Below are 288,358 nucleotides of genomic sequence, written 5' to 3' on the forward strand. Positions count from 1 at the left end.
AAAATTGGAACTTTTGCGGCGCGACTCATCATCAGACGACCAGGTACCACCTGACCAACAATAGAATGGTGGAACTGTGGCACCACACCCTAAACGCAGCCCTAATGTGCTATGTGGCCAGGTGGACTGAGGTTCTATGAATCGTCTCCCCTGGGCTTCATGGCACCTACAGACCAGACGTTGGTGGTCCCTTGGCAGAGCTTGTATATGAGGAAGCATGCAGACTACCCTGCTATTTCGTGGAAGCTGCCCTGCAAGAAGAGATCGACCCATCTATGCTCGTTGGGCGTCTCAGAGAGCACATAGAGAAGATATGCCCCCAGCAACTATTCAGACATGGTATCAGTCTGCTGTATGCACACAAGCACCTCAGCTTGTGTTCACACGTGATGCTACATGGTGAAGACAGCAGACCAGCTCTCAATCTCCTTTATAGGTTGTCAGCATGGGAGACTGCATGAACATTCTCTTCCATGGAAAATGTACCACAGTCACCATAGACAGGGTGAAGCTGGCTTACATGTTCCATCATCTGGTGTGTGTTGTGTTAGTGGGCGAGGGTCAGCCAGAGTACAAGTGTCAATTTTCGCGCCAAGTAATTCCACACATTCCCCTAGGGATGCTGTGTTTTGTTCTCATGACATGTAGAGTTTTATTACGTGTTTTGTTAATTCTTGTACATTGGTTGTTCTATGTTTTTACCTTTAGTCTTGTATGGATTCCTGTGTACAAAGTACCTCACGAAGTTCAACTGATATGTTCTCCCATTTCTGGTCTCACGAGCCAGGTATTTAGTTTTCATCCTCATGAGCTCTGTATTTAGCATTTGACGATCAAATGAAGTTCCATTGTTGTGCTCAAGATATTCTGGTGTATGTGTTATTCCTGTAGCAGATATAGTAGAGTCTCAAGACCTGACTCTCATACACAACAGCCATACAAATTTGACTGTTAATCATATTTCCTCTTGTGCAGATGCTTTCTTCAAGCTTGGCTCGATATATTTTGCACAGTAAGGCACAAAAGATACCAATGTGTCTAAAGTTCTAATGGTAAAAGGACATTCGCCTTATAATTTCAACATTACTTTGTTGCAACACCCTCGCTAAAGCCAATTTATACCACTGTATAAAGACAAGACCAAAAATCTCGAAAATTTCTTGGCCAGTTTGCCTCAGATTTCTACATGGTGCACTAATAAACACTGAAATGGACATAGGCTATACTTAAAAAAAAAATAAAGAGGAAATGACGTTACCTAAAATCTTGGAAAGTTCTGAGCAGTTTACTTCAAAATCATACACGATACTCTATGCTTGTATCGACATAGGCTACATATTTCATATTTTCAATATATTTGGTGCATAAATAACATGTAAAGGGGGAAATGTTGAAAACTCTCGAAAGGTTCTTGCCTGATTAACCTCAAGTCTTCTTTACACAATTCTCTAACAAAAATGTCGACAAACTCAGTCTACATAATTTTTAAATATATATGTTGTATAAAATATATATAATATATGAAGAGGAAAAGTTGCTAGCAAAAATCGAAAAAGTTCTTGATCAATTTATATTACATTTTTGCACAATACTCTAATAACTAATTGGTCGGACATAGGCAATACACTTCTCTATTATATGAGGCACATGGAAACCATTTTCTTCAACATGTACTGTAACTGTGGCTGCACGGTAAAGTGCATATTAGACTGCAGTCTCTGTAGCAATAAATGATTGAATAAATAGTCTCTAGTATGAAACCCATGCATTTCCCCAGACATAAGTCCATTAGATCTTTTTTGTTCTGTATTTTCTCATTGATAAATCCCTATATATATATATATATATATATATATATATGTGTGTGTGTGTGTGTGTGTGTGTGTGTGTGTGTGTGTGTGTGTCCATTTAAGTGTTTATTAGTGCACCATGTAGAAATCTGAGGCAAACTGGCCAAGAAATTTTTGAGATTTTTGATCTTGTCTTTATACAGTGGTATAAATTGGCTTTAGTGAGGGTGTTGCAACAAAGTAATGTTGAAATCGCCCTATGTGTATATATATATATATATATATATATATATATATATATATATATATATATATATATATATGGAAAATCGCCCTATATATATATATATATATATATATATAGGGCGATTTTTCCACCTTGTACAAACTCTATGGATTTATCGATGAGAAGATACAGAACAAACAAGATCTAATGGAATTATGTCTGGGGAAATGCATGGGTTTCATACTAGAGACCATTTATTCAGTCATTCATTACTACAGAGACTGCAGTCTAATATGCACTTTACCGTACAGCCACAGTTACAGTATGTGTTGAAAATGGTTTCCATGTGCCTCAATGTATGTGTGTAGACGCCATAGCACATTCTGTCTCACATGTTAGTGTCAGCTAGGTTGTATCTGAACAGTGTCAAAGGTGGCACGAATGTGCTACTCCATTGTCTCCACATCTGGAATCGGCTATGCATACACAATGCCTTTTAGATGGCCCCATTAACCGTAAATTGCAAGGGTTAGTATCCAGTGAATGAGAAAGTCATTCAATTGGACCACAGTGTCCAATCCATCGACCAGGAAAGACATGATTGAGATGCATCTGGACATTATCGGTGGAGGGGGCCAGAGCACCATCATATAGCAGCCACATAACCCTTCCAGTCATCAGTGGCATTTCTTTCAGCAGGGAAAACAAAGTCTCCCACACGAAACGTCGATAGTTCCTACCTGTTAAGCGATGTGGAAGGAAGACTGGTCCCCAAAATACGGCCACTAGTTACCCGACCCAAATATTCCAGCTGCACCAATGCTGATATTTCGCTGTCACCATACAATGGGGGCTTTGCATACTATCTCACAGAAGACTGTTATGACAGTTGAAGATAGCACCCATGGTAAAGATGGCCTCATCTGTGAATAGGATGAATGACACAAATCCTGACAATGTGGTTCCCTGGTGAAGAAACCAGTTACAAAACTGGAAATGTGCAAAGTCTGTTGCTAGTAAGCCCTGCACACACTGTAAGTGATATGGGTAGTAACAATTGTCATGGAAGATGTTCTATGCAGTTATAGGCTAGCTGCCTTGTACTGACATGGCGGTCGCCTTCCACAGTGTTATCACATTTTCCTCCAAGTCTGGTGTCCAAATATTCTGGGTATGTCCTTCATAATTTCCTGCTTCCTGAAACGACCCTGTCTAAGACAAACGGCGAAAACATTGAATGCTGTGGTTGTTGTCAGTGGGGATAGGTCTTCTGATACAATCTTGCTGCCTGCCACCAACTGCCATTTGCCTTTCTGTAAGTAAACACTATGTCAGCAAGCTCTCAATTCGAATATGGAAACCGTTGTGCACAACGCTGTATCACATCCACTACAAGATGAGTCAGCAAAAAGAGTGAATTGGATACAACATTATCAATTACTATGGCAGGCTAGGGCACAAGCGCACGGCGTTTGAGGAACAGTACCATGCTCTAGGAGGAAACCATGCAAACTGTAATTATAGCTGCATGGTACAGCATGTGTTAAACCGCATTCTCTGTAACAATGTATGATTGAATAACTGATCTCTAGCATGGAAACTATGCATTTCTGGACTTAAGTTCATTAGACCCTATTTGTTTCATATCCTCTACTCCATCAATCCTGAGGGTTTGTACATGGTAAGGTACATGGTAAGATACATCATTTAACCCTTTCAGACATGTATTTTTTCTGGAGGAAGGAAATTTTTTTGAATACTGTAATGGACTTGGATGATTTTTTAATGATTTTAGAAGCAACATTTATAAGAAGATATGTTACCATTTTCGAAAAAAAATTTTTACACATTTGTGTACACTGGGTCTCAATCAACACTGAAATCATACCAGACAAAACTAATTAATTTAAACATTACACATAAATCTGAAATCATTTACACACAAAATACATGCAAAATTCACCATAGTTTTAATTAAAAATGAAATGAGTCGTAAATTATGTTCATTATGTGGTTCTAATTGACATGAAATGAACGGAAACAGTTTTTTTCCTTTGACAAACAAAGATGTAAGTTACATTTTTCACATTTTATTTGTGAACGTCCCTTGCATCCTGGAAATTTGCACCTGGTAGGCAGTTCACCACTTTCATGAAGAGGCAAGTGTTGTGTTCCATCATACTGAATCTCTTCAGGAGGCCTAGTTTCTCCTCGTTATCTTTGAACAGGTGTATCTGGAAGTGTGGCAGAGGGTCGGCCCCATTTTCTATTTGAGGTATCCATCCCACTTAACACCAGAACATCAGCCAGCTTCATACGGAAGTGTAGGAGATCCATTATTTTCTTCGTTGGTAGACCAACTGCATTGGCATTTTTCCTGTATTCGAGCCATCTCTGTACCACAGCAAAATCTACAGCATGGAAAATAGCTCTGAGTGTCCATTTCTTTGACTTTATAAAAATTCTGTAGAATGGCATCAATTGATCAAAAAGACCAACTCTGCCCATCCCATGGTTGTAGCATTTTACAATCTCTGGTCGAGCGATAGTAACATATTTACTTTCTTTTTTGTCCCAGTGTTCAACTTTGTGAATTTCTCCTTTTCCACTGAAATTAGATCCTAGAACAACTGTTTTGTTGTCAACCCATTTTACCAGTATTATGTCATCTGCGCTAAAAATTTCTTCTGAAAATCCTCTTTCCTTCTTCATTGCCTCCTTATCTGGAATTAGAGGAGTTCCAGCAGCACAAATTTTTTCTTGTTTCAATGCTTGGAAAAGCTTGTATGAAGAAAAGATATTGTCAAAATATATCTTATGCCCCATTTGGTTTTTATTCTCTGGGATAATTGTAAAACTTCTGTTGGACCTTGGCCAAATTACTTTAACAAAGATGTCTCAAATTCAGTCGATGCTCCCTGATAAAGAATAAAATCATAAGCTAGTCCCCTCATACCACATAACATGTACATTTTGATACCCCACGGAGGAGGCTTTCCCTTCGCATACAGTTTTACTGACAGCTTCCCTGTGAATGGGATCATTGCCTCATCAACAGCAAGCTCTTCCTACACAGATAACTCCAGACATCTGTTACGGATGGCAGTATATATAGACTGAACTTAATAGAACTTACCCTTATTGTCTGCTGGTATAGCCATGTTGTTAACAAGATGTAAATTTGTTCTTAGTTTGAAGAATCTATTTCTGGGCATACTGTCCAAGAATAATTACATTTTCAAGAAGTACAGTAGGATTCTACATCAGGAACTGATTCTTCGTCTGATGATAAATCGAAATCTGACACCTCTCCATTCAGCAGCACCTCTAAAATGGCATCAGCATCTCCCTCAATGTTGAAATACTGTTTCTTTGACATGATGAACAGAACTGAAATATTCACAAATAATAATATCAGTAGTGGTATTTCCCTAAAATAATAATTTACAGTAGACCTAACGACATTGTCATCAACTGGAGCTTCAATGCTATGTCTATTTTCCTAATTGTTACTCATAACAATACCTAGTAATACAACATACTACATACGTTTTGAATAAATCCCAGTCAAAACTCATACAATCGTCAGGATAAAAAGAAAATGTTCCAACAAGCACTTCATGTAAAGGAAACACAAGATACTCAATGTTGTGTAAAACATTGTTCTTGAGATCTCATGCCTACAATTGTGTACACAGAAGAACATCGCTTCTTCTTGTTGACTAAAACAAATGATTTTGAAATATTAATTCTTGTAATAAATAAATCGAACATTCTACAATGTTCATGCAAAACAACAATACTGGTACTCAACTACGCTGTGGGTTATAGCTTACCAAAGACTATCAGCTACTTTCAAGGTCACGAACTGCTCTGCCCTGCTACATTAATCTGTTGATATGTTTATAGCGCTGCACAACAGATGGCAGCACTTGTGCATGGTGAAAAGAATGAACATTCACAAATGTGTACATCAGCTCCCAATTGAGGAAAAATACACTCCTGGAAATTGAAATAAGAACACCGTGAATTCATTGTCCCAGGAAGGGGAAACTTTATTGACACATTCTTGGGGTCAGATACATCACATGATCACACTGACAGAACCACAGGCACATAGACACAGGCAACAGAGCATGCACAATGTCGCCACTAGTACAGTGTATATCCACCTTTCGCAGCAATGCAGGCTGCTATTCTCCCATGGAGACGATCGTAGAGATGCTGGATGTAGTCCTGTGGAACGGCTTGCCATGTCATTTCCACCTGGCGCCTCAGTTGGACCAGCGTTCGTGCTGGACGTGCAGACCGCGTGAGACGATGCTTCATCCAGTCCCAAACATGCTCAATGGGGGACAGATCCGGAGATCTTGCTGGCCAGGGTAGTTGACTTACACCTTCTAGAGCACGTTGGGTGGCACGGGATACATGCATTGTCCTGTTGGAACAGCAAGTTCCCTTGCCGGTCTAGGAATGGTAGAACGATGGGTTCGATGACGGTTTGGATGTACCGTGCACTATTCAGTGTCCCCTCGACGATCACCAGTGGTGTACGGCCAATGTAGGAGATCGCTCCCCACACCACGATGCCGGGTGTTGGCCCTGTGTGCCTCGGTCGTATGCAGTCCTGATTGTGGCGCTCACCTGCACGGCGCCAAACACGCATACGACCATCATTGGCACCAAGGCAGAAGCGACTCTTATCGCTGAAGACGACACGTCTCCATTCGTCCCTCCATTCACGCCTGTCGCGACACCACTGGAGGGGGGCTGCACGATGTTGGGGCGTGAGCGGAAGACGGCCTAACGGTGTGCGGGACCGTAGCCCAGCTTCATGGAGACGGTTGCGAATGGTCCTCGCCGATACCCCAGGAGCAACAGTGTCCCTAATTTGCTGGGAAGTGGCGGTGCGGTCCCCTACGGCACTGCGTAGGATCCTACGGTCTTGGCGTGCATCCGTGCGTCGCTGCGGTCCGGTCCCAGGTCGACAGGCATGTGCACCTTCCGCCCACCACTGGCGACAACATCGATGTACTGTGGAGACCTCACGCCCCACGTGTTGAGCAATTCGGCGGTACGTCCACCCGGCCTCCCGCATGCCCACTATACGCCCTCACTCAAAGTCCGTCAACTGCACATACGGTTCACATCCACGCTGTCGCGGCATGCTACCAGTGTTAAAGACTGCGATGGAGCTCCGTATGCCACGGCAAACTGGCTGACACTGACGGCGGCGGTGCACAAATGCTGCGCAGCTAGCGCCATTCGACGGCCAACACCGCGGTTCCTGGTGTGTCCGCTGTGCCGTGCGTGTGATCATTGCTTGTACAGCCCTCTCGCAGTGGCCGGAGCAAGTATGGTGGGTCTGACACACCGGTGTCAATGTGTTCTTTTTTCCATTTCCAGGAGTGTATTTCTATTGTAGTTAAGACGTCGTGAAAATTAATGTACACAATTTTAACCACAGTGTCTGAAAGGGTTAAAGTTGTTAGAAAAAGTCTTGAAACGTTCTTGACCGATTTAGTGCCAATTTGTAAGTGATACCCTAAAAACCTTCAGATGGAAACAGGCAAAATATTTTTGTACATATTTACACTACTATGTAAAGAGAAGAAACACTGATTTACTTCAAAATTTTACATGATACTCTAACAAAAGTTTGGGTGGACATAGGGGGACATGTTGTTAGCAAACGTCTTCAAAATTTTTAACAAATTTACTTTATATCTTACATGATATTGTAATAAACATTTGGACAACATACACTATGTGTAATGTAACATACCCAATACATAAAGGGGAAATGTTGTCACCAAAAATCTTGAAAAGTTCTTGACTGATTTACACAGTATTCTAATAAACGTTAAGACAAGTGTAGTTCAAAAGCTCATACAAACCCAAAGTAGTACAGTACAGACATCACATTGAATTCCGAAACTATGTTTTTGTATCCTGTAACAGTACATGAGGTAGAGAATGCCATCAGAAAACTAAAAAATAAACTATCTTGTGGCACCGATGGCATTCCAGACAAAATCATTAAACACAGCAGATATATTTCTCCTCTTCTTGTAGACATAATTAATGCATCTTTCAGTACTGGCACTTTCCCTAGAAAGCTGAAACAGTCAATTATAAAACCATTATACAAAAATGGGGATCATTATGATGTAAAAAACTACAGGCCTTTATCAATATTATCTTGTTTTTCAAAAATTATAGAAAGAGTAATGTATGGAAGACTCTCTACTTTCCTAAAAAAAAAGTGGAATATTGGTTGATGAACAAAATGGCTTTCGAAAGAATAGATCAACTGAAACAGCTATATACAACCTTCTAAAACTTGTCCTAAATTCCATTGATAATAATGAAGTAGATTGTGGGGTCTTTTTGGATTTATCAAAGGCCTTTGACGTTATTGATCATAAACTACTGCTCGAAAAACTTAGTTGCTATGGACTCTGTGGTACTGCTCATGCATGGTTTAAGTCATATTTATCTGGCAGATACCAGAAAGTAGAAATAGTTCACGATGGAAAGTCGTACTTTTCTGGTTATAAGGAAGTTAGTTATGGGGTGCCCCAAGCTTTGGTGTTGGGACCCCTGTTGTTCTTGATCTTTATAAATGAATTGCCAAACTATTTAACACAAGCTTATTGTGTACTTTTTGCTGATGATACAAGTCTCTTTATTAAAGCTCAGAATGAGACCGACCTTAACAGCAAAATTGAAACAACAACAGTTGAAGCAAGTAAATGGTTCAGGGACAACAGTTTATTTGTGAATGAGAAAAAAACATTATGGATGAATTACAGACATGTTTCAAATAATATGAAGCCCAATATAACTGTGAAGCTAGGCCAACAGAATATACTACAAACACCAAATACAAAATTCTTAGGAATTTGGTTAGATGAGCATCTAAAATGGGACAAGCATATAGATGTGCTCAATAAAAAGTTAAGTAAATGTTGCCATGTATTTAGAATGCTCAAAAATTGCTGCAGTGATCAAACAGTATTGTGTACATATTACACATTTATGCATAGTCTTTTGCGATATGGTGTCATATTTTGGGGCAATTCAAGTCAGGCAAAACGCTCCTTTATTATTCAAAAACGAGCGATAAGAATCATAAAAGGAGCTGCACCTAGAGATCCATGTAGGGAAATTTTCAAGGAATATAAAATCATGACTCTTCCATCCATTTACATCTATGAAAGTATATGGTTTCTGAAGTCTCACCCCCAGTTTTCTTCTTTAAACAGTGAGTTCCATCACTATACAACAAGACAGAGTAATGAATTTCACAGAGAAGTGCATAAGAAAGCTCAGTACAACAAGAGTGCAATATACCACCCAAAAATTCTCTATAGTGCTCTTCCCTTAAAAATAAAGAGAATTCAGCAGCTGAGCGGTTTTAAAAGTGAACTCAAAAAAATGTTAATCAGTAATAGTTTTTACAGTGTTAGTGAATATATGAATTCTTCATAAAGATAGCGTGCCTTCACCTATCTTATAAGTTACTCATATACAAACTTGTGTCGTGGGGTAGACTCTTTTATGTACACACAAAAATTAATTAATCTGTCAATATAGAGTGTCATAATCATTGTTTCTTGTTGCTGTCCATTATACACAGAATATATTAACTTATTTGTGTCCTATATTGTTACAAATTTGTATCATGTAAGCTATAATTGTTTTGCCCATATATTTAATTCTGATTGTTCACTGATAGTTTTTACATAATATGTTGTTATTCATATTTTTTCTGTATGTGACATATGACAAATCCCATATCATTGTACATGATAAAACGGGTGCTCAATAAACAATAACAATGACAGATATTTTCTGTTCAAAGTCACTGTGAGAAACAAAATGCTGTACAGTGAAAATGTGCAGTTTCGTTTTCTTTCTTGCAGCCTGTTTTAACAACAGCAGGGCATTTGAACAGTTACATATATTGTTATTACCATGTATATCGTTTCTTTCTATATATAATTTACTCAGAAGTTGTATAGATAACAGTGTGCTGTTTTGTTTATTTCCTTACGGTCGGTTATCTGAAACTTTGTAATCCTACCCACTTGCAAATTAAAACTATATGAAATACTGTCAGTGAAACTATTATGCTCACAGATCGAGCAGTTGGAGATGTCTCTCTCATGCCCTTTTACCAATGATACCAACTGACTTCCCATTCATTTTACGTGACTTCCGTTCCCAGTCAAGGTTTTGTTTGCAATACCAATAAACAAGGCTAATCATCAATCGTCAGAGAGAGGAGGGAAGAGGAGGTGGACAGAGAGGGGGGAGAGGAAATGGACACAGAAAAGGGGAAGGAACAGATGGACAGAGAGGGGGAGGAGGAGATGCACAGATTGAGATAGGAGCAGTTGATGGACAGAGAGATCAGAAAGAGGAGATCGACATTAAAGAGGGGCAAGGAAAAGATTATAGATTAGGATGTTCATCCAATTCCCATACATATTAAACACATGTGCAGAATTGCCAGGCTCATTAGCCATATATAAAGAGGAAACATTGTTAGCAGACCTCTCGAAAAGTTCAAATTGTAGCACAATACTCTAATAAACATTGGTATGGACAAAGGCTGCATTATAAGTGTTTGTGTGTGTTAGCAAAAATTGAGATAAATTCGTGGCTGACTTACTTTAAATTTTTACAATATCCTGTGATAAACATTTGGATGGATATATGTTACAAATTTTTCTAATATAAATTTGCTTTAAATTATACACAATACTCTAATTAACATTCAGGTAGATATAACTTACTTATTTTTTACTTCTTGTAATATATAAATATATATACTGTAATATATAGTTCTTGACAGGGTGACTTGAAATTTTTAGACAATGTCCCAATAAATATATTACATGATACATATACTATACACTTGAATAATATATAAATATCAATCTACATAAAAAATACAGGTCATTGTTTAGCGTTTACCAAATACCTCAGAAAGTTGTTGGCAATTTAGTTCAAGTCTTTTCATGATGGTCTATAAATATTCAAACAGGAACTGCCTATGTACTAGTATATAATCGTAATATTTAATAGGAAACATTAATAGCAAAGATCTTGAAAAGTTCGTTACTGATTTACTCCAAATTTTTCACAGTATACTTATAAAAATGGAGATAGACGTAGGCTATATAGATTTTAAACGACAATGTAGCCGGTTTCTGTTAAAACCGACTTCTAGGAACAACATGCTATGCTGTGAAAATGTACAGTTTTGTTTTCTTTCTAGCTGTCAGTTTCAACTTACGTACTAGGGAGTGTAAACCATTAGACTAACTGTTTCTCCCACATATATTCATTCCCCAGGGTGTATATGGTTTGGGACAACCGAAATATCAGTGAAAATCCCGGGAATTTTTTCATGCAGGAGAAATCTGGGAAAAACCCGAGGAATTTTTTTGAACTTTTGGATTAGTTTTCAGTTAAATTTTTGTAATTTTGATTGGTAAGAACTGATACTCTAACAAAGAAGTTTACTTTAGCCCACTACTGTGGAATAATACTGCAGCCATAAAACATAAATGAGAGAGTAACACTGAAATAAAACTTAAGTTGCAAAGAAAATGCACCATTTCCAACAACACAACACAGTGCATACACAAGCATCTGCCAACAGCAAAACGTGTGAAAGACTATGCAATACTTCATAACAAAAAACTGCTTTCGATGCATGTTTCTTGTGATCCTCGTTAAGATGAGCATGATGTCACAACTGTTTACATTTCTAACAGGTCGCTGGAAAACATTGCGAATGGTGGTTTCATAAGCGTTACTTTCAAAGTAAATTTCCTTTCATGCAAGATAAATTAAGTTATGTGTGAGAATGTGCGACGCATTTCTTAAATCACGGAGCGTTGGACACTCATCCAAATCTTAACGTTGAGGTCCAGGCCCTTCGAAAAATTTCGGGTCGAAAAGATCAGCCATTTATGGTGTTACTTAAAATTATACTGGCACACTTGTGGTGTGCCAGCGGTGAAATTTATAATCGAGCTCATTTGAAATATTCAGCTGCTGAAATTTAAGCTCTGCTCTTAGGATCCTGCCCAACCACACCCTCGGGAAAAAACCGCTAAAACTTTTTGACGATCCATATTATATGTAAACTCTTAGCTTTTCTTGTAGCTATAGGGTTGCATATTAATTTAAGCCATTAACTTTTCTTATCTGCGTGTTCGCGCTACTTCACAGCGATATTGCTCCTGGCTGACTACATCACATGTCCTACGATGCTGCTACTGGCAGAATATATCACATGTCCTACGATGCTGCTACTGGCAGAATATATCACATCTCCTATGCTCTGAATGTGTGCTGTCAATGTCTGGAGAGATTACATGACATGAACCGTAATTGACTGACAAAAAATCTAGATTTCAGTACTTCGGAAGCTACCATGCTATATTTGGTGGATTTTGTGTTTATAGTTCCGTAATATGAAATTATGCAGTGTAAATGTTGCTGCACATCAAAGATCTTTATAAAACGTTGCTTTTTCTAGCTTTCGTGGCCTAAAGTACCGAGAAGCTGTATGTCAGTGTATTAAACCATCCCTATTCAAAGGACTGATAAGTTTTGGAGCTCTGACAGAAAGCATAATGACACTTAACAAAGAAAATAATGTACTTTCACCTGGGAAAAAGCGAATTTTCACCTGCAAAAAAATGAATTTTCACCAGGAAAAAAGTGTATTTTCACCTGAGAAAAAGTGTATTTTTAACTGGAAAATCTGCGAATTTTTTTTTTCTTGTCCATATAACCACGCTGTGCTCCCTATGTCAAACAAAAATTGTATTGATAACAGTGTGCTGTTTTGTTTTCTTCCTCGCCATTGTTTTTACATAAAACAGGCAAGTTTTACAAGGCTGGTGGGATAAGTCTGATAAATGTCCATGAAAGAATTTAACATTTTGTTGTACTTTCTTGGTTGGTAAGCTTGATTATTCTAAGCATCTATAAGGAATTTCAACTATTTACAGAATGCAGTTCGTTGTTGACGGCCATCTTACTCAGTCAGTGCATCGACTACGATTCCAAATGGAGAAAAACGGAGTTTTGTGACCTTATTAAACGTTGAACAGTTAGACTGCCACACAAATAAAAAGAGATATGGATGAAGTTCACATGAACTCTGCACCATCATTGAAGACCATTGACTTCTGGATTATGAGTTTAGACAGCCATCTAATTGAGGTCACCATAAAGGAAACGGTTGACAAAATCCATGATAAGTAATGCAACACCGCTGATTAAAAATTAGTAGGGTTGCTGGGACTGTAGGCATCTCATTCGAGTGAGTGCATAATATCTTCCATCTAGAATTGGCCATGAAGAACCTGTGTGTGAGGTGGGTGTTGCAATTGGTCACAATCGATCAAAAGAGCATCTGGCACAACATTTCAGCACAATGTCTGGCAATGCTTAACCTCAATCTGCAAGAGCTTTTTGCGCCAATTTGTGACTGTTGATGAAACCAGGATCTGTTATTACACACCAGAGTCAAAACAGCAGTCAAAACAATGGATAAACGCGGACGAAAATGCACAGAAGGCAAAGACCATTTTCTCAGCTGCTAAGGTGAGGCCACTGTTTTTTGGGATTCCCAAGGAATAATTCTACCAGATTACTTGGAAAAAGGAAGAATAACAACTGGATCCTATTGTGCTTCATTATCGGATCATTTGAAGCATATGTTGGGAGAAAATGGAAAAGACTGGCAAGCAAAAAGTGTACTTTCACCAGAATAAGGCAGCATCTCACAAATTAGTGATAACAGTGCCGAAAGTGCATGAACTGGGCTTTGAATTGGTTTCTAAACCACCCTATTCACCAGACTTAGTCCCAAATGCCTTCTTCCTATTCCCTAACTTAAAGCTTTGGCTTGCTTGGAAAGAAATTCTCATCAAATGAGGAAGTTATATGAATGTCTGGTGTCTGTTCTTTTGGACATGTCTGCATTCATATAACTGATTCAGATCAGTGGGTAATTAATACAAGAACTTCAGCGTGGATGCACGTCTACGTTGGACCTCCAGTAGGAATTTAAAATCAACGAGCATGGAGGACATGGATGGGGGCTGTGGATAGGTGATAATAGTTAGGAAATTGGGTCGGCCCGGGAGCGTATCAAGATAGTCCATGCATTTATGATGACACTGTTTTGGGGTGGCGCAGTGGTTAACACAATTCCCTAGTATGCAGTAGATCCTAGGTTCTCGTCCCACTCTGGTACACATTTTCACTCATTGCTGCTGATTCTGCATAAAGTTCCGATGCAGCAGATATCATTAGTACCTTCACTTTCCTTTACTTTCTCCCTCCTCCACCTTCAGTTACATAAAATGACGAAGTAATAGTTGCAGTCAACGAATATTTTGCAGAGTTTGACAGAACCTGAATTTTATGGTGAGATGAAAAAGCTGTATGATCGCTACACCAAGTGTGTATCCCTCAAAGGGATTACGTTGAGAAGTAAGGTGAGTAATTTCAGTTTAAAGAGACGTAGATCACTGCTCTAGCTTCTCGTTACGGTGATTGTGTGCTCAAGGAATCCATCGAAATACGATTATCTGATGACGTTATTAATAGAGATAAATGTTTTCCTTTAAGCAATATATGGAACCCTATTTTATCGGATATAAAACAACAACGGTCTGGCTTTCGACCCGCTACATCTTAGTTTGCGATTTATCATTTTCGCCAGTTTCTATCGCCGGCGGCGCTGCAATTCTTCGCCTCGCAGGGGGCAGCTCTTCCGCTTCTCGCGCAGGCGCAGTGGCCTGGACCTGGGGTATAAAGGAGCCACCGTTTCCGACGTTCATTCAGTTCCAGCGCTATTGTGTACTCAGGGATCGCACCTGAAGATAGCGGTCAGATGTATAGCGGAAATATCGTGCAGTGAAGACGATTATATCCGGCAGCATGCCCGTGAAGAGCATAAACACATAACATGCTGGGAAAACCTGCAGGATCACAAGGCACTAGTATGTTTTCACATGCAACATTCATATATATAACTGTTCTGCCTGACAAATTCCTACATCGAATTTTCTGGATCATTGTCGTCACTTGGAATCTCAGGCAGCTAACATGATTACAGTGCACCTCCCTACTGCATTTGTGTGCCTTAGTGTTTCAACAATACATGTTTTCCCAGGATAAAATTATGTATTAGACAATAAATACCAAGAGGCATGTGTATTAACTGTAAGCTAGTCTTCATTTCTTATACACTATTCCTTTGAAAAACCTTGAACTGACATAAAAATGGATAACCAACATAATTCAGGAACAAGTGGTCAGACCACTCAAGTGTAGTTAAATACACTCTTCTCATCTTAGAGCATCTGGGAAATGCTCTTTTCTGAGGAAGAAAATCCTAATGCAATATGCAATGAAGCACAACAGTCCCACATTACATTAGAATTGCTGAAAGCCACACAAAAATCATGACACTGGAATCTGTAGCCCATGTATCTGGAGTTGCCCTCAATAACAATGATAGTAAATCGTCGAATCACATATTAAAATATTTATTTACGACTGTTATTGTCTACTTCCTCAATAAGCACTAGCAACCTATATCAATATATTTTTTTGATAGATGCGTAAGGCACAACTTCCTAGCGCAAAACGCATTAAACATTATCCAAATCAGAGGTGTAATTACTGTAAGTAAGAGTTGTACAGAGATTCACCAGTATCTGTAGGGTAAGACACATTGTTCACCAGAATAACAAAGCAGCTCGCACATCACAAACATCACGCTTGAGATGACATAGTACACGAAAAACGCATTTCATATTCAGAAATTAATTCCCAGAAAGCTTCACGCAGCTAATAAATAAACAAAAAAATTGTGACAGGTATTAACAAATTTCATTGTATGACACACAAAACCATAAGACTGCATGCTAGCAGACGAGGATATTGCTTAACATGACATTGCAAAACATGATGGCTAAGTTTTAAGTTGTCTTCAAATAGGCGGCGCCTTGGCCAGTCTATGTTGGTTATATAAGTCGTTGATGAATTCCGATTCTAACAACTTTTGCCGATTTAGAACTTGGGAGCTAATTGACCACCTTACACTTACCACACTGTATCCAATAAATCATTCACATTGGTACTCTCCTAGAAATACTTAAACGTGCTGTTGTCAAGTAACTTCACAAAAAAAGAGAGAAACGTCAGTGAATAGTTAATGACATGTCTCATCACTACTTCTGTTTTCAGAAATTTTCGAAAAGGTCGTGTACAATCGACAGTATAAACACTTAGTCTAGGAAAAGTAAAACAGTATAAAACAGTTCGTATTTCAAAAGTGATGTCAACTGAACAGACTCTCTGTGCGTTGACAGACGATATATTAAAATTATTATTGTTGGGGACTTGTATAAGACTTTTGACTGTGTGAACCATGAAATCTTAATGCAGAAGTTAAAATATTATGGAATAGTAGACAAAGGAGCTTCATGGTTTTTATGTTATCTCAATGACAGAAAGCGATGTGTATCAGTTCCATGTCAGTCACTTAACAATAGTCACTCAGAATTTATTGAAATCAGTCACAGTGTAGCACAAGTTTCGGATTTCGGGTCCTCAGTTGTTTCTGATATTATATAAATGATCTTTCACTTACAGTTTCAGAAGACTGATACTTTGTCCTTTCTGCAGACGATATAGGTATAAGAATAAAAATAGTTCCAGACTGCTTACTGAAAAGGCACCTAATAAAATATTCAAAAAATCAACAGATAGTTCAAAGGAAATTGATTATTATTCAGTTTTGACAAGACTCAATAACACTGTTCGCTGCTTCTGATAGAACTGAACACACATTAAGAAAAGTTTTCTCAAACAAAAGTAGAGAAAGTCTTAAATTTCGCTACTAAAGACAGATCAAATCTCAACTGGAAAACCCACTACCTAGAATTAATGAAGAGCCTTTCTTCAGCTATGTGTCCAGTACACATGACTACTGTCAAAGGCGATTTAAAAATGAATAAACTTGCACATTCCTTTTCTTTAATTACTGAAATGGAATTATCTTCTGGGGAAATTCAAGTTACACACACCGTATTTTCGGAGTAGAGGAGTGTTTTATAGGAATTAAATTTGTGTTTGGTTGCAGAACATGCTGCAAAGATCTTTCAAAAAACTGAGTACTTTGACAACTACACCATTGTCATTATGAATAAAAAACACACCAGAGTCATGTGTTAGTTACTTAGTCTCATGTTCCATGGACCATTTGCATGATAAATCGTAATGATGTGGAACAAATCATGTTACATAATTTCGGGTGTTAGGCTCCATCATTTTCAAACACTGGAGCAACTAAATTGCTCATGATTTGAGCAACTTGCAGTGTTCATCTACAGAGCAATTAATGGCCCTGAAGAGAACAGTAACAAATTGATGGAAAAGTCAACAATTTAGTTGCTTTAGTGTTTTTAAATGACTTGGCCTAAAACCCAAAATTATTTTATTCAGAAAGTCTCTGGCTGGGGAAGCCTGCAGACTTATGTGGGTCATTTTACAAGCACATCGCAAATTAAATGGTAAAAATGGCTACATGCTGAACATTTATAAGTTTATTATTATTATTAAATGTATGGATGTGAGTAAGTAACTCATATCACCACTTTTTGCACATTACAATAACAGAACTTCTTCTATGGAGTAGAAGGTGATGTCAGGGGGAAACATTTTCAGTATGTTTTCAAATTTTACTTGCAATCTGTCAGACATTTTAATTTTAAGTGATCAAGAATTTTAGTTGCAGCATCATGCACAGTTTGTTGTGCTAATGACGTCTTATTGTGGAGTGACGAATATCATTTTCCCTCTTGGTATTGTAATTATGCACACCATTGTTCCTTCTGAAGTGCAACGTGTTATTTGCAACAAATTTCATGAGGAATAAGTGTCACTGTGAAGCAGTACTAAGAAAGCCCAACTCCTTAAACAGATGACTTCAAGAAGCTCACTGGTGAACACCACATGTTATTCTTACAGCACTTTTTTTTTTAGCAAAGAAGACTTTCCTTCTTAAAGATGAGTTACCCCAGAATCATTATTTAATATAACATTATTGGATGAAAATACTCAAAATATGTCATCAACTGGCTGCTTTGCTGGCCGGGGTGGCCGAGCGGTTCTAGGTGCTACAGTCTGGAACCACGAGACTGCTACGTTCACAGGTTCGAATCCTGCCTCGGGCATGGATGTGTGTGATGTCCTTAGGTTAGTTAGGTTTAAGTAGTTCTAAGTTCTAGGGGACTGATGACCTCAGAAGTTAAGTCCTACAGTGCTCAGAGCCATTTGAACCATTTTGAACTCGTTGCTTTGTCTCTCCCCATGATTTGTAATGATTTTAAGTGCAAATTTACCTCAACTAAGAGGTTTAAAATGTGCTTTTCCCAGTTTAAATTCTCATCATCATGGACATCTAAAAATTTTGAAGTTTCACATTGTTTGTTTATTTCCTCGCCTTGTATTACATTTATCATTGGTGTAGTACCTTTTGATATGCTGAACTGAATAAGGTGTGACTTTTTAAAACCTGTTGCTGGATGTATGCTTGGATTGATTACAGTACTAGTGCTATCCACAAAAAGAAATAATTCTGTTTGTTGTGTATTAGACAGAAGATCATGTACGTGTATGAGGAATAATTTCAGAGCTAATGAGCCGTGGGTAACTCCTTATGTGATTTCTCCCCAGGCAGAGGATTCTCCCCAGATTATATTGGCTGAATTACTAAATACAACTCTGCATGTTCTTTTGGTTAGATATACCATTATCTATTGGTTGGCTATACCATTGGTTCCATAAAACCTCATTTTATCCAGGCTGATATAGTGGTTCACACTGTCAAATGTCTTAGACATATATACAACTAGGACTTTAAATGACCCTTACATTGACTTATAGGATAATGCTAGTGTAGAAAGGAGCCAGATACATGGGTACACATTTATTCAACAACCTACGAGAGTGGTCTACATTGTCATAAAGATAATATGATAGAGTGTAAGAATAAATTAAGGAACATTATTTGAACAACTGTTTCTGCTCCACTGCAGAGAACCATCACAGAAACAATTAAATTTAATGTTTCTTATTAGTTCATAGATAGATTTACCACTGTTAATACGTTTCACTGTACTACACTTGATTTAAATTAAGTGTACTTCTTCAGTTCATTTCCACATTCAGAGAAGCAGTGGGCTGCATGGAATACAACTAGCGTAATGTAAAAATGTAAATGTGATATCACAGTATTAATAATGCACTTAGTTCAGAGTTACCATGTTTGCAGTACTATTGAAGATGGTGATAAAAAGTTCCAAAGCAGGAAGAGTGTTAAATAAAGCAAATTCTAAATTTAGCTAGTGTCTGCAAACTATGTAACAGGTATTTAATTAAGAGGTTGTGGTGTGAGTAAAACGAATTACTACACGTGTAAACTAAATTGACACTCAGGATGGGGTCTGATGGGAGCGACTATAAATCAGATGTGCCATTACAGTCGTTACCATCAGATGCAGTGCCAAGTTTCAACTTCATTGGCGCATTTAGTGAATGGTTCGATTACTTCATGGGGATAACGAAAACACATTTTCGCGCAAGAGAGTTCTAGGCAAAATGCTTGTTCTTGAATACTTCTAGTGTGTACAAGCTGTAGCCAGTTCTGGAAGGGAACATACCGCAAAAAAAGGGTAAAATAGATCATCGAGAGTAAAATCGGTCACTTGCGACTTTCTATATATTGAGTCTATTATCTTTGATAAATTTTGGTATTTCGCTAGATGGCAACACTAACTCACAGTTAAAATAGTATAGAGCTTTATGAATGCACAAATTCCGTGACAACAGTGCATTTTGTACTTAACATTAATATGAATGAAAGGTGTCATTTTCAATTCTCTTCGATCCCACGAAATCAAACTGAAGCACAGAGAATCATGTTTTCATTATGATGAAAAAGAAGAAAGAATACTTAAGTAAATTGCTTTACGATCCTATCCTGAACTTGGCGTTCCTCAAATCGTAAATCTTAAGACAGTTACTTATTACTATAAGAAAATTTGTATCTTTATATAGTAAAGTCGACCATACCATCTAATTACAGAAAGAAGGTTGAACTTGTGTGAAATTGAAATTATTCTTCTAAGTACTTGGAACTGGCATTCAAGGCTGTCCAATCTGCTAGAATGAGTATTAGGCGAGCATTACTGGAGTATGCGTTGCCATACACAACACTGAAGGACAGAATTCGTAGCAGACATCCTGTTAATTACAGCCACCGAGGTTAGGTTAGGTTAGTGGTGTTTAACGTCCCATCGACAATGAGGTCATTAGAGACGGAGCGCAAGCTCGGTTAGGGAAGGATGGGGAAGGAAATCGGCCGTGCCCTTTCAAAGGAACCATCCCGGCATTTGCCTGAAACGATTTAGGGAAAGCACGGAAAACCTAAATCAGGATGGCCGGAGACGGGATTGAACCGTCGTCCTCCCGAATGCGTATGGCCACTGAACTGCGCTTAGGCTGAGGACAAAAATAATTTAGTAGAAGGTATCATGCTTAGTGCAACATGGGGATTTCCACAACATGTTAGAGAATGCTGTGGATATTGTTTAATACCATCTGAATTGTGAGGGTAAGGACGAGAAGCGTTTCAAAGATTATATATCAGGCAAGCAGTGATCTCCATAAAGAAGGAAAAGTTTCCTCTGTTGTCATAAGGAGCTTCCACACAGAATGTCAGAATGTGAAGTGATCAAGTTGCGCTACCACTAAACAAGAAATGAAAAATTACTTTGAGAACCTTCAAGAATCTATAGATGGAGTGCTCCCAGGAAAAGTAATAAATTCTGATGAAATTAATTCTGCTGGTGATCGTAGATCCACGAAAGTCATAGTTAAGTTTTCCATTAACAGTGATTATTTGTTTGTATATTGTGTAAAGAATTAGCAACTAACATATTTTATGTTCATTTTATTAATGACAACCTAGGGTAACTTTGCATTAATTATACGAATGACAGTTGTAACAGTGTCCTCTGTATTAAAATAAATATTCAAATATTCTTTTAATGTGTGACTTTAACTAAATAATTAACAAAATATAAATAATGAAACTTATAAAATATAGGTAACTAATATATTTATTCATTTATTTTATTTTATTTTATAGTGATCCACTATACTCTTATACTATTCTAAAGACAGTGATCAACTTTAGCGTACTTAGACAGGTAACTTTGATCACATTTAAAGAACAAACGACACTCTTAGAAAATAGCAATTCTGTTTTTCTTTTTTCTGAGCTAATTATGGATGACAGTCTGTAGTTCAGTGAGTTGCTATGAATCACCTATGCCATACCATGGAAAAATAAAAAAAACTAGTCATCTATTTTTTTGAAAATTTATGTGGGAAGATGGCTTCCCATGGACTGTGAGATGATCGTATCAAGTTTTTAGTAATGTTTTTATTGTAAATATTGACACTGCAAAACAAAATAAAAAAGTAAACAGCATTGCTAGATTATCTTTTACTCACAAAATATTAACAAAAATTCAATTCTAGATGCTCTGGAACAGTCTGAAACATGGATCTACACACAAAGCCACATTGCAATTTGAGCATATTATTCTCATCCTTTTTCCTTCTTTTCTTGTACTGCACATATGACAACGTCTGTACTTCACAATTTTCTTTGGTAGATGTTCAGCCATGCTGTCTGCTTTTTTTAAAATGAATACAGGTGGACATCCACATCATTTCACGAGAAACCTGACACTAATTGTCGTGTAATCTGTAAATGGAATGTTAGCTGCTCTCCATTTCCTGTGACCGCTGCATGCATTATAAGCACATTCACAATGGCAGCATCAACCAGAAAATAAAAAAAATTCTGTGCCACCATTTCTGGTTGAAGAGATCCACATCACCCATTACACTGTTGCGCAAACTTATGGCACTTGGTCAAGCAATACTGCATATGGAATCATCTCTTCCTTTTCTGGAAACCAATGTTACATCCTTGGGAGATGTTGCTGTGGACAAAACTGTTATTGTCATTATGACTTGCCACTTTATCACAACGACTGAATCTTTTATCTGCACCTTGAACTCGCCTCGTGAAAGTTTGCTATTTTCCTTCATCATTTCTGAAAGATCTTTCCTGTTGACCCTTGACAGTACCTACAGAATATATTCAATTATCCAGAAGTGTTTTCATTAGGGTGTACAAAGTGAAATGGTTGCCAACTACTACAGTAAATTAACTGTTTTTCAAAGATGAACACAATTCAAGTACAGCCCTTTCACCAAGTGGAATATTGGCAATATTGTCTTCCCCTTTGCACAACAGATATGGAACTTCAGTAGATAGCTTGTCTTAGCGTGAGCCAGGCATCAGACCTTGTAACCTTTTTTTATAGGCTTCATGAGTATCTTCCCTTGAAAGATTTCATAGCTTCATCAACGAATAATCTGCCTAGATCATTATATGCCTCTAAGAAAGTAGCATTTAGGGTGTCAGTCAGGGGCCTCACTTTGTATAGTTTATCATATCCATAAGCAGCCTTCCCCACTGCCTTCGAATTATCGATCAGATGAAGGTTTTATAAAAATTTTTGGACCGTTTGAGAGTCATCTCTTTCGACACTGCTTCGACACGCAGAAGGGTATCTGAACTCCAGTAATTTGATAAATGGGGCAATTCGTGGATGCCTGTAATGATAAGCAACCCAATAAATTCTTTTATTTCAGAGCCTGTTGTGGCCACCAAGTTCTTTGTTCTTACAGGTGTTTCAGAGCTCAGTCGAAAATTGTATCGCTCTTGGGATGCGTACAAGTTTGTTTGTTCTACAATATTCTGAATGATATTTTCATTGGAGATCTCAAGAAAATACTCATATGAACGATTCGTTTTAGAGGATGCTTTCTTTGGCAATGCTAAGCTTTTTCTAACAGAATCTATGTCTAAACACTAAGGCAGTGTTTCATCCCAATCAGTTACAGCACTCTCATCATTATCACTCAAAGCTGGAATTTATTTCGACTCTGTGGGAGAACTTGTGAAGACTCCAAGTACTGAAACATTGTTTCCTATTGAAGGCACTTGTTGTTGAAAGGAGCAGGAGATTGTGGGTGGATGGTCAGTATTACTTTCCTCATCAGTTAAAACATCGTATGATTCAATGTCAGAAACTGACTCATTCTCAGGAAGTGAGAAGAGATATTCTAGCACATCTTCCTCTCTGGTAAAGTAATTCTGCAGATACCTAAGCTAAGTGAATATACCTAATAACACATCAATAAACAGGCCTATTGTCTACACTAAAAGTCTGAATAAGTGCCAGACGTATGGCGCCGTGGGAGCAAATATTCCCACATGTTAACAACATATTTTTGACGTGTTGGAATGGACTAGAAAAGTTATTTCATGCGTTAGCATGAAGAAAATTGCATAAAATATCGAATAAGTATCGTGGAGTTACTTACAAATGCAATTGTCTGCAGATATACAAAAAAAATCACGAAATTACATCAAAACGACGTCTACTTGCCACCAGATAGAGCACAACAGACATACAATGCTCTGTCGATTGTTGCCAGAGTGACTGCTGGCAGCGGCGGGAATTTTCATGTGTTTCTCATTCTAGTCTACAGATGGCAGGACCAGTGAGACGTCCCTGGAGGACTAACCCATAAAATCTACATCTACATCCATACTCCGCAAGCCACCTGACGGTGTGTGGCGGAGGGTACCCTGAGTACCTCTATCAGTTCTCCCTTCTATTCCAGTCTCGTATTGTTCGTGGAAAGAAGGATTGTCGGTATGCTTCTGTGTGGGCTCTAATCTCTCTGATTTTATCCTCATGGTCTCTTCGCGAGATATATGTAGGAGGGAGCAATATACTGCTTGACTCTTCGGTGAAGGTATGTTCTCGAAACTTTAACAAAAGCCCGTACCAAGCTACTGAGCGTCTCTCCTGCAGAGTCTTCCACTGGAGTTTATCTATCATCTCCGTAACGCTTTCGCGATTACTAAATGATCCCGTAACGAAGCCCGTTGCTCTCCGTTGGATCTTCTCTATCTCTTCTATCAACCCTATCTGGTACGGATCCCACACTGCTGAGTACTATTCAAGCAGTGGGCGAACAAGCGTACTGTACCCTACTTCCTTTGTTTTCGGATTGCATTTCCTTAGGATTCTTCCAATGAATCTCAGTCTGGCATCTGCTTTACCGACGATCAACATTATATGATCATTCCATTTTAAATCACTCCTAATGCGTACTCCCAGATAATTTATGGTATTAACTGCTTCCGGTTGCTGACCTGCTATTTTGTAGCTAAATGATAAAGGATCTATCTTTCTGTGTATTCGCAGCACATTACACTTGTCTACATTGAGATTCAATTGCCATTCCCTGCACCATGCGTCAATTCGCTGCAGATCCTCCTGCATTTCAGTACAATTTTCCATTGTTACAACCTCTCGATACACCACAGCATCATCTGCAAAAAGCCTCAGTGAACTTCCGATGTCATCCACCAGGTCATTTATGTACATTGTGAATAGCAAAGGTCCTATGACACTCCCCTGCGGCACACCTGATATCACTCTTACTTAGGAAGACTTTTCTCCATTGAGAATGACATGCTGCATTCTGTTATCTAGGAACTCCTCAATCCAATCACACAATTGGTCTGATAGTCCATATCCTCTTACTTTGTTCATTAAACGACTGTGGGGAACAATAAAAAAGCATAAAGTTGGATCGACTTTACCCTCTTTACTGTATTACATGTACGAAGAAAGATAGCATGAATCACACAGACCTTTTTTGCCCGCGGTAGCGACTGCAGCAATGTCCGATTTTTCAGGATGGACTTGTAATTTTTCAGAACTCATTGATCCGTCTTCCTTATGATTGTCCAATTAAAAGTGAGCTTCTAGTGGATCGGAAGGAGGCATATAAGTAATAACTCTTCTCACTGTGTCTTTAGAAAAAATTGCTAAGTGCAATTACAAGTGTGTATTCCTAACCATGATCAGCAAAATGTGGTTGGAGGAAATAAAACATTACGTTTCGCAATATCGCAGAATTAGAGTCCTCTTTAGAGCGAAGCTTGCATAATCAACGGAATAAGAAAAACACTGTTTCCTGAATGAGTGATTTGGAGCAAACGTTGATGTTGACTTTTCTACTGACTTTCGAATTTGGCGGTTGCATACTGCGCAAGCCCCGTTGGCGGGTACGCCATTTGTTGAAATGGTTTTCCTGGTAGCTTAATAAGTCTGCCATATCTGCTACAAGCAGTCTCCAGTTTTTACAGTAGCTCATCTGTTTCAGTCTGCACCATGACGTGGGGCTTTGTAACTTGTGGGCCAAATGAGGCCCTCGTCATTTCAGGTGAGAAAAGTGGGCGTGGCGTTTGTTTGGAATCTGATCTACGTAATCGTTGATACGGTTGATGTTTATGTGAGGCTATGATGCTTGTAGATGGAAAAGATTACACCTGGAATGCTGCTTTTATTTATTACCAGTTTGTGATACTGTAGCTTTACATTCCTCCATCTCCCAAACAGAAAAGTGTCTGTAATATGTGTTCTCTGTCCCTTCATGTTATGCGTCTTAGCACGGTAGTGTTGTCGGCAGCTCCTTCAGTGAAAAGATATAATTGTTGATTCAACTGTTTATCCGTGATACCGAAAGAAGAGCATTGAAGTGTGAAGATAGGTTCAGAGCACTGTTATTCACGCACAAGACAATTTGTCGCCGGCGATTGCTATTAGTTCTGTGTCATTTATTTAGTTCACAAGTAGCAAACGAAGGAGATTAAGTTCTTGCTATAATGCGTAATAAGTGAAAAGTACCATAAAAAGCTGCACTAAAATTATTTACTTCAGTTTTGTCATGTAGGTAATATATGAGCAACTATTACGCACCATTTTTAGGGCCCTATTAGCACAGAGTTTAGTGCAGTAAATTCTAATAAATTTTGCTAACTTATTATTGAGCATGTTATGGTAACAAAGAGCGTTTGCCTTAGCGACCTTGGTAGAAAGCTTCAAATATACACAAAAACCTCCGTTATTACACTGTCACTTTTTGTGTTATATACTAATAAGTTTCAAATAAGAAAATTGTGTGTAAGGTCGGCATTTTGGCATGTAATTCGGAATATCATTACCTCTACTAGAAATATGCAACATGTATGTAATACTTACTAAGGTGTGTTATGAAGTTTTTGATGTGAGCGTTGCCCCTACACACATGCAGTACATTGTTCTGGTACCAATTTTGAATGTATTGGTACATGAGAAAAATAAAGTGTTCTGAGTGATGACTCTCCTTACTTATTGTTTTTGTACCATAAATTGCTATTTATTTACTGCTGTGTAAAGTACACCAAAAATACATTATGAGTAGTGCTGTACTACTCACACTAAGAATTGTAGAAATTACTTGTATATTGGGGAAAAGAGACACTTTGGAAATAAACCTCTGTTGCTCTTCCTCTGCTAATTAGCTGTTGTTTTTATCCAGCGCTTCAAACATTGCAACACTTGGCGTTACTGGATGGAGTAACGTGTAAAATAAATGAAAGGCAACCATTCACCTGTAAGTGACCGATGTGTGGAACATAGAAACACAGAACAGAAAGCAGTATTTACTCTAGCTTTTGGGGTCTTGAAGTTTCTGTATTAGAAGCACACACATTCACCAATCACACACATATCCGAATACACACACCAATGGCCACAGTGAGTCCCACTTTATTTATACTTTGTATACATTGGAAAAGTCAGAACCTGATTAGCAAGAATGTTAAAATGTAATTTACTTCCATGAGGCCAGATTTTCAGTTAAATTATAGAAATAATCGCTAATAATCTACTCTTTTACACAATTTTGTATGTCTTGAGATTTTCAGTTTTCTGACTGATGGCTGTAGGCAACCTTTTACAGACTTTTATAGCAGAATATAAAAATCCATTCTGAAATCTACAGACAGATTGATACTATACAGGGAAAGAGTTTTTGTGCAGTGTATTATAAAATGTGAAGTTGGCCGTTAATTGAGTTTTGTGATCATCTTACTGGTGTGTAGTTTGCAGTGCGTGATTGGTGGTACTAATTTTTTGCTTGTGATATTTGTATAGTCTTCAGTCAGTATCATTTAATATTAAGAATGAAGGAACACCACAAAATTTGTGTAAAACTCGCAGCAAAATGTACCCAATGCCTCCACACATTCCTTTCTCAAATTTTCTACTTATGCAGAAATAGAAACGCGATAACTGTATAATTATATGTAGGATTAGACCTTTGATCATATGCAGCCACATACTTCTGCTTTGCGTGATCATTTTCATTTAAGGTTACAGATTCCATTTGTAGTTCTAGAAGCTTTTTTGCTGAGTATAAGAAATGTTCTCTCAAAATTGATTTAAGTTCATTTTACAAGGATTTTTTATTTTGTTGATGTTTAAAATGGCCAAGTAGACTATTGAATAATGTAACTTTCCTGTATTATCCGATATAGGGCTGTTCTGGACTAGACATGTGAATATTACAGGTGTTTCTCGTGTTTTTGCTGTGGGAATGTGTATCACATTTTCTCTGTCCTGTTTAAAATACCCGAATTGTGATTAGAGATACTGGATGTCAACTTTGTGTTGTAACATAATGATGACTTGGTATGTGATGTTATACACGTGCCATCAGTAGTCGAACAGAACACTGGCAATATTTCTTTTGCATCTTTATTAGTTTTTGGAATGTAGGTAGTGGTGACAGACTGATATATCATCTACATTTGTACTCTGCGCAAACCACCATGAGATGTGTGGCAGAGGGTACGCCCATTGTACTAGTTGAGGCTTTTTTACCATTCCATTCACTTATGGAGCATGGGAAGAATGATTGATTGAACACTTTTGGGCGTGCTGTAATTATTCTAATATTATCCTTATGATCCGTGTGTGAGCAATGCATAGGGGACTGATTCAGATTCAGAATCCTTATTAATCATTTGCATTATTACATGCAGTAGACTTTGTCAGCTCACTTGACCTATTAGTTTTATAAAATACATTTTTACATATTTAAGTTGATATTGGGCATTTCTAAAAATTCTTCTAATGAATAGAACAAGTTAGTTAAAAAGAAGTTGTGTAACTTTTCCTTAAATACTTTGAGTGGCATGCGTGAGGCATGTTTAGACAATTTGTTATATATTTTAATTGCTATGTACTTACTACTATTTTTAGTTGTTGTTGATCTATTTTGTGGCAAGAGCAGAGAAGTACAGATTTTTGTATTGTAGTCGTGCCTTTGATTTGTTACAACTAAATTTGGTAGTTCAGCAAGTATGTTGTTAGCACTTAGAAGAATAAATACAGTGGCGTCCAAAATTAAAGCATCAAACAGAAATTTTGCAAGTTTGCATTTGTTTTGCCACGAAACTGTATAAACAGGTGACAGTAAAGCAGTAACAATGTAAAGAATAGAGAATGTAAACAACCACAATATTGCATAATGGTAGACAAGAATGTTCTTCATTTTTTTCCAACTTAATAGATTTGCATGAACATTCTGACAACTGGTTAATGTGCTCAGTATGGGGTGTGACCACCTCTGGCAGCAATACAGGCCTGACAATGATGCGGCATGCTGTGAATGATGTCATAAGTCTCATTTTGATGCAATAATGCCCATTCTTCCCGCAGAGCTACTTGCAGTCTTGTAGAGTGGTTGGTGGATGCTGATGTGATCTAAGCCATGTCCCTAGTACTTCCCAGGCATGAACAAGATTTTTACTCTGAAGCATAGTGTGTGCTCATATGAAACTTCCTGGCAGATTAAAACTTTGTACTGGACCAAGACTTGAACTGAGGACCTCTGCCTTTTGTAGGCAAGTGCAGTACCAACTGAGCTACCCAAGCACGACTCACAAACTGTCCTCACAGCTTTACTTCCGCCAGTACCTCGTCTCCTGTCTTTCAAACTTCAGTTTTAATCTGCGAGGAAGTTTCATATCAGTGCACACTCTGCTGTAGAATAAAAATCTTATTATGGAAATGTCCCCCAGGCTGTGGCAAAGCCATGTGACCACACTATCTTTTCTTGCAGGAATGCTAGTTCTGCAAGTTTCACAGGAGAGCTTCTGTGAAGTTTGGAAGGTAGAAAATGAGGTACTGGCAGAAGTAAATCTGTGAGGATGGGTTGTGAGTCATGCTTGGGTGGCTCAATTGGTAGATCATTTGCCAGCAAAACGCAAAGGTCCCCAGTTTGAGCCCCAGTCTGGCACACAGTTTTAATCTGCCAGGAAGTTTCATCCCCAACATGCTCTGAGATTCAAATTGGACAAGTGAGTAGGCCACGCCATGCGTGCAATATCTTCCATTTCCAAGAGGACATCAGTCACGTGTGCTCTATGAGGTCGAGCATTAGTGTCCATCAGTATGAAGTCTGGGCGCACAGCATCTCGCAGCAACCGCAAATGAGGTCCCAAGATCTTATCACGATACGTTACAGCAGTTAAACCTTGCCAATTTACCTATGTAATTTCATGAAGAGGGGTTCGAGTGGTAAACATAATCCCTGCCCATACTGTTCAGGATCCTCCTCAATATCAGAGTCTTTTCACAACGTTTGGGTCCCAAAATCACGTAATCATGCACCATATTCCCTCCAGATGCAAATCCATTGAGAATCACTCTCCAGACGAAATCGGGACTCATCTGTGAAAACGTTTGTCCACTGTTCGACTGACCAGGTGGCATATTGATATCAATATGCCACCTGGTCAGTCGAACAGTGGACAAACGTTTTCACAGATGAGTCCCGATTTCGTCTGGAGAGTGATTCTCAATGGATTTGCATCTGGAGGGAATATGGTGCATGATTACGTGATTTTGGGACCCAAACGTTGTGAAAAGACTCTGATATTGAGGAGGATCCTGAACAGTATGGGCAGGGATTATGTTTACCACTCGAACCCCTCTTCATGAAATTACATAGGTAAAAACACCTTTGCAATTACGAAACATTTGTAGGCTACAAAGAAATGTGCATAATGTTCAAATACAGTATCCAAATTAAGAAATGCGATCCCAGACTGTTTCTGTATGCTGGGGTTAACAAAATACATTATTTTGTATACTTCTGTGTGACACCGGTGCTTCATAGTTCTAGAGATGCTCCTCTTTTCGCTTAAGGCCGTTTGCACTTAGCAGTTGAAAGCAGTCAAAAGCACTGGCAGGTGTCAGAGATTTCTTTAATTTGACTCGACTATGAGTGTCTTAGTAGTAAAGAATAAATGTATTAGAGCTTTGTGCATGATGCGGCAATTTTTCAAGCATCTCAGTGTTTATGACATCGTATCTGTGTGCAGTACTACAATATACTTCTGTAAGTGCATTTAGTGGCATATGTGGATACTGGGTGTGAAATTTATTGCAAATACAATTAGTAGTAAAGAAGTAATACATTCAAATGTCATGCATGATGCGGCAGTTTTTCATGCATTTCATTGTTCCTGAGATATGTTAGGTACTGGTTGTTACCCCCCCCCCCCCCCTCCCCCCCCAGTGATTGTTGCCAGACAGTAAAAGATATGAGTACCTAGTTTGGTTGAAGTTGCTTCAGCGGTTGAGGAAGAGATGTGGTGACAATGTACAATACATATGGCTAACAGTTATGTTCTTTGTAAGGATTTGAAAAAAAAAAAAAAAAAAAAATGGGGTTTACCACAGTGCTGGGCAGTGGTGGCTGGTTATCATGTGCTAATGTGCTTTAACACAATGTAAATACCACACTAAGATTATGCGATTTGTCTTCGAATGCATGCTGGTGTGCTAATAAAGTGGACAAAAGCTTGTTTTGTAGCATGCTGTCTGTGATAACTAGAAACCTGTGTCGAGTGCTGAAATAATGGTCGGATACGTTACAATCAGCTCGGGCTAAAGAGGGCTCTTCCAGTAAACCTTTAGAGTAGTATGTGAGATCTAAAAAGTTAGGTAGATGTACTTCAGATGTAACTCTTAACAACGGAGGAGTGTGGGATGATGCTCACCAGTTCGGCTTGGACAACACTGAAAATTTTGGAATATTTGAAAAATATTTTGAACAGCTCCTTAAATGTCCAGAACCAATGCAAAAGTTTGAATACTCAAACACTCAAGAAAATCTGGATGACTTACCCCAACTATCAAAAAAATCGAAGGCGTTATTAAAAACCTTATGAAGCTAGTGGAGAAGACTATTACAGCAGAACTTTTGAAATAGGCTCTACTCAAAAGAAAAAAGAGCTAAAATTAATCTTTGAGAAAACTTGTAAAACAGAAAAACTCCCAGGAGAGTGGCCTTGATACAACCAGTACATAAAGAAGGCAATAAACGAGATGTTAACGACAGAAGAATTTCTTTGCAACCAGTTGCATATAACATATTTTCCAAGATTGTACTAAACAGAGTAGAAATAACATTGGAGGATAATTTAGGTGAATATCAATATGGTTTTAGGAAGGGCAGATCATGTTCTGGACAAATATTTAATCTGAAGTCGATCATTTGCCACAGATTATCGAATTAGAAAGGTCAATATTTTTCCTTGAAACTGATTATAAAGTACTGTGAAAGCTTAGAGTACAAGTGATTTTGAAAGTGTCATGTCATGACTCCACCATGGGGAAGTGGTCTAAAACATAGAGTTGTAATTTATGAATCCATTTATTATTCCTGCCGATACTATATATAAAATCAAAATTACACCATTTCTCTTCAAATGTGTGCTGGAATGCAAATAAAATGGATGAAAACGTATTCTGTAGCCCTCTTTGTAGGATAATTAGAAACCTGTGTCAAATACTGAAATGACAGTCAGCCACACTAAGAAGGTGAGGCCACCACAGAAGAAAATCCTACTTGGATTACCGTCACCAAGACTAAGATGTCAGGAAATCTCATTGACATTATCATCAATGGTCATCCTGTCCAAGTGCTAGTAAACTAGTGGGTATCCTTTAGCTAAAGAATACTTTCTTCTGTGATCTCTCTCTCTCTCTCTCTCTCTCTCTCTCTCTCTCTCTCTCTGTGTGTGTGTGTGTGTGTGTGTGTGTGTGTGTGTGTGTGTGTGTGTGTGTGTGAGAGAGAGAGAGAGAGAGAGAGAGAGAGACTTTTAACATATGTACGTGCCTTAATAGGGTAAAAGATAGATTTGAGCGATGTTAAAGGTAACTGCAATGAACATTGGTGCCATACCTAGCCATGGCAACTGAAAATCAAATGCTGCCTCACTGTGGAAGCACAGGACATGAGATAGAGTATAAAAACACTAAGGTCATCACTATTGCTTCCTTCTTCTGGGACTGTGTTATCAATGAGACCATAGAGAGCCATAGATTTGGTAACTTAACCGGCAGAGACCCAATTCATAATCTCAGCAAGATGCAGGATTTGAGGCTAATATTGCTGCTAGGTCTTTTGCATGCAGTGTGGTGTATTGGTTAGACTTCCTGGCTGGCATGAAGCGGGTCACTGGTTCAAACCCTACCATCAACAGTTACTTGTCATTTCATATTTACTGCTTCTGGAAGGTTCTTGAAATGTCTTATGTTTGTAGTATTTGTATATCTAGAATATTTTATGGTTGTATAAATACTGGCATTCTGAAGTATTTGGATGTTCATATAAATAACTACTTTCTCCATCCAGGACTTTAGTTCAGTTCTAGCTGTACACTGGTCTCAGTATCTCGGTAAAAAATGTGCTTTCAGTGGATCCCAAAACAGCAGTAAATCATCTACACATCAGTGTTTCCTGGAGACACTGGTCAAGACCTGACAAAATGGCTGAAAGGATTTGACCAAGTCATCAAATAAACCAGGTGGGATGACATGATATGTTTGATGTGTAATTTTACTTAGGTAACACAACTCACCAGTGATTAGCAAACAATGAGTAGAAGCTCCATCAATAGCTGGGAGAAATTTCAGGCAGAACTGAAGAAAACGTTTGGTGACAGTAGTAAGAACAACTGAAGAACAGGGTTCAGAGTCATGAGGAAATTGCAGTCGTACATACAGAATGTCTTGGCCCTGTGCCACATTGTGAACCAAACTATGACAGAAATTGAAAAGAACTCCCACTTGATGAAAAGACTCACAGAAAACATGTACAGTGCTCTTCTGGTATAGGATGATGAATTCATAAAGTGGTGCCAGCGAATCAAGGAAATGCATCATAAAAGGACTGAACAAAAGAAGTATGACTTTTGACTACCGTATGTGGTACAAATGACAGTTGAGGAAGACCACCATGAACTTTTCTCTCTCATATGCCAGATAATAAGAGAAGAGGTACAGTAATTTATGGCAGCCAGGAATATCACACAGAGTACACAAAGGATAGCAGCCATGAATTTCAACCCCACAAATCAGGAAGTAATAGAGAATGTCAAACAAGGGTGTTTTGATCTTTAACATCAATCTCCACCTCTAGTAGACTGCGCCATGAAGTATGGACTTGGCCATTTTGGAATAATGGTATCCGACCAACGCAGGTAAAATTGACACTGCCAATTACACTGCAACGGTGAAAACAGATGTATGGAAGACAGCGGCCAACATACTGGTATGTTTTCACTGTGGGTGCCCTGGACACATTGTACACTACTGCAGAGAACAACATCAGTGTTCAAAACTATTAAACTGCAAGACATCCACCATCTCAACAGTCCTAGTCATGCCAGTCAATGACAAATGATTATAGTCGATCTGTGGGATGAAGCCCATCACTGTACCATGCCCAAGACCACTCCATAAATGTGCTGTAGCTGCTTCCCATCACCATAAAGCCAGCTACTGACGGACTTCAGAAAAACTAAGCGAGACAATGATCTATGAGACCACCGCAGAAGCAAATCATGCTTGGATGACAATCACAAAGGTGTTAAGGGGCCTCTGACATTATCATCAATGGTCATCCTGCCAGACCACTAGTCAATTAGTGTGTGTTCTTTAGCTAAAGAATACTTTGTTCTGTGATATGAAAGTGATTGTGCTGAAAGTCGCAAATGGAAAATATTTACAACCAACAGGGACATGTATTGCAAGAATAACTTATTAATGACAGAGCACAGCTCTTTAAATTTTTTGTTTTACGTGGTCCACTCACAATACTGTAACCACTGCCTATGTTCAGCATCAATGTGCAGAAACCTCTCACAGATGGGAGATGGCAGCACTAGAAATAGAGGGTATACAAGGTGGTCCATTGAGAGTGACCGGGCCAAATATCTCCCGAAATAAGCATCAAACAAAAAAACTACAAAGAAAAAACTCGTTAGCTTGAAAGGTTAAACCAGATGGCGCTGTGGTTGGCCCACTAGATGGTGCTGCCATAGCTCAAATGGATATCAACTGCAGTTTTTAAAATAGGAACCCCCATTTTTTTATTACATATTCGTGTAGTACATAAAGAAATATGAATGTTTTAGTTGGGCCATTTTTTTCGCTTTGTGACTGACAAGATCTAGATCCGGAGTGCTATAATCAGCTCCAACAAGTGCACTTGTCTCATGCTCAAGAACATTGATGTGATACAATGTAGCTAATATTTTTATATGAATGACATAGCAGTGCCTTTGAAAATGATGGAAAGTCAAAATGCGTAAAGCTGATGAAAAACAAAAGTGTGGTCAAGACATAAGTAAAGTTATTAAAAGTGCATCCAGAGGGCTGCATCATCTCATAGGGTTTTCATGCAAATTGCAGCTGATTGGTATTTATTATTGTGGAAGGTTCTTGAAGTATCTCATGTTTGTATATTTGGAATATTCAATAGTTATATAAATAATAGCATTCTGGAGTATTCAGTATTTGTATAAATAACTGCACTCTCCATCCAAGAGTTCAGTTTGGTTCTGGCTGTACATTGGTGTTTGTAAGAAACATGTTTTCAGTGCTAAGTGTTGTACTTCACTGATGACCGTGCCTTTGGCTTTCGACTTGATTGTGGTTTTGACATGACGATAGAAAAAATTGCTGAAATGAAATGAAATGTCATGCAGTGAGGGTCTCCCATCAGGTAGACCGGTCGCCTGGGGCATGTCTTTTTAGTTGACGCCACATTGGCAACTTGCTTTTCAATGAGGATGATATGATGATGAAGATAGCACAATTGCTAGTGAGTGGAGCAAATTTCTGACCCAGCCAGGAATCGAACCCAGGCCCCTTGCATGGCATTCTGCCATGCTGATCACTCCGCTATGGAGGTATACAAAAAAAAAATGCTGAGGACAGTGTAACAACAGTAGTAATAAACCATTACTTGGAACTTTTGGATTTGCTCTCCCTCTTGATGGCATATTTTCATTGCATTTATAAAGAGTGCAGTGTTACTGGGTGCTGGATCTAACTACTGCTTGATTATGCACACAGTCATGTTTTACTGCAACACAGTTACCTGCTGAGATTTTCCAAAACAGTTTACATCAATATCTACAGATGACTAGCAGGAGCTTAATCAAAACCCCACAGATCCTTAAAAAGCCCCATCTTCCTTCAATACCCAAGAGCCCCATAAAACTTGTGTATCAGGAAAACATCAAACAACATAACAGTACAAATATGTAGTCAATAAGAATGTTTCTTGCCAATGAAGAACCTAACTACTTTGCAATGTTATAGTTATTTTGAAGTATAGTGAACAAATAATACAAACAATTAATCTTTAAATCTTTTTGTAAACTAGACATTCTCATTTTTGAAACAAAGGAAATTCAGTGTAGTGTAAATTTCTTGTGAAAAAGCATTGTTTGTTTCTAATAAGACAAATGAAGGAAATCTGTGACCATTGTGGAAAAGTGGTGGAAAAGTGTTATTATTCTGTCGATGAATTCATTGAGGACAGCTTCACAATCTGAACACAGGGATTGTAATACATTTATTATTTTATGTACATGTGTAGCTGTAACTTAGAAATGTAAAATATAATGTAAACTTTTGTAGTTCTCTTAAAAAAGTGAAAAAAGTTTCTTTTGTAAACCTTGACATGTCTCCTGTACATCAAATCAAATGATTTGAAAATTGTATGTAATGAGATGAATAAACCACATAACATAACAGATATGTTCAACTAGGCAGCAACCAGAGATAGTGGTTATGTGTGCATGAGGTGTGCCTGCTTGTGTGAATGTGTACCTGTTTTTTGCTAAAGAAGGCTGTTCATTGTGGCTGTCTGCAACTCAGCGTGTCATCGTTAGGGTGAGTAGCAATCTGTCCTTTTCGTAATGGGCTTTCCATTGTTTGATTTGTGTTCAATTATTGGTAGGCAAGTTATGCTCGCTTTTCGAATATTGCTGTATTTTCATTTGTTTGTTTCTGCAGATGCAGGAGTAAAGAACTAACTAGTGAGTTTTCTCAAACTTTCTATCAAAGTTGTCAAAGCTCCCTGTAATTTAACCTAACAATGAGTGTCTCTAATTTCAGGTTGCTGCTACAATAAACCTCTTCTTGTCCCTGGTGGCCGAGCCTTTGTGTGGCCTACTATTCAGTGTGTTCAAAGGTTAGTGATAATTTACAAAAAATATTCCAATATAGTGAAGGTAGCTGTACTCGCCAGGTGGAAGCAAAATTTTTCATTATTTTGCATGAGTGCGTACAAAAAACACCACACACATGTGTGCTTAATGCAAAATTTTACTTGTTGCATTTTTTAAGTTAAAATTCATAAAATAAGTACATCACATGACAAAAGGAGTATTCTGAAAAGTTGCAAGACACCATCACAGATGCGTACTTTCATAATTCATTGCTCTCCAAGTCTTCAGAATATGATATTCACTTTAAATTCACACAAAAAATCCTCACAAATGCTTGTTATGTTATTTCATTGTTTATTACATAATTTATCCTTTTTGAAGTTGGTCCAATAGAAAAAGAACATAATTTATAAGCACAACCATACATGGTTGATCACTTTAGTTAAACTCTTGCTCTAATATTTTACTTACAACAGAATGTAACATTTTCAGTGTAATTAAATATACTGCATGTTAACAGGAAGTGCGCACAAGGAAGAGAATAACAGGATCTTCATCTCTGATAACTTAAGTTCTTTCATTTGGAGTAATGGGCAGAAAAGGTATGAAGGAAATGCAAAATACAGAGAAGGGCCCCCCTGCGGGTTCGGGTGTAAGAATAGGCCCGCAGTATTCCTGCCTGTCATAAGAGGTGACATAAGGAGTCTCAAACGTTTCAGACTTTGTGATGGTCACCTTTTGGATTGACCTCCATATCTCAAAATTCTTCCAGAGAGTGAGCCGATTGGGGAAGGGCACCTTACTTGGTGCATTGTGTCCATCTTGCGTTGAGACCTTTTGCCAGCTTATTCATCGTTGCATTGCAGTCCTGCCCACTCTCCATCTCTTGGGCATGGATACGTTCCTGCATACATTTTCCGCCATGCAATGTGCAGTGCCGCTTTCTGCACTGACGACGAACATGGACTACTTGTCACCTAATATCCAGCACGATAGCCAGTCCATTGTGGTGGGGCTGCCATGTACCCTGTTGGTTGTAGCCCCCTGACAACACAGGGATCACTCTGCTGATGCCTGCACTGTTAAATCCCCATGTATGCTAAGGAGTGGATGCCTATCTCCCTGGGGCATTGGGACTCCCGGCAATGGCCATCCTGCCAGGTGGCCCTTGCTGAGGCTGGGTGGCACCCGTGGGGAGGGCTCTTGGTCAGGGTGGGTGGCATCAGGGCGGTTGAACCACAATGAAGTGTGGTACATCATCTCTCGCTGGTGGCCAGCCGCCAGCAGTCTCTAAGCATTCTCGGGCTCAGTTTAATGCTCAGAAATACGATCCAAAAACGTTCCCCTCCCTTGCCACACCATGGGAGGAGCGTAAGTCTCAGGATGGCAGTTATGGCTATTCGCCCCGGTTCCTAGTTTGTACGAGAGCTGATGGGGAGTCTTTCATGTCCACAAAGCCTCAGTTCTTCGTAGAGCATTTAGAGGACAAGTTTGGGGAGGTGGAGGGCTTGTCCAAAATGTGCTCTGGGTCAGTTTTGATGAAAACGGCATCCTCTGCCCAGTCACGAAGGTTACTTGCTTGTGACTTGCTTGTGGTGTTCGGTCATAACAACCTGTCCTTTGTCAAAGTAGCGTATGTCATTGGATTTCCCATTAGTGGCTTGGCTCATCCTGACTGCAATTGTGTCAGGTGGAGTTTGCGTTTATGTCCTGAACTCGTTATGTAGTGAACCTGTGCCCCTTCAAACTCCTCTTGAAGTTGTGCCTGTCGACGACGCAGGAAATAACTGTCTGCAACGTATATCTCCCTCCAGATGGTGCAGTACACCTGAATGTATTGGCTGCACTGATTGATCAACTCCCTAAACCTATCCTACTTTTGGGAGATTTTGATGCCCATAACCCCTTGTGGGGTGGTACCAAGCTTACTGGCCGAGGCTGAGATGTCGAAACTTTACTGACGACCTCTGCCTCTTAAATACTGGGGCTGCCACACATTTCAGTGTGACTCATGGTAGTTATTCGGCCATTGATTAATCAATTTGCATCCCAGGACTTCTCCCATCTATCCACTGGAGAGCACATGACGACGTGTGTGGTAGTGACCACTTCCCCATCTTCCTGTTACTGCCCCAGCGTCAGGCACACAGACGTCCACCCAGATGGACTTTGAACAAGGCGAACTGGGGAACTTTCACCTCCGCTGTTGATTTTACTTTACCATACTCATACTGCTTTCAGCCCACCTCTACTACAGATGAAGTGTGTCTCTCTGAGTTTCAAAAATTTAACATAATATTTGGGAATAATTTTTGATGGATGATTTATGTGTTTACCAACCCTAAGACACATCAAATCAAAAGTCCTCAAAGCACTCAGAGTGTTACAGTAACTCAGCAACTTTCACGTGGGGCAGAGGGACCATATTTGATATAATTCTACAAGATTTACATGTGATCCCTAAGGGATTATTGATGCCTAGTGTATGCTTCAGATTGAAAATTATATTTCAAAATTATCAACACTATTCACCGTGCTGGTATAGAGCTGGGAACTGAAGCATTTAGGGCCAACTTTGCTTCCAGACTCTGTGGTGAGGTTTGCAACCCAACAGTTGACTTTGAGTGATGTCTCATTATGGACTGTCAAGCACATCCATAAATTGCCTTTTATTATTATTATTATTATTATTATTGCTCAAATAAATGAGAACCCTTAATCCTCTTAACCCCAGTATTACCGCATCTCCTTTCTCCAACAGCTCCTTACTCATTATTTCTCTCTAGCTGTCTCATGAGAAATACTGAAGCTGCCGAAACTACCCATTGGCATTGTTGCATGACGTAATCAGAATTGTGGACATAAACCACTTTTCAAAAGCCAATGTGTCTAAAATGTGCATAATAATAAGAATATATTTATTCTCAGATCCCAAACACTCTAGCAGTACTCAAGAATAGGTCACACGTGTCCTATATATGGTCTACCGTACAACTGAAACACACTTTTCTAAAATTCTCCCTATAAAGTGAAGTCGACCCTTTGCCTTCCATATCACAATTCTTATATGCTCATTCCATTTAATATTGCTTTGCAATCTTAAGCCCAGATATAAAGAGTTGACTGTGTTAAGCAGGACACTATTAGTACTGTATCCGAACATTACAGGTTTGTTCTTCCTGTCCATCCAGATTAACCCCCATGTGGGCCCAGGGGTTACAATAGGCCCGAGGTATTCCAGCCTGTCATAAGAGGCCTGTCAAAGAGCAAGCCAATTTGGGAAGAGCACCTTACATGGTGCATCGTGTCCATTGTGCATTGAGATCTTAAGCCCACTTTCTTGTCGTGGCATTGCAGTCCCGCTCATCCTCCATCTCTTACGGGAGGACACCTTCCTGGGTGTGTTTTCCTTCACCACAATGCAGTGTCACTTTCTGCACCGATGATGACCACGGAATTCTTTGCACCTCATGTCCAGCATGACAGCCAGTCCATTGTGGTGGGGCCACCATGTACCCTGTTGGTTGTAGCCCCCTGACTATACATGGATCACTGTGCTGATGTTTGTGCCATTAACTCCCCACGTATTGCCAAGGAGTAGATGTCCATCACCCTGGGGCATCGGGACTCTTGGCAATGGCCATCCTGCCAGGTGGCCTTTGCTGCAGTTGGGTGGTACCCATGGGGATGGCCTCTGGTTGGAGTAGGTGGCATCAGGGTGGATGGCGCACGATGAAGTGTACGACTTTATCACTTGCTGGTGATCAACCGCCAGCAGTCTCTAAACATTCCAAGTCTCAGTACAATGCAAGGAAGTATGATCCTAAATCGTTCCCCTCCCTGGTCACACCATGGGAGGAATGCTAGGCCATGGATGGCTGTGAACCTTATTTGCAGTGAATCTTATTCGCCCTGGTACCTCGTATGGGCAAGAGCTGATGGGGACTCGTTTGTCTCGATGAAGCCTCAGTTTTTTTGTTGTAGAGCATTTAGAGGACAAGTTGGAGGAGGTGGAGGGGTTGTCCAAAATGCGGTTAGGGTCAGCATCCTCTGCCCAGTCATGGGCACTACTTGCTTGTGACAAGCTGAGGGATGTTTCCGTTACCATCATGCCTCGTAACAGCTTAAATATGGTCCAGGGTATTATATTCCGCAGGAACCTTCTTTTGCAGTCTGACGACGAGCTGCATTCCAACTTAGAGCAGTGAGGAGTTCATTTTGTCCAGCGTGTCCGTCGGGGTCTGAGGGATAATCAGGTTGCGACCTGTGCCTTCATTTAGGCCTTCGAGGGTGACACATTACCAGAGAAGGTCAAGGTGATGGTTTATCACTGTGATGTCAAGCCATATATCCTTCCCCCAATGCGGTGCATTAAGTGCTGAAGTTCAGCCATATGTTGCCAGACCCTCAGACACAATGGATATAGTCTGTTCAGGAAATAAGTTGGTGGTAGCAGGTGACCCTGAGGCACAGACTGCCTCACTGAGTGTTTCATGCCTTCCCAGTCTCACAATCACGTCATCCTTCAGTGGAATTGCAGCAGTTTTTTCCACCACCTGGCTGAGCTACAGCAACTGTTAAGCTTTACACCTGCTTTCTGCATTGCCCTCCAGGAAACCTGGTTCCTGGCAATACAACTCCCTGCCCTTCACGGCTACAGGGGATATTACAAGAACCGTAGTGAATATAATAGTGTCAGGTGGAGTTTGCGTTTATGTCCTGAACTCGGTATGTAGTGAACCTGTGCCCCTTCAAACTCCTCTTGAAGCTGCGCCTGTAAGGATACAGACAATGCAGGACATAATTGTCTGCAACGTATATCTCCCTCCAGATGGTGCAGTACCCCTGAATGTACTGGCTGTGCTGATTGATCAACTCCCTAAACCTTTCCTACTTTTGGGATATTTTGATGCCCATAACCCTTACTGTCCCAACTCGACCTCTGCCTCTTAAATACTGGGGCTGCCACACATTTCAGTGTCGCTCATGGTAGTTACTCAGCCATTCATTTATCAATTTGCAGCCCAGATCTTCTCCCATCTACCCACTGGAGAGGACATAACGACCCGTATGGTAGTGACCACTTCCTCATCTTCCTGTCACTCCCTTGGCACATGCCCACTGATGCCTACCCAGATGGGCTTTAAACAAGGCAGACTGTGTAGCCTTCACCTCTGTTGTCACCATTGAGTCTTCCCCACATGGTGCCATTGATGTTGTGATTGAGCAGGTTACTACAACAATCTCCTCTGCAGCGGAAAGGTGATCCCTCATTCTCCAGGGTGCAACTGGCGAAAGACAGTCTTGGTGGTTGCTGGAAGTCACTGAGGCAATTAAAGAGTGGCGGCGAGCTCTACAGCAACATAAGCAGCACCCTTCCTTAGAGCACCTAGAAGCCTTTAAGTGGCTCCATGCCCATGTTCGCCTGCTTATAAAATGATGGAAACAGGAGTGTTGGGAGAGGTACGTGTTGACCATTGGGTGCCGTACGTCACCTTCCCAAGTCTGGACTAAGATCATATGTCTTTTTGGGTACCAAACTGCAACAGGTGTCCCTGGCATCAACATCAATGGCATGCTCTCTACCGACGCAGTCACGATCACCAAGCACTTCGCTGAGCACTATGCTGAAGCCTCTGCATCAGAGAACTACCCCCCAGCCTTTCGTACCCTCAAATGGCAGATGGAAAGGAAAGTCCTCTCATTCACTGCACACCACAGTGAACCCTATAATGGCCCCCTTTACAGAGTGCAAGCTCCTCAGCACCCGTGCACATTGCCCTGAGGCAGCTCTTGGGCCAGATCGGATCCACAGTCAGATGATTAAATTTCTCATCTGACTACAAGCGATATCTCATCATCTTCAACCGGATCTGGTGCGATGGCGTCTTTCCATCGCAATGGTGGGAGAGCACCATCATTGTGGTGCTAAAACCCGGTAAAAATCCACTTGATGTGGATAGCTATCAGCCCATCAGCCTGACTAACGTTCTCTGTAAGCTGCTGTAACATATGGTATGTTGGCGGTTGGGTTGAGTCCTGGAGTCACTTGGCCTACTGGCTCCATGTTGAAATATTACTGTATCTCATTGCTACCTATCAGAACCCCTCGGAGAGCGTTAAAGATAAACACAAGTCCTAATTGTCCAATTGTAAAGTGACCTGTTTCCAAATTACATACAAAAATAACCACTATATAATATAATTCGAAAACGATGCTTTGCTGAAACCATATGTGTAAAAGCCACCGTGTGTATTTTGAATGTGCCAAAAGCATTTAACATTGTTCTTATGTGAGAAACACAATATATAAATGTGAAATTAATACTGTAACTAATCGAAAGAAATAGAGCACATGGTCAGGATGTACCAGTAAACCTGTTGTTGTTGTTGTTGTTGTGGTCTTCAGTCCCGAGACTGGTTTGTTGCAGCTCTCCATGCTACTCTATCCTGTGCAAGCTTCTTCATCTCCCAGTACCTACTGCAACCTACATCCTTCTGAATCTGCTTAGTGTATTCATCTCTTGGTCTCCCTCTACGATTTTTACCCTCCACGCTACCCTCCAATGCTAAATTTGTGATCCCTTGATGCCTCAAAACATGTCCTACCAACCGATCCCTTCTTCTAGTCAAGTTGTGCCACAAACTTCTCTTCTCCCCAATCCTATTCAATACCTCCTCATTAGTTACATGATCTACCCACCTTATCTTCAGCATTTTTCTGTAGCACCACATTTCGAAAGCTTCTATTCTCTTCTTGTCCAAACTGGTTATCGTCCATGTTTCACTTCCATACATGGCTACACTCCATACAAATACTTTCAGAAACGACTTCCTGACTCTTAAATCTATACTCGATGTTAACAAATTTCTCTTCTTCAGAAACAATTTCCTTGCCATTGCCAGTCTACATTTTATATCCTCTCTGCTTCGACCATCATCAGTTATTTTACTCCCTAAATAGCAAAACTCCTTTACTACTTTAAGTGTCTCATTTCCTAATCTAATCCCCTCAGCATCACCCGATTTAATTTGACTACATTCCATTATCCTCGTTTTGCTTTTGTTGATGTTCATCTTATATCCTCCTTTCAAGACACTGTCCATTCCGTTCAACTGCTCTTCCAAGTCCTTTGCTGTCTCTGACAGAATTACAATGTCATCGGCGAACCTCAAAGTTTTTATTTATGCTCCATGGATTTTAATACCTACTCCGAATTTTTCTTTTGTTTCCTTTACTGCTTGCTCAATATACAGATTGAATAACATCGGGGAGAGGCTACAACCCTGTCTCACTCCTTTCCCAACCACTGCTTCCCTTTCATGCCCCTCGACTCTTATAACTGCCATCTGGTTTCTGTACAAATTGTAAATAGCCTTTCGCTCCCTGTATTTTACCACTGCCACCTTCCGAATTTGAAAGAGAGTATTCCAGTTAACGTTGTCAAAAGCTTTCTCTAAGTCTACAAATGCTAGAAACGTAGGTTTGCCTTTTCTTAATCTTTCTTCTAAGATAAGTCGTAAGGTTAGTATTGCCTCACGTGTTCCAACATTTCTACGGAATCCAAACTGATCTTCCCCAAGGTCCGCTTCTACCAGTTTTTCCATTCGTCTATAAAGAATTCGCGTTAGTATTTTGCAGCTGTGACTTATTAAACTGATAGTTCGGTAATTTTCACATCTGTCAACACCTGCTTTCTTTGGTATTGGAATTATTATATTCTTCTTGAAGTCTGTGGGTATTTCGCCTGTCTTATACATCTTGCTCACCAGATGGTAGAGTTTTGTCAGGACTGGCTCTCCTAAGGCCGTCAGTAGTTCTAATGGAATGTTGTCTACTCCCGGGGCCTTGTTTTGACTGAGGTCTTTCAGTGTTCTGTCAAACTCTTCACGCAGTATCTTATCTCCCATTTTATCTTCATCTACATCCTCTTCCGTTTCCATAATATTGTCCTCAAGTACATCGCCCTTGTATAAACCCTCTATATACTCCTTCCACCATTCTGCCTTCCCTTCTTTGCTTAGAACTGGGTTGCCATCTGAGCTCTTGATATTCATACAAGTGGTTCTCTTCTCTCCAAAGATCTCTTTAATTTTCCTGTAGGCAGTATCTATCTTACCCCTAGTGAGACAAGCCTCTACATCCTTACATTTGTCCTCTAGCCATCCCTGCTTAGCCATTTTGCACTTTCTGTCGATCTCATTTTTGAGGCGTTTGTATTCCATTTTGCCTGCTTCATTTACTGCATTTTTATATTTTCTCCTTTCATCAATTAAATTCAATATTTCTTCTGTTACCCAAGGATTTCTACTAGCCCTCGTCTTTTTCCTACTTGATCCTCTGCTGCCTTCACTACTTCATCCCTCAGAGCTACCCATTCTTCTTCTACTGTATTTCTTTCCCCCATTCCTGTCAATTGTTCCCTTATGCTCTCCCTGAAACTCTCTACAACCTCTGGTTCTTTCAGTTTATCCAGGTCCCATCTCCTTAAATTCCCACCTTTTTGCAGTTTCTTCAGTTTCAATCTGCAGTTCATAACCAATAGATTGTGGTCAGAATCCACATCTGCCCCTGGAAATGTCTTACAATTTAAAACCTGGTTCCTAAATCTCTGTCTTACCATTATATAATCTATCTGATACCTATTAGTATCTCCAGGATTCTTCCAGGTATACAACCTTCTTCTATGATTCTTGAACCAAGTGTTGGCTATGATTAAGTTATGCTCTGTGCAAAATTCTACAAGGCGGCTTCCTCTTTCATTTCTTCCTCCCCAATCCATATTCACCTACTATGCTTCCTTCTCTCCCTTTTCCTACTGACGAATTCCAGTCACCCATGACTATTAAATTTTCGTCTCCCTTCACTACCTGAATAATTTCTTTTATCTCGTCATATATTTCAACAATTTCTTCATCATCTGCAGAGCTAGTTGGCATATAAACTTGTACTACTGTAGTACGCATGGGCTTTGTGTCTATCTTGGCCACAATAATGCGTTCACTATGCTGTTTGTAGTAGCTAACCCGCACTCCTATTTTTTTATTCATTATTAAACCTACTCCTGCATTACCCCTATTTGATTTTGTATTTATAACCCTGTAATCACCTGACCAAAAGTCTTGTTCCTCCTGCCACCGAACTTCACTAATTCCCACTATATCTAACTTTAACCTATCCATTTCCCTTTTTAAATTTTCTAACCGACCTGCCCGATTAAGGGATCTGACATTCCACGCTCCGATCCGTAGAATGCCAGTTTTCTTTCTCCTGATAACGACGTCCTCTTGAGTAGTCCCCGCCCGGAGATCCGAATGGGGGACTATTTTACCTCCGGAATATTTTACCCAAGAGGACGCCATCATCATTTAATCATACAGTAAAGCTGCATGTCCTCGGGAAAAATTACGGCTGTAGTTTCCCCTTGCTTTCAGCCGTTCGCAGTACCAGCACAGCAAGGCCGTTTTGGTTAATGTTACAAGGCCAGATCAGTCAATCATCCAGACTGTTGCCCCTGCAACTACTGAAAAGGCTGCTGCCCCTCTTCAGGAACCACATGTTTGTCTGGCCTCTCAACAGATACCCCTCCGTTGTGGTTGCACCTACGGTACGGCCATCTGTATCACTGAGGCACGCAAGCCTCCCCACCAACGGCAAGGTCCATGGTTCATGGGGGGGACCAGTAAACCTATCATTATAAAATTACTACAGCAAATTAAATAGAACATATAAATAAAGCACGTTAATTGAATCTCCGATATATGTTAGCAATAAAATTCAGGCACTAGTTGATTTGTTATAAACAAATTTAGAAATGTAATTGTTACCTGTAACATAATTAGTCAGAAAATTATTATTATTTTCGAAACTTCCTGGCAGATTAAAACTGTGTGCCTGACCGAGACTCGAACTCGGGACCTTTGCCTTTTGCGGGCAAGTGCTCTACCAACTGAGCTACCGAAGCACGACTCACACCCGGTACTCACAGCTTTACTTCTGCCAGTACCTCGTCTCCTACCTTCCTGTTGGTAGAGCACTTGCCCGCGAAAGGCAAAGGTCCCGAGTTCGAGTCTCGGTCGGGCACACAGTTTTAATCTGCCAGGAAGTTTCATATCAGCATACACTCCCTGCAGAGTGAAAATCTCATTCTGGATTATTATTTTCGATTATTCCCATTTAAGAGAGCGTTTGAACTTGACTTCCTTTATGATGATTGTTTATGTTTTTTCTGAGCCCAAATTTTCTTCATGTGTTCACTGTGTTTCTTTCGCTCCACTGTCCATTTGCATCCTGGTCTCTTCTGTGTTGTGGTGTCAAATTTATGTTTTTTGATGATGTTCCTGAATTCAGTTCTATTTTCTGCATCGTTTACTATTATGTGTGCTTGTCTGAGGTCCTCTTCAACTTCTTTTATCCTTCCCCTGCCTGAGTTGATGACTTTAAGAATTAGTTTTGAAATTCTATTTTCATTCATCCTGTGGATATGTCCGTAGAACTGCATTCTTCTTTTCCTTATTGTATCTGTAATCTTGTCTGTGTATTTGTATAATTCTGATGTTGGTCTCTTCATCCAGATTCCTTGCTCTTGTATCGGGCCAAAAATTTTCCTGAGAATTTTCCTTTCTTGTGTCTCTATTTCTTTGATTTTAGTTTGCCCACCTATTTGTGTTGTTTCAGATACATACAGTGCCTCCGGAAGTACAACAGTGTTGTAGTGCCTCAATTTTGCGTTAATGGATATGGACTTTTTGTTATAATAGTTCCACATGAGTTTATATGCTTTCTGTAGTTTTTTTATTCTTTCGTCATTGGCCTTTATGTTGATCCCTGATGGCTGGATGATTTCTCCCAGGTACTTAAAATGTGGTACTTGTACGATTTTCCCATGGGTTTTCACAATAGGCAATTTGTCTTGTGGCACTCTTTCTATGTACTTGGTTTTCTCATATGAGATTTGCAGGCCAGTTCTTTGTGCAATTTCATGTAACTTCTCTATGGCGTTAGTGGCTTCTTTTCTATTATTTGTGAGGATTGCAAGGTCATCCGCAAAAGCTAAACACTTCAAATTGAATCTATTATCTTCTCTAATGCCAATTTGGATTCCTTTGACTTCTTTTTCCCATGTCCTGATAATTTTTTCAAGAATGATATTAAAGAATAATGGTGAAAGTCCGTCACCCTGTCGCACTCCAGTTTGGATTTCAAATGGTTCTGAGATATCCCCCATAAATTTAACCTTGGAGACTGTGTCAGTTAATGTTTCCCGAATGATTGCTCTTGTCTTTCTGTCAATGCTGAATTCTTCCAACGTCTTGCAGAGCGCTACTCTGTCGATCGAGTCGTAGGCCTTTTTAAAATCTACAAAAGTAACCACTGTGTTTCGGGTGTTTCTCATCTGGAGAATCATTTTCAGATTCCATATCTGCTCTATGCATGATCGTCCCTTGCGAAAACCAGCCTGGTATTCTCCTATTTGTGGGTCAGCTTGTTCTTCTAATCTATTCATGAGAACTTTTGATAGGATTTTATATGTGACCGGTACGAGTGAGATACCCCTGTAATTATTTGGTTCAGTTTTGTCCCCTTTTTATGGAGTGGATGGATGAGTGCGCACTTCCATTCAGAAGGGATCTGTTCTGTTTCCCAAATGTTTAATATGATTTTGTGAATTTTTCCTGTTAATCTTTCATCATTTAGTTTCCATAGTTCTGCAATAATTCCATCTTCTCCTGGGGCTCTATTGTTTTTCAGTGTCTCGATAATTTCTACTATTTCATTGATGGTTGGCGGTTTAGCGTCAGGATTTGGTGTAGACGTCTCGTAGTGAATATCCTCTATAGGTCTTTCACAGTTGAGAAGTTTGTTGAAATAGTCTGCGAGGATTTGGCAGTTATTCTTCGTGTTAGTTTCTAGTGAACCATCCGGTTTCTTGAAGCAAAGATTGGGTGGCTGGTATCCTGCAATATGTTCTTTAAACGTCTTATAAAAATTCCTGGTGTTGTTCTTCTTAAAGTCTTGTTCTATCTCATCTAGTCGTCGTTTGTCATAATTTCTTTTTTCCCTCCGAATAGTTTTCGATGTTTGTTTTCGGATTACTAGAAATTGTTGCCATTTTTCTGACGTTTTGTGACTATTGAAGTTTTTCCAGGCATTGGTCCTTTCTTCTATTGCTTGGTCACATATTATATTCCACCACCTGTGTTTTCTCCTTCTCGGGGGTTGACACAATTTCATCGTGGATTTGAGGACGTCCACAAGTTCTGTCCAGTTTGTGGTGTTTGTCTAACTAATTTCCTGTAAGATGTTTTCCTTGTTGAGTTTTATGTATTCGGGGTCTGGTCTCAGCACTTTGTTTAGTTTTGGCTTTTTTCTATTGGGTTGTAATCTGGTCTTTATCTGTAGAAGATGGTGGTCTGAGTCAAAAAATCCTCTTCTCGTTTTCACATTCAGAATTTCTGCTGTGTTACTCTTGGAGATGGCCACATGGTCTATCTGGAATTCACACAACGTTGTGTTGGGCGACTTCCAAGTATACAGTTTCTTGTTGGGTTGTATGAATTGTGTTGACATAATTACGAGGCCGAAATTTTCGCAAAAGCTTGTCAATCTTTCCCCGTTCTTGTTAGTTCTCTTGTGAGCTGTATGGATTCCGGTGATTTTCCTGTATTGTTTCTCTTTACCTAATTGTACGTTAAAGTCGCCTAACAGGATTATTACATGGTGTTTGGCAATTTTGTTTGTCATCTCTTCAAGGTCATTCCAGAAGTCATCCACTTTCTGGCGGTTCTTCTTGTTATAGTTATTTGTGGGTGCGTGTGCGTTGATCATGGTATATGCTTTGTTGACCGATTTGACGGAGAGCGTTGATATACGTTCTGAGGCAGACTGGAAGTCGATGACAGAGTCGCTGATAGATTTGTGGACTGCATATGCTGTGCCAAACTGTTTGAGTCCTTTCACATTAGTTTTAACTGCTGGTTTTCCTTTGTAGATCCTGTAGTTGTCTGTATCAAAATGGTTTTCGTCCATAAATCGTGTTTCCTGGATTGCAAGGATTTTGATCTGGAATTTTTGTAGCACGTCTGTAAGTTGTTTGATCTTGCCCAGTTTCAAAAGAGTATTAGTATTAAGTGTACCGATGAAGTGTCTTTGTTTTGTGTGTAATAATTTGGACTTCGTCTGGTTCTCAACCTTAGGCGTAACATGATGCTCCTGGTCCCCCGGAATCCGATGACCAGGTAAAGCCAGCCTTGCGACGTGTGCCCGGGGTAGTGGATTCATTCCTTGTGTTATCATCATGTTTGGTTTTCAAGTTGAAAACTAACTTGGTGGTGGTCCTTCCGAGGAAAGACCACGAGGAATACGACTTGATTGTTGAGATCAAGAAGGTTGCTGCAGCCGCACCATCTAGGCGAACAGACGCTGACTCCTAACCGCTGGATACCAGGCAGACGTTAGTGGATTTCGATTGATAGTTTTGGTCCACCCCGAGTATTTTATTTCCCCGGTACCCTTCATATCTGGAGAGCATTCCCCTATCCGCCACCTGGGGAGGCGCTCGATGGGAGACTATCAACTCCACAAGCAAATTAAATAGAACATATAAATAAAGCACGTTAATTGAATCTCCGATATATGTTAGCACTAATATTCAGGCACTAGTTGATTTGTTATAAACAAATTTAGAAATGTAATTGTTACCTGTAACATAATTAGTCAGAAAATGTTATATTAACTCGTAACTAAGTTGAAAATAGGTTCACCTTGTTCAGCACTGAGATTTTAAATTTTTAGCAATGTGTAGCTCATATTTGGTTTAACTTTTAATTGTGATTTTACATAAAATTGTAATTTTCATTTTAGGTAATTGGTAACAAAAGTATAAATAGAGGTCACGCAGGTGCCTTAGGGCACTCGTTTTTTGGCTAGGGTTGCGAGCAAATGTATTGTAGGCTCACTCGTTTGTTGATTGTTGTGAACTCTGTGTCGTTTGATGTCAACTTTGGGTACATGTGATGTAACCGGTACAGTTCACCAGGCTCGGACACCAGAGTCCTGGAAATATATTGGTATTAAAACTGCACTGTACTTTGGAATTTATTTGGGAGTCTTCCGCAATCCTTTTCATAGGCTGCACAGCGACGAGACATGAATCCAGGAATTTTACAAAACCCCGTGAACCAAACAACTCTCAATGTTGGTAGAATTGACGTGAAAACAACAGCGCATCGACTGGGCATTTCACTCAAAACATTTGCAACGCGGAGATGCAAAAATATAAACATATCAATCAATGTCAGGGCAGCTTCAGCCAGGATCGCTCTACCACTGATAATCTTGTATCTTGTGTCCCTTGAGTCTGCCATCCAAACAGCCTTTTCCAGACACCAACACCTGGTTGCCGTCTTTTTTGACTTACATAAAGCATACGACACGACCTGGCGTCATCATATACTTGCCACATTGTATGAATGGTGTCTCTGGGGCCAGCTCCCGATTTTTATCCAAAACTTCCTGTCACTCCGTACTTTCCATGTCCAAGTTGGTACCTGCCATAGTTCCTCCCGTATTCAGGAGAATGGCATTCCGTAGGACTCTGTACTGTATCTCTATTTTCAGTGGCCATTAACGGCCTAACAGCAGCTGTAGGGCCGTCGGTCTCCCCTTCTCTGTATGCAGATGACTTCTGCATTTTGTATTGCTCCTCCAGTACTGGGGTTGCTGAGCAGCACCTATAGGGAGCCATTCACAAACTTGAGTCATAAGCTCTAGCCCACGACTTCCAGTTTTCAGCTGCGAAGCCATGTGCCATGCACTTCTGTTGGTGTCGTACTGTTCATCCGGAACCTGAACTTTATCTTAATGATGATCCAGTCACTTTAGTGGTTACATATTGATTCTTAAAACTGGTTTTTGACACCTGATTGACTTGGCTACCTCACCTTCGTCAGCTTAGCAGGAGTGCTGGCAGCATCTCAATGCTCTCCACTGCCTGAGCAACACCAACCGGGGTGCAGATTGCTCCACGCTGCTGCAGCTCTACAGAGCCCTTGTTCAATCCCACCTTGACTATGGGATTCTGGTTTACTGTTCGGCAGCACCCTCAGTGTTGCGTTTACTCAACCCAGTGCACCACTGTGGTGTTCACCTAGCGATGGGAGCTTTTAGAATGAGTCCAGTGACCAATGTTCTGGTGGAGGCTGGGGTCCCTCCATTGCGGATCCTATGTGCTCAACTGCTCACCAGTTATGTTGCACACATTTGTAGTTCTCCTGAGCATCCGAATGACTGTCTCCTTTTCCCACCCACGGTAGTTGATCTCCTGCATTGGCAGCCCAGGTCAGGGCTCACGATTGCAGTTATGTTGCACACATTTGTAGTTCTCCTGAGCATCCGAATGACTGTCTCCTTTTCCCACCCACGGTAGTTGATCTCCTGCATTGGCAGCCCAGGTCAGGGCTCACGATTGCATTTCGTGTGTGATCCCTTCTCTCCGAACTGGAGTCCTTCCCTTTACCACCTCTACCTGAGGTCCATTCACGTACACCTACATGGTGTACCCATCGGCCAAAGCTTCATCTAGACCTTTTGCATGGCCCTAAGGACTCCATTAACTGCGCCACTCTCCGTTGCCACTTCCTCTCAATTCTTGACATGTTCTGGGGCTCTGAAATTGTTTACACCAATGGCTCGATGGCTGATGGTGATGTACTGAACAGCATTTCTTGTATGCTGGCTGCAGTGTATTCACTGCAGAGCTTGTGGCCATATCTCGTGCATTTCAGTACATCCGTTCCTGTTCTGGTGAGTTGTTTCTTCCCTGTTCTGACTCCCTGAGCAGCTTACAAGCTATCGACCAGTGCTACCCTTGCCATCCTTTGGTAGCAAACATCCAGGAGCCCATCTCTGCCCTGGAATGGTCCAGTCATTCAGTGGTTTTTGTGTGGACCCCAGGACATGTCGGAATCCCAGGCAACAAACTTGCCAACAGGCTGCCCAAACAGGCTATGCGGAAACCGCTCCTGGAGATGTGCATCTCTGAACCTGATCTGCGTTCTGTCTTACACCACAAGGTTTTTCAGCTTTGGGAGACGGAGTGGCATAACAGTATGCACAACAAACTGCTTGTCATTAAGGAGACTGCGAATGTGTGAAAGACTTCCCTGTAGGCTCCTCACAAGGAATCAACTGTACGTTGTCGCCTCCGCATTGGCCATACGTGGCTCACACATGGTTACCTCCTCTGTCACGAGGACCCACCTCAGTGTTGCTGTGGCTCCGAAATGACAGTCGTCCACTTTTTGCTGGACTGCCCACTTTTAGCCACTCTGCTGTGGACTTTTAACTTTCCCAGCACCCTACCTTCGGTGTTGGGTGACAATTCCTCAACATCAGCTTTAGTTTTACGTTTTATTCATGAGGGTGAGTTTTATTGTTTGATCTGAGCTTTAGCACGTGTGCTTTGTCCTTCTGTGTCCTTCATCCTAGAACTTTTAGGGTGGAGGTTTTAATGTGTTGCAGAGTTGCTGGCTTCTCCTTTTTTATTCTCATGGTCAGCCAGCCATGGTAATCTGCTTCCTTGTTTTTAGTTTCTTCTCCCAGTTTCTTTTGTCACTCTGTGGTTTTCTTGTCCTGTTTTGCCCATTGTAGTGTTTGTTGTCCTTCTGTCATTCTTCCTTACTACTGTTATTGTGCCATACATTGTCTTTGTTTTCTTCTTTCCCTTGGGTAATTGTTCTACTGGGAACAAGCAACTGATGGCCTCGCAGTTTGGTCCCTCCCCCCTTTTAAACCAACCAACCTACCTACTTACCTACCTAGACTATGATTCCTCATTTGTATCTGCTTTATTTATATACTTTCCTTACCACATCATGTGCCGGCAACCCCAACAAGCAACATTCAGTTTCAGCAGGCAGTAATCGTGATTTATGGCTCATCACTGTATGTACATTATATTAAGTAATTCCTGTTTGCATTTTCTGATAACTTGCAGTATATTTACTTACTGAGACAGTTGATATTGTGTGATGACTAAAATGTTTGAGTAAAAATGTAATAAAAACTGATCAACCATGGATTGTTGTGCTTACACACTAACCTCTCTTTCTGTCAGTCTAACTTCTTAAAGAATGTACCACAAATGATTAAAAATTCTGTTACAAGCAACGAAAGAACAAAGTATGTGTATTTAATGTGGTTTCTGTTATGATGTCTTGCAGCTTTTGAAAAAAGTAAATGTCATTCTTATCTAATATTTGCATTGTTTAAAGAGTAAAGATAGAATAAAAGTGCTTCCCTCAGCATATGATGTGTTTGTTTTATGAGTTGTGGTTTTAAAAAATCAAAATATATAATTTAAAGTTACTTTTTAATAGGAAATTGAAACTAGATAAAGAAACAACACCGCTTAAATTACAGCATAATATGAGGTTTGAACCACTGAGCATTCAGCAAGAATTCCTGGTTATATGGTGATTACATTTTATATTTAAATGCTCAATCATTACCTTAATGCTTTTAATACATATTTTTCCTTCAAGCCGCACTTCACAAGCAAGATTACTGGTGGTAAAAATCTGGGTGTTGTCTGCTGAAACAAACACAGCTATATCATAATCATTTTCATAATTGTCATTGTCACCATCATCATCTTATCATTTAGAGCTGCGTCTGTGCTCTGGTGTCGTATGACGCATCTTTACTCCTCTTCTTGACACCATATAAACTCTACATATAGTTTTATCAAACTATAATCAAAAGAGTGTTTGGGTGTGGTTGATTAACACTTTCTATATATTGTGTTACGTTCTATTTTCCCAGATCCTGATACCCTTCTTTCTAACTCATGCAGTAGGTAAGCTGTTGCTGCCATTCCTTATCCTTACATGCAGTGTTTACCAACTTCATCCCTCATTGTTTTTAAGTACCTGCATGCTTTGATGTTGTTATTAAGCACTGAAGTTCTATTGTTCAATGCATTGCACTGTTAAGTGTTACCATATGGTCAGGTTCACCTTAGTTCTATTCATGTTGCTTAAATTGCTTATTGTTTAATATGGTTGACAAGAGGGGTAGACAGTTTATTCAGTAGATGGAACTTTACTGTCTGGCTGCAACACATATAAATTTAAATTCATGCTCTGTTTCTTCTGCATGTATGTAATAATAGTGCCTATACATTCGTGTGTGTGGTGAATCACATCTGCATTAAAAAATTTGTGTGTAACACAAAACACACTACCAATGCTATAACTGGCCTTGTTAGATCTGATGTCCTCCTGGCCAGTGCCACAATTCAATGTACTCTAGAAATTAATGTGCAATATTCTTACAGAATAAAGTACTCTGAGCTATATGTAAGGAATTACGTTTGTTTATACAGCAGCTACTCTGTTCCCAGAAGGAAATTTTCACTCTGCAGCAGAATGCGCACTGATATGACACTTCCTGGCAGATTAAAACCGTGTGCCAGACCGGGAGTTGAACTCGGGACCTTTACTTTTTATGGGTGAGTGCTCTACTGACTGAACTATCCAAGCACGACCCATCCTCACAGCTTTACTTCCACCAGTACCTCATCTCCTATGTTCCAAACTTCACAGAAGTTCTCCTGCGAAACTTGCAAACTCGCACTCCTGGAAGGAAGGGTAGCTCAGTCAGTAGAGCACTTGACCACCAAATGCATAAATCCTGAGTGTTTGTCTTGGTCAGGCACACAGTTATAATCTGCCAGGAAGTTTTATATCAACACACACTCTGCTGCAAAGTGAAAATTTCGTTCTGGAAACATCCCTCAGGCTGTGGCTAAGCCATGTATCCACAATATCCTTTCTTCTGGGAGTGCTAGTTTTGCAAATTTCATGAGAGAGCTTCTGTGTAGTTTTGAAGGTAGAAGATGAGTAAAACTGCGAGGACATGTTGAGAATCGTGCTTGGGCAGCTTAGCCAGTAGAGCATTTTCCCATGAAAAGGAAGTGTCCCAAGTTTGAGTTTTAGTCTGACACACTATTTTAATCTGCCAGGAAGGTTCAATTACTCTGCTGTTAAATTTGTGCCTATGATGTGCACCAGTTAATTCTGTAATTTATTTAGCACTAAAACTAATAATCATCTCTAGAAAAAATAGGTTTTCAGAATATTTTTTTATGCTTAGGATTTCATTGAATACAATGACACTTCAAGTTGAAAGCCCCACTGTCTACACCAGCCAGGGCGTGCCCATTTCTGTTACCGGTATAGCACAGGTGAGAACATGTTATATATTTCTATAATATGTTAAAAGTTAGAGACTCATTTCTCAGTGTGTTGGATTGAAGTAAAGGCCACACAATTACTGTTTGTGCAGCTTTGCTTGCTTGCATTTGAAAGCACTTTCATTGGTCTGTTGTGGAAGTGCATAGTTATTTGATTGTACTTAAGTTATATAGAATGTAATGTTGCCTTGGATTTTATTTGGTGGAGCTTAAATTTGTGATCATCTTTATTTCAGTGTTGTATGAAAAGAGCTGTGAGTTTGCATATGCTTAAAGATAAGTCAAACAAGTACAGCAATGTAGTTATAGTGTAGTCTGTTAATATGGTCATTACTTCATAAATTTTTGAATTTGTCTCATTTTTCTTGTGAATTAGTTAGCAATAATGCTATGAATAGAGAATTCCAAAACAAAACTTTTAAACTGCAATTTCAGTTTGTGTAAGATGTGCATTATTTGTACCATTGCATAATTAGACCAGTAGGAAGCACTATTTTGGATAACTATCTGTAGGAAATATTTACCTTATAGCAGCACTGATTTTTTTCCCTTTTAGCAATCTTATTCTTCGTTTTTCATTTAATGTGGTATATTTCAACCCCAGCAGTCCATTACTGAAAACCTTCTTTATAACTCAGATTTCATTTCAAAACTTCCATTTCTTGTAAGTTGTAAATTTTGTACTTTTCCCAAGGAGTTTGAGAATACTGACTTTTTTTTAAAAGTAAAACAGTACATTATGTAACAATATTATGAAATGTATAGATTGTTACTCACCGTAGAGAAGAGACATTAAGTGGCAGACAGCCACAATGAAAAAACTGCCATATTTAATCTGTCAGGCAAAGGACCTTCTTCCAAAGTAGAAAACACACACACATTCAAGCAAGCACAACTCACAAACACATGATCAAGAGTAGTAATTGTGTGTGTGTGTGTGTGTGTGTGTGTGTGTGTGTGAGAGAGAGAGAGAGAGAGAGAGAGAGAGAGAGAGAGAGAGAGAGAGAGAGAGAGAGATTATGTGAGTTATTTAATTGCTTGTGAATGTGTGCATGTTTTCTACTTCAGAATAAGCCCTACAATCTATTGTTTTCAATATTGTAGTTATTTCTTCTGTTCTGGATGTTCCACCGTTTGATTTCTCATTAAATCTGTTCAGTAAAGTTAAACATTAAAATAATAAAGTATGTTGTAAAACCCAAATTTTAATATGCTCAAAGATTTGAAGCGAAAGAGAGCATTTACTTTGCCAGTTACCAAAATGAGAACAAGCAGGTGCAAGGACAAGCCTTTAAATTAAAATGTGTCTGAATATGTAGCTTTTCTCTGCCAGGAAAGTAAATATATAAAATAGGAAAAGACGGTGTGTGATATAGAAGTGTTAGAGGGAAGGAAAAAAGTTGCTCCAAAATACTGCAGTGAACAATTCTTAATTTTTTATTTGTTTTTAATCTCTCTCCATATATTAAGCCTAGAAAGGTTTTCTCATCCATATTTCTCTCTATTCTTTGTATTTCCTATTACTCTCTTTATTAAAAGACATTCAACTATAGTTTTTAATATATGGGTCTAACTTTGCTTCATTTATGATGTTTCAGCAGTTGTTAAATAATTGCTCTTTATCACTATGTAATATTGTTAAAGTTAATTTTCAACTTTCACTTTTGATTGACCTGTATTTCGATCGTATTGATATTACTTTTCCATTCTATAAGAAGATGAGACTAAATTTTGAATACATTCATTTATAATAAAAGTAATTTTTTAATTAGTGAATATTAAACAAAATATTTGTGACAGTTTGCGTATCCACAGCTGACTGCTCATGTAAACTTAATTACCTTTTTATTTCTACTTGGTGTAAGAGACAGAGATTGTAAAATTATTGTGTATGCTACTGCCAAACTGTTATAATTATTAATAATAATTGTGAATTAAGTACCAGTATCTGTGATGTGTGAAGCAAAATATAAACAAGAGTGGAATATGAGCATTATCTCTTAAGGTATAGATGAAAGTCCATGTACCACAATATGTGAAACTGTGATAAGGATGATATCTAAATGAGCAAAAAGCAACTCAAAAGATATGTGTCATTTTGTCTCCTTAGAAGACAAATAAGGTAGAAATTGGATGGCAAGGGAGTGTCAGGTTTCTTTTTCTGTCATTTCTGATCCTTCATTGTTGTCATAAGCAAAGCTCTATGAAAATACTTATCTGACACTGGCTTATGCAAAGTAGACTTGCAAAGTTTGTTGATAAATGTGTGAAGAATCACATATTAATTGGCCTCCTAAGTGGTTTTTATATTCTTTCTAGTGTTGACAGATAATGGTCAGTCTCTTCTATAAAAGTCTCAAACTCTGTTTTGCTATTCTGCAACATTGTCTGATCATATTGAAAGCAGCATGGCTTGGATTCATGTGTTGAAGAATCCAAGTTTCATCTCATGTTAAGCAGTTTTGGTCCTTGCTTTGAAGCAACAGTAGACACATTGTGCAGATGACTTTTTCTGTTCTCTTGCTTTAAAAAGGTGATGGAAGGAACCTGAAGGAATAGAATAGAATAGAATCTTTATTGTCACATGACATGTTATCTACAATCATTTGATTGAAACACTGGTGACTCGTCACTGAATAATTCTGTGCCTACCTAAGTATACCTAAAACAAGATACATTAAAGTAAAGCATATGGATGCTCCAAGAAGCACATTACAACATAAAAAGGTAATTAAATGTTAGATTTCTTCCTTTTTCTTAAAATTTCCACAGTGGTTTGAAATCATTCTTGTATTTTTCATGTTTTTTTCTGTAGTTTATAAATATGGACATACTTCAAAGACCACAAACTTTCATAAAAGTAGTATATATGTTTACATATAGATAGTTAGATACATAGTTCACACGATACATAGTTTATAAGTATGGACACATATAAAAAGAACATATAACTCCATTAAAAGGGAACATAAGCATACACATAGAACGTAATGTAGAGAAAACAGGAAAACAAAACAAATTCAATATTTCCTACTTGTCTTCCTCATTTATGAAATTATCCACACTGTAGTAGTATTTGCTTTTTAAATATTTTTCAATGTTTGCACCAGTGGATTCTAGCTTGCAGTCTTTCAAATTTGAATGGATTTTATTGCTAAGCTTCAAAGCCATGTAATATGGAGTATTTTCAAATAATGTTAGTCCTTGGTAAAGTAAAATGTAATCTTGTTTGTGCCTTGTTTCATAAGCATGTGTAAATGAATTTCCCTCAAAAAGACATGGGTTTTTTAACTCAAAGAGAAGTGTTTCATCTATAAACATGGAAGGAATTGTCAGTAAGTCAAGCCTTGCAAATAAAGGCTTGCATGATTGTCTATTGTCTATTGTTTGGCCCATTCATAGCTCTGATAATTTTTTTCTGTAGCTTGAACACTCAGGAGTCTTCCTTTTTCAGCTATCCGAAAAATTATGCCATATCTTACAACTGATAGAAAATATGCATGATACACAATTTTCCTAACAGCTAAGTCAGTTACTTTATTCAGAACCCTCATTGCATAAACAAAACTATTTAACTGTTTCAGTAAGCTACCCACATGATCAGTGCATGACAAGTTTTTGTTTATGGTCACTCACAGAAATTTGACAGATTCTGCAGTTATCAGTCCTCTGCCTTCATAACTTAACTGTGTTATGTATTCAACAGTTTGTTTGGTCCTGAAGTGTACAGTTTGGCTTTTTGTTAAGTTTAGTTTCATAGCATTATTATTTATCCAGTTTTCTAGTTCTTGATGAGTATGTTTTATTTTCTGTGCTAATTCTTCAGTGTTCTTACAGCAGACTACTGCTGTTGAGTAATCTGCATACAGAATGGTATCTGAAGTTACCTTATGTGGTATGTCATTTATATAATATAGAAATAGTAGTGGGCCTAATATGGACATCTGGGGTACAACTGCTTGTATTTCCTTCCAACTAGAGCAAGCTTTCTCACCCTTGCGTTGTATTACTACCCTCTGTTTCCTATTTTTGAGATACGTCTTTGTTAGAATTTATGAAATACCTGTTGAATAATTCGCAATATTTCCCCATCTGTTTCTAATTTACGATGATGGCTTCTTGTTTTTTCTGCACCTTTTTCATTTCTGATAATTTGCCATAAAGCTTTTGATTTATTTCTGGCATCGTATTTACTGTTTGCCATTTGTTTTTATGTTTAACTACTGTGCCAAATATTCTTCTGTATTTGTTTACGTAGCTGACAAACTGCGTCATGATTGTTTTTTGCTTGCATGTGCAGTTTCCTCTTTCTAATACTAGAGATCCTGATGCCTTCAGTTATTCACGAGTTCTTTTTACAGTTTTTCTCACATGCTGTTGTGAAGGGGAAGCATTCATTGAAAACACTCATGAATTCTAATACAAAAGCATTGTAGTTTGTGTTTACTGGGTACCAGATGCTGAAAGACCAGGATGCTTCATTTAGTCTTGAGACAAATGTATTCACATTATGTTGGCTGAAGTTCTTGACTCATTTCACAGGAAGATCTTTCATTACTATTGCCATGTAAAATTTGTCATATTTTCTAGTTATAATTTTTCAGGCATTTCTTATTTGATGGATATATTTCTTTAATTATAACATTTGGGTGATGTTACATGTTAAACTCTGCTATTCATTGTGTTTCCCTAAAAGGTTAAAATACAAGGCCAGAATGAAGAAATGCTACTTGCTGCCTGTGAACAATTTCTTGGTAAGCCAGAACATGAAATTCAGCACATTGCATTGGTCACACTGGAAGGGCACCAGAGAGCTATTATGGGAAGTATGACTGTTGAGGTAAGTAACAATTTCAAGGTTTTTTTAAATATATTTTTGTGTACTATTCAAGTTCAAGCATTGGACGGACAGAGCATCACAAATAGTGATTGCACAGTATAAGATCGCACTTGGGTATTTTGTCAGATCATCTCTCTGAAACTCCAGTGCTCCTTGACAGAATATCTGCTCACTTTTGTCAAATGATAAATTTGACTTTTATAAGAAGACCCAGCAATATGCAAATTGAATGTGCACGTAACAAGCAATACTCTTGAAACTCAGTTGAAATATTGTGGAGTTTGAAAAAAGAGTTTGAAAGCTATTGACAATAGCTGGTTAGAAATATCTTAAAACCACTTGTGTTTTAAATAATTTGTTGTGGCTTTAGCACTGAGAATAGCTTTTCATTTTAACATTTATTAGATTTATTTTAGTTTCATTTTTGACTGCTAAACCAGTATTTTACTGTTATATATTGATTTTTACAACCAACTTTTCACACTGTAGCATGAACATGGCCTCTGGCCAATATGAAAGATATATTCGGATTTGGTATGTAAATGCCACCTCTTTTTCCTCAGGAAATATACAAAGATAGGAAGAAGTTTAGCAAACAAGTTTTTGAAGTTGCTTCATCAGATCTTGTGAACATGGGAATTACTGTTGTATCATATACTCTGAAAGACATAAGAGATGAAGAGGTGAGTGCACTTAATTTATCCTCCATAACCTGTAAGTCTGTCTTGTTTAGTCATTCAATTAAGTTGTCCCCATAAATGGTCAATATACTAGATACATAGCCAAATTTTGTTACAGTGAACTTAATGCATGGTTTCTTGATAGCTGTAAGTGAATAGCATATGTGTTTGGAGAGCATTAAATACTGACCTGATACAATTCAAGTTTAAGCACTATGAAGTAGTTTAGATACCTACCATTTTGTTTTGATTATAATTTGTTGGCTTTGTCTTATGCTTCAAGGGGGCAAAGGTATGTTACATATCTCCTTGGTGAATTGTTCTCATAAATGGTGTACCATGGCATGAGTAGCAGCATTTACAAGGAGCTGATTAATGTCTCTATAAGCACATTTGTAGCGTTTGGGCAGTTTTTTAGATTATTTATTTCTTAAAATTCAGCATTTGTGAATAAGCATTGATGGACATTGTACTCTTGCCAATCTGCATTGTGTGTGTTTCAGTAGCATATCTTACATTTACATGTTTTAAAGTGGTTTGTGTAGATTGATAAAGCTCAATGAAATGTGGGCAATGAAAGATGTAACATTCTCTCAATGCATTACTGACGGTGGATTACAGTTGCTACTCTAATTTGAAGTACAGTCTCCTTCGTCATGTCAGAAATGTAAATTCTGTATGTTGAGATGGCTGCGTCAGGCTGCTTAGTACTAGTATCCTTGATTGCTGTGCTCATTGGCTTTTGCTGATATAGCCAGTAGTATTTGCATGCAGAGTGGGAACCAAAAACTGGAAAGGCATTACTCTTGTCCACAACATGATGATGAGCATTCAGAGTAAGGAACAAAAGTGACAGCCTTTTCGTCCCTAATTCCTTATACATTGAGTCTCAGTATCAATCTTACTAATATCTGGACCATGGGAACATGTATTTTGATTTTGTTTCTTATTTAGTGCTAGTTCATAAGATTCCTCCAGTACACTGCATGACATTTGATCAAGTGGGAGAAACTTGGATTTCTGGTGAGCTTAATGGTAATATTTCTCATGCTAGAAGTGTAAGGAACAATTTAGAAACTGCTCAAACAAATAGATCAGAATTGTAAGTTGTAATAAAGACAGTGTGTAAACAGGGAAAATAGGGTAATTTGAGCATGCAAATAAGAGTTAGAAATGGAAGCTTCAATGAAAACACAACACATTTCTGAAATGTAAAGGAATAGAATAGGAAAAGATTGATACCAGAACTTTAAGGCCAGCAAATGTATCTTGGACTGTTCAGGTATCCAATATTCATCTTAGTTTCCTATATAGTCACTTAGAAGTGTAAGCATTTCAGTTAGGTTTGGCCATGAATTGGCAAAGCATCTTTTCCTGGGTGACTTTAAGGACAGGCTTTGAATGCCTTCACATTTAAACTTACTTGCTTCTAGAGTTATATTAAGAGTATCTGAGAATTTACACTATCTAGGACTATATAGTGGCTGTGGTATGTAGTCTACTAATGGTAGTAGTCACACCCTGTACTTGGTTCACGAGCAATGTGTATATACACATAACTGCCTGTAAGGTTCTGTATGAGCATATTTTTAGAAATTTTATCATTCTGATTATTATGTTTGTGGAGTGTATCTATGACACACTCCATCTGACCAGGAAAACTCGTGAAAGATCATGCCATTCATTTCGAAACATTTTCTTTCTTTTCTGTGGATTTTGTTGAGCAAAAATCAAAGGAAGAGGAATGCATTACACTTCTTAAGATTAATTTCATTTACTGTGAGGAGGAAATCTTCCTCTGGAACAACTAAATTTATGTGATCATTTCATTTAAGGCACTGCATATTTGACTGGAAAGTGAGCCTAAAGCTTTATTGCTGATAGTTTTTTCAAACACCTGTTTACCTATGTTGTCTTACTCTGGCACTCACAGAAGATCAGCTTGTCTTCCATGATCACATTTTGTCGGTTGTGTGACAATAAGAAATTACTAGTCGCACACATTTACTTGGGCCCTTTGTGATTGGTGGAAGTTGACTAACTTTGTGCCACTCCGAAAAGTTTATGCTCATTGCCAATCTTAGCTATGTAACAGTATTTTCCACCAAAACAATAAGTAGCCATTATGAATATAGTATTAATCCATGTGTGTTGTTGTGCGTAGTGATATTTGTAATATTTGTGACTAATATTAACAGTGAGCAAAGAAGCTGTACCGGGTCTTTCTGGCAACTCTCCCTAAACTACCTTATCACTTCTGCGACGCATTAATCCATTACATGTTCATTTCTTTTGTAAGCTATAAGCTGGCTGCTCTGGCAAAAGGGGTGGGACTTGTCTCAGCAGTGTGCTAAGAGCTGATGACAAGCTCCTGTTCCCAGCACCCTCTGCTCAGGGGCTATGTAAAATTGTGTGATCAGTATACCAGAATGCTTCTGAAAATCAAGAGACACAGCATCAACCTGAGAACCATTGATTATCTAGGATTTCAGAAATTGTACAACTCAAGTTTGTACATCTCACAATTTTACTGAAAGAAATTAACAACAGTGACATATCTGTACTTTTACATATTACTCCTGTGAACATATTACTCCTGTGATGCTTCCTAAGGCCTTGTACAATCGGCATTCTCATGGAGTAACAATGAATACTTTGTAACATTAGTGGTCTTCAGTAAACAGCCACTAGAAGTTCTGCTATGTCTGTTGCATAATTTTGTCTAAGACATCAACAAGTTGATAGGGCTTTATCAAGCACCTTTAAATGTGCCATGACTATTATAAAGTTACCTACACATCTCATTTTTTTTAAAAACTTGTGAACAACCCTTTTTCGACCATAATCTTGTACTTTACATCTTTGTAGTTAATGGAAATAAAAATAGTTCTGTGAAGTAATTAACATTTTATGATGCAAAGAAAGGGAAACAATATTACCTTTGACAGAACAGAATTATTAAACAAAGGAAAGTCCAGATTGGAATACCAAAACTTTTGGAAAGGATTGATTGCTACTCGTCTTAAAGATGACATGTTGAGTTGCAAAGAGTTGCTGTGACCAAGAGCAAAACAGACAACCCTGTTGCATAACATCCAGCTGAACATTACATGATTGATTTCAATAGCTGCTTCACAACCCAGGCCATCGGGAGCCCCCCCCCCCCTCCATCACTAGCTTCCCTGAACTGTGCAGATGGGAGTTATCTGTACAATACATTCCCTGCTCCTGAAATCATCGTGGCCTCAACCTACAGTAACCTAATGTCGCCACACCCTATCCTATCACCTCCTCCCAACTCATGGCCCCTCAGCCTCATTGTGTACTGCTCTCTGCCAATGCACCCACCAATCTTTTCCCTTTGTCTCCCTCTCCTTTCTATCCCCCCCCCCCCCCCCCCCCCCCCCCAACCCAGACCCTGCATGCTCCACAAGGCAACAGTTTCCTCTTCCTCCACTCGTATCCTGCTATCCCTCCTCCTTCCATGCTCCACTGTGCATCATGGCTCCTATTTTACGTGTTTCAGTTTGTCTGGCCTGAGCAGCCAGAGGCAGCATTCATATGTGTGTGTATGACATGTGTTTGTTTATGTGAATATGTGTGTGTGTTTTTTTCTGTTATTATGAAGGCTTTGGCTGAAAGGTTAATGTGTAACAGTCTTTTTGTTGTGCCTGTCTGCAACTAAATGTGTCATCTTTAGAGTGAGATCAAAATTATTGTTGCTTTAGAATAAGTATTAAAGTTAGTGAAAGGCTTAAAAAGGAAAAAAATGCAAGCTTTGACATACAGGATTAATCTTTTTCTTCAAAGTGATATGGCTGCAATCCACAGGACATATCATCTTATTAAAGTAGATATAATAAATGTAAGTATTTAGGAGTAAATGGGACCACTCACCAAACAGCTGAAGTGTTGACTCATTGACAGGCACACATAAAAGTAAAAGAAAACTTCCTAGATTTCAGAATAAATCGTTTGTCAAGCTAGAGTACAAATATCCCCCCCCCCCCCCACCCCACCCCCACCTCTCTCTCTCTCTCTCTCTCTCTCTCTCTCTCTCTCTCTCTCTCTCCCCCCCCCCCCCCCCATGTATGCCTTTGCCTGCTCCCCCCCCCCCCCTCCTTGACCACAAACCTTGTGCCCCTACATAGTGATGGTTGGACTCACTATGGTAGGTACTCTAGCTCAATAAAGGATTTCTTCTGAAGGCTAGCAAATTTTCTTTCTGTTTTGTGTGTCCTAATGTTTCTGGTATTTGGAAAGAAGTAAAAGTTATTACATTTCTTTTTCTAATGTAGACTACACTTTACTTAAAAGTCTAAATGTTGTCAGGGATTTTTAGTGAGATTAAAAGTTATTAAATACACTCTGTTAAGAGACACACAGACATTGGTCAAGCAATATCTACATCTACAAGATTACCCTGAAATTTACAATTAAGTGCCTAGTGAAACGTTAATTGAACTACCTTCAAGCTACTTCTCTGCCATTCCACTCTCAAACAGCATGTGAGAAAAATGATTACTTCAGTAAAATGAATAAACAAATAATCATGCCTCACTGCTTATGACTTGCTGTGTAGAAACAATAAACTCTAATTTGGCAGTAAGTTTGCTCAGTTAACTAAGTAACTATGCACCTGCATGCCATGAAAGCTCACATTCGCCAGATAGTGATGCTTGAACTAATGATAAACAAGAAAGTTAATAGTGAATATGAAGCTTCTTCAGAGGAACATTTGGTTGGCTTGAATGCAGTACTGATCTGTTTTTGTTGATGTTAAAAACTGCCTAATTTCAAACTTTTTGCTTTGTAAATTTGACACTTTGGCCACATGTGTTGTAATCTTCGACATTTGATCTTACCACAGATTCAGAACAAATATTGTCAGTCCCTTGCATTACAAAGAACTTGAGTAGTAACAGTTTTGAGCAAGGTGTGTGAATATTTATAGTACAATGAAAATTTGTGGAAAATCTGTAATTTAACATTATCCTAGGAAGAACACAATTTTGTATTTGTCAAAGTAATAATGGTTAGAGCAAATTAGAAAAGGACAAGTAGAAAGGTACACCAAATACTTAGCTATCAGACTAGTATTGCTTGCAGAAATAGAAAATGAGAAGACAGATACGGAAAAAACTAAAGAAGAAATGTAGAAATATTGTGGGAAATGGGAATCTCTCAGACTTCCTGATCAAGAGATCAGTGCACACAACAAACAGATGTATAAGTAGTAGTTAAAAAAACTCTTGGCTGGAAGCTTAACGTGCAGGTAGAAATGAAAAGTAAAAGATGATGATGGCAAATGGGCAGGAGAGAGAGAGAGAGAGAGAGAGAGAGAGAGAGAGAGAAATTTACTTATGTAGAGACAGAAAGTCTTAAGCAGCAGTGAGAACTGTAAAGGCAAAGAGCTGAAGCAAATATATAAAGTCTAAAAGAAAGCTGAGGATGATGACTGAGAGAAAACTAACAATGATTAAAATTAACCCGACGATGAGAACAAACATAATGTTTGTGTTTCATTTCTCATGTGTGGAGCTCAGAGACAAAGGGGTGTAATAACAATGCTTTTGCATCCTGTAGGTGGGAACAGCCGAGAAGCGATTCTTCTTGGTGTTTTAGCTCTCTGGGGCACTCTGGGATGCTCTCTGGGGCACTCTGGGATGCTCTCTGGGCTGCTCAATAGATGTCGAGCACAGTCTCTGATTGGTTGTCTTGTTTTTGGCACGCGATTCAAATTACGTTGCAGCAACACCCCAGAGAGCATCCCAGAGTGCCCCAGAGAGCTAAAACACCAAGAAGAATCGCTTCTCGGCTTTTGGCAAGATCAATGTGTAGTATTTGTGGCCCTTAAAAGGGCCGTTTATTCAGAACTGCCTTCAATGATTATATAAAGTACAATCACCCACAATGCGACAATCTTCCAAAGAAGAAGGACCACTAGCCTTCACCCATAAGTGAATGCTGGAATCAGAATTTATCTTACAACGTCTACGACAAGACAAAGACAAACTCCCGTGCGGAAAAAGGTAGGAACCCTCACTAGCAATAATAATCTCAGAAACAGGTATGGTACGGTAAGCTAAGATTTCCCGAGTTTCAAAGGATTCCAAACTGGCTCTTCCTGCTTTGTTACAAGCAACAAAAGCTACAGTTAGCCATCCGTTACCCAAACTAGAAGAAGAAGAAACTTTCATTAAAGAAAAATTAAACCTTGCACCACAAAATAAAGTAGGTCCATGAATAAGAACAAATTGAGTAGTTTTACCAACTCCTCTTACTTCGTTCTTTTTACCCTTCGCAGAACATGTCGAAGCACCAAGAGTGCCATCCACATTGACAAGTGATTTGTAAACCAGCATTCGCCGGCGACGACGAAAACAACGTTTACGCATCATTGTAAGAAGCAGTGCCTCAGTGGCTATTCACTCAAACCGAGTGAATGCACTAGACAGAACAGTGTGCTATTTATAGCATCAGTCCTGGTGCACACAGCGGATGTGGACTCTTATCAGCTCCCGCAATCGCACCGGAAGTGAGTTTTCAAGCAACACGCTCCTAGTAATACTAGGTAGCGTGTTGCTGCAACGTAATTTGAATCGCGCGCCAAAAACAAGACAACCAATCAGAGACTGTGCTGAGCCGGTTTGGAATCCTTTGAAACTCGGGAAATCTTAGCTTACCGTACCATACCTGTTTCTGAGATTATTATTGCTAGTGAGGGTTCCTACCTTTTTCCGCACGGGAGTTTGTCTTTGTCTTGTCGTAGACGTTGTAAGATAAATTCTGATTCCAGTATTCACTTATGGGTGAAGGCTAGTGGTCCTTCTTCTTTGGAAGATTGTCGCATTGTGGGTGATTGTACTTTATATAATCATTGAAGGCAGTTCTGAATAAACGGCCCTTTTAAGGGCCACAAATACTACACATTGATCTTTCCAAAAGCCAAGAAGCGATTCTTCTTGGTGTTTTAGCTCTCTGGGGCACTCTGGGATGCTCTCTGGGGCACTCTGGGATACTCTCTGGGCTGCTCAATAGATGTCGAGCACAGTCTCTGATTGGTTGTCTTGTTTTTGGCGTGCGATTCAAATTACGTTGCAGCAACACGCTACCTAGTATTACTAGGAGCGTGTTGCTTGAAAACTCACTTCCGGTGCGATTGCGGGAGCTGATAAGAGTCCACATCCACTGCGTGCGCCAGGACTGATGCTATAAATAGCACACTGTTCTGTCTAGCGCATTCACTCGGTTTGAGTGAATAGCCACTGAGGCACTGCTTCTTACAATTATGCGTAAACGTTGTTTTCGTCATCGCCGGCGAATGCTGGTTTACAAATCACTTGTCAATGTGGACGGCACTCTTGGTGCTTCGACATCTTCTGCTGCAACGTAATTTGAATCGCGCGCCAAAAACAAGACAACCAATCAGAGACTGTGCTCGACATCTATTGAACAGCCCAGAGAGCATCCCAGAGTGCCCCAGAGAGCATCCCAGAGTGCCCCAGAGAGCTAAAACACCAAGAAGAATCGCTTCTCGGCTAACTGTAAGGCAGCATTATCAGCACCTGACATTATTTGAAAGATGTGTCATGGTGGATTTCCTTTTGGATGGCTGGTTGAATTGTACAGTATCCAAATTCATGAGGCATTTGAATGTAACTGTGACCCAATGTTGGACTGCATGGAAACATGAGGGCAGGTGTGCTCATCAAGAAGGTTCTGGTTGACCAAGTCTGCCTGTGCACCAGGCACATTGTAACCCTTTCACATCTTCATCTGACATCCAAGAACAATTAATGGACTCCCAGCAACATTTTGTGCCATCTTGCACCACTGGTTGAAGAGTAGCATCAGGAGCAACATCTGGACTACTGTGTCATCTGTCACCACAACACAAATGGCCGCATTTGAAGTGACACTTTGATCATAGGCATGTACTGTTGATGAATGGCATCAAATTTTGTTCAGTGATGAGTTGATGAGTCACAGATCTGCACTGCCCCAGATGATCATCGTTGGTGAGTTTGGTGGTGACCCTGGGAGAGGTCACATTATTCCGATGTTTTGGAGAGGCACCGCAGTGTTACTCCTGGTGTCATAGTGTGGGAGGCATTGACTTCAGATCACAGTTAGTAGTGACTGAGGGCATGCAGTTGGCACAATGGTACATTACACACACACAACATCTTATGTGCATGGAAACAAAACAGTGGCAGTCTGCACAAGAGAGATGGTGTGGTGCCACTTTTAACAGGACTGTGCTCATCTGCAGATGGCACATACCTTAATTAGCTTTCTGCATGATGTTGAGGTACTCTTGATCAATGAGATCCCCAGATTCGTCCCCAATAGAACATGTGTGAGAAAATCTCAGATGTCAGCTTCATCATGGTGCCACTATCCAGGATATCAAGGACCAGTTACAACAATTGTGGGCAGTTCAAGAGAAAATATAATGGCGTTATGATGCCCTTCCCAATATAGATGTCATGGGTTTCTTTTCTTATTGCCAGATACATAACACAGCAGTGATAGCAGATGTCAAGTGTATCACACTAGCTATTAATATTTAGTATTTCTGTATAGTTTGGAGATAGTGGTGTCTGATATGTGCTTGGGACTATGAAACTCATAGCCAGTTACAAATGATGGTATCCAGAGAATCTTAGAGTGATGATTGCTGTATGATACTATGCTTTTTCATAAGTCTTTTACAAGATGTGCTTTGTACAATGCGTTCTTGTTAAAACTTTTGTGAAATCTGAATTCTATATGTAATAACAAATAGATTGTAATTCTTTTCTTCTGCATCTGACTCATTGTATTTTAATGAAGTTGATTCTAATCTTGTTTAAATATTATTGCCAAGAGATGTTAATTTTTCTAACTGCCTACATTTGCACAAAATGAAAAGATGAGGCAAAAGGTAAAAACTCTTTTAGAAAGTTGCTTTGAAATTAATCACAAGGGCACAGTGTAACACATGTTAGGAGTGAAATTTGAGAATAGTGAAGATGAAATAATTATTCTTTTTCTATCAACTGCTTGATAGATTTAGACTCCAAAATTCTAAGGTGCCAAGGCTCTAACAGAAATGAAACTGAATATCCTTGATGAGAAATTTGTTGGGGAGGTTAAACATCTTCCATATTGTGAGCTTGTTGGTGGACTCCTTTACCTTTCACAGAAGACTGTACCAGATGAGCTTTCTCATTGGCAAAGTTGTCACAATGTTGTTGAAAATGTAGTATGAACCACTGAAGTGCAGCAAAAAGGGTACTAAGACACAAACTCACATATTATCTCACTGGTCAAATATTTGAGGCATTCGCTGATGCAGATTGGGCTAGTTGTGTAGATGATCACAAAAGTACTATAAGATATGTAACATTACTGGCAGGATCTGTGGTGTACTGGAAGACTATGATAAACTGCTGTTGCTACGAGCACAATGGAAGCAGAATACATGTCAGTGGCAGTCTGCACAAGAGAGATGGTGTGGATGAGAGAATTACTGGAGAGCCTTAACCTGAAAAAACTGATTGGAGAATAAACATCAGTGTGGTATGTTAATCAAGCAGCAATCACATGCCCCAAGAATCACATAGACAAATCAGGAACAAAACATACTACCACAAAACATCATATCATCAGGGAGAAAGTAATGGATGGAACAATTGACATTCAGTACATTTCAACAGATAAAAACCAATCAAACAAACCATTGAATCAGAATATTTCTGAGTGTCATTGTAAGAAAATGCTATGTTTGAAATGATATACTTGGTTACATTTAGATATCATTTCGAGGGGTGGAGTGTTAAGAGAAAAACAGGTGGAGAAGAGCTCCTTTATTTATTCCAGTCATTCCATTTTTATGATGCGACTGGATTATCTTTGACATTATTTAAAAAGACAGTCAAAGTGTTGTTATAGTGTTGCTCTGTTACTGCTCTGATGGTGTATGCAGTTTCTCCCTCAATAAATATAATGTCCATGGTACAAAACAGTTTTGTTCCACTGTGACACTTAGGAACAACCAAACAAGAACTCAATGTAGAGGTAAGAGGCTTCAGTTACATGTCACCACAAAAAGTTTCCAAAAAGAAACTGGAATTGATAAAGATAGATCTATAAAGTGCATTAGATGATGATAATTCAACTAAACATCTCATATCCCATATCCCAACCTTACTTCTAGTGCCCAGTCACATAAAGAGAGAAATGTTTTAAACAGTTTCAAGATGAAAATGAGTGGTGATAATGTTATAATGGTAAGATCGGACAAAGGGAATACTCTTACGATACTGAACAAAAGTGACTATGAAAACAAAGTGGAACATTTCTTAAACTTTAGCAACTTCCAGAAAGACCCCACACAATCTTTACAGTGGTAAAGTAAAACATATTATTATATATTGCAAAAGTGTAATATCTGACACTGATACATACTTTCTCACTGACATGAACCCTATAGCTCCCAGACTATATGGCCTTTCTAAACTCCTTAAGGGCAATATCTTAATCTGTCCTGTAGTGTCTTCATTCTTAGCTCCATGTTACAAATTAGCCAGAGAGTTGAATAATCTGATCAAAATCAAAACTATGTTCAAACATACTCTTGATGTTCTTAATTCGATTGGCTTTGTGATCAAGTTTAAAGATAGCCAAATCCCTTCCTAGTGCCAAGCTAGTTTCTTTTGATTTCACCAGTATTTCCAGGGAGTGCCTAGACATTCACATAGGCATAGTTGATAAATCAGGAATTCACCTAGTTGTCACAGATGTCATAAGATGAGTAACACATATTTGCCTACACAAAATTATTTCTGTTCAATGGCAGGATATACGAACTGTTAGATGGTATAGTTGTGAGAGTTCTCCTCAGTCCAGACAGTCCTAACAGAATTTTCTCTGTGGACAATTTTGAAAAATATTTTGTGGAAAATAATCTAGTCCCTTCCAAGGTTGGATACTGGTTTAGGTGTATTGATGTGTTATGCTTATGGAGGGTAATACCAGACAACTTCAGACATTCCACAACCAGCTAAATTCAAAGCTAAGCTGAGTATCAAATTCACAATGGAGTTTTGGGTAGCTCCATAAATTATTTAGACCTGGCCATAGATATCAGTGATCATATTCACACTTTCAAAATTTACACTAAGCCTATCACCACTGACATTGTAATACCTGCTAATTCTCAACTCCCAGTGACTCACAAACCTGGTGCCTTTCGTTCCATGATATATTGCCTAATATCCATCCACATGAGTGATAACAACTTCAAAACTGAATTAAACACAATCAAATTAACAGCATACATCATACAGGGTGTTTCAAAAATGACCGGTATATTTAAAACGGCAATAAAAACTAAACGAGCAGCGATAGAAATACACCGTTTGTTGCAATATGCTTGGGACAACAGTACATTTTCAGGCAGGCAAACTTTCGAAATTACAGTAGTTACAATTTTCAGCAACAGATGGCACTGTGGTCTGGGAAACTCTATAGTACGATATTTTCCACATATCCACCATGCGTAGCAATAATATGGCATAGTCTCTGAATGAAATTACCCGAAACCTTTGACAACGTGTCTGGCAGAATGGCTTCACATGCAGATGAGATGTACTGCTTCAGCTGTTCAATTGTTTCTGGATTCTGGCGGTACACCTGGTCTTTCAAGTGTCCCCACAGAGAGAAGTCACAGGGGTTCATGTCTGGCGAATAGGGAGGCCAATCCACGCCACCTCCTGTATGTTTCGGATAGCCCAAAGCAATCACACGATCATCGAAATATTCATTCAGGAAATTAAAGACGTCAGCCGTGCGATGTGGCCGGGCACCATCTTGCATAAACCACGAGGTGTTCGCAGTGTCGTCTAAGGCAGTTTGTACCGCCACAAATTCACAAAGAATGTCCAGATAGCGTGATGCAGTAATCGTTTCGGATCTGAAAAATGGGCCAATGATTCCTTTGGAAGAAATGGCGGCCCAGACCAGTACTTTTTGAGGATGCAGGGACGATGGGACTGCAACATGGGGCTTTTCGGTTCCCCATATGCGCCAGTTCTGTTTATTGACGAAGCCGTCCAGGTAAAAATAAGCTTCGTCAGTAAACCAAATGCTGCCCACATGCATATCACTGTCATCAATCCTGTGCACTATATCGTTAGCGAATGTCTCTCGTGCAGCAATGGTAACGGCGCTGAGGGGTTGCCGCCTTTGAATTTTGTATGGATAGAGGTGTAAACTCTGGCGCATGAGACGATACGTGGACGTTGGCATCATTTGGACCGCAGCTGCAACACGGCGAACGGAAACCCGAGGCCGCTGTTGGACCACCTGCTGCACTAGCTGCGCGTTGCCCTCTGTGGTTGCCGTACGCGGTCACCCTACCTTTCCAGCACGTTCATCCGTCACGTTCCCAGTCCGTTGAAATTTTTCAAACAGATCCTTTATTGTATCGTTTTTCGGTCCTTTGGTTACATTAAACCTCCGTTGAAAACTTCGTCTTGTTGCAACAACACTGTGTTCTAGGCGGTGGAATTCCAACACCAGAAAAATCCTCTGTTCTAAGGAATAAACCATGTTGTCTACAGCACACTTGCATGTTGTGAACAGCACACGCTTACAGCAGAAAGACGACGTACAGAATGGCGCACCCACAGACTGCGTTGTCTTCTATATCTTTCACATCACTTGCAGCGCCATCTGTTGTTGAAAATTGTAACTACTGTAATTTCGAAAGTTTGTCCACCTGAAAATGTACTGTTGTCCCAAGCATATTGCAACAAACGGTGTATTTCTATCGCTGCTCGTTTAGTTTTTATTGCCATTTCAAATATACCGGTCATTTTTGAAACACCCTGTACACACACACACACACACACACACACACACACACACACACACTCACATACATTAATCCTTGTACCATAGATCATGAATACGACATTTCGTAGTGATGTGGTACATGTAACTTTAAAATAAGCTTTCTTTACACGAAATAAATATTTTTTTTCCCTACAGTTACTACTTCATATATAAGGATTCATCTATTGAGTAGAAAGAGTTGTCATTCAGAAATTCTTTTGATTTGCTTTTAAATGTTGGTTGGCCATCCGTCAGACTTTCAATACTATTTGACAAATGATCAAAGTTTTTTGTGCCAGCATAATTCACCCCTTTCTGTGCCAAGGTGAGATTTAATCCAGAATAATGAAGATCATCCTTTCTTCTACTGTTGTAGCTATACACTTCGCTGTTGGGCTCCAGCTATTATTCTGATTACGCCGTTTTGTGAAATGAATACTTTCTCTCTTAATGATGAATTGCCCCAAAATATGATGCCATATGAAAGCAATGAATCAAAATAGGCATATTAGGCGAATTTACTGATATGTTTATCACCAAAATGTGCAGTAACCCTAATGGTGTAAGTAGCTGAACCTTACCGTTTCAGCAGATCATCGATGTGTTCCTTCCAATTCAATTTCTCATCAGTGCACACTCCCAGAAATTTTGAGTATTCTGCATTAGCAACAGACTTCTGTTCATATTCTATATTTATCAATGGTGTTATGCAATTTACTGTACAGAATTGTATAAAATGTTTTTCCTAAAATTTATTGAGAGTTCTTATTTGCAATTTTCTCAGCTGACTCTTGCTTGTTGGGTGTGAGTCTATACTTGTATCATCAACAAAAAGAAGTTGCTTTGCATCTTCCTGAACGTAGTGTGGCAAGTTGTTAATATATGTTAAGAACAATAAGGGACCCAAGTCTGAACCCTGTGGGACACCGTCTTGATACATCCACAGTTAGAGGACTTGTGGTTTTTGCAGACTATCTATACTGTTAGTTTCAACCTTCTGCATTCTTCCAGTTAAATATGAATTAAACCATTTGTGCACTGTCCCACTCGTACCACAATACTTTATCTTATCTAGAAGAATTTCATGGTTCACACAATCAAAAGCCTTTAAGAGATCACAAAATATCCCAATGGGTGATGTTCGGTTATGCAATGTGTTTAATATTTGGTCAGTGAAAGCATATATAGCATTTTCTGTTGAAAAGCCTTCCTGAAAACCAAACTGACAGTTTGTTAGTACTTCATTTTTACTAACATGTGATGCTACTCTTGAATGCATTACTTTTTCAAGAATTTTGGATAAAACTGTCAGAAGTGAGATTGGGTATAGTTGTTAGCATCAGATCTATCCCCTTTCTTGTGCAATGGTTTAACAATAGTGTATTTCAGTCTATCTGGAAAAATGCCCTGTTTCAGTGAGCTACTACATATGTGGCTGAGAATCCTACTTATTCGGTGGGAACAAGCTTTTAATACTCTGTTGGAAATGCCGTCAATTCCATATGAGCTTTTACTTTTTAGTGAATTTATTATTTTCCTAATTTCAGTAGGAGAGGTGGGTTGAATTTCAATTTTATCAAATTGCATAAATGCTGCCTCTTCCGTATACTGCCTTGCATTTTCCAATGAATAGCTGGATCCTATTTACTCTACAACACTTAAATAATGATTATTAAAAATGTTTTCTACTTCTGACTTCTTGTTAACAAACTTTTCATTGTGTTTGACAGAAATACAGTCTTCCTGTGCTCTTGGTTGCCCTGTTTCCCTTATAACAATATTTCAAATTGTTTTGATTTTATTATCATAGTGCTATTACAATTTGCTATTTACAATTTGTACAGAAACCAGATGGCAGTTATAAGAGTCGAGGGGCACGAAAGGGAAGCAGTGGTTGGGAAGGGAGTGAGACAGGGTTGTAGCCTCTCCCCGATGTTATTCAATCTGTATATTGAGCAAGCAGTAAAGGAAACAAAAGAAAAATTTGGAGTAGGTATTAAAATGCATGGAGAAGAAATAAAAACTTTGAGTTTCGCTGATGACATTGTTATTCTGTCAGAGACAGCAAAGGACTTGAAGAGCAGTTGAACGGAATGGACAGTGTGTTGAAAGGAGGATATAAGATGAACATCAACAAAAGCAAAACGAGGATAATGGAATGTAGTCGAATTAAGTCAGGTGATGCTGAGGGAATTAGATTAGGAAATGAGACACTTAAAGTAGTAAAGGAGTTTTGCTATTTGGGGAGCAAAATAACTGATGATGGTCGAAGAAGGGAGGATATAAAATGTAGACTGGCAATGGCAAGGAAAGTGTTTCTGAAGAAGAGAAATTTGTTAACATCGAGTGTAGATTTAAGTGTCAGGAAGTCATTTCTGAAAGTATTTGTATGGAGTGTAGCTATGTTTAGAAGGGAAACATGGACGATAAATAGTTTGGACAAGAAGAGAATAGAAGCTTTCGAAATGTGGTGCTACAGAAGAATGGGTAGATCACATAAATAATGAGGAGGTATTGAATTATTGAATAGAATTGGGGAGAAGAGGAGTTTGTGGCACAACTTGACGAGAAGAAGGGACTGGTTGGTAGGACATGTTCTGAGGCATCAGGGGATCACAAATATAGCTTTGGAGGGCAGCGTGGAGGGTAAAAATCGCAGAGGGAGACCAAGACATGAGTACATTAAGCAGATTCAGAAGGATGTAGGTTGCAGTAAGTACTGGGAGATGAAGAAGCTAGCACAGGATAGAGTAGCATGGAGAGCTGCATCAAACCAGTCTCGGGACTGAAGACCACAACAACAACAACATCAGATGTGCTAAGAAAACTAAAAAACTGCGGGGATGGATCCATGACCGGAAATGGAGGAAAAAAAGGTCCTATGAACATGTGCTTGGAAATACATCATTACCTTGGTAGATGGCGCTGACGAATGACAATGACCACTTGCAGTGTCTTCCCTCTGTGTTGCAGGCTGTGTGATTGACACGTTGTAGTCATGCAGAATACACATATTGTACTTTGGCTTACACCAAAGTCTTTTGTTTCTTCACCAATACATTGGCATTTTTAAATATTAAAATAGACAAAAATAATAAAATTTACATTCACAAAAATTCTGAGTGGAAAAAGAATGATTTAAAGAAAAAATGAGAACAAATGAAAAAAATTCTACGATGATTAAAGTGATGTGATAAAGAAATGGAAACAGAAAATTACATTTGAATCAGTAAATTGAATAAAAATAGTTATCAAAGTCATTTCAGTACATGCTTAAAGATACAACATTTAAAGAACTTGGTGAGATTCAAACTATCAACCTTCAGCCTGCACCTTACCCTATCCATTACACCAAACAACCTGTCTTCAAAATTCATGTCTTTTAACTCTATTGAGTGTCACATAATTTTTTTTCAATCCCTCTGCTGGGGACCTCTCCTTGTTAGAGTAAAACTGGCCTTTGGAGAGTTTGACCAATAAGTTGTCCTGACAGCAAAGGGGAGGTGCCATAAAGTGTTCCAAAACTGGAATATCTGCTTGTTGTAATGTGCATTCACATAGCTCCTTGTCAGGAGCCAACTAAATGATCGCATCAAAGACCACAGAAACATCACAGGAATTGTGACAGGCATTGGTAACAAACTGAAATTTGCGACTGAAGCCACAGAATTCAGCCATAGTGGGACTGTTTATGACAATGATAAAACTCGAAACACACTGCAGTGACATGCATGCACTTAGGGTGATAATTAGACAACAACGTACACATTTCATGGAACAAAAGCAATGCTGATTCCTGGAGGCAGGCTAAGTCAGGCAACAACTAGTAAATCTGAGGGGAAATCCAAGAAAGGGACTAAGCCTTACACACACCTTTGTATCAGTGACACAAAAAGTGAGGAAGTGTTGCAAAGCCACCTCTAATAAACCTCCCAGTCTTCGGCTGCATCATCATAAGGGGCAAAACATGGCAGGAATGCTGACAGTGGAGAAGCCTGTATCATCAGTGTGGCTGAAAATTCATGAAAGCAACTGTGAGAGCCTGCTGCTGCTCGAGAAGAGATTTGAGCACAGCCTCCATGTACATGAGAACCGACGGAACAACCAGTTAGACTAAGCACACAGAAGTTAACTTCACACTCGTCACCAATTTTGTCATGACACTAGACACAACCAATAGTGCAGCCACCGAGAACAAAAGTTTCTTTATTCACAAGCAAGTAAATTACAACCTTAAACAATGGAAAATCTAGGATTTAATGTAACAATATAATGAAAAGTGTAGTTGCTACTCATCATATAGTGGAGATGCTGAGTCACAAAGGCACAACAAAAAGACTGTCGGAAAGTTAGCTTTCGGCCAACAAGTCCTTTGTCAAAAACATGCACATGCGAACACACACACACACACACACACACACACACACACACACACACACACACACACACACACATATATATTTCACACACACATGCCCACAGTCTGTGGCAGCTGGGCCCAGACTCAAGCTCCAGCCACTAGAGACTATGTCCATGTGTGTGTGTGTGTGTGGGGGGGGGGGGGGGGGGGGGGGGGGTCTGTTATTCAGAAAGGTCTTGTTGGCCGAAAGCTTTCTGATAGTTTTTTCATTGTGTCTTTCTGCGACTCAGCATCTTCCCTATACGGTGAATAGCAACTATCCTTTACATTATATTGTTAAATTAAAAATTTAGAAGCAGCACAATAAGCAATAGACCACAACCTGAGAAAGAGCACCAGCTGCACTGTCTTTAGATAGAGAAGGGTTGTGGAAGGTAGTGTGGAGGATGTCATGCCATGTGCACTAGTCTTGTGACCCACTGCCAGTGGCTTCTGGTGGCTGGCCTGTGTGGCTGCCATTGGCAGATTATTTGAATTGTAACACACCAGTGCACAGGTGCCTCACCCACTTGGAACAATGTGAAACCTTTGGTATAGGCTCAGAAATGCTTTATCCAAGTTACTGCTAGTTGACACAATTAACAAACTGACTTCCAAAGATAATTCAGATCAATACTCTGGATCAAACACTGATATCTCCTGTTTAATTTTCCTTCTCTTACCATGGTGCCAGATCCCTCTTAACTCTCAGATAAGCTATGAGGAAGAAAAGTTCATCAATGCCAAGAGTTGCATTTGTGCTATGGTTGTATCTCAGAAATCAGTTAATTAATTAATACTGTAGCACTCCAAACTTGATTCTGTAAAGAGTCCATAACTCAACCCTCCATCTCGTAAGAACACCATTATTCGAAAGAACCAGACTCCAAACCATCAAGATGACTGACATTTTGCGTTTGAGTCTTAGAAGCTTTCTAAGATTTTTCTGCTCCCAAAAATATGGTTTTCATGATAACACATATTAATTGAATATGTTTCATTTGCAAGTGTGTCAAGGCATCAGAGCATCAGACCATCTGGAGACTTGATACAAATATTTGATGATAAGAGATGTGTGGTATTATAAAGTCATACCCACACAATCTGTGCCATGCCACATGCAATGTGCAGCACAGAATGGCGGAGGCAGAATGGAGCAGTGTGTTTGTAGGCTAGCAGCATGGTTCCAGAGTGTAAGCACCCATGTGGGTGTATGTGTCAGTAGAAACAGAAGATGAAACTCTGAAAATTGGAAGTGTTACTTTCATAGATGTTTATCACCAGCTGAAGTTTGTCATCTGCTATCTCATCAGCAAAGTAATATGATTGACTAAGCAAGATGGACATAAAAAGCAGCCTAACAGAGGCAAAGAAGGCATTCCTGGCCAAAAGAAGCCTACTATTATAAAACATCAGCCTTAATTTGAGAAAGATGTGGATGTACATTTGGAGCACAGCAGGATGTGGTGCTGCAGGAGGATGGTGAAAATAATGTGGTCTGATAAGATAAGAAATGGGGAAGTTTTCCACAGAATCGGAAAGGAGAAAAATGTGTTGAAAAAGCAGACAAAAAGAAAGGATAGCATGATAGGACATGTGCTAAGACATCAGTAAACAACTTCTGTTGTACTAGAGGGTAAAAACTGTAGGGGGAGGATGGAGATTTGGAATATATCTAACAAATAATTGATGACATTGGTTGCAAGTGCTATTTTGAAATGAAGCAGTTAGCACAGGAGAGGAATTTGTGGCAGGCTGCATCAAACCTGTTGGAACTCGGATGATGTCCTCAAAAAAAGTGATGCAAAGTTTGAAAATTTTTATTGTATTTCATCAGAAGACTTCAAAAGCTTGGTCAGTTTGAGCCAGTAATAAAGAAACAAGATCCTAATTGTAGAAATGCAGGATGCTATAAAGAAAGATGCTTCATTTCAAATTACCATTTTGTACCATTGTAATGGAGGAGGTAAAATTAACAAATTTCTGCAAAGTGATGGATCTGGAAGCACACTATATCCTCCCTGAAAGGCCAACTGTGCTACCTGATGTGGAGAATGTGTAGGTAAAGGAGTCAGGTGGATTGACAGGATCATTGTCCAGAATTGTACTGAACAGAATAGTTTATTGGACGGGAATCCGTAGCAAAACTTTTGCATGTTGAATAAAAACCACTGCAGATGTTGTTAATTCTTTATTAAATGTGTGACCTGTTTTGTAATTTAAATTATATCATCAGGTGCAAATCTGAATAAAACAAAAGAAACAGACCATAAACAATATTACACATAGACAATATCACACTGATAAAGTGCCTAAGACTAAATACTTGCAGTACAGTGGTCGAGCCAATTTTACAGTCTGATCCCAAAACTTCCTTTAAATTTTGCAAAAAGTGATAGTCATGGATTAAAACACGGAAATGAAACTGGAACCAGTGAACAAATAGGATGAGAAAAAAGATTATAAAATGCACCGGAAAGGGGGAGGGAGAACAAAGTACAGTGTAAACTGTACCTTGAAGCCACACCGGGATGGTGTGACTGCTGTTCCCGAACTGACCGGTTATCAAAATATAGGCCCCATGGGAAGTGGCACATGTGCAGATAAACATTAAGAAAACTGTAGGGAAATGGGCGTACAAAAGTAAACGTATTACTAAAATTAGAAAATCTCAGCTGAATGACTCATAGACATAACATTTATAAACATAACATTTAGAATTAAAAAAAATTAATTCTTAGAATTTTGTAAAGAAAGATTCGGATATGAAGGTTTTTGTTGCCTTGATCACATGTATATACACGCAATCAAGGCTTTCTGTACATTGAATTAGTTGATCATTCTCCACCTGATTATGTCAGTTATTTAACTTGCAATGTTTTTGACAAAAAATTTTAAAAAACTGTTTTTAAAAAACTGTTTTTAAAAAACTGTTTTTAAAATTTTTGTTCAGAAAGAAGAACTGCCTTAGCAAGGCACCACGTATGAGGATGTAAGAGGGAAAGGGCGAATGGAACAGGCTATTTAAGTAATCAAAGTTAGCCAAAATGGCTTTCTGCCTTCATTCAGTTTGCGAATGAAGTGTTGATTGGAAGATTTTCTTAATGCACAAAAGATCTTAAGAATGTTACTCATATGTTCTGTATGCGAACTTGTAAGACAAGATGTAATACTAGAAACTGAGTCACCAGTTTCAGCAGAACTGGAAAGTGAACCAAAAATATATTCCTTAAACCTAACTTCAAAGGATCTTCCAGTCTGGCATATATACGAGGTGGAATCCAAAATTTTCGGGACGGGTGCAGCCATCTGGAAAGTAGGAATAGTAGATCTTTGCACCACTAAGTGGCTAGAGCTGCATATCTGATGAGTCAGTGTGCAGAGTGGCATTCAGCTGGGAGGATGTGTTGCGTGTCCACATTGATTTCCGTAATACTCTGTGTTTGGTGTATGGTGATTTTATGATGGATCCATGAACAGAACAGTGCATGTGGATCAAATTCTGTGTGAATCTCAGAAAAAGTGCTATGGAGACCCTTGCAATGATTCAACAAGTGTTTGGGAGACAGAGCATGAGCCGTACGCGTGTGTTAGAGTGACATGCTCGGTTCAGGGCCGGCCGACAAGCGTCAAAGATGATGCTCACACTGGAAGGCCTGTTAGCCACACAACGCCAGACATTGTTGCCAAACTTCAGCAATTGGTTCATGCTGATCAACGTTGAACCATTCAAGACCTTGCGGATGAAGCTGGTATTGATTATGGGATATATAAACAAATGTTGACTGATGAATTGGGCATGCATCATATTGCCGCAGAATTTGTGCCAAGGCTCTTGACTGCCAATCAGAAGGCACAGCATGTTGAGGTGGGCACGGACCTTTGTCAGACTGCATCAAATGATCAAACCTTCTTGTCACGGGTTATCACTGGTGACAAGAGCTGGATTTATGGTTATGACCCAGAGACAAAGCAACAATCATCCCAGAGGAGGAGCCCGGGCTCTCCAAGACCCAAAAAAGCGAGACAGGTGAAGAGCAAAGTGAAGAACATGATAATCGTTTTCTCTAATACAAAGGGAATTGTGCACAAAGAATTTGTCCCACGCAACCAAACAATGAATTCCACATACTTCTGTGATGGCTCCGTGAAAACGTGCAACGACAACAGCCCAAACTTTTGCGTCAAGGGAACTGGCTGCTGCATCACGACAACATGCCCTGTCACACATCCTTACTCACCAGGACCTTTTTGGCAGAAAACAACATGGTGGCTGTACCCCCCCCCCACCCCCCACCCCCCCCCTACCCCTACCGTACTCACCAGATTTGGCACCTTGTGACTTCGTGCTATTCTCAAAACTAAAACTCAAGTTGAAAGACATTCTAGAGAGGATTCAAGAAGCATCGCTGGCAGTGATAAACACCCTCAAAGGACAGGACTTCCAGACAATATTTGACTAGTGGTAGAAGTGCTGGGACTGGTGTGTACGAGCGAATGAGAACTACTTCGAGGGTGATTGTGACCATTAGTCCAAAGGTAAGGTCTTCAACAGATGGCAGCACCAGTCCCGAAAATTTTGGATAGCACCAGTCTCCAAAATTTTGGATAGCACCTCGTACGTAGACTGTCAATCTTCACAGGTGATGTTCTAAACACCAGACAGCTTGTGGGACTCCAGTTTCATCCTCTCCCTGTGTTTGACCCTCATCCCATTATTCCTAGGAGTAGAATATGCTGGAACAATATTTTTTGTAGCCAACTGTATATCGACTCTATTTTAAACCATTTCGTACCTGTTGACCCTGGGCCAGAGCAGCCCTGTGGCTCTTTCCCATTTTCTTTTTTAAAAGGCTCTTGTCAATACTCAGGATGAAATCAGCATGGTACCAATTAGAATATGCTATGCACTGGATGGCCCCATATTTGGGTTCATATGCTAATAAAGGGGTGCCATGTAATCTATAAATCATTGACCTGAAATCTGACCCTTTATTCTGTAGAGAGTGTAAGGAAGAGCTGTGAATAACAAAATCCATGGTTTCTGATTTCCTAAAAGTATTATATGCCAAACAGTTCCCTGACATAACGATCAATATGTTGAAAAATGATAAAGCCCATTTGTACCACATGCTATTTGAAAACATTAAGACGATGTAGGAAATTTGTCATACTGCAGTGAGAATTCTTATATGAAAAAAAGACACTGTAGTAAACAGGCAACTCACTGAAATTCCAGTGTTCTAAATTAGTCATAAAAATGTTAGCCAAAGAAATTGACAGGAGTGAATCTATAGTTCTGAACATAGATGTCATCATTAAACTTGAACTGTTGAAATTTAAAACATAAGTCCAGGAGCTGGAGTGCTCCTAACAATATTTCTAGCCAGATCCATGAGGATAGTGGAATACACGGTTTTTTTTATATCTAATTAGACAATGGTGTACCTGTGGGGACATGTAGACCAGAAAGTTTGCTAACTCTATACTTCGTCTTTCCCCCCCCCCCCCCCCCCCCCTCCCTCCCCCCCTCTTTCCAGTGATTTTTATAATCTTTTTTCTCATCCTATTTCTTCATAGGTTCCAGTTTCATTGCCACATTTTAGTCCATGACTATTGCTTTTTGTGAAATTTCTCAGATTTTATAGAAAGGGTTGGGATCAGACTGTAAACGTGGTGGCTTGACCACTATAATGTAAGTATTCAGTCTTGGGAACACTTTTTATCACTGTGATGTGGCATGTGTTTATGATCTCTTTCTTCTTTTTATTCAGATTTGCACCTGATGATGTAATTTAAATTATGAAACTGGTCATGCCTTTAATAAAGCATTTACATCAGCTACTGGCTCAGCAGCGAGAAACTCCATATAGAGTGCAGGTGAATAAACCTTTCTCTCAGGTATACCAACACTGCTCAGAATTTGTTCATTGTTGCTCATCAATGTACAGAATTGCGCAGTTTTCCATCTGCACCAGATGCACCTTCCAGTGCTGAACCCCTGTTCTTGATTTTGTATGGCACAATGTGATGTGTCCAGTGCAGATTTCCAATGAGGAAAAATTTTTTTTTTCTGCATTGCTGTTGAATTTACTCCCATCCAAACTAAGCATTAAGTTCTGCAACTAAGAAGCATCCGTACAAAAAATAATGCATTCTTGAACATTAATGTTTAAAATGACCTCAGCAGTGTATAATATCTTTCTAGAGAACGCAGTGCTAATCTGGCTTATTTTACTCGTGGGTAAGGAAAGTGGTCCAGTTTGATTTCAGCTATTTATTCATCTTTTTCTGTCGATTTCTGTGGAAAAGGTGTTCTTTGTCAAGAGATAGCCAGGCCTGAAATTTACAAGGATAGAGACAATGCATTGATTGTTAATTTCAATTTGTTTTCCTTTATGTCTTGGTTGGTTTTCAGTTGCATATTATCTTAGAATAAAGTTTATTTCAAACAGTGTCATGTTGTTTAATATAACAGAAGATCACATTGTAAAACCTTTCACAGTCATGCACCATATGATACTAAAAAGTCTCTGCATTGTACTGTGCGAACAAAGTCAAATGGGTGAGACAAACAATTGTGTTCCAACATGCGTTTTAAAGACAAGACATATATGCAGTGTATTTAACATCAAAGAACAAACTACTGTCTGTGAACTGCTTGCAGAGAAGTAAGAAACTAAATCGTGCATTCTAGTATGAATTTTTCAAGATTTATAACCTATGTTCTGTATATCTCGATTGTAATTTTAATTACTTTAGTGACATGCGGTTTTTCTTTTAGTGTAAATTTAGATAAAATGTTGTGTGTTCATGTGTGGGAAAATCAAAGAACAAAAATAGTTACAGTAGGTATGTTAAATAATTGTAGTTTAAATATGGAAGGCCCCAGAATGAAACATCTATGAAACACTGTTTACATATTGCAGTTTTTTGTTTTTACAACAAATGAACTTATTTTTCATAATGCCAAATTTATTTTTGTAATTGAACGGTAACTGCATAAATAATGGGTAATAATTTGTAGTCAGGAGCAGCCTAAAAAATGATTTTTGCACTTTTCCTTGACATCTGCTATGAGTTGAACAAATTAGGTGATGGGAAGTTACATTGTTTTCAGGAAACATTTGCCTTCAAAATATTGTTTCCATTTATTTTCTGTATTTTTAATGTGGAACTAATAAGATGACCAACTATGTTTACATGTTGGTACTAACAGAAATGTTCTCATTAATAACAAACAAATAAGAAAAATTTTGTTGCCGAAAATGCTCTGGTATTTCGTGAGCTTCAACAGGAGCTGAGTATTGGTGCTTCCAAAATTAAAATTGTGTGAAAAATTTCAAATCCAAAAGTGGTGTTCAACAGTTCATTTTGTCTAACTAGCCAAAATCCTGATTATTATTATATTTTTTTTTTTTTTTTTTTTTTTTTTTTTTTACACTGTCTTCCTAAATTTTTAGTCACACAGTAATGTTTTGAAGTTCATGGCATGGAGGTACTATTCTGTGTCCTTAACATCCAATCTGATCCTCAGCTCATCCTGCAGTTTTATCTCCAGAAATCCTTATCTCTGTCAATATTTTTCTGTCAACATTCTTCACTTTCTTATTGAGCCTGAAATGCTGTGCACTACTTTTTTGATTGCCAGATCCAAGCACGTACAACAGATAGTTCTCTAGTGTGTAGATAAAGAAGTATTGCATGCATTCAGCATGAAGCAGTATGCTCTAAATAATGTAAAATGTACTTCCAGTTGCTGGTATAAAACCCTTTTGTGTGTCACAAAATTCATATTTAAAGAAACATTAACATTCATATACAATATTGGTAGCTCATTGTAATAGAAATTCTTTGACTAGATATCTTCTTTACTGTTAAAAATATTCATATTCATTTACAGGGTAAATGTCAAAATAATACCTTTCAGTTTTGTCTTGAGTGCTAAAGAATGAAACTATAATTTTATTTGTATATTGACAAAACCTTATCATGGAGTGCAGACAGTTGTGTAAATATATTTGGTTATGGTATAGATACTGCAATAATAGCCCTTCCAGAATGAAACAACAAATATAAAAGAGGATGGGCAACTACACACTAGCACTGATACTAATTTTTGTATACTGTTATAATGTAGATGGAGTACTATTATTGGATATTATGTTTACCAAGAATAAAGTAAAGTCAACAGCAAAGAAATAGAAAATGTGGAATAATCATTTTGTTTCAGATTTTTGAGCTCTTTTTATTGTTTTAGCCATATTTGCAAAATAAATATAGTTTTTATAATACTGCTTTCTGAAAAACTGCAAACTTTTCTGTCATGAGAGTATGTTTCAGCACCAATAGTATGTAGATCTCTTCTGTAAAACTAAGTTATAAATAGTAATAGTTTTGTATGGTATTATTTTAGGACTAAAAATATAATATGTATGCCTACTGTTGATGTAATTCTTATCTTCAAAATGCAGTCTTAAAGACTTGATGAAGGTAGTATGAGATTGTGACACACACTGCCACAAATTATCATCTCAGTTCCCTGCTACACACACCCAAACAAAACGTTCAAGATCAGTGCCACACTGATCAAAACAATGCAAAGAACAAATAGGAAACAACAGTAGTCGTGTTCCCTAACATCTTTCTCTATAACTTCGTTTTTGCAGATTGGTGTAACAAGGTATAAGTTCACTGTTTCTACTACACCCACTCAAACAATATCCCTGCTTATAGCAAGAAAACAGACAATTTCTTGGTATATCATAGATTCCTTGCTCTTAAGCTATAAAATGCAGAAAATACTCTACCTTGTTAATTACAGGTTATAAACGATGCACTGTAAGGCGATCATTAACTTAAAAAGTAGAAGTACGTATTACAGCTTTTATGTCTAATGGGATAATGTGCAATATCAGTTGGACCATAATTTTCGAAAGTTTTGTACTTTGTATCCTGTTTACCTATAATTTATAATAAAATTGTAGCATGTAATAATGTATTCAGCAGTCACTCCATAAAAATAACAGCTTTATGAATTGCGCCTCAGCTCTATTGTGTTGAGAATGTTGTATTGTGGCCTCTGTTACGTCTACCATATAACTTTTCTCTCTTTCTATTGTTTCCTGTGTCTTTAAATAAAGATACAGTTTATTATAATAATTGATCATCTTGAGGTTGAAGCTCTTTTGTCTGTGTTGGCTTTAACAATACATATGTTTTTGGATGGGGTCTGCCTTTAGCAAAACACAATTTTGTTTCTTATCCCAAACATATTTCAGTGCAGTTGCAGCATCATCAGTGGGTTTTTATTTTATGACTTTGTACCACATGGTGTGGTTTTCCTGATGTACTCGGGTGGTCATTGAGCAGAATCACAAATGTATTGACCTGATAGCATAATACACAGTGTGGGCCGGAGTACAGAGATTTCTGAGCTGCACAAACAGAGTCATCTTGTAACATGACGAAATCGATGATTTCAAGTCATTATGAATAAACACCTGTGGCGTGGTGTGAGCGCGATGTAGAGGCAGATGAAACCGGGCCACGTGGGCATGCACTCGTTCGACGAGGGCCAGCAGGTCGGTAGCATTGGTCAGAGAAATGTCCTTGACAAATTCGGCAGGCAGTACGAGTGGTTAACGATACAGGACCTCCGCCAATGAAGCATTGAGGTCCTCCTTTTGCGCGAAGCGGATTCCCAGCAATACCCATGGCAGAGCCTCAGATCAAAGCCCGCAGCTTTTAGCATTCTGTGCCATTGCTCCACTAGTTCACTGGCCTGCGGATGATATGCAGTCATGTGAAATTTCACCACTCCGCACAACTCACACAGGCGAGTGAAATTCGATGACTCGAATTGGCGGCCCTGGTCCGTGGTAAGTGACAGGAGGCAACCAAATCTAGCCACCCACACTGAAATGAATGCGCGAGCGATTAACTCAGCCATAATGTCCTCCAGGGAACTCAACAGGTGATGCGGTCGATCATGGAAAGAATGTATTTGTATCCCTCATATGGGGGAAGAGGACCGACCATGTCAATGTGGACATGGCACAGGTGGCCCCTGGGGACATCAAACTGTCCTAAAGGCAGTTTCATGTGTCTGATCACCTTGCTCCATTGACAAGGCACGCATGTGCGTGACCATTAGCGGCAATCATGCTGCACGCCCGGCCAGATGAAATGTCCAGTTAAGAGTCATGTTGTTGCCCGCGTTCCGTGGCAGGCAGTATTATGTAACATGTCGAAAATCCCATGCTGAAGGGGGGAAGGCACCAAGGGGTGGGGCGAACCAGTAGTAATGTCGCAGATGATAGGTGTTTACGACCCGTGCAGAGCAATAGGTTTGATGACAAGCAAAGAACCGTCGACCGAGAGCAGATGTGTGTCCACGTCTTCAGCCTGAAGCTGCACCTGTTCCTCTAAGTTCAACAGGGCAGAGATCATTGAAATGTGGGACCGCAGATGTAAGAAGCGTCCGAAGAATGTTGGCAAATAAAAGTCCATGTGCCGGAAGAGGCACTGCGCAAGATCTTTCTCCGGATTGTGGGTCGTGTTAACAAGAGGTTTATGGTCCGAATAGATGCTGAAAGCACATCCTTCGACATCGCTTCTGAAATGTTTGACTGCTTCATAAACAGCGAAGAGCTCGTGGTCAAAGGCTGACCATTTACACTGACTGCTTCTTAGCTTTTTTGAGAAGAAATAGAGTGGCTGCATTGAGTCTGCAGTGTACTGTTGGAGGACAGCACCTACCACCGACTCGCTAGTGTCGGTAGTGATAGAAATCCGCACCTCAGGGTCAGGGTGTGCGAGAGTGATAGCCTGCCGATGGCCAATAACAGATTGTCGAAACTGTCCAACATTGGCCTAGTCCAGTCCAGTTTACACTTTCCCGTTGTATTTTTACTGAAGAGGGTGTTGGTTCTCCCAAGGTATAGGTTGCCAATAAAAGTTCACCATCCCTAGGAAACGGTACAGTTATGCATAATCCTCGGGGAGAGGCAGAACGAGAATGTTTGCGATTCATGAGTCAGTAGAGCGGAGGCCGTCGGCCGAAACCATATAGCCAAGGAAAGTAACAGATGTGGAACAGAGCTGCAATTTGTCATGGTTGATAACCATGCTATTGGCCGCAAGAACCGCACGAATTGCGTCAGGGTGAAATTGGTAAGTATGTCATCCAAATAGGCAAAAGCGAAAGGAAGTGGTTGCAAAATTGAATCGACAAAATGTTGCCACGTCTGCGCAGAGTTTCTTAAACCATTGGGCATGAAGCAGTATTTGAAAAGGCTGAAAGGCGTAATGATCTCTGTTTTCGGAATGTCCAATGGGTGCATTGGAATTTGGTGATATGCCTTCGAACAGTCCAAGACAGAAAATAACTTCGAGCCCTGCAGTAACTGCATGAAATCCTTGATATGAGGAATTGGATAGTTGTCTGTAATAGTCCTAGCTTTAAGGGACCTGTAGTCGCCGCACATACGGAGCGAACTATCTTTCTTAGACACCAGGTGGTTGGGAGAGGACCACTTGCTGTCTGATGGTCGGAGCACATCCGAAGCCAATATATCCTGAACTATCTCTTTTGCTTGCAACAATTTCGAAGCTTTAAGACATCGAGCTTTGTGACGTACATCCATGGTGCGGATTTGGTGGCAGGTGCTGTTGCTGATTGCCGAGACCCGCGAAGAGAGGCCCGCGTGTTGGGGCGAGAGGGGGGGGCCACGAGTGACAGCACTTGACCAACCTTGGTGTGCCGGGATGAGGTGTACGAAGTGTTGGCAGTAAGCAACGGCTGAGCACACGGCATGGTAACCATGGAAAACGAGTGATCCTGTGAAGTGGGAACATGAGCGTCCAAACCGGGTCGGAGTGATGTGGGCAGGGCCTCGGCGGGAGAAGTGATGGTGGGCATGACATGATGGCCACGCGATATGAAGGATTCCGCAAAGCAGAGGCGGAAGTGTTCTACAGGTCCAACTGTGTCTGTGTGGAACCGGCAGCAGGAAAGGTGCAGCTAGACACAGGAGTGAAGGAGAAGGAAGACACAGTAGGAGAGGGAGGTTGCATTAACAAGAGCGGCTCTGCAGAGAACAGGAGTGGCTCTGCAGAGAGGCAGCATAACATCATCCGTGCGTGGGCCAATTCAGCAGAGGCAGTAGCAATGCGGGAGTGTAACTCCACGTTATGTGTGTGTGTGGTCTGTCAATCTGCTTGCGGACGTCCGATAAATTAGAGAGGCGAGCCGTAATATCTTCGAGCAGAGAAGCACATGTGGAAAGCGTGGCCAAGGACACAGAGAGCGGAGACGTGCTGCACTCATCTCAAGCAGCATGTGAAGAGGAGTGGGTCGGCACAACAGATAGCAAAATGAGTCCCAACTGCAGGCCCAGAGGCAGGCATGGCATGGGTGTAACAGCCACTGCCATTGCAACAGTGGACGGAAGGCGGTTGCTGTACAGCCAAGGGGGGGCTGATCCCCAAACCATCGTGGAAGAAATGGCTGGTGCCGTTAAGAGAGCAGGCGGCAAGCAATCTCGATGTGACCACAGAGTGATTGTCGCAGCAGCCAGCACTGCTGGGGCGACCGGTGTCACCAAGACGGCATGCGTGGAGGGGGGAGGAGGGGTGCAGTGACATCAGGCAAGTAAGAATTTGCAACCCCATGCATATGAGCTTTCAGAGTACAGTTCTCAAACTGCATCTGCACATCGAACCAACCAGAAGGCAACTGCTTACCCGGAGGGTGAAACACAAAGTCCTTCGCACGATTATCGTTCACAATTTCGGTGAGCAGCTTGCACTGTCCGGGTGGCAGGCCTTGCTGCATTGTAGTATTTGATGGTACCATGTTGGGCTGGCAACGGTTAAGTGGCCATTGGCATGGCAGGGGCCAGTAAATTGTTCACTTTTAACCAACTGTACATTAGGAACACTATTAAAAATGCAAGCATAATTGCTAGGGTGCGACGCACTTGCACAAAACGACTCTGGTAGATCCACTGTTCTCAAGACTGTGTGGGCCAGCACATGGAGTCCTCTACTGATGAAAATAAGCACAAAATAATTCCCGGACGCACAATGTTGAAGTCGGGGTCACCATTGTGGGTTTTACGTTGCACTGAACCATAATAATACACTTTTAGGATCAAAACAACATTTATTTCGTCACTTAATAGAGCAAATATAGAAATATGGCTGTCAAACATACCATAGTGCTAGAACACAAAGACCAGAAGGCAAAACAAAAGAGTACATCAAAGAACTGTCACTTTGCGTCAGAGATGCCACAAGCCCACTGATGCTTCTGCAGCTGCACTGAAACATGTTTGGGACAAAACAAAATTGTGTTTTGCTAAAGGCTGACCCCCATCCAAAAACATATTTACTATATGTAATAATTCAGTTGGCTCATTGATTTTAATAAATCTAGTTGTTTTCTGTCTCATTGACACTCTTCGATGAGGCATAACAAATTCTACAGTTAATGAACACTACCTTCCATCTAGAAGAGTTCAGTAAACAAAACAGAACAGACAAACAGTGCCAGGAGCTTCTGCCCACATGTTAGTCAAAGTTTGAAACAGTTCTTTGTTTAGGATTTATGAGTTAATCATGCAATAACGTAAGTTTTGAATATAATTGCACTTGGCTCCTTGTATCAAGAAGAAGACTCCAATAAAAACCACTAGCTAGAAAGAATTTAAGTAACTACAAAATATAAGGTAAACAATCATTATATTTATAGAACTATCTAGATTTCTGAGAGCAGTGTTCTAAACAATGAAATTTATGGTGTTGATGATTATGATGCTATTATTATTATTATTATTATTATTGTTGTTGTTGTTGTTATTGTTATAATCACAGATCCACAACATATTCAATTTTTGACAAGTATTTGATACAAAATCAGCTATTGCTGAACACCCTGAACTCTCTCATTATTAATCTGACATGATTTTAAAAAATATATATTGAGAAAAAATCTTTATTTTTGTGAGCAAAAGTTTAGCATTTTCTGCTAATTTTTTCCAGTATTAATTTTGATCCCTGTATGGAAAGTTCTGGCAGAATGTAAATAATTAGTAGTGTTGTTGCTGTGGTCTTCATTACAGTGACTGGTTTGATGCAGCTCTCCATGCTACTCTATCCTGTGCAAGCTTTCTCATCTCCAAATAACTACTTCAACCTACATCTATCTGAATCTTCTTTGTGTATTCATCTCTTGGTCTCCCTCTGATTTTTGCCCTCCAATACAAAGTTGGTGACCTTTAATGCCTCAGAACATGTCCTACCAACTGATCCCTTCTTCTAGTTAAGTTGTGCTACAAATTCCTCTTCTCCCAAATTCTGTTCAGTACCTCCTCATTAGTTATGTGATCTACCCATCTAATCTTCAGCATTCTTCTGTAGCACCACATTTTGAAAGCTTCTATTGTCTTCTTGTACAAACTATTTATCATCCATGTTTCACTTCCATACATGGCTACAGTCCATACAAATAATTTCAGAAAAGCCTTCCTGACACTTAAATCTACACCCGATGTTAACTAATTTGTCTTCTTCAGAAACACTTTCCTTGCCATAGCCAGTTTACATTTTACGTCCTCTCTACTTAGACAATCATCAGTTATTTTGCTCCCCAAATAGCAAAACTCATTTACTACTTTAAGTGTCTCATTTCCTATTCTAATTCCCTCAGCATCACCTGATTTAATTTGACTACATTCCATTATCCTCATTGTGCTTTTGTTGATGTTCATCTTATGTCCTCCTTCCAAGACACTGTCCATTCCGTTCAGCTGCTCTTCCAGGTCCTTTGCTGTCTTTGACAGAATTACAATGTCATCGGTGAGCCTTAAAGTTTTCATTTCTTCTCCATGGATTTTAATTCCTACTCCAAATTTTTCTTTTGTTTCCTTTACTGCTTGCTCTATATGCAGATTGAATAACATCAGGGATAAGCTATAACCCTGTCTCACTCCCTTCCCAACCACTGCTTCCCTTCCATGCCCCTCAAGTCATATAACTGCCATCTGGTTTCTGTACAAATTGTAAACAGCCTCTTGCTCCTTCTATTTTATACCTGCCACCTTCAGAATTTGAAAGAGAGTATTCCAGTCAACATTGTCAAAAGCCTCCTCTAAGTCTACAAATGCTAGAAATGGAGGTTTGCCTCTCCTTAACCTATCTTCGAAGATAATTCATAGGGCAAGTATTGCCTCATGTCTTCAGACTTTTCTACGGAATCCAAACTGATCTTCCTCAAGGTCAGCTTCAACCAGTTTTCCCATTCATCTGTAAAGAATTCATGTTAGTACTTTGCAGCCATGGCTTATTAAACTGATAGTTCAGTAATTTTCACACCTGTCAACTCCTGCTTTCTTTGGGATTGGAATTATTATATTCTTCTTGAAGTCTGAGCGTTTTTCACGTGTCTCATACATCTTGTTCAATAGATAATACAGTTTTGTCAGGACTGGCTCTCCCAAGTTGTTGTTGTTGTGGTCTTCAGTCCTGAGACTGGTTTGATGCAGCTCTCCATGCTACTCTATCCTGTGCAAGCTTCTTCATCTCCCAGTACTTACTGCAACCTACATCCTTCTGAATCTGCTTAGTGTATTCATCTCTTGGTCTCCCTCTACGATTTTTACCTTCCACGCTGCCCTCCAATGCTAAATTTATGATCCCTTGATGCCTCAAAACATGTCCTACCAACCGATCCCTTCTTCTAGTCAAGTTGTGCCACAAACTTCTCTTCTCCCCAATCCTATTCAATACCTCCTCATTAGTTACGTGATCTACCCACCTTATATTCAGCATTCTTCTGTAGCACCACATTTCGAAAGCTTCTATTCTCTTCTTGTCCAAACTAGTTATCGTCCATGTTTCACTTCCATACATGGCTACACTCCATACAAATACTTTCAGAAACGACTTCCGGACACTTAAATCTATACTCAATGTTAATAAATTTCTCTTCTTCAGAAACGATTTCCTTGCCATTGCCAGTCTACATTTTATATCCTCTCTACTTCGGCCATCATCAGTTATTTTACTCCCTAAATAGAAAAACTCCTTTACTACTTTAAGTGTCTGATTTCCTAATCTAATTCCCTCAGCATCACCCGATTTAATTTGACTACATTCCATTATCCTCGTTTTGCTTTTGTTGATGTTCATCTTATATCCTCCTTTCAAGACACTGTCCATTCCGTTCAACTGCTCTTCCAAGTCCTTTGCTGTCTCTGACAGAATTACAATGTCATCAGCGAACCTCAAAGTTTTTATTTCTTCTCCATGAATTTTAATACCTACTCCAAATTTTTCTTTTGTTTCCTTTACTGCTTGCTCAATATACAGATTGAATAACATCGGGGAGAGGCTACAACCCTGTCTCATTCCTTTCCCAACCACTGCTTCCCTTTCATGCCCCTCAACTCTTATAACTGCCATCTGGTTTCTGTACAAATTGTAAATAGCCTTTCGCTCCCTGTATTTTACCCCTGCCACCTTCAGAATTTGAAAGAGAGTATTCCAGTTAACAATGTCAAAAGCTTCTCTAAGTCTACAAATGCTAGAAACGTAGGTTTGCCTTTTCTTAATCTTTCTTCTAAGATAAGTCGTCAGGTTAGTATTGCCTCACGTGTTCCAACATTTCTACGGAATCCAAACTGATCTGCCCCGAGGTCCGCTTCTACCAGTTTTTCAATTCGTCTGTAAAGAATTCGCTTTAGTATTTTGCAGCTGTGACTTATTAAACTGATAGTTCGGTAATTTTCATATCTGCCAACACCTGCTTTCTTTGGGATTGGAATTATTATATGCTTCTTGAAGTCTGAGGATATTTCGCCTGTCTCATACATCTTGCTCACCAGATGGTAGAGTTTTTTCATGACTGGCTCTCCCAAGGCCATCAGTAGTTCTAATGGAATGTTGTCTACTCCCGGGGCCTTGTTTCGACTCAGGTCTCTCAGTGCTCTGTCAAACTCTTCACGCAGTATCTTATCTCCCATTTCATCTTCATCTACATCCTCTTCCATTTCCATAATATTGTCCTCAAGTACATCGCCCTTGTATAAACCCTCTATATACTCCTTCCACCTTTCTACCTTCCCTTCTTTGCTTAGAACTGGGTTGCCATCTGAACTCTTGATATTCATACAAGTGGTTCTCTTCTCTCCAAAGCTCTCTTTAATTTTCCTGTAGGCAGTATCTATCTTACCCCTAGTGAGACAAGCCTCTACATCCTTACATTTGTCCTCTAGCCATCCCTGCTTAGCCATTTTGCACTGTCTGTCGATCTCATTTTTGAGATGTTTGTATTCCTTTTTGCCTGCTTCATTTACTGCATTTTTATATTCTCTCCTTTCATCAATTAAATTCAATATTTCTTCTGTTACCCAAGGATTTCTATTAGCTCTCGTCTTTTTACCTACTTGATCGTGTGCTGCCTTCACTACTTCATCCCTCAGAGCTACCCATTCTTCTTCTACTGTATTTCCTTCCCCCATTCCTGTCAATTGTTCCCTTATGCTCTCCCTGAAATTCTCTACAACCTCTGGTTCTTTCAGTTTATCCAGGTCCCATCTCCTTAAATTCCCACCTTTTTACAGTTTCTTCAGTTTCAATCTGCAGTTCATAACCAATAGATTGTGGTCAGAATCCACATCTGCCCCAGGAAATGTCTTACAATTTAAAACGTGGTTCCTAAATCTCTGTCTTACCATTATATAATCTATCTGATACCTTTTAGTATCTCCAGGATTCTTCCAGGTATACAACCTTCTTTTATGATTCTTGAACCAGGTGTTAGCTATGATTAAGTTATGCTCTGTGCAAAATTCTACAAGGCGGCTTCCTCTTTCATTTCTTCCCCCCAATCCATATTCACCTACTATGTTTCCTTCTCTCCCTTTTCCTACTGACGAATTCCAGTCACCCTTGACTATTAAATTTTCGTCTCCCTTCACTACCTGAATAATTTCTTTTATCTCGTCGTACATTTCATCAATTTCATCATCATCTGCAGAGCCTGTTGGCATATAAACTTGTACTACTGTAGTAGGCATGGGCTTTGTGTCTATCTTGGCCACTATAATGTGTTCACTATGCTGTTTGTAGTAGCTAACCCGCACTCCTATTTTTTTATTCATTATTAAACCTACTCCTGCATTACCCCTATTTGAATTTATATTTATAACCCTGTATTCCCCTGCCCAAAAGTCTTGTTCCTCCTGCCACCGAACTTCACTAATTCCCACTATATCTAACTTTAACCTATCCATTTCCCTTTTTAAATTTTCTAACCTACCTGCCCGATTAAGGGATCTGACATTCCACGCTCCGATCCGTAGAACGCCAGTTTTCTTTCTCCTGATAACGATGTCCTCTTGAGTAGTCCCCTCCTGGAGATCCGAATGGGGGACTATTTTACCTCCGGAATATTTTACCCAAGAGGACGCCATCATCATTTAACCATACAGTAAAACTACATACCCTCGGGAAAAATTACGGCTGTAATTGCTCCTTGCTTTCAGCTGTTCGCAGTACCAGCACAGCAAGGCCGTTTTGGTTAATGTTACAAGGCCAGATCAGTCAATCATCCAGACTGTTGCCCCTGCAACTACTGAAAAGGCTGCTGCCCCTCTTCAGGAACCACATGTTTGTCTGGCCTCTCAACAGATACCCCTCCATTGTGGTTGCACCTACGGTACGGCCATCTGTATTGCTGAGGCACGCAAGCCTCCCCACCAACGGCAAGGTCCATGGTTCATGGGGGGCTCTCCCAACGCTATCACTAATTCTAATGGAATGTTGTCTAATCTCAGGGCCTTGTTTCGACCTTGGTCTTTCAGTGCTCGGTCAAATTCTTCACACAGTATCATATCTCCTATTTCATCTTCATCTATGTCCTCTTCCATTTCCATAATATTGCCCTGAAATACATCACCCTTGTATAGACTCTCTATATACTCCTTCCACCTTTCTGCTTTCCCTTCTTTGCTTAGAACTGGTTTTCCATCTGAGCTCTTGATATTCATACAAGTGGTTCTCTTTTCTCCAAAAGTCTCCTTAATTTTCATGTAAGCAGTATTTACCTTACCCCTAGTGATATATGCCTCTACATCCTTACATTCGTCCTCTAGCCTTCCCTGCTTAGTCATTTTGCACTGTCTGTCAATCTCATTTTTGAGTCGTTTGTATGCCTTTTTGCCTGCTTCATTTACTGCATTTTTATATTCTCTCCTTTCATCAACTAAATTCAATATCTCTTCCGTTACCCAAGGATTTCTACTAGCCCTCATCTTTTTACCTACTTAATCCTCTGCTGCCTTCACTATTTCGTCTCTCAAAGCTACCCATTTTTCTCCTATTGTATTATTTCTTTCCCCCATTCTTGTAAATCGTTCTCTAATGCTCTCTCTGAAACTCTCTACAACCTCTGGTTCTTTCAGTTTATCCAGGTCCTATCTCCTTAAATTCCCACCTTTTTGCAGTCTCTTCAGTTTTAATCTACAGTTCATAACCAATAGATTGTGGTCAGAGTCCACATCTGCCCCTGGAAATGTCTTACAGTTCAAAACCTGGTTCCTAAATCTGTCCTGCAGTGTCTGCAGGCCTCTTCCACATACACAACATTCTTTCATGATTCTTAAACCAAGTATTATCTGTGATGAAGTTATTCTCGGTGCAAAATTCTACTATGTGGCTTCCTCTTTCATTCCTTACCCCCATTCCATATTCACCTACTACTTTTCCTTCTCTTCCTTTTCCTACTATCGGATTCCCATCCCCCATGACTTCAGATTTTTGTCTCCCTTCACTATCTGAGTAATTTCTTTTATCTCACTGTACATTTCGTCAACCTCTTCGTCATCTAAGGAGCTAGTTGGCATATACAACGTAAACTTGCACTACTATGTTAGGTGTGGGCTTCGTGTCTATCTTGGCTACAATAATGCATTAACTATGCTGTTCGTAGTAGCTTACCCGTGCTCCTATTTTTTTGTTCATCATTAAACCTACTCCTTCATTACCCCTATTTGATTTTGTGTTTATAACCCTGTATTCACCTGACCAGAGGTCTTGTTCCACATGCCACCGAACTTTACTAATTCCCACTATACCTAGCTTTAACCTATCCATTTCTCTTTTCAAATTTTGTAACCTACTTACCCGATTAAGAGATCTGACATTCCATGCTCTGATCTGTAGAACACCAGTTTTGTTTCTCCTGATAATGGTATCCTCCTGGGTAGTCCCCACCTGGAAATCCGAATGGGGGACTATTTTACCTCTGGAATGTTTTACCCAAGATGATGCCATCGCCATTTAACCGTACAGTAAAGCTACATACCCTCGGGAAAAATTACGGCTGTAATTGCTCCTTGCTTTCAGCTGTTCGCAGTACCAGCACAGCAAGGCCGTTTTGGTTAATGTTACAAGGCCAGATCAGTCAAACATCCCAACTGTTGCCCCTGCAACTACTGAAAAGGCTGCTGCCCCTCTTCAGGAACCACGCATTTGACTGGCCTCTCGACAGATACCCCTACATTGTGGTTGCACCTATGGTACGGCTATTTGTATCAATGAGGCATACAAACCTCCCCACCAACGGCAAGGTCCATGGTTCATGTGGAGGGCTATCACAGACATAAATATGACTGAAAACTTCACTAACTTTTGGACAAATCTTTTTTTGAGCAGGAGTTTTCGAGGTGTAGTACAGGAGCGCTTTCCATCCTTTATGCACACTTCAGGATTCATTCGGAAGCTAGTGAAGTTTTTTCAATCTTGCTTGTGTGCCTGTTGATGGCTTGTCTCCTGTAATGCTTGGTGAGTTGTTGCCTTTACTCATAGATTATTAATTAAGATATTTGTAGTTTATCATCCATGTCTCTAAGCCGCATGTCAAAATTGGCTTGGCTATCATTATACAGAAGTTCATTCATGCTTTTTTTTCTTGTTTTCCTAGACAGTGTTCTTTGGATTTTTCCACATATGACCTGGTACTTATTATTGAAGGTGTCATAATATTAGTGTAAAATGAGTAATTTGTTGAATAGATATCTGGAGGATGTTCATGAAAGGAACATATTACCTGACAGTTGATAATGGAGGTTAAAGTGTCCAGTATCCCTGGCCTGAGCTGTCCAGTAATCATAAACGTCATCCATTAATCATCTTAGTTGCCCAAGTCTGGTGCAGGAGCAGTTTACATCTTTGTCTGTCCAAGTACACTTTTTCCCTCTCACCTTGTTGCAATTCTGCTCCCCTTTCCTTCCAGATCCCATTTCACTTGAATGAGTCACCATTTAAGAGGCCAGTCTCTTAATCTCTTGCCTTCAGATTCCTTTCCAAGCCATTTTCTTGTTTGAACCACCCTCTTTATGTATTCAGACCATTGATTTTCTTATGCCTTTGTATAATGGTTGCTTCATTTGTGTTTCTTGATACATTTTTCACCCCTCACATTATTTTTTCTTGCTTTTGGAATGTTTACCTTGGGAATTTAATTTCAGCAGCTTGTAGTTTGACACTATCTTTATTGTTGTCGATAGAGGTTTCTAGAGCAGTTATAGTTTAAGGATTTTCTTGGCACTTAAGGGGATTTGGTGGTCCTGTAGGAAAATCCTTTGTGGTAAAAGTGAGCTGCTCCTTGACCTCTGTTAGTGGTTTTTGTGGAAGACTTGGTGTTGTGAGTTATGAGACTACTACAGAGTGGCAGCCAAATTACTATTCAAGTGAGGCTGTAGAATCTATGAAATTTGTGAACTAGCATCAGACTTTTGGAAAATTATCATTCACAGAATTCTGAAAATAGCAAGGGCAGATAAGGGTGACAATTACCACACAGTCAGCTTAAGAGCACATACATCCAGGTTGCTGACAAGAATAATATATAGAAGAATGGGAAAGAAAATGAAGGACCTGTTTGATGATGATCAGTTTGTCTTTAGGAAGGATAAAGGCAACAGAGAGGCAGTTCTGACATTTTGGTAGATAATGGAAACAAGACTGAAGAAAGATAAAGACACACTCATGGGAACTGTCGACCTAAGAAAAAGTGTTCAACAATGTAAAATGGTGCAAGAAGCTCACACTCCTGAGAAAAATAGGAGTAAGCTGTAGGAAAAGATGGGGTAATATGCAATATTGTATATGCATAAGAACCAAGAGGGAACAATGAAATTGGAAGACCAAGAACAAAGTGCTCAGATTAAAAGGGATGTAAGACAGAGATCCAATCTTTCACCCCTAGTGTTCAATTTATATATCAAAGAAGCAATGATGGAATTAAAAGAAAGTTTCACGAGAGGTATTAAAATTCAGAGGGGAAAAATATCAATGATAAGATTTGCTGGTGACATTGCTAGCCTCTGTGAATGTGGGAAAGAACTACAGGATCTGTTGAATGGAATGAACAGTCTAATGCATACAGAATATGCATTGAGAATGAATCAAAGAAAGACTAAAGTAACCAAAAGTAGCAGAAATGAGAATAGCAAGAAACTTGACAACAAAATTGATGATCATTAGGTAGTGGAAGTTAAGGAATTCTGCTACCTTGGAAGCAAAATAACTCATGACACATGAAACAAATAAGACATAAAAAACAAACTAGCAGAGGCAAAGTGGACTCTCCTGACCAAGAGACATCTCCTAGTATCAAACATAAGCCTTGATTTGAGGAAGAAATTTCTGAGAATGTACTTTTGGAGCACAGTATTATTTTGTAATGTAACATGGGCAGTGAGAAAGCCAGAACGGAAGAGAATTGTACTGTTCAAGACATGTTTCTACAGAAGAATGTTTAAAATTAGGCAGACTAATAAGGAACTGAGGAGGTTCTTTGCAGAATCATCAAAGAAAGGAATATATGGAAGACACTGCAAGAAGAAAGGACAGGATGAAAGGAAACATGTTAAGGCCTCAGGTAATAACCTACATCATGCTAGAGGGAGCGGTAGAGGGTAAAAACTGTAGGGAAAGATGGAAATTAGAATGCATCCAACAAATAATTGAGGATGCAAGTGTTACTGTGAGATGAAGAGGTGCTCAGGAGAGGAATTCATGGCAAGCTGCATCAAACAAGTCAGAATACTCTGGGAAGGCAGGGAAGGAGGGGGAACTACCAAGGAACTGAAAGTAGTCAACATTTCATAGCTTCTCTTCAGCCACGTCACTGTTCACATGTAATCCTTATTTACTGTATAGCACCTTGATGTTTTTTGTGTTGCTGCTTTTTAGGACAAATTGCTTTATTTGCTGGTTCAACATATTTAATTTCTGTTGCGTTACTTTTTCTGTGTCTCGCCACATGGTGTGCAAAGGCAGGTCATTGAATTTTGTATCAGATTTTTGTTTCACTCTCTTCATCATTTCATCCATCGCTGTGGTGAGCAGGAGTGGAGATAATGAGCTGCCCTTCTGCACTCATTTGCTGATGGTAAACTAATCACGATAGCCACCTCTTGTAGGAACATCATTCTATCATTGAACAAAATTACTATTTTTCTGACATTCCCATAATTTGTCCCGGCAAACTGTCAAATGCCTTCTGTAAATTTATGAAGACAAAGATGATATCTTGTCCTTTACTTCCAGTACCTTTTCATTATCATTCTAACAGCAAACCAATTTCTAAAACCATACCATTTTTCCCCAGCTGCAGTTCAGTGGTGGTTCTGGCTCCGTCCCAGGGCGGTTTTCGCCAAAGTCGCTCCACCACTGATAACTTGGTTTACCTGGAGTCTGCCATCTGAACGGCTTTTTCACAATGTTAACACATTATTGCTGTCTTTTTTTACCTTACAAAAGCCTTCGATACCATTTGGCGATTTCGCATCCTTGGTACACTGCACGTGTGACATCTCAGGGTCCCACTTCCAATTTTTATACAGAACTTTTTGTCGCTGCACACTTTCAGAGTTCGAGGCGGTGATTCATACAGTTTACACTGCGTCCAAGAGAATGGGGTCCCACGGGGCTCTGTACTGACTGTCCCACTCTTTTTAAGTGCCATTAATAGTCTCACAGCAGCAGTGGGGTCCTTAGTATCCCCTTCTTGTATGCTGGCAATTTTTGGATTTCCTTCTGCTCCTCTTCTATTGGTGTGGCTGAATGTCGGTTGCAGGGAGCCATACAAAAGGTACAGTCATGGGCCCTTGCTCACAGCTTGCAATTTTCAGCAACCATCATGCGCTTCTGTCATCATCATACTGTCCATCCACATATGGGTCTTTTCCTCGATGACCAACTACTTAATGTAGTGGAGATTTTCCAGTTTTTGGGACTGGTCTTCAACACCACTTAACTTGGCTACCCCATCTTTGTCAGCTTAAGGAAAAGTGCTGGCAGCATCATCAGTGTTGCCTTAGCCACACTGACTGGGGTGCTGATCACCTTACACTGCTGCAGCTGTAAAAGCCCTTGCGCAGTCCCATCTTGACTATGGGAGCCTGGTGTATGGTTCAGCAACACCCTGAGCATTACAGCTACTGGACCATATACGCCATTGTAGAGTTTGGCTTGTGATGGAAGCTTTCCGAATGAGCCCAGTGAACAGCCTTCTCATGGAAGCTGGATTTCATCTATTGCAGATCGGGTGACAACTGCTTTGGCATTATACTGCCCACATTCCTAGTTTCCCTCACTGTCCCAATTACCATCTCCTTTTCCCTCGCATGCCAATCCATCTCTTGAAATGGCAGCCCAGACCAGGGATTCCAATTGCAGTTAGTGTCCGGTCGCCACTTATTGCACTCAACACTTTCCCTCTACCACCTTTCCTGCTGGCCCACTAACGTACACCTCCATGGTCCATGCCTCAGCCACAGCTTTGTCTGGACCTATCTCAAGGCCCAAAATGCTCAGTTCCACCTGAGACCCTTGCACTGGCGATTTTTCTCTATTTTGAGCGAATTCCAGCACAATGGATGATGGTCATGTTGGCTTCTCTTACACTCATGCTGAACGTAATGAACAGTGCTCCTAGTTCGAGAGTGCAGTGTTTTCATTACACAGTTGGTAGTCATCTCTCGAGCTCTTGAGCATATCCACTCCTGTGCAGGTGTGTCCTTCATTATCTGTAGTGACTCTTAAGCAGCCTACAAGCCCATGACTACCGTATTTACTCGAATCTAAGCTGCATTCGAATCTAAGCCGCACCTGAACAATGAGACTCGAAATTCAGGAGGAGAGAAAAGTTTTAGGCCGCACTTCCAAATCGAAACAAAGTTGGTCCATTGTAATTTGAGACATAATTTAGGTCGAATGAATGATGATACAGCTACAGTAGTTTGGTTCGAGTTGTAAGCTTAGCAGTTAAGCTTTACCAGGTAGCCATTGCTATGCATCAGGCCCTCCGTCCATATTTATACTGGTACCTTTCCTTTTTTACGTGCTTCCTCTGGTTTGAATCAATTGCTTATTTTGCTTTGATGTGATAAGTGCCGTTTTCTTTGTTATAGGTGTTTACGTCACTCTAAGCTGAAAATGCAATACTGTACTTTGTCATGCATTGTTTGTCGCATTCTGATAGTGCGTGTTTACAGCTGTCGCCGCTCGCGGCATGGCTTGCTTTTGTGCGCCCTACCGCTGCTTAAAAAAAAAAAGAGAGAGAGAGAGAGAGGAATCGTCTCATTAGGGAAAGAATGGCAAGAGACTATTTGTTGTTACTTACACTGCTGCTTTCTGTGATAATGATCAAGAAGAACCAAATAATAGACTGCGTATGATAGAACATGTTCTGATTGAGTTAGGCGAAAATTTTTCTCCGTTTGAAAATCTTTGCGGCCGCTTCTTTAGTACATCAAATTCTGCACAGAAATTAGAGTCATCTTAGATTTAAAAATCTAGTCAGTTTCCGTGCTTCGTTTATGACTGTATCACTATTAGGCATAAGAATAATACGATAATAAACATGACACGATACATATATTCTTCCACGTTTGCTGTTTTCTCACTCTATTTTCGTAGTTTATTAGGCAGACAGGATTTAAATGAGATAGCAGCAAACACAAAAGAATACATGACAAAATGTTTATATTTGTGTTATTCTTATGGTGAAGAGAATACTGCATGCGATTCACATTTCATCAGGTTCCTATTAGCAACCATCTCTTCTCACCGGGTAGGAAAAAATTCAGAACGTAGAGTTGGCCATATTGACAAACATCCCAAACAGTCTTGCCAGTCGAATTTTCGTAGTACATTGAAATGCTACTACATTCGAAGATGAACAATACGGAATTTGTATTTACTTCATTGGATAATGTATGAAAATGCAGTGGTCGAAACTCGGGGCGGAGAAAAAAAAAGCTCGTCTTCCACCCCTTTTTTTTTTTTTATTTATTTATTTACTGACGCAGACATTTTGGCGCCAGTATTTATCTTTGTGCCTACAAAGCATGCCTGTGTAGCGCTACATATATTCGACGGCAGAAGTTAGTTGTGGCGGCACCTACCAACATTTTTCAGAACTTCCGCTTCCTTTGCACTCGATTCTAAGCCCTAGGCAGTTTTTTGGATTACAAAAACCGGGAAAAAAGTGCGGCTTAGTTTCGAGTAAATACGGTAGTGCTTCCCTCATCATCCTTTGGTGATGACTATCCAGGAGTCTCTTTTTGCTCTTGGAAACAGTGAACATTCAGTGTCCTTCATTTAGAACTCAGGACATGTCAGGATCCCAGGCAATGAACTTCCTGACAGGCCGACGAAACAGGTTACTGTTGAACCAAAACTGGAGATCGGCCCGCCGGAGACTGATCTCCAATCGGTCTTAAACTGTAAAGTTTTCGGGATCTGAGATACTGAATGGCGCACCGTCAGTACATAAAATAAATGATGTGTTATCAAGCAGACGTCAAATGTATAGCGGTCATCCATACAAACCACTTGCAGGGGCTCTATTGTCCTTTGCCAGCTCTGCATTGGGCATACTTGCCTGACTCATGGTCATCTCCTCTATTGTGAGGACCCACCTAGGTGTTGCTGTGGTTTCCACATGACTGTTGTCCACATCTTGTCGGATTGCCCAATTTTAGACACTCTGCAGCGGTCTTTTAACTTTCCTGCCACACTGCCAATGGTGTGAGACAATGCCTCAGAGGCCGATATAGTTTCACCTTTTATTCATGGGGGGGAGGGGGGTGGGGTTTAACACACAATCTGGGGTAGACATCTGGCCTTCTCTCCCAGACCTCCATTATCCTTTTATTTTAACCCTTCCTCACTCTTTCCTTGCTGTTTGTTCACCGTGGTGTTTGTTTTTTCCCTATCTGTATTCCTCTAGCCTTGTGTTTTAGGCTGAAGGTATTAGTGTGTTGCAGAGTAGCTGGCTCATCCTTTTTTGTTCTTGTTGTCAGCCAGCCCCAGCCATCTGCTATATTCTTTTAATACCTTCAACTACTTTTTTCCTTTTTCTCTGTATTGCTGATAATTCTTAGACAGTCATTCGTCTTCTGTGAGTTGATCCACTTATAGACTAAACAGTTCTGGACATATCAGTTAGCATTAACAGTTTAGTGAAATACTGTGTTGAAATATCATTTTACAGTGTTGACAAGAGACATCGTGCACGGTATACCAATCATGAGGTTATGCAATGGTTTATCAGAGTACTACTGGAGATTTTTTGATGCACAGTAACCCATGTTCTGCAAGCTTAAGCTCATGTACCCTGACGAGCTGAAAGAGCGCTTACCTGAAAAAATGAAAAACTGATGATCCAAAATCTCTGGTTCCAGTTCACTCAGAAACCACTGGCAGAACTCAAAATACCAAAGTTTGTCTGCATGGTTTAACTCATCCACAACAGTAAATTTGTATGAATACGTATAACTGATGTTTCAAGATGATGATCTCTTCATTCCAATTTCATCATTTTGTTTCGTGCTTTCCTTAGCTCGAGCAATGCTTTCTGGTGTTTGAACTCTTCAGATAGTTGTTGTTTTTATTTACTATGGAATCCATTTTGTGCCATTTTGCCACTGTTTTGCTTTGCAGATTTTGCTGGAAGTTTTGCCAAAATACTTCCAGTCTTACATTCTTGCACAAAAAGTTCTGCACATATCTTCCATGAATTGTGCTTTGCATAACAGTTGACCCTGAACAAGATCTGTTTTATGATTATCACCATTTTGTGTTGCATTCAGTCAGTCATTAACAATGTGTGCTCTTCTCATTCACTCAGGACAGAGCGTGTGGGACATGTGCATGCATAGACACATGACAGCAACTAAGTAGTGCATTGAAATCATGGTTTCCAGCATTTTCTGTGGTGGGCAATTCTCCTGTTCATTAACGAATGTCATTTCCACAACATTAATAGAAGTATTTTCCAGTCTAGTTCTATTTTGCTCTTCCTGTACTGTTAGGCAACCAGTTCAGCAACACAATAAACAGTAAAAATAAATATACTGCAGTTTTTGAATGAAAATTACATGATCTAAATAAAATAATTATATTATGATTTGATAAATTATTATATTCTCTCATCAATAATGACATATTCAGAACAGCTTGGTAGGTGTAGTTGTTATACTACTAGGCAATCATTTCAACAATACATATATGATAGACATACAGATCCATACTACACAATGACTGAATGAAAATAAGCTGTTGATCTCTGGACATGGCTTCCTATTCAAATAATTATCTACAAAGTTCACTGTGTGTAGTAAGAGTTTGTGGGATAACTGAGAAACACTCTGTATATTGAGTGTCTGGTGTTTGGTATTCTTAGTTGCCTGAATGGTTATCTAAAGTAGATTTGTAGGTATACATGAAATCCATGTTGTGTTATTTCTATCAGTGAATAGCCAGTGTCTAAATATAGAATTACCCTGGATATTGTTCCTGGTGACATTAATAAATGGGCATAAACAAAGTATGCTGCCTGACTGCTTTCAGCAGCCACATAAAAAAATAAACGTTGTTGAACATAAGTGGTTAAGAGCTACATAACACAATTTCTGTTTAATGTTCTGACTAACATGCTCAGCAAGAAATCTGGAACAGTCTGTTTTAGATGTTGGCTTACCCCATGTTCTCTTATTTTTGAGGTTACATCCTCCCTTGTGCTGTATATATTTCTTTTCCCTACATATTTTGGTGTTATCTAGTTACAGAAAAACTATCAGTAATCTCAGTGATAATTTACCATGTCACATTTGTGCGTTTGCATTAAAGATAATCTCAGCTCCGGCTGTCTAAAAAGGTATTATAATATAATAAAGAGGATATTTTCATTTGGGCACGTGACAGTGAGGTCTGTAGTGCATACTCAGAATAAAGGATCATTCATATATTTGTAAAGAACTGAAGTTATCATTGTATTGAAACATGTGGTGGCAGGTAAAGCTTTGTTCCAAGTCAGAAGACAGTTCTTTAAGGATAGTGATAGATATACCTAGTGTGACTCACTGCTTTCTATTAATTGACTGTTTTGCTTCATACGCCATAAAATTTGTCATTACCTAAAATATGTTGTGGTTTGCACAGTGAAATGCATAAAACAAATTGTAGAAAATTCTGGTTTGTGATGTTTTATCATTTAAATGTGTTGTTAAAGAAGTAATAGATTGTACATGTCGCGGAAAGTCCTCTATAGAATTCAAGTACACAAAATCTAATTTTTGCGTATACATAATATACTGGTCAGTAATTATTAACACTGTATCTGTATTGATATAATTCTAAAAGGGTGTAACAGTAACATGCTTACGTTCATTTCATAGAAGTCGGCTTAACAGCAGACTTATTAAATGCTTGTAATACTGTCCTTCAATTATGAGAAATCTTACCCTTTGAGCTGTCTGTAGCTCGTTTTCTGTATTTCATAATGGAAGAAATTGGTAAAAATGTTTGCTTTTGTGTACCATATGGTTCTTTTCTTTAATGACTAAATCTTTTCCTGCAATGGCTATTCTTTTCTATGACAGAGTTCTCTATTTCCTTCTAGGCAATAGTCTGCGCTGTTCTGCTTTAGTTCTTGGAATAATTAATTTTGGGCTTATCATTCAACTGTTATTATTTTTAAATATCATCTCTCAACATGGAAAAAGTACTTACAATATGAATGCAGTAGCTCATGTATGTGTGTCGTGACCACTCCACACAATTTATGTTTTTCACGGAAAGGTTTGTTAATTCGCTTTGTTACCCATCTCTTCTCTGTTGCTGTGCTGGTAACAAATTTTAGTGTATCTCCATAGAAACAGCTGACAAAGATATAGAGGACTTTATCTAGAAATGTATTTGTATTTATAACTGACATTTAATGCATTTTAAACATCCCGTACATTGATGTATTCTACAGACTATTAGTAATTACTGTAACTGATTTCCTCATTAATAATTGAATTATCATGTTATCTGTTATCGATAATAGATTATCATGGCATAATAAATCATTTCAAACAAGATAAAGTTTAACATTTTTGGTGATGTGATAAGTATATAAATATCAGTTGTCCTTAAAAGTAATATTGATGGGGGAAGTTTGGCTTATATTAACTTGCAAAAGTTAAATAATACATTTGTGCCATGTTATTGGTACTAATTTAGGAATCAACATAAATTATTTATCTCATCTCATCTTATCTGACAGATAACACCATTATGTTTATAGAATTTTTTTTCCATTTTTGACCTTTATAGCCGATAAAAATTGTTAACGAGCCAAAGCAGTCTTAGAAAATGAACATATGGATTGCAGTTTGTGTATTTGTAAAATATTTTAACAGGTACTTTTTCAGTGTCAGTGATAAAATTAGCCAGACAGTTCCGCAGAAAGCAAAACAGTTCATGTAAAAAGCAATAGATATTTTTGTTCAATAACATTTCTTATGCACCTCCATCTGAACCATGGGAAAAATGATATAGTCTCTAAAATGCAAAAGTTTAAATGAATGTATATAATACCTTCTGTCTACAGTTGCCAAGAATAAAGTTATTTTAAATTATGCATTTTGGTTTTCTATATGTTATGGAGCCATCTTCAGGTGCTTTGACTCTTGCAGTACCTACCACATAGAATCATTCATCTAGGTGCCACAAGGGCCAAAGCATTGAAGACTGTTCCGCAGGATCCAAAATATGATGCTGCATAATTTAATATAAACCTTTTATGTTCAGTAAAAGGACCCTTCTGGAATAAAAACTGTTGCTGAGAGAATATCACATTTTCATTTGTGTTCAACAATTCTCATCTGAAACATATACTTTAGTGGAATTGCAAGGTCTCCGATGTACTTGTCAGCTTCCTAAACTTAGAAGTTGTACGTCAAATGTATCAGATTATTTTTCATGACCATTCAATATTGGTAATAGGTTTAACATCAGAAGAGGCACCAATGTTAGCACTGAATAGGGGATCATGGAGGAACTGTATAAGGGGGGCTATGCTCCAGACTGAACGCTGAAAGGCATAATCAGTCTTAAATGATGATGATGATGATGATGATTCAATATTGTGTGTGCAGTTTTAACTGATTTCTAATTTATACCTGCCACAACACATTCCGTGCTTGTGTATTTTCTTTGTTCTGCAGTCCATGTTGGACATGAGTCTATAATGTAACTTTTCTCCATTTATCTCTGTTTTCAGCTCTCTGTTACTGTTATCAGATCACTGTTCTCTTTTGTTAAAGTTTCTTACACATACCCTAACAGTTATTACCCAGGACTTTGTCAAGTTTATCTTTCTTGTCCAAGTTTTGCCTTGACTGATTTCTTTATTGGCCTTGTTTTTGAAAGTCTTTCTACGTGATCTGCCTGTCTAAGGTTTACTGCCTAGTTCCTGGTTCTTCTTAAAGCTGTTCTTTCTTTGCCTTAGTTCTCATTTATATTTCTCAAATTGCTTTTCTCTCATACATGCAGTTGTTTTCCGTATATGTTATCCCAATATTTTGACACACAAAATACCATCACCAGTCAACACAGTTACTTTTATTTTTTATATGCAACTCAATGCCCATGACTCAAAGACTTGTTGGAAATGAATAAGTTTGGTTACCTGTAGCCATGTTCCTTTCACCATAAAATTATCATTTCTCTCCAGCACTTAAAACTATTTCATTTACTGATTCACCCTTTCTGGTGTTGTGGATCCTACCCAATCAGTCCCCAAGATTTCCTGAAAATATCATGTGTTTTGTTTCACGTTTCAATTTTAGAAGCTGTTTTTCTTGTTAAAATGATAAAACTACTCTTTAGCAATGTTAAAATGTATAAATTTTAAATACAGCAGTCAAGATTGGATACTAACACAGAGTGTTAAAGATGTAGTATGTGAAGTTCTTAAAGCTTGAAAAAATCTGGTTTCTGTTGACACACACATGGATTAAAAAGCAGAAAGGGACAGGTTTTTCAGTTTTTGTGAAACCTCATTATATAAATCACTATCGATCCTGTGCTGGAATATCAATACTATGAAATGATGGTCATGTCACTAAGGCCAAGCAATTCATCAGAGATAAAGCTATAATAATGAGTTAAGGAGAAGAGAGAGCGGGAATGCCAGTTAGTAGAATCGTAATTCCTATCTAATAATTCATATTGCAAAATTATATTACTTGTCATTCAAGTTACATGTGTGTTGCTCATTTTTTAGTACTGGCATATAAAAGTCACATTGTGACAAAATGGTATGTGCTAAATGGAGGAAACCGAAGGTCAAATCTACATAAACATCTGTACTCTGCAGATCACCGTGAAGTGCTTGGCAGAGGGCACATGCCATTGTGCCAGTTATTAGGCTTTTTTCTAGTTCCTTTCACATATGGAGCATGAGAAGAATGATTGTATATATGCCTCTGTATGTGCTGTAATTAGTTTGGCCTTGTCTTTGCGATAGCTATGGGAGTGATAGTAGTAGGTTATAATACATTCCCAGATTAATCACTTAAAGTTGCTCCAGAAACTTTCTAAGCAGGGTTTTCATGACACTGACCCATGGATCAGGGTTTTCAAGCCTGTCTTGCATTCCCCACTGAACACTTCTTCTGCCACCAACAACACTCTTTCATTATACTGTCCATCACCAACAGGAACAAGGTTGGTGACAAAATACATCTTTGCATCAGCTCAGCATTTGTTTGCATAGGTTCAATAAATTTCCCATTGTGCAGTACCCTACATTTGTATCCCTCATGCATTGCTTTAACAATATTGATAATCTTTGATGGCATTCCATTTTCTTCTTCAATTAAGGGAATCAAATGCCTTTTCAAAATAAATAAACATAAGGTAGAATGTGTTCTGCCATTCTGCACTCTGCTCAAGTATTATACATAGTATTGATGAGATTGACACAACTTTGATGTCTCTGACTCCAGCTTGATCTTTCTTAGCCATGCATCCACAGAGTCCTTAAAATGATTTAGCATTAATCTGCATAGTACTTTACTTGGTACAGAGAGGAGGGTGATGGCTCGCCAGTTATTACAACTGGTAGCATCCTCTTTCCTTGGCAAATTAATTATCAGTCCGTCTTTCCAATCCTTTGGTAGTTTCTCAAAGGATGCAGTACGGTCACAGGGGTGTCAGGTGCAATATTATCCTTTCCTGGATCCTTCCCATTCTTTATGTGTTTGAGGGTTATTTTGATTTCAGTATTTCAACATGGTTTGTTTACATTGTCTCTTATTGACATCTGATACCTTTCATTGTTTCACCCATTCTTCGGATTGCTTCATGTTAGGCACTGTAGAAAGACGTCTCCATCTTTTAAATTGGTCTCCTGCTGTCAACAATCGACACTCCTTGCGTTTCCCAGATCTGTTCGTGTCCAAGACTTTTTTAACATTATAGTGATTTTGTATAGTTCTTTAGTGTCTCCCATTGCTGTGGCTGTCTCTGCCCTCATAGATTGTTCATCATCCATTTTATATCATTCCTCACACTTCTCTTAATAGAGTCACTAGCTCTGTACTCAGCTTGTATCAGAGTTTTCTTTTTTGTTCTTTTACTCATATTTAATTTGCCGTAATGTCTTTTCTACAGTTTATCAAATTCCGTGTACTCTCAGACATTGAATCTTTCTCCAGATGGTTTTTAAAGTCAAGGATCTGTCCACCCACATTGCAGTAGATGTCCTTAACCTGAGTCCATGTGTCATCAACATTATTTTCATCATTTTCCTGTGCTGCATGGAACAACACACAGCTGTTTCTTAGCTCAATATGGAATTATTCTTAATTTGCTGTTACTGTGTTCTGAATTTTCGCACATATATATTTTGTTCCATTATTTAAAGTCTGTATTTGTAGCCATGATTTTCAGTTTATATTTGTGACAATAAGGTGGTGATCACTGCCAACATTGGCTCTACCTTTACTTCTGACATCCATCAGTGATCTAAATTTTTCACTCAGTGCTACAAGATCAATTTGATTTTCCATTCTATGGTCAGGGGATACCCATGTAACCTTATGGCAATTTTTGTGTGGAAGTACTGTACCTCCGATCATCAAATTGTGGCTGACACAGAAGTTTGAAAGCATATCAACATTTTCATTCATTTCTCCAATGCCATGGACTCCCATCATATGCTTTAAGCCTTCATTGTTGTTTCTAACTTTTGCATTTAGATCTCCCAGAATAGTCAAGATATCTCTTGCTGGTCCTTTAATGATGTTTTGTTAAGAAGTGGTAAAACTATATATGTACATAAAAAAAAATTTTTCAGCATCTGAGGTTTCCACAGCAGTGTAGCATTAGATAATTGTGATATTACAAAGTCTGGTCTTATTAAAGCATGCCATTAGTAATCTTTCTGGAACTGGTTTCCATCTCATAAGGTTCATTTGCTCCTTTGGTTAACAAAAGTCTAACCCCGTTTCTGTGCTCTGTATACTCTCCAGCAGGTGGAGGGTATAAAAAGGTATATCCATCTTGTGTTTGGATTCCTCCAAAAGCTAGCCATCTCACTTCACTAAGACCAGCCCAATCTATACTTCATCTCCATTGTAATTGGTACCTTCTTTCTGATTTGACATTCCAGAAACCTATTTTTGTTGTCTTTTTCATACCATAAGTCTTCAATTTTGAGCCTGTCCAGCTGTGTTTTACTGTTGTTTCTTTAATCATGTCTTTACAGTGAGTGGCCTACAGTTCCTTAGTCAAGTGGTGAGGCAGCCACCTCAGAACCTCCACTTTCTCAGTTTTCTTTTAAGAGTTTATTTCTCTAGCTGGCTTCCCTATGCCTAAGAGCCCCCCCCTCCCCCCCCCCCCCCCTACACACACCCCACGCCCACACACACACACACCTTGTTTGTGATTTGAGATGACAGGAAAAGGACAGATTAAGGACAGGTTGAGGATAGAAGAAGAATACTAAAGGGCCATTGTAGGATACACTTCATCTGGCTCCTCCCTTTTGGGTGGCCCTGCTGGAAGCAAACCTACTGACAGTATTGCCCTCTGGATCTATAGTGCATAAACCACCTCACTGCACGGACAGTGCTACTTTAAGGCAGTGTCCCCTAAGCAGGGATTTATGGTCGATTAGGGTTAAAAGAAGGCTCAAATCCAGTGTAGAATCTGATATGGATTCCATTGTGTCCTGGAACTTAGTTCATTTGAAGCCATCATCATCACCATCACCACCACGACGACCACCACCACCACCACCACCACCACCACCACCACCACCACCTTTGCAGTGGTGTGGGAAATATGAAAATTGTGTGCAATGTTTGCTTTTGCTTTGTTACTCTGTTTCATTCCCTGTCTCACCTACGAGTGTCTGAACACTTAACTTTGGTACCACTAAAAGCCTTTACATATGACCAGATATCTTTAGGTTTTGTGAGAGATCCTTCAATGGTGTTGTGCTAAGTTAGTCATTTGAGGTTTCATGCATTGCCCTCATGACGTCCAAACACGTTTCATTGAGACTCCTCCTATCTACCGCACGACAGCAGGTTCGAATTCTGCCTCGGGCATGGATGTGTGTGATGTTCTTAGGTTAGTTAGCTTTAAGTAGTTCTAAGTTCTAGGGGACTGATGACCTCAGAAGTTAAGTCCCATAGTGCTCAGAGAGTCTCCCTATCTATTGCCGTAGGCTTTCTTGCACATGTTATGTAGTAGCCTCTGGTTCTTTAGTTTCTATACAGTTGGCTATACACCTTGGTGGGTTCCTCCCATCATACTGTTCTACTAAGTATGAAGTGCATTGCCCATAAATCTCCTAAACCTGAGCCATAGCTCTTTTACTTGCTCCTCTTCAGATATAAATGTCTTGAGTTCCTTTTACAGATATGACACTACTGCCTTTTTATCTAGTTTACTGAACATATAAATTCTTCTATTATTTTAGCTGCCTTTTGTACGTTGGTAGTCATTGTCTCTATAATTGCCACCATTATTCTCAAATTCTGTTATTATCAGTTCTGTTCAGAGGTTTCATACACACAGCACATCTAAATTGCCAGAGCACTAATCAATACTTTGAATGCTCTGCACCCTCCTTCCATCAGCTCTTCAGGAACTTCATCCAATTGCTCCTCTAGCCTTTCAGTGTAAAAGTATGGTGATGAAAAGTTCTGGCATAATGTAAATAATTTAGGAGTAAATAATAGAGGTGTTGAGTTTTTGACAGACACACAAAAAACACTGAGAACTTGATAGTTTTTGGATGAATCCATTTTCAAGGCAGAGCGCGCACACACACACACACACACACACACACACACACACCAGCTATACAACTACACTGTGTATTCAGGTGACACATTCTAACAGCACGGGATATATGCAACTACACTGTGTATTCAGGTGACAAATTCTAACTGCACAGGGGGAAGGGGGGGGGGGGGGGGAGTCAGTGAGAGTGTGAGTGTGTACTCTTGCTCAAAAAGGGATTTGTCTGAAAGGTAGCAGGTTTACAGTCTTGTTCAAGTGCCTATGGATGACTCAATGCCTTTATTAACACACCGACTAATATTTTCATTCATTCTCATTCTCCTGGTGCTCAAACCTAAAATTTTGTTCTTAATTTGTCTGTCGGCCTTACTTTATTGTCCTAATTTCAGCATTTGGTTAGTAGACACTCTTCTTTTGGTCCACGAAGTGTCTCATTGTGGATTGATGCACCATGGACATTGTAGTTGTTTATGTGGCTTGTAGTTATTTTTAATATTCTGTATTTCATTTTATTTTTGATAGGGGTATCTGAAAAGCTTGGGTATGGCCAGGACAGCTGAAGTTAAGAGGGATGCTCGCATTGGTGAAGCTGAAGCAAGGAGAGATGCCCAAATTAAAGAAGCTATTGCTGAAGAAGAACGTATGGCTGCCAGGTTAGTTTTTTAAGCAATTGTTGTAAATGTTTCTGGAAATAATGTATTATTGTATGACAAAAGAAATCCAATATATTTAATCTAATATGTATTACAGATTTCTGAATGATACAGAAATTGCAAAAGCACAGAGAGATTTTGAGCTCAAAAAAGCAGCATACGATGTTGAAGTCCAAACAAAGGTAAAGGTCTATTACATATTATTTTACGTTTAAGATCACAGCTATGTTGATTTACTCTTCACAAATTAGCTTCCTGTAGTTCATGGCATGTCATAGTGGAATGTGAATCTCAACTGATACTGTTTATAGTATTTTTCACAAACTTTGTGATGTGTGGCTGAAAAAATGAAATGAATCAATGTTTTTTACAAGACAGTCACTGTATTCCCCTACAGCAATATGTGTAGTGTGTGTTTTAACTTAACTTTTAAATTGTACTGTTTCTTATGTATTTCTGACTTATACCTAGTCCCCTCGTTTGATCCAGGATTCTTGTCTCCTCCAAGTTACTTCTGCTATCTTTCCATATCTCATGAATTTTTCTCCCTTACTCCTCAAGAGAGATTAGCTGTAATTCCAAGCTCAGATGATTGATGCTCACTATGCCCATTATGCTTCAATAAAGCATCCTTCAGTCCATCAGTTGTTCGAAGTAGTTAGCACCAAAGACTTCCAGACATTTCTGTCCGGGTGCAGGTTTGGAGTGCAGTGTAATAGAGTAGAACTTGAAAAAGGTTTAGTTTAGTAAAAATACTTAATCAGTATAAAAACCAGTTTAGGCAAACAGCCTAAAAGTGACATTTACTACACTACATGAAGTGTTCATGTGGTGATATCTGAAGATAAGTGTAAAATACAATGAAAGCACACAAAAAGCCATTTCCGTATGTGATAGAACACTGAAAAAATGCACACACTAATTCTGGTATTGGAGAGCACTGCCCAACTTGCTGTCACAAAGAAATACCAAACATTGAACACTTTATTTAGCACCAGAGGATGGAATAATAATCAGTTTCTATAATAAATTGTCATACATAACAAAGATGGCATTAGCCACACTGTCATCCTGTTCATAAGTACTCTTTGTTACTTCTTCTTCCTCTTGTTCCAAGTAAGATGAAGCAGTGGTGATGAGACACTAGAGTCATATTGGGGAGAACAGCAGTTCAAATTCCTGCATAACTACCCAGATTTCCATTTTTTGTGATTTTCCTAAATCAGTTAAGGGGTTAAGGGGAATGTCAGGTTGGTTACTTTTTACTTTGAAAGGACACAGCTGATTGCCCCCCCCCCCCCCCCCCCCCCCCAAAAAAAATCCCTCCTTGGCCAGAGCTTGTGCTTAGTCTCTAATGACTTCATTGTTGATGAGAGATTAAACCCTAGTCTTCCTTCATTTCTTCTTACACTTGTAAATTTCTAGTTTGTCTCATAAACTAAGAGCATACCCCTTGTGTATTTATGGAGAAGGCACATGCTGTCCCCAATGCAGCCTACAATGTGCCCACTCTTGGCTAAATAGGCTGGCAAAAGTGCCAGCACTTAGTGGCTGCAAATCCTCTTTAAATCTCACATTGACAAAATGTGACTGACTACAGCAGTAATCATAGTAAATTTTGTACACTCTGTAGGGATGGGTAAAACCATTCTTTTCAGAGATTGGATAAGAACTGCTCACTCTCTGGAATGAATCAGCTGCTTTTTGTGACTCACAAGTCACCACCATTCACTCACAAAAGTAAATGAAAGAAAGGCGCTTCATCTTTTTTAATTCAGATCACTATAGCAGCATTTTTATCGGATTTGGTCCTATTTTGAAAGAACATAGATAGAGAAGTAATAAGTTTATGTTAGGTCCCTAGTAGTTCCGAGATTTAAAAGTTCTATATTTCATCTGCTTTAAATATTTAAAATATTACAAAAAATTCCTAATTGCTTCTTATCAAGTGGGACAGTATATACAAATGCATGGTTTTGTGGCGATATATAATGATAAAATTTTATCAAGTTTCCAACCAAAACCAGTGGTTTAAATTCCACGAGCTTTCAGCCGAGTTCTCGTCAGCCATTGTCAATTGGTGACTGTCAAATGATTGCTGCTACCGTCCTTATATAGCTGCGCTGTCATCAGTGACATCACTGGTGCTCACTCCAGTGCCATATGTGGTAATGTTTTCATCTTGCGGTTGCTGCACTTGCATCAACTTCCGATGGCTGGGTTCCAAGCTGCGCTTAGCTGCAGGCCGCCATCTTTATTGAGGGGGTTGTCAGAAATTTTTAACTCAATCACCTCTTTTATAACACTATCCCAAAAACTGGTAGTTCATGTAATAACAAATGTCTCGGCAAATGCAGCATGGTGTCTGTTTTGTAAAGCATGTTCCATCACTGCTGATTTTTCAGGATACTGTAGGTATTGTATTCCACACAACACTGGACAATAGTACATACAATCTGTCTGAGATGCAACCCCATCTCAGAGAAGGAGATAGGGTGGTGTTGTAGGAGATAGGGTGGTGTTGTGTCATTATTCATGCATGTTCCCAGCAAAGACTCTTTAGATTTGCTCTCTCAGTTGTTTGAAGACACTGAAGTAGATTTATTTAAGCACGCTCTGACATCTTTGTATTTTTTGTGTGATGGAGATTATTTTAACCAGATAGACAGCATTGCGATGGGAAGCCCATTAGCTCCAATTATAGCCAACCTCTTCGTGTAGTACTTGGAGAACACCACCCTGGACACAGCTCCTGCAAAACCTGGTTGCTTTTATCATTACGTCGATGACACCTTCGTTGTGTGGCCTCATGGGCATGAGAAGCTGGGAGGATTTTTCAACCACATCAACAGCATCAATGATAACATCAGATTCATGATGGAAGTAGACAGATGGTGCCTAGCCTTTTCTAGATGTTCTTGTCCGTCGGAAAGAAAATGAGTGTCTCAGCCACAGTGTTTATCAGAAACCCACCCACACAGACAGGTATCTGCATGCTAGCAGCTATCACCATCCTTCACAGAAAAGTTCTGTTCTGAGGACATTGTTGCATCGAGCAGAAACTGTTTCAGATGCTGAAAGTCTTCCGAAGGAACTGAGCCTCCTGCGGAAAGTCTTCAAAGAAAGTGGCTACAACAACAGCCATATTTTGCAAGCTATCTTGCTGAACAAAACATAAGCAGAAGACCTCAGATGAGGGCTTGAAGAAGCTTGCATTCTTGCTGTTATGTAGCTCAATAACAGGAAAGATTAGCCAGCTTCTAAAGAAGCATAAAATCAATACAGTTTTTAGGCACCGACTAAAATTTGACAGCTAATGCAGCCTATGAAAGACTGTGTTCGACTCAGAACGCCAGGAGTATATAGAATACTGTGTGGATGTGGACAGTTCTATATCAGACAGAGTATACATACTATTGAACAGCACCGTGTGGAACACAAGAGATGTTTTCACCTGCGGTATCCTGAGAAATCAACATGGCAGAACATGCTATAGAGAATAGACACTGTATTACATTTGCTGAGACATCTGTTATTATGCAGTCGACTAGGTTTTGGGACAGTGGTATAAAAGAAGGGATCAAGTTAAAAATTTCTGAGAACACCTTCAATAAAGACTGTGGCCGGCAGCTAAGCAGAGCTTGGAACCAGGCCATCAGAAAGTTGAAGCAGGTGTGGCAAGCACGCCATGAAAACATTACTATATATGTCGCTGGATCGAGCACCAGTGATGTCACTGAAGACAGTGTGGCTGTCGAAGAACAGCAGCAGCAATCATTTGACATCACCACTTGACAACGGCCAAAGAGAATTCAGCCAAAAGCTCATGGATTTTAAACCACTGGATGCAACTGGAAACCCGAGAAAATTTTATCAAGTGGGACAGTTTTAAAAGCATGAATGATTCTTGTTATGTTTCCATGCAAAATTTGAAGACAAAATACAAATATAAGAATCATAACCTAATTGTAATTAAGTATCTACATTGAATCGTTTGGATAAATATGACAATATTATTGCCAAAGAAGACAAAATTAGTCAGTATGATGATTTATAAATGAAATTTGACCTATTTTACTGAAAGTGAATTAGTTCCTTTTCTTGGTGTATAGGTGTCATGCTTTTGAAAAGATACGTGTACAGGGCACTGATGTAGCTGGAATGCATAATATTTTCAGAACCAAATGGTGTAGTGTTGGCTAAACAATTTTCTGGTTTCCCACCAGTTTAAGGGATTACTTTTTCCAGAGAAATATGCCTCAAAAAAATATTTGTCTAGTTCAACAATTGCTGCACATTTCAGGTCAGGACTTCTTTACAGCTAAGAATACATTCCAAACAGCTATTCATATTTTATACACAACACTTAAGATATGTACTCTGTATCTTCAATGAAAACAGAAGTTATGACTTTCAGGGACCAGGAGCCAGTTACCAGCATTGTAGTAACAAGGAATCAGAAAATAGAAAGAGTAAACTCATTCAGTATCTAAGGAAATACTATCTCATTCATGACTGTAACTTACATAAAAAAGACTGTAAAAAAAATTTTAATTACATTAAGAGAACCATCTATAGGACCCTCAGAACTAAAGTAGGAAATGTCGGTAAAGACCAGTAAAGTCAAATATGGGAAACAATGTGTAGCCACACATTTTTGTACAGTGTTAGGAAGGAGTGCTATGAAAAACGTACTAGAAATTCCAGCTGATGGGTTTGAGTATAGGTACTGGAGTATGTTTGGAAGTCACTTTTGTACGCTTGTCTTGAATAACTCAAAAAATGTGGCCTCTAGCAAAAATGTATTTTGGTATAAAATTAAACTCCATTACATTTCATACAGAAAAGGTTATTTATTTACTTGGTAGGACTAATAGTTCATGCAAAGATAGTGAGAGAATACTGAAATCTTGCACGATATGCCTGCATTGTAGCTTTTGTAGTTGTAGCCCATTTGAGGTTGTTTCATGACTTGATAGAAAACAGGTGTCCTACATCAAATGGTTCATATCAGCTTCCTGTATGCTACTGTGGTATGTTGTAAAGAATTGTCATTTACCCTTGTATAATGCGGCAAAGTGTTTCCTCCATTAATGCAGTCTTCTGGAAAACTTCCCTTTCTTCATTTTTTATTCTTTTCTTGGCTGAGAAAAATTGTGCACATTAGTAAGAATGGAAAACCGTGCATGCACATTGTCTATAGCACATTTTTTTGCAGCTTGGGAAATGTCTCCTTCACCATGTGACATGAAATCATTGTCTGCCACAGACTCTTTGTCCTGCTCACTATTGTCAACAGAGAAACATTTTGGATCAGATGAGCTACCGCTCCTTTTTTTCCAAGTCACTGACAGCCCACTTCTTAAAAGGACCTGACTCTTTGAATTGGTTCCAAAGCGGATCACCCAACTTTAATACTGTGAAACCAGTAAACATACCACATGTACTTCCCAACTGATGTTAAATTAAAAGATTCAGTGTGTTTTTAACTTGAATGCTGCATATAATATTAGATTTTCTGACATAAAATTTAAAGACTTGCTTTCTTTTTATTATATTTTCCATTGTATTCTCTGAGTCTGTGCAGGCCTGTTAAGTTGGAGAATTTGTGTTGTCATATTCTGTAAGAATTGTATGAAATCCTGTAGAAAGTAACAACACAGAGATTTAGGTGTGCAGTTTCATCTATAAGAACAGTATTATTACAGAAGCAGTTGAAACTAAATTAGCAAGTGACTTTATAAAAAGAGATGGAGGTTTTTGCTTAAATTTTGCTAGGAATCCTGCTCTCTCTTGCTAGTCAAATAAAGGGGGGGGGGGGGGGGTTGGAATTAATGCTACTTGGTCATCTGCTGATCTGCTGGTGATTAATATCCACGCTAGATAACATATGACATTCATCACCTTCAGTTGTGTAGAGGCACTAGTTGTTTACAGTGTATGTGCTATCTTTCTGGACATGCCCCACATATTGAAGTTCAAAATTTCCATGCACAGTATTCTCTCATTGGACCTGTGGGCTGTGGATGTGTCGAAATTTCAGAAGTTGTTGAAGACAGCACCCGGCTGCATTTCCAAATATTGTTTGATGATGAATAGTTCGGTAGAATGTACCAAACACTGTACTTTCAAATTATCATTAGGGAAAACTGTATGTATGTGGGGATGGGGGAGGGGGTTGTTTTTACTTTACCATGCTCATATTGCTTTCAGCCCACCTCTACTACAGATGAAGTGTGTCTCTCTGAGTTTCAAAAAATTAACACAATATTTGGGAATAATTTTTGATGGATGATTTATGTGTTTACCAACCCTAAGACACATCAGATCAAAATTCCTCAAAGCATTCAGAATGTTACAGTAACTCAGCAACTTTCACATGGGGCAGAGGGAGCATATTTGATATAATTCTACAAGACTTACATGTGATCCCTAATGGATTATTGATGCCTAGTGTATGCTTCAGATTGAAAATTATATCTCAAAATTAATGATATGAATATAATAGAGGGAAATGTCAACACTATTCACCATGCTGGTATTGAGCTGGGAACAGAAGCATTTAGGGCCAACTTTGCTTCGAGACTCGGTGGTGAGGTTTGCAACCCACCAGTTGACTTTGGGTGATGTCTCGTTATGGTCTGTCAAGCACATCCATAAATTGCCTTTTATTATTATTGTTACTCAAATAAATGAGAACCCTTAATCCTCTTAACCCCAATGTTACTGCGCCTCCTTTCTCCAACAGCTCCTTACTCATTATTTCTCTCTAGCTGTCTCATGAGAAATACTGAAGCTACCGATACTACCCATTGGCATTGGTGCATGATGTAACCAGAATAGTGGACATAAACCACTTTTCAAAAGCCAATGTGTCTAAAACATGCATAATAACAAGAATATATTTATTCTCATGAAATCAAATTTGTTGGCTTCACTAACTTACAACTAAACTGTCATCTTTCAACGTAACCTAGAGTTCTCATTATTTCATCACATTTAAGATTTAGTATTCACATTCCATGGTTTTTCCAACTCATAGCAAAGCTGTCACTTTCCAAGACAATCTAGACTTTGGGCTATGTTACAGCTCAATCTGTCACCTGTGAATCTCCTGTAACACTTTTTAGTTTATTAATCTTCTGGCTATTGAACCCAAATATGGGAGCTGTACAGAGGGATTACTGTTCATTTCTAAATAAACCTAACCATGCAACCTGAATATAAACATGTATCTTTTATACTTTTCAGATATCAAAGTTTCTTGAATATAAAAACATGAAAAATTTCACTTTGAAATATCTACTACTACATCTACATCCACACCTACATCTACTTGTACATAGATACTCCACAAGCCACCGTATGGTACGTGGCGGAGGGTACAATGTACCACTACTAGTCATTCCCTCCCCTGTTCCACTCCGAATAGAGCGAGGGAAAAAATGACTGTCCATATGCCTCCATATGAGCTCCAATTTCTCATATCCTATCTTCACAGTCCTTATGCACAATGTATGTTGGCGACACTGGAATAATTCTGCGGTCAGCTTCAAATGTTGGTTCTCTAAATTTTCTCAATAGTGTCCCTCAAAAAGAACGTCACCTTCCCTCCAGGGATTCCTAATTGCTCAAACCTACCAGTGACAAATCTAGCAGCCTACCTCTAAATTTCTTTGATGTCTTCTTTCAATCCAACCTGGTAAAGATCCCAAACACTCTAGCAGTACTCAAGAATAGGTTGCACGTGTCCTATATGTGGTCTCCTATACATGTGAAACACACTTTCCTAAAATTCCCCCTATAAAGTGAAGTCGACCCTTTGCCTTCCATATCACAGTTCTCATATGCTCATTCCATTTTATATTGCTTTTCAGTCTTAAGTCCAGATATTTTAAGGAGTTGACTGTGTCAAGCAGGACACTATTAATATTGTATCCAAACATTACAGCTTTGTTCTTCCTATCCATCCACTTTAACCCCCTTGCGGGCCCGGGGATTACAATAGGCCCGAGGTATTCCTGCCTGTCGTAAGAGGTGACTAAAAGGAGTCTCATACCTTTTGGCCTTTATATGATGGTCCCCTTCAGGGTTTGACCTCAATTTTCCAAAATTTTCCCAATGAGCGAGCCAATTTGGGAAGGGCACCTTACATGGTGCATCGTGTCCATAGTGCATTGAGATGTTATGCCCACTTTCTTGTCATGGCATTGCAGTCCCGCTCATCCTCCATCTCTTTCAGGAGGACACCTTCCTGGGTGCATTTTCCTCCACCCACTATGCAGTGTCGTTTCCTGCACCGACGATGACAGTGTCCAGAATGAGATTTTCACTCTGCAGCTGAGTGTGCACTGATATGAAACTTCCTGGAAGATTAAAACAGTGAGACTAGGTACTAGCAGAAGTAAAGCTGTGAGGACGGGGCGTGAGTCGTGCTTGGGTAGCTCAGTTGGTAGAGCACTTGCCCGCAAAAGGCAAAGGTCCTGAGTTCGAGTCTTGGTTGGCCGAGCATGGTAGCCAGTCCACTGTGGTGGGGCCGCCATGTACCCTGTCAGTTGTAGCCCCCTGACTACACATGGATCACTGTGCTGATGCCTGTGCCATTAACTCCCCATGTATGCCAAGGAGTAGATGCCCGTCACCCTGGGGCATCGGGACTCCTGGCAATGGCCATCCTGCCAGGTGGCCTTTGTTGCAGCTGGGTGGCGCCCGTGGGGAGGGCCTCTGGTCGGAGTGAGTGGCATCAGGGTGGATGAGGCGTGATGAAGTGTACCACGTCGTCACTTGCTGGTGATCAAATGCCAGCAGTCTCTTAAACATTCCAAGTCTCAGTACAATGCAAGGAAGTATGATCCTAAATTGTTCCCCTCCCTGGTCACACCATGGGAGGAATGCCAGGCTAAGGATGGCAGTGAACTTTATTCGCCCCGGTATCTCGTATGTATGAGAGCTGATGGGGACTCGTTTGTCTCAATGAAGCCTCAGTTTTTTGTTGTAGAGCATTTAGAGGACAAGTTTGGGGAGGTGGAGGGCTTGTCCAAAATGCGGTTAGGGTCAGTCTTGATAAAAACTGCATCATCTGCCCAGTCACGGGCACTACTCACTTGTGACAAGCTGGGGGATGTTTCCATTACCATCACACCTCATAACAGCTTAAATATGGTCCAGGGTATTATATTCTGCAGGGACCTTCATTTGCAGTCTGATCACGAGTTGCGTGCCAACTTTGAGCGATGAGGAGTTCATTTCGTCCGGCGTGTCCATTGGGGTCTGAGGGATAATCAGGTTGCCACCAGTGCCTTCATTTTGGCTTTTGAGGGTGACACATTACCAGAGAAGGGCAAGGTGATGGTTTATCACTGTGATGTCAAGCCGTATATCCCTCCCCCAAGGTGGTGCATTAAGTGCTTAAGTTCAGCCATATGTCTTCCTGCTGTACTCCCAGCATCACATGTCAAGATTGTGCACGTCCATCTGATCCCAATACTCCATATACCCCGCCTCCCATCTGTGTCAGCTACAGGGAGCATCATTCCCCTTGCTCACCAGACTACAGGATTTTACAGCAAGAAAGGAAAATCATGGAATACAAGACCCTGGACTGAGGTGAAAAGGAAATTTGAGCGGCTACATCCTGTGGCTACGACCTCCTCTTGTGCTGCTGTTGCGAGAAAAGTTGTAGCCCCATCAGTTCCGCAAGTTCCAGTTGGCTGTCAGAGCTGCAAGACTACACCTGCCTCCTTGATGGTGGGGGGCACTCCTGTCCCCTGTTGCTCTCATACTACCTACTTCAGGAGCACTGTCCCCCCAACCATTGGACACACCAGTCCCCACTTCTCAACCAGGAAAGCGTTAAGTCTGAAGTGCCAAAAGCAGCTGGTCATAGGGCTTCACGATCGTCCACAGTCCCAGACACTGAACCAGTGAAGCCCTCCCAGCAAGAGAAACCCAAGGATCAGTGAGAGAAATCCAGAAAGAAGTCCCCCAAGACCAAGGGACTTGCGGTGGCACCCTCACCACCGCTGCCTACAAGCTCTGCGTCTGAGGATGAGGTGAAGATTCTGGCGTCCGCTGAAGACCTAGATCTCACCAGACCCTCAGACACAATGGATACAGTCTGTTCAGGAAATAAATCGGTGGCAGCAGGTGACCCTGAGGCATAGACTGCCTCATTGAGTGTTTCATGCCTTCCCAGTCTCACAATCAAGTCATCCTCCAGTGGAATTGCAGTAGTTTTTCCACCACCTGGCTGAGCTATGGCAACTGTTAAACTTTACACCTGCTTTCTGCATTGCCCTCCAGGAAACCTGGTTTCCAGCAATACAGCTCCTGCCCTTCACAGCTACAGGGGATATTACAAGAACTGTAGCGAATATAATAGTGTCAGGTGGAGTTTGCGTTTATGTCCTGAACTCGGTATGTAGTGAACCTGTGCCCCTTCAAACTCCTCTTAAGCTGTGCCTGTAAGGATGCGGACAATGCAGGAAATAACTGTCTGCAACATATATCTCTCTCCAGATGGTGCGGTACCCCTGAATGTATTGGCTGTACTGATTGATCAACTCCCTAAACCTTTCCTCCTTTTGGGATATTTTGATGCCCATAATCCCTTGTGGGGTAGCACCATGCTTACTGGCCATGGCAGAGATGTGGAAAACTTACTGTCCCAACTTGACCTCCACCTCTAAATACTAGGGCCACCACACATTTCAGTGTGGCTCATGGTAGTTACTTGGCCATTGATTTATCAATTTGTAGCCCAGGACTTATCCCATCTATCCACAGGAGAGGACATGACGACCTGTATGGTAGTGACCACATCCTCATCTTACTGTCAGTGCCTCGGCATCATGCCCATGGACGCCTACCAAGATGGGCTTTAAACAAGGCAGACTGGGTAGTCATCACCTCTGTTGTCACCATTGAATCTTCCCCACATGGTACCATTGATGTTGTGATTGAGCGGGTCACTACAACAATCTCCTCTGCGGCGGAAAAGTGGTCCCTCATTCTCTAGAGTGCACCCAGCGAAAGACAGTCCCTTTGTGGTTGCCGGAAGTCGCTGAGGCAATTAAAGACTGTCGGTGAGTTCTACAGCGACATAAGTAGCACCCTTCCTTAGAGCATCTAATAGCCTTTAAGTGGTTCCATTCCCATGTTTGCTTGCTTATAAAACGATGGAAACAGGGGTGTTGGGAGAGGTACTTGTCGACCATTGGGTGCCATATGTCACATTCCCAAGTCTGGACTAAGATCAGACGTCTTTTTGGGTACCAAACCCCAACAGGTGTCCCTGGCATTAACATCAATGGCATGCTCTCTACCAACACAGTCGTGATCGCCAAGCACATTGCTGAGCACTATGCTCAAGCCTCTGCACCAGAGAACTACCCCCCAGCATTTTGTACCCTCAAACGGCGAATGGAGAGCAAAGTCCTCTCATTCACTACATGCCACAGTGAACTCTATAACGCCCCCTTTACAGAGCGCTAGCTCCTCAGCACCTTTGCATATTGCCCTGACACAGCTATCGGGCTGGATCGGATCCATGGTCAGATGATTAAACATCTCTCATCTGACTACAAGCGATATCTCCTCATCATCTTCAACCGGATCTGGTGTGATAGCGTCTTCCCATGGCAATGGTGGGAGAGCACCATCATTCCAGTGCTAAAACCCGGTAAAAATCCACTTGATGTTGATAGCTATCAGCCCATCAGCCTCTCCAACGTTCTCTGTAAGCTGCTGTAACATATGGTATGTTGGCGGTTAGGTTGGGTCCTGGAGTCACTTGGCCTACTGACTCCATGTCAGGGCAGCTTCGGCCAGGATTGCTCTACCACTGATAATCTTGTGTCCCTTGAGTCTGCCATCTGAACAGCCTTTTCCAGATGCCAACACCTGGTTGCCGTCTTTTTTGACTTACATAAAGCATACGACACGACCTGGCGTCATCATATCCTTGCCACATTGTATGAATGGGGTCTCTGGGGCCAGCTCCCGATTTTTATCCAAAACTTCCTGTCACTCCGTACTTTCTATGTCCAAGTTGGTGCCTGCCATAGTACTCCCGTATTCAGGAGAATGGCATTCCGTAGGACTCTGTATTGTATCTCTATTTTTAGTGGCCATTAACGGCCTAGCAGCGGCTGTAGGGCTGTCGGTCTCCCCTTCTCTGTATGCGGATGACTTCTGCATTTTGTATTGCTCCTCCAGTACTGGTGTTGCTGAGCAGCGCCTACAGGGAGCCATTCACAAGAGGTAGTCTTGGACTCTAGCCCACCGCTACCAGTTTTGAGCCGCAAAGTCATGTTTACAGTTCATCGGCATCGTACCATTCATCCAGAACCAGAATATTATCTTAATGACAATCCACTCACTGTAGTGGAGATATATCGATTCTTAGGACTGGTTTTCGACACCTGATTGACTTGGCTACCTCACCTTCCTCAGCTTAAGTGGATGTGCTGGCAGGACCTCATGCCCTCCACTGCCTGAGCAACACAAACTGGGGTGCAGCAGCTCTACAGAGCCCTTGTTCAATCCCACCTTGACTATGGGAGTCTGGTTTACTGTTCGGCTGTGCCCTCAGTGTTGCGTTTACTCGACCCAGTGCACCACTGTGGCATTCGCCTCGTGACGGTAGCTTTTACAAGAAGTCCAGTGACCAGTGTCCTGATGGAGGCCGCGGTCACTCCATTGCGAATCCGACATGTACCACTGCTCTCCAGATATGTTGCATACATTCGTAGTTCCCCTGAGCATCCGAATTACTGTCTCTTTTTCCCATCCATGGCATTTCATCTCCCGCATCGGTGGCCCAGGTCAGGGCTCACAATTGCGGTTCACGTGCGATCCCTTCTCACTCAGCTGGAGTCCCCTTTACCACCTCTACTTGAGGTCCGTTTACATACACCTCCATGGTGTACACCTCAGCCAAAGCTTCGTCTGGGCCTTTCGCATGCCCATAAGGACTCTGTTAACTCTGCTGCTCTCCGCTTTCACTTCCTCTCAATTCTTGACTTGTTCCGGGGTTCTGAAATTGTTTACACCAATGGCTCGATGGCTGATGGTAATGTTGACTTTGCTTATGTCCACAGAGACCATATTGAACAGCATGCCTTGCCCGCTGGCTGCAGTGTATTCACTGCAGAGCTTGTGGCTATATCTTATGCACTTCAGTACATCTGTTCCTGTTCTGGTGAGTCATTTCTTCTCTGTTCTGACTCCCTGAGCAGCTTACAAGCTATTGACCAGTGCTACCCTCACCATCCTTTGGTAGCGAACATTCAGGAGTGCATCTCTGCCCTGGAAAGGTCCAGTCACTCAGTGGCGTTTGTGTGGACCCCAGGACACGTCGGAATCCCAGGCAATGGACTTTCTGACAGGCTGACCAAACAGGCTATACTGAAACCACTCCTGGAGATGGGCATCTGTGAACCTGACCTGCGTTCTGTCTTACGCTGCAAGGTTTTTCGGCTTTGGGAGATGGAGTGGTATAACAGAATGCACAACAAACTACGTGCCATTAAGGAGACTGCGAATGTGTGGAAGTCTTCCCTATGGGCTTTTTGCAGGGAATCAGTTGTCCTTTGTTGGCTCTGCATTGGCCATACGTGGCTCACACATGGTTACCTCCTCTGTCGCGAGGACCCACCTCAGTGTCACTGTGGCTCCCAAATGACAGTCATCCACCTCTTACTGGATTGCCCACTTTTAGCTGCTCTGCTGCAGACTTTTAACTTTTCCCAGCACCCTACCTTCAGTGTTGGGAGACAATGCCTCACCAGCAGCTTTAGTTCTATGTTTTATTCATGAGGGTTAGTTTTATCATTGGATCTGAGTTTTAGCACGTGTTCTTTGTCCTCCATCCTAGAACTTTTAGGGTGGAGGTTTTAATGTGTTGCAGTGGGTAATTGTTCTACTGGGACAAGGGACCGATGACCACACAGTTTGCCCCCCCCACCTACAGCCCGTCCCCCTTTTAAACCAACCAACCAACCAACTTTCCCCATTAACTTGCATGTTTCCATCTTTAGAGCTTGCTGCCATTCGTCACACCAATTAGAAATTTTGTCTAAGTTGTTCTGTATCTTCCTACAGTCACTCAACTTTGATACCTTACCGTACACCACAGCATCGTCAGAAAACAGCCGCAGATTGTTGACCACCCTGTCCACCAAATCATTGATGTATATAGAGAACAACAGTCCTATCACACTTCCCTGTGCACTCCTGACAATACCCTCGTCTCTGATGAAGGCTTGCCACTGAGGACAACTTACTGGATTCTAGCACTTAAGAAGTCTTTGAGCTGCTTGGATATCTGGCATATGCCTGTACCTTTGTTAACAGACTTTAATACTGTACCATGTCAAATGCTTTCTGGAACTCTAGAAATATGGGAATCAGCCTATTGCTCTTCATCCATAGTTCACAATATAACACTGAGTGTAGGGCAAGCTGAGTTTCACACTAGCCATGCTTTCTAAAACCATGCCGGTTCATGGCCACCAGCTTCTCAGTCTCAAGAATGTTTATTATATTCAAACAGAGAATATGTTCAAGGATACTGCAGCAAACTGAAGTTAGGAATATTGGTCTGAAATTTTGTGGGTCCGTTCTTTTACCCTACATATATACTGGAGTTACCTGCACTTTCTTGCTGTCACTTGGGACTTTTTGCTGGATAAGAGATTCATGATAAATGCAAGCTAGCTAAGGGGCCAATAATGTAGAGTACTCTTTGTAAAATTGAACTGGTATTCCATCTGGACCTAGTGGTGTATTTGTTTCTAATCTCTCAGCTTTTTCTCTATGCCAGGGATGCTTATTACTATGTCATTCATACTTGAGTCTATCCAATGGTCAAATGATGGTACATTTATACAATTCTCCTGTGTGAACAATTTCTGGAATGTGAAATTTAAAATTTTGGTTTTCATTTTGCTATCTTCAAATGCCACACCAGACTGATCAACATGAGAGTAAATGGATATAATGACAGTACAAATCAGTATGACTTAATTTTATCAAACACTGGAAACTTAAGGTTGAAATGTCAACAATATTAGGAAAAAGATAAGTTGCTACTCATCCGCAGCTCTGACCAGATGGAACTGCTGGCGGTAGCAGTCGTGTGCTTGCTTGGGTGAATGTGTGTGTGTTTTGCTGAAGAAGACTTTGGCTGGAAATATAGTCTTTAGCTTGTGCACATCTGCAACTCAACCTGTCATCTTTACGATAAGTAGCAATGTGTGCTTTTCCTAACATTGTTACTTCATTTTACTATCTTTTTTCTGGTACATAATGCACTCGCTAATAATGTCTAGGCTTATACACTCTTATTTTTAACAGTTAAGCTCATTTCACATTCTTGCTGGCGTATCCATTGCTACGTAGTATTTCCACATTGATTTAATAGGTCATCTCTGTTCATGGAAGCCGTTCCTTCCACCAACAGAAGTCACTGACCAACAACTGCAAAACTATTTCTTTGAAAAATTTCATACATAACTCCATCAGTTTTTCTGCAAATAAACAGATTCATAAATTACTTTTCCCTAATAATCAACTGTTTAGCAACTTCTTCAGGAAGTTTATGCACAACACTGTGAGCACGTGTTAAGGAACCCAAACAATGATCCCCCTGCTCACAAACCTGTGCATGACTGTTTGTGCTTGGGCATTGTTGTCATTAAACAGCAAGATAATGGCCCCACAAGTGAAAAGGTGCACTCAGCTTTGGATGTGCCAAAAACCAATGAGTAAAGAGTATTAAAGGTAGCAGTACTTCTTACATATGCCACAACTTCTGCTGCAGAAAATTATATACAAGCAAAACAAATATTGTCAAACTTATGTTTTATAACTGTTTTCATCCAAATGAAGTAATGTGCCACTTCATTGTGTCAAGTGCCACAGCAAACATTCAATATCAGTAGGATAACATTGTCCCACTCATGTTTTGTGTCCATACTATTACTCCTGTCCCCCATGCCCCCACCCCACCTCTACCCCTGCCCCTGCCCTCAACCCCCACCCTTTACCCAATCACATTTCATTTCCCTTTTTTATCCTCACCTTCTTCTTACTGCTCCACACAAAGCAGTCTCTCACACCATTCAGGCTACAACGATTTGACAATGTGTGTGTGTGTGTGTGTGTGTGTGTGTGTGTGTGTGTGTGTGTGTGTGTGTGTGTGTGTGTGCTTGTCAGGCTACAAGTAATGAAGTGGATCTACAGTTTTATTTTTTATTTAGCAAGACCAGAGTAGGCTTTCAGGCACTCTACTACATCAGACTTGCATATCACTCATCACCTAGAGGGTGATGGGTTATCATTACTCATTGTTGATAATTTTGAATTATGGGAGGAAATTTCATTTATTGCAGAAAGCTGAGGCCGAACTGGCTTATGAACTACAAGCAGCAAAGACAAAGCAACGAATCAAAGAAGAGCAGATGCAGATTCTTGTTGTAGAACGAAGCCAAGAGATTGCAGTCCAGGACCAAGAAATTCAGCGAAGGGAGAGAGAACTTGAAGCTACTATAAGACGTCCTGCAGAAGCAGAGAAGTATAAGTAAGAGATGGAGCTATGTTGGTTTTATTGGCTGTTTCAGAATAACAGCGAACTATGGTTAAAAACTTATTACTTTCAAGCAGGACTGCACAGGGTGTTCAAAAATTCCCATTATAAACTTCCAAGACTTGTAGAGGGGAGTGAGTATATGATATTTTGAACTGGAACCTACGTCCAGAAATTTACAGTTTCCATTCTGTAACAGTTTCAATTCAGATGTGTCAAGTGTCCACATCTGCTGAAGGAAAAATAAGTCACAGAGTTTCTTATCCTGATATGCAATAGGGTAGACAGGATGATGTGTACTTTGTCAGAGGGTCACCTGATGTCACTTCACATCTACCTTGCTGTGAGACCTGTTCAATGCCTGAATGCACAGACATGCTCCTTGTGTATAGTGAAGCTCAAGGTAACAGAAGAGATGTTAGTGTGGGTGTATCATGAATGTTTTCCACAACGTAGCATACCACTGCACAAATTTTTTGCCCAAGTTATGCAGCGGCTCAGAGAAACAGGACCTTCACTGTGAGGAGGCAGGTCTGTGATGCTCCACAGCAACACCACACACATGTATTTGAAGATGATGTACTTCATGGCATTGAAGAGAGCCCATCAATGAGTCCTCAAAACAACTGACTGTGAAATGGGTGCTAGTCACAGTATCGTCAGGGACATTTTTCATGACCAACAATTACAATGTTATAACTTACAAAGGTTGCACACTATGGGTTCAGCCAATTTTCCAAAACACGTTGCCTACTGCACATGGTTCCTGAACTGTTGCATCAACACACCCATGTTTCCACATCAAATTCTGTTCACAGATGAATGTAAGTTTACTAGGGACTGTGTTCTGAATTCATGAAACAGCCATGTCGGGGCAGATGAAAACCCTTGTGCCACACCTATTCAGTGATTTCAGCAATGGTTTGGTATTAATGTGTGGGTAGATATTTTGGATGGTATGTGATTGGGCCTTCCACTCTAGCTAACTCACCCTGCATAATCTTCATACAAAATGTATTGGATCCATTCTTGGAATCTGTGCTACTCGATAGTCATCAGGAAAAGTGGTTTCAGCATGATGGTGCACAACCTCAATTATCATGTGCAGTTCGGAGATATTTCAACAGACGATATGGTGGAAGATGGATAGGCCAAAGTGGTCCAGCAATGTGACCAGAGTGGTCACAGATTTAACTCCTATTCTGTTCACAGATGAGTATAAGTTTGCTAGGGACTGTGTTCTGAATTCATGGAAACAGCCATGTCAGGGCTGGAGTCATATGCGAAGTTTAATTTGCAAGTCTCCTACAGAGACAGAGGAAGATCTGCTGGTAAGAGTTCTGGGTGCTGCACTAGAAATAGAAGAGACATCAGGTTGTTTGGAGAGTGTGTACCAGAACATGCTTTGTAGGTACAATGTCTGTACCTACAAACAATGTTCTGGTACATACTCTCCATCCCGCATGTTGTCTCTTCAATTTCTAGTGCAGCGGCTAGAACGATGTCTGCAACAATGTTGGTGGTCGCTACATCAAGCCGTTGTTGTAATGCATCAGTACTGTTCTGTGTGTACAGTATGTGGGATTCCTTTTTTTGTTTTGGAATAACTATAACACTTAATGCTTAAGTATTAATACAGACAAACATGCTAAAGTGTTAAGTGGCTATTTCATTATGTTTCCTTCTGAATTGTTACCCAATAATTGTATTGTGTCATGCCCAATTACATTCCTCAAGCAGCACTGGATGAATTAAACATCTGAATTGAAACAGTTTTAGATATGGGTTCCTATTCAAAATATTATGTGCTCACTCCCTTCTACAAGTCCTCGAAGTTTGTAATGGGAACTTCTGAACACCCTGCACATAAAATCGCCTTCAAATTTCATACTTGAACTGTTCCATCTCTCTTGAAGTTCATACCAGGTTTATTCAGAAATTAATACCCATTTTACAATTTAAAAAATAGCCATCAACAATTTGTTAACAAAAATATTTATTGATGTGACCTTAAAACTTTTTCACATTCTGTAGTTAGATATTTATTGCACAGTAAATACTTGCTTTGTATTGCTGATCCATGCTTCTCCAATGACCTGCCCAGATAGTTACATTCATTAGCACACAGTTTCTGGTACTCAAGGGGGTGCACCAGCCCCAGATCAGATCTGCCAGATGAATTAACGAAATGACAAGAGCCAGTGTTCTGGCGAGCCTGGATGTGGTTTTTAGGTAGTTTCACACATTTGACTAGGTGAATACCAGGCTGGTACCAAAGTCATGTCTCAGTCACATGATTCACAAACATTCAGAAAACATTCACATAGTATCACATGGGATAACAATATATGCAGACAATTGGGGTACACAATTTCCATCCCGGTAGAAAGGGGTGGTTACCGGAAGGGCATCTGGTCACCCTATACCACTAATATTGACAAATCCAATAATTAAAATGCCAATCCCATGAAGATATGGGATACAGGCCAGGAAAAAGACGAAGACTTCTCTACTATTGGGACCTTCTTGAAATGCTTAATGTACATGACAATTAAAATACAAATAATCACGGAATAAGTTTACATGATTCAAAATACAGTGTAGAAATCTTTCGTCCCTTAGGTAAGTATTACCTTTGCCAACAAGAAGAGTAACCTGACATAGAATTCAAATTTCCAAGTCATGGATCAGCAGTTTTAATGGGTGTCTCTCAGACATAGTGTGGCCCCATGTTCTTTGCACATCAAAATTGTCATACATGTGAAGCTAGGTTACAAACCGAACTTACAGAAGTAACTAGAAAGAGGCCTCGTAACAGCAAAATAATGAAGGCGGGTGACGATATTGAAATGTATAATCAGTGCAAAAGTTCTTACGTACAAGACAATTCATTTATACCACCTTGTACACCAGGTACAGTTGACTTACCGGAAGCAAAACAATGCCTCTAGTGTCGATGATACAAAAAACTTTTTGAGGTTAATAGGTTCAGTTAGAGAGTTAATAAAAGACAATTTGAAAATGATGCAACTCGACACTGATCATTACAAAATTCTAGGTTAAAGCATCTAGCATCACATCTTTTTTTTTTTAACAAAAAGTGGAAAAGTGCAAAAAAGTATTATACTGGCTGCTAAAAATGGTCCCACTAATGCTTAAATCCAAATCGAGAGTCCGTTATTGAGTTTGTAACACACAGGTCTAGTACAAATATTCAAAATTCAAATCAAAGTGCATCACAGCCCCTAAATTCATTATAAAACTGAGTGGGGACAGGAAAACAACATTGCAATTATGACAGGCCTATGTAATGTATTGGAGCAAGTTATAATAGTTATAATAATAATAATAATGAGCCTACAAATCCATGAAGCAACACAGAACCGATCTCTGAATAATATTTCTGTTAACAGAATAAATCAGTAATTATGAGAATAGTCTTTCTCTGTGAGTCTTTCAGAGGAGAAACTTTTACCCAGTAGAAATACAGACCGGCATGAGGTACATCAAGGAGAAGAACTGCTCATTGTAGTGATTATCAAATACCATCCACTACAGAACAACAGACAGCATGCACGAAGTGATATAAGACTGCACTTCAGAAACCTGTAGAGGCCTGGCATCCATTTCAGAAACCTGTAGAGGCATGGCATCTGCCATGGAATGAGTCAGAAATTCAACTGCCAGACATAGAAAAAATCTGATAACAGACACTGGTGATGAGCAAGAAGTGCTGTTTGGAGAGAAAAGGTTATTGTTCCATTTAGGAAAAGTGAAAAATGCCACAACAACTGAAAATGTAGAAAAATTTCTGGAAAAATTCTTTCCAGGTTACAGCAACTTTCAAGCATAGAAACTAGAAACTAAGATTGTAATCAGTAATTTTAAGATTGGTGCCGAATTTCAGCTAAAGGACAAAGTAATGGACATTACTGTTTGTAGTTCTTATTCCAGAGATCAACCAGTGCCCCTGTAAAATGGAGTGTGAAATTGAAAACCCGGGCCATGTATTCACACAAGAAATGATGTTAGTGCTGACATAAAATGCCTTTAGTTATATCAAGTACTAATGTGCAGTGTTGTAAGAACCAAGGTGAACCTTTTATCTTTTTTTTTTTTTTTGACATAGTGAAACCAGATGTTTTATGTATCTGTGAGTGCTGGTTGACTGAAGGAGATGGTGACTATTACAGATCTGTTGACTAGGTGCATAGTGGTGTGTCACTGTATGCAAACAAAAAGCTTAATGTACAGGAAATCGTATAAAAAAAATTTATGTACGGACAAGGATCATGAACTGGCTACAATAGTGTTAACAAATATAGATCTCATTATTATCCCTGTATATCATTCACCAGAAAGTAAATTTGAAAACTTTATTGTACAGATGGGGAACTGTTTATCTTACCTTACAGGCCTTAAGTCTAAATATGCATTGTGTGGTGACTTCTAAAGCTTTATAAACAGCTGTGGACTGTTTGTAGCAAACTAACTCCCAAAAATGGGTGATGACTGTCTAGACCCCATTATTACCAACTTCAATACTTTGGATTATAATAACAGTGTAGTTGTACCAGTGATTGCAGATCACAATACAGTAGTGATGTAACTCAATATGAAAAGCAACAGTAAATTGCAATGAAGCACACAGCATTCAAGCTACACATTCAGTAGAAGGATTATTGAAGAAGAGAGACTGAATGACCCGAAAGCAGCACTGTCTGGTGTAAACTGACAGCAGGAAATTGCAAGAATGGGGGGGGGGGGGGGGGGCAGTGACTCATATGAATGTCTGTTCCACACCTTAAGAATGAAATTTGGTTACATGTTTGCAATAATCCCCAAGAAGATACCTGTGGGCAAATGACAAGGGAGGGAAAAACCTATTAAATGGAAGATGTGGTATAAACCTGAGTTAAATAAACTAAAATGCATTGTCAGAATGTTCAGGAACTGAATGAAGATAGCTTTAGTTCTTCCAACTAAAGGGCTGCTTCATTGTAACTACTTAAGGGCCCAGAGATATTACAGAAAGAGAGTGGAGGATGCAGGAAAGAAATACGACGACAGGGTCATTAAATCCCTGTAAATCAACTTGGAATATGGTAAATGAGCAGAGGAAGTAGTTTACCTCTGCCTTAAATTCCTGTAGTTGTGATGTCTTCAATCAGACTATCCTAACAAAGTATAGTGAAAAATACTGAAAGTGAAATACCAGACTCATGCTTAGATTCTATGGCTCACATAAAAAAATGTAAGCCATTGCACTATTAAAAACCAAAATTTAGTGCACCCCAAGGACATTGTAAAAATAGTGAATTCATAAAAGCATTCAGAGAGTGCAGATATCTATAGCATGTCCTGCACAGTGTTAGAAGAAATTATTCTGGAGTTTGCTCAACCACTAGCCACAGTAATCAACGAATGTTTATCCTTCCGTGTCTTCACATAACTCCTGAAACTGGCATGGACAGTACCAGTCTATCAAAATGTGAAGTGTCCAGTTTTACATCAATTACAATAATCCCAATTTTAGCTAAAAGTTATGGTGCCTGTGTTAAAGCACCAGATACTAAGTTGCTTTGAATACAATAAACTCTTCCAGGACACACAGCATGGTTTTTGAAAAAGAAAATCAATGGTCAGAGCAGCATTGGACTTAATTAAAAAGATATGGCAGAGGTCAGAGGACAAAGGGAGTTGGCACTGACACTCTATGACCTTAGTAAGGCATCTGACTCTGTCTCACACAAGCTACTGCTCAGTAAACTAAAGTGTTTGGTATTGGAGGTGGTGTTCTGGCAACTCTTCAATCTTACCTTGAATACCAAAGGCGGATGTCAGTCCATAGATTAATCTCCCAAGAACGTAAGTTGGAGCACAGTGTACCCCAGGGATCCATCAGAGGACCTCCCTTGTTTCTTATTTATGTCAGTGATATAGAGTGTAACAATCATACTTTACAGTTTGCTGATTATGACACCACCTTTTCTACGAAAGGAAAAACTGCCCCGCAAGCTCTCCAAGCAACAGATGTGCCCTTCAGAAACATCAAAGAATGTTTTGTCAAAAATAAAAATAAAATTAATTAAGAAAAAATGCATCATCTTATGTGCAGCCTCAGCAGCATTACATGGCATGGTCACTGTCAAACTGTAGGGCTCCATGACTGACAGCAAGCTATCAGTGAGTGAGCACACAGTGTATGTGTTCTCCAAGCTCTCCCACATAATACACCTTCTGAGGGGAGTAAAGAGTCTATTAACTGACTGACCAGTACCATGTAACAGTGTATTCAGATTCTTTATTGGTCATTCAGCATTATTACATGCAATAGGCTTCGTCAGTTCACTTAACCTATTAATTTCACAAAATAAAATTTTACGTAATTAACTTGATATTGGGCATTTCTAAAAATTCTTCTAATGAATATAATGGATTAGTTAACAAGAAGTTATGAACATTTTCTTTAAATAATTTGTCAGGCTTGATTGACCCATTTTTAGACAATTTGTTATATATTTTAATTGCCATATACTTATGACTATTGTTAGTTTTAGCTAATCTATTCTGTGACTACAGCAGAGAAGTACGGGTTTTGTATAGTAGTCATGCCTTTGATTTGTTACACTTAAATTAGGTAGTTCAGCAAGTATGTAGTTAACACTGTCAAAAATATATAAATTAATAACTGTTAAAATTTTATATTTAATGAACAATGGTTTACAATGTGTTCTATTATCTACCTTAGCCATTACTCTGATTGCTTTCTTCTGGATCACCATAATTTCATTTATTTTTGTGCTGTTTCCCCAGAGTATTAACCCATACCTTAAAACAGATTGAAAAAAGGCAAAGTATGCTGTCCTTACATACTCAAATGTCACACAACACATAAGTCTCTTCAGCAAATATATAACTCTTGATAACCTAACCACAATGAGATCAACATGAGAGTTCCATGTTAGACTGTTGTCAAGTACGATACCTAAAAACTTTGCCTTTTGTTTTTCTATTTTTGTAGTCTTTGATAGACTGAACCACATATTCTGGGTCTTCTCCTCATTTAATAGCAGACCATTGGCATTAAACCATGATGTTGCATTTTCTTTCCCAATTTCATATCACTTAAAAGGTTATCAAGTACATGGTTTACAGATAGAAAAGTTGTGTCATCTCCATACATATATGTCTTTACATCTATATTTCCTGGTAAGTCATTTATGTGTACAAGGAAAAGAAGTAGTCCCAATTTAGATCCCTGTGGCACTCCGTGTTGAACCTCAAGTATGTTTGACAGATGACTTCCTGAACTCACCACCTGTTTCCTTTTATCGAGGTATGATTTGATGAGTTTTAAACTTTTATCACATATTCCATAGTACTCAAGTTTAGAGAGCAAAAGTGAGTGGTCAACACAGTCAAAAGTTTTTGCTCATATCACATAAGGTTACCTGTGTGTGCACATGGTCCTCAAATGCTGCTAGAATGTCTCTGACTAAGAGCTCTATGGCATGTATAGCTGACCTTCCTTTTCTGTAACCAAACTGTGATGCACTTAACATATCATTTAGTTCTAGGTACTCATACATCTGGTGATATATTATGCCTTCAAAGACTTTTCCTAGTACTAGAATTAGTGAAATTGGTCTGTAGTTTGCAGGATCTGATTTGACACCCTTCTTAAAGACTGGAGTTACCTTGGATAGTTTGAGAGGATCAGGAAAAAAAAACCCTTCTATGAGACACAGGTTTATAGAATATGTTAATGGTTCCGCAATGTACTGTATGAGTTCTTTCAATAGATTGTTTGACATATTAAAAATATCTGTACTGTATGAATTTTTCATTTCTTTGACTATTTTAAGAACTTCATGTTGGCGTACCTCTTTAAAGTGTTTCAATGATGATCTGGCCCTATTATGATTTAGGTTTGTTCTCTTAAGATAATCTATACATGTTACATTGGATTTACTGATCAACTTTTTGATATCATCAGCACAGCTTACAAAATATTTATTGAATGTATCTGCTGGTATTGGGACTGTCTTGTCAAAGTTTCTGACTTCACCTTTAACAGTATTAATTACTGACCAGGCTGTTTTGCATCGGTTTTTACTATTTTTTATGAGATTTGTGTTGTATCTTTGTTTCGCCAATTGCAACTCTTTCTTATACAGTTTCTTAGTGATTTTTTCAAGATCCTTAATTTCATTAGAATTGTTTACTTTGGCAAGGCACTTGAACAGCAGTAGCTTATTTTTTAGATTTTCCAGTACTTTGGTGTACCAAAATTTACCCTTTCTTGTTTTGTGGTATTTCTTTTGAACAATATGGGCTTGTAAAGTACCTGTTAAGTAATTGTGGAATGTTTCGTAAACTGTTTGGGCACTGGAATCAGTTTTGAAATAATTTGTGTGTTAGTTTTATGAGATTGTGTTTTGTTAATATTAAGGTATTAGATTTTGTTAAATTTTGTGCAGCCTTGCTCTCATTCCCTTTTATAAAATGTCTTAACTCTACTGTTCACATGGAGTGGTCTGAGAAAACAAATTCCTTTACCTTGGTGGAGTACATATCACGAGCACAGTTGACAAAAGCATTATCCAAGCACACTTGTAGTCTTGTTGGTTCTGAATTTACATGATGGAAGTTGTGCTGCCTTAGCATATTCAGTAACTTATTTACACTGGGTTTGTTACATGTTACATCAAAGCTTGAATTAAAGTCTCCCCCAATGACAGTTACATACTGTTTCCATTTCGTTATGTAGCAGAGTACACTGTCTAAATTATCTAAAAAAGTTTTATCATCTGAGTCAGGGGAATGGTAGATACATAGTATGATAAGTTTCATTATATCGCATATGATCCCGGTAATTTCAGAGTGTTTCTCTACACATGCCCAACTAAGATCTAGTGCTCTACACTCTATTTCATTTGAAACATAGATAACAGTACCACCATAACGGTACTGAGATCTGCAAAAACTGTTTCCATGTTTATAACCTTCTGGTACATAGTATTGTATTTGTTCTGGTTTAAGCCAATGTTCTGATAGACATAAGAAAGAATACTTATTCTGTGGCAATGACTGCTCCAGAATTTCAACTTTACTTTCAAGACCCTGAATGTTTAAAAATAGGATGTTGTTGTGACTTATCTGTGAGTTAGCAGGCTGGTTTTTCACATTTTTATTTTCTTCTTGGCTTGAAACTATAAAAAATTATCACTAAATGACACAGATGTATTTTTCCTTTGGCTCCTCCTTAAGTTACATACTATGTCATATCCACATTAATTATGGACTACTGTTATGGGGGCACTCTTCAGGTTGCGAGCACATGTAAATGCTAAAAAAATTTGTTAGTATCATCACTTCAAGCAAAAGACTAGAGCACTGGAAGCCTATACAGGGGTGTCTCGAATCTTTTTGTCAGATTGAAATGGGTGATAGTGGGCCACAACTGGTCATACTTAGACAGGGAACCAGTGGTCAGAAATTCATATTTATTGTTTTATGGACATACACAGCGTACATCTTGTAACAAGAGTGTAGCTTATAGTAATTGTTCAAGCCAACACCCTCCAGTCTCAATGCTTGTATTGCAATGGTACATGCAGTTCTGGTGCCACCCACATCAGTGGCAGCAAGAAGCAGTTTTCTGTTAACTTATGGGCAGGCTTCATCTGAGATTATTTGATGGGACATTAATTGCTGCCTCCCCATTTAACTGGTCCCGTGTGACCTGATGTTCCTGTGAGATGTGCTGCGTCTTGGACACTGCATCCCTTGTTGTCTGCGATAGGATGTGACTTCAACAAGATGGCGCACCAGCCCACTGCAATGATAATCCACGAGCACTTGAACAACACATACCCCCATCATTGGATTGGAAGAGGTGGTCCTGTCCCATGGCCATTGTTATCACCAGATCTCGCACCTCTGGGGTTTTTCCTCTGCAGTTATGTCAAGACATTTGTGTATGAAACCCCTGTAGAAATAGATGAAGACCTGCTTGCTAGGGTCCAAGCTGTCCATCTCCTGGTGCAACAGACACCAGGGATCTTTGAGAGTGCAGCAGAATTCATGTATCATTGCCACGCATGCACTGAGACTGGCTGTCACCGTTTTGAACAATTATTATGAGCTATGTTGTGAGTGTATGCTGAGTATGTCCATAATACAATAAATATGCATTTCCAATTCTTGGTTCCCTTTCTCCTTATAATTGGTTGTGGACCCACTATCACCTGTTTCAACTTAACCCAAAAGGTCCAAGATCCACTGTATTTGGCCAGTTAGGAACAATGACCATTTTCAGCTTTTTCACCAGTATGTGCTTTTGCACTCAACAGTGTAAGAGAAAACTAAGGGTCTTTCAGCATGAGACAAGACATACAGTACATAATTATGACACGTGCAACAAGAGGCACTTTGAAATACAAAGCTGTAGGCTGTCTGGAACACAAGATAGTTTTCCAGTGGTTGCTCTAAAAATATTCAAAACATTGTCTCAAGAAATCCAATGTCTGTTGCCAGGAACATTCAAAAGGAGAATTTCACAGGCCTAGAAAGAGCACCTTTTATACTCTGTTTAAGAATTTTTCAACAGTGACCAAATTGATTGGACAAAATAATATTGTTTTCATATGTTATGTGTATTATCATTCTGAACAACATTTTTCATATGTTATATGAAAAATTGTAAAATCTCATATTGTTTATTTACTTCTGATTTAGTCTGTCCAGTCATGACTGTTAAACAATGCAGATCCAGTAGTAAAGTAATAACAAACATGCATCAATGCAAATTTTAGTAGATAAAAACTAACCAAATTTTAGTAGATAAAAACTAAGTATATCATATTCACTGAGAATTACTTTGGTTTAGACTGCTGTTGCACATCAAAGAAAGACATGTGACAGCAGAAACCAGTGTAATCTATAGACATGTGACAGCAGAAGTCAGTGTAATCTATAGTAACAATTTTGTACCTCTATTAGGAAAGCTGGAAGACCCAAATTTCCTTAGCTTCTCAGTTTGTTCACTTTTTGTCATGCAGTTGAAAGGGCTTATTTCTGTGTGATAATTTGTTATGAATTCTGTTTGTGCATGACTGAGCATATCTTCAGCAATTGAATTTAGAGAATCTTCTCTTCCTTGGCCATGATCTTTTGTTGATTCAATGAATTAAAACAAAAGAAATTTCCTGGAAAATGGGAGTTTATCCAGGTGCCTGCGACCATTGATAAAAAGGAAATTACATTTTGACATATTGTGTGTGGCTTTTGTCTTGGGATCATTGGCTGACACTTGTTTAACAGATTTTTCTGTCTTAAGGACTCATTGGTCCTAAGAAAACATTTGTGCCCTCATGGGGTTTGATGGCAGTTATCTCCAATACTTCCCACAATATATTCAGTTTTGGAAGCTCAAAATCATTGTTCAGTGTGATAACCTGTGATAAAACTGAATTGTACAATTTGATCTTGAGATGCAGTGCCAATTACGCAAATGGATCTTACCAGTCAGTGCTTGTCTGACATAAGTTTGTAAAAGAATTTTATGCTTTTTTTCTCTACAAGTTATTATTATTATTATTATTATTATTATTATTATTATTATTATTATTATAGTTAATATACACTCCTGGAAATGGAAAAAAGAACACATTGACACCGGTGTGTCAGACCCACCATACTTGCTCCGGACATTGCGAGAGGGCTGTACAAGCAATGATCACACGCACGGCACAGCGGACACACCAGGAACCGCGGTGTTGGCCGTAGAATGGCGCTAGCTGCGCAGCATTTGTGCACCGCCGCCGTCAGTGTCAGCCAGTTTGCCGTGGCATACGGAGCTCCATCGCAGTGTATAACACTGGTAGCATGCCGCGACAGCGTGGACGTGAACCGTATGTGCAGTTGACGGACTTTGAGCGAGGGCGTATAGTGGGCATGCGGGAGGCCGGGTGGACGTACCGCCGAATTGCTCAACACGTGAGGTGTGAGGTCTCCACAGTACATCGATGTTGTCGCCAGTGGTCGGCGGAAGGTGCACGTGCCCGTCGACCTGGGACCGGACCGCAGCGACGCACGGATGCACGCCAAGACCGTAGGATCCTACGCAGTGCCGTAGAGGACCGCACCGCCACTTCCCAACAAATTAGGGACACTGTTGCTCCTGGGGTATTGGCGAGGACCATTCGCAACCGTCTCCATGAAGCTGGGCTATGGTCCCGCACACCGTTAGGCCGTCTTCCGCTCACGCCCCAACATCGTGCAGCCCGCCTCCAGTGGTGTCGCGACAGGCGTGAATGGAGGGACGAATGGAGACGTGTCGTCTTCAGCGATGAGAGTCGCTTCTGCCTTGGTGCCAATGATGGTCGTATGCGTGTTTGGCGCCGTGCAGGTGAGCGCCACAATCAGGACTGCATACGACCGAGGCACACAGGGCCAACACCCGGCATCATGGTGTGGGGAGCGATCTCCTACACTGGCCGTACACCACTGGTGATCGTCGAGGGGACACTGAATAGTGCACGGTACATCCAAACCGTCATCGAACCCATCGTTCTACCATTCCTAGACCGGCAAGGGAACTTGCTGTTCCAACAGGACAGTGCACGTCCGCATGTATCCCGTGCCACCCAACGTGCTCTAGAAGGTGTAAGTCAACTACCCTGGCCAGCAAGATCTCCGGATCTGTCCCCCATTGAGCATGTTTGGGACTGGATGAAGCGTCGTCTCACGCGGTCTGCACGGCCAGCACGAACGCTGGTCCAACTGAGGCGCCAGGTGGAAATGGCATGGCAAGCCGTTCCACAGGACTACATCCAGCATCTCTACGATCGTCTCCATGGGAGAATAGCAGCCTGCATTGCTGCGAAAGGTGGATATACACTGTACTAGTGCCGACATTGTGCATGCTCTGTTGCCTGTGTCTATGTGCCTGTGGTTCTGTCAGTGTGATCATGTGATGTATCTGACCCCAGGAATGTGTCATTAAAGTTTCCCCTTCCTGGGACAATGAATTCACGGTGTTCTTATTTCAATTTCCAGGAGTGTATATATAATATAAATATAATGAAGATCACAGGTGTAAAAAGGTATCAGATTAATTATAGATTAAACATTTGGTATAGCTTCCTAAGCATTTTGAAAGTTTCTGGAAGTGGTGACCAAAAGCAGAACTGTATGGGATCTTGTTCCACAATGGTAGCACACCTGTTGGACTTCATTTTAAATATGTGTGTGTGTGTGTCTGCAAGTTATAAATTATACCTAATGTTGGCAAAGTTGATAATTTGTGTTAATTAGAGATGTAGCTATCATATTTGTGTTAATTAGAGATGTAGCTATCATATTTGATGTGTCTAACAGCACAAAAAATGTCTGGTTTGTGAAACAGCATAAGAAACCATTAGTTGTATCTACCAAAATCTTTAAAATGATTCTTCAGTGGAGGGAGGGAACTTAGAGTCTGTTTGTGACTTTGTGTGTCATATCTCGTGATAGTTAAGTTGTAGTAAATAGTGATATATTGTAATCTTCTATAGTTACAGTTCTCAGCTGTATTAAAATGCCATTGTTTATCATTGATTTTAATGTATTAGAATATTTGCAGAAAATAAAAAGATGTAAATGTGAAGTGTGTAAATTAAATCATACTCATTAGCAATAGTAATAAGATCAGCAGTAGATTAAGTATGAAATACTACAATGTTTGCTTAGGTTGGAGAAACTTGCTGAAGCAAACAGAAACAGAGTGATACTTGAAGCAGAGGCTGAAGCTGAAGCTCTTCGTGTCAGAGGAGAAGCAGAAGCATTTGCTATTGAGGCAAAGGCTCGAGCTGAAGCAGAACAAATGGCAAAAAAAGCAGATGCCTGGAAGGACTACAAGGAAGCAGCAATGGTTGATATGCTCCTTGAAACATTACCCAAGGTAAATAGGTGAACACTCTGACTAAATGTAATTTATATATGAAAACATATCACACAAATTGTTATAATGTAATCACACATACCAAAGAATAAACATTCAAATACGTGAATATTGTGTAAGTTAAGATGAAATTTCATTAAATAAGGCTCAAACATTCACAGCAAGAACTGGTTCCCTGTGAAAACAGAGTAAACATGAAATACTTCCTGCAAATAGAGCTAAGGAAGAGGAAAAAAAAATTCTAAGGTAGGACGAGTTAAGATTCATGGTCATTTATGAGTCAAGTCTTGTGCTTTCCAGGACAGAAACTGTACAGAATACGAGGAATGTGAGGTCAGAATGTGTATTATCAAGCATTTGTAATACATACTGGACATATCAAAGGTGCATAAAGTTCAATCTTCTCCAGGAAATATAGGCCCTCACACCACTCATTGACTTGATTGGCAGTAGTGTGCCACTGGTAGTTCTAGCATCCCTGTACATAGTGTAGCAGAACCTGATCTCTTCACAGCCTAAAGTTTAAATGAGTTTGGTGTGGTGTTTGCTCAGAGATGTACACTACACCATATTTTAGATGACATTAACACACAAATTTTATTCCTTTGAAGATTCCGTTATTAATTACAATGTCTAGTTTATAGAGAATATGGAAATTTATTAGTGCACATGTCCAGGTTGGGACCTACTGTACGTACCAAGTCACAGTTCAGTGACAAAGTTAAGTGCTCTTTTGTGGCACCAGTTCATTTATGTAAAATCAACACAGTTTGTACTAAGCACTGTCCTGCAACAATTTAAGAGTACTGTACACTGTACATTTCCATTAAGTCAATCGCTAATGAGCGGCACTGTGCCCATCACTATACCATTTGATTTCAGTGACATTCCACACTCCACACAACATAGTCAATTTAAAATGTCAATTAATTTAGTTACGGAATTCACTCAAAAGTTATTAAACTTTAGAATTCTTGAGTTTCGTGGTCACCAGTGCATGTACTTCAGTTAACAGAATGAACATATTTGTGGCATGAGTCAACACTTGAGAGCACACACAAAGATAGAGATTACTTGTAAACTTACAAACTGCAAACAGTCAGTTTTGCCTGATGTCCAACTAATTATTATAGATGAGCATAAGAACAAATTGTCATTTTGAAAACTGCATAATGCTTTTAAAAGGACTAGGTTGGATTTTATTCTTTTGAATGAACTGAAAGAACTAATTTGGTTTTGATTGTAAAAAATGTTGCCAATCACAAATTTAGAAAAATATATGGACACCATTTTTCTTACACAGTGTGAATCCCTTTGTTTATATGGAGTGCCATAATGCAACTTAGAGTAAATTCCATGAAATTATTTATTAGTGAGTTAATTAGTTATTGCTGTATATCATTTTCTACAGAAAAATTAAGGTAACAAAAGTATGCACTCAAAGTTTGGAATCAAACAGTGGTTATAATGAATTCTGCAATAGAATATTTAAGTGGCTTTGAACTTCCAGTTTAAATATTTTGCAAGCTAATTAGTTGTAGGTAATGTAAAATACTTTCTAAAAATCAGAATGCTTAACTTTTGAATGGTGTAGGTCACTTTTCTTAGATACATTGATTAGCCCATTGGTTTCTGTGTATCAAACTTAGTGCTAGCATCAGTCAATTGTATTTCCTAATTATGAGTGCCATAAGGAAAATCAATTATATCAGTAGAATAAGGTCAATCAAAATAATAATCTGAATAATAAATACCAGTGAAGTTAAGTTTAGTTAAGAATGTGAGATTTTGATGTAGGTGTTACATGCCAACAGAGAAATGTATTGAAAATAAGATAAAAATTCATGAAAACACTTGATTATATATGGGAGTAGAAAAACATGTCAGATTGGGAAATCAACAATGTTACATCACAATGGGAGTTAGGGATCAGAGAAATCTCATGATGTTATAGTCATTCCCCAACCAACAAGTCTGAGGTATGTTCTCAAGTTGAAACTTCAACAGAGCCAGTGTTAAAATCTTCACTTGCTGTGTCTTATTGCAGGATAAAGGGAGCACTAAAGGTTAAGCATGTGTGAATCATCCCTGAGAGTACCGTTCTTTATATTGAAGAATCTGTTCCTAAAGGCTTTAAAAGACCAGTGTACAGCAAGTTACAGATTGCAGTGCACATTCAAACACATGATCCCTATCATCTGTGCTCCAAGATCATAATGAATAATTACAGCAACCAGCAGAGAATTCCAGCCCTGCTCTTGGAATTTCAACCCACAATCTGCACGATTGTCCTCAGAACTGATTATGGGCCCTTGGTTCTGAATCAGGTGTACCACTTGCACCAGAGGCTCTTCGGCGAACTAGGGGGTGACTTACATGGCTTGTGCCATAGGGTTCAGAATTTGAGGGTCCCCAAAATGGCTCAGCAAAGCAGTGCAAATCAGGAGCTGCTACCCAGGTACCTGACTGAGTGTGTGGAGTGCACACAAGTGTGTTTAAATACGTCAGGTGGCTCTCTAGGCGCTCTATCCATACCAGGAAATGATAGCTGCAGGAGACCGAAGTTATCAGTGTAAGATCCAAAGAAATGTTCTTCACTTATGAGACAATTAAAAACCATTGTACAGATTAAATACCTATAGCTTGTTTCTCTTTTATAAATGTATACCTTGATTCATTCCACATCTCCATAATTCTCCTAAGGGACATGATGAATTCAAAAAGATTGAATCCATAGTTTACTGTCTAAAGTGAATTAATTGTAACAAATATTGACATTAGTGTATCACTCATGGTCATTGCAGTGTTTCTTTTAGAACTACACATACATAAAAAGTTATATATTAGGATTTACATATGGTAAGAATATCTTTAATTACTGTGTCATAATATTTTATTATATTTTGAATTTAGGTTGCAGCAGAAGTTGCTGCTCCTCTGTCACAGGCAAAGAAGATAACTATGGTATCAGCAGGAAATGGTGAGGTTGGTGCTGCCAAGCTCACTGGTGAAGTCCTTAGTATTGTCAGTAAAGTCCCTGAAGTGGTAAAAACTCTTACAGGTGTTGATATTGTGAAGGTAAGGAACAATTGCGGGAACTATCTCCGCAAAGAGAGCCATTGTTTAGCACGTAAAAAATGGGAGTAAATGTGCCAAAGAAATTGCACTTTTATTTGCTTTTGTTAGGGCCTATTCATGTGTGGTTATATGTGACCATCAGATAAAATTATAGGTGAGTGAATTCTAAAATGGATAAACTGCACAGCACAGCACGATTACTATGGGGGTGGTGGATAGAAATGTTTGATGTTGTTTGGAAAGGAAATGGGGAACAATTGATCTTCTAGAAGCGTGTGTGATTGTGAAGATAATGTGGGAATATTTGAATACAGAACTGACTCGAGAACATAAGTACATAAAATGCGAAAAGCCAGTTTTAATAGTCATATCCTCATTGATTTGTTTCCATGTAAGAGAAGAGAATGAAAAAAGCTTTCAGTGGGATATCTAATAAGTTATGGATTGCATTCATATATGCCTGCACTGTTGATTTATGAGCATTCCTATTGCAATATTCATGCATATTAAAAGATAATTGCAACATTCTTTTGTGTGATTTGGCATCGAGTAGTAATTTGATTTGAAAGATTTCATTGCAGCAAATCTAACAAAACAGAAGACTGACAAAATTATGTTTGCTGTTGAACCTTCTATTGCCCACCATCACTACCTTAACTAACCATCTAGTCATAACCATCATCACTACTGTAGTTAACTATTGGGACCTGCTACATCAGTATATTAATTTGAAAATTGGTGCTCCTGGCTGTCTTTTCTGTGTCTTCACAGTAAATCTCACTGCTTCATGTCACATGCAATGAGATTCTTTTTAGTGTCATTTAAACTAAGGAGCACAGTTATCTCCCTTTTCATGAGTATCAGTTTTTTCTCTTAGATCCAGATTCAGAGTCTGGCTAGGAGTTACAAAAATATTTAAAATATCATTTGATTTGTGACAAATCTTTGTGATATAAAATTTTGCTACCATGTCATTTTATTATTTATAGAGAAAAAATAGCAAATACAGTCCACCCTGAGGAGACTATACAGAGATGGACATCTTTCTGAGATCATGTGTGTGGGTTTTCAGTTCATTCTGTATCTCGCTGGAATATCTTTGGCATCTTCTGCAGTCATACGTTAAAAAAATCGTTTATTTCTCTTACATTAATTTTTCAGATTATCCTTGCATATTCTATAAGTCTTTCATTCATGTTGCAAATGGATAGTGAACAAATACTCTTATAAAATTCTGCTAATATTGTAGGAAAATTTGTTTCAACTTTCACATGAACTATTTATTGCTCCTGTGGTTACAAACTCTAACGATGAATGACACCAAGGAACAGGACATGTAACTCAAGGTTTCTCCATGAACATAGTTTCTTCTTGAACTTGCATAAATTACTGCACATTAATCAGCTTCTCTGGTATGTCATTCATCACATCAGCAGGAAAATCTCCCATCTTTGAATTCCACATTCAGTTCTCAAGAGAATTATGACTCATATGGCCAGGGTTGCCTCAGTTTGGCATATGTCATAGTTCTGGGACCTTCATCATCATCACCTTCTCAGCAAAGACCATTTGTTTTAATTTTAATAACATGGTTTGCTTAACAGTGTTAAAGTTGATTTATCATACACAAGCTTGATTATCTCACATTAGATAGAATCGCCCAAGTCTCTCTTCCCTCATTGAATTTGAAAAGAAGTCTGTCCATCACTAAAAAGTTAGTATCTATGTGTTTTATTTTAAAACCAGACCAAAATGAAAAACTGATATGGCAAAATCGAACAAAAAAGCTGAACATAGCAAATTACATTAGCAAAACCAAATGATTAAAAAAAAAAAAAATCAATAGCGGCATTATAAAACAGTTACACAAGATACACAAGTGGAAATAACTTATGCACCTGAAACAATCATCAAAACAATTAACACAGCAAATATTGACAGAATGCTCAAGGCAGAAAGAACAATAGTTAGGAGATGCATAGATAAACAATATCAAATAAGTAATCATTCAAGGATAGCTTCAAGTGAAACTCTATGTAAGGAAGCAGAACCACTGAAAGGAACAATCAGAAAGAATCACAACTTATTCTTTGGAAATTTGATTAGAACACCAGAAAACAGAATTAGTAAGAGAATAATACAAAAGTTGTGGACTAGAAAGAGTAACATTAAATGATTTATAGAAATTAAGGAAGATATAAGAGAAATCCAAAGTACAGTAGATGACCTAAAAACCAAAACAGAGAAATGCACAACCCAGCAAGACTTCTTCATGGTCATTTTGAATGTAGCACAATCCATTACAATTTTAAAATTTTGTTTTAACATTGCAGTTATGTGTCAAAGTTCCCTTCTGAAAGTTAACGTGTTGTTATAAGAATAATTATTAACTGTCTAAGTCACATTTTTAAAGTTTCTGTTGGTGATGACTTGTTGCGATTGTCATAACCATCATCTGGCTAAATTAATTTTGGTCATATGATTGTCATGGTAACTAAAAGCAGTCATCCCTAATATAAAGAATAAAAATATGCTACTTAGATTGTTGCTGTTTATTCTTATATTAACCAGTTTTGTTTTATTTTTATTGCTTTTTAGTCTTCTATTGAAAATGAAAATGTATTGATCAATTATATTTATTGATGTCGCACATCTTATTTTCTTCTTTCATTTCACCCAACTTTGGGGTACGTTAGATCAATCACTTAGTAATGTTCTGTGTCTTTGTATTAGCCCAGTATTGTTTTAATCCTTCTGATCTTGCTTTCCTTTCTTCATCAGAGATGTGGTTCATCTGTTTGGTTTTGTTTTTGACTTGGAACCTCTCTTTCTTTCTTATCTTAGGATAATTTTTTGCAGTTTAATCTGTAAGTGTATTTTTTTGCAATTTGGAGTTCTTTTGAAACCTTCTCCATTTCCGTAAAGCAAATTGGTTTGCTTTTTGTGCCGTGGAAGTATCAAAAAAATTATTTGGTTAATCTGTTTGAGTTCATTCTGAGGATGTGTCCATAAAAATCAATGTTTTTCTTCAAACAATGTAAAATCCAGGATGGAATGTAACAATATTGAGAAGGAAAGTTACTACTCACCATTTAGCGTGCCTATTGTTAAAAACGGCCTTAATGACTGAAAGCTATAATTGTGAGAATCTTTTTGTTGTGCGTATGAGTGACTCAGCAATTCTTTTCTTTACTGAGTTGAGGATTTTCTTGGTTGTTTGGTAAAGGGTTTTGTTTCTGATGTGGCTTAGTTGGCTGTACTGGAATTTCGGGCCTAGGATTATTGTTAATATCTTCCTTTCTTTGATCTCCAACCAGAGACTTTTTTTTTTTTTTTTTTTTAGGTAGAAGACCAGTTCAGCTTCATTTCTGATAGATTCCATAGCCTATTTTTAGATTAAAGTTCAGTCTTGATCACGTCTGTTTTAATGGGTAACCGGTTTCGGTTTTTTTTATAAAACCATCATCAGACCCATTGGCTCCCTTGGGTTGGTAGGTGGAGCTCTCCTTGCTGCTGTGCAGTCAGTTGACTGCACAGCAGCAAGGAGAGCTCCACCTACCAACCCAAGGGAGCCAATGGGTCTGATGATGGTTTTATAAAAAAAAACCGAAACCGGTTACCCATTAAAACAGACGTGATCAAGACTGAACTTTAATCTAAATATAACAATTGATCACTGTATTCCAAAAATGTTTACCAAAATTGTCCATAGCCTATTACTCAAGGGCATTCCAGCTGATATATTCTCAAAGATATTTGAACTCTTCCACAGCTTCAATTTTTTTGTTGTCCCATTTCAAGATGTTTTGGTGGGTTATTTATGTTTGTCATTATTTTGATCTTTTCAAAGAGATTATGAGACCAGTTTTTTATGCTTCTTTTTGCAGTCTGGGGGTCTGTTCTTTGGATTCCTCCCAGGTCTCGGCTAGCAGGGCCATATCATCTGCAAAGACTAGGCAGTTCTGACTACCTTTTTGGCCACAGTTAAATACTATAGGGAGAGGACATGTGGCCCATAATTGGAAAAGTGTAATGGTCATCTCTCCATTGGCAAAAAATTCTAGACTAGTCCCCCGTTTGGATCTTCGGGAGGAGACTGCCAAGAAGCAGGTGATCATAAGAACAAGATTGAATAACCAATGAAAGGATAATGTTCCAAGAATCAGGGCATGGAATGTCAGAAGTTTGAAGGTGGTAGGGAAGCTAGAAAATCTGAAACAGGGTATCAGTGAAGTGAAATGGAAAGAAGAACAGGTTTCTTTTCAGACAAGTATAGGGTAATACCAACAACAGCAGAAAATGGTATAACAGGAGTAGGATGTGTTATGAATAGGAAGGTAGAAGACAGAGTGATTCACTGTGAACAGTTCAGCGATAGGGTTGTTCTCATTAGATTCAACAGCAAGCCAACACCAACAACAATAGGTTAGGTATCATGCCAATGTCACAAACAAAGGATGAAGAGATAGAGAAATTGTATGAGGAAATTGAATGGATAAACCAGTATATAAAGGGAGAGGAAAATTCATTAGTCATGGGGGATAGGGATGCTGTTGCAGGGGAAAGAGTAGAAGAGAGAGTTCCAGGAGATTATGGGCTTGGTAATAGAAATGAGAGAGGAGAAAGATTAATTGAATCTGCCGTAAATTTCAGATAGTAATAGCGAATACTCTGTTCAAGAATCACAAGATGAGAAGGTATACTTGGAGAAGGCCAGGAGATACAGGAAGATTTCAATTAGATTACATCATGGTGGGGCAGAAATTCTGAAATCAGATATTGGATTGTAAGCTGTACCCAGGGGCAGATATAGACTCATTTCAAAATTTGGTAGACTCCTATCAGCATTTGGTAATGATGAAGAGTATGCTAAAGTTTAAGAGACTAGTCAGGAATAATCAATGCACAAAGAAATGGGATACAAAAGTACTAAGGAATGAAGAGATATGCTTGAAGTTCTCCGAGGCTGCAGAAACTAATGAATAGCTTGGTAGGCAGTTCTGTTGAAGAGGAATGGACATCTCTAAAAAGGGCGATCACAGAAATCAGAGAGAAAAATGTAAGTAAAATGAAGGTGACTGTGAAGAAACCATGGGTCATAAAAGAAATGTTTCAGCTGATTGACAAAACAGGCATGGATATTTGTGATGTCCTTAGGTTAGTTAGTTCTAAATCTAGAGGACTGATGATCTCAGATGTTAAGTTCCATAGTGCTTAGAGCCATTTGAACCTTTGATTGACAAAAGATAGAAGAACAATAATGTTTAGGGAAATTCAGAAATATAATTCACTTAGGAATGAAATAAACAGGAAGCACAAGGAAGCTAAGACAAAATTGCTACTTTAAAAATGTGAAGAAGTTGAGGAAAAAATAATTGTCAGAAGGACTGACTCGGTGTATAAAAGAGTCAAAACAAACTTTGGTGAAGTCAAAAGCGAAGGTAGTAACATTAAGAGTGCAATTAATGCAGAGGAGAGAGTGAATAGGTGGAAGGAGTATATTGAAGGCCTCCATAAGGGGGAGGACTTACCAGATGATGTGATGGAAGAAGAAACAGGAGTCAGTAGGGAAGAAATAGGGTATCCAGTACTAGAATCAGAATTCAAAAGAGTTGTGGAAGCCTTAAAATCAAGTACGGCAGAAGGGACAGATAACATTCATTCGGAATTCCTAAAATCGTTGGGGGAAGTCACAACAAAATGATTATTCACATTGGTGTGTAGAATATATGGGACTAGTGATATACCATCAGACTTTTGGGCAATCATCATCCACACAATTCCAAAGATAGCAAGAGCCAACAAGTGCGAGAATTACTGTACAGTCAGCTTAACATCTCGTGCATCCACCTTGCTAACAACAATAATGTACAGAAGAATGGAAAAAAATGTGATTTTGTTAAGTGATAATCAGTTTGACTTTAGGAAAGGCAAAGGCACCAGAGTAGCAATTCTGATGTTGCGGTTGATAATGGAAGCAAAACTAAAGAAAAATCCCAACAAATTCATAGCTTTTGTCTATCTGGAAAAGCATTCAACAATGTTAAATGGTGCAAGATGATAAAAAATAGGGGTAAGCTAGAGGGAAAATTTGGTAAAATACAGTAAGTGCAAGAACCAAGAGTGGAGGACCAAGAACAAAGTGCTCGGATTAAAAAGGATGTAAGACATGGATGTAGTCTTTCACCTCTGCTGTTCAATGTATAGATCGAAGAAGCAGTGACAAGAAGAAAAGAAAGGTTCAAGAGTGGTGAAAGAACATCACTGTTAAAATTCACTGAAGATGATGCTGTCCTCAGTGAAAGTGAAGAAGAATTAAAGGACCTGATGAATGAAATGATTAGTTTGATGAGTATAGAATATGGTTTGAGAGTAAATTGAAGAAAGACAAAAGTAATGAGAAGTAGCAGAAATGAAAACAGTGTGTAACTTAACATCAGGATTGATGGTCATGGAGTTATGGAATTCTGCTACCTAGGCAGCAAAATAATTCATGATAGACAGGGCAAGAAGGACTTAAAAAGCAGAGTAGCACTGGCAAAAAGGGCATTCCTGGCCAAGAGAAGTCTACTAGTGTCAAACATAGGCCTTAATTTGAGGAAGAAATGTCTGAGAATGTATGATTGGAGTACAGCATTGTATGGCAGTGAAATATGGACTGTGGGAAAACTGGAACAGAAGAGAATCAAAGCATTTGAGATATGGCGATCAGAAGAATGTTGAACATTAGGTGGATTGGTAAGGAAAGGAATGAGGACATGCCCCACTGAATTGCTGAGGAAAGGAATATATGGAAAAAGGCTGACAAAGGATGATAGGGCATGACTTAAGACATCAGGGAATAACGTCCATGGTACTGTGTTGGTAAGGGTTTCTCTGCTTAGGGTTCTGTTTTTTTTTTTTTTTCTGCAATTAGTTATTTTAGCATAGAGAGATTCCCAGTCTGTTGAGTCATGTGCTTTTTTAAAGTCAATGAAAGTGATAACACATGATTTTGGTCTTGATTTTTGGTAGGCCGTGAGGTTTTTAAGGTTTAGGTTTTGTTCTGCGCAGGATCTTCCTTTCCTGCAGTCTGCTTGGTATTCTTCTAGGTGGTGATGTAATTGGGGTTCTGCTCTGTTTAGTAAGACTTCAGAGAATATCTTGTGTGTTACTTCTAAGAGTGACATTCATGATAAGAAGACTTTGAATCACGGCCAGGCACAACCAGACAACTGCTATACATTCGATCTTACAACACACACACACACACACACACACACACACACACACACACACAAAAAACCACTGTCTCTGGCTGCTGGGGCTAGAGTGCACAGCAACTACGTCTGAAGGGAGAAGCAATCCGTTCGTAGCAATGGTAAGGAGGAGGCTGGGATGGGGAGAGGGAGAGATGGCAGAGCAGGGGTGGGGGAAGGACTTTACAAAAACATCGGATGTATGGCTAGGAGAGTTCCTGCCTGTGCACTTCAGAAAAGCTGGTGTTGGCAGGACAAATACAGATGGCTTAGGCTGTGAAGCAGGCTGTCCATGTTAAACCTTCCAACTACCAGCAATACCTCCATTTCGGCAGCTGCTACCCATTTCATACCAAGAAGTCCCTTATCTTCAGTCAAGCCACCCATGGCAACTGCATCTGTAGTGACAAGCAGTCCCTCTCCAAATGTATCACAGGTCTTCACAGATCAAAATTACTCTTTAAGCCTTCTACATAAAAAAGATGATGATGATGATTAGTGTTTTAGGGCACACAACGACGAGGTTATCAGCTCCCATTCTACATAAAAAATCTCCTATGCTTTGTCCCTGCAGTCACCTACTGCCTCCCACATTCCCACCTTCTGACCGCAAAGGAGCACTCCTCTCTTGACTCAATACCATCCAGATGGGAGCAACATAATCACTTTCTCCACCAGGGTTTTGGTTACCTCTCTTTGTGTCCTGAAATGAGGAATGTCTTACTCACTAGCCTTCCCATCCCTTCCCCAGTGGCACTCCTCCACCCACCCCCTATGCATTATCCTTGTCTATCCCTATTCCAAACCTCTTGTCTCGTGACTCATATCCCTGCAAAAGACGTAGATGACAGACTTGCCCCAAACCCCCTGCTACCACTACCTTCTCCAGTCCACTCACAAGCCTCACCCATCCCAACAAAGGCCTATGAAAGCAGTCATATGATCTGCAAACTAAGCTGCAACCACTGTGCTGCTTTCTATGTGGTTATGACAATCAGTGAGCTTTCTGTCTGCATGAATGACCATGGACAGACAGTGGCCAAGAGACAGCCAGACCGTCCAGTCACTAAACATGCCCAACACAGCATGCTTCATTCCCATAACTACGTCACAGCCTGCACCATCTGAATCTTTCCTACCAACACCAATCAATCTGACACCATATATGCTGCATAGTTTCGAACAATAATTTTGTATTTCTTCTCGTTCTTTACGTGGGCATTGAAGTCAGCCAACAGTAGGACATTGTGGTTTTCTGGAAATGTTTGCCAAGTGTCATCTAGTTTGTCCCAAAAAAGTTTGACCTTCTCTTTGTCCTTTTTATTGTCTCCAGTTGTGGGATCATTTGCATTCACACATTCACATTGGTGTATATTCTGTTAACAGATTTGATAGCTGATAATGGATCCAAGGATGTTAGTCAATTGTGAAGTCAATTCCAAGGTGCCATGTGTGTTTATCTTCTTATTCTTCTTCCCCCCCCCCCCCCCCCCCCCCCCCTCCGCCCCACCTGCCCCACATATGCTTTGTATATTCTGAAACCTCTAGAATGAAAATTATTTTCAGCCATGTATCTCGTTTCTTGTCATGACATTACAAGAATTCTGTAATTTTTTTTTTTTTTAGGCTTTCTGTAAGAGGGTTGTCTCTGAGTTCTTAGGATAGGATTTACATTGAAAATAGCTATGTAATTTGGCTTTTTATGCTCCATCTTGCTTGAGGTTCCAAAACACTCATTCATATCTGTGTGATGATGATGCAGACTCCCCAGAATCTGGCTTGTCTGCTTGTGCACTTTGATAATGGGATAATTTGTTTCACATCACACTCTTCCATGACTGACAGTGTTTGTAAGGGGTCATTATTATTGTTAGAGCTACAGGTTGGTATCCCTGGAGGATTTTCTCAGCTGCTCCTAACTTGGGGAAAAGACACTGACAAATTGCTGCCCAGTCTGGGCACAACTGCCTTTGGATTTCCCCATACCCAGAATATCTTCAGGGCCTTCCAGTATCTGTGACCTGGAGGTGGGCCCAGTGAAGGGTACAGAAACCCAAGTGGTTATTTTGTGTCATTAAAATGATTTTACTGAAAATCTATTAAAAATAACCAACTGAAGAACAAATTAATCTGCATCCAAATAACGTAGAAAGCTTTTCAAAAGTCAGCATTCTCATAACTTTAAATTTCTATTTTAAGACAATATTCAGTCAGCACTTTAATACAGGGTGTCACTTTTATTTTGGTACCCCCAAATAACACTTTGTCCAGAATAAAATAAGAAATGTATCAAGCAGAAGTTGTTAAGCCTCAAGGAGACATTTTTTCCCCCTGTACTTAAACACAGTGAAGGTTGATGGGGTAACGTAACTCATCCACTTACAGAAGTTAACAGTAAACAAATTGAAGCACAAGGAAACTGCATACCTGTCATTCAGTCATGTGTGTTGAAAGGTTGTGTGAGTGCAATGCACACCAGCAAAGAGAAGGCAAAAATGCTATTCATCTGTGGAGAATGTAAGTTAGCAGAATATTAATTGCAAAAAGATGGGGAGGTGGGCTCTTGTCAAGATAGTTCCTCTATCTGAGTAGTAATACACCTACATTCAACCACAATAAAAGAAAAGTAAGAATACAGCTTTTAATGAAGGGCTACCTTTTCTGTACATAACATACCATTTCAAATTACTATAGTGCTGTATTAAAAGTACCCCTATTGTTGATAAGAAAGCATAATTGTAATGGTCACTGTCAAGTCCAGTGTGTGTGGAAGTTACATTACCCTGGGTACCTGCACTATGTGCCAGTGCAGGAGAATCAAAGTCACTTTTGAGCAGGTCTTAAGGAGAGGAATTGGATTACCAGATAAAAAATAGCGGTTGCTATTTAAAATAAGATGTAGTAAGTAAAGCCAACCATCAATCCGCAGATTATTGTGAAACAATAGTGCTTTACTAGGCATGGTCCTGGTGGAGGTGGTATAATGTTGCCTTCCGCTGACCCTTGAACTGAATACCCAACCAGTTATAGGGGGACCTACAGTTCAACGTGGGGTCTGAAGCATGGTGTACCTCGGCATTTTTCACACCAGCAAAGATTGCCAGAGTTGAAAGAAGTCATAAGTAACAGATACAAATCCTAAGACTGACTGAAGGGATTGAAACTGAGACCTTCCTGATTTGCAGTCCGAAATGTGTGTCAGTGACTTGGTGGTCAAGTGCCAGACTACAAATCCACATGTCTCGGGTTTGATGCCCGGTCAGTTCTAGGTTTTGCATCTGTCATTAATGACTTCTTTCTTCTCATAGGTAAGTAACATATGCTTGATGCCTTTTTTATTTTGCTTCTGGATTAGAAGTTATTTTGGAAGGTAAAGATAAATGAGACACCATGTGCAGTACAAAAACTGCCTCTTTTGGCCTATGTTTGATGACTGGACAACAGCAAACATTTGGCAATGTCCATATTTTCTAATGACATGAAAAGTTGCTATTGGGCAATTTCATCTCAAATCGTACAGGTCAAGACTGACTGGATCACATCACTATTTCAAAAGTTCACCGGGGGGAGGGGGGGGATTGAAATTGAAGTTCCATGTGATACTTCTCCAAAACTACAATATTTTGATTTTCTGATGATTTGTTAAAATGCTACAGATCTCTATCTCTCTAAATGAGAGTATTTGGGAAATCTGGACCAGTTGCTATTCTTTGCTGGTTTCTGAGAGAGAAAGAGAAATCTCTCACCACTGCGAGAGTTAACTGAAACTGATAGCAAATCTCTTAGCAACTGTACCTGACTACGTACCCAAGAATAATTAAAAAATAAAATAAAATGGTGTGACCTATGAACCATTACCTGTGAGAGTTCATGCAGGTACAGATAGCAATTGAGATTTTACTTTTTTTATATATTATTATTATTATTATTATTATTATTATTATTGTGAGATCATCATGTGCAGGTCACTAACTTTAAGAATAGTAGCAATACAACAACAAACTTCAGAGGTGTGGTAATCCATGTTGGGACGAACTCTATTCAAAGCAGCAGCGAAGAAGAAATCATAAACGATACAAGAAATGTAATTCATTCGGCGAAAAAATTGTTTACAAGCTCTAGAATCGTAATCAGTGGAATCTTACATAGAAGATCAGTGAGTAACACTTATATAAACTGTACCGTCAGGGGACAGTGGGATGAACTTGGCGTGATTTTCGTTGACCCTAACGAATTTCTGAATGACAAATGTCTGGGCAGGGATGGCTTGCATTTGAATAGACTAGGCACAGTGACCTTTAGTAAAATGCTCATGGACATATGTAAAATTATTAAAAATAAGGGAAACTGGTATGTTCTGAAAGGGGTGATGTTCCAAGGATACCATTTGAAAATTAAAAAACGTGAATGTAAACGAAATAATGAGGTACTTGAAGTAATTCACAAGGACAAAAAGACAGTGAGAAGTGACAATGCTAAATACAGTAATAATAATTTCACAATTGTTCACCAAAATATCAAAAGTTTAAGAAATAAAGTCCAACAGCTAGAAGTTGAGCTGGAAACTATAAACAGCTCTCAGTTGTTTGTATCACAGAGCATTGGTACAATGAAGTGGAAATCAATCAAGTAGTCTTAAAATCTTACAATTTAGCCTGGTGCATACAGTAGAAGTTCTATGAAGTGTGGAGGTTGCTGTATTTATGTTAAACAAAATTAACCATATAATGTCAGAAGTGCAATCAGTGAAGACAAACATTTTGAGGTGGCAGCAATAGAATTTAGAGACCTGTACAGATGTAGAAAATTAACTATTTTGTGTTTATACAGGTCTCCTAGTGGAGACCTTAGTAAGTTTTTGTCTAAACTAAATCAAGTACTTGATATGATATCCACTCCAAAGAGCAACATTCTCATATGTGGAGACCTAAATGTAGATAAACTGAATCCAGATCCTACCTGGGAATAATTAATAAGTGTCATCCAAAGTTTCAATTTATTACCAAGGGTTAACAGTGCAACAAGAATAACAAACCATTCAAAGACAGCTATTGATCAGGTTTTAACAGATTTAGATAAAGAAAACTGTAGTGTGGATGTTGTTGAGCTAGGATTATCTGACCATGCTGGTCAAATTATTAATATAAAAATGACTACATAAAGAACAAAGAAAATACAAGTATATAGGCAAAATGTTTCCAAACCAAAAAGGCAGGAGTTTGCTAAACAAATAGCAGACAAAACCTGGGAAACAGTATACTCAGAGGTAGATGCAAATGATAAATTCAAGAACTTCATGACACTATTCAAACTAAAATTTGAAGAGGTCTTTCTTAAAGTGTTACATCCATTCTCAACAGCTGAACAAAACAAATGGGTGACAAAAAGTATCGAAAAATCACCTCAAACACTGAAGTACCTCGGCTCTATCAAAAACAGTCAAACAAATCCATCTTTCACACTCTTATAAAAGGTATAGGAAAACACACAGGAAAGTGTTGTGTGCTGCTAAGAGGGCTCACAACTCCAAACTGGTGCTGAGTGCTGAAAACGAAAACAAAGCAGTCTGGAAGATTGTAAAACAGGAGACCGGCAACAGAAAGATGAATGTGTCAAACATAAAAATAAAAAAGGAAGGGATTCTAATAAAAGATCCAAAATATGTAGCAAACTATATAAATAATTATTTCAGCACTATAGGTACAAAATTACAGCAAAAATTGCTAAAAGTCCCTCAGATCACAAAGCTAAACAAAAGTGTACCACATTCAATGGTATTACTGCCCACAACAAAGGAAGAAGTCTACAAAGTAGTTTGCAAACTGAAAAATAAAAATTTTGCTGGTTTAGATGAAGTTCCAATTTTTCTAATTAAAGGCTGTATAGAGAGCCTATTATCATCATTAGTTAATATTATAAACCAATCATTCAAGCAGGGTTACTTTCCTGACTACTTGAAATATGCTAAAGTACTGCCTCTCTTCAAAAACGTAGACACAGGAAATACAGAAAATTATTGGCCACTCTCACCGCTCTCGTGCTTTGCAAAAATAATAGAAACTATTGTGAAAGATAGACTTATGAGCTACTTAAATAAGCACAACCTCCTAGCCAAGGACCAGTTGGGATTCCGAACAGGAAAGGCACAGAAGCAGCAACAGCATATCTCACTAAATATAAATATATCCTAGAAGCACTCGAAAAAGGAAACTGTACAACAGGTATATTTCTCGATCTAACCAAAACTTTTGACACAGTGGATCACAAAACACTGTTGGTTAAGCTAGATGAACTGGGAATAAGGAGGAATGTTCCAGTCATATCTAGAAAATAGAATACAGATGACTGAAATAACACATTTATCATGTAACTCCAACTGTATAGAAAAACATATTTCTGACCCCAAACATATAAATATAGGTGTACCACAGGGTAGTGTCCTAGGTCCAGTACTATTTCTAATTTATATTAATGATTTCCCACAAAGTATAAAGCATGGGCATACAATATTGTTTGAGATGACTCTAATGTGCTAATCAGTGACACTTCATATGTAGATCTAAGAGAGAAAGCTGAAGAAACACTAAAAAGTGTATATGAGTGGGTAGCTAACAACAAAGTCCCACTTAATATTAAGAAAACAAGTGCTATGAACTTTTACATAAACAAAAAACCATATTATAATAACCTGAAGTTAGGTAATGAAACCATACAATTGGTGGAAAGCAAAAAATTTCTTGGCATGCAAGTTGATAATCAGTTGCATCTGGATAGAAAAAATAAAGTTAAAACGCAACAGAGTCTACTGTACAATGCCATCAAATTATATAATAAATTATCGCACACCATAAAAGACATAGAGACAATCTTCTCCTTCAAAGAAAAACTAAAAACATTTTTACAAAATAAAAGTTACTATACAGTAATGGAGGACTTGAATTAAAGAAGGTTATTTAAAATCTGAAAGTTCTGTGTTGAACTATATGGAGAAATAGACTAAAAAAATTTAAATTAGATTATAAGAAAATTTCACTGTCAACTATTCAATTCAATTCAATTCAATTGTCTATTAGTCAATGACGAAATCCATACAATGTAACTTGTTTCACGGATTAATAAAGAAATCAAATCAAACTAGGAAATGCTCTTGGGATAACCAAACTTGTCATGTGGTAAGAGGGAGCTATAACATATGAAGAATATGTGGCTGCAACTACATCCTATGTAAATTCTCTCTGTCTGTTGAAGTTGTCTTTTACATATTCACTTCTCTGCATAGCTTCTGCCTTTTAGAGCAGTGACGGACACCATGTTAACAGCATCACATTACTTTATGAATATATTTTGTTTTCATTCACTTAACCCACAAATATAAAACATGGCACTGCTATATGGTAGTTGAGATGAAAAGTATTTAAGTGTAGTCAGAAATATTACCTGTGTAAGGAAAGTTCACATTTCTTTTATGAAAAATGTTTATTTTTTCAGACTGTTCATGGTGCCTAAGTTGGAGACTCCAAGGATGTTCACTCAGCTATTGTTGTAAGATCTGATAATTAAAATGTGTAGTTAACAATTTATGCCTGTATTTTATGACAGCTGTGAATAATCTCGTGTAACAATCTGTTAGAAGCTGTGACAATTCTGTTGTTTATATATAATCACTTCATGTGTACCTGCATAAAATTGCTATACATATTTTTGACAAAGAATAATGAAAATGATATATGGGCACAAGTAGTATATTGAAACTAAGATAGTACTGTGGCCAGACAAACTCTGAATAATCTTCGATAAAAAAGGTGGTTTTTGTGTATTGCATGTGAAATTATATCAAAATCATCATTTTTCATTTTCATAACTATGCATTTATTTGCTTCTTTCACAGGACATTTTATTTTAGAAGCAAAACTATGTATTTAAAGTAAGTGTGTATTTCAGTGTATTCCCCTTTGATTGCTATTTGCTTTCGAATTGTATTCATATACTATGGGTATTGTAGACAATAGAATCTCATACAATTATCAGACTTCTCATTCATTATTGAATATTTGATTACTGTAGTGTGGATTTTGTCAAATGTTTATTAAAAAACTAAATGAGTTATTATGTGAAGTTTTTCTTAATTTCCAACTAGCCTCTTGGTATGAATGAGGGCTACAAGAATGACTTATTTTTAACTGTTGTACTTACAAAACTTCTAAATAATAACATTGCAGTGGACAGAAATCAAACACAATTCAGAACCATATTATTCTCATAATAAGAACTTTCACAGAAGTACATTATTATGGCTGTTATGTGGCTACTTCATTTGCAAACCATGTCAAAAACTTGTTCAGGCTTTTACGTATGTAAGGGGGTTAGTCATAAAGAGAGTTAGTTAATAAAGTCGGTGTGGAATATAAGTTTTGCAGTCTTTTCACTGATCTTCATATCAGTTGTGACTTTAAGAAGTCATGATGAATGGAGACTTCATTTAATTATGTGCCTAAGAATTGATTACCAAATAAAGAGAAAATAATCAGTGTTTCAAAACATGGATAGAAAAAAAAAACCCACACACTCACACACACACACAGAATATATGGGAAGTGTGAGCCATCGGAGCCAGTGGCTCCTTCTGGCAGAAGGGTTGAAGAGAAAGGAGGAGAAATTGGAAATTTGTGGTAAGTTCCCATGGGCCCAAACTGCTGAGGTTATCAGTCCCTAGGCTTACACATTACTTAATCTAACTTATGCTAAGGACAAAAAACACACACACAAGGGAGGACTCGAACCTCCAACGGGGAGGGGGGCCGCAAGCCAGAGCAAGGCACGCACTTCATACCGCACAGGGTAGCCGGGAAAGGAAGAGATGAAGAAGGACTAATGAAGCATAGGAAGAGTTATGGAAAAGTCACCCACCTCACACAGGGAAGACTTAGTGAATGGGATGAGAAGGAAAGACTCTTGGTGTCTGCATGAGAACAGATTTGAAAATCTGAGAACTTAAAGTTGGCAAATGGGGTAATAAGCAGGACAGAAATTACTGAAAAAAGATGAGTAGATTTTTCTCCTATCCAATTACATTATACTGTCAAAAAATTGATTATTTTTGTTTTATGAGTACATTCCATGGTAGATAGGTGAGAGATGAGGGGGAAAGACAGACAGTCAAAAAATAAAAAAGTAATGTGAGCAAATAAAAGTAATAACTATTGAAAAGAAACATTGAGACTACAGAAATTAATGCAAATTTAAGCCAGGTGGGCGATGAGAATCAAGCACATTTTGTAAAACAAGGTCCCACCTCCAGAGTTCTGAGAAACTGGTGTCATGAGGGAGAATCCAGATGGACGCATGGCGATACAAGCACTTAAGTCGTGATTGTTGTGTTATAGAATGTGCACTTAAACAGGATATTGTGTATTGCCATTATACACTCTGTCTGTGCTCATTCATCCCAACTATGATAACTGGGTGGTAGTCGTGCCAATGTGGAAAGTCGGACAGTGATGACTTAACAGCTGGTACATGACATGTCGTTTTGTGGGTGGCTGTCCCTTTGATAGTGTATGTTGCGGGGCTGGTGTAGAAGGTGGTAGGAGGGTGCATTGGGAAAGTCTTGCAGCAGGAATAGTCACGGAGATAGGAGCCATAGGGTTAGGAAATGGGTGCAGGAGCAGTATAGGGTCCAGCCATGATATAGCAGAGATTAGGGGGAGCACATGTTCTAGTTGGGGCGGGCAAAATATCGGTCAGAATGGACCTCATTTCAGGGCATGATGTTAGGAAGTCATAGCCCTAGTTAAGTAGCTGAAATGACACACATCATGTACCAACTCTTACGTAACCTGTGTCTGGCCTTCTGCATTGGTATGACTACTAGTTGTCAGTTAGGATGAATTGGGCATAGGCAGAGGGTATATACTGACAACACAATATTTTGTTCCGGAGCACATACTACGATGTGACAATCGTAACTTTAGTGTCTATTTCACCACACATGCCATCTGGATTCTCCCTTCTAACACAAGGCTCTCCGAACTCTTCAGATGGAGAATGGCTTTGTAACATGAACTTGGTTCTCGATATCCACCTTGCTTGCATTTACATCACTTCTAGTGGTCTCAGCATTTCTTTTCATTACCTATTCCTTTTATTTGTTCTGTTTTACTGTTTATTTTCCAACCTGTTTATTTTTCCCTGCCCCTCTTCATTGTCTTAACATAGAATGCATTTTCTGCTCTCATTATTTTTCACCAGTAATCTCTATTTGCATCCTTACCCCATCTTCCACCATAAAGTTCTCAGGTTTTCACATTTTAACTACCGCAGGCACCAATATTTAGTCTTTCCTTCTCATCCTGTCCGGTAAGTCTCTCGACCCAATGTTCTGAGAAACTATTCTGTATCACTTCCTAAACTTCAGTAGTCCTTTTCCTTCAACCCTTCTGCCAGGAGCAGCCACTGGCTCTGAAACCTTGTGCATTCCACATATATTTTGGGGTCTTTTCCTGCAGTTTGTTGAGCAGACCTTTTATCTATCCACTATATTGCAAGATGTGATTAAAAATTAATGGGAATTTTTTTAATTTCGCAGGCTTTGTACATCCGATTTTCAAATTTTTTTATCTTGTTGGCACACATGTTCCTGATGTACGTTTGCATTTCCAGCTGTTTTGAATATTTAGTTTATTGTTGACAGTCATAAAGGTTATACATGTTTTAGAGTGCTCAGCAAAATTTTACTCTCGAAAATGATGGAGTGAAGAATTTGCATTAATTTTGTTTGAAAAATGGAAAGTGCAGCACCAGATTTGAAATATTAACTGCAGCTTTTGATGACACTATTATGAGAAGGACAAGAGTTTATGAGTGATATAAAGAGGGTCAAGAAGATGATGACCACACTGGGTGCCCTAACACATCAATTACTGATGCCAGTGTGGAAGAAGTAAAGAAAATGCTTCTAGAAAGTTAACAGGTCGTCATTAGAGAGGTTGCTTATGATGTTGGCATATCCTTTGGCTCATGCCAAGCAATTTTTCATACTTTTGGGTGTGAAATGTGTAACAGCAAAGTTTGTTCCAAAATGGTTGCATTTAGACCAAAAACATCATGTAGAATCACTTAGGAACTGCTGAATGAAGCTGACAATCCAGAATTTCTAAAGAAGGTTGTAACAGGTGACAAAGCATGATTATATAGATATGACATTGAAACTAAGGCCCAGTTGTCCCTGAAGAGCCAAGATAGAAAAATTTTGCCGAGTTTGATTACACTTGAAGGTTCTTCTCACTGTTTTCTTCGATTACAATGGGACAGTGCATCATGAGTTCCTGCCTAATGGTCGTATAGTCAGGAAGGGATACTATCTGTAAGTCCAGCATGGTCTGTGTGAAGCAGCCCAAAGAAAACGACCAGAATTGTGACACAACCCCTCAAGGAAACTGTATCATGATAAAGCTTCTGCTCACACCTCAATGCTTGTTTGTGATTTTTTTGGCAAAAAAACAAAACCATTATGTTGCCACAGCCATCCTGTACACCAGGTGTGGCACACTGCAACTTCTTTCTGTTCCAGGTGTTGAAGAGAACCATGAAGGACATTGTTTTACCACCATTGACAAGATAAAAACAGAATTGCTGAAGGAATTGAACACTATATCGAAAAGTAAGTTCACGGAGTGCTTTAAAGTTTGGAAAAAGTGCTGTAACAAGTAACAATCTGAAGGGGGATTACTTAGAAGGGAACAAAGTTAATGTTGATGAATCAAGATTCCTTAAGAAAAACAAAAATTGCCATTACTATTTGATCACACCTCGTATATTACCAAATAAAGAATGTGCCAAGCTGTACACAGGACAATAAAATGTTTAACATATTTGTCTGTTCTTGCATGCCTTTGCTATTAGGTGTGTATAATTCATTCTCATATACATTGATGTGCTAAAACATTATCACCACCTGGTTAATAGCATGTTTGTCCATCTTTGGAATGAAATACACTACTGATTCTGCATACCAGGATCTGACATTTGTTTGTAGGTTTGTGGCATCAGATGTCTATACACAGGTCATGTAATTTACATAATTAATGGGCCACCAATTTGCATACATGGTGATGGCATGCAGTGGCAACTCAGATGGATTTCTTAGAATTTACACCAGATGAATTTGGTTGCTGAGACATGAGTTCATTATAATGCTCCTCAAACCACTCTCACAAGGGTCTGGTTCTGAGATATGGACGATAATACTGCTGAAAGATGGCATCACCTTTGGAGAAGACATCAAGCATGAAGGGATGCAGGTGGTTTGCAGTTGACAGTGTGTCTTTGATTACTACCACAAGTCCCATGCGAGCAAAGGAGAACGTCTCCCACAACATAATACTGCTCCCACCAGCCTGTGTCCGTGGCAAGCTGTATGTTTCGGGCTGTTCTTCACCTCAATGACTCCATTTGTGGAGATGCCCACTACAATCACAAGTGACGACACTGCGCGGCTTGATTGTTCAACAACATACGATGAATAGTGTGCTCCAGACGTACGATGAATAGCGTGCTCCAGCATTGTGCTCTTTCAGCAGAGATGCCACAGATAACCGTGTTAACTACTTTACAGAGCCTCTGAACCCCACGTTCTGTGAAAGTCATGGACATCCAACCATTTAGCATTGTCCTCCTACATCTTTCCTAGATGCTCATGACAGTAGCAAATGAACTTTCAACCAGCCTCACCATTTTCGATGCACTCATTCACAGGCTCTGCATAACAATCTGCCCTTTGTCAATGTTGTTTATCTCAATGGAGTTCTCCATTTGCAGCCCAAATACAGCATCACTTGCCCACAGTGCCACCAGTTGGCATCCAACATCACAGTGGGCAGTGGTCGCAATATCTTAGATTATCAGTGTATCTAATATAATATATCAACTCAACCACATATTAAAAGTTTAGTGTTAATAAGTTAACTGCAGCTCACTGCAATATTCTCTTAACATGTTAAATTATAAGTGCAACCCCATTTCCTTCTAGTGATGGATAAAGCTAATGTAATTATATTCCATTCTAGGTTAAACTAAAACTTATTTTGTGTTCTGCAGTAGTTCTCGAGAACTGATATAGAATAATATTGCAAGATGACTCCAATATTGTCACTTATCTTTCTTGGACGAAAAAGGGCGGAAATTAATATCAGGAACTCAGCTGATTTTTTACGTCGTTTGGAGGGACTGAGGTTGAATGACTCTGATATTTAAGTGAGTTTCGATGTGGTCTCTCTCTTCACTCGTGTTCCTCTGTCTGATTCGTTGTGGTTAATTGAGGCCAGGTTTGGTGCTGAATTAACTGATCTCTTTCGGCATGTACATCGGGTGATTGATGATAATTCTGAGTCAACACCTAAGTCTACTGCCTTTTTGCCTTACGTAGGAAACACGTCCAACAAGATCGGTCGTATTTTACGGAAATATGATGTGAAATGTGTTTTCCAACCTCCATCTAAAATTGGAGCACTTTTGAGTTCCGTTAAGGATGATCTTGGACTCATGTTATAAAATAACACCGAGATATTGGCATGCACATCCAGCTATTGGGACAGTGTTATTAGGAAGGCAGTTGAGATTAAATTAGCGAGCAACCTCATTAATGGGAATGGAGGTTTCTGTTTAAACTCTGTTTGGAATCCGGCTCTCTCCCTTGTCAAGAAACAGAGGGACAGAGTCAGTGCTACCTCACCTGCGAATTCATAGTCTCACTATCGATAGCTCTGACTTTGGTCGTCTTTGGTGGCACTAGTGTTAAGTGTGTGTTATCTTTCCTGCTTCAGTCCGAGAAACGAGGTTTTAAATTTGCATGTACGCTGCCTGTCCATTGCAGTTTGCCTTGAAAATGGCGGGGTGTTCTCCCGCCGAAATATCGGCGGTCGCTAAGTGTTACCTGACTGAATTCCCGGAAGTTATTTGAATGACACAGCTCTTCCATCTGGTGTGAATGATGTACGAAACAGGCGAAATACCTTCAAATTTCAAGAAGAATGTGGTAATTTCAGTTCCGAAGAAAGCAGTTGCTGGCAGTTGTGAAAATTACTGAACTGTCAGTTTAATAAGTCAAGATACTAACACAAATTCTTTGCAGAAGAATGGAAAAACTGGTAGAAGCAGACCTCGGGGAAGACAGTTTGGATTCCAGTAAATGAAGGAACACGCAAGACAATACTGACCCTATGAGTTATCATAGAACATAGGTTAAGGAAAGGCAAACCTAACTTTATAGCATATGTGCACTTAGAGAAAGCTTTTATGTTGACTGGAATACTGTCTTTGAAATTCTGAAGATAGCCTTTTACTTCCTGTTCTCACCCCTGCTATTTTCAACTTTTACAGATGGCAGTTACAAGAGCTTGAGGGGCATGAAAGCAAAGCAGTGGCTGAGAATAAAATGAGACAGGGTTGCAGCCTATCGCCACTGTTATTCAATCTATACATTAACAAGTATTAAAGGAAACAAAAGAAAAATTTGGAGTAGGAATTAAAGTTCAGGGAGAATAAATAAACACTTTGATGTTTGGTGATGACATTGTAATTCTGTCAGATGATGATGATGATGATGATGATTGGCTTGTGTGCACTTATCAGCATCTGTACAAATTTCCAACTTTCGCTCAGTCCAATCTCACCTCCTTCATGAATGATGATGAAATGATGAGGATGACACAAACACCCAACCTGTGCTCGAGAAGCGAGAACGCGACCATGAGAATTCTGTCAGAGATGGCAGGGATGAGGAAGAGCAGTTAAATGGAATGGACAGTGTCTTGAAAGGAGGATATAAGATGAACATTAACAAAAGCAAAACGAGGATAATGGAATGTAATTTAATTAAATAAGGTGCTGGCGAAGGAAATAGAATAGGATATGAGACGCTTAAAGTAGTAAATGAGTTTTGCTATTTGAGCAGCAAAATAACTGATGATGGCTGAAGTAGAAAGGATATAAAATGTAGACTGGCAAGAAAAGTGTTTCTAAAGAAGAGAAATCTGAACACCAGATATAGATTTAAGTTTCAGGAAGCTTTTCTGATAGTATTTGCATGGAGTGGAGGTATGTATGGAAGTGAAACATGGCTGATAAACAGTTTACACAGAAAGAGAACAGAAGCTTTTGAAATGTGGTGCTACAGAAGAATGCTTAAGATTAGATGGTTAGGTCATGTAACTAATGAGGAGATACTGAATATAATTTGGGAGAAAAGTAATTTGGACACTACCAGACTAGAAGAAGGCATTGGTTGATAGGACACATTCCGAGATATCAAGGGACCACCAATGTAGTATTAGAGGGAGGTGAGGGAGGATGAAATCATGGAGCTCGACCAAAAGATGAACACAGTAAACAGATTCAGAAGGATGTAGATTACAATAGTTATTGGGAGGTGGGAGGGACTTGCACAAAAAAGAGTAGAATGGAGAGCTGCATCAAAACAATCTCCAGACTGAAGACCACCACCACCACCTCCAACAACAACAACAAGTTAAATTCATTATTCTCCTGAACTTCCTGGTCCCCCTCCCCCCAGTAGCTAAATCTCTGGAACAGATTTGAGATGACTTTCATCAAAATTAACCTTGAGTTTTATTTCTATGCCCATGAGATAAAGCCAACCATCTTACATGTTCCTCTCAGTGTACTGCATTATTATGTTATTTCCTTCTTTAAATTTGGCTTCACTTAAAAGTGTGCTTAAGTGCTAGAACATGAATCTGATTTCCATAGTGCCATTCGTACTGTACCTCTTGAGCATATCCTACACTTTTGTGACCCATTTGAGCCTTCAGTCTCTTCTAATGCCTGTTTGACATTGGCCTCTGTCCCCATCCCACCAAGGCCCCCAGTAGTGCCAGTTTATGCACTGTTTGATGTGCCTTGCGTAGTGTTTCTATTTTGGCACTCTGGCACTACTCAAATCCAACTAGCACCAGAGTATCCTAGTCCTATAATTGTGTGCACACATGAAAGCAACTGGTAGAGTGATGTGCGGTGAGAAGAAGCAGTGTACCAAATGTCACTCCTGTCAATCGCATTATGCAGGTGAGTCAGTAACATGCGCATAAAACATCTAGCATAGATTTTCATGTTAGCATAGATATGGTGAAGGTGCTTAACCACACAACATTGATTATGGTTGGGGTAAAGAGTACACACAAAGTGTTACGTTAAAAAGTGCAATGCAGAAAACGTGGTGTGATGTGACACTCACCAAAGCAGTGCCATTTATCAGCATAGACAATGGATAGAGAATGTAGCATGAGACAAAGACAGAGCACACTGGTGATGTCACATTACTAGCCTCCGTCTCTACCTGTGCAGAGTGCCCTGCACCCACCTTCTTACTTGAACATCACAATAGGTAGGCAGTGTCCAATCAGGCATGTGAGGTGCCTAAGTACTTGCTGCCAAAGGGCTGCAAGTAGATACATGCGTGTGCAGCAGTCAGGTAGGTGAGTAGCCACAGCTGCTTCAAAACGGTTGCATGAAAATAGGTAGAAGATTTGGCAATAACCACAACATAAACTCTAAACGTAGTGTGGTTTCCTCTAAGTCAGTGGTTTTCAAACTGTGCGCCGTGGCCATCATGGGCTTTGCAGCCTTACAATATGGGTGTTCAAGAGATTTCGTATACGCTAGTAGTGAAGTCTAACAGGCCATCAAGTAAGTCTTATTAGTATGGCAGTGTGGTGGATGGGAGTTGAATCATACTATGTAAAACATTTGTTTTTATTCAGTAACAATCAGTTTGAAGGTTGGTTAGTATCAGCATGGAGATAACAAAGCCCTACAAATTTTTGATAAATTTTGCAACATCCTACTTAGTGAGGTAGGCTTTTCAGCATTGGCAGACATTAACACGAAATATATATTGTGAATGAAGGTGGAGATATAGTTGGGAGTCCCAATTTCCAATGTTGTGTTCAGATCTGAAGTAGTGATGAAGGAGAATAAGCTAGTATCAGTTGCAATAACATTATAAGCTGATTAAGATATGTTATATTAACAGTTAATCAGTATGCAGGTGACAGCATGTTTACCAATATGTTCCATAACACCAAACACAATAATGGGATTTTCCAGTGCTCATAAGTAGGGTTCTGTTGGTGATATAAATGTAAGGTCAAGTATTTTGGATAACCCTTGGGCTAGGGACCATTTGTGAACCCATCAGAAGGGTTGTATCCTGCATCACAGGGTCAAAATATGAACTTCTTCCTACTTAGGCAAATGGAGTAAGGCAGTTGGTTCTTTTTGCACCTGATGTGGTCTGTGGTAGGCTTTGTGGGACTTATAGAGGCATCATTAGTTCCTGGGTGGTTCCTCAATAAACAAAAAAAAAAAAAAAAATTATTTTTACTATATTTTCGATATCACCAGAGACCAAAACCCAGCCAAGGATTCCAAGATGGCTGTGCACAGCAAATGGCTGTAATTTGTATGATATAGTCCTAAGATTCCGATCTCAAACAACCTTGAAATTTTCTTGATATCTTTATCCCTTTCCCAGATACAGAGGTTCCAAGTTACACTATTTGTTAAATAAATTGATTGATGATGACAGGTGTACTACCCGTAACTTAAACAAATTGAAGGATATACTCACAAATGAATGAATGAATGATGTGTGTGACTAAATTTTGCAGATAAAATTCCTCAGATTTGTATATATATGCTTCAAGAATTTTAAACTTTAAATCTGCACTAACATTACGAGTCTAATTCATTATCAAAATTATGCCTGTTGACATAAAAAATTGTAAATTGACAGTATATGCATGTAAAATCTGGTATGAGGTGAAAATGTAGTTTATGAAGTGATGCAGCATGGAGAAATATGCTGTAAAGTGTCGCCGTTATCATCAGATGGGTTCTGGGAACCCCATGTTGAGATACTGAACCACATGCAAAATTTGTGTGTACATAAAATCCGGCCTCTGATGTAAAATTAGTTTTGTGTTATTTCAATTTCAAATAAGTGAACTATCAAAACTGTACTGATCCATCAAGTTCTTTGCAGATGAATGACATTGTCATTGTCATTGTACCTTCCTCTGCACCTTTAAATATTTTTGCATGTGAACATATTCACACTTTTTTTAATGTTCAACTCACCTCAGACTCCCACACACTCCCCCAATTGTAAGTCATTCATACCCATCCACTCCCAGTTGCTCTTTCTCACTAGCTCATTCAGCCCAACTCATTGTTATTCTCTCTTTGTGTCTCTCTCTGTCATTCTCTCCTGTGTCACAGTCAAAGCCTCCTTCATTTTGTCCTACTACTGCTGTCTCCTCTCATTCGTTCTGTCCTACTGCTACTGGCTGCTCTCACTGTCACTGTCTCCCTCGTGTCCTCTCTTACTGCTGCTATCTCATTCACTCCTTCCCACTGCTGCAGTTTCTTCTCACTGTCACTATCTCTCTCTTCTTCATTGTCATTGTCAGACTCTGTCTTTTCACTGACTCTCACCCACTTCCACTTTCTCTTTCCCTTTATTCCTCTCCCACCGGCACTGTCTCCTTCACTTTTTTCCTTGCATTGCCCTGTCAACTATGTTCCACTGCCACTGAGTGCCCCTCTTTCTCTCACACTGCCATTGTCTCCTTTGCTCTTTCTGTACCACAACCACTTCTACTGTCTTCCAGTAAGTATTACTTCTCTGTCTCATTCCTGCTGGCATTGTTTCCTCTCTCACAGCATAAAAAGTGCAAATATGTTCACATACCAATATTTTTGTGAAAATTTTTAAAGGGGCTGAGGAAGGAAGATTGAGGCAGCCAGTACTCAGCTTTTTAGTTAGTCTTTTAATAAAGAGGAGCATATTCACCTTTTTTGTGCTCTGATAGGAGCACTTTTCAGTAGGTTTTTTTTTTTTTTTTTTTTTTTTTTTACTCTCCACCTTGAGCGTGAAGTCATGTGCAAAAGAAGCCATGGATATTTATGTTCAGGTCAAGGGAGCTGTGTACAGTATTACAATCCATTGTAAACATTTCCCAAACCCTATTTATGACGTGGAAAGATGAGGATGACAAAATAGTAAAGTAGAATTAGGTAGGCAATAAGTTGTGAAACACCTATTGCGTATGGTTGTTGTGTTTCACATCTGTGCAGAGTTAAATGGAGAGATGTACGGTTTGAGTAATCAGCAAGTTTGACAGGAGTAAACATCTTCAACTGCTGCGAGTGGAGCCTTTTATGTTTGACACTGTAGCTTGGCAGTGTTTTGACTGTCAAGGAGCAGACAACCTCTCCATGAAAATAAACAACAATGAACAAAGGAAGCTCTAAAATGAAATGTCACTTACTTCTTGCTGAGCCTTCAAGACAGATGTTATTTTTAATTTATATTGTATCTGTTCCAAGTTACAAAGTAATTATGATCTGTACACACACTGAAACAAATACAAGACAGTCAATGACAAAATGTTGGTGTCATTTCGTAATTAGAGTAGATATGGTTTTTCCTTCCAACATTAACATATATAAAGGAGAAGAGTTCAAGTCTTTCCAGGGCTAAGCACAGTTCTACAGAGATAGGCTTTGCAGGACCCCCACGTAAAGAAGATAATTAAATGTGACCAAGTTACATTAAATGTAAGTTAACACATGATATTGTTGGGTGACAGAGCAAATGAGTAAGTTCTGACTCCACTCCAAACACATAAGAAGAGGGTCAAAAACACTTCATGTGGACCCAAAACTCTTGAAAACCATTGCTCTAAGTTAAAGGGCCACTTTGAACTGCAAGATACTGGTTCACTTGAGAAAAGTGGACTGAGAAATTAAATAGAGCCTTTGTAGTTTACTTGAAATTACCATCAATTAATTCACATACAGTATTTTTAAAGAAAATAACAAAAACAATGAAGACCACAGAAAATATCTGTCATCCTTGTGTGTCTCAAGTTAAGAAATCATAGACCTTCAAAAAGTAAGCCCTTAGGTTTCCACACATCATGTTTCACTCACTCAGTTTTATTTTTCCTAAAAATACATATTCTCATGTGTAAAGCACTGGTGATGGAAATTTGCAAAAGTGGCTACTTCTGCCAGTTATTATATAATCAAACTCATTTCAAAACCATTAAGTGTCATCATTATCACGGGATTTATGAAACACCATTAAGTGTCATCTTCATCACGGGATTTATGAAACAAAGTATGTGAATAAATGATCAGGCAGTTGGAATTTAAGTCTGGAGCTATATTCATACATTTGTCATGAAAAATTAAAAGGGTAATTAACATAATGGTGTACATCTTTAACACTTATCTTAAATTAGATTTAATACAGAAAATGACTGTAAAAATAAAATTACAACATCATAAATAGAAACTTGTAGCCACTTCTTGATAGTACAGAGAGACAAAAATTAGTGTCATATTTACTATTTTGAAAAAGCAGTTCCGTGGTCTGGTAAAATGTAGAAAGAATGGTTTGGCAAATGGAACTTTCCAGGGTCAAGCAATGAATAATAATGCATGAGAAAGTACACTCCTGGAAATTGAAAAAAGAACACATTGACACCGCTGTGTCAGACCCACCATACTTGCTCCGGACACTGCGAGAGGACTGTACAAGCAATGATCACACGCACGGCACAGCGGACACACCAGGAACCGCGGTGTTGGCCGTCGAATGGCGCTAGCTGCGCAGCATTTGTGCACCGCCGCCGTCAGTGTCAGCCAGTTTGCCGTGGCATACGGAGCTCCATCGCAGTCTTTAACACTGGTAGCATGCCGCGACAGCGTGGACGTGAACCGTATGTGCAGTTGACGGACTTTGAGCGAGGGCATGCGGGAGGCCGGGTGGACGTACCGCCGAATTGCTCAACACGTGGGGCGTGAGGTCTCCACAGTACATCGATGTTGTCGCCAGTGGTCGGCGGAAGGTGCACGTGCCCGTCGACCTGGGACCGGACCGCAGCGACGCACGGATGCACACCAAGACCGTAGGATCCTACGCAGTGCCGTAGGGGACCGCACCGCCACTTCCCAGCAAATTAGGGACACTGTTGCTCCTGGGGTATCGGCGAGGACCATTCGCAACCATCTCCATGAAGCTGGGCTACGGTCCCGCACACCGTTAGGCCATCTTCCGCTCACGCCCCAACATCGTGCAGCCCGCCTCCAGTGGTGTCACGACAGGCGTGAATGGAGGGACGAATGGAGACGTGTCGTCTTCAGCAATGAGAGTCGCTTCTGCCTTGGTGCCAATGATGGTCGTATGCATGTTTGGCGCTGTGCAGGTGAGCGCCACAATCAGGACTGCATACGACCGAGGCACACAGGGCCAACACCCGGCATCATGGTGTGGGGAGCGATCTCCTACACTGGCCGTACACCACTGGTGATCGTCGAGGGGACACTGAATAGTGCACGGTACATCCAAACCCTCATCGAACCCATCGTTCTACCATTCCTAGACCGGCAAGGGAACTTGCTGTTCCAACAGGACAATGCACGTCCGCATGTATCCCGTGCCACCCAACGTGCTCTAGAAGGTGTAAGTCAACTACCCTGGCCAGCAAGATCTCCGGATCTGTCCCCCATTGAGCATGTTTGGGACTGGATGAAGCGTCGTCTCACGCGGTCTGCACGGCCAGCACGAACGCTGGTCCAACTGAGGCACCAGGTGGAAATGGCATGGCAAGCCGTTCCATAGGACTACATCCAGCATCTCTACGATCGTCTCCATGGGAGAATAGCAGCCTGCATTGCTGCGAAAGGTGGATATACACTGTACTAGTGCCGACATTGTGCATGCTCTGTTGCCTGTGTCTATGTGACTGTGGTTCTGTCAGTGTGATCATGTGATGTATCTGACCCCAGGAATGTGTCAATAAAGTTTCCCCTTGCTGGGACAATGAATTCACGGTGTTCTTATTTCAATTTCCAGGAGTGTATTAACTAGCAGTAAAATATCAGCAAAAAAATAAATTTATCCTGTAACTTCTATCCCCTTCTTTTCTGAACTGTTTAGGGCCCATGTTTCACTTCTGTACAAAGAAACACATCACAAAAAACCTTCAGAACAAGACTTCCTAACACTTATATTAATATTCAATATTAACACAATTATCTTTTTCAGAAATGCTGTGCTTGCTTTTGCCAACCACCATTTTATATTCTCATTACTTATTCCATCATCTGTTGTTGTTTTTCTTTTGTGTCCAAATAATGAAATACATCTATTAGTCCTAGTGTCTTCTTCCCTAATCTAATTCTGTTTAATTTGGTAACACACTATTATCACTGTTTTACTTTTGTTGATATTTATTGTATAATCTCCTTTGAAGATACTATCCACAATATTTAATTAATTTTGAAAATACTGTGCTGTATTACAGAATTACAAATGTATTTAGCAAACATTAAAGTTTTTATTTCTTATTCTTGTACTTTACCTTCTTTTCCAAATTTCCCTCAGTTACCTTTACTGCTTGCTAAACATAGAGACTGAATAGCATGGGGGATAAACTACAACACTGTCTCACTCCCTTCTCTATTATCCTGTGAATCGTTGAAATAGTCACATTTCCATACAAGTTTTTCCTTGTATTTTATTCCTTATAGCTACATAATTTTAGTGTATTCCTTTCAAAATTGTCAAAGCTACAAATGCAATAAATGTGTGTGTGTGTCTTTCTTCAATAATTCATGTTAGTAATGTTAGTATTTTACATTCAAGATTTATGAAACTGATGGTTTGGTAATACATGGAGCTTGCTGCCTTCTTTGGTACTGGGATTATTACAATTGTCTTGAAGTCTGAGGCTGTGTTACCTGTCTTATACAGGGTGATTCAAAAAGAATACCACAACTTTAGGAATTTAAAACTCTGCAACGACAAAAGGCAGAGTTAAGCACTATCTGTCAGGGAATTAAGGGAGCTATAAAGTTTCATTTAGTTGTACATTTGTTCGCTTGAGGCGCTGTTGACTAGGCGTCAGCGTCAGTTGATGCTAAGATGGCGACCACTCAACAGAAAGCTTTTTGTGTTATTGAGTACGGCAGAAGTGAATCGACGACAGTTGTTCAGCGTGCATTTGGAACGAAGTATGGTGTTAAACCTCCTGATAGGTGGTGTATTAAACGTTGGTATAAACAGTTTACAGATAATGGGTGTTTGTGCAAAGGGAAAAGTTCTGGACGGCCGAGAACGAGTGATGAAAATGTAGCACGCATCCAGCAAGCATTTGTTCGCAGCCCAGGAAAATCGACTCGCAGAGCTAGCAGAGAGCTGCAAATTCCACAATCAACTGTATGGAGAGTCCTACGAAAAAGGTCAGTTATGAAACCTTATCGTCTGAAATTGGTTCAAGCACTGTCTGCAGCTGATAAGATTAAAAGAATCGATTTCTGTGATTTTATCTTTGCTCAAATGGAAACAGATGAATCTTTCGTTTCAAAGATTGTGTTTAGTGATGAAGCAACTTTCCACACTAACGGGAAAGTCAACCGTCACAATGTCTGTATATGGGGCACTGAGAATCCGCGGGAAACAACTCAGTATGAACGTGACTCGCCTAAGGTGAACGTTTTCTGTGCCATTTCAGCCAATAAAGTTTTTGGTTCCTTTTTCTTCGAAGGTGCTACTGTAACTGGACTACAGTATCTGGAGATGTTAGAGAATTGGCTGTTCCCTCAGTTCGAACAAGAAGCACAACAATTCATATTTCAGCAGGATGGAGCACCATCACATTGGCACTTATCTGTCCATAACTACCTGAACGTCAACTACCCGAGGCGATGGATCGGCCACCAGGCAGCCCGTGACAGAGCACTTCATCACTGGCCTCCAAGAAGCCCTGATCTTAGCCCCTGCGATTTTTTCTTATGGGGGTATGTTAAGGATATGGTGTTTCGGCCACCTCTCCCAGCCACCATTGATGATTTGAAACGAGAAATAACAGTAGCTATCCAAACTGTTACGCCTGATATGCTACAGAGAGTGTGGAACGAGTTGGAGTATTGGGTTGATATTGCTCGTGTGTCTGGAGGGGGCCATATTGAACATCTCTGAACTTGTTTTTGAGTGAAAAAAAACCTTTTTAAATACTCTTTGTAATGATGTATAAAAGAAGGTTATATTATGTTTCTTTCATTAAATACACATTTTTAAAGTTGTGGTATTCTTTTTGAATCACCCTGTATATCCCACTTACCAGATAGAACAAATTTGCCATGATTAATTCTCTGCAGGATCTCAATAATCATGAAAGAATTTCATCTACCCTAGAGGCTTTTTTAAAATTGGGTCATCCAGTATTCTGTTAATTTCTTCTCACAGAATTGAATAGACCATCAGCAGCTGAAGAGTGCGCTTGCAGAAGCACGAAATGACCAATGCAAACACCTAAATTCGGTTCCCGAGTCTAATTTGTTGAAAGTACTAAATATTAAAATTAATTTTGAGGAGTTTGTAAAATAGAGAAGTCAGCCACAAGTTCTCGTATGTTGTTGGTGATGTATTTGTCATGCATTTCCATTTTTGAAGACACATTTAAGTGATCCTTTATGATCAACAAAGTTATTTCTTCCAGAACAGAAAACTGAGAAAATTTGAAAGTGCACTCCCACACAAAGGTGCAGATTTCTGCTTCATTTATTTTTGCTTTTCTGAGTGAGTGTTACCATTCAGCGAGTGTGCACACAGTCTTTAGACAGAGATCTCAAATTAGGTTCTACAGCCAACTAGCTTTCTGAAAGGTAATGTTTAGTGAACAAGGCAGACACAGCAAGGTTTAATTGAGCCAATAAATAATACTTGTTTCCATGGAAACTTGAAGTGTGTTATTTTGTTCGGACCTTTCTTTCCCTAATGACTTTGAATTGTTGTCCTGTTTTGTTTCTGGTGGAGATTATTGATTTAAGTTACTAGAAGCCACCTGGAAGCAATGTATGAACTACTAGTGGTATACAAAACAGAAATGAGCATACAGCATTGTGGCCCGGGAGGCCCCATTCGGGGAAGTTCGGCAGCCAAGTGCAAGTCTTATTGCAGCCGATGCCACATTGGGTGACTTGTGTGCCAGTAATGAGGACGAAATGATGATGAGGACAACACAACACCCAGTCCACGAGCAGAGAAAATCTCCAGCCCGGCTGGGAATTGTACCCGAGCCTGCTTGCACTGGAGGCAAGCACGTTGCCATCCAGCTAAGCAGGCGGACAGTTGGTACACATTTTCCAGTATAGTGGTTAGCTTACATAATCTTTCTGAAACAACACACATCAAAAGAAGTTTTGCATCATCCCGGTTCCCAGAACTCTTGAAGGTCGACATTGACTGTGGATATTGTATCACACACACAGCCACTTCGACTATTCAGAGATGTCACTAAACCCACCCAAAGATATAAACAACCATACATGAGCAGTGCCTATTAGATGGAGGGGGTCCAATAGCCCATCAGTTTCACTCATTCCACCACAAAAGAGGTACACAACTCGTGTTGTCTGTACTTCAACCATTCCTAGATAGTCAATACCACGATTTGATTGCGTCCACATTGTTACTTTGTACCAGGAAGGGCTCTCAACAAGGGAAGTGTCCAGGTGTCTCGGAGTGAACCAAAGCGATGTTGTTTGGAAATGGAGGAGATACAGAAAGACAGGAACTGTCAATGACATGCCTTGCTCAGGCCACCCAAAGGCTATTACTGCAGTGGAAGACCTCTTACCTACGGATTGTAGCTCAGAGGAATCCTGACAGCAACGCCACCATGTTGAATAATGCTTTTCGTGCAGCCACACGGCGTCACATTATAACTCAGACTGTGCGCAATAGGCTCCATGATGTGCAACTCCACTCCCAACGTCCATGGCGATGTCCATCATTGCAACTACGACACCATGCAGCACGGTCTTCACCAATGAGTGTTGCATATGCCTTCAACCAGACAATCATCAGAGATGTGTTTGGAGGCAACCCAGTCAAGCTGAATGCCTCAGACACATTGTCCATCAATTGCAGCAAGGTGAAGGTTTCCTGCTGTTTTGGGGTGGCATGACGTGGGGTCGACGTACACCGCTGGTGGTCATGGAAGGCACCGTAATGACTGTACGATATGTGAATGCCATTCTCCGGCCGATAGTGCAACCATATCAGCAGCATATTGGTGAGGCATTCGTCTTCATAGGCAAAAATTCGTGCACATCTTGTGAATGACTTCCTTCAGGATAACGACATCACTCGACTAGAGTGGCCAGCATGTACTCCAGACATGAGCCCTATTGAACCTGCCTGGGATAGATTTAAAAGGGCTGTTTATGGATCACATGACCCACCAGCCACTCTGAGGGATCTACGCCGAATCGCCATTGAGGAGTGAGACAATCTGGACCAACAATGCCTTGATGAACTTGTGGATAGTATGCCATGACAAATTGAGGCATCCATCAATGCAAGAGGACGTACTACTGGGTATTAGAGGTACCGGTGTGTACAGCAATCTGGACCACCACCTCTGAAGGTCTTGCTGTATGGTGGTACAACACGCACAATGTGTGGTTTTCACAAGCAATAAAAAGGGCGGAAATGATGTTTATGTTGATCTCTATTCCAATTTTCTGTATGAGTTCCAGAACTCTCAGAACTGAGGTGATGCAAAATTTTTATTGATGTGTGTATTACGATTGTAACAGGAATTTTATTGGTGGTATAAGAACTGTGACAATTTTAACCCTATCTGCAAGAAGGTAAACCCTTTTTAGAGCGATTTTATAGTGTTGCAGAGCAGAAGATTAATCTGAGTCTACCAATAAACATTTCAGAGTAAAAACGTAGAATTAGGTATTAAATAATTTGTCTCAAGCAACGCACACCACGAAGAGTGTGAGAATACCCGGCTGATGCCATGGAAGTTTCAAAGTATTGACAATAGGAATGTTCCCGAGTGATCTAGCTTATGACACCAGAAAGATACAGAGAGATATTAGAGTAAGGAAGCTGTATCATATTGCCTGTGGGTTTACTTATGCATTATGAAAGATACTTGCAGATTTTAATTAACAACGAAGACATATTTTCTGACAAGCCAGGAAATATAATCAACTGTGACTTTAAAGTTAAGTATGAAGCCTCATGATCTTTTTTTTTTTTTTTTTTTTTTACTTAGCCCTGCCCAATATCATTAGTAGAAAGAGATGATGCAGCTGAAGAATTAGAAAGAGGAGAGGAACAGGACATAACCAAACACAGCCATAGTGAGCTCAACAACCCACTTGTACTAGTCAGGAAAGAGTGAAGGGCGCTTGTTGTTACCTGATGCTCAGACAAACAGCACAGACATACAACACACACAAGTTGACCTGAAAATTTATAAGAACTTACACCAAAATTTTAAGAAGTTCAATTAATATCACCTTTGGATTTAATGGCTAGATAATGTTAGGTGCCTGTGGATCCCAGTTCTAGGAAATGTGGCTGTATCAAATAATGGAAAATCCAGGATGAAATGTAACAATATTACGAAAAGGATAACTGCTACTCCCCATATAATGGAGATATTGAGTCGCAGATAGGCACAACAAAAAGACTGTCATAAAGTGAGCTTTTGGCCAACAATATTTTTGTCAGAAATAGGAAACACACACACACACACACGTAAACACAACTCACACACATACACGACCATAGTCTCTGGCTGTTGGGGCACAGTCTCTGCTCCCAACAGCCAGAGCCTGTAGTCTCTCTCTCTCTCTCTCTCTCTCTCTCTCTCTCTCTCTCTGTGTGTGTGTGTGTGTGTGTGTGTGTGGTTTTTTTGTTTCCAATGACAGCCTTGTTGGCTAACAGCTCACTTTCTGACAGTCTTCTTGTAGTGCCTATCTGCGACTCAGCATCTCTGCTATATGTGGCAGTCTTATTTGATGGGAAGTGTGATTACTTTAGCTGATACCTTTGGACCTAAACCTGTCATGTAATTGATGCCATCTCTTAGAAACCATGATCTCTTTTGTTACAATAAACAAACAAACACTGTTTGGATTACAAATTTTTATTACTAACTACCAGGTTCAGTCTGCGGTGCAGATCACCTTCAGGTTCGCTGCCACAAAGTGCAGTTTGCCAACATCAGTACACTGGTTTTATAGCAATGTTGACAAACAAACTGCACTTTGGGGCACCAGACCTGAAAATGATCTGCAGCACAGAAACCAGTAGTCAGTAATAAGATGTGATCCCAACAGTGTTTGTTCATATATCTGTGTCACAGTTTATTACAGACCCAGATTAGATATTAAGTAAGGTGCTCATTTCATGAATCATCACATATGTTGAAGACTTGTTATCAGACCCAAAACATAAAAATAACAATACCAATGTTCGATTAGGTATGTACAACTCTGAAGGCATGGCCTCATAATTAAAAAATTGGAATTTGTAGGATTAGAATTAAACTTTAAAGGACACATACTAACCATAAAAGGAATAACTCACAATCCAAATAAAGTGAAAGCAAAAAATGAATTGCAAGTTTTTAAAAATTATATTAAGTTAAAAACCATTTTAGGTTTATGCAGCTTTTATGGGAACTGTGTGTTAGAAAAAGCTTTTACCAATAAGTACACTACTGGCCATTAAAATTGCTACACCAAGAAGAAATGCAGATGATAAACAGGTATTCATTGGACAAATATATTATACTAGAACTGAGGTGTCATTACATTTTCACACAATTTGGGTGCATAGATCCTGAGAAATCAGTACCCAGAACAACCACCTCTGGCCGTAATAATGGCCTTGATACACCTGGGCACTGAGTCAAACAGAGCTTGGATGGCGTGTACAGGTACAGCTGCCCATGCAGCTTCAACACGATACCACAGTCCGTCAAGAGTAATGACTGGCGTATTGTGACGAGCCAGTTGCTCGGCCACCATTGACCAGACATTTTCAGTTGGTGAGAGATCTGGAGAAGGTGCTGGCCAGGGCAGCAGTCGAACATTTTCTGTATCCAGAAAGGCCTGTACAGACCCTGCAACATGCGGTCATGCATTATCCTGCTGAAATGTAGGGTTTCGCAAGAATCAAATGAAGGGTAGATCCATGGGTCGTAACACATCTGAAATGTAATGTCCACTGTTCAAAGTGCTGTCAATGCGAACAAGACGTGACCGAGACATGTACCCAATGGCACTCCATACCATCATGCCGCGTGATGTGTCAGTATGGCAATGACAAATACACACTTCCAATGTGCGTTTACCATGATGTCGCCAAACACAGATGAGACCATAATGATGGCGTAAACAGAACCTGGATTCAGCCGAAAAAATGATGTTTTGCCATTCTTGCACCCAGGTTCGTCGTTGAGTACATCATCGCAGGCGCTCCTGTCTGTGATACAGCATCAAAAGTAACTGCAGCCACTGTCTCCAAGCTGATAGTCCATGCTGCTGCAAACAACATCGAACTGTTCGTGGAGATGGTTGTCGTCTTGCAAACATCCTCATCTGTTTACTCACAGATCGAGACGTGGCTGCATGAACCTTTACAGCCATGTGGATAAGATGCCTGTCATCTTGACTGCTAGTGATACGAGGCCATTGGGATCCAGCACGGCGTTCCGTATTACCCTCCTGAACCCAACGATTCCATATTCTTCTAACAGTCATTGGATCTCAACCAATGTGAGCAGCAATGTCACGATACAATAAACCGCAATCGCAATAGGCTACAATCTGACCTTTATCAAACTCAGAAACGTGATGGTACGCATTTCTCCTCCTTACACGAGGCATCACAACAATGTTTCACCAAGCAACACCGGTCAACTGCTGTTTGTGTATGAGAAATCAGTTGGAAACTTTACTCATGTCAGCACGTTTTAGGTGTCGCCACCGGCACCAACCTTGTGTCAATTCTCTGAAAAGCTAATCATTTGCATATCATAGCATCTTCTTCCTGTCAGTTAAATTTCACGTTTGTAGCATGTCATCTTCGTGGTGTAGCAATTTTAATGGCCAGTAGTGTACTTAATGGAGTTATTTGCAAAGAACATTTTCTCTGTGTGGATGGAAGAATCAGATAGATATTGATGGACTGAAAACAATATCAAGGCTAACATAGAATAATTTCGAGTGCCATAAAATTTAAATGATCATTTTGAATTTAGAGATTACAGCAGTGGTTGCAGGTAAGTCCTAAAAGTGTTTCAGGAAATATGCACTGAGGGTACTTTTGCCATACAATCCTGATGAAGTATGGAAACAATGACAATGTGATGAAAGGGAACACATGTGTCAAGTTGGCGTCTGGTGCAGTTGTTTATAGTGAGAAAGTGAACAAAAGTTATAGTTGTGCGGTGAAAAAGCTAAATGAATGTGCATCAGGTCTGCACTTAATTGTAGATGTGCTAAGGTGGGACACAGTGCATTTAAAAAATGAAAATACTGAACTGAAAAAGGTGTGTAATATTCCGATCGGCAAAGCAATTAGAACACAGAACTGGGAGCACAGGACTAGCATTATCACGGAAGAAAGTAGCAAAAAGGTGATAAATACAATGAATGGAATGAACCGCAGCAATAAAAGCAGTTTCAGTGTCCTACCTACAGTAAATGAGTGCTGTGAAACGGATATAAAGGTACAAACAACAAGGCAACAAGGCAACTAGGCCAAAAAGGCTTGGTCATGTAAAACCTAGTGACTGTAGAAATCCTATGGTAACAAATAATTTTTTCATGCACTAGATTCAGATATAAATGAAGAATCCACGGAAAACTGTGACAAAAACAACACGGCGAATTTATAAAGTGAAAAGCACATGAGCAGAAACTTCCACAATAAACATGAAGACAAACTCAAAGTGAAAATATTCTCTGATAGCCACGGTCGTGAAATTGCAAAAACACTACATTACAGTCATTGTATACAAGCAACTAGTATTGTCAAACCAGGTGCACCCATTCAACAACTCATTAGAAACATAGAAACTGAAAATTATCATCATATTGTTGCCAAAGCTGGAGCCAATAATGTCTATAAAAACGATCTCCACAGTGCAACATGAAACCTTGAGGCAGTACTAAATTCAACAGAAGAGAAATCAGTTTTTGTAGTCGGAATTCCACATAGGCATGACCTTTTGGAATGGTCACGTGTGATCGTGGAAATCCTAAAAGCAAACAGCCAATACTCAAAAGATTTGCACAGCCTACCAAAATTCATATTTTATAAGTCTGGACTCCTGCAAAGAGACTGTTATACGAGACATGGCATGCACCTTAATAACAGAGGCAAGAAGATTCTGTGCCAAAACATCAGCATGATACCGAAAGAATCTGACAACCATGAAGTAATTGCTGCTCTTCCAGTTCCTTCCTTGACGCAAGCAGAGCCTGAAGAAATGGTTACTTCTAAAGCAATAGTAGAGGTGGAAGCAGCAACTGTACCTACACACATAACAAACGCTGCCACACTTCATCAGCAAGATTCAACAGCAGCAGAAGAACAAGCAACAACCACATCTCCACAGTCATCAGATGCCACAACTGTGCCTCCACACACCATAACAGCAGTTTCATCGACTCCTGTAATAGCAGCCTCACCTACAATATCATCACAAGGAGGGAAGAGTAGGTATACAACCGTAGATGCGCTATCACTCCAAGTGAACAATTTTTTAGTAAAAGGCAACAAAGAGGCAGAAATCCAAAAGATAAGCCTTGTAAAAGGTTTGAAAACCACTCACCACAGTGTTCAGTGTGTAAGTAATAAGAGTGTAGATTTTGTGTTACCTTAACATTCATTTAAGGACTGAAAGATAAAGGTCTTATCATAAATGAGTTTGGTCTTGATAACCAGTTTGATATTTTTTGTCTGAGTGAACACTGGGATAATGAGAATGAACTTGCAGTTAAAAAATTAGACAACTTTAGTACAGTAAATAGCTACTGTAGGAAAGAGCACATTAGAGGTGGTGTGGCAATTTATACCAACCAGTCATTCAATTGCACAATAACCAAACTTGACCTGAATTCCTTGTATGATGAACAGCACTTCGAAGTTACGGGTATAATCATTAATAGTCATAAGCTAATAGTAGTATCCATGTACAGATCACCAAAGGGAAACATTAACATAAATTCAAATGGCTCTGAGCACTATGGGACTCAACTGCTGAGGTCATTAGTCCCCTAGAACTTAGAACTAGTTAAACCTAATTAACCTAAGGACATCACAAACATCCATGCCCGAGGCAGGATTCGAACCTGCGACCATAGCGGTCTTGCGGTTCCAGACTGCAGCGCCTTTAACCGCACGGCCACTTCGGCCGGCAACATTAACATATTTTTAGAAAAAATGGACATGCTACTGAGTGAATTAAGTAATATTAAATGGCTACACGATGATGATATTGTAATAGGAGGTGTTATGAATGCTGATTTTGAAGTTACTAAATATAAGGGTAGGGTTGCAGAACTGGAAAACTTACTAAGACAATACAGTTTGCATCATGTCAACAACAGACCCACAAGAAACAAAGCATGTTTAGATAACATCTTTGTAAACGTCAAGACCACTGAAAACACATGTGAAGTTGTAGTGTTCCAATTCTCAGACCATGACTCTTGTATCTTTAAATTATGCAAGTAAAATTCCCCTCAATAAGAGCAATACAAACAGACCTGTCCCAACAGTTGTGATTACCAGACCCGTGACTGAGGATACAATTAACACATTTTGTAATTCCCTTGCTGACAGACTGGTTTGGCCATTGTAGTGTAGATGGACATTACACATCAAGTAATGATTGCCAGCAAAAATAATATTTGATAGATTTTTTAACGCATTCTTGACCCTATTTAGCCATAGTAGTCCCATAAAGAAAATCAAAATAATGGACAGCAGCCACAAATCCAGATCTCAGAACAGACAAAATATGTGGTACATTAAACAGCTGATAGATTTTTTTAAAAAAAAGTTTTGTTACTGTACAACATATACAATAGCATGAAGTCTGACTATGCCAAATCAGCCTATGTGGAATGGAGGAATGAATACAAAAAGCCATCCTGCAAGCCAAAAAAACCTACAATGCCAATAGCGTACATAATTCCACCAATAAATGCAAAGCTGCTTGGAAAATAATTAACAGTGCTGCCACAGATACTAAAAAGGACAAAATTAATATTCCAACTCAAACACTCAATGAGTTTTTTTTATTAATTCAGCAAAAGAAATAGGAGAGACAATTATCAAACCAGACATAATTTTATCAAAGGCACTCTCTCAAAATTACTGTGAAGTATCACCTAGATTTGTACAAGGGGTCATAAAACAACTGAAATCATCTTATAGCTAAGAGATACAGGGAGGTCCATTGATCTTGACCAGGCCAAATATCTCACGAAATAAGCATCAAACAAAAAAACTACAAAAAACAAAACTCGTCTAGCTTGAAGGGGGAAACCAGATGGTGCTATGGTTGGCCCACTAGATGGCACTGCCATTGGTAAAATGGATATCAACTGTGTTTTTTTTTAAATAGGAAACCCCATTTTTTATTACATATTCGTGTAGTACGTAAAGAAATATGAATGTTTTAGTTAGACCACTTTTTTCGCTTTGTGATATATAGTGCTGTAATAGTCACAAACATATGGCTCACAATTTTAAGTGAACAGTTGGTAACAGGTAGGTTTTTTAAATTAAAATACCGAATATAGGTATGTTTGAACGTTTTATTTCGGTTGTTCCAATGTGACACAAGTACCTTTGTGAACTTTTCATTTCTGAGAACGCATTCTATTACAGTGTGATTACCTGCAAATACCACATTAATGCGATAAATGCTCAAAATGATGTCATCAACCTCAATGCATTTCGCAATACATATAACGACATTCCTCTCAACAGCGAGTAGTTCGCCTTCGGTAATGTTCGCACATGCATTGACAACGCGCTGACGCATGTCGTCAGGCGTTGTCGGTGGATCACGATAACAAATATCCTTCAACTTCCCCCACAGAAAGAAATCCGGGGACATCAGATCCAGTGAACGTGCGGGCCATGGTATGGTGCTTCGAGGACCAATCCACCTGTCATGAAATATGCTATTCAACACCGCTTCAACAGCACACGAGCTATGTGCCGGACATCCATCATGTTGGAAGAATATCGCCATTCTGTCATGCAGTGAAACATCTTGTAGTAACACCAGCAGAACATTACGTAGGAAATCAGCATACATTGCACCATTTAGATTGCCATCGACAAAATGGGGGCCAATTACCCTTCCTCCCACAATGCCGCATCATACATTAACCCACCAAGGTCGCTCTCACATTCCACTTGTCACAGCCTTTGTGGATTTTCCGTTGCCCAATACTGCATATTATGGTGGGTTACATTACTGCTGTTGGTGAATGACGCTTCGTCGCTAAATATAACACGTGCAAAAAATCTGTCATCGTCCCATAATTTCTCTTGCACCCAGTGGCAGAATTGTACATGGCATTCAAAGTCATTGCCATGCAATTCCTGGTGCACAGAAATATGGTACAGGTGCAATCGATGTTGATGTAGCATTCTCAACACTAATATTTATGAGATTCCCAATTCCCACGCAATTTGTCTGCTACTGATGTGCGGATTAGCCTCGACAACAGCTAAAACACCTACTTGGGCATCATCATTTGTTGCATGTCATGGTTGATGTTTCACATGTGGCTGAACACTTCCTGTTTCCTTAAATAATGTAACTATCCAGCGAACAGTCCGGACACTTGGATGATGTCGTCCAGGATACTGAGCAGCATACATGGCACATGCCCATTGGGCATTTTGATCACAATAGCCATACATCAACACGATATTGACCTTTTCCGCAATTGGTAAACGGCCCATTTTAACACGAGTAACGTATCACAAAGCAAATACTGTCCGCACTGATGGAATGTTACTTGATACCACATACCTACACGTTTGTGACCATTACAGCGTCATCTATCACAAAGCAAAAAAAGTGGTCCAACTAAAACATTCATTGGTCCATCATATCTCAGGCTTGCAGCCGGATCACATTGACATCCTGGCACGATATTTCGGCTAACAAACATGCAGCCATCTTCAGGTGAGTATGAGACTGAAGATTACTGGTGCGCGTCGTTCTATATATACCGAAAATTGGCGCGGCAGCGCCTGCACAGTGAAGGCTAATACCGCGCCCCCTATCTAATTTGGTGCGCTCTGCAGCAGATGCGGGCCGCCCATGCGTAGTGGTGTACCTACATTTGCGCTATCTGTCGTAAAGTGCCTTCGCGCAGCTGAGGCGCGGAAGTCGAAAGTATAAAATCAATTTTCGTCAGCCGTCACACTAGATGCAGACCAATGTCTCTGTGAAGCGATTAAAGAAATTACAGGATCCCATGCTTTATCCATCTGAAAGCCGCCGTCTCGATTAATAAGACCTTCTGCCAATTGTATCTCCACGGACTCCTTGATAATGGAATACCAAAAATATCGAGTTGTTGCTAAAATTTTTGTTCCACAATAATCCACGGAGTGTCCCGTCGAAATACAGTGTTCTGCTATGGCTGATTTGTTGGGCTGTAGTAGACGTGTGTGGTGCTCATGCTCCACGCATCTCTCCCCTACTGTGCGAGTAGTTTGGCCAATGTAGGATTTGCCACATTGACAGGGGATCTTATAAATACCCGCCTTCCTCAGACCCAGATCGTCCTTCACAGAGCCAAGCAAAGCCGATATTTTCGTAGGTGGTCGGAAGATCACTTTAACACATCGCTTCTTTAAAATCCTTCCTATTTTAGAGGAGAGGTTACCTACATACGGAAGAAACGCCCTATACCTGACCACCTCTTTGTCTTCTTCTTCTTGTTTCTCTTTACATTTCTTCTTTGTTACAGCTGTGCGGATTTGGCGTGTAGAATATCCATTCTCCCTGAAGACGGATTGCAAATGTTCTAATTCTTTAGGAAGGCTGTCCTTATCAGATACCACATGTGCCCGGTGCACCAGAGTATGCAGCAAACCCATGGTTTGAGCAGGGTGGTGGCAGCTTGTCGCCTGCAAATACAGATCTGTGTGTTTGGGCTTACGGTAGACGGAGTGCCCCAAAGATCCATCGATTCTACGATTGACAGGGACGTCCAGAAATGACAGACATCTATCTTTTTTGACCTCCATGGTAAACTCAATATTCTTGTGAATGGAATTCAGATGTTTTAAGAATCCTGCCAGTTTTTCTTCTCCATGGGGCCAAACTACAAATGTGTCATCCACGTAACGCCAGAAGACTTTCGGTTTAAATTCAGCTGACTCGAGTGCCTTCTCCTCAAAGTCCTCCATAAAAAGGTTTGCTACCAGAGGGGACAAAGGACTGCCCATGGCAACACCGTCAACTTGTTCAAAATGTTCATTATTGAATAAGAAATAGGTTGAGGACAGGCAATGATGAAATAATGCTGTTATGTCGGCTTTGAACCTTCTGCTAATGAGTGCCAGTAAATCCATCAGTGGAACCTTAGTAAATAAAGAGACATCAAAACTCACTAATAAGTCAGAATTGTGGAGTTGGAGCGACTTCAGTCTACTAATAAAATCGGCGGAATTACGAATGTGATGTGGACACTTGCCCACATAAGGTCTCAGTAATGAAGACCGATGTTGTGCTAAGTCATAGGTTGGCGCACCTGAAGTCATTAAAAGACTGAAACCACGTAGCTCTGTTCCACCGAGGCTTTATGGTCTTCCGAAAATTCATAAAGAGGGACTACCATTACGCCCTATTTTCAGTAATATCGGTGTGCTCTGTCACGAAGGCACTTTACGACAGATAGCGCAAATGTAGGTACACCACTACGCATGCGCAGCCCGCTTCTGCTGCAGAGTGCACCAAATTAGATAGGGGGCGCGGTATTAGCCTTCTCCACTGTGCAGGCGCCGCCGCGCCAATTTTCGGTATATATAGAACGACGCGCACCAGTAATCTTCAGTCTCATACTCACCTGAAGATGGCTGTATGTTTGTTAGCCGAAATATCATGCCAAGATGTCAACATGATCCGGCTGCAAGCCCGAAATATGATGGACCAATCAATACGCTGGGAAAACTTCAAGATACACACAAAACATTCATATTTCTTTATGTACTACACAAATATGTAATAACAAATGGGGGTTCCTATTTAAAAAAACGCAGTTGATATTCGTTTGACCTATGGCAGCGCCATCTATCGGGCCAACCATAGCACCATCTGGTTTCCCCCTTCAAGCTAGACGAGTTTCGTTCTTTGTAATGTTTTCGTTTGATGCTTATTTCGTGAAATATTTGGCCCGGTCACTATCAATGGACCACCCTGTATATGACATATCATGCAACCTGCTAAAAAAAGTGTGTGATTGCATTCTGTACCCTTTAACCCATTGCGTAAACAAGTGCTTCCTTGAGGGATATTTTCCTGATGAATTAAAACTGTCTAGGATCGTCTCAGTGTACAAAAAGGGAGATAAAGACTCTCCATCTAGTTACAGGCCTATTTCAATAGTACCTGCATTCTTCAAGGTAATAGGATGCATCATGTACCAACAATTATCATCTCACTTTGAGAACCTAGGAATAATTAATGTTACACAATATGGGTTTAGGAAGAACCTGTCGACCATTGATGCAATTGACACAGTAGTCAATTACATCCTCAAAGTTTTTGAGGACAAAGGCTTTGCTCAGGTCTCATCCTGTGCCCTAAGCAAGGCCTTCGGCTGTGTTGAGAACACACCACTACTAGAGAAACTAGAATTCTATGGCACCAAAGGAAACAGTCTCAGACTCTGAAAAGCTTATCTCAATAACCGTAAATAGGTAGTTTGTGTTGGTAAGGAAATGTCAAACATGGAAAATGTTAAAGTAGGTGTGCCTCAGGGATCTGTACTGGGCCCCTTCCTGTTTCTGATCAATGACCTCCCCCACATTTATTACATCCACTACTGCATTCTATGCAGATGATGCAACTTTTCTACATAGCAGTAACAATCTCAAAACCTGTGCTGAAATTACACTCACTCACTCACTCACTCATGCAGCATATTGGTTCAGAGCAAGTGGTTTCTTGTTGAATGAAAATAAAACTCAGCAGATAATCTTCACTCTAAGAGACAAGCCACTATCTGATGACCCTAATTCTGATAAATTCCTGGGAGTTTATTTAGAGTAATTTATTTATTAAGACAACTCAGAAATTTTGTACCTGAAACATATGTCAGATCATCTTATTTTGCATTTTTCCAAAGTATAATATCCTAAGGCTTTATCTTGTGGGGTAATTGTAGTCACATACAAGATATCCTTTTATTACAGAAGAAAGCCATTAGGATAACTATAAATTTTCACGTAAGGCTCACTGCAAATACTCATTTACTGAACAAAAAATTATGACAGTAATAAACCTCTATATATATTGTTATTGTGGTCTTCAGTCCTGAGACTGGTTTGATGCAGCTCTCCATGCTACCCTATCCTGTGCAAGCTTCTTCATCTCCCAGTACCTACTGCAACCTACATCCTTCTGAATCTGCTTAGTGTATTCATCTCTAGGTCTCCCTCTACGATTTTTACTCTCCATGTTGCCCTCCAATGCTAAATTTGTGATCCCTTGATGCCTCAGAACATGTCCTACCAACCGGTCCCTTCTTCTCGTCAACTTGTGCCACAAACTCCTCTTCTGCCCAATTCTACTCAATACCTCCCCATTAGTTATGTGATCTACCCATCTAATCTTCAGCATTCTTCTGTAGCACCACATTTTGAAAGCTTCTATTCTCTTCCTGTCCAAACTATTTATCGTCCATGTTTCACTTCCATACATGGTTACACTCCATACAAATACTTTCAGAAATGACTTCCTGATGTTAACAAATTTCTCTTCTTCAGAAATGCTTTCCTTGCCATTGCCAGTCTACATTTTTATCTTCTCTACTTCGACCATCATCAGTTATTTTGCTCCCCAAATAGCAAAACTCCTTTACTACTTTAAGTGTCTCATTTCCTAATCTAATTCCTCAGCATCACCTGACTTAATTCGACTACATTCCATTATCCTCATTTTGCTTTTGTTGATGTTCATCTTATATCCTCCTTTCAAGACACTGTCCATTCCGTTCAACTGCTCTTCCAAGTCCTTTGCTGTCTCTGACGGAATTACAATGTCATTGGCGAACCTCAAAGTTTTTATTTCTTCTCCATGGATTTTAATACCTAATCCGAATTTTTCTTTTGTTTCCTTTACTGCTTGCTCAATATATATACAATGTCTTAATCTATACGAAGAAGAACCTACAAGATGTGAAACGTAGAGAAAAAGTACATTGTTACAATACAAGAAGCATCAAACACATATACACACCTTACCACAGATTATCAAAGTCAATAAATAGCTATGAAGTCAAAGGGCACAAACTATTTAATAAGCTGCCACATGCTATACAGGATCTTCCTGAATGTACATTCAAAGAAAGATTGCATGAATGGTTAATTGCCCACCCGTTCTTGGCATCAATGAATTCTTCAACTTAAAATGCAGTAATCCAACAGATGACCCACAGTACATTTATTGTAATATAAGCTAAAATATTTCAGTTGTCAATACTTTATCACACTGTACTGTAAATTGTTATCTTCATTTGACATTGTCAACTGCTGTAATGGCCTAAAGACAATAAAATCTATTATTATTATTATTAGTAGTAGTAGTAGTAAACCCAGGATTTGATAAATTCAAATTTTTTGTGCTCATAAAACTTTAATTTTCACTGAGAAAAATAATCTAGAATATATAAAATGTAAGAAAATCATGTTCGTGTTGCCAGCTGGTATGGAAGAAAGAGATAATGAAGAATGTTTGAAAACTGTTTTAAGATCTTGTGAATGAAAGGCCACAAAAAGACTGAGGATGCCAACAAAAACTTCAGATTCCTACAAAATGAGTATGAGTACCTCAAATTAGTTAAAGTAGAGCTGAGAAGGGAACAAATCACATATTTCCAAAATGTTGTTAGATACAGGACGTAATTTAGTACACAGAGAGATAAGAAAACAACAAGGAATAGAACATTCGTTGGCTGTCGACATACGTTGAGAAATACTAGATTATTTTCAATTATGCCATAGACAGCTGAACCCAACAACCCTGAAGGAAAATGAGATAGTCTAGTAATATGGTTTGGATAGTACATGAAAGAATAAAAATGGGTGAAGAGACTGAAAAAGTTATCTAACTCAGTCTGAATAGCAGAGGACCAATGAATTTTATCGTCAGACATGAATGGACTGATTGCAGTAGATTTTTCAAGTCACTGCCAACAACTAAGGGAAGTTATTTATTTTGGTGGAGAGATTCATTTTGTAAAGTTATATCCTTTGAAAACGGCTTATTGACAAGACAGTATTTTTAATTTTTTAAAAAATTATTTTGTTTTACAGAAAATCTTAAATTATTTTATCATGTAATAGCCCACAATTTCTCTTTCACATTTGAAAGAGGGTGGGAATATTCAAGGAGAGGAAGTGATGTAGATTGCTACATCCATCAAGTAATCCCACATGAGGATACAAGAGGTAACTATGAAAACTGTTTCAAACATAATTTAGGAACAAACAACGGATGAATATATTGTACAAAGTGTTGGAAAGCTTTGAATAGCCTGGTTCACGAGAGTAATGGATTCAGTTCAGGCACTGTATCACAGCTCCATACAGTGAAGCATCTTAGCAGCTTTTATATTGTCATGAAAAGAAAGTGTTGATTTCAGAAGGATCTGCCCACAGTTAGAGCTATATTTTCATTTGCAAATAACTCACTGGAATCCTTCTACTAACAAATATTGCTAATTGGTTTATTTTGAGATCTTTTTAAGGTCTTTGATCATGTAAATCACAAAAATACAATCAAAATGTAAAGGTGGCATTTACTGAGAATATCATAAAATTTGATCAAATGATAAAATGCAAGGACTAGGCTGAAAGCAGAGGAGTACATTTGAAAACAATTTGTTTGTGAGTAATTTCATGTGAAATCAACACACTTAAAATAAAAATTTTACCTCACCCTCTTAGATTTTGCTGAAAGTTGGTATACTAAGAAAAATACCAAATTTCAATTTTTTATCTCAAACCATTTCTGAAATATGGCTATGTAAACTTTTCAAAAACCAGCCAAAAATGTGTGAACGGACTTTTTTTAAATTGCCCTAGGAGCTGCCCTAATTGAGATAGAGAACTGGAAAAGGTGTCATTTTGCAGCATTTTTCATGCTCTCTCCAGTGATAGACAAAAAAACATAGCTTCTAATTAATAACCTTTTTCAAAATGGTAATTAATATTTTGATTTTATTTTTTTACAAAAAGTACATAATTGAACATTTTCAAAATATTTCCATAACTACTTCATACTGTTGTAAATCACATGACAAAATATAAATGTGGGATGATGATGGATTCATTGTTAAAAAAAAATTATTCTGGACTCTTGTTTTTCAGTAACGGCCCTAGTTTGACCAAACAGACCTTTAAGGTAGTATGTCAGTAGAGGACCGTATACATAAGGCTTGATGTCTGTACAACAATTCAGAGACTGGAGCCATTGTTGAGATGATGTAGTCTGCATTGTTATCTTCTAAGGCTTTGTGTGCCTACATCATTATTATGCACTGTGGTTTTAGTGCAAATCAATTGTTATCTCTGTGTTGACCAGTCTGCATCTATTATATTTAATAGTTCATTTTCAAGTAAATCTATACATTGAAGGACAGTTTATAAGTGGTTTTTGTATAAATATGGAACCAAGTAAAAAGTGCAGTGTTGTAAGAGTGCAGTGTTGTAATCCATTGAAGAAGTCAAATCATTTTATTAGAGACAGAAAAAAACAGAAATGTCACAACATCGATGCCCGAATCATTTCCTCAAATACCAAGTGGTGCCAAGATTTCTGATAAATGTATGAAAGATGTAACCAAATTGAAAAATACACCAGAGCCCATCAGTGATGAAAGTGTTGAAGAAGAATCTTCTGGATCAGAGATAATCATCCGAGACCAAGACCCTGACTTCACTCCAACTTCAGTAGCTGTTAAAACATTTAAAACAACACTTCAAGAACTAGGTGAGTCCCCAATTGACAAGAAAAAACTAACATCTAGGCATTACGCCAAATCAAAAGTGAAGAAAATCTCATCAATGACCTGTAAACATTTTGTTGTTCCTGAAACTACTTCGTCAGATACTGATACTGATGAATCCGTTCTTGAAAATCTTAAAAGAAACTTACAAAATTCCATAAGTAGAGCAAAAAAACTAATGATTCTTACAAGTTTACCTGAAAAGTGGAGTGTCAGGAAAATAATGAAGGAATTTAATGCTCCTAATTACATTGTTTGGGCAGTCCCAAACAATTTTGAAAGAGAAAGGGTTCATGGAAGGTCCAAACCCAAAACCAGGGAAGTGTTTACCAACAGAAACTGTCAAAACTGTACATTCATTTTATGAAAATGATGAAGTTAGCAGGGCAATGCCAGGTATTAAAGATTGTGTGACAATTACAGAAACAAGTGGAAATAAAACAAAAATATCAAAAAGACTTATTTTGTGTAACCTTAAAGAAGCTTACAAGCATTTTAAAGGCAAGTTTCCTAACATAAAAATAGGTTTCTCTAAATTTGCTGAGTTGAGACCAAAACATTGTGTATTAGCTGGCCGGAGTGGCACACACACAGTCGACGTGTGCACGACTCACCAAAACATAAAATTAATGATAGAAAATGCCAAACTAAATACAGTAACAAACAGCAGCTTAAACAATTATAATCAGTGCATTGCAAAAATGCTTTGCAATCCATCATCAGTTGATTGCAACATGGAAAACTGTGAATACTGCCCAGGAGAAACTGTCATGCGTAAAATTTTAAAAGATTCTTTTGATGAAAACAATTGAACAAGTTCAGTTCCGACAGTGGATGTCAGTTGACCAATGTAATCTGGAAATTGTTCAGAAAACTTCTGAAGAATTCATAGATTTATTTTGTAGTAAGATGTCGACTTTGATTCGGCATGACTTCATTGCCAAGCAATGACAAACATTCCTTAACTCCACAAGAGAAAACCTTATGGAATCTGAATTTGTTGTCATATGTGATTTTTCAGAAAACTATAGTATAGTTCTACACGATGAAACTCAGAGTCTCCACTGGACACGACAACAGATTACCATTCATCCTTTTGTTACATATTACAAACAGGAAGACAAAATTGAGCATATGAGCTTTGTCATTGTTTCTGATTGCCTGGAGGACAATACAACTGCAGTTTACACCTTTCAAATGAAGCTAATTTCATATCTTACAAATAAATTTCAAAATATTCCAAAAAGATATACTGTTATTCTGATGGTTCTGCCGCTTAGTATAAAAATAAGAAAAACTTCCTGAACCTTTATCTTCATGAGGAAGACTTCAACATAAAAGCTGAGTGGCACTTTTCAGCCACAGCACATGGGAAAGGACCTTGTGATGGAGTAGGGGGTTCAGTAAAGAGACTGGCAGCTCGTGCAAGTTTGCAAAGGCCTTACCACAATCAGATCCAAACCACACGAGATCTATTTGAGTGGGCAGTAGACTATATCCCAAATGTTGATTTTGCATATTCCACTCAAGAAGACTACGCTGCTTCAGAAATATTCTTAAAAAGCCAACTTGAAGAGGCATTGACAATCAAAGGAACACGGCAATTTCACGCTTTCATTCCCAACACTACATCAAAATTAATAGTCAAATACTTCCCTGGGGATATGCCGAGTTGGGTGAGGGAAGTAGCTACATCACCAGACAAACTGAACTTACAAGATGTATCATGCTATGTCACCACTGTATATGGCAGAAACTGGTGGCTTGGGTACATTTTAGAAAAAAACGAAGAAATTGATGAAGTGAAAATAACTTTTCTTCATCCATGTGGACCAGCTAAGTCATTATCTTATCCTGCATGTGCAGATGTCCTGTGGGTGTCAGTTGTGGATGTTCTCACAAAAGTGAATCCATTTACTCCGACAGGGAGAACATACATTCTTAATGAAAGTGATGTAAACCAAACACAGTCAGCTTTATTAAAATGTTATAAGTGAAGTTCCAAGACAATTTATTGGGAAACTGCTTTCAACTCAAAATTTAAATTTTGTCTCAGGTTAGTGTTAATGTATATTTTATAGAAAGTTGTTTCAAAATTATTGTTAGTACCTATTGTGTTAAATTTAGCTATGTACAGATACCTGTTACTCAGAAACAAGCATTACGTATTTAATTTGTTTAATAGTTCCATTTCAAACATCATGGATCAGAACTATTATGTAAATACTTGTACTTATTCATACTTTATTTCAGTTTGTATTTAAATGCTCAATTTCTTGTTTTTGTTATATCGGTTAAGAGAGTGTTAGAGAAGTTGTATGAAATTAAAATAAGCAATCAACTTAATTATAAAATATGCTGATTAGTTTTGGTTTAACAAGGTGATGTTTTGATGTTTTTAATACTTTTTTTACTTACCTTTCAGTAAATTTTAAAGAAATTCCTGTTTGTTAAAGGTCAATTTGGTCAAACTAGGGCCGTTAGTGAAAAACAAGAGTCCGGAATAATTTTTTTTAACAAAGAACCCATCATCATCCCAGATTTATATTTTGCCATGTGATTTACAACAGTACGAAGTAGTTATGGAAATATTTTGAAAATTTTCAATTATGTACTTTTTGTAAAAAAATTAAATCAAAATGTTAATTAGTATTTTGAAAAAGTTTATTAATTAGAAGCTATGTTTTGTTGTATATCCTTGGAAAGAGCATGCAAAATGCTGCAAAATGACTTCTTTCCCAGTTCTCTAGCTCAATTAGGGCAGCTCCTACGACAATTTAAAAAAAGTCCGTTCACACATTTTGGCTGGTTTTGGTTCAGAAATGGTTTGAGATAAAAAATTGAAATTTGGTATTTTTCTTAGTCTCAGTACCCACTATAAGTATACCAACTTTCAGCAAAATCTAAGAGGGTGAGGTAAAATAGGTGTGTTAATTTGACATGTCTTGTCTGTGTAAAAATGTTCAGAAAGTGCTGAAGCAGATGTGATTTTAACCAGAAAAGTAACTATTACACCTGTGTCTAAGGTTATTGTAAATAATTTTATGCCTGCCATATCATGTAAGAAGACGGCCCAATTTTCAGTCACTCTGCGTGTCCACTTCCACTAGCCACCAGCAGCCAATAATATTCATTCTCTGTCTGAGCAGCTAGCAGAGAGTTACTACATGCTGCACTGTTGCCATACTTCGTGACACCGAACTATTCATTCTACTATCAGTTTTTTTGTTTCCTTGTTTTCAATACAGCTGTGAACGCATATCTTATAAATGTTTAAGTGCAATTTTAAGAAAAGTCAGGTGATGGCAATAAATGTGAAGTGCTCCACAAGCTGGCGAGGTGGATTATTTACGGCATTTATAACTTTTTCAAATGTGAATTTAAAAGCAGGTCTCCTACTGTCAACATTGGAAAACACAAGAATGGACTCCAGAACAATGTGGTGTGAGCAAGAGAACTGTAAAGAGAATTGTAAACAAAAGTGTCAGAGTTGTAGGGACTGTAGAAACAGTTGGTTTCGTGTCACCTGGAAAACATCAAAATCACAAGGAACCTGTAACACAAATGGGTGGTTTTAACAATGATGTTTTAAAGTGCTCCATTGAATGATGAATGCCCCACATAATAAAAACATGTTACAGTTATGCAGGCTTCAATGGTAAGTGCTTTGTCAGGGTAAAGAATTTTAAAAGAGGTTGGTTCCAGATATGTTAAGAAGAGAGTTTTTAGTTCACAGAAGTGACACAAGATGCAACAAGAACCACATCCCATATAAAGATTCACAATACGATATAAGGAGGTAGTTCAACAGTGTAGTACCTTGATGAAACTTGGGTCAATTAGAATCATTCCAAGAACATCTGCTGGAAAATGAGTGATGGTACTCGCAGTTTTAAAGTTCTCATGGGGATAGGTTCTCAGATAATTATTCTGCATACTGACTCCTCTTCTGGTTTTATTTCTGAGAATAAACTTTTATTTACATGTAAGAAAAACACCAGTGATTACTATTCGGCAATGAATACTATCAGCTTTGTGACAAGATTCACAATTCTTGTCGTACCTTGCTTTGAAGTTGGTCATTCCCAGTTATAGTTCAACTGTTACAGAGAAAACATCAAAACCACAAAAGCGGATTTTTTCCCTCAGTTTAAAAATAAAAATATTAAGCCCCATATAAACCAGACTCGTACCAATCTCCTGCAGCTCGTTAATTTATATAAGTTACGTGACAGAATGTACAATCTTGACTTCCTGGCATGTGAATGGGATCACACAGTTTTGCATTTACCTATGTGTCACTGTCATTATAGCCCCATGGAATTAATTTGAGCAAAGTGTTTGAAGGTTATGTGGGAGAAAAAACAATACATTCAAGATAACACACAGTGAATTACTTGTGCATGAGGCATTACACAATGAGGTAACAGACAATATATCACCTGCAGAGTGGGCACAGTCTGTGTGGCATGCTGAAAAGTTTCAGAAAGAAGAATTTGACAGGGAAGTCATTATGGATATAAGCCTTGAACCTATCATCAAAAATTTAGAATCAGATTGTTCAAAAACAGACTCAAATAGAAGTGACGATGGTATTACGATGTAGACTTTGGAACAAAGTAATTATATTTCTTAGTTTTAAGGACTCATGGTTTAAAAAATGCATTTGTCAACATATCAGTTGCATACATAATAATTAGAACTTCTTAGCCTTTTTTATTAGGACTTTATATCCTTTCAATTATGCGGACTATAATGTTCAACAATTGTCCAGGGAGAAGTTAACCTTCTCCCACCATATTGTAAACTCTGTCATTTATCATTGTCAAGGCACGAACTGGATAAGGCCCTAAAATGACAGTAACTGTTACATGTTGAAATATCGGTGGTTTTCAATGTTATCGGTCAGCTTCCCTGGAGTTATTCACAGATGATGGTTAATTGTATGATTGTTCAATGGATTATAAATGCAGTCTCTCACTGTAATATTGAACGTGTTAGTTTACACTCATAATGCCCATTAACAATGAAAAATATGACAACTTACTGACCATTTTTACGATAGTCTCCTATATTAATTTTTTCTACCACTAATTGTGGGGAAGGCTAACCAAAGACTGTGATTTATTGGCAGGACATTTGGAAAATGTAATAGATCTACTAAGGAGACTGCCTACACTACACTTGTTCATCCTCTTTTAGAATACTGCTGCACGGTGTGGGGTCCTTACCTAAGAGTACTGACAGACTACATCAGAAACATTCAAAGAAGGGCAGCACATTTTGCATTATCAAGAAATATGGGACAGAGTGTCACGGAAGTGGTACAGAATTTGGACTGGACATCATTAAAAGAAAGGCATTTTCGTTGCAACGGAATCTTCTCACGAAATTCCAATCACCAACTTTCTCCTTCGAATGCAAAAATATTTTGTTGACACCGACCTACACAGGGTGAAATGATCATCACGATAAAATAAGGGAAATCAGAGCTCATACGGAAAGGTATAGCTGTTCGTTCTTTCCGTGCGCTATTCGAGATTGGAATAACAGAATTGTGAAGGAGGTTCGATGAACCCTCTGCCAGGCACTTAAATATGATTTGCAAAGTATCCATGTAGATGTATGTGTAGGTTTTGAACAGTGCACAAGTCTGGAAACAGGAATTACATGCTCAAAGTTTCTCACATTCTCTCTTAAATGATTGCCGATACAAGTTACTGTTTACCTTTTGTCTTTCCCCACTTCTTCAAACTACTGAAACTCAAAAGTTTCACTGTTTATTTAAAAAACATTTAAATCATAAAGATACACAATGAACATGTGTCATTACACAACAATATTGGAGACTTGGTCCATTGTAACTCTGAACAAAATTGACAATATTTCTGAGGGGAAGATGTCCAATATTGCACTGAAAAAAGAACATGTTTTACAATAGGTCGTATCGTAAAATGGAGTTTGTTCACTGTTAATCTGAATTTAACTCCTATTCTTAAACAAAAAAATACTGTGTAGATAAGAGAATGTAAGTAAAAGACATTTGTTTTTGCACTATAGATGGATTCCATACCATTTCCTGACAGACACAAGATTAGGATGAATAAGTACCTGAGCAGACCCACATAATCAGGTAGTAATCTGTTAAACATGTGATTTCCCCGAAGATTTCTATAATCTACGGCTAAGAACAGAATTTGTGCCAACCACACATTCTGTTTCTACTCAAAGCACTTTTCTAATGTAGGAAGTAAAGTTCTCGTAGAATGTAAATAATATAGGAGTAACCGACACCAATCGCTGCACAGCAGAAGCAGTGAGTTGTTAACAGGCACACACAAAAGAGAATGAAAACTTGCTAGCTATATGATGAAACCCTTTGATGAGCTAGGCTAGAAATTTTAAATTCTAGAGGATTAAATATACGTACAAATACTAATAAACATCATAGATTTTTATGTTTTTACAAGCTCATTCTATTTTCTTTTCCAAGCACACCATTCACACAAGATCATCATTTGATACAATTCATTATATATAATTCAGTTCATATCTAACACACACCACTATTTTTTTTAATTAATACTGTATGTTTTAACATGATTTTCTGTTTTAAAAATACTTTCTTTCGTCAGTGTACTCACAGATGCATCAGAAGAAACTTCAAGTATCACACCAAATGCAATGTAGACTTGTTGATAGCAAAATGATAACACTCTCAAAAATAACAACAGAGATCAAGAAATACAAAAAGCACTACACTCATAACAATAACAAGACAGTTTAGATTTGCATTTTTACAGTTACAAATCACGAAAGAAATAAAAAGAACAGGAACAATGACTACAACATGTAAGTGCGCACTGTGTGATACAATGTTTAACACTACAAACTAATCAAGAAAATTGCCATTTATACTATCGGCAGGAAACATTCAGAACAAGGGCAAGGGAAAATTCAAAAACTGCAAATGAGGTGTGCAAACAGAAAGAGACAAATAAAAGATGCAAAAGGAGAGAAGGATAAGAATGCTCTGGCAAAACATGTCAAAGAATACGGACATACAGTGGCATATAAGCCTCTGCCATTTTGTGATTTCTCAGGCATAGGTTTTGTTTCTTTTCTATTTATTGTAAACAGATTTCTCCTTGGGCAAAGTAGCATTGTCTCATTCACCTCAGGCCAACTATTACAAAGATAGAATTTCATTCCCAAACTTTAAAATAATTTCAGTTACATGAGATGTATTAACTTCCCTCTTTATGTTGATACAACTGGAGCACGCAATATATGCTACAATCATGAGACATTCTACATTGCCAGTAACCATTTCTTGTTTTCATGCTTTTGTCTGAATGTAGTCACAATTCTTGTAGTTTCCCCAACATTTTCTTCTCTCTTATTTTTATATTACACAAACACATAAATTGAAAGTTACAGAATATATTTTGCTGGTAAACATTATGCAGCTCATCATTTACTACACAGCTTTTACATGTATTAATTTAATTTCCTTTCTTAACCCACATAAATCTTATTTTGAGACAAAATTAATGAATGTTTAAGTAGTGACTAAAATTGCACACTTTCTTACAAACACTAAATGTTCTCTTTTTCTATAAATATTGTAAAATTCCTATTATTTGATACAAAAGTTAAATTTTTGTAATATCCAGTCTACCAGCTTTGTCATTGAATAAATGTATCAAACATTTCTTGAACATGTACACATTACAGAAATGTGACCTTATGCAATTGTGAAATTCTTCAGTCTCATAATAAAATGCTTGTTGTTCATCTTTGGTACTTAAAATAATTAATATTAATTCAAATTGTGATGTTTGATAGTTGGGAAAGAAAGGTTCCTGTAAAAGGCACTGTTATGTATCACAGTTAATAAGATATGAATAATCATAAAGTACAAAGGGCTTAATTAATTTTAAATTCTATTAAAAGATCCAACAACATATTGGAGTATATTAAATAACACCGTGGGCCATATTTTTCAGAAGCAAAAACAAGATATTTACTTTTCTAATTTGACAAATAAAATTTGTGTGTAAATAATGTAATATTAATACATCATCCAAGGACAACTCATTAATAGTGTCATTGTACATGAAATGTTGATAATCTCAATTTAAGTTCAGCAATAAAGAAAAAATCGCTTAAATATTCTTATGAAAATTTGGATTCCAATAGTCTGGAACATAGTTGAGGCAGTTGCATTTTGCAGAAATTCCTATCGTAATTATTAACAGAGATAAAAAGCCAATCATTACTAAAAGCATGGAAGGACATTTTCAATCTGACATAAAATTAACTCAAATAGCCAAAGAAAAGAACCAAATCAAAACAGTAGCTTAAATTATGAATTTTTTGGTGAAAGAAAATACACTTTTAAATGATTTGTTTAGACAATTACGTAAATTTAAGATTCTAATCACAGTTTATTTAGACTGAGACTGAAAAGAATGTAGGGAGTGAAGAGATAAGTGATGTACACATATGCTAGGGCCCTTAAAGAGTCTCCAGTGCAGATCAGTAAATAGTAATTTCAAACATATCAAAAGATCTGCTTATGCCTAAAATGGCTGCAGACAAACCAAATGAGTTAGACAGACAGAACAGGCACAATCTACATGAATGAATATGGGCAATTACCTTAAGCAATAAGTATACTGTGACACTAGTTAATGTTTGTAATTAATTTCTCATAAATAAACAAGAAAAGTGTTAAATGTTCAAGAAATTTTACTTACAGTGCAACATAAATGGATTTCTGAAATATGCCAAAAGTACTGTTAACAAACTGTGGGCTACTATACACCGCACTTATTATTTCATTCACTACATTTTGTTACTATTTGTGTGAGAATTTTGTGAGTAGTAACATGCATAATTTAATTTCTCAAGTTTCCATATTTTTCAAATCTTTGTTGCTTCAGGATATATTGCATAAAAATATTATGAATAATAAAGACACAGCAAGATAGTCAGGCTTTTCAAAAGTCAAATTTTATTGCTACTTCAAACCGTCAACAAAAAATAGGTCATGTTCACATCAACTGGGAGATACAGGAAATATATACTGCAAGACTCCTGTTTGAGAGTGAAGTGGGTATTGCAACAACTTTTTTACAGCAAAAATTTGATCACAGTGCATGCTGTTAAGCAATTTAGATTTATTTTCAATGAGGGAACATTTTTTTACCTTTTTATGTCTTTTTTATATGGGCTCACAGTGGACTGACAGTGATGTAGGCAGTAGCTCACAGAGGACAATAGACATAGTAAGAGGGGATTGGTAAGCCTGTAATGTTCTCAGAAAATGTAGAATGCCTCTTTATTTGATGCCTGCAAGTAAGGTTGAAGTTTGTGGATCGCAGGGAGAACACCTGAATATGTCCTGAGTGGATAAAAGTAAATGTAATTATAATAAATTGTCCATTTGGGAATGCTGTATGGTGATACGAGTAAAATAAAGTTAAATTTACAAGTTCTGTTAAATAACTGAACACAAAAACTGTTTATAAAATTTCTTTTGGTGTATTAAAGTTAACACACATTTATTCTACCTCTACTTGTGCAAGAGACGGTAGTTTCACTTCAGTATTTGTTGTGTTGATAACGAGATAGCAAATTACATCTATTTACTATGTGTTGCTAGTGAAAAACTGTCTTAGTACTGGAACAATATATGTCTACAAGTGCGGTCACTTGTGATCTGTTTGAATATCATTTACCTTAATTTTAAATATAGGGAAATATAAAATTTCAAGTACTCTCCAAATTATAATGAAGACAGGGCAATAATACTGTAAAAATAATGCCTTTCTGCCTCTTTGAAATTTAACAATCTTTCTCAACTGAATTTGCACCTGACCCACTGTCATTATTGTATCTTTCTGATGCTCTTCAATACCTTGTACAACCACAGAAAATTCAATATTGTGATATTCTTACCTATCCCAAAATGTACCAATTCTAATTGGACTAATTTCAGTCTTCTGTATGGTAAAAGAAACCAGGGTATGCTTGGACAGAAAAAATAAATATGGCAATGAGACTAAATTAAAAACTAGCAATGAGAGGATTGTGTGGTACAGCATGTGCATTCTTAAACAAAAAATCTGTACCTGGTGGAATACCTTCTGGCAATTGAATCATCAACATAAGGATGAAAAGTGCAACAAAATGGCAATAAAAATCCCAAAAACCCTGTACTACATTCTACTTAATTATATATTTTTGGATTATGAGAAAATGTACACCTTTATACGAAAAGGTGGAACATTACAGAAAAGAATTTTCACTATTGTTGAATTCTTCTACATGAGAGTGATTGAAACATTTCATTTTAAAATTATCTACTTGGGTCATTGAAAGAAACATTCTGGTTCAAAAGAAGTACTTTTCCACATAGATAACCACTGTATGCCTTTTTAAAAAAACCATAAACAATAATAATAACAAAACCAAAATATCAACATTTCATGTACAAATATTCCATAAAACATATGGTTACTAAATTACAAATTCAAAGGAAACAGTTATGACTGCATTACCCACCACTCAAAAAACCTTTTACACATTATCTCTCTATCAAAAAAAAGATAGACAATGGAAATAGAAGAAATACTGTTTCAGGAACAATGGATTGTTTACAGCTGTATCATTGTTTCTTATACTTTTCCAAGCAAGTCATGCACGTAGTACTTCTTCTTATATTTTTTTCTTACAATGAACTTCAAGAAAACTAGAAGCAGAATACATGCTGAAACAAGATACAGAATAACACAAAGACTCACATCGAATATATTAAAATTCCACCCAAAACGTTGATTACTTGCAGCAGTATTTTTTAGACTTGAAAAACTATTACTGTGAAGTTCCGAAACTTCAAAATTGTTACTACCTGAATGTTGATTAATTCTGTCTTCTACAGGAATGGTTTTTATATTCTCTCTACGGTACACCAATTTTACGTATTTTAGAACTTCATTATAATCCCAACTACCATCACGATGTCTGCAGACTGGACAGTTATCTCTAGAAGGAAACTGTATTTTCGGATGTTTTGGATCTTCAGTCGTATCTCCTGCCAAACGTTTGTTTACTTTGTTGTGAGCCTTCCATAACCACATTATACTATCCTCTGGTTTTAGCACATCAGAATGCATAGATTCTGCTGCCATTTCTTGAAAATGCAATGAACAGTCATGGCAACCAAAGAAATGTGTAATGTACCCTAACATAGCATCGAGTACCTCCAGACTTTTAAAATTTTTATCTGTTCCATTTTGTAAGACAGAGTTGACAGTAAGAGTATGGAATAAAGTCCAAAGACCACAAGGGTAGCCACGATAAATAGGAGAACTTCCCTTACAACCAACCCAATCTCTGTTACTGATAAAGGATGAGTATTTCATACCCTGCTCAAGCTTTTTAACATACGCAAGAAAATCACTACCTTTCAACTGAGAAACATTGGCCAATGCTTTACCTTGCAATGCTCTTAAATAAGCTTTACCCTCTGATTCAGTTGGGAAGTACTTAGCCAAAACACTTAGATAATTTCTAAGGGCATCAAGCATTTTACCAGAAATTACGTTTTTCAATGGTATCTCATGTTTAAGTGAATACTGAACTGCTAATTCTAAATCAGCTTGAAAAACTACATCACGTGATGGCTGCTTTTTTCCATTCTCTTTCACATTCTGAACGTAGTTCAAAACACTGTCCTTATTCTCTTTTGAACTGGTTTGTTCATTTACAGAAAATTCAATACCTTTATTTCTCAAGAATATTTCAATAGCCTTTCGAAATTCTTCTCTTGTCTTATCAACAACTCTAAGATGTTCTGGAGTACTGTTTCTTTCCAAAACTATCATACTAGGATATGATGAAATGCCTAACAACTTTGCAAGTGCTTCATTCTGGTTCAAAACATTTCGTATTTGTATTCCTTTGACGAAGTGAAGATCCAGAATTACTTCAGATCCAATGTATGAGTCACTTTCTTCAAATATAAGAAAAATATATTGAACACTTTCTGGAGCATTCTTCCACAAATTCTGGACATCAGTACTCCTGCAATAAATAAAACACTTATTAATAATCAAGAAACTTATTCAGAGCATAGCATCTAGTGCACTACCCCTAGCCCATGAACTCACAAAAATCAACTGTCTGGCTATATGATGTTCCAAATTTATCATTCCATAACTCTGCAAGTCACTCTTTTGGTACTAGTCAGTCAGTAGTCAGGGAACGTTGTATCAAAATGAGGAAATGAGAGATTTATTCCACTTGTGGCTACACTAGAGATATGTTGAAACGGCGTTTCAATTAAACTGAGTTAAATAAAAAAACAACAAATCAGCAGGCCCATATCATTAACATCAAAATGCAGCAGGATTCTGGAACATATGAGGCTTGGAACTTTAATAGTGGCAACTATTTATTTACAGATTGTATAAAATATATACATGTTTCAAAATTTTACTGACCTTCAAAGTAGTCAGCAGCATTGTGTATAATCCATTGCCAGCAATGTGGAAGTCATAGGATACTCTTAGCAGTGCCAGTTGTGTTGACAGTTTGAGCGGCATGGTCTATTGCCCAACGAATTTGTAGCAGTTCTGTTGTTTTTGGAACACAACCAATGACCAGCTTAGACAGAAGTGATGACACTTTCTGCAGGACCTGACCATCATTTTGCAGGACAGTGCTCAAGCACATACAGTACAAGCTGTTACTGAAATGTTTGAATGATGGGGCTGCTAAGTACTATACCACCTACTGCTCTCCCCTGATTTAAGCCCTCGTAAATTCAACTCGATTTCTAAACTGAAGGAAACACTTCACGGCATTCGCTTCAGAACTGCTACAAATTAGTAGGGCAATAGAATGTGCCACTCAAACTGTCAACACAACTGGCACTGCTACAACTTCCACATCACTGGAAATGGGTTATACACAATGCTGGTGACTACTTTGAAGATCAGTAAAACTTTGAAACACTTATATATTTTGTACAAGCTGTAAATAAATAGTTGGCACTATTAAAAGTTTCAACCCTTGTATATTGTGTTTGAACATTATGAATTACCGCAAAGAAAACGGTCTATTGACACAGAGTCAACATTGGTTTAGAAAACATCGTTCTTGTGAAACACAACTAGCTCTTTATTCATAAGCAAATCGATTCCATATTTCTGGATTTCCAGAAGGCTTTTGACACTGTACCACGCAAGTGGCTTATAGTGAAATTGCGTGCTTATGGAATATCATTTCAGTTATGTGACTAAATTTGTGCCTTCGTGTCAGAGAGGTCACAGTTCGTAGGAACTGATGGTAAGTCATCGAGTAAAACAGAAGTGATTTCTGCATTTCGCTGAGGTAGTCTTATAGGCCCTCTGCTGTTCCTTACCTATATAAACAATTTGGGAGACAATCTGAGCAGTCGTCTTAGGTTGTTCACAGATGAGGCAGTCATTTATCGACTAATAAAGTCACCAGAAGCACAAAACACACTATGGAGGGAAAATTGGCAGTTGACCCTAAGTAACTAATAGTAAGAGGTCATTCACATGAGTGCTAGAAGGAATCCGTTAAACTTTTATTACATGATAAATCAGTCAAATCTAAATGTCGTAAATTCAACTAAATACCAACGGATTACAATTACAAGCAACTTAAATTGAAAGGAACATATAGAAAATGTGGGGAAGGCTACCCAAACACTGCATTTTATTGGCAGGACACTTAGAAAATGTAACAGATCTACTAAGGAGACTGCCTACACTACACTTGTCCATCCTCTTTTAGAATACTGCTGCACAGTGTGGGAGCCTTACCAGATAGGGCTGACAGAGTACACTGAAAAAGTTCAAAGAAGGGCAGCATGTTTTGTATTTTCACGAAATATGGGAGAGTGTGTCACTGAAATGATACAGCGTTTTGGCTGGACATCATTAAAAGAAAGGAGTTTTTCGCTGCGACTGGCACTTCTCATGAAATTTCAATCACCAACTTTCTCCTGTGAATGCAAAACCACCAACCTACATAGGGAGAAATGATCACCATGATAAAATAAGGGAAATCAGAGCTCGTACGGAAATATATAGGTGTTTATTCTTTCCGCACACTGAGCAAGATTGGAATAACAGAGATTTGTGAAGGTGGTTCGATGAACCCTCTGCCAGGCACTTTTGCTCAAACATGCCCATAGCAGTAGGTGCATGGCTTGTGGTGCATTTAAATGCCAGTTGTTTGAATTTCTGTGTTTGCACAATGGAAAACAAAAACCACCTTGTATGATATTCTCCTTGTGGTTTGTAATCATCTTATGTTGAATTCTTTTCTAAAGAGTTTGAATCTTCATCCATAGCATGCAAACCTACATTTGAAGACACAAGGCTGTATTTACCAACTTTAAGTTACAGAACTCTTATTTTGTATTGTGGTGCTAACATGTACATTATTGAAACATCTGAACTTCCCAATGTAAAACAGTGTCTAATACTTTGGCCTGAGTTACATATCCTTTCATTTAAGAAAATGCTTTCATATTGTTTTGGAAACAAATGGTGAAGTATACATGCATGTAATTTTTCATAAATAAACATGATTTTTTTGCACAAAAATACATAATGAAGCATAGAGTTTATCTTATGTGCAGTTTAACAGTTTTCTGCTTTATATGATAAACTAGAGACCCAATGTGACTTTGCACAATAGCACTAAGTATCTATGGCTCAAATAATTGTTGGGGGCGTAGCAGTAAATATTATATACACAAACCTCCCGCACGAATCAGTCTATCCAGTAGCGAAAACTATCAAAACCCTGACAGGAACACCTGAAATTAGCCTTCACATTGTTGGTGTTGTTGTTGTCTTCAGTCCTGAGACTGGTTTGATGTAGGTCTCCATGCTACTCTACTCTATCCTGTGCAAGCTTCTTCATCTCCCAGTACTTACTGCAACCTACATCCTTCTGAATCTGCTTAGTGTATTCATCTCTTGGTCTCCCTCTATGATTTTTACCCTCCACGCTGCCCTCCAATGCTGAATTTGTGATCCCTTGATGCCTCAGAACATATCCTACCACCCGGTACCTTCTTCTTGTAAAGTTGTGCCACAAACTCCTCTTCTGCCCAATTCTATTCAATACCTCCTCATTAGTTATGTGACCTACCCATCTAATCTTCAGCATTCTTCTGTAGCACCACATTTCGAAAGCTCCTATTCTCTTCTTGTCCAAACTATTTATCGTCCATGTTTCACTTCCATACATGGCTACACTCCATACAAATACTTTCAAAAATGACTTCCTGACACTTAAATCTATACGCGATGTTAACAAATATCTCTTCTTCAGAAACGCTTTCCTTGCCATTGCCAGTCTACATTTTATATCTTCTCTACTTCGACCATCATCAGTTATTTTGCTCCCCAAATAGCAAAACTCCTTTACTACTTTAAGTGTCTCATTTCCTAATCAAATTTCCTCAGCATCACCCAACTTAACTAGACTACATTCCATTATCCTCGTTTTGCTTTTGTTGATGTTCATCTTATATCCTCCTTTCAAGACACTGTCCATTCCGTTCAACTGCTCTTCCAAGTCCTTTGCTGTCTCTGACAGAATTACAATGTCATCGGCGAACCTCAAAGTTTTTATTTCTTCTCCATGGATTTTAATACCTACTCTGAATTTTTCTTTTGTTTCCTTTACTGCTTGCTCAATATACAGATTGAATAACATCAGGGACAGGCTACAACCCTGGCTCACTCCCTTCCCAACCACTGCTTCCCTTTCACCTAACTCGACTCTTATTACTGCCATCTGGTTTCTGTACAAATTGTAAATAGCCTTTCACTCCCTGTATTTTACCCCTGCCATCTTTAGAATTTGAAAGAGAGTATTCCAGTCAACATTGTCAAAAGCTTTCTCTAAGTCTACAAATGCTAGGAACATAGGTTTGACTTTCCTTAATCTATTTTCTAAGATAAGTCGTAGGGTCAGTATTGCCTCACGTGTTCCAACATTTCTGCGGAATCCAAACTGATCTTCCCCGAAGTAGGCTTCTACCTGTTTTTCCATTCGTCTGTAAAGAATTTGCGTTAGTATCTTGCAGCTGTGACATATTAAACTGGTAGTTCGGTAATTTTCACATCTGTCAGCACCTGCTTTCTTTGGGATTGGAATTATTATATTATTCCTGAAGTCTGAGAGTATTTCACCGGTCTCATACATCTTGCTCACCAGATGGTAGAGTTTTGTCAGGATTGGCTCTCCCAAGGCTGTCAGTAGTTCCAATGGAATGTTGTCTACTCCCGGGGCCATGTTTCGAATCAGGTGTTTCAGTGCTCTGTCAAACTCTTCATGCAATATCATATCTCCCATTTCATCTTCATCTACATCCTCTTCCATTTCCATAACACTGTCCTCAAGTACATCACCCTTGTATAGACCCTCTATATAATCCTTCCACCTTTCTGCTTTCCCTTCTTTGCTTAGAACTGGGTTTCCATCTGAGCTCTTGATATTCATACAAGTGGCTCTCTTTTCTCCAAAGGTCTCTTTAATTTTCCTGTAGGCAGTATCTATCTTACCCCTAGTGAGATAAGCCTCTACATCCTTACATTTGTCCTCTAGCCATCCCTGCTTAGCCATTTTGCACTTCCTGTCGATCTCATTTTTGAGACGTTTGTATTCCTTTTTGCCTGCTTCATTTACCGCATTTTTATATTTTCTCCTTTCATCAATTAAATTCAATATTTCTTCTGTAACCCAAGGATTTCTTCTAGCCTTCATCTTTTTACCTACTTGATCCTCTGCTGCCTTCACTACTTCATCCCTCAGAGCTACCCATTCTTCTTCTACTGTATTTCTTTCCCCCATTCCTGTCAATTGTTCCCTTATGCTCTCCCTGAAACTCTGTACAACCTCTGGTTCTTTCAGTTTATCCAGGTCCCATCTCCTTAAATTCCCACATTTTTGCAGTTTGTTCAGTTTCAATCTGCAGTTCATAACCAATAGATTGTGGTCAGAGTCCACATCTGCCCCTGGAAATGTCTTACAATTTAAAACCTGGTTCCTAAATCTCTGTCTTACCATTATATAATCTATCTGAAACCTTTTAGTATCTCCAGGGTTCTTCCATCTATACAACCTTCTTTCATGATTCTTGAACTAAGTGTTGGCTATGATTAAGTTATGCTCTGTGCAAAATTCTACCAGACAGCTTCCTCTTTCATTTCTCTCCCCCCATCCATATTCACCCACTATGTTTTCTTCTCTCCCTTTTCCTACTCTCAAATTCAAGTCACCCATGACTATTAAATTTTCGTCTCCCTTCACTACCTTCATAATTTCTTTTATCTCATCATACAATTCATCAATTTCTTCATCGTCTGCAGAGCCAGTTGGCATATAAACGTGTACTACTGTAGTAGGCATGGGTTTCGTGTCTATCTTGGCCACAATAATGTGTTCACTATGCTGTTTGTAGTAGCTTACCCACACTCCTATTTTTTTATTCATTATTAAACCTACTCCTGCATTACCCCTATTTGTTTTTGTATTTATAACCCTGTATTCACCTGACCAAAAGTCTTGTTCCTCCTGCCAACAAACTTCACTAATTCCCACTATGTCTAACTTTAACCTATCCATTTCCCTTTTAAATTTTCTAATCTACCTGCCCGATTAAGGGATCTGACATTCCACACTCTGATCCATAGAATGCCAGTTTTCTTTCTCCTGATAATGACATCCTCTTGAGTAGTCCCAGCCCGGAGATCTAAATGGGGGACTATTTTACCTCCGGAATATTTTACCCAAGAGGACGCCATCATCTTTTAACCATACAGTAAAGCTGCATGCCCTCAGGAAAAATTACGGCTGTAGTTTCCGCTTGCTTTCAGCCGTTCGCAGTACCAGCACAGCAAGACCGTTTTGGTTAGTGTTACAAGGCCAGATCAGTCAATCATCCAGACTGTTGGCCCTGCAACTACTGAAAAGGCTGCTGCCCCCTTCACATACCAACAGAAAAATATGTAGGGAAGATACAATAAGACATACAGATTCTGGTCAAGCTTCGCTACTCTTTGGAGTTGCGGCGACTGTTTACTTTACTGGTTTTCCTGCCAGATATCACCTCCTCTGTAGCTGACCAGCTTATAGCTCCCATCATTGCCATGAGATGCCACTCCAAATGTCAATTAAATGTGGAACAGATAATAGAGCATATATTGTAAGTACATCATCATTACAATTATAAATTATACTTACATTCTTGTGAATCAGTTTATCTATTAGCAAAAAAATTCTCTACAATAGTCTTTGAGATTAACATTCACATACAGACAGAAACATTTGGCAGTGACTTGTAATTTATAAAATATACATATTCTGAAGCATAGTAATTTATCCAAAGCAGCTTTCCATTCACTATACTCCTTGTGCCACACTTTTTCCAAGTAACTTATAGACTCCCTGAGGACACACTACACATTATTTTTGTTTCCTCCCTATTTCTGTTATAATTTTTCAATTATTATATTCCAGTTAGTAGCCAGAATAATCTGTGCCCTCAGGAAGATCTTCACAGAAGGTTGTGATATAATGGGTTTACCACTAACATTAGAATTGTGTGGAAAGCCAGGAGAGATGTCCACCCTCTCCTACTCTTACAGTTTTATGGACAGCCCTGTAGGATTCATGATGTCAGTTCCCTCCAGCACTACTTAGACGTTAGTTGAGTAAATGCCACGTCATGTTGCGACACTTCTGTGTGCTCATGGGGGCCCTACACAATATTAGACAGGTGTACCAGTTTCCTTGGCTCTTCAACGTATATTTCTTTCGGTTTTTGTGGCATTGTTGGCTGAGATTTGCATGGCCATGAAATTTACACTTACCTTCATGTATTGTGACTTTGTGAGGTGGCATATTTGCATGTAGCATGCTGGAAATTGGCACACACAATTCCTAGGTAAAGTCTCCCTAAGTGAAGTGGATAATAATCATTTTCTCCTTTTTCCTTGGTTAATGAATTATTACTTATGTGAAAGTATGTGAGAATAGACAGTATCCTGTCACAGCTCCTTATGTTTGGATAAGAACTGTATGATCAAACAGAATTACGAGGGTAGTGTTCTCGCATATGAGATACACACACACGTGCAAGAACCATAATCGTCAGAACTTTTTCATTTCAGTGAGGATAATGCTCTTCTGATTTGATAGCATAGCAATAAAAGAAATGGAATGAATGTTTTATAACTTCCTTATTCTCTGATGAACATGCAGTTTAGTTTGCATTTTCAGGTTTCTCAAAACAGAAACAACATAGGTACAAAAACTTGAGAAGTGCACTGTTCTCATCTAAGCTTATATTAAACTAGCCAAATTGTCCTGAAAATATAGTAGCACTGTATCTAAAACAGGTAAAGTGATCAGTGAGGTAGGAGTGTAGCAGAAACTTGGCAGGAGTATGGGGAATACAATAGCACACAACTCACTGAAAGTACACTGCTCTCTACAGAGGTAAAAGAAATCTTTTTCAGTGCATGATATGACTCTGCAAACAAAAACAGTATGAGACACAGAGTAGCCAGCTTTTAAAGGAAACAACATTATTGAGTGGAAATGTACTAAATATGTCAGGAGGTTGATACGTTTGTTTTGAAATAAGCAATTATATGAAGAGCACAAGAGCTGAAATTAACTGTTTGAGAATCTAAGTAATATGCTTCTTCCAGTTCAAGTTTTCATCAATATATACACCCAAACATTTGCAGCATTCTACTCTACTCTATTTACTGACTCCTGTTCACTTTCTACGTCAATTATTGGTATGACTCTGCTTATTGTACAAAACTGAATGTAGTGTTTTTTTTTCTTTTCCAGACTTTAGGGAGAATACATTTTCAGATAATGACTTAATAATTCTTTGGAAAATATTATTTACCATCTCTTCTATTGCTTTCTCTCACTGAGATTCACTGCAAGACTAGTACCATCTGCAAAAGTACCAATTTTGCTCACTGAATGTTACATGGAGTGCAGTCCCCAAAGTGCTCCTTCAGTACATTGAACACTCTCCTACTTCAATGGGGGCAAGCTCCGTCTTGCACGGACCACATACTGTCGAAATCAGGGTCCCTCTGGATGATGGGGATGAAATCATCTTCCAAAACCTTCACACAGCATTCGGCGGTCACTGTGCTATCGAGGAATATCGCACCAATTATTCTCTGACTGTACACCATACACTATACAGTCACACGTTGAGGGGGAAGAGACTTCTCAATCATGAAATGTGGAGTCTCAGTCCTACAAATGTGCCAGTTTTGCTTATTGACAAACCCATCCACATGAAAGTGGGCTTCATTGCTAAACAAAACCATTCAGCGCATACTAACTCCCATCATGCCCTGTGGCCAACTGTGCAATTTGAACATCTGAATGCAAACCATCAGAAGTTATGATGATTTTATTTCATATAATAAATAACTGTCAACTTGTATGAGGAATATGAGTGGACCCAAAATAGCCCTGTGGGACTCCTTTGTGATCTATCCCCAGACACTAAAATTTTCTACCTTTCTGACATTGTCTGAATTATTCAGCACAACCTTTTGTATTTTGTTCATTAAGTATGATACAAACCAGCTGTGCATAAAGCCATTAATTCCATAAAATGTGAGTTTTTCCAAGAGAGTAACATGATCTACACAGTCAAAAGCCTTGGAAATGTCACAAAAAATATCAACTGATGATATATTATTATTTAAGACTTGCACTATTTGAAGAGCAAATGTATAAATAGCATTCTCAGTTGAGCAACCCTCCTGGAATCCAAACTGTGATAAGCTAAGTAAATTGTTTCCACTTACGTGATGCAACTACACCTGAGTACATTACTTTTTCAAACATTTTGGAAAAAGATGGCAGTAAGAAAATTGGACAATAATTGTTAATTATTTGGTTTGTCTTGTCATCTTTCTTATGAATTGGTTTAACAAACGTATATTTTAGCCTGTTTGGAAAAAATTCCTGTGCCAGTAGTGCATTACACTAATTATTAAGCTGGAACAACTTTTCAGAATTCTGTTTGAAATTCCATCAACCTCACATGAGCTTTTGTTTTTTAGAATTTTATAACTGTGTTAATTTCAGTGAAGAATGTTGGTGCTACTTCTAGTTGCTTAAGTTTTGTGGAATGAATTTTTTAATATATTCTCTTACTTCTTCAACTGAAACATATAATCCTATTTTTCATGCTACATTTAGAAACTGGCAACTTGTGAATTATCAGCCCACTACATTATTGTTTAGTTTAACGGCTATCTTGCACAATGACTGGCTGTCCTGTCTCCCGTTTGGCAATGTCCCGTATACTTTTAATCTTAGTTCCTGTATCATTTATTTATGTTAGGACATGCATACTCCTAGATACTTCAGTGACTTTCCTGAAAATACCACAATATTTTTTGTAGTACAAAGTAATGTTGGTTCTTGACTTACTCTGGCCTTTATATAAATTTCCCTCTTCCTCTTACATTTAATTTTAATACCCTTACTTACACATGGCCTTTTTTTTTTTTTTTTTTTTAAGGTATCTTCTGGATAACTCTTTGAACCTGCCCCAACGTTGTAAGATCCCTTACCATTTATTTCCATAATTATGCATCATGATCAGACAGTCCATTAGCAATTGGGTACATATTAATAGTTTCAGCCTCACCAGTATCTACAAAAATGTTATAAATCAGTGTTCTACATATCTGTTTTATATGCACCTCAATGTCTAACACTATTTTGGAGATCTGCCCTAATGCAGCTGCTGTCATAAGAAAACAAAACCAACAGGATATTAGCAGGAAGATTCAAAAATTAGTACTACACCAACATAATCTGACTCCGTTATTTGAAGTCAATATAAAAAGTAGGAGGTATCAGTTTTGGAATGACCAACATTGTATTTAATGTGGCCATTACAATGACAAAAAACGTCACGGTATTGCTCAGAGCAAATAATCTACATGGAAATGTTAACTAGAAAGGAGACTTTTGTTCTGGTTTTCATGTATTTTCAATTTAGTGATGTAGTCTACATCTACATCCATACTCCGCAAGCCACCTGGCGGTGTGTGGCAGAGGGTACCTCGAGTACCTCTATCGGTTCTCCCTTCTATTCCAGTCTCGTATTGTTCATAGAAAGAAAGATTGTCTGTATGCCTCTGTGTGGGCTCTAATTTCTCTGATCTTATCCTCATGGTCTCTTCGCGAGATATACATAAGAGGGAGCAATATACTGCTTGACTCCTCGGTGAAGGTATGTTCTCGAAAATTCAACAAAAGCCTGTACTGAGCTACTGAGCATCTCTCTTGCAGAGTCTTCCACTGGAGACTATCTATCATCTCCGTAACGCTTTCGTGATTATTAAATGATCCTGTAATGAAGTGCGCTGCTCTCAATTGGACCTTCTCTATCTCTTCTATCAACCCTATCTGGTACGGACCCCACACCGGTGAGCAGTATTCAAGCAGTGGGCGAACAAGTGTACTGTAACATACTTGCTTTGTTTTCGGACTGTTTCCTATGAGTCAATGAGTAAAAAGGGAAATCTGTGTTGTGGCATAGTCATCTGATTACTGACCCTCGAAGGCAACAACAAAAGCCAGCATTAACCTCAAACTAGATGTAATAGATACACTATGTAATCCACCAGCTTATGAAGGGAGAGTCAGTGAAAAATGGAAGGTTGAGTGTGGAATAATACTAAGTGACCACATATGCCATTGGAAGGGGAACCTAAGAACACCACAGAAAATGTGCATGCAATGACAATATTATGGCTAGCTGCGAAGAACTGAGATGAGTGTTTCATCCTCTGGGAATCTGGCTGGCTGATTATGTAGATTTTCAAGCACAAGAACTGTTGGTTGGTTGGTTGGTTGTTTGAGGTTAAAGGGACCAAACAGCAAGGTCATCAGTCCCTTGTTTCAAATAGACTCCATTCTGCTAACGGGACATCTCAGTATAGTCAGAAAAATAAAACAGAAAAAGGGGAAACGTAAAAGGCAGTCACGTTGTCATTAGTAAAAACAAATGAAGGAAGTTGGCAAGAGAACGGACCCAACACTATGCTGAAGCAGCATAGGCAAGACCACCTGTGACTTAAAAGGTACAACTGCTATAATGCAGAAAGTACGGATGGGAATAGAAAAACTAACCAAGCCTTAAAAAGAAGCGGTAAAAACAGAGTAAAAGGGAAAGAAAAGAGGATTCCGGTCAGGGAGGTGAATCGGGAATCTCTGAACACTGCCTACAGTGGGAGACACCCAAACACTCACCGCCCCGCCCCAACACCAGAGGGAGATTAAAAACTTTAAAACTGAGAATAAAAACCACTCTCCCGGAGGAAACCTAGAACCAGAGAGACCATCCGGGAATCGTCAGCCAACATCAAAGGTAAAGTGTGGGGGAGTCTGTACTTAGCACGCAGAGCCAAAAGAAGGGGGCATTCAACCAAAATGTGGGCCACTGACTGGAAGGCTCCACAACCACATAGCGGGGGTGGCTCATCACGCAAAAGGAAACCATGGGTCAGCCTGGTATGGCCAATGCGGAGACGACACAGTGTGGTCGAGTCCTTGCGGGAGAGGCTAAAGGAAGAACGCCATGGGCCTGGATTCACCTTAATGGCACGAAGTTTATTAGACAGTGGAGTAGCCTCCCAAGAATTGGCCCATGACTGTGCAAAGTGGGATTTGATGTGAAGCCGTAAATCCGCTGCAGGAGGGGTTACAGAAAACGGGGGGTAAGTAACTGCTCCCCCAGCCAAACGATCAGCGAGCTCATTACCCGGGATACCCACATGGCCCGGGACCCATAGGAAATCAATGGAACAAGCAGCACGGTGAAGATCAGCAAGATGGTCATGGATGGCAGAGACCAAGGGATGGCGTGAAAAACACCGGTCAATAGCAACAAGGCCACTCAACGATTCCGTACATAACAAAACGCGGTTGTGTTGGGATTGTTTAATAAAGGTAAGGGCCCGGGAAATTGCCATCAATTCCGCAGTAAACACCCCACATGAGGGTGGCAGTAGATGATTTTCCATTCCAACAAAGGACGTGAAGGCATACCCAACATGATCAGCAGATTTAGAGCCATCAGTGTAAAAAACAACAGCATCCCGAAACTCCCATAAAATTTGGCGGAAAAAGGAATGGAACACCACCGGGGGGATGGAATCTTTTGGACCGCGGCGGAGATCCATCCGAATTCGAGGCCGAGGAACTAACCAAGGAGGGGTGGAGGGGAGGGAGCGAGGAAGACAGGACAAAGAAGGAAGCCGAAAATCACGGGTAAGAGACGCAAGGCGCAGCCCAACCGGTAAACCCGCCCGAGGGCGGGAGTCAGGCGGGCGACGTCCATGGTCTGGGAATAGGATAGAATAGGAAGGATGAGCGGGAGAAGAACGGATAGTAAGGGCATAAGACACCAGAAGCTGGGACCGCCGAACAGAAAGGGGGGGGATCCCAGCTTCAACCAAGAGACTATCAACAGGGCTCGTAGGGAATGCACCGGTGGCCAAACGGATACCACGATGGTGGACTGGATCCAGCACGTGCAGCGTGGAAGGAGCAGCTGAACCATAAACTTGACAACCATAGTCCAAACGTGACAGAACTAGAGCACGATAAAGACGGAGGAGGAGGGAACGGTCCGCACCCCAAGAGGAGTGGGCAAGGAAGCGAAGGACATTGAGTTTTCGGAAACATCCTACCTTCAGGAGTCTGATATGGGGCAGCCAAGTGAGCTTGTTGTCGAAAAGAAGACCTAGGAAACGAAACTGTGGAACCACAGGCAATCTTTGTGCAGCGAGATAGAGCTCTGGATCAGGGTGGACCGTAGTACGGCGACAGAAGTGGACCACCCGCGATTTTAAAGGAGAGAATTGAAACCCGTGTGAGAGGGTCCATGCAGAGGCACGCCGTATAGCCACCTGGAGCTGCCGTTCTGCAGATGGCATCGAGGAGGAACTAACCCAAATGCAGAAATCATCCACATACAGGGCAGGGGCGACCAAGGGACCGACAGAGGCCACAAGTCCATCGATAGCAATGAGGAAAAGAAGGACACTCAAGACAGAACCCTGTGGGATGCCCGTCTCCTGGGTCCGTGGAGAACTAAAAGCAGTACCAACTCGAACTCTGAATGACCGATGGATCAGGAACTGGCGGATAAAAATCGGGAGTGGGCCCCGAAGACCCCACTGATGAAGGGTTAGTAAGATGTGATGGCGCCAGGCCGTGTCATAGGCCTTGCGAAGGTCAAAAAACACTGCAACCAAATGGCGGCGCTGGGAAAAAGCCTGCCGAACTGCGGATTCCAAGCGAAGCAAATGATCGATTGGAGATCGTCCCTCTCGAAAGCCACACTGGTAAGGGGACAATAGATCCCGAGATTCGAGGACCCAAGTGAGCCGACGGGCTACCAGCCGTTCAAGTAACTTACAACCAACATTGGTCAAACTAATTGGCCGATAGCTGTCAACAGATAGGGGGTTCTGACCAGGCTTAAGGACAGGAACCACAATGCTATCCCTCCACTGAGAAGGGAAGTCACCCTGGAGCCAGATACGGTTAAACACCCGAAGAAGATGGTGCCGTTGTGGAGCACTGAGATGTTGAAGCAGCTGGTTATGAATGGAATCTGGGCCAGGGGCCGTATCATGAGAAGAAGATAGAGCAGAAAGAAATTCCCATTCAGTGAAAGGTTCGTTGTAAGATTCTGACTCACAAGTGGTGAAACATAAGGTGACAGCTTCAGCCTGCTGTTTTTGATGAAGGAAAGCAGCTGGATAGGAGGCCGACGCTGATGCCACTGCAAAATGGGTCGCAAGATGTTCTGCGAGAACTAATGGGTCCGTACAAATGCCATCTGGGAGGTGAAGGCCTGGGAGGGTGGACTGCCGATGGCAACCTTGGAGAGAGCGAAGTGTAGCCCATACCCGTGACAGAGGGACAGTGGAACCAAGGGAAGAAACGAATCGTTCCCAACATATCCGTTTGCTCTGTTTAATTAAATAACGGGCTTTAGCGCGAAGGCGCTTAAAGGTAGAAAGGCTGGCTACAGATGGGTGCCTCTTAAAGTGTTGCAAAGCTCGACGGCGATCACGGATGGCAATGGCAATGGCCGTACTCCACCACGGGACTTGCCGACGACGAAATTGTCCAGATGAGCGCGGGACAGCAAGGTTAGCAGCGCGAACAATCGCGGCAGACACGTCACGTAGGACGTCATCAATACAACCCAACAAAGAGGGAGAAAACTCGACCTGTGCAGTATATAGAGGCCAATCGGCGCGGTGGAAAGACCAACGAGGTAACCTGTCCATCGGGGAGCGGGAAGGGAGCGTGATAATCAACAGGAAATGGTCACTATCACAAAGGTCGTCGTGTGGCGACCAGTGTAATGAAGGGAGGAGAGAGGGAGAAGAAAGAGAAAGATCAATGGCAGAAAAGGTACCATGACCAGCACTGAAATGAGTAGGGGAGCCATCATTAAGAAGGCATAGGTCGTGGTCTGCAATAAATTGGTCTATAAGAAGACCTCGTCTAGATGGAAAGGCACTGCCCCACAAAGGATGATGAGCATTAAAATCCCCAAGGAGGAGGAAGGGAGGAGGAAGTTGCTGAAGAAGGGTGGTTAAGGCAGCAGGTGTAAGAGTCCTGTCAGGAGGGAGATAAAGATTGCATACTGTGACTGCAGAGTCTAAGTGGACCCTAACAGCAACCGCTTCCAATGTAGTGTGGAGAGGAATCCACGTGCTAGCAATGTCTGTACGGACCAACGTACAAACGCCACCAGAAGCCCGCAAGGGTCCGACCCGATTTCGACAGAAAACACGGAACCCACGGAGGGTCGGTGAGTGAGCATCAGTAAAATGAGATTCCTGGAGAACCACACAAGCTGCTGAGTAGGACGAAAGAAGGGATTTCAATTCCGGAAGGTGACGATAGTAGCCATTACAATTCCACTGGAGAACCACAGAACGATGGTTTAAATGAGGGCTGAACACGCTAAATCCAGTCATACCGCCGGGTCCCCACCCGTCACCGACAAGGAGGGGGCGACATCCATAAACGACAGGTCAGAATCCGGTTGTGAAGCCGGGGAAGGGACCTCTGGTGACACCAGAGGCTCTTTGTCCCGGGACTTATGTTTCTTCTTCTTTTCAGGCTGAGATCGAGGAGGGCTGTGTGGCATAATGGAGCCAGCTGCAGCAAGATCAGGAACAGAAAGAGACCGGGCGACCGGGGGGCCGATAGACCGCGGCTCTCGCGGTCGCCGCGCTGCAGCAGACCTTTGACCTGGAAGGTGCCGGGAAGGGGCATCCCGGGAGAGGCGCCCTTGACCGGCAGACGCCGAAGGAGTGGGACACTTCTCCGGCTGGGGAGGGGGAGCAGCGCCCAGAGGAGAAGGTGTGGGAGCCGCAGGGGAGGGGGGAAGGAGAGGGGTCCGGGATGGGGGTAAGGAAGGGGGAGGAAGGGATGAAGATGTAACCAAGGCGTACCTAGATGACATGGACACAGGGTGCAATCGTGCGTATTTCTTACGGGCCTCTGTGTAGCTTAAACGATCAAGAGACTTATACTCCTGTATCTTTTTTTCTTTCTTATAGACTGGGCAATCTGCTGAACGAGGAGAATGACTACCATGACAATTTACACATACAGGAGGGGGAACACAGGGACTCCCCTCATGGAGTGGACGTCCACAGTCACCACAGAGAGGGTCCTGGGTACAGCGAGAAGACATGTGGCCAAAACGCAAGCACTTAAAACACCGCATAGGAGGTGGGATGTACGGCTTCACATCACAGCGATAGACCATAATCTTAACTTTCTCAGGAAGGGTATCCCCTTCAAAGGCCAGGATAAAGGCACCAGTATCAATACGATTATCTTTAGGACCCTTCTGAACACGCCGAACAAAGTGAACACCCCGCCGTCCGAGATTGTCCCGAAGTTCCTCATCAGTTTGAAGGATGAGGTCTCTGTGAAAAATCACACCTTGTACCATATTTAGGGACTGGTGAGGGGTAATGGACACGGGAATTGTGCCAAGATGGGTACAGGCACGAAGGGCCGCAGATTGGGCAGCCGAAGCAGTTTTTATCAGTAACGAACCCGACCGCATCTTGCTCAGGGAGTCCACTTCGCCGAACTTGTCTTCAATGTGTTCCACAAAGAATAAAGGTTTGACACTGGTGAAAGTATCTCCATCAGTCCTGGTGCAAACTAGATAACGGGGGAAAGGTTTTGCCCCTAGACGACGGCGCCTGACCCTCCTCCCAGGGGGTAGCCACGGAAGGGAAGGCCGAAGGGGCAAGAGAAGCAGCACTTGAGGAATCAGTACCACGCAGAGAGACGGCCGCAGAAGAGCGGCCAGAGTTTTGGACCCGTATGCGTTTCATCTGCATAGCGTCCGCCCTGATACCACCCACTCCGATCAGGGGCTCTCCTCACGGGCGCCACCCAGCCACAGCAAGGGCCGTCTGGCACGGCGGCCATTGCCGGGAGTTCCGATGCTCCAGGATGACGAGCAACCACTCCAAGGCATGCATGAGGAGGTCACAGCTCAGGTATCAGAAGTGTGATCCCTGTGTGTTCAGGGGGCTCAACCAAAAGGGTACATAGCGACCCCACCACACGGGCTGGCTACCGTGCTGGCTATGCACCCTAGCATCAGACAACGACGTAAAAGAAAAGGTGGAATGTACTATGAGGGCACACGTCGGAGACACTAGGTAAGGTGCTCTTCCCCAAATGGCTCACACTACGGAAGAGAAATTTTGGAATGGAGGTCAAACCCCAGAGGGGGACCAAGGAACGCCAAAAGGAGGAGATGATTACGCAAAAAAAGCCGGAGTGTAAAACCAACAGAACCAGGAGAGGGAAAGGAAAGGAAATGCAGCCCGGGAGAGAAAGAAGGCTGCAATGGCTCGGGGCCCCGTGCTCGCCACGCACATATCCACGAAAGAGTTGTGGACCCCCTGGGGGGCACAAGAACTGTCAGTAATTAAACACGCAACAATGGAAACACGGATATCTATTATGTGAGGCCCCTATAAAGGAGTATCTTGTAACTGCAACAAGGCATTGCAGAAATTAAGATATGAAATAAGCAGAGCCAGAAAGTTCTGCCACAGCAGCATGACCCAAGAAGAAAAAATCCAAAGGCTGCACAGAGTCAGGTATGCTAAACAATGCTTCATCACAGTTCAGCTAATTTGTACCAAATATTTATAAATTATATACACTTATCTATTAGTGAAAACACTATCAGAATCCCTACAGCAGTTCTTGAGATCAGCCTTCACATATAGACAGAAAATGATGGCAGGGGACTTTAATTTATAACATTTACAGAAGGAGAACATACATGTGTACATGGGCAGATTCTAGTAATAATAATTTTGTGTGGCTTGGTGTCCTAGTGCAAGTCTTAATTGGACATCACTTCAGCAACTTGTGTCTCCCTAACCAGCTATACAACCAGAAAAAGATGACCTACAGTTTAACATAGAATCCAAAATGCATTTAGTTTCTGGTGAATTGCCACATCATTGAAAGGTGACTGCTAGGTTGTGTAACAGGGAGAAAAATCTGTGATTCAATGAAGATTTGATCCCATGGCCTTTTGGTTACCAAGCCCCTGCTTCACCACTAGACCACCATACTTAACTTCGATTCTGCTCTGGGAAAATAAGGTCTACAGTATCACATGGAATCTGAACCAAGTTTTGCATCTGGCAAATGTCCACATCACTCAGAATTAAATGCTAGGTTAAATGACATTGAATGATCCATGATCTGATCAGAATTTGATCCCATGACCTTTCAGTTTTTGGGCACATGCTAGACTACCTGGCCAAACTCGGATTCTGCTCAAGCTTTGCTGCTGTCTAGAGTTGCAGCAGCTGTACCACTAGATGGCAATGCCATTGTTTTCACAGTAGCGGTGGACTTTAATTCATCATAGTTCAGCCAATTCCCAATGAATTGTATACACTAATCTTAATCCCTTTACCCTATAAACCCATCACTAATCTTCCTTGTGAATCCATATATCTATTAGTCAAAACCAGATCAAAATCTTTACAGTAGTTCTTTAGATTAGTAGTCCACAAATACAAACGAAAGCAAGAAGGGAATGAAATAATGCAGATGATACTGTGTTAAACTGTGATGCAGATTGTACTATGTTAAACTGTAATGCAGATGACGTTCCTGTGTATGTAATGTAAAGGCATGTAGATTGACTTGATTAAGTTGAGGAAGCACTATCTAAAATTGAAAACAACAGTTCAGGATCATATGAAGTCAGTATATAAATGATCACAGCACTTTGAGAGATTGGTCAACAATGACTGTACAAAGTCCTAAACGTAATTAGGAAATAAGAAATGCAGTACCTAACAAATGGAAGCAAGGAGTCATCATTCCATTATTTTATGAGAGTGATAGAAATAAGAGCACAAACTACTGAGGTGTAACTATTATCCCGTGGACTAAATATCTGAGTCCATCCCCAAGAATAAAACAAGAAAAGCCATTAATCTATACACAAGAAGGAGAAATGTCGTTTTAAGCCTCAAAGACTACTAACTACTGGCCTCATTTTTGCCACAGGATAGTGTGCAAGAATCGCTGGGAGAAAAATAAAAACATAGAACTGGTTTTCTGGAAATGAAGAAAGCCCATAACCACCTACCATGCAGACATATTGGGAACAGCTGATGCATAAGAAAGTTGCAGTTATCATTGAGTGATTAAGACGATTATATGATGAAACCAAAAGTCTGGTACAGCTCCAGAGAGGAAGGTCAGGTTCATTTGAAAATATGAGTGGTGCCTAATAAGGAGGTTGTCTTTTGCCACTTCTCTTCATCATCATCATCATAGCCAATGAAGTAATGTTTAAGGACAAGACAAATCTGGAGGTACAGACCAAATTAGATTTTGGCGTGAAGCATTCACAAAATGGTTCTAAAATCAGCAAAACCAAGACAGTTAGCTAGGTGTTGAGTAGAAACCCTGCAACAGCCCATCCAATAATTAGAGATGGAAAGACAGAATTGGTGGCCAAGCAGTACTTGGGTAGCATTGTTTCCCTATATAATACTGTATCCAAAAGTTTGGGAACAGAATACAAAAAGGCTTCCAAATTTTACCAAGCAGCAAGTCAAATACACTACATTCTCGCTAATCCAGCCATTCCTAGCACATATGGATTCCAGAGTAGCAGAACTGCCAGATTATTGAGAGTGTCTGAAATTAGGTTTAAACACATAAGGACTACATTTTATTACATCCAAATATACATTAATTTTTTTCATAAAAAATTTAATCCTTGAGTGAGCAGTATCATTGATGGTGAGACATGTCCTGATTCTTAGTCATCACAATGATGATAAGCGTTGGTAGCATGCTTGATCATGCAACTGCTTTACAAGCATTACATTGGTACCGCATATATCTTGTTGTTGCACAATGTACTTCAGGAAGGTATCTGCAGCTTCAGCACCAGCATTATGAGAAATCTTCATGCTCTCTCCTCCTATGTCCTCTTCTTCACCACTTTCGCCATTATTTTTCTGTAAGCTTCTTTTTTTTATTTCTTCATTTATTAAAGTTTGGTCTATCTCACAGATTTCCTAATTCAGCCACTTACCAACATCATATTCATAAATTTCGCCGCCTCCTGAAAATTTGTGAAATTTTTTAACATACAAAGTGTCAGCAAATGATGATTCTGAGTAGACTGGTGCATCACTGTCACCCAGCACTGGCTCCAACTGTGTGTTAATCGAGGGCCACACTTTTCTCCAGCCATTCATTATGCCAGTGGTCTCTACTTTATCACATGCTTCTGCTGTTTGGAAAGCAACATCACATAAGTTTATTTCTCTCCACACTACAATACTGTTGCAGCAGAGTCATTATCATATTCGTTCAGCAAGGAGACAAATAGCACATGTCAAAAATGATGTTTAATTGATTCTGAAATTTCCTGGTCCATGGGATGAATCAGGGCCATCACACTGGGAGGAAGAAAGAGTGCTTGCATACCATCAGACTTTCCAGTCACATCAGATGGGTGACCGGGAGCACCATCAGTTATTGGGGTAGCTTTTAGTGGAAGGCTTCTTCTTCTTCTTCTTCTTCTTCTTCTTCTTCTTCACAGCTGCTACAAATGTTTTGTGGAAGCACTAAGAGAGTATTTCTCTGCCCATCCAAGGTATCATCTGAGCACAATGTTGCGCTGAAAGTGTGTTTCTATCGCTGTGTTGTAAACAATGGGGAATTTAGGCTTTCCCAATCATTATGACCATTTTAGGCTTCCAATGGCCTTGTCACAATTGTAACACCGGTTACTGTCAGGTCAGTGAAATTAAGTACTCTTGGGTTTGGTTAGCACTTGGATTGGTGACCACCTGGTTCTGCTGAGCGCTGTTGGTAAGGGGTGTGCACTCTGCCCTTGTGAAGCCAATTGAGGAGCTACCTGATTGAGGAATAGCAGCTACAGTCACGAAAACTGACAATGGATGGAAGAGCATGTGCTGACCACATGCCCCTCCATATCCACATTCAATGACACCTCTCGGCTGATGATGACATGGCAAACAGTCTGTAACGTTGGGCCTTCCAAGGCTTGATTGGACAAAGAGTATGAGTGGTAGTTTATGACTCCCATTTGTATTATAACTCACCATGAACATTATGTGCTGTTTCTGTTGTTTGTATAGCTTACATCTCACTCTCGGCAGCTCATGTTTTTGAGGGAAGCTCCTTGTAAAAGAGACCTGGTTTTATCACATTGTACAAGGCATAAGCAGTCAAATCTTCTTCTTCTATCATGTCTGTATATTCTTTACAAACACTTCTGCATATTTTTTGTTAGCTGAGTGACTTTCCTCAGTGACTGCCAGCTGCTGGGCGCCATATCGTTTTTTAACAGTTTGACAGCCAAAACTCGCTTGTTGCAAACAAGTTACTGCCACCAAGTTTTTTGTTAAACGCAAATCCTTTTTCCTTCATTATTGGGTCACTGACAGGAATTCCTGTACTGTGTTGTTGCATGAACCACATATAAACAGCTACAACCAGTTTCTCATTCTCTATCTTTTGCATAACCTTCCGTTTTCCCAACTCGCTCACCTTTTGGGCTATATACTGTTGATGTATAGACATGAAGCCCACACTTACCACAGTGGTACAATTTTATATGCCAACTAGCTCTGCATATGATAAAGAGATTGAAGAAATGTATTATGCGATTATAGAAATAATTCAGTTAGTAAAAGGGAACAAAAATTTAATAATCATGGGGGACTGGAATTCAATAATAGGGAAAGGAGAGAAGGAAAATAGTAGGTGAACATAGACTGGGTGTAAGGAATGAAAGAGGAAGCCGCCTGGTAGAATTTTGTGCAGAGTCATAACTTAATCATAGCTAACACTTCGTTTAAGAATCATGAAAGAAGGTTGTACATGAGGAAGAGGCCTGGAGACACTGGAAGATTTCAGATAGATTATATAATGGTAAGACAGAGATTTAAGAACCAGGTTTTAAATTGTTAAGTAAGACATTTCCAGGGGCAGATGTGGACTCCTACCACAATTTTTTGGTTATGAACAATAGATTAAAACTGAAGAAACTGCAAAAAAGTAAGAATTCAAGTAGATGGTACCTGGATAAACTGAAAGAACCAAAGGTTGTAGAGAGTTTCAGAAAGAGTATTAGGGAACGACTGACAAATACAGGGGGGAAAAAATACAGCAGAAGGAGAATGGGTAGCTTTCGGAGATGAAATAGAGAAGGCAGCCGAGGATCAAGTAGGTAAAAAGACGAGGGCTAGAAAAATCCATGGGTAACAGAAGAGATATTGAATTTGACTAATGAAGGAGAAAATATAAAAATGCAGTAAATGAAGCACGTGAAAAGAAATACAAACATCTCAAAAATGAGACTAACAAGAAGTGCAAAATGACTCCGCAGGGATGGCTAGGGGACAAGTGTAAGGATGTAGAGGTATATATCACTAGGGGTAAAATAGATACTGCCTACAGGAAAATTAGAGAGACCTTTGGAGGAAAGAGAACCATCTGTACGAATGTCAAGAGCTCACATGGCAAACTAGTCCTAAGCAAATAAAGAAAAGCAGAAAGGTGGAAGGAGGATATAGAGGGGCTACAGAAGGGCGATGTACTTGAGGACAATATTATGGAAATGGAAGAGCACACATGTAGATGAAATGGGAGATACGATACTGCGTGAAGAGTTTGACAGAGCACTGAAACACATAAGTCAATAAAAGGCCCCGGGAGTCGACAACATTCCATTAGAACTACTAATAGGCTTGGGAGAGCCAACCATGGCAAAACTCTACCATCTGGTGAGCAAGGCGTATGAGACAGGTGAAATACCCTCACACTTCAAGAAGAATATAATAATTCCAATCCCAAAGAAAGCAGGTGTTGACAGACGAATGGAAAAACTGGTAGAAGCCGACCTCAGGGAAGATCGGTTTTGATTCCATGGAAATATTGGATTATAAAAGCAATACGACTTATCTTAGAAGATAGATTAAGGAAAGGCAAACTTACGTTTCTAGCCTTTGTAAACTTAGAGAAAGCTTTTGACAATGTTGACTGGAATACTCTCTTTCAAATTCTGAAGGTGGCATGGGTAAAATACAGGGACCAAAAGGCTTTTTACAATTTGTACAGAAACCAGACAACAGCCATAAGAATCAAGGGGCATGAAAGGGAAGCAGTGGTTGAGAAGGGAGTAAGACAGGGTTGTAGCCTGGGTGATGTTATTCAATCTGTATATTGAGCAAGCAATAAAGTAAACAAAAGAAACATTTGAAGTAGGAGTAGGAATTAAAATCCAGGGAAAAAAAATAAAAACTCTGAGGTTTGCCGATGACACTGTAATTCTGTTAGAGACAGCAAAGGACCTGGAAGAGCTGTTGAACAGAATGGACAGTGTCTTGAAAGGAGGATATAAGAGAAATATCAAAAAAAGCAAAATGAGGATAATGGAATGCAGTTGAATTAAATCAAGTGGTGCTGGGGGAATTACGTTAGGAAATGAGACATTTACAGTAGGTAAGTTTCGCAATTTGGGGAGCGAAATAACTGATGATGGTCGAAGTAGAGAGGATATAAAATGTAGACTGGCTATGGCAAGGAAAACATTTCCAAAGAAGAGATATTTGTTAACATCGAGCACAGGTTCAAGTGTCTGTAAGTCTTTTCTGAAAGTATTTGTATGGAGTGTATCCATGACGGAAGGGAAATATGGATGATAAATAGTTTAGACAAGAAAAGAATGCAAGCTTTCAAAATGTCGTGCTACATAAGAATGCTGAAGATGAGAAGGGTAGATCACATAATTAATCAGGAGGTACTGAACAGAATTGGGGAGAAGAGGAATTTGTGGCACAACCTGATTAAAAGAAGGGCATGGTTGGTAGGACACATTCTGAGGCATCAAGGGATCACGAGTTTAGTATTGGAGAGAAGTGTGGAGGATAAAATCATAGAGGGAGACCAAGAGATGAATACACTAAGCAGATTTAGAGGGATGTAGGTTGCAGTAAGTTACTCTGAGATGAAGAAGCTTGTACAGGATAGAGTAGCACAGACAGCAGCATCAAACCAGTCTCTGGACTGAAGAGCACAACAACAACAACAACAACAACAACAACAACTGTTGAATATCATCACCTTCCTTTTTGATGTCATAAACAACATTTCATCTAACATCCGCTTGAGTGACTAAAGGCTTGATGTGGGCCAGATTACTGAGAGGCAAGACTACTGAGGACCAAATTAGTGAGTGTTTAGTGTACTTTGGCTTGCAACATTACCACTAATTTCTAAACTCAAGCTTTACAAAAATGCCTACTACCTCCACTAACATACGGACCAAAATCAACAACAATTACTAAACAAAATAACCATTGTCTCCAGGCAACAGAAAAGAAAGGCCTACATTTTTGCCAACAGGAAACAAAATTAGAGCAAGTGTAGCACTCAACAACAGCTAGAATTAGAAAACAGCATTTGGAGACCCATAACTGAAGTGGTTGTACAGTGTAAAGGGACACCCTGTTAACTTCATTCAACAGAAGTAATCGATACCAACAATATTTTAGCGAATCTTTTATAGGTTAATATTAACTCAGCAGTTTAACTGAAAGAATTTCATATGATTTTGTATATGATGTGGTATATTTCAGGCTAAAATGTATAAAAAGAAATTACTTTATTACAATCAATATGTATTAACTCTGTATGTACAGTTAAAACTACTTTTCTTTTAGAAATATTTGAAATTATGAAATATCTGGCATACTTAAAATTCCTATTATTAATTATGCAATCTGACGCTAACTATTAAATTTATTTCTGGATTCATTTACAAAATAATGATATAACTCGGTAAAGATTATTCTTTTGTCAAGAAAGTTTGCAAACTCTTTTTGTTTTGTAAACTCTTTGGAATATTGTTAGTATCACAGAATAAGTGATTAGTGGGCACTCCTTTCAAAGCTTATGAAACGAATCAATTATTTAGAAGAGTGAAAATCTACTGGTCATGTGAGGGAGGGTAAGATTATAAGAGGTGCAGGCATTTGAAAAGGATAGTTCCCTGCAGGTCCCCCTCAGGCTTATTATGAATAAAATGTATTAAATGAACAACAGCCCCATAGGAAAAAAAGTTGTAGAAGTCTTATCTGCAACATCAACTGCTGCAGCAGAAAAATGATGACAATGATGAAAGAAACAATTTACACCGATGAGTCTCCTTCACATTGAATCAGTTACATAAATTAGCACATAAAATAAATAGTAAAATTTGGATTCCGATGGTTACTACATATTTCCTGAATGAATGAATCATCAATAGCAGTATTTTATGAAATGGCAGAATGCAGTAAAATACCAACAGACTCTAGCAATGACAAAAAAGGGTGAAATGAAAAAATTAAAAATTTATGTTTATGACTTTGCTCCCACTCTCATCCTCCACCAAACCTTTACTCTTGCCTTGTTTGGAATGCAGCTTACGATATAGTTTCTAATTACTAGTATTTCCTCTCTATTTTCAGTAGTATGAAGCCAGACAAGGTAGTAACCTTGAGTCCAATTATTAACCAGAAGTTCTATTTTGTGCTCACCTGCTCACCATTCAACCAGCATGGTTTTCACACCTAAACATGTCAGAAAATGTTCCTGTTTCACCAAATCCTTGTGCTCTTCCAAGTGGATTGGTGATTTATGATTCCATCACTCTTTTTTATTAGCTACAAAAAATGACATCTTTGAGAGCAAGATCTGAAAGGGCAACCAGTTTAGTATTCTGTTAGCCTGCAAATTAGTTTCCGCTGCTGGAATAGCATTGTCAATTTTTTTTTCTTAACTTCTTTGTTTAGAGAGGAAAGGAAGATAAGGGTTTCATATTCTGTCAAAGATAATGTCATGAAAGATAGATCACAAGCCCAGAGAAGAAAAGGTAGATTGATCGTATCCTTTCCAAAGGAACTGCCCTGGCATTAGCCCTTAGTGATTTAGGGAAACCACATGAAATCTTAATTTAGACTTCTGAACAGGGATTTGGAATCTGCTCTTCCTGAACTTACGTGCACCATTTCACACTGTTCCTTCTATAGATGTTAAACGTGCATCTCGCAGTACAGTGCAGTAGAAGCTCAAAACATTTTTAGCCTATTGACATTTTTCTTTACTAATCAAAGTTTTATTGAGATCACTCAGATAAATGGTATCACACAGAACCATGTAATGACAGTAAATTTACCTGTATGGTGTAATGTTAGGCCAATTGAAACCTCTTCCATCAGCTTGTTCCTTTTTTAGCATGTTAATAGCATTATGTACTAACTCATCTGCTGAATTTCCTTTTGCGATTTCTGTACCCATGTCACCTGCCTTAGTGTTAGCACCAAAAAACTTTACAGTTGGGTATTTCATAATTTCATATTCTCGGCATAATGGCGTGTTGTCTTCATTTGCACAATCAACAGCAGCAGAAATAAGGATATCTTTCCAACCTGCAACAGAAAATGAAAAGCTGGAGAGTTTATCTGTAATTCAAAGATTAAGGCAAAGAGAAAAGGTTATTAAAAATTCTGTACACAACTCTTATCAACTTACATAGTACACTGAGCAAGCAGTAAGAAAATCAAAGAAAAGTTCAGAGAAGTGAATAAAGTTCAGGGAGAAGAAATAAATACTTTGAGGTTTGCAAAAGACTTTGTAATTCTGCTAGAGGTAGACAAGGACTTGCAAGGGTAGTTTGGCTGGAATAGACAGTGTCTTGAAAGGAAGATAAAAAATGAACAACAACAAAAGCAAAACATTGGTAATGGAATGTAGTCGAATTAAATTAAATGATACTGAAGGAATCGGATTAGGAAATAAGACACTGAAAGTAACAGAGGATAAAAAATGTACACTGGCAATGGCACGACAGGCGTTTCTCAAGAAGAGAAATTTGTTAACACCGAATATAAATTTTTGTGTTAGAAAGTCTTTTTTGAAGGGACTTGGGAGTAGTGTAGCCTTGTATGGAAATGAAACCTGAAGCAGTTCAGACAAGAGGGGAATAGATATTTTAGAACATTGGTGCTACAGCAAACTGCTGAAGATTAGGCAGGTAGATTGCATTGCTAATGAGAAAGAAATGAATAGAATTGGGGCAAAATTTGTAGAGAGACCAGGAGGCGAATATAGTAAGCAAGTTCTAATGGAATGGTTGCATATTGTAGTAGTTATTTGGAGATGAAGATGCTTCCTCAAGATAGAGTAATGTGGAGAACTGTATCACACGTCTTCAGACTGATGGCCACAAAATAAGCTTGAAACTATCCCAGCCAGAACTACCCCAGCTAAATGTGGTTCTATCCAGTATAGAATGTACATTCCTACCGTGAACTTTTGTAGCATGCCTTCTTCGTTGCCATAGCACTGTGACAAACAGTGCTCGAGTTTCAACAAGTCTCACAAGCACAGTGGGAATTCACAGACTCGCTATGCCAGATGTCTTTATCACCAGCTCCTTGCCCCAATGCACCTTCACAGCTGTGAGTATGCTACAATGTGGCAATGAGCTTACAGATATATGTCTGAAGGCTGACATGAGTGGACCTACCCCAGTGTCTTGAGAGGGAATACGGGGCAAGTGGGATCTACTGTCAGAGAACTGAGCAACTGGGCATTGAAACTGAACCGGATAACAGCCAGATTTTGTTGTTGAGGATAGCCTTTACTTAGTGTCATACACTCTTAACAAATCCATTTCTGCCACTGTGACAAGACAACCACTATTTGAAACTTGCATATTCATGCTGCAATAGATGCTTCTGGAACTTACTACCAGTAAAACTGCACAAAAATAAACTTCATAATGACTAACTGTACTATGCTTATAGTTTTCACAGGTATTTCTACAATTCCATCTCTTATCTTAAAAGAAACAACTACTCATTTTCAACAGAAATTCAAGACTTCAACATTTTCATACAACAGAAGATTGCAATATGACAAAAATTTTATAAATTCCCCCCTCCACCTTTTCATTTAACTGGTTTCATTAAATCATCTAGGTTTGTCTGGAAGGAGAATTTGCAGGAACACTGACAACTGTCACCATGTATCTTTAACTTTGTTTAAGAAATTGTTTTTTTTGTGGTACTTGGTTTTAAGCTATTTACAGACATTAGGCACCAATGTTTTCATTTTTAATTCTTTTACACTTAAGACAACCACCTTCTTTAGGAGATCAACAACTTTGCCAACTTCCTCATGTGGGGCATCCACACTCAATTGAAGTAAAGAAGATCACTGAATAATCAGGGCAGAGTAAGTTTCCCTCTGACAACAGGCTTTCAATTTTACGCTTCCATATTACAACACATGAAGAAAAAGAAAGAATTGGGGGGGGGGGGGGGGCGAGGAGGTGGCTCTTTCAATGACAACTGTCTTTCCAATCTTCTACAGTTTTGAAATTGGCATTTTACCGTTCACCAAACAAATCATTAAGCTTTATGTGACACAGGTGTAGCTCTGAAACTAGCCACCACAAAATGCTTTTAATTTGTTTTTCCTACCTGCTGAACCCCCTATAACATTTGTTTGTTTGTTAGTTCATAAGATAGTAAGGTATTCAGTCAATCATTTCAACTATTCTTTTATCGAAATGATGTGGAATGAACAGTTTACAGGACATGTATACATGATCAATATTAACATAAATGAACATATTATTTTTAGTCCTAATACTCAGTAGTGATTTTCTAACAAGCTACAAGTTTTTAAATCAAAAATCATCCATGGACTACAAAGAATAGTCCAAGATAAATGATTTTACACTAGATTTAAAACATGCTTTGATACCTATCAGACAATATACGGTATTGGGCAAATGATCAGAAGTTTTTTTGCTGTATACTGAACTCCTTTCTGAGCCACTGACACCTTCAATAAATATTACAATAAAGGTCTTTTTCCCTCTAGCGTTGCAAGTATGGACATCATTATTTTTCTGAAATTATGATAGATTATTTATGACAACTTTAATTAGGAAATATGTATACTATCATGGAGCAGTTAAAATGCCCAACTCCTTGAAGAGGTGCCTACTTGATGACCACAGATGAACAACAAATATTATCTCACTACTCACTTTTTTGCAATCAATATTTTTTTGTAAGTAATAAGTTACCACAGAAAATTATTCCATAAGATGCTACTGAATTGAAATATGCAAAATATGTCAGGAGGTTGATACCATTGTTTCCCAGTTTAGCAATTAGACAAAGAGCTTCTTTCTGTTCAAGTTTTCATCAATAAGTACATCCAAAAATTTGGAGCCTTCTACCCTATTTACTGACTCCTGTTCAGGTGCTACATCAATTATTGATATCTCTCTAGTTATTGTACAGCAATTAATATTGTGTGTTATCTCAAAATTTAGGTAGAGCTCATTTTCAGAGAACTACTTAATAATTTTTTGGAAAGCATCATTAACAATCTCTTCTGCTGCTTTCCCTCTAATGGGATTTACTATAACATTAGTATCAACTGCAAAAAGTGCAAATTCCGCTTAATGAATGTTAACTGGAATGTCATTCATTTACATAAATAACACAATTGGACCCAAAACTGAGCCTTGTCGGCCTCACTCCATGATTTCTCTGCAGTCATTAAAATTTTCTCTCCTTTCAACAGTGTCTGAATTATTCAACACAACTTTTTGAATTCTGTTTGTTAAGTGTGATTCATATCGTTTGTGTGTAAAGCCATTGAATCCATGAAAGTACCTTTTTTTTTTTTTTTTTTTTTTTTTTAAGACAGTTACATGATTTATTAGGTGAACACCTTGAAATGATCACAGAAGATAACAACTGGCAATATTTTATTACTTAAAGCTTGTAATATTTGATGATTGAATGTATAAATAGCTTCTCAGTTGAGCAACCCTTCTGGAATCCACACTACGATGCACAAAGTAAGTTATTTCTACTTAAATGTGAGACTATTTGAGTACATTATTTTTTCAAGTATTTTAGAGAAAGACATCAGTAAGGAAACAGGATGACAATTATTTAAGTCTTTCTTGTCACCTTTCTTATAAAGAGGTTTAACAACTGAGTCATTTGCTCTGAAATAGCCAACCCATCATTAATGTTACATTAATTTGATCATTTAACAACAAACTACATAAAACTTCATTGTTGTTGTTTACTTTTCTTGCTTCTTTTAAACAATCATATTTGATTTGGTCTTTATTACTTATGGTATTTTAAACTTTTTTCCCATATTAAATTTTAGGTCATCACCTAAGTTTCCTATCAATTGCGTTTTTCAGTCAGTTTCAATTTTACAGCATGTGATAAAGTTTTTTGTTTGTTGCCTGTAGTTAGACACTTTATAAACAACAAAATGTTGCACAATGAAGCAATAACTTACAGAGGCCAACAAGCACACAAAATCTATCTACAAGAAGTCATTAATCATGGATATATGCATAAACACCACTGCTTTGTGGCATCTTATATAGTTGACTTGGTGTTAAATTACACAATGATTCAGTTACTGTACTGACTGTCACTAGCAACAGCTCAGCTTCTGATAAACAGATACACACATTAGACTAACAAATGCCACTCACATATTTCCTATTGCAAACTTTCCATCTAGGGTAGATAATTGCTCAAACACATTCACTAATAATATATTTATAGACAGATCTACCATGTTAGAAAACCAACAGTCAATGAGCTCTCAGACCATGACATGCAACTTACGTTAAATGCTAATCAGGATACAATTCTACTAAATCCAAGTTTGAATGGAGAGTTAATAAGCCAAAAATTGAGTAGTTTAGTCATCTATCCAAAGAGATAAGCTAGGTCGATGTATATAAAGAAAAAATCTTCATTTTATTTGAAAACTATTTTCTCACAGGGTAAATTTGATTAAACAAAGTCTACAAACAAAACCTCCAAGGATTACTCAGGAAATGAAGATGTCTTGTAGGATAGAAAGGAAACTACATCAGTCAGTCAGGAAAGAGCTCTGAAGTTCATAATGCAGCTCTTTACAAGGCATACAGCACAACACTGAAGAAAGCAACACAGACACTGAAGCACATTTATTTACAAGAAAAAGATAGCCAAATCAAGCACCAATTTAGAGAGAATTATTTAGTTAGATTTAAGTTCCATTTGCATGATAAATCATAATGATGTGGAACATGTCATTTTACATCCATATCACAGATATAAATTAATTTGTAAATATGGCTACATGCTGACCATTTATAAAAAATACTGTTCCCTAATTTCTTTTTTAAATATACTTATGTGAGGTAGTAATTCCTACCCAACACCTTTTACGCATCACAGTAACAGAAATTCTTCTAAGAACAGGAGTTCTCAAAGAAACCTTTTAGTTTCTTTTCAAAATTTACTCTGCAATTTATCAGACATTTTATATTGCTGGGTAAGTGATAAAAAATATTCTGATTGCAGCCTCCAACATTCTTTTTAGTGCTAAAGACAACTGTTATGTGGAGCAATGAGTATCATTTTTTCTTCGGCTACTGCAATGATATACATCAGTGTTCTTCTGAAATGCAGTGTATCATTTACAACTTTGTGACAGAATAAACTTACACAAGCACTAGTCAAAATGCCCAAGTCCTTAAACATATGATTACATAATGACTAGTGAGCACCACATATTATTCTTACAGTATATTACTGAGCAATGAAGAATTTCTTTCTACAAGTGAGTCACCCCAGGGCATTATTCCATATGGCATTACTGAATGAAAATATGCAAAATATGTTAACTTACTAATTTGTCTTTCCCCAAGATCTACAATGACTCTAAATGCAAATGTGGCTGAACTAAGTTGTTTAAGTTGTTCCAAAACTTGCTTTTCCCAGTTTAAGTTCTCATCTATATCGACACCTAATAATTTTGAGGTTTTGACCCAATTAATTATTTTCTCATACAGAATTAAACATGAAATGTCTTTTTGAAATTGAGAATGAGAACATTCATAGAAAACTATTGTTTACCATTTCTTCTGTTGATGCTTATATTGATTACTATATTAGTGTCACCCACAAACAGAACTAATATTACTTCTTGTTTATTAGATGGAAGTTGGTTTACCAGTATGAGAAACAATGGAAGACCTAAGATAGAGCCTTGGAGAACTCAGTATGTGATCACAACTTTCTGCATTTTTTGGTGATATATGACATTATTCATTGGTTAGCTATACCATCACTTGCATAAAAGCTCAGTTTATCTATGACAATATTGTGATTCACTCAAACAAATGCCTGAGACAGGTTCTAGAAATTATCAACTACTGTTATTTCATTATTTAATGCTTGTAAAATTTGTTGAATGAACAAGTAAATGGCACACTCTTGTGAAATCCAAACTGTGATTTACTGGGGATATTATTACAGTTCAGTTGGGATACTATTCTATAATCCATCACCACCTCAAAAATTTCTGAAAATGATGTCAGTACTGAAACAGGCTGATAGCTATTGACATCTCTCTTAACATCTTTCTTAGAGAGGAGTTTAACTACAGCATATTTCAAACCCTCTGGAAAAATTCCTTCAGTTAGTGATCCATTCCATATTTCAGATGATACAGGACTTGTTATATGGGAGCAAACCTTTAAACTCTATTGGAAACACCATCAAATCCAGATAAGATTTTATTTTTGAGAGAATACATAATTCTCTTTATTTCAAAGTGAGTAGTAGTTGATACATTCATAAAACCAAATTTTACGAAAATTTTTCAACAATGCTGTGATTTTTCCTCTTAAATTGTCCGTTCCAATATTTTCAATACATTTAGGAAATCATTATTGAACATGTCAACTACTTGTGACTGGTCATTTATAGCCACTCCATCTACTACAAAAATAAAGTTATCCTATTTTTTGGCCTGTTGTCCTGTCTCTTGTTTCACTACATTCCCTACAGCCATAAGATTGTTTTTGGAATTTCTAACTTATGACATAATGCACATGTTTCTTGAAAGCAACTGGCACCGGAACTGCATCAAGTGGTTGCCTACAGGGAGGCACCTAGCACTCTTTGAAGGTTTTCTCTGTAATGGCACATTTTTAAAATTCCAATAAATGGAAAAGGTGCCACTGACGTTATTGCTGAACTGGGGATCTTAGAGGGATCCTTTTCTATTTTATTCACACATGTGTCAATGTACACCCCTCCATGATCACGCCACAGGAGGCTGTGAAACAGGACCACCGAAAAAGCATAAGACCCCTTGCTGCTTCAAATCATGCTCAAATTTCATTGCATGGTTTTGAATAGTCCCTTACCATTCTAAACTACACACCAGAGAAAAAATTATTGTTGTACTGCAGTCCAAAGAGGTGAGATCACATTCAATAGGATTGCTAACCAATGCTGTCCTCAGAGGAGGGTTGAAGTGTCAGTGAGATGTCCGCAGTATCAAAGATTTTCAAGATTGTCTTCCTGTTTCTCACTGCATTGCAAACAGTTGTTTTCCACAGCAAAACACGTAAGAAACTTACCAAGGAAACGGATGGTTTCAGTGACTTGCTTTATGCCACTCTCCAAGGCCATTTCATGTCGATTCCAAGTGGTTGTGTGTCTGAAATGTTTTCCTCAGCCACACATAAGAAAACTGCATTATTTCAATGCTGGGAATCGCAGTTCTGATCTCCATCACAGCAGCATTAAAAGAAGAGGTTAAATGTGGCTAACATAGAGTGTGACAATGTTCAAATGGCTCTGAGCGCTATGGGACTTAACATCTGAGGTCATCAGTCCCGTAGAACTTAAAACTACTTAAACCTAACTAACCTAAGGACATCACACACATCCATGCCCGAGGCAGGATTCAAACCTGCAACCGTAGCGATCGCGCGGTTCCAGACTGAAGCACCTAGAATCGTTCAGCCGCACCGGCCGGCTTGACAATGTTCCCATCATCAGACACGTTGATAGCAACACTGGGCAGAACTGTGGTGAAATTTGGTGCCACTTGGATATCATTACTTTTCACTTCACATGAACTTCAGAGCTTTGGGCTTTTCTTTTGCACGTGTAGACATCTTGCTGTTTGAAGTGTTGTCAAGCCCAGTGACGGGGCACAGGGTGACACTTTTGAACCATAACAGAGGGAGATTGTAGGCACCTTTGAGCCAAATTTCAGAATTATGCATCACAATGGAAGACAATTACAGAGTTTTGAAAAAGTGATCCTTTAATTCTGTTGCACATTGTACATTTTTCCATTCCTTTCACGTGATATGTGCATCCCTCTAGTGAATCAACTTTAATCCCTCCAATTATCCATGTCTTTTTTTTTCCTTGCATGTTTCATTTTGTTTCTGATTAGCTTATATGGTCAGCTATTCTCAAACAACGATTTCTCATGGACTAGATTAAATTTTATCTTAAAATTTGATTGATTATAAATTTCATGCTGGTTCATTTCCTGTAAACTTTTCTTCTACATCTACATGGATACTCTGCAAATCACACTTAAGTGCCTGGCAGAGGTTTCATCAAACCACCTTCACAATAAATCTCCATTATTCCAATCTCGAACAGTGCGCGGAAAAAATGAACACCTATATCTTTCCGTGTAAGCTCTTGTTTCCATATTTTATTACGATGTTCATTTCACCCTATGTAGGTCACCAAAAACAAAATATTTTCACATTCAGAGGGAAAAGTTTTTGACCGAAATTTTGTGAGAAGATTCTGCCACAATGTAAAACACCCTTGTTTTAATTATGTCCATCCCAAATCCTGTATTATGTCAGTGACAATCTTTTCCCTATTCCTCGATACAACAAAATGTGCTGCTCTTCATAAGGATCCCATTCTACAAAGCAATACTCCAAAAAAAGAATGGACAAGAGTAGTGTAGGCAGTCTCTTTAGTAGATCTATTGCTTCTTCTAATGTTCCACCAATAGAATGCAGTCTTTGGTTCGTCTTCCCCACATTTTCTGTGTGTTCTTTCCAATTTAAGTTGTTCATACTCATAATTCTTAAGTTGGATTTATGGCCTTTAGATTTAACATATTTCTTGTACAACTGATGTTTCATTGTTTCCTTTTAGCACTTGTGTAAATGACCTCACACTTTTCATTAATTAGGGTCAACTGCCAATTTTCACACCATACAGGTAACTTTTCTGAATCTGTTTTGCAATTTGTTTTGATCTTCTGATGATTCACTAGACAATAAACAACAGCATACCCTGCAAACAACCTAAGACAGCCACTCAGATTGTCTCCTAAATCATTTATATAGATAAGGAACAGCAGAGGGCCTGTAAAACTATCTTGGGGGGTGGCAGAAATCACTTATATTAGATTAGATTAATACTTGTCCCATAGATCATGAATACGACACTTTGTAAAGATGTGGAATGTGTCAGGTTAATAAAAGATGTCTGTACAAGATATTACATTACACAAAATATTGCATGACACTAATGTTTAAGTTGGTTTTTTTTCCCCTTAATTTATATCTAAAAATTCAGCCAATGAGTAGAAGGAGTTATCATCTAGAAATTCTTTTAATTTATTTTTAAATGTTAGTTGGCTATCTGTCAGGCTTTTGATGCTGTTTGGTAGGTGACCAAAGACTTTTGTGGCAGCATAATTTACCCCTTTCTGTGCCAAAGTCAGATTTAACCCTGCATAGTGAAGATCATCCTTTCTCCTGGTTTTATAGCTATGCACACTGCTATTACTTTTGAACTGGGTCGGATTATTAACAACAAATTTCATAAGTGAATATATATACTGTGAGGTTACTGTGAGGGTCCCTAGATCCTTAAATAGATGTCTGCAGGATGACCGTGGGTGGGCTCCAGAAATTATTCTGATTACACGTTTTTGAGCAATGAATACTTTTCTACTCAACGATGAATTACCCCAGAATATGATGCCATACGAAAGCAGTGAATGAAAGTAGGCATAGTAAGCTAATTTACTGAGATTCTTATCACCGAAATTTGCAATAACCCTAATAGCATACGTAGCTGAACTCAGACGTTTCAGCAGACCATCCACGTGTTGCTTCCAGTTTAACTTCTCATCAATGGACACACCTAAAAATTTTGAAAATTCTACCTTAGCTACAGAGTCTATATTTATTACTGGAGTTGTGCCATTTACTGTATGGAACTGTATATACTGAGTTTTATCAAAATTTAAAGAGAGTCCGTTTGCTGAGAACCACTTAATAATTTTGTGAAAAACATCATTTACAATTACATCACTTAGTTCTCGGTTTTTGGATGTTATTACTATACTTGTATCATCAGCAAAAAGAACTAACTTTGCATCTTCATCAATGTGGAATGGTAAGTCATTAATGTATATCAAGAACAGTAAAGGACCTAAGACTGAACCCTGTGGGACCCCATACTTGATGGCCCACCAGTTTGAGGAACCAGCTGTTGTTTCAACTTTCTGCATTCTTCCAGTTAAGTATGAATTAAACCATTTGTGCACTGCCCCACTCAAACCATAATGATTTAGCTTATCTAAAAGAATTCCATGATTTACACAATCAAAGGCCTTTGAGAGATCACAAAAAATACCAATGGGTGATGTCCGGTTATTCAGAGCCTTCTGTTTTATTGCATGGCTTCCCATTGATTACTACAAACTGTGACACTCTGACAGGAAATCATGAATACAGTCACATAACTCAGATGATATTCCATAAGCATGCAATTTGATTACCAGCTGCTTGCAAGGTAGAGTGGAAAGAGCCTTCTGGAAATCTATAAATGTGGAATCAATTTGTAATTCCTTGCCAATAGCACTCAACACTTCATATGAGTAAAGAGCTACATCTACATCCATACTCCGCAAGCCACCTGACGGTGTGTGGCGGAGGGTACCTTGAGTACCTCTATCGGTTCTCCCTTCTATTCCACTCTCGTATTGTTCGTGGAAAGAAGGATTGTCGGTATGCCTCTGTGTGGGCTCTAATCTCTCTGATTTTATCCTCATGGTCTCTTTGCGAGATATACGTAGGAGGGAGCAATATACTGCTTGACTCTTCAGTGAAGGTATGTTCTCGAAACTTTAACAAAAGCCCGTACCGAGCTACTGAGCATCTCTCCTGCAGAGTCTTCCACTGGAGTTTATCGATCATCTCCGTAACGCTTTCGTGATTACTAAATGATCCTGTAACGAAGCGCGTTGCTCTCCGTTGGATCTTCTCTATATCTTCTATCAACCCTATCTGGTACGGATCCCACACTGCTGAGCAGTATTCAAGCAGTGGGCGAACAAGCGTACTGTAACCTACTTCCTTTGTTTTCGGATTGCATTTCCTTAGGATTCTTCCAATGAATCTCAGTCTGGCATCTGCTTTACCGATGATCAACATTATATGATCATTCCATTTTAAATCACTCCTAATGCGTACTCCCAGATAATTTATGGTATTAACTGCTTCCAGTTGCTGACCTGCTATTTTGTAGCTAAATGATAAAGGATCTATCTTTCCATGTATTCGCAGCACATTACACTTGTCTACGTTGAGATTCAATTGCCATTCCCTGCACCATGCGTCAATTCGCTGCAGATCCTCCTGCATTTCAGTACAATTTTCCATTGTTACAACCTCTCGATACACCACAGCATCATCTGCAAAAAGCCTCAGTGAACTTCCGATGTCATCCACCAGGTCATTTATGTATATTGTGAATAGCAACGGTCCTATGACACTCCCCTGCGGCACACCTGAAATCACTCTTACTTCGGAAGACTTCTCTCCATTGAGAATGACATGCTGCATCCTGTTATTTAGGAACTCTTCAATCGAATAAAACAATTGTTCTGATAGTCCATATGCTCTTACTTTGTTCATTAAACGACTGTGGGGAACTGTATCGAACACCTTGCGGAAGTCAAGAAACACGACATCTACCTGTGAACCCGTGTCTATGGCCCTCTGAGTCTCGTGGACGAATAGCGCGAGCTGGGTTTCACACGACCGTCTTTTTCGAAACCCATGCTGATTCCTACAGAGTAGATTTATAGTCTCCAGAAAAGTCGTTATACTCGAACATAATACGTGTTCCAAAATTCTACAACTGATCGACGTTAGAGATATAGGTCTATAGTTCTGCACATCTGTTTGACGTCCCTTCTTGAAAACGGGGATGACCTGTGCCCTTTTCCAATCCTTTGGAATGCTACACTCTTCTAGAGACCTATGGTACACCGCTGCAAGAAGGGGGCAAGTTCCTTCACGTACTCTGTGTAAAATCGAACTGGTATCCCATCAGGTCCAGAGGCCTTTCCTCTTTTGAGCGATTTTAATTGTTTCTCTATCCCTCTGTCGTCTATTTAGATATCTACCATTTTGTCATCTGTGAGACAATCTAGAGAAGGAACTACAGTGCAGTCTTCCTCTGTGAAACAACTTTGGAAAAAGACATTTAGTATTTCGGCCTTTAGTCTGTCATCCTCTGTTTCAGTACCATTTTGGTCACAGAGTGCCTTGACATTTTGTTTTGATCCACCTACTGCTTTGACATAAGACCAAAATTTCTTAGGATTTTCTGCCAAGTCAGTACATAGAACTTTACTTTCGAATTCATTGAACGCCTCTCGCATAGCCCTCCTCACACTACATTTCGCTTCGCATAATTTTTGTTTGTCTGCAAGGCTTTGGCTATGTTTATGTTTGCTGTGAAGTTCCCTTTGCTTCCGCAGCAGTTTTCTAACTCGGTTGTTGTACCACGGTGGCTCTTTTCCATCTCTTACGATCTTGCTTGGCACATACTCATCTAACGCATAATGTATGATGGTTTTGAACTTTGTCCACTGATCCTCAACACTATCTGTACTTGAGACAAAACTTTTGTGTTGAGCCATCAGGTACTCTGAAATCTGCTTTTTGTCACTTTTTCTAAACAGAAAAACCTTCCTACCCTTTTTAATATTTCTATTTACGGCTGAAATCATCGATGTCGTAACCGCTTTATGATCGTTGCTAGTTGTGTTTCACAAGAATGATGTTTCCTAAATCCGTGTTGACTTTGTGTCAATAGGTTGTTCTCTCTGAGGTAGGTTGGTTGGTTTAGAGGGGGTGGGGGGTGGAGGAAGGCCAGCGTTTGCCTGAAGCGATTTACGGAAATTGCAGAAAACCTAAATCAGGATGGGTGGGCATAAGTTTGAACCATTGTCCTCTGGAATGTGAGTCCAGCATGCTAACCACTGCACCACCTCGCTCAGTCTCATTGAGGTAATTCATAGTGTTTGAACACGATATATGTTCCAAAATCCTCCTGCGCATCAATGTTAATGATTCTTAAAAACATTAATTCTGCAGTCATTAATTATTCTAACCAGTTTCAACTGAGGGGTATCAATGCTGTAAGGCATTATCTTATTTATCATAACTAACTGTGCATCACAATCACGAGAGCATTATTCACTGAGTATATAGCTATTTTCTTGCTTTGAGCTTCATCAATGAAAACATTGTCAATTAGGGTCCTACTTTCTTTGTCTGTCCATGTTGGAACATTAATTATTGAGAACAAATACTAGGATCCAAATAAGGCTTCCAGATCAGACTCCAGAGTGGCTACTTAAACTCAGAAAAAAACTTCCCTGAGAATTCCGGAGGAGAAATATGGTGTAAAGAGCTTCTGATAAATTAATGGTGAGCAGGGGTGAGGGAAGCAGCATACAGCATACCACAATAATGATTTTTCTTTCCTCTCGGCTAAGCTATATACCAGCCATAAGCAGTAGTTTAACTGTAGTTTTAAACAATGATAGTTTATAGAGAATAATACTGATATAATTAATGCATTTTGTGATATTAAGTATTTTAAAATTTGTGGTTTATAAAACTCAATGAAATTCAGTTACAATGCTAGGTTAAAGACACAGAATTCTCTGATATTTTATGAAATTCCTGAGATTTCCATGATTTTTCCAGGTAAAATGTAATTTCCTGAGAATTCCAGGTTTCTCATGCTTGTTAGAAGAACTGTGACCCTGGAGACCCTTAGAAAATCTGCATTATTAAATCACCACACATTACTAACCGTTTGCTGTTGTCCAACATACAGTATAGTATGCACACCATATTTTTCATAAACAAGTCAAAATTTCCCAGTGGGCATCAATAAATTGTTACAATTGATAGGGAACTACTTTCAGTACTACTTCATAAGCACACACACTTCCGTGTGCTGATCATTACACATCTGTATGTCTCAGTATTTTTGAGGTTGTGTTCTGTCTTAATACACAGTCCAGTCACATTAACGTCACCACTATCTGTGTTTGGCCTTAACATGCAATAACCACTCACAGATCACTAATGGCAGCACTAGCAGTGGACGGTATATGGTACATAAAGCGTGTCGGGGGAGGAGGACAGGGGACATGAAGAACTGTAAAGTCACTGTTGTAATGTGGAAATGGAGCAATTTATCTGATATCTTATGTCCAAAATGGCATGATCATTGGCTTTTGGGTCAAACATGGAAGCATCTTTGAAATGGTTAAGTCTCTAAACTTCTGATGTGCCGCCATGGTTAAAGTATACCATCCATGGCAAAATGGTTCCATCCAAAGCTGACACGAAGCAACTTTAGTGCACCACGGGCCACAGATGACACAGGTGAAAAAGGCTGCGAGGATGTGTGGGTGAATAGACACACAACTGGTGAACAATTGACCACCCAGATGAATCAAGGAGCTACCAACAGCATCTTCTTGATAATCATTCAGTGAACGTTGTGTGTATGGGCCTCCACAGCAGGTGCCTGGTTCATGTACCCTATGTTGACTGCTGTTCATCAGCAACAGAGGCTGAAATTTAAAAAATTGCGCAACCAGAAGTCCCCCGAGTCACAAAAGGAGGCCTTTTCATATGAATCATATTTTATGCTCCTTTGGACAGATGACCATTTGCCTGTACAGCCCTGCAACAATTGTTGGAAAGGTCCAAGTCAGATGAGGAAGCATTATGGCCTTGGGAATGTTTTCATTGCATTCCCTGGGTGAGTTTGTCATTCTGAAGGCACAATGGATCAACACAAGTATGCATCGATCCCTGGGGACCATGCCACCCCTACATGCTGTTTGTGCTTCCTTGGCACGATGGTATCTACCACCGGGACAATGTAATGTATCACACAACTCAGTGTATGTGTATGGTTCACAGAACACCACAATGAGTTTACTGTTCTCACCTGGCCATCAAATGCCCTGGATTTAAATCCAATTCAGGGTCTGTGGGACCACCTCAATCGGGATGTTTGTGCTACGGATCTTCAACCGAGAAACCCGTGCAGCCAGTCACAGCAGTGGAGTCAGCATGACTCCACATCCCTGTCAGTACCTTACAGAACCTCAGTAACTCTCTTTATGCATGTCTCGCAAAAGATGGTTATTCGGGCTTTTGACAGGCGGTCACATTAATGTGACTGGACAGCATATACAGGATACAATAAAGAAGTAGACGGTGTAACCAGAGATGCTGGTTGTGGTGGTGGTGGTTGTGGTGGTGATGATGAGCACATAGCTTTAAAAGTAAATGATATATTTGTAACAGACTTGTGCAGTGTTGTGAAACTGCTCAGCAAATAGCAGAACCATTGACTCGTCATCAGAGAAAGATAACTTGTCAGCTTTCAGAATTAATTATTTCTCAAGTTGAGACACACACACACACACACACACACACACACACACACACACACACACACCCTTCACTGTGCTGGTTGGATGCACAATGCCTTTATTGCAGTTCTGCATTTGGACTGGGTAGGGTAGGGGTTGTGTCTAGTGGGGTGTGTGCAGGGACAGAGAGGTGGGAGATTGGAAGTGGGGTTGGGGTTTGGGGGGGCGGGGGGGGGGGGGGGTTGGAGCTAGTTGCTTGGAGGCAGGTGGTTTGCTAGCTAGGAACACAGAGGGAGAGGTGGCAGGTGTATCGGCTAGGCATGTGATGGATGGGTGGATTAAACAGCTGTGTAAAAAAACCATGGATTACTAGAGGGATTAAAGTATCGAGCTAAAGGAAAAGGGAACTGTATCTGTTGGCAAGAACAAATAGAGATCCTGTAGTAGCTGCACACTATAGAAATTACTCAAAATTACTAAGAAAAGCTATTAAAAAAAAAGAAAAGAAAAAGAACATGCACATTATGTCAGAAATCAGTAATACCAACAACATACTAAAGACTACATCGAATGTAATGAAACAAGAAACACAACAACCAGTCAGAGAACTGGATGACATCACTACTGAATTAAATGGAAGGACAATAAATGATGAGGTACACATGGCAAATGTGTTTAATAAGCATTTCTTAAATGTAGTACAAAATATAGGCACAAACTGTTGAAGAGAAAAATCACAGCAGTATGTTCAAAAGCCATACTCTTAAAATTCAGTCACAGGAATGTATCACCAGCTTCTCACAGTGAAAGTAAGGAGGTTGCTACTCCCCATATCCATCCTGGATTTTCCAATGTTTGAAATTAAGAAAATTATACATTCTCTGAAAAATAAAAGTGCATCTGGATTTGATGGTAAGTACCAAAGATTTGTTCCTATATAATAAGCCCTATCTTATGTGAAATATGTAATTCATCACTAACTTGAGACATTTTCCAGAGGGACTGAAATGTGCCTCTATAGGAGAGGTACAAAATCTATTCACCAAGCGGTGGCAGGAGAAAACACGCACTAAAAGGTTAGCTTTTTCCAAGCTTTCAGAGCCAGTGGCTCCTTCTTCTGACAGAAGAGCTGAAGGGGAAGGAAGAAGTGTGAAGGGAAAGGACTGGGGAGGTTTAGGAAAAGGGATAGAGTTCAGAAAAGCCACCCAGAACCCCGGGTCAGGAAAGACTTGCCAGACGGGACAAGTCTTCTCATCCAGTCCAGTAAGTCTCCAATGACTATTACACCATATCAGTGGCAGATTGTTTGCCTTCACGTTTATTGGCTTCACCTACTAATTACCAAGCTGTTGAAATACACACCAAAAAGTGATGTCACAGCAGCCATTAACGTTACTTCACTGGGTAAAGCCAATAGCTAGTATTGAATAGTCCTCTTAATCCCAGTCTTTTGTTTGTGGGATCTACAGTGTATCAAAGTTAAGAGAGGGGCTAACTCAGATGCAAACTCTGTGTAGAATATGATAGGTATTCCATTAGGCCCTGGAGCCTTGTTCAGTTTCTGAATAACACTGACACTAATATCTACACCACTCATCTATTCAATGGTGTGAAAATTAAACTGAACCTATATTCCTGGATCCCTGTTCTTTGTAAAGGAACATTTGAAAGAACTGTGATTTCACTGACAGCCTTTGTATTTTATTTGACTAGAAGTTTTTTTAAGGAAGGAAGGGAGATTAATGTTTAACATCCCACTAACATCAAGGTCATTAGAGACAAAGCACACGCTCAGAATGTTTCAAGGATAGCTAGGAAATCAGTTATGCCATTTCAAAGGGATTGTCCTGGTATTTGCCTGGCAATTTACAAAAATCACAGAAAACCTAAGTTTGGATGGCCAGACTGAGGTTTGAACCACATCCTCCCAAATATGAATTCGGTGTCTCATTACTGTGCCACCTCACTAGGTGAATTTTTTGTGAGATCTTTCTGTAAGATTCAGTTGTGGTTGAAGATTGCAACATTGCCCTTTTGAACATCCAAACACATTTCATTCAACATCTCATTTTGATGTCTGTATATAGCCCTATAGTGCAGGCTGTCAGCAGTAATGGAAGTGAACCTTTGACAATGGCAGCCACTCATGATGGCAAAATGTCAGGCAAATCCTTAAACGTTGGCTAAAGAACCCACGACTGAGCCAACAGGCAATACATGAAAAGTGGTCACGAAAGCCTCAACAGTTCTGTAGTCATTGTTTCTGTAGAGGTTTCTTTACAGAAAATGTATTACCTCCCAACTGTTCAACTAGGTACACAAGTATTCAGTTCTTGATCAACTATCCTCCTAAGCTTCAGTCACAGTTCCTCTGCATGCTCCTTTCTAGTGCTACACATTTCAGATTTTTTTTTGTTGAGATATGACACTGCTTCATATTTATGTTGTTTATTAAACATGTAAATTGTTTCAGCTGCCCTTTGTACTTCAGTATTCACTAGTTCTAAACTGACTCATGCTCACTGTTAACAGTTTCAACCTGGACAATGTTGAAGAGATCATGTCTATTTCATGCCGTTAGATCTAATATATTTCCATCTTTAGTAGAGTTCTCAACAATCTGCTGTAAGTAATTTTGACAGAAAAATTTTAGAATTTTTTTTTTTAGCAGGATGTCTCGTCACCCTCCTTGAATTCGTAATTATCCTAATTGGTTATAGTAGGACTATTTATCAATTTATTTATTTATTTGGTCCATGAAATCATTTTTACTACACTGTTTGTGCACATGGTATAAGATACAGGATAAATGTAATTAATTTATGATTACAAAGGTCATTGTTACTACATGATCAACACAATCAAAGCACACAATAATATAAATTGACTTACTACATTGCTGGTACATACAATAGCTATAATTATTAAATGAGACTACATGATCAACACAATCAAAGTAAATTATAGTATAAAATGACACTGATAGAAGAGATTTACTTGTTATGATGTTCCAGAAATTCAGAAACAGAGCAGAAGCAGTGGTCAAGCAATAATTGTTTCAAATTTACCTTAAATTATGAGGATGAGCTGAAAAGTACTGCTTCTACATTTTTTATTCTGTTCTCAATACTGGCTGAGGTATTACATGTCACGCATATTGCTCGGCTGATTTTTCTGCTTCACTGACACACATTTCAACCCTCTGCTGCTAAAATAAGACAACACAATGGCCTCACTGTCATCGATCACCCTCCATGCAGTCCGGACTTGGCCCCCACCCAATTTTCATCTGCTTCCAGAACTTAAAGAACACCTTCAAGGATTCCACTTCGATACTGATGAAGCAGCGCAAGTAGAGCTGACATTGCAGCTCCATCAATGAAGTTAAACATTCTGCAGTTATGGTATCAACAAACTGGTCTCTCAATGGGAGAACTGTGTTTGCCGCCAGGGTAACTATGTAATTATGTAGACATGAAGACTAAAGGTGTGGAGTATTAGTAATGTTTGCTTCATTTAAAATACTGTAAGAGTTTTCACATTTAAAAAAATTTGAGACATTACTTTTCCAGCACATTCTCATATTTAATGTCAGTAGCATTTTAAATAAGACGACGTATGGTTATATAATAAACCTAGAGTATTGTATACGCCTCTTTTGTACAAGTTTGTACTTCCTGTATTAAGTGCCAGTTAAGCTTCTGCCTAGTTCCACATGCGTGTAAACCATAGTTATCAAACAACGGAAAATCCAGGATGTGGTATAGTATTAAATTATAGTTATGTTTGAAGATTTTTTTTAAATTTTTTTGTTTTCTTTCTTTTTTTTTTTTTTTTTTCAAATGAGGAGAGCATGACTGGGCTACATTTATATGTATTAGAGAGATGAGGTTTTCTCTAAAGTGTTTGTTTGCATTTGAGGATCAGTCTTGTGTTCAACAGGAGCAGCCAACTATAAGTTTATGCCCAACATAGATACTGAATTTTGCCCAAACGACCAAACATACAGCTACAGTTTCTACACTGAAGAATTTGAGTTTACTGTCTACTATGATGAATGCACCACCTCAATTTATCATTGGTCTATCCTTTTGATATACACTTACCTTTACCCCCAAAAATATGGTTGCCATGAATTTTAGGTTTGCTTTTTGATGTTAGAATTAAGTACACTCTAATGCCTTTTAGGAAGGTTTAAAGTTCTGAGACACTGTTGCAAATGTTACAGCAATTCATCACTTAGATTTTTAAAGGCTCAACAGTGGAGCAGCATTTCTTTGTGTCTTACAATAATGCTTTAGGGTCTCTTACACCTATCATTATCTTAACTGGATGGAGAGTGCCTTACCTTTTTTTCTCTCTTTTGTATGAGGTTAGTTTACAGTCTACAGTAGAAAATATGCCCCTTTTTAGCACAAGCAGGTTGTTGTGGAATTAACAGTATTACTTACATGAATCTTCTCTCCCTATGTGGGATTTAGTTCAATGAGCATTCAGTGGACAATACATTTCTTGTTAGACACAGAGAAAGTTTATATGTAGAATAAAGGCCATTTCCACGGAAGTCAAAGTTATTCACCCAGGACACTAAGTCTGCATTGGAAACCATAATTAACAGTCTCTGACAAAGAAGGAAATGGTAGACAATCATAAAGATTAATATTTTCATTGACGAAACTTACTCTATGACCTCGACAATGTTCGATACATGAGACAAACAGTGGGTGGTGAAGGTATCACTACAAATGAAGCACAAGCTCAGATTACAAGAGCTTGGGGAAGCAAGTTGGCCATGGACTTGGTTAAAGAATTAACACAACAACCCCCAGATTGCTTCACAACACCATAGGAAACTTAAATCAAGTTGACTCAAGGGAAATTTGTAACCCACTCTTCCAAAACATAAGTGACATTACCAAGGTACCACAATGTTCAGTAATAGTAGAAGGATCTCACATTGCACAGCAAGTGTTATAATCAGCTTTCCTATTGGCTGTCCATGTGTTCCTATTGTTTTTCTTGTTGTTGATGATGTTATCTTCAGTCTAAAGACTGGTTTAATGCAGCTCTCCAAGCTGCTCTATACTGTGCAAGTCGCTTCCATCTCCAAATAACTGCTGTAACCTGCATCCTTCTGAATCTGTTTACTGTATTCATTTCTTGGTCTAGCTCTATGATTTTTACCTCCCACACTTTCCTCTAATACTGAACTGGTGATCTCTTGTAGTCTCAGAATGTGTCCTATCAACCACTGCCTCCTTCTAGTCTGGTTGTGCCACAAATTACTTTTATCTCAAATTAGTTACATGATCTACCCATCTATTCTTCAGTAGTCTTCTGTAGCACCACATTTCAAAAGCTTCTGTTCTCTTGTTTTCTAAACTGTTTATCGTCCATGTTTCACTTCCATACATAGCTACACTCCATGCATATACTATCAGAAAAGACTTCCTACCGCTTAAATCTGTATTCAATGTTAACAAATTTCTCTTCTTTAGAAACACTTTTCTTGCCAGTGCCAGTCTACATTTTACATCCTTTCCATTTCAGCCATCATCAGTTATTTTGCTACCCAAACAGCAAAATTCATCTACTACTTTATGTGTCGTTTCATAATCATTTCCCCTCACCAGCACCTTACTTAATTCAACTACATTCAACTTTCCCTGTTTTGTTGATGATCATCTTAACTTCTCCTTTGAAGATCTTGTCAATTCCTTTCAACTGCTCTTCCAATACTGCTGTCTCTTACATCCTTTCCATTTCAGCCATCATCAGTTATTTTGCTACCCAAACAGCAAAATTCATCTACTACTTTATGTGTCGTTTCATAATCATTTCCCCTCACCAGCACCTTACTTAATTCAACTACATTCCACTTTCCCTGTTTTGTTGATGATCATCTTAACTTCTCCTTTGAAGAACTTGTCAATCCCTATCAACTGCTCTTCCAATACTGCTGTCTCTGACAGAATTACAATGTCATCAGTAAACATCAAAGTGTTTATTTTTTCTCCCTGAACTTTATTTCCTATTCCAATTTTTTTTCCTTTCATGCCTCTCAACTCTTGTAACAGCTGTCTGCTTCCTGCACAAGTTGTAAACAGCCTTTGCCTCCCCGTATTTTAACTCTGCTTAGTTCAGAATTTCAAAGAGAGTATTCCAGTCAACATTGTCAAAAGCTTTCTCTAAGTCTACAAATGCTATAAACATAGGTTTGCCTTCCCTTAAAAAATTATTTTCTAAGAGAAGCCATAGGAACAGTACTGCCTCCCATGTTCCAACACTTTTCCTCTGAGGTAAGTTTCTACTAGTTTTTCCATTCTTCTGATGATCTGTGTCAGTATTTAGTAACCGAGGCTTATTAAATTGATAGTTCAGTTATATTCACATCTATCAGCATCTGCTTTCTTTGGAGTTGGAATTGTTACATTATTCTTTAAGCCTGATGATATTTTGGCTATCTCATACATCTTTTACACCAGATAGAAGAGCTCTGGCATAGCTGGCTCTTCTAAGGCTATCAGTAGTTCTGATCGAATGTTGTCTACTTCTGGGGTCTCGTTTCGACTTACATCCTCTTCCATTTTTATACTATTGCCTTCAAGTTCATCTCCCTTGTATAGGCCCTCTATATACACCTTACACTTTTCAGCTTTTCTTTCTTTGCTTAGGACTAGTTTCCCACCTGAGCTCTTGATATTCATACAGCTGCTTATATTTTCTCCAAGGGCTTCTGTAAATTTCCTGTACGTAGTACATATCTTAACCCTTTGTTATATATGCTTCCAAAATCCTTACATTTGTCCTCTAGCATTTCTGCTTAGTCATCTTGCACCTCCTGTCAATCTCATTTTTAAGACATTTGCATTCCCTTTCACCGGCTTCATCTACTAAATTTCTATATTTTCTCCTTTCATTAATTAAATTCAGTACCTCCTGTATTACTGAAGGATTTATACTAGGTCTTGTCTTTTTACCTATTGATCTTCTGCTGCCTTCACTAGTTCATCTCTCAAACTACCCATTTGTCTTCTAGTGTATTCCTTTCCACAGTTCTTGTCAATCGTTGCAAAACGCCCCCTGAGAAACTCTCAACAACTTCTAATTCTTTCAACTTATCCAGGTTCCATTTCTTTAATTTCCTACTTTTCTGAAATTTCTTCAGTTTCAATCTACAGTTCATAACTAATACATTGTGGTCAGTGTCCACATCTGCATCTGGAAATATCTTACAATTTAAAATCTGGTTCCAAAACCTTTGTCTTCCTATTATATAATCAATCTGAAACCTTCCAGTGTCTGTAGGTCTCTCCAACATATAAAACCCTCTATCATGATTCTTAAATCAAGTATTAGTGATGATTAAACCATATTCTGTGAAGAATTCTACCAGGCAGCTTCCTCTTTCGGTCCTTTCTCCCAGTCCATATTTACTCACTGCTTATCCTTATTTTCTTGTATCTACTATCAAATTCCAGTGCCCATCGCTCTCAAACTTTCATCTCACTTAACTATTGGAATAATTTCTTCTGCCTCATCATACATTTCTTCAGCCTCTTCATCTTCAGAGCTAGTTTACATATAAACTTGACCTATGATAATGTGTTCAGTATGCTATTCATAGTAGCTTATCTGCATTCCTATTTTCTTATTGATTATTAAACCTACTGTTGCATTATCCTTACTGATTTTATATTCATAAGCGTGGATTCCCCTAACCATAATTCATGTTCCTGCTGCGACCAAACTCCACTAATTCCCACTATGGCTAACTTTGACCTATCGATTTTCCTCTTTAAAATTTCTAGTCTACCTGCCCAATCTGTTCTGCAGAATGCTAGTTTTGTTTCTCCTGATGATGACACGCTCCTGAAGAGTCCCAGCCCAGAGTTCCCAATAGGGGACTATTTTACTTCCAGAATATTTTACCCAAGAGGAAGCCATCATCATTTAACTATACAGTAGAGCTGCATGCCCTGAGGAAAAATTATGGCTGTATTTTCCCCTTGCTTTCAGCCATTCACAGTATCAGCATAGGAAGGCCATCATGGCTGATGTCACAAGGCCAGATCAGCCAATCATCCAGACTGTTGCCCCTGCAACTACTTTAAAGGCTGCAGCTCCTCTTCAGTAACCACACATTTGTCTAGTTTCTCAAAATATACTCCTCTGTTGTGGTTGCACAGCATCAACAGCATCGGTGAGTATGTTTCATATAGTGCAGATTTACCTCATCACAGCATAGAAAATGTTACAGGTGAAACAACATCTCAGTTTGAGCAACAAATTCAAACAACAGCTACAGTGCTAAATGCAGAGAACAAACTAGTTCATCTCAATGAGTTATAAATTCTGTCTGCTGTTGGCTGACAATCTATATTAAAATAACTATAATTAACATCAAAATGTTGTAGGACACTGATAATTTTTATCACAGGTCTTTGTGTAGTGTTAACAAAAATCTCATTTTATGTATCTGCATTTAATTTAAAGTCCTTTCTTCATTGTCTTGTAATATATTGCACCAGCCAAAATGCAGCCCCACTGTGAATGCTCTTTTCAGACACAGTATGAGTTGGATGACATCCATCAGCAGTTGTAAGTCACCTTGACCACTGTCAAACGATTGACAGCTGTTGCGAATCAGTGTGCTGGAAGAGCTACCAAGAGTTGTGTACCTGTGATACCTGTATCAGAGGTACCTCAAATACTATCCTCTCCTGTGGATCCTGTCTCATCTGCAGGAAGTACAGGATCTTCCATTGCCCATATACTTGACTGCAAGTGACTTGTCCTGTACAGAGTGGATGGGGACCCGGGAGCACTCAGGATGTTCTACCGATCCCCCTAACCACTAAGTTTGAGGTGCTGTCTGAAACTGACCCTATGGGACTCACTTCACCTGTTGCAGGGAAACCAGTTTTGTCTGATGTCAGGAGGAGGTAAACCCACAATGGTAGGGGTAGAAGTTTGCAATATATACCACAAACATCGTAATACAGGTTGTTACAAAAGAAGTCTCTCCGCAGTGCCGTATGATTGTCAGCTGTGCGTGCCATATGCCGCAGTGAATATACCGAAATGAAACTCAGTGAAACACAAGTTATTAATTTATTGAGTACTGTTGGGAGAGTTCACTTGAAGGGAAGTAACCCAGGCAGGTGAACAATCATACGGCACGCATGACTAAAAATCATAGAGCACTGCGGAGAGACTTCCCTCTATATACACTAAAAGCTTTTCTTCTACAATTTTGTAAGGTGTTCCTTACAAAAACCAATTTCCATATGTTTAGAATATAAACCACAATTACTCACTTTGAGAATGAAAATACCTCTGTGTTTCTTTGACCTACTACTTAGCAATACAGCAACAACTTATTTGCTGTTGTGATGAGCCTTTCTTGAACAAATAGTAACTCAATCATTTACCATTTTACAATAAAACATGCCCCACCTTTGATGCATTTCATACCAATGTAGGCTCAAAAAGCGTTCAAATGCCTCTGAGCACTATGGGACTTAACTTCTGAGGTCATCAGTCCTCTAGAACTTAGAACTACTTAAACGTAACTAACCTAAGGACATCACACACATCCATGTCAGAGGCAGGATTCGAACCTGTGACCCTAGCAGTCCCGCGATTCCAGACTGTAGCGCCTAAAACCGCTCGGCCACTCCGGCCGGCCACCAATGTAGGCAAGTATTATATTAATGCATGGTAAAACCGAACAGGAAAATTCTTAAAAGTTACCAATGGTAAATTACATCACTGCAGAAGTATAATATGATGCAGTAAAATTCATAAAATCAAAATTCACTATCTAGGGTACCAAAATATTCTGTAAGTGTACTATATTATAGGAAGTTTTACCACTTCAATTTATAGATGTTTACAGGCATAGACCTAGTAGAATCTGGCCAGTTGATGAAGATTATGATGGAATTTACTTAGTTTTCGATACTTGCTAATGTTACCATAACGGTGAATTTCTTCCCCTGACAAGTCTTCTATTACTGCTTTTCATACAAACTATAGAAAAATAAATTACAGATTAGCAACTGTCGGCACTCTCAATATTGTAAACAGAGCTTGGCAGTACTTCACTGGCTGCTTTTCACGCGATACACAAATAGCTTTTGGTACAAGACAAATGTTACTTCTGCTCAGTTCACAAAAATTAAACTGATCATCGCGCAATAAAAGGGTGTGGCAGTTTAACAACATGTTTCTAAGAGTAGTAAAACACTGTCTTTAGAGAATATTGCTAAAGAACGTCGCTGATTACTATCTAATGGTATGTAAACCTTATATCGAAGTTAATAATGTAAAACAATACATACCGTATGTGCTTGCAGCGACTGCTTTCCAAGTCGGTGCATACCTCTGACAAAAGCCGCACCAGCTACTGTAAAATTCAACTAACCAAGCGTTATTTGTGTGAAAGACAGCGGTCTTGAAACTTGTAGTATTCAGTACTGTCACTTTCGAATCATCGTCATAAAGACCTCTGTTGGGTGTCACATTTAAGATATGTCTCCCTGGAATTGTTGCAATAACTCCTAAGGCCAGTAACATTAGAGAAACTAAAATAATTACATTTTTGTTCAGCGACATACTGCGCTCTATCAATGTCTACTGATTAACCACAACACCCGATAATGTTGCTTCTGGGTTCTGGAGAAACACTTCACTGAAAGACTATATCCAAGGATATCTACCACATCAACGGATAACTTGACAGGAACGCTGTGCGCATGACAGTACCTTCTTCAGGACATACTATTATGTTTTGACGCGTCGCTCTTTCAAAACATACAGACGAATTTTGACATCACTGCTTCTTGGAGTAAGTTCTTTGACTTCGCAGTCCCGTTATCTGTGCTCAAAGAAGAAAAGTAAAACAGACGACTCGTTCCCTTGCAAGAAGAGTAGCGGTTCTTCGACGATTCTACTAAAGATAAACAACAAATTTGTTGCCTTGTGGCAAATTAGTAATGCATTTCATAGCTTTCTTCAGTAGTCTGACGAGAATTTGTACCAAAACAGTACATGTTATCAGAACCAGATTATTCAGGAGACAGAAGACTTCAGAACATGCCGCGTCTCAAAAGGAACACCAGCGTTTTCTTAGGCCAATTCACACGGCCGTCACGGCACCGTCAAGTCAAGGTGTATTCACAGTCACGTCATGGTACCTCAAGTCGCGTGATATTAGCTCGCATGGCTGTCCGCAACAGCGTTTTTCGCGGGAATTGCGATTACATTGTATTTGTATTCGTCTCATAACAGACATTTTAGAAATGATCTGATCGCATCGTACAGGAGAAATGTCACTTTTTCGCTAGGATATACATTGTTACATAATTTTTTAGCACTAATTTTATCAGCACAGCTATATGTTGTACACATTATTAAACTTTTTTCCCATGGTGTACGTTACTGTCTAAATCTTCAGACATCATTTTATACATAAAATATTATACACAACATTACAATATTAAATACTCAGTCGTTCAAATAAGCCTCTCATCGGTCATAAATTCCTCAATTGAACACTAGCTTTTTTCAACCAGGACATCTTATAACTTTCGCTCCAGTGAACCTACATTCATGATCAGTACATCTCTACCCTTGAGTTTTCTTTTGACTTCCATTCTCATATACCTGGATGTCTGTTGATAGAGTTTTATGTGATATGTTGGAAGCATTAAATTTTCTTTGTGTCTAGTGTTGTATGTATGTTTGAAACGGTTTCCTTTCGTTATTGTACCTCGGGATTATTGTGTACAAAGATGATAAAATCTCAGATATGTACATTGCAGAGATAGGTAATATTTTTAGTTCTTGAAGTGTGGGCGACAAGATGTTCTTGGAGAGGCAGCACACATCTTTCTAATGATTCTTTTCCGAAATAGTAAGATTCGTGGCATGCGACTTGAATTGCCCCGAAAAATGAAACCATATCTAATTATAGATTCTGAATAATTGTGATATACCAACTGCCCACTTTTTATGTCTGTCACACCAGATAGCATGGCCACTGCAAAATCAATGATGTTTAATTTAGTAGCTAGATAATCCAATCCAATCTCTTTATTCATCTGTTAACAATATACATCGTATGGATGTAGTCAATTACAATATAGTTTCTTATATTTAATTTGTTTCAAAAACTTGGATAATAAATACAAATATTTTATATCAGTATATATAAACAGTATTACTTTTTCATATTCAGATATTCTTCAATGTTATAAAAACTATATCTTAGTAAAAACTGTTTAAGATCTACCTTGAATTTACGAAATTCTTTAATTTTATTTATTGTAGAAGGCAATGCACTAAAAAGTATTTTGGGCTGGTAGTTCACACTTTTTTGATAGAGTGCTCCTTTGTGGGTGTCTGTGAAAATCATCCCTGTTCCTTGTTTCATGTTTATGAACCGGATTATTTAGTGTTGAAAATTTCTGGTGAGTATTCAGAAAGCATACACATTCATAGATGTATAAGCTAGGAAGAGTCATTGTTTTAAATTCTTTAAATATTTCGCTGCATGACACTCTGCAGGGAACCCTTTTCATTACTCTAATAGCCCTTGTTTCGAAGTTTGAAAGCTTGTTTTGCCATACCTGTATTTCCCCAGAAGATCACATCATATCTAAGCAAACTGTTCATGTAAGCATAACAGGCACACAGCAATGATTCAATGTTGCAACATTCCCAAAGCATTCTTAGCACATAGCAGGATTTACTTATTTTTTTTACTCAAAACTTCTAGATGCTTTTCCCATCTAAAGTGCTCATCCACCTATATACCCAGAAATTTTGTGTATGGAGCTTGTGCAATAACATAGTTCCCTAACTCCGCTTTTACTCTTCTTCTAGATTTACTTTTAATATTACTGAAATTCATCAATACCGTTTTAGCCTTATTCCTGATCAAAGCATCATCGCTAAACCATTTTCATGTCTCATTTATTGTCCTAGACACACTCAGCTGTAGATTATCCTCAGTGTACCCTTTTATAAAAATGCTGGTGTCATCAGCGAACATCACCATTTCAGCAACTGTCAGATGGTTTGGCAATTCGTTTATGTACACCAAGAACAACAGAGGGCCTAACACGGAACCCTGGGGCATTTCATAGCTGGCTTGTTTTTTTTTTTTTTTCTTAGAAAAAATCTGGAAGATACTCTTTGCCTTCATGTCATATTTTTTCTTTCTGTTGTCTATCAGAGAGATAAGACTTGAACCATTTGAAGGCAAGTCCCCAGACCCTATAAAATTTTAGTTTCATATACAATATGTCATGGCTGATTAGATCAAACACTTTACATTTTCATGAATTGGAAGACTGCCGTTTCTGTGGATCTGTTCCTTCTAAACCCATTTTGAGCATTAATCGGTATTTTATTTTTATTCAGAAAGTCAGCTGGCCTTTCATACATTTCTCTTTCAGTTAGTTTAGAGAAACCTGACAATAATGACACTGGCCTATAATTATTTGTGTCAGCTGTACTATCCTTTTTGTGAAGTGCTTTATTATGGAGAGTTTTAGTTTTGATGGGAACACCCCTGTCCTGAAAGAAGTATTAATAATGTCAGTTAAGTGAGTATCTATACTAGTAGATTACCTTGTCTGTAATTCCATCAATACCACAAGACATTTTATTTTTAGTTTATTAATAGCATTTGTAACTTCACATTCTGTTACTGGGAAACATTGTCTTTTCACAAGTTGGTATTTTTACATTTTTGTTGTTTGAATTGCACATACTTTTAATTAGGTTCAGTGCTATGTTCACATAATGTTCATTTAATATATTGGCTACCTGTTGCACATCACTTTACCCTCACTTTTAATTTTGAAATTGTGGGTCTTGGTCTTACATTTTCCTATGCTATTGTTTATAACCTTCCAAATCGATTATGATTTATTGCTTCCCTTATTAATGTATGAATCATAGCTTAGCCTTTTTGCTGCCTGTAAGACTTTCCTATAGACCCTTTTACATTTCCTATAGTATAGTTTTATTGTTGTATTTGTTTTAGCATGTTTGCTTAGGTTTCTAAGGGTGGTTGCTGATTTTTTTAATCCCCTGTGTAACCCATGTGTCTGTCTTCTCACTGACTTTAACTCTTTGTAATGGGGACACTACATAGTTGCAATATTTATAATTAATGAAAAACCTTTCATACTTTTTGCCTACATCATCAGTTTGTTCTATGCTCCACAGCACCCTTTTTAGCATACTATTAAACACCCTTATGTTGTTTGCGATTAATAAGTCTTCTTTGTTCATATTTTTCAGTGACTGTGTATTTCTTATTGTTCTCATTCTTTATTATCATTTTTAAAGCCATATGGTCAGAAAAGCCTGTATCTGTTACTTCAGTATTGTACTCACAGCTTTGTTTGTTGCTAAATATCTGATCAAGTGTTGCCATCTTAGATTTTTGTCCAAGTATAGTCCTAAGAATTTAATGAACTGAGCTTCTTCCATAACTTCATTTTTATGTATGACCCTGATGTCTCTGATTTTTGATTGTTTAGGTTTAAATTGACTGAACAGGGTCTTTGAAATATTAAGCAAGATGATTTACAACTTTTTTACGTACAAAGTGCACATACAAGCTAGAGTCCACATTTGTTCGAAAACGACATTCATTGGACGCAAATGGTTTGCAGCTTGCAGGAATAATGCGATTTGTGGAGAAGGAAGACAACACAAAAAAGAGTGTAGATCCGAAAAATGTCATTAAGTAAAACAGAAAGAGAATTTGCACAGTGTACAAGAAGCTTGATGAAGAGAAATCTTCATTTTATATTTTAGAAAGTAGATGTATCAGTTTTTTTCATTTGTTACGTCAAGTTGCACACAGAATCACTAAAAGGAATGCAGTATTACGAGCTGCCATCACATCCCATGAAACCTTGGTTTAATTTGTGTGCAGTACTCATATCTTCCTCAATATCTTTCCCTGCAAGCTTTATAGGTTTTCTTTAAGTTTTTTGTTTGGCTTTTGAGAGTTTAAGTGCCTTATTTGTACTGGGGTTAGCCAGCAAAACCACATAAATATTGACCCTTGATGCTTTCAAAACTGTTTCACACACAATCGGAAAGTTACTGAACAATAAATAGGCCTGCCACAAACACATATTTAAATAAACAACTTGCAGTGTAAGAAGGTTTCAGTCCATTTCTTTATGAAACGCTACAGATGCCTGACAACGTACAAATACTAGTTAACATACAAATACTAATCAATTTGATTCTACCCACAATAAATTTTTCACTTCAAGCTGCAGCTATACTACAATGTATTTCATTGTAAAATATATGAAATTCATACTGGTACATATAAAAACCCACTTTATAAATTTAATAGAAGGCAAGTGATTCAGTATACTCATCTCATACAATTCAGACTGCTGCCTCACTGCTTCAATTAATCTTTCGTCATTTATTATAAATGTTAGTAAAAGAAATAACAAAACGAAACGATTTACAACAAATAACGAACAAAGAACAACTGATATTTACCACAAAAACTTCAACAAACGATGTATCAAGAGCTGTGCATGTCTATGTATTGGAAGCAAACAAGCTTGGGGGTCATGTAATCAACAACAGATGGATGATGTCAGCTGTCAAAACTTTCTACCCAAGGAACCTTGACAGTGCTGTGATGTACCATGCCATATGAAATGCATTGCAGAATGTTTTGATGGGATGGGATGTGACATGATGTGACAGTCAGTGTGAATTGGCCTTTAGTAGTAAGTCACAGTAGAGAAATGAATCACAAGTTGTGTGAAACATGTCTGTCAAGGTAATCTGTGTTGAGACAACTTTGGTAGTTACATCAAGTCCTGTCCTGCAAAACATTCTGCAATGCATTTCAAATGGTGGCATCCACATTGGCCATCCCATCACACCATGTCACAGCACTATCAAGGTTTCTCGGTACGAAAATTTTGATGATTGATGCCATCCACCTGTTGTTGATCACATGACCCCAATACATGGTCATGCACAGATCTCCATATTTCATTTCATTGTGGTTTTTGTGGTTGATATCAGTGGTTTGTTGTTCATTATCTTTTGAAAATTGTTTCATTCGTTATTTCTTCTGTTAAGATTTATAATAAACGATGAAAGATTAACCAATGCAGTGAAGTGGCACTAAATTGCCTGCCCTCGTTATATTTATAAAGATGATTTTTATACATGCTGGTATCATACTGAATATTTTACAATGAAATGGACTACAATATGGCTGCAACTTGAAGTCAAAAAAGTAGTGTGGGTAGAATCAGATTGATTAATAAATGGAATTTTTTAAGTGTTGTCAGGCGTTTGTAATGATTCATAAAGAAATGGACTGAAACCTTCAGACATTGCAAGTTGTCTGTTTAAATATATGTTTGTGGCAGCCTTGTTTATTGTTCAGTAGCTCTATGGATTGTGTGTGAAACAGTTTTGCAAGCATCAGTGGTCAATATTTATGTGATTTCACTAGCTAAATAAGGCACTTGAACTATTAAAAACCAAATACAGAACTTAAAGAAAATATATAAATCTTGAAGGAAAGTTACTGAAAGAGGTATGACTATTGCATAAAAATTTGCACTGGACTAGCAACTAAACTTAACCTTAAGCACACCAGTTTTCCACAGGATGTGTTACTTTAAATAATTCTGGGTGCAATTTGACATAACAAATGAAAAAAACTGATGCTCTAACATTCTAAAACACAAAATACAGATTCTTCTTTCACCAGCTCCTTGTATAGTGTGTGAAGTCCCCCTTCTATACCACGTAATGACATTTTTCGGACTCACGCTCTTTTTGTTTTTATTTCGTACTTCTGTCTTCCTTCTCTAATATACAAGCTATCTCTGCAAGCTGCAAATCAGTTGAGTCCAATTAATATCATTTTCATACAAATGTGCTCTCCAGTATGCACATATATGAGCTACTGAGTTGTGTATGTACACTTCGTACAAATAAAACAGTTGAAAATCCGCTTACGAAGATTGCACTTCCTGTGGAAAAAAAGCTGGAGACTGCCATGTGAGTTGAGCTCTACATCTACACTCTGCTTAAGATCTGTGCCCTTCAGGTGCAGTTACAACACACAAAGGAGGAGCTAGACAGGTTGAGGAGGGTGAAGGGTGCTGGGGAATGGGAACTGACAGTTGGCAAGAAGGCAGCTAGGAGGAAGATATATTCAGACAGTTATAGTTTGCATATATGCAATAGATCTGACCAACTACCAGACTTGAATGGAGAGGAGCCTTGTATCTGTAGGTGTAGGGAACGTGCAGCAGTTCTCAGCAGTTAGGAGGCTGTAACACTGCGCTTGTGGGGCACACGGTACTCCTTAAAGCCTGTACTATGGTAAGTTGATGGGCTTCACCTTAAGAGAAAGGATTTTTGTATAGATATTGACCGCGTGTACCTGAATGGAGGCAAAATCAGACTTACACCCATTCTGTAATAACAATGATACGTCAAGCAAGTTTGAAATGCAACTGCACGTCAGGACGGGCAAGAAACAACACAGCAGATGCTACCAATTTGTTAATAATACGGTCGCCAGCCTAATTAGGCATTAACTGAGTTTCTTCCCTGTACAAGTTGGTGTACGTTCGTGCAAAACAACACGTAGTAACACTGCATAATATGGTAAATTTCAGAACCAGAAAATCTATTGAACTGGTAATTTCACTTTCTCTACTGATATAGATAAACCATAAATAAATAACACTGCACTATAATGTTTACTACAAAACTTCGTACTGTCTATTGATCTGATTATAATCAGGTATAGGTTACCCTAGAAACAGCATTTTCGAATCACACACACAATGTCAATTTTGATAAAGTTAAAACACTGATAATTTTTGGTTTTTATATTGACTTTAACTTTGCTGGTCAAATCAGTTCAGTACACTTCAGAATTCAAATGAATAAGAGAGAGGGGGGGACCTTGAAACTGTTATGATCACTGTATTAAAACAATTAATTACTGAAATCATTATGCACTCAAGATTTCCAATATATGAGTTACTACTCTTTTTCTCTTATTTCCTGCTCATTTAAATACCATTATATCTGCCTCAAAGTGATTAAACTTCATTTCTAAATCGATATCAAAATTATCTTCCAACTTTGTCAGACCTTTGTTATTCGTCTATTAGTTCATTAACAAAAAAAGTTCTTTAAACATCATTCTAACATAGCTAGGTCTGCAGGTAATTATTATTAACACAAACTTTAATTTCTCATCTCGGGACACTCGGATTGCACAACATTTGGAAAGGACACTGTCTAGGTTAGTTGTGAGGATAATTAAATGATAGGACAGTTCTGGTAAAATTTAAGTTGTTATTGAACAGTATGGAATAAAAGTAACACTGGTCCATACGAATACAGTACTTAAAGTTTTTAACCTGTTCGTATCGATGCGGCGGTTGGCAGGCGGCGAGATGGCGAGGCACAGAGCACACATACAATCACAGCAATGGCTCTTGATGTATCGGCACTTTACTTCTTCTTAGCGTCGCAATACTTTTCCATTTAGTGCCTATGGAATTTTGCCATGCTGTATAGCGTCGGAAAGGCATATCCGAGGCTCCATGAAACTATGTCTTCCAGGAGAGCCTCCTCGATCCAGAACGTGTTGCTCAGACCAATGCCCAACTCCGACTACCACTGCTGAGCCCGTTGTGCCGTGCAGTGCCCATGTGCATTTTCCCGCGCTCGCCTGCCATCCACCTTTTACCGCTCCCCTACAGAAAGGGTATTCACCCGAGGTTTTGCATTCTACTTATCCTAATACATTGCCTACATATGGACCAGACGCACAATTACAACTTTAACATCTTACAACAGTTTCAACATTTGTTACACTTCAATTCTATTACAATATTGCTTGAAATTTGACATAAACATTAATATTCACATAGAAATTTGTTTACAGTTTTCTTAACACAATGACATAAAACCAAAAGGAAATGAAATCAGAACATCGATTACACTAATTTATCAAAAATCAGAAGAAAAAATTATTATATGTACAATAGTACAGCGTTGTTGTTGTTACAAGGCCTAGGTCAGTTGCAAAGTCTAGCAGTAAGAAGAAGGTTCTGCTGCTAGGTAGTTTGCACAGTAGAGGCGTGGACCGGCAGTTGCAGGAAGTATTGGGGAGTGAGTACCAGGTCACTAGCATTGTGAAGCCTAGCACAGGGTTGGCTCAGGTGACTGACAGCACAGGGGGTTATGTAGGAATTTTACAAAGTAGGATCAGATAGCGATAGTGAGTGGAGCAGGGAACAGTCTTGATATGGACAGGGAATATGATGTAGGTGGTGACCTGGTAAAGATAGCTACTCAAACTGGTGGCACTAATGTGCAGTTCGTGTAACTGTTTCAGTGTTATGATTGGCCTCAACTTAATGTGGCTGTTAAGTGTGTTAACATGAGGCTGGATAAGACACTGATGGAAGAGGGCATGGCTCACATTTCAGTGGTGCCAGTTGAGTATATCAATAGACTGGGTTTCACTAGGCATGGCCTACACCTCAATAGGTATGGGAAGGGGAGACTGGCAAAGCTTATAGGTGACACTGTAGTAGGTGGTGGTGGAATCATTCATGGAAAAATTGCTGTAGTAGTTGGTGTTAGCGCTGCACCTTTTTTAGATTAAAGTCAACTTAAAGGAACTCTCTCTAACGAAGTGCTCACCTTCAGAGGTCATCACGTTTCCAAGTAGAGAAGGAATTAGCATATTTCATCAAAATATAAGATGTATTAGAGATAAAGTTAGTGTATTGCTTATAGATGTTGACTCTGAAATTACTGGTATATTGGAGCACCACTTAAATAATTTGACAATTCAGAGGCTTCCTTTACTGGTATATAGATTAGCTGGCTGTTTTTCAAGGAGTTTCTTGTGGGGTGGGGGAGTGGTCATGTGTGTAAAAAACAGTATTCCATTTGAGTCCATAGGCGTATCATGGCACTGACTGAACAGGTATTTGAATGTTGTGCAGGGGCTGTTGAAATTAGTGAAATTAAACTTCTAATTGTTGTTGTTTGTAGGTCCCCTGACTCTGACTTCAGAGCATTTCTGATCGAGCTAGAGAGGTTTCTTGATTCACTTTATAGAAAGTACCAGAAATAAGATATCTGTGGTGACTTCAATATAAATTTTTTACATGATGGTGCAAGAAAAAGGATGTTAGTAGATGTCCTAAATTCATATGATCTGATGCATACTGTGTTTTCCAACTAGGGTGCAAGGAACAGTAGCACACTCATAGACAATATTTTATTCATTCTTCATTACTAGATGAGCATTCTGTTAGTAAAAGGATGAATGGCCTTTCAGACGACGATGCACAAATTTTAACACTAAAAGGCTTTTGTACTCGAACGAATGTCATAAATAATTAAAACTATGTAGGAAAATTAATCCAACAGCAATAGAGACTTTTTTAAACCTCATCAAGGAACAAGAGTGGCAGGGTGTTTATAATGCCAATAATGTAGATGATAAATATAATGATTTCCTTAACACATTTCTCATGCTCTTTGAGAATTGCTTACCATTAGAACTTTCTAAAGGGGGTACCAGCAATAAAAGGCAGCCCGGGTGGCTGACTAGTGGGATAATGATATCATGTAGAACAACGCAGGAATTATATCAAAATGTTAGAAGTAGGCACAATCAAGCTACAGTAGCCCATTACAAACAGTACTGTAAGGTGCTTAAAAATTTTATTAGGAAGGCAAAGAGTATGTGGTATGCAAATAAAATAGCTCATTCACAGGAGTGACCATATGGTCAGTTGTGAAGGAAGTGTCTGGTCAGCAGCACAAGGTCAACGATATAAAATCAGTTCGTAGTAAAAATATTTCTGTTACTGATAAATCAGATATATGTACAGTATTTAACAGTCATTTTCTGAGCATTGCTGGTGAATTAAATAAAAATTTAGTTTCTACAGGGAATCATATAACCTCTTTCTGATATTGCTGTCTGAAATGCTCCTCTGTGATACTGACAAGGGGGAAATTGAGTGAATAATTAAATCACTGAAGACTAAGGACTCTCATCGATATGATGGAGTGCATAGCAGAGTATTGTGCTGCTCATATTAGCTCTGTATTTAGCCATATTTGTAAATTTTCCTTTAGGGATAGTCAGTTTTCTGATCGATTAAAGTACTCAGTAGTAAAACTGCTTTATAAAAAGAGAGAAAGAGATAGTGTAGACAATTTTATACCTATTTCTATGCCATCAGTGTTTACTTAAGTTATTGAAAATGCCATGTATGTAAGGATAATTGATCACTTTATATCTAACAATTTGCTATCAAATGTACAGTTCGCCTGTAGAAGTCATTTGACAACTTAAAATGTTATATTCTCTTTTCTCTGTGAGGTACTGGATGGGTTAAACAAAAGCTTTCGAAAGCTAGGCATATTCTTTGATTTAACTAAGCCATTTGACGGTGCTGATCACAAAATATTGCTCTGGAAGTTGGACCATTACGGAATATGAGGAGTAGCTCATAATTGGTTCACCTCTTACTTTAGCAACAGACAGCGAAAGGTCGTTATTCACAGTGTTGACAACTGCTGTGATGTAGAATCTGAGTGGGGCATGGTCAAGTGAGGGTTGCCCCAGGGAACAGTGTTGGAGCCACTCCTGTTCCTTATCTTATATAAATGATATTCCCTCTAGCATTACAGGTAACTCTAAAATATTTCTGTTTGCTGATGACACTAGCTTGGTAGTAAAGGACGTTGTGTGCAACACTGGTTCGGTTTCAAATAGTGCAGTTCATGACATAAGTTCAGGGCTTATAGAAAATAAACTAATGCTAAATCATAGTAAGACTCAGTTTTTACAGTTTCTAACACATAGCTCACAGTTGAACAATACCTGACATTTAATTTCACAGAATGGGAATATGATTAGTGAAACTGAACAGTTCAAATTTCTAGGTGTTCAAAGAGATTGTAAACTGTCGTGGAAAGCCCACGTTCACGATCTTGTTCAAAGACTTCATGCTGCCAGTTTTACTGTTTGAACGGTATCTGAAGTGAGTGATCGTTCGACACAAAAATTATTCTACTTTGCTTATTTTTATTCGCTTATGTCGTGTGGTATTATATTTTGTGATAATTCTTCCCATTCTAAAAGGATGTGTTTTGCTCATAAACGCGCGGTTCGTGCAATAAGTGGTGTAAGTTCACGAACGTCATGCCAACCCTGTTCACGAGTCTGAATATTTTGACATTGGCTTCTCAATATATATATATATTCCTTACTGTCATTTCTTGTTAACAACATTAGCTTATTCCCAGGAATAAACAGCTTTCACTCAGTTAATATTCGGCAGAAACCAAACCTGCATTTGGATTGGACATCCTTAACTCTTGTGGAGTCTTGCATTCGTCGGCCGTCGTAATTTATTATTTACTACACAAATTGATTGGTAATGGTGATTGTCGCCGCCTTACGTGGTTGGCCTTAATCACTTTCATTCAGTTCTGGTTTATAATTAAATGCTTTTGTGAAGTTGGCTGTTTTTTAAAAATATTAATCTTCAGTGGAAGTTATTTGTTACGTTAATGAATTAAGACTCGCTGAATCTTAAAACATGGGCATATAAGTTGTACAATGGAATAAACTTTTCATATTAATTTCCTCGGCTAGTCAGTTCACTTTAAAGCAAAAAATCTTTAGTTATTAATTACAATTGCGGCTCACACAGGCGCGAGAGTATTTTTTCTTATCTCCGTTAATCATTGCATTGTGGTCGGACTCCTGGCTTTGGCTCTCGGCTGTTGTACTGAAAATGAGAATCTTAAAGCTACATATTTTCTGCAACGTCGGTCGGCTGTGGAGAAAAATGTATATTATGTTAATAGCGGGCGAGTTTTTCGCTTCCACTAAGTTTTATAAGTTAATATCGCCACGTAATGGCGTCGTTGGCTGCATCGGCCGCTGCGATTGTTGCACTGTAAATTACTCGAATGCAGGTCAAATCAAGGAAGGCGGACACGAAATCGGAATCACCTCTTACAAATTAAAAGTGAACAATAATATTAAATCAATATTTTATCTGCTTAATTAGCACAAATATGCTTACATTTGCCAGCACTCGCAAGATGTCCATCTACACGCAACCGAGACAAGATAAGAAGTGAAGACGACTAAAAAATTAGCAATAGAGCGCATCTTGTCTTCTCATTAGATCATTTTGTTTCAAGTGCATCTTTATATTTCTTTGCCCTAGAAACTTACACAGAGTAATTATTATAATACGGATACATGAGAGAAATACATATTCGCCAGAGCGGCTAGTGTCACTCATTATTCAATTTTTAAATATCTCTTCTTTATAAATACCGTTTTTAAGTCTTTTTCCTAGTGTTTCACTGGGGACGGCATAACAGAAAGGTGTGCAATACATTACTCATACATTTTCAATAAGCTACCACTAGAATTGAAAAGTCTTAGCAGTAATACATGTGCTTTCAAATCGAAACTGGAGATTTTCCTCATGGGTCACTCCTTCTATACTGTCGAGGGGTTGCTTGAAAAACTAAGCTGATTCTTGTTGTACTGTTGATTGCGTTTACTTAAACTTATGGTCTGACTTTTTTCGGGTCTATAAACATTTTATTTTTATCTGTTATTTCTTTAATGTTGCAATTTCACCTACTGACACGTTCTATGACCTTGGAGATTTGCTCCTCAATTTGGTCCTACGGAACTTGACGTGTAAATAAAATAAAATGAAAACACGACACCACAATAGTAACGTGCGCAAAACACGGTATCATAGCGCTGCAGTTGCATCTGCAAGAAGTAAGACTACGTCGCAATCGTAAAATTTCAAACACTGTCTTAGAAGGAACGGGTCAAAGAGGTTAAAAACTGGAACACTACACTAATCACAAGACCACCTGCACTGCAATAAGGACGGAAATGATTTTCTGAAAAAGATATTGCTGTTGAAGTTTACAGAATACACAACTAAAGCTCGCTATTTACCACGAAATACATTAGGTTACGCACAACACACGTAAGCATCCGAAAGTTCTCAAAAGAAAACCTTTTGTCACGTAAATACGAGGGCCTAGCTATGACCGTATCAGTCGTATCAATGATAGGGGGGTCCTGGATACAGTGGCCGCGACATGTGTTAGCAAAAATTAGTAAAATGTTTTCCACAGTCTCAGTCAAGGTGAACGCTCAAGTCTTAGGCAGTACAATAAACTCTTAATGAACCGGGTGTCCACATGTTGACAACACTAAACGTCTCAGATTTCACGCGGTGCACGTCAGCAGACAACAATATTTACGGTGTTTCTCCTTTTCAGTTGAATGAGAACAATCTATACGCGTTAATTTCAATCTGTGCATTCGGTTCATGATGTTCAGACGTTGTAAATCTGGTGATTATTTGTTCGTTAATAAGTTTAATTGTGAAAGAAATGAGAGAAAGAAAGACAGATTACCCCAATGGACCTACGAAAGGAATAAATAAACAGAAGAAGGAAGTCATAAAGAAATTGCCCAAAATTTCTTCATTGTTCAGAAATCAGATGTGCGCAGTTTGCTTTGCAATGGTAAGTACCAAAAACTTATCTATATCCACAGAAAAAAATACTTCTTGTATATAATTTAGGTCACGTTATGTAGCCTTCTAGGCTGTGTAACGTAGGACTCATACGTATCATTACACGTCGTCGGGGAAATGTACAACATACACAATTTTAAACTGAAGGGCCAAAGAAACTAGTACACCTGCCTGAACTCGTGAAGAGGCCCCGCGAAGACGCAGAAGTGCCGCAACACGACGTGGGATGGATTCGAATAACGTCTGAAGCAGGACTGGAGGGAGCTGACACCATGAATCTTGCAGGGTTGTCCATAAATCCGTAACAGTACGAGGAGGTGCAGATCTCTTCTCAACAGCACGTTGCAAGGCATCCCATATATGCTCAACAGTGTTCATGTCTGGCGAGTTTGGTGGTCAACGGTAGTGTTTGAAATCAGAGGAGTGTTCCTGGAGCCACTCATAGCAATTCTGGATGTATCAGGTGTGTGATCAGAGAGGAAGCTTACGAACGTGTCACCTGTCAGAGTTGTATCTAGACATATCAGGGGTCCCATATCACTCCAACTGCACATGCACCTCACCATGACAGAGCCACCACCAGCTTGAACAGTCCTCTACTGACAAGCAGCGTCCATGGATGCATGAGGTTGTCTCCATACCCGTACACGTCCATGCACTCGATACAATCTGAAACGAAACTCGTCCGATCAGGCAACATGCATCAAGTCATCAACAGTCCACTGTCGGTGTTGACGGACCCAGGCGAGGCACAAAGCTTTGTGTCGTGCAGTCACCTTCGCCTTCGGCTCCGAAAGCCCATATCGATTATGTTCCGTTGAATGATCCTCACGCTGTCACTTGTCGATGGCTCAGCTTTGAAATCTGCAGCAATTTGCGGAAAGATTGCACTTCTGTCACTTAAAACGATTGCATTCAGTCGTTGTGTTTGAACGATTGTATTCAGTCGTTGTTGGTCCCGTTCTTGCAGGATATTTTTCCAGCCGCAGCGACTTCGGAGATTTGATGTTTTACCGGATTCCTGATATTCGTGATACACGCTTGAAATGGTCGTACGGGAAAATCCCCACTTCATTGCTACATCGGAGATGCTGTGTCTCATCGCTCGTGCGCAGACTATAACACCACATTCAAACTCACTTCAATCTTGATAACCTGCCATTGTAGCAGCAGTAACCGATCTAACAACTGTGCCAGACAATTGCATATATAGGTGTGGCAGACCGTAGCGCCGTATCCTGCCTGTTTACATATCTATATTTGAATACGCATGCCTATACCAGTTTCTCTGGCCCTTCAGTGAATTCTAATCATGGTAACAAACCACGGGGTTAGAGTAAGGGCCCGCATGCTATACATGTCGCTCGAGAGCGGCGGCGTGTGAAAAGTTGCATCTAGGTCTATTGTCTAGTCGAACACGTTGCACTAGGGAAATACATACATGCGTGCAGCGCGTTCGCTAGATTTGTACACACGCAGTACGCACTTTTATAAGAAAATACATTCCATAATTTTATAGACACAAATTTTCCAGCATTGGGTGTATGTACATGGATATTTAATTTTACATGCTTCGTGCAGAGTGTATTTATTAAATAAATTTTTGTTGTACATAATTAACAGGATGGTGATACATTAAATTTGTTTATAACAGTCAGCTTATACCAAGAACAGATCTCTACCAACACATCTGGTGTAGAAAGGGCGATGAAAAATAAAAGCAGTCAATGCAGATATTATGAGGTACACATTTAATAAAAGAAAATTTTAATCAGTATAGTACCACAATACTGTTTCACCTCGTTAGCGCAAAATCGCTCAAGACGAACTCATGTTTAACGCGAAAAAAATTTGGTCCATTTTTGTCGGTTAACATGAATTTCGGTTAAGACGAATTACGAACTCTTTCTCAGTCCCAAGCGTAAATAAATTTCATTTTATCACAAATCCGATGTTACAGTAATTTTTTTTCCGAAATGAATGCAAGAAATGTAACTAGCGCCAACTATCCGTTGCTGACGCGTTTCTGACATATTGTAGGTCGGCAGCCACGATTATCAACGTGTACGTACATTTAACCAAAGATTATAAAAGGATGTTTCACAGACATTTGCGCTTTGTGGGTGAACTGACCAGATGGAAAATTTGTTGTTAAGGACGATATTCGAATTTCGAGTACGTTCGATGAATTTATGGATTATAGGTGGTACAAAAACATCTGAATCAAGGATATTAATTCCTGGTTATGTATTCCCCAAGACTGACCATTAATTTTGTCTTACAGCTGCTTCAAGTATTTGTTCCTAATCTTGACGCGCCTTGGAAAACATCATTTATTACTACAATCATTTGCCACGAATGGATAGTATGAAAAATACCTCACCAAAGAAAAGAAAGGCACATTTCACACTACTGGCCATTAAAATTCCTACAACACGAAGATGACGTGCTGCAGACGTGAAATTTAACCGACAGGAAGAAGATGCTGTGATATGAAAATGATTAGCTTTTCAGAGCATTCACACAAGGTTGGCGCCGGTGGCAACACCTGACATGAGGAAAGTTTCCAACCGATTTCTCATACACAAACAGCAGTTGATCGGCGTTGCCTGGTGAAACGTTGTTGTGATGCCTCGTGTAAGGAGGAGTAATGCATACCATCACGTTTCCGACTTTGATAAAGGTCAGATTGTAGCCTATCGCGATTGTCGTTAATCGTATCGCGACACTGCTGCTCGCGTTGGTCAAGATCCAATTACTGTTAGCAGAATATGGAATCGGTGGGGTCAGGAGAGTAATACGGAACGCCGTGCTGGATCCCAACGGCCTCGTATCATTAGCAGTCGAGGTGACAGGCATCTTATCCACGTGGCTGTAACGGATCGTGCAGCTACGTCTCGATCCATGAGTCAACAGATGGGGACGTTTGCAAGACGACAACCATCCGCACGAACAGTTCGATGTTGTTTGCAGCAGCATGGACTGTCAGCTCGGAGACCATGGCTGCGGTTACCCTTGACGCTGTACCACAGACTGGAGCGCTTGCGATGGTGTACTCAACGACGAACCTGGGTGCACGAATGGCAAAACGTCGTTTCTTTGGATGAATCCAGGTTCTGTTTACAGTATCATGATGGTCACATCCTTGTTTGGCGACATCGCGGTGAACGCACATTGGAAGCTTGTATTCTTCATCGCCATACTGGCGTATCACCGGGCGTGATGGTATGGGGTATTGGTTACACGTCTCGATCACCTCTTGTTCGCATTGACTGCAGTTTGAACAGTGGACGTTACATTTCAGATGTGTTACGACCCGTATCTCTACCCTTCATTTGATCCCTGCGAAACCCTACACATTTCAGCAGGATAATGCACGACTGTATGTTGCAGGTCTTGTACGGGCCTTTCTGGATATAGAAAATGTTCGACTGCTGCCCTGGCCAGCACATTCTCTAGATCTCTCAGCAATTAAAAACGTCTGGTCAATGGTGGCCGAGCAACTGGCTCGTCACAATACGCCAGACACTACTCTTGATGAACTGTGGTATCGTGTTGAAGCTGCATGGGCAGCTGTACCTGTACACGTCATCCAAGCTCTGTTTGACTCAATGCCCATACGTATGAAGGGTGTTATTACGGCCAGAGTTGATTGTTCTGGGTACTGATTTCTCAGGATCTATGCACCCAAATTGCGTGAAAATGTAATCACATTTCAGTTCTAGTATAATATATTTGTAGTTTGGACAAGAAGAGAATAGAAGCCTTTCAAATGTGGTGCTACGGAAGAAAGATGAAGATTAGATGGGTAGATCACGTAACTAATGAGGAAGTATTGGATAGGATTGGGGAGAAGAGGAGTTTGTGGCACAACTTGATAAGAAGAAGGGATCGGTTGGTAGGACATGTTCTAAGGCATCAAGGGATCACCAATTTAGTATTGGAGGGCAGCGTGGAGGGTAAAAATCGTAGAGGGAGACCAAGAGATGAATACACTAAACAGATTCAGAAGGATGTAGGCTGCAGTACGTATTGGGAGATGAAGAAGCTTGCACAGGATAGAATAGCATGGAGATCTGCATCAAACCAGTCTCAGGACTGAAGACCACAATAACAACATATTTGTCCAATGAATACCCGTTTATCATCTGCGTTTCTTCTTGGTGTAGCAATTTTAATGGCCAGTAGTGTATATCGAAAAAGAACAGGAATACTACAGTATATGTACGTAAAAAACGCTTTGCAAAAGTTTAACATGAACGAACAGAAATATTTCTCGATATACACCAAACTCGCAAAGGATTACAAATGAGAAGAGCAGAAATACAGAGAGGAGAGTCAACGCACATTGCAGTTTTGGAGGTATTGCAAACTGATATTCGAGAGGAATGTTTGTTGCAAACAAATTGCTGACACTCTTCCGTAACACACGGGCCAATGAGTATTACGTTCATCTGTCCTGTGAAGAGGCGGATTGTATTTTACATTACGTTTTAAAATAAGTGTAGTACTTTCAGTCCCCGGTGCGGACTTCGTCCGCTCGGTTTCAAAAAAAATCTTCCCTTGAAGGTGCCGAAGAGCTGTTCAAGCGTGTTCCGGCTCAAATTAAGCCATGTACTCCATTACTTTATTCGCATTTTGACGATCCACGATTGTTCAGAAGGAATCTCGCCCGTCATGCTTAGAACTTTTCGTGCTGCTTTGAAACATCAGCCAATCTATGCAGTGATCATTTGTGTTGCGCTGCAGTATGAGTTACGCTGTGTATGTTTTATTGGTGTTATTATCGCTTTGTTGAGAGTTAAGTTGAATCTCTAATATTACTAGGTGGGTGACGAAAGTTTTCCTGGCACACAATCTATTACTTTTCCAACGTCTCAAGGGCACGTAATAGCATCGTATTAGTTTAATAAGTACAGTATTTCTCTTACTCATGAAATTTCTGAATCAGAATTGGCTTACTTTAATGTCATAGTCTTTGGGTATCACTTGTATTCGTCGAATCTCCACCATAGCTGTCGTTTGACACGACAGGAAAATGGTATATGTGTGTGTGTGTGTGTGCGTTTTGTTTGCACTGAATAAGATGGCGCAAATTAGGTCTATTTATTTCACTTCTTCCAGCGCACCATTGTTCATCCGCTTTCTGCACCTCGCAACTCCCCACACCGCAGCGATCTTAAGGGGAGTTGGAATGCCCTATCTCGCCAATGTTAAATTTGCTAACTTTGTGTACCTTTTTCTTTGGAACTATTATCTTCAGAACTTTGAAATTCTGGCAGAGGTTTTCAGCATATATTGTGAGCCCACTGAACTAGAACCAATGTTTTCTTTTTGTTGGTATAGTATTTATGAATTTTTTACCATTAAGCCATTTTTTATTGGAAAAAGTATAACATAAACTTCCCTAGTTCAGAGAATAAGCCAGTTCTTGTCATGATTCTAGTTCAGTGGCCTCTTTGAACTGTTTTGCAGCATTTCTGAAAATTTGAATGTTGTTGGTTGAGTGGTTTATGAGATAAAGGTACATGTAACACTAAAAATGTCAAATGCCAGAAAATGCGATTAAAGTAATTTATTATGAAAATTCACAAATACCTTTTATTCTATTATCAAAAGTGTCCAGCAGAGTAATCAGGGTCATCTTCTAGTTCTTCTTCTTCACCTAGAAGCTTTCTTCTCCTTGCTGCCCTTGCTTTTTTTGTATTAAATTCAGCTGCATACTGAGCCTTCCTTACTCGCACGCTGTCCAGAAGCTGAAGACCTCTGATGGTGTTGATACCAGGAGCAATGCCGAGCCTTGCCATGACCTTTAGCCTACCCATATGACCATCATTGAATGAAATAACAGCATCACTGACTCCCCATTTCAATGTTTTTATCCCAACAAATACATTCTTAGGTACACGAGTCCAAATGAGGTTGTTGAACGACTCGTTTTGATTCTGGGTACAACCATGAAGACATTTTCGCAGAAGATCAGGATGCCCCAAGTCTCTATATATTGGTTTAATTACTTCCATAACAGCCAATGGAATATAATTTTTATGGTGATAAGGATCCCCAGTAGCTTGAGATTTTCTATAATTGCACCATGACTGAGGACCATCTGGACAAGCAAAATGTTGAGGATTATCATCAGTTGATGATCGATGTAAATATGTGGCCCATACAGCTTGTCTCATTTCCTGCAAATTATTTGCATTATTTCTTATTGCCATACCATAGTATTGTTGTAATTCATTTATAATTTTATCTGACAGGCGACCTCTAATGGTTTTACCATCTGACAAAATTTTGTCCTTCAGATTCTGTTTCAGTTTCCTTAGACGAGTGCCCATTCGTTTCTGAACATGACCGACACATTCTAGTTTAGTTATTGTCTTATTGACATATGGCATGGATTCTGTAACACTTTTGTATGCCTTGGAGTCCCCATCTCCAAGGAATTTTGTGTAAAATACTCCCCGTTCTTTTTCTGATCTGCTAAACATTTTCACAGCAGCGGCAGCCTCCATGCCTCCACTCGTACCTTCATAATTCTTGCTACATATGTGAGCTGCTTCTATCTTACCAGATGCACAATGGTAACAATGTTTAGTGAGCACTTCATAGTCCAAAACTTTACCGCTGTCCACACTAGTAACAGTAGCAACAGCATTTTTGGATGTGTGACCCCTTTTCTGCCAGGTTCCATCAAAAGCAACAGGGATATCTGGGTTTCCTTCATTTATATATTTTGCTTCACTGGCAGCAGCTTTCATTGATAAATCTGCTACAGACTGAACAGCATCTCCTATCACTTCAGTGTAATTGTCAATTTTAGCAGGTGGAGGTGGAAGATTCATTATGGCACAAAATGTTTGAGCAGCAGTATGTCCTTTACCAATTGCTCTCATTGCATACATTAGCCTGATATTACTCTCAAACAAATTGCTACTGCATGTTTTAGAGCTCCAAAAACAGGTCTCATTTTCACAACTGGCACAAACTATAGCAATTTTGCAGGAAAGTCCTATAGATTTTGTTATGTTCATATCAAAAGAACCTCCACAAAGATTACAACACAAACATTTCTTCATAAACTCAGTAAAAACAGGAAAGTCGACTAAAACATATTGTTCATTAGAAGCTTCATCTGTAATTTCACTTGCACAGTTTGATAACTTCTTTTTTGATGCACTGGTGGGCGTGTCTCCTTCACACATCTCAGCTGTACAAACGTCAGAACTTTCACCAGCATCAACAGGTGCTGAAGCAGAATCACTTGAACAAACGTTATTTGTAAATCTATTACCGCGAAACTTTCGCTTTTTAAATAATGATGCACTCCTAGGCATCGTAGAAACTACGCACTCACCACTGAAAGTCAAAACAAGACAGATAACAAACTCCAAATGAGCGACAAACTAAACTCGAGGCTCAAAACAAACACTCACAGATCAAAAACTGAACAATAAACACAGCTAGTCGTAAAAACAATGGTACCTATGGAAGGATCAAAGATTCTACAACTGAAGAGTGAAATCCACAGCCTTCTATATGTAATGTTTTCGGAAATGCGAAGATTTAAATGTGTACAAATCACAAGATGGGTAACTTTGCTGGGCGCACATGTAATTTTGAAAAATTAAATAAAAATACTTCCAATTGGAATTTCTTAACAAATTTTGCACCATTTTAAGCAGAAAATTTCAAATTAAGTTATAAGGTTAAAAACTGAAAATGTGAATTTTTTCCATTTTCCGGCATTCCAACTCCCCTTAAGACTGAACAATATACAAAATATGGCTCGAGTTGACGTTGCACGTCATCAAGGAGGCCCATGAAACAATTTAGGCTCGCCGGACCTGATTTAAAGATTGATTTCAAAAAATAAAGTTCTGTTTAAGTAACATTTGTAATCCTACAGGTTTGAATAATTTCCAAATATTCTCAATGTTAATAATAATTTCACGCGTGTACCGTGAATATCAGGAATCCGATAAAACATCAAATCTTCGACATTGCTGTGGCTGGAAAAAGATCTTGCATGAACGGGACCAACGACGATTGAAGAGAATCGTTCAACGTGACAGAAGTGCAACACTTGCACAAATTGCTGTAGATTTCAATGCTGGGCCATCAACAAGGGTCAGCTTGCGAATCATTCAACGAAACATCATCAATATGGGCTTTTGGAGCCGAAGGCCCACTCGTGTACCCTTGATAATTGCACGGCACGAAGCTTTACGTCTTGCCTGGGCCCGTCAACACTGACAGTGGACTGCTGATGACTGGAAAAATGTTGCCTGAGTCTCGTTTCAAATAGTATCGAGCGCATGGACGTGTACAGGTATGGAGACAACCTCATGAATCCATGGACCCTGCATGTCAGCAGGGGACTGTTGAAGTTGGTGGAGGTTCTGTCATGGTGTGAGGCATGTGCAATTGGAGTGATATAGAATCCCTGATATGTCAAGATACGACTCTGACAGGTGACACGTACGTAAGCATCCTGTCTTATCACCTGCATCGAATCATGTCCATTGTGCATTCTGACGGACTTGGGCAATTCCAGTAGGATAATGTGACAGCCCACACGTCCAGAATTGCTACACAGTGGCTCCAGGAACACACTTCTGAGTTTAAACACTTCCACTGGCCACAAAACTCCCCAGACAAGAACCTTATTGAGCATATCTGGGATGCCTTGTAACGTGCTGTTGAGAAGAGATGTCCACCCCCTTGTACTCTTATGGATAGCCTTGCAGGATTCATGGTGTAATTTCCCTCCAGCAGTACTTCAAACATTAGTCGAGTCCATTCCACACCGTGCTGCAGTACTTCTGCATGCTCGCTGGGTCCTTACCGATATTAGGCAGATGTACCAGTTTCTTTGGCTCTTCAGTCTATATCTCACCATGAAAACTCAGAGCAGTGTATTAACATGGCTCTGTCTTTTAATAATTGGTTACAAGGTAATACCATCGATGCTATACTGCAAAGTGAATCCAGTAGTAAAATTACTTTCTGGCGAGATGTATCGCATAGTTTTATTAATGTCATAACTACTTTAGCTTCATGCAATTCACCTCTAAGAGGCCATAATTCTCAATCTGAAAATTTCATGTCAATTTTACGTTTACTATCGAATTACGATCCTATTTTCAAAGAACTTATTTAAAGCCCAAAGGTGAAGTAAATTATTTGAGCCCCACGATTCAAAATGAGATTCTTAATTTACTTGCTACCGCAGTAAGAGAAAAGACTGTTTTATAAATTAAAAAGGCTCCAGTTGTGGCCATTATTTTGGATAAAACTCAAGACCCATCAAAAACTGACCAACTTTCTGTAGTTTTTCGATACATCTCGATAGCAGAAAATGATGATCGTGTGCCAAAGAAATAAAAATCTGCGAGTCCTTTTTGGGTTTTATATCAGTTGCTGGCTGTATTGCAGAAGGGCTTAAAATTGAAATTTTTAATACTGTAAAAGAATATAGAATTGATTTGTGCAAATGTAGAAGGCGGGGTTCTGGTGGAGCAAATGTTATGTCGGGTGTGCATGGAGGATTACAAGCCCTTATAAAAGAAGTTGCGCCAGATGCTGATATATTCATTGTGCAGCATACCCATCAAATTTAATTTTAAATGGTGCTGCCAAATGTGTCAAATTTTTCGATAATTTTGAAAAATATATTTATTTTTTTGGCAATAGTATAAAACGCTGGTCAATGCTGAGTGACGATAAATATTTAAAATACAAAATTACCCTTAAGAAGGTTTGTCCTACTAGATGGTCTTCAAGACACAACCCCTTATCGGCTATAAAGAAAAATTATTCATTAATAATGCAAACTCTGTACCAGATAAATTTAAGTTCTATTAAAAAAGACGAGCATGACAAATGTAAAAGTATCGTCATTAGCATAATCAGTATTGTTCTGCCAAAAGGCATGTTTTCACCTGGTAATTCTCCAGGCTGTCCAGTCTTCTACCATCCTCTTCAAGTCTGCATAATTTCCTCTTCCGTTTATGTCGTCTACCATCTTGTATCTCCTTCTTCCTCTCAGTCTTCTCCCATAAACCAGTCCTTCCAAAGCATTTGCTAGCAAGCACTCCCTTCTCTATGAATATCCCAACCTGTTCTTTTTCCTTTCTCTTATAACCTTCAGCAGACATCTTCTCTCACCAGCCCTTTCCAATACTCTTTCAGTACTCACTCTTTCCATCCAGCTTATTATTTCCATTCTCCTCCAAATCCACATCTCAAATGCTTCTAAACTTTTTTCATCCTTTCGTCTCAGCATCCATGTTTCTGCCCCATATAGTGCCACACTCGAAACAAAACATTTGCCAAGCCTTTTCCTTAGACCCTTATCTAATTTGCAATATAACAGCCTCCTCTTTCTGTTGAATGCCTCCTACGCTATGGCAATTCGGTTTTTCACCCCATGGTGACATCTCTAGTCTTCAGTTATTGTGATTCCAAGATACTTAAATACAGATTGTTTTATTTTAATACTGGACAGCCTGCGTCTAGTACTGATGACTATACTCATTATTTTCGCTGAGTTTATTTACATCCATATTCCACAAAAGCATCATTCAGATTTTTCAGCATGTTATTCACTGTCCACTCACTTTCTGCCACTAATACCATGTCATCAGCAAATCTTATACATTCTCTTTTCACCAGTACATATTCCTCTTTTCCCACCTAAGCCTTTTGCAATCATCTCTTCAAGGTATGCATTAAACAACAGTGAGGAAAGGCAACAACCTTGTCTAACACTTCGTCCAATGCTGTTCCCTTCTGACATTTCATTTCCAATCCTCATCCTTACTTTCTGGTGTAAATATAGATTCTGTTGCAGTCATCTCTCTTTACAATCTACTCCTTTCGTCTTCAAAATATCCATCAGCTTGTTCCTCTGAACTCTGTCAAAAGCCTTTTCTAAATCTATAAAAACAGGAATGATTTCTCCACCTTTTTCCATATATCTTCCCCTATAGTTCTTAACAGGCCAATAGCATCTCTTGTTTCTTTTCTTCTTCTAAATACGAACTGCTGCTCTGCAATCCCTCTATCCAGCTTGCCATATAGCTTTCTATTCAACACTCTCAGCAATACTTTAGCTGCATGAAAAATTAGACTGATGGTCCTAAACTCTTCACATTTTTGAATGTTTCTCCTTTTCTCTATTGGTATCATAACTGTTGCAAGGAAGACCTCAGGCCATTCCCCTTTGTCATATATCTCA

At 39.1% G+C, this 288,358-nt stretch overlaps 3 protein-coding genes across 4 annotated transcripts; 1 reads left to right on the plus strand and 2 right to left on the minus strand.

Annotated features, from left to right (window-relative positions):
* Positions 1-4,230: 4,230 nt before the first annotated feature.
* LOC126454247 (piggyBac transposable element-derived protein 3-like) lies at positions 4,231-4,842 on the minus strand. The gene has a single exon (XM_050091132.1). It carries the CDS (start codon positions 4,840-4,842, stop codon positions 4,231-4,233), a length of 612 nt encoding a protein of 203 aa, XP_049947089.1.
* A 20,500-nt stretch (positions 4,843-25,342) lies between these two features.
* On the plus strand, positions 25,343-164,975 carry LOC126412958 (flotillin-1). The gene is made up of 11 exons (XM_050082853.1): positions 25,343-25,518; positions 36,606-36,681; positions 55,815-55,905; positions 60,611-60,754; positions 61,318-61,437; positions 115,910-116,040; positions 116,138-116,222; positions 132,435-132,622; positions 146,366-146,576; positions 149,490-149,654; positions 164,381-164,975. The coding sequence occupies exons 1-11, from the start codon at positions 25,467-25,469 to the stop codon at positions 164,396-164,398; spliced, it is 1,281 nt and encodes a 426-aa protein (XP_049938810.1). The 5' UTR covers positions 25,343-25,466; the 3' UTR covers positions 164,399-164,975.
* A 39,972-nt stretch (positions 164,976-204,947) lies between these two features.
* Positions 204,948-263,287, minus strand: LOC126412969 (sulfhydryl oxidase 2-like). 2 transcript variants are annotated; one of them, XM_050082871.1, is made up of 3 exons: positions 263,207-263,287; positions 237,012-237,264; positions 204,948-211,168 (listed from the first exon to the last, which is right to left on the minus strand). In XM_050082871.1, exons 2-3 carry the CDS (start codon positions 237,182-237,184, stop codon positions 209,761-209,763), a joined length of 1,581 nt encoding a protein of 526 aa, XP_049938828.1. In that variant the 5' UTR covers positions 237,185-237,264; positions 263,207-263,287; the 3' UTR covers positions 204,948-209,760. The 2 variants fall into 2 exon arrangements, with proteins under 2 accessions (XP_049938828.1, XP_049938821.1); XM_050082864.1 differs by having other exon boundaries at positions 262,783-263,280.
* Between the last annotated feature and the right edge of the window lie 25,071 nt (positions 263,288-288,358).

Source organism: Schistocerca serialis, chromosome 1 (genome assembly GCF_023864345.2).
Source record: "Schistocerca serialis cubense isolate TAMUIC-IGC-003099 chromosome 1, iqSchSeri2.2, whole genome shotgun sequence".
NCBI classification, from domain to species: Eukaryota; Metazoa; Arthropoda; class Insecta; order Orthoptera; family Acrididae; genus Schistocerca; species Schistocerca serialis.

Bases quoted from the DNA above. Each gene is read 5' to 3' on its own strand.
- LOC126412969 (XM_050082864.1), bottom strand. From the start codon at position 263,056: ATGTCGCTGAACAAAAATGTAATTATTTTAGTTTCTCTAATGTTACTG. The intron at 237,265-262,782 runs GTATGTATTGTT...TTTCTGTTGCAG, and splicing joins AGTCGCTGCAAGCACATACG to GTTGGAAAGATATCCTTATT. The intron at 211,169-237,011 runs GTAAATTTACTG...TATTTATTGCAG, and splicing joins CCTAACATTACACCATACAG to GAGTACTGATGTCCAGAATT.
- LOC126454247 (XM_050091132.1), bottom strand. From the start codon at position 4,842: ATGGGGCATAAGATATATTTTGACAATATCTTTTCTTCATACAAGCTT.
- LOC126412958 (XM_050082853.1), top strand. From the start codon at position 25,467: ATGACGTGGGGCTTTGTAACTTGTGGGCCAAATGAGGCCCTCGTCATT. The intron at 36,682-55,814 runs GTTAGTGATAAT...TTTTATGCTTAG, and splicing joins ACTATTCAGTGTGTTCAAAG to GATTTCATTGAATACAATGA. The intron at 60,755-61,317 runs GTAAGTAACAAT...CTTTTTCCTCAG, and splicing joins TGGGAAGTATGACTGTTGAG to GAAATATACAAAGATAGGAA.